Source organism: Erithacus rubecula (genome assembly GCF_903797595.1).
Source record: "Erithacus rubecula genome assembly, contig: SUPER_Z_unloc_4, whole genome shotgun sequence".
Lineage (NCBI taxonomy): Eukaryota > Metazoa > Chordata > Aves > Passeriformes > Muscicapidae > Erithacus > Erithacus rubecula.
In genome coordinates, this window is record NW_027635670.1 from 3,403,081 (window position 1) to 3,637,990 (window position 234,910).

Sequence of the window (234,910 nt, forward strand, 5' to 3'; positions counted from 1 at the left end):
CCGTAAACTAAAAATCTGCTAATTGTAAAATTTCCAGTGAATTTAATCCAAATCACTAGAATATAATCCAAAACTTCACAAAGGAAAAGTTCATATCTCTAAAAAGGGCAGCACAAGACCTTTATAAAAAAAAAATTATTTCAACAGAATATGAAGATACAGACTGAATCAGTTCTGCAAAATGTTATCAAATTCATATCACAGTTTTTTCTGATTTCAAGGTGCTAGGAAGAGCAGATGCAAACTGGGAGAGACTCTCTCATTCTGCAACTCATACAGCTCTCTACATCTAATTCACCTCCAGCAATTCGTCCTTCTGAATTTTAGAACTACTCTTAAAAACAGAAAGATAAATACTCAATTTCCTCTCCTTAAATTTCATTATCACTTTGACTTACTACTACATATACACATACACTTCTCATATACACATTATGAAAACAACAACAATAATTTAGAGCAATTTGTGTCTGAGGTCAACAATGCTGACAGGTTTCTTGCTTGATTATTAAGTACACCCAAATTTCTCTTGATGTCCTTAAAAACGTTAAAGAGGACGTATCCTAAAGAGGCAGCTTCCATGCACAGATTCACTTTTAAATTACTGATATTCAGCATTACAGTTTTCAGCTACTGTAGTCATTCCCCTTTCCCCCATCTTTGAAGTGATACATGCCTCTAGAGATAGAAAGACAGAACTGTTTTTCTATTCTCTGGAACAGAAGGGCTGTGATTTTCCTCACATCTTGAGAAGGGCATATAAGCAAGGACCTCCTGTTAGGAACTCCTAGGTAAAGTGTAAAATCTGGCCCTTAAAAGTTTGCTTTCATATTTTGTCCTTTATTATCAGACAATACTGACATTTAATTTTTTTTTCTTTTTCGTTTCAGACAAATCCCTAGTAAACAGTAACTGCAACAGAAACTAATGCTCACCTTTCTCATATCAAAAGCACATAATGCCCCAACAGTACCAGAAAAGCTCTGCTAAATATCATCTGTGATTCCACTGTGACAACAGGGTCAAAAGGAAATACGACTGCTGTCTGAACAGAGAGGCAGGGAGGATTTAGTTTTGCAGGCTGAGGTGCAGGTTCAGCCTGCTGGGCTAAAGAAATTCTCACTGATCACAGGGATCCAAGTGCTCCCCAGAGGGGAGAACTGTTGTCTGTCTGGTAGGACACAGGTGAACAAAGCCAAGAGTATGATTATCTCACAACAGTTTCAAGGTAAGTGAAGTATATATTTTATCTCCTAGAAATGCCTGCTCAAAGAACTGAAAGAAAATATCTTTGGATAAGGCAAGGGTCACAGATCATAACTGTTCAATGTTTTTGGCAAATACCTGACTCCCAGCACCTTTCATTAACTAATTCATTATTGACACATTGCAGAATGAAACAGAATGACCAGAAAGATTCCAGTTATGTACAGCTGTATTAAATTCCCATGAAAAACACATCAAAAGAGAAAACAAGGCACTATTCTATGTAATTTCATTTGCCAGCAAAAAGAAAATCCACATAATCTTTCTAGAGAAAATTATATGAATGAACTTTCCATCTAATCCTAGTATCCTTACAATACTGGCTCCACACTTGGCATACACCAGCCACCTAGAACTGACTGAAGACATCCTATCTAATCCCTGAAAAAAATAGGGAACTTGATTTTGGATGAACTTAAAATCCGTTAGAGAACTACTTCAAGTATAATGGAGCACCATAAACTGAAACATTAATATAGAATAGTATAATTTTTTCCTCATTACCTTCTGCTGGAAATTATGGGGAAAAAAAATCAAATGTAATGTACGTGACCTCAATTCTGCAAATGCTTAATCATGACAAGTATATGACCCATTTCTCAGTATATCCACCTTAAAATATCTTTTAAAAGAACATATAAAAATCCCACTAGAAACTTATTATTAATCTACACATTTTACATACATATATATATGAGTCAGCAATAAAAGGAAAATAAGTAACTAGAACCAAAACTTTTTGATTTCATAGAATTTAATTTTCCTTTTAAATAGTATTTTTAAATGGTGATAAACTTCTAACAATAGCATGCATTTTAAAATGCATTATCTATATTTCCATTCAAGTATGTAAGTAGCAAATAGTTTATATATTATTAATTTGAAAATATTTTTTGTGTTCTCTTCCACTAACACATAAAGTTGGTATGTTTAGTGATGTAAGTATTTTGTATATACTCTTTGGTATCTCTCTTTATTGAGAGCAAATCTTAGCATTCAAGTCCCAAAGCATCTTTCTTTTGAGCTACTGAGGCTCTCAATTACTGCTTCCATGGTCCCATAGGTACAGCAATTCTTCTGCGTAATAACAGAAGTACGTTCTTAAGTACAAAAGTAATTAGCATTTTTTAGGAAATACAATGGGATTCAAAGAAATATCTACGAAATATGAAACCACAAAACCAATGAAGCTAACCTAGCATATACTTCATAAACAAGGCAATCCTGGTATGTGAAACACTAAAGCACAATGGCAAGTACCAAACTTTACAGCAGACATACCATAGCAACAGAAACAACTTTTACCTAGTCTGTGTCTTTGTTTTGGCTGTGGAAGAGTTAATTTTCTTCACAGTGAAGGATACCAGCCTGTGCTTTGGATTTGTTCTGGATACAGGGTTGATATACAGAGACATTTTTGTAATTTTTTGAGCATGCCTTACACAGAGCCAAGGCCTTTTCTGCTGTTCATGCTGCAACACCGGTGAGGAAGTTGCCTGGGGGCTGGGAGGAGACACAGTTGGGACAGGTGACCCCAACTGACCCAAGGGATATTCCAGACCACATGGCATCCTGCTCAGCAAGTAAAGCTAGTGGAATAAGGAAGAGAGGGATGTTCAGAGTGATGGCATTTATCTTCCCATATCACTGCTACATGTGATGGGCCCCTGTTCTCCTGGAAATGACTGAACACCTGCCAGCCATGGGAAGCAGTAAATTAGTTCTTTATTTTGCCTTGCTATTATGTACAACTTTTGCTTTCCCTATTTAACTGCCTTTACGTCAATCCTTGAGTTTTCCTCCTTTTACCCTCCCAGTTCTCTCCCAGATCCTGCTGGTGGGGCATTGAACAAGTGGCTGCCTGGGGCATGGCTGCTGGTTCAGGTTAAACAAGTCTCTTATCCTACTTAGAACACCTACTTAGACTCCTCTCTCTTAATTTTTTTCTGTTATCTGTCCCTGTGAGGCAAAAGCAGCAGCTCTGAGGGCTGGGACTCTAGAAGGATTGTGAATAGGAATACAAGGAACAGACCTCTTAACCAAGGCAATTTGAAAGTCCCTAAAGTGTAAGTTTTGTAGAAGGGAGATAAGAAATGGCTGCATAAGAACAGCAACAGATCTGTGGTTTTTGTTTTCACTTTATTTTGTTTTTTAACTTGATTATAGCAGTTTGGGGAAGGAGAAACTGTGGGTGAGATACGTTATGGTTATCTCATTGCATCTACTAGGGCATGGAGCTGGAGATGCAGCACTTGTGTGGTGCTTCAGTGTGGGGAGATGGGCATGTTTGTGTGGTACCAAACAGCAGTCAGCCACCACTGCAGAAAGAGAGAAGAGAGCTCTGAAACTGAAATGCTTGAGGAATTGCCACAGTAATTTAGTCTTCATGCAGTTTTCAATGGATAACAAAGGAATCCTTTTTCATCAAATAGCATACACAAAGTCACATCTCTTCATTAACTGACTGAATGGTGTAAAAAGACACAAAAAAGGACTAGGATTTTTAATAACAGCACATGTGAACAAATTCAGTTCTGTAGAGATACGGTGGAATGTAATACAGTAAATTAGAGATTTTATTGCTTTGAGGCAGAAACAAACATAAAATTTATGTGCATTCATGTATATAGACATAAAACACACAAACATCAAGAGAAAAATATGAATCACTATCTCTTTTAAAAAGTCCAGCTTTTAATTAAATTTCAAAACAAGCAGGGAAGTTGAGAAAATAATGCAGTGTAAGCAATTTTTTATCTAATGTAGCAGTTGAGAGGAAAACCCTTGGTCTTAAAATAATTTTTGCCTCTTTTGAAATCAGTTGAAAATTTTCCTTTTTATCTCAAGAAAAGCTAATAAAAGAGTAATTTTTTAGTAGCATGGGGTTATGAGGCAACAAAAGCAGAATCTTGAAGAAAAATACATTTATGTTTATCCTGAGAGTCTTTTAAATAAGGAAGCTTTCAAAAACAAAAAGGGAGGTGTGGTTTGTGTTCTTATTTTAACACATTTCCATCTTTGTCTTTCTGTCACAAACTTAGTCCAACAGACTATGAAAATATGGTTAATTAACAATTCTCCCCTTGGAAAAAATATTTGCATCTGTTCAAAAGCCTGCTACCCATGCTACCAGTTTCCCAACACACGATATTGGGGCACATAGAAGGCAGATTTCATTTTGGTAGCAGTATTTGGAAGTACAAAGTGGACAAGGACAAAGGATCAAACATGAGAAGAAAACACATTCTTTCCTTTTTAATCAATATCTTGTTAGACTGGTGGGTTTCACTCATTAATCTTTCAGTAAAGGAAAAATGAAACAGATTTACTATTACAGCAAAGTAAAATTGCAAATTAAATTCATTCTAATGAAATTGCTTCCAAAGAGTGCCACTTCATCACACACAGCTTCTGTCAAGAGAGTTTGTACTTCAGAGTATTCATTTCTTTGAGGTAATGTATTTATCAGCAAATTCTGAATCCAAAATACCTGAAAGCAAACTTTCTAAATTGCTTCTCTTATATTGTGCATGTTTTCAAAATCATGCTGTTCCACTTAAGAAATATTGTGTTTTGTGTTTGATAGCTTCAAACAAATCTGAAACTGTATTTCATATGGCTGTTGTGCTGCACCTAAATGTTCACTACATCATAGCTGAGCTAGGATATATAACAATCTCAAAAAAAAAAAAAATGCCTCGAGGTTTGCAATGCATTGTTTCTAATTTCTTTAGTAACTGTTGCATATTGATTGATCTAGTATTGCACAACAGAGGAAATTAGCAATTAGAGGCTTCCATGCATCCAGCATGAGATCCTGTAAAATCCTGTTATCCACAGGAGCAAAAGTAAAAGAACAAGAGGAATCAACAAAGCTAAAAACGTGCTTATTGTAAGCTATGTTGAATTTGTCCTTTGCTGAAAAACATGAAAACTCTGCACAGATTGCACGCACAAGAGTATTTAATGTAGGATTATAACTCAATTAAGGCAACTATTTCTCCGATCTTGTAATTCTAAGGCATTTTGCAGATGGCTATGAATCCCAGGCTGTAATACAGATTTCTTTCTGTTGTCTATAATATAAACTCACATATTATGTAAAGACACACTTAATCTTCTGCCTAGGAAAATAAACTTCACAATGTAGGTCAAAAGAAACACTGTTCCTTGAGATGAATTTAAAGTAAGGTAAATTAAATTAACATATACAACATTAAATGTGAATCCATATATGTAAATATGACATTAACAATGAAGCTTAATTGATAACCATGTTTCCTCAAGGAATTATTGAGCATGTCCCAGGGCACAGGGAAGGAAGATTACCAGCTCAGCAGGAGCCCTATCAACCCTGGAACTGGACACAGCATCACACACAAGGCTGTGTACACAATTTACACAAGATTGCAACTTCAGACTCCCAAGTTAGCCTGAAGATTGGCCTGCTACAGGAATAAACATGCCCTTTCTCTGTTACAATGTGAACAAAAGTGCATCTACACTATCATTAATCATATGAGACTGGTTTGCTTCAGATTTGTCAAAATTAATTCAGCTTTGCTGAATTTAGTGACAGATACTGGATTTATCTAGACTGGGAGAAGAAAAAAGATTATATAAGCTTTGCTAGTATAGCCAGACAAATTATATTGTTTATCCATGCCTAAACAAAAGGTCACTATTAGCTCAGGGTTAACTAAAACTTCTTAGCTAATCTCTGACCTAATTTTGACCTCTCTTATTAATTGCAGAAAAGCTTCCAGTAAAACATTGGTTAGTTGTGCTTACACATCCCCCTCACTCCACCCCCACCCTGCTCCTGTAGTTTCTTGTCTTACAGATTATAAATTAATGACAAAATATCTTTTTCTAAGCCTTATTAGTACCCAATTAGCTTCATGCTGTTACCTAGAGTGAAAGTGACAGTAAAGACAAACATTAAACATTTTAATCTCTTAAATGCAGGAGGGATTTATGTAGAAGAAAGGATTATCAGAACCTTTACTTCACTTTACTTTTCCCCCAGACCATAAAATATTATTTCAGAATGCCTGTAAAAATGCCCAATACTTCTCCTTCTAGCAATTCCCATTAGAAAGAAATAGAGTTATATCACTGTTAGAAGTGAAAAACTAAACACATGAAGTCTAGAAGATGTATAATTATGTTAGTTGGTTTTGACCAGACATAATCATTTGTTATTGCATCATACTTCTTACAAAGCAGTTTACACTGAGCTTCTTTAATTCCTTTAGAAGCATAATAATTGTAAGTCAGAGTATGGATATTATGTATTTCTATTCACGAGATCTCCCCATCTGCGGAAGACTAGTTTTTGCTCAGTAAAAGCAAAGCACCTGAGTTATAATTCCAAAAATTACTTTTTCTACTATTCTTTTTGTAAGTCCTCACTGTTCAGTTTCATAAAAACATATCCAGACTTAATTTAAAAATTGAGTCTGAGAGAAACTAAACCCGACTACATTGTAAAATACATGTAAATTTACAAAAAGGCGTTCTAGTAATACAAGAAATAAAAATCTTGAAGTTAGAAGGAACTGTCCAAATAACATGCCTTATGCTCATCTGAACTAAAGAATATAAGGAATTGTGTTTTGAAAGCCTACTGTAATTAGATACTGAAGCTAAAAAGCTCAGTAAAAATTCAATATAATTCTGACTGCTGAAGCTTTACAATTCCATCACATCTGTATTCATATTTCTTGTCTCTTTGTATTGACAAAAACCCCTCCAAAATAAATTCATCCAGTCATATTGAGGATCATATCTGACACCCAAGTGATAATATAAATCTAAATTATGTTCAGCTTTCTTCCTCTTCTCTACAGGAAATGAGAATGCTCCTTCATCATCTGAACAAAGGCACCTGGCTTACTGCATAAATGAAAAAGCTTGTCCATTACTGTTTGTCACATTGGTAGATAAACTCCTGCCTAAGAAGGACCTAAAAGTTTTTTTATTACAGTATAGTCAACTGTTTGGATTAAATCCAGATTAATATTCATTTGCCAGTTGCAAATAAATCCCACTGTACAGTCAGTACAGTTTTCTTATATTTTAACATTATTCACCAGAAGCTCCATTCTTCTGAGTTTGCGTTTATTCTTTGGCATGGGCTTGTCATATAAGCCATTTTTGAGAAGATGCTCCTTGCTGTGATGGATTTGGGCACCATGCTGAAGTTGGAAAGAGCACAAAGCTTGAAGCGGATGGAGTATAGTCTGCAGAAACATGAAGGGGGACAAAAAAACCCCAAGCTTTTAGTAAGGTATTTTAGAGACATCCATTATTACAGGTTATTTTATTCAATGACTACTTAAAAGTGCTAATAAAATAAGATTTGGATTATAAATGTTGTTAAAATATAACCTTTGCAGGCACAAGGGGCACAGCTGAATAGAAGATGTACTGAAAAAAAAACCACAGAGCACCTACATGGTGCCATTCCTCACTCCTTCCTTGGAACCACTCAATCCTGACTTCAGCTCCAACCACATTACTGTAAGTTATAGCTTTGACTTGACCTTAGCAATGGACTACAATCAATTACTGTGGCTCGGTCAACAAGCTGCAATAAAATAAGTCACAATAACTAAGCTGTTTTTGCATGCACAAAAATCCCTTGAGGCAGGGTTTTAGAAACAGAGGAGGGACTCATGATCAAGGCAGCTGGACTGCTATCCTGGAGACTCAACTGTGTCCATGCTTCTGCCCAGAGGTATTGTGTAGGATTAATGAAGCTACACAAACCAAATTTATCTCAAGTGGTTCCTAATTGCAGACTCTTCGTTTTCTGGATGCCTGACTGAGTCATGGGGCCCCATGTGCAGATATGTACAGTAATCACGTATGTAACTGCAGTCAACAGAGGCTGAGATTCTACTGAGAAAAATATGATTCTTAAGAGCACACAGGAAAATCAAGTAACATACTGGGTATCAAAGCAAACATTTTCAATTTCCATGGCTCTCAATTTTGGCTCACCATCTTATAGGCTAGGAATAGCACTGAATCCAGAGATGGTATTAAAAATGCATGGATGTAGCTCTTGGCTACTGCAATGCTTAGAGAAAACAGCAATTTTGTCTTTGAAAAGTAGGCTGGGTCAATTCTCAGTGACAGGGGTGAATCAGAATATAGGACTGATAACTATAGACATTAACTAAAAATTCGCTGTAAGACAGAAGTCCTAGTGAAGGACAAATATGTTGTCCTAGTGTAACAAAGAAAAAGGTAAATATAAAACCCCACCTATATACACAAGTTTCTTGAAAACTGTCTTTACTTCTCCAATTTCTAAGTCATATTTTCTTGTCCACACATTTTGTCCAAGTTTAAATCCAAGTCATTTAATATTAAGGTGAGTCTAGTATCACAGATGCAGACACAGAGGTGGCATACTATATATTATGCCAGCTGCAGGAGCAATTTTTGACCTGGGCACCATTTTTAGTAGGCAGACATTGAGTACAAAAATATTAACTAGTTGATGGAGAATAGTATGAGTACCCCAGAGTGATGAGTAGCATGTAGTGGGTACATGAATGAGCATGGATGAGCTCTAAATCTCTTCTCACAGATCATTCACTACTACATTCTGGGCATGCAATTGAATTGCAGACTTGGCTCTGTGGTGTAAAACTACTTGTAGGTGTTTTTCAGAGGGCTTATTACATTGATATTACTAATGTCAGCAACAGAAGATTAAGAAGGACATTTTCTTAATGACCTCCTCCATCATGAACTAGTGGGATCACAATTTACAGGGAAAGGCTAATGTCCAATTAGTAATCTCTGACCTGGGATAAACTTAAGCTCAAGAACTATTAAGCCCCAAATTCCTCCACTGACATGTAAGAGTTGTGAGCTGGCTGGTAGGCAGACATAACGCAGTGGGTTACATTCCATGGCTAAAGAGTGCAAGAGATCAGGGGACCTGGCTTTAAAAGCATTTAATCTTCAAGACAGCTGTGAGGAGGTATTCAGACCATCTCTACTCTCTAGCTTTTGGAGAAAACAATTTACTTCTTTCCATGCACCTGTCTCCTGGCACAAAATGAATTAGGTTTTTTAAAGACCACTTTGTTGTGTTCACTTTTGGAGCACAAAATGGAAGAGTCACTGTAATCTGAACACTCTGGAGTTAATAAATGAAAAATGGTATCTATTGCTGCCTTCTTGTTATAGTTTGCTATGCAACAAAACTATTACAAATGTCATTAAGATTTTAACTGTCAAGTTTTATATTAATAGCTAAGTACCTTCACTGTCCCTCTATTCATTAAGGAAATTAAGGATTCATTGAGGAAAACTTTACATATTTAAATTTACATACCTCTTGTATACTCTTATTTTTTTCCAAGATGGAAAGAGCAACAGCTGCACATTCAAGAGTAGACAGACAGGTGTTTGTTGGTTGTGTACGAATTACATATTGACTTGAAATACTGGGTTTTAACTGCACCTGAAAAATAGCAAACTCTAGTAAAATAAACAGGTCTGGATAGCAAACAAGATACCTATTCTCTACACCAAGCGAAACACATCCCCTTTCTGACTGTGTTCACTTGTCTTCTTCCCTTTTTCCTATTTTGTCTCCCAGTAGCCAGTGACACACTACTATTCAGTGTAATACACGAGTGACCATCACAAACAAAAACTTTGTATTTGTAACTGTACAAACATGTAAAGGAAATACAATTTTTTGTAAGAGAAAGACTATGTGAAATTTTAGCATATTTCAGTTGTCATACATATGCTATAATAAAAATAGAATTATTCACTTACGCTTTTTAAAATTCAACATTCTAAACACACACACAATCCCATGCAAAGTACAATGGCCATACAGTCATTAACACTTCATACCCTGGCAAAATATTATTTGTTTAAGTTCTAAGTGTAAGACTTCTAGAAACTATATTTATTCATACAATGTATTAGGTCACTGATTAGAACTATCTGCTTAACAAAATCATGTTTGAAAATAATTTACTGACTGCCTCAAGTGACAAACACTTTACACTATCTTGCAAATTAAAGGTTTTTAAGAAAAGTAAATTTAATTCAACCAACAGCTCCAAAACCGTTTACCAGGTTTTTAAACAGTGGTTGAAACAACACAGAATTTACACTACTTGACTCTGTGCAAAAATTCAGATATTATTCCATTATTCTTAAAATTTCCATCTCCACATATATCTAAAATGTAATTTTCAAAACAAATAATGTTTTAGCAACAAAATTTCTCAGTTCTTTTCCCAAAAGCATTGTAGTGCAGTACAAAAAACTACTGCAGTACAAAAACTCAGATAAATTCTTATAAAAGAGCAAGTTAATTTTCTTTTTTTAAACTCATCCCATCAATTGCTTTTTATTTTTCTTCTTGAAAGAATGGGTGAGTGATCACCATGGTCCTAATACTGTTCCCATTTTGCCTGCCAGAAGTCCTTCACCATTCCTCACTTTATTCAATACTTTTCTCCTTCACTTTCCTCATTTTTCCTGTTATTTGAAATATTTCCTTTTCCTTCATCTCTCTTACATGCAATTACCCATTCTTTAAAGTTCAAGGTATCTCCTTTACAAAATTAAAACTCCAGAGTGCTTAAGAAACATAAATGAGTAAATGTAATTCCACTGCCTTATCGATCCCAATTTAATGGAAATTAAAAATAACTTTTTTTTTTTTTTTAAAGGCAACAAGAAAAGAGCAAAAAGCATTCTGGAAAGGACAAGCAAGTTAGCTATAAAAACTCAATTCACTCAAATATGGTAAAATACAGAAAAATAAAGCCTTTCTCAACTACCTTCTTCAATTTGATATAGAAAAAGTAGAAGAGAATAAAATTACTTAGGAGAAAAAAAAATGTAGAATTTAGATATCAGTGTATGTAACAAAAAGAAGATAGTATTTTCATTTGTTACTTCTCAAGGTTTTCTTTGATTTTATGCCTTCTCTCTGTAACCATGTAGAGATTTTCATCACAAGAGAGTAGGAAGCCTAGTTATTTGAAGCATACAGAAATCTATGCTGAAAAAAGCTTATGGACTCTACTTAAAAACTCCTAAACAGGGAGCAGAAAATAGGGTAAACTCAGCCCATTACTTCTCCAACATGTGTTCTGAGCAGCAAAGCAGACATGTATCCACACTTTTTCTCAACAGCTGACAGCTACATTTTTCATGGAGTATCTCTCCATGGCTCCATCTCCAGTTTCCAGGCTGAAGACACACAGTGGAGCACCTGCAGACCTACTGGCTTCCCCTTCCTTGGACAGCACCTTAAGGCTTTTATTTCTAGGAGTTGGGAACAGTTCAGTCTGATGCTTTCTATACTTCTTGGGCTTCACGCTGAAAAGCATTTGAGATAATCAACATTCCAGAGGAAGAAAACTAAAAGACAACTTCTACAAAGAAAAGGCACCTGAACTCTGCCACCCAACCGTGGAGCCAAAACGTGGGTAACTGCAGTTCTCAAACAACTGACAATGCAACTTTCACAAACAACAAAAGGGCAACTTTCTAGTACTAACAGCCGCAGCAGCAGCAACTAAGTTTCTTCTTTCTTGAGAAGAAAGGGAAAGGATGGAAACAAGTGTCCCCATCCATTTTTCTGAAAAATTACATATTCCCTGGGATGAGATTAAAATAGCATAGAGAGTGGTGGAGATCAGACTTAAAAATGAGTAAACAGAATGAATAAACACAGTCTGCTTAAGTACATTTCAAAAAAACAATTATGGTATTTTAGAAGCACTGCTCCCTAAAATGATAGATACCACAACAAAATAATTAGTTTGTTTTTTGCTTCAAAGTAATTTGCAGAACAATGCACTTTGGAATACTATCAGTTTCTACCAAAATACAGAAATGAATAGTTGAAAAACCAGCAGCCAGTTTAATACTGCTCACCAAAATAACATAAGAAAGAAATGGAAACTATCTCAACCAACTCAAACTAGAGAGGAATTCAGATAACTGAATGCAATTACTCACTGGAATTCAGCCAAGACACTGAAATTAGTGCATCTATTCTCTGTAAGTGCTGAGGAGTTTGGGGACTTAGTTTCCAAGCCATCAGAAGTATGAAGCAACACATAAAATAAAGTTTCATTTCTATCTGTAACTCAAGACTCCTGTTTCCAAAAGCCTGAAATTCAACAATTCTCACAAACCGTTACACTAACTTAGCACTGCCTTATCTGCCAAAGCACCATTCCCTTAGCAAATGCTACAGCCTTTGAGCATTTACCAAGGATTGGAAACACAGGAAAAATTGTGACCCTTCAGTGTTTCTTGGGGCAGAGTTTTTCTTCCTGAGCCTTCCTTGGATGTGCTCCAGGCAACTGAAGACCCAGCTAATCTTGTTCAGCTGCTCAAAATCGATGGAAGGAATTGTTGCTCTGATGGGATCAAAGAACTGCTGTTTGAAATTTTAAAAATTTAAGTTAGTAAAGACAAGAAACTGATTTCTGCTTTTATTTTAAATAATAGAACTGGAAGTCTAGCAGAAAGCTCTAAGTGCTCTCCTCAGTCCTCTCCTTTCTACCTCTTCTATGTCAATTTCTTCATCATTACTGTTACCAGCTGTAATCTTACCAGCTTTACTCTCCAAACCAACATTATGCAAAATTATACTCAGAAAAAAATGCATACCAAGAACTCAAAAAAAGTTAGTGTATCATTCTCACAGGACACACTAAACAATTCTTGCCTATTCTGTTTTCTGCAATAATACTACAGGCATCTCAAAACAGGTAGAGGCATAATATCTTTTTCTGCAGCTTCTATAAAAGACTTAATACCTAAGATCACTTCCTCTTCATGTTGATAGTGTCTTTTGAAAATCTGAATGTCAGCTTGGGAATCAATTTGCTTAACTTTTCACCAATGAAGGAACAAAGTACCATCTGTCCTCCTGCTTAACATAGGCACTAGTTACTGGTCATACGTTCCATTTCTTTAATAAATACCTTTCAGAAAAAAATTAGCCATTTCTTTAAACTAACTCAAAAGGCATAAAAAAATCTCAGAAAGAGTACAACCACATCCTGCTATCTTGCTCATCCTTCTAGAAGCTAAGAAAAATTGTTTTTAAGGTGTTTAAGGCAGTAAGAGCCTTCTCCGGAAGCTACTGCAAAAACAACCTCAGACAGAAAATGGGTGACAGGCATGGGAAGATCTTTCACTCAGTACCCAGTTTACACAAGCACCTTTTACCTGTAAGCCAAAAGAGTTTTCTGTACTTACAGAAATCTCATGCAGTTAAGTAAAATTACCTTTGTGCCAGAGAAGACAGGCTGAGTAAATTTCATCTCAGCATGCTACTGAAATTTAAATCAAGAATATAAATAAGTTATCTTGTTCAAAACCTTGGGTTTAATTTAAAGTGACATCTTAAGAGCACTCTGTTTTAAAATACTGGAGGGAATAACTGCCATGCAACTGTCACAAATGGACAGCCTGAAAAAATAAATACCTGTCACAAAACCCTCAGTCCATGAGGGCATGAATTTAAAGACTTTGATGACTGGAAAAAAGGAAACATAAACCCCATTTTTGAAAAAATGGAAAGCAAAAGATCTAGGGATCTACAGAGAAATCTCATCTCTCTGCCAGCCAAATTTATGAAGCAGATTCTCCTGGAAACCGTCTTAGACACACAAAAAACAAAGAGGTGGTTGGAAGGAGCCAGCATGGCTTTGCAGACAGGCAATCTTGCCTTCTGTGATGGAGCTACAGCACTGGTGGATAAGGGCAGAGCAATTGACATTGTCTGTCTGTACTTATGCAAAACTTCGGACACTGTTTCACATTGTATCCTTGTCTCTAAATTGGAGATTCGTGGGTTTAATGGATGGACCACTTGGTGGATAAACAACTGCCTGGATGGCATGGACAGAGTTGTGGTAAAGGGCTCCTTGTCCTCATGGAGACCTGTGGCCAGGGGCGTCCCCAGGGCTGGTGCTGGGACTGATACTGGGACTGACACTGTTTGTTGGTTGGCATCCCTTCCCTCTGGAGTGTCCCTGCACACACAGCCTGGTGCCACCAGGGAGCCTGCTGAGGGTGCTCTCCATGCCACTGTCCCTGTCACAGTTGAACAGCCCAGGCCCCAGTACCAACCCCAAGGGACATGTACAATCCCCTTTGTTTCTTACATGAATATTTACAAGTACAAGAAGTGAAACCCCCTTCCCCCCCCCCCCCAAAAAAAAAAAAAAAACAAAAAAAAAAAAAAACAAAAAAACTAACTCAACCACCAATCAGGAGGTCTTGCTATCCTTAAAGGATGTAAAACAGGCTGGTCTTCAGATAAAACAGGAAACTCAAAGTCCAAGTGCAGACAAGCTAATCTAGTTCTAACCTAAAAGGAACAGTTTTAACTTCTGCAAAAGAATACAGCATGAGACAGATCCACATGTCAAAGAAACTAAGAGCTAAGAGACAATAAAAGTGTAAGGAAAGGAAAATCTTCATAGGTCAGACACTACAGAAGATAGGATTGACTTAGGAATATCTGGACTATGTATTCTGCAAAAAATAATTGAAGTACCATCTGGTTATTGTCTTAGTTTCTGAAATTGCATGATTTAACCTATTACTAGGGAACAAAATAATTTAATACTGCCATTAAGTTATTGAAAAATATTTATATTTAAGTACAAGTCATATAGGCTATTCATAAAATGACTATGAAAATGACTTCATAAAATGACTATGCATTTCCAGTTAATTTCCAGGCATTGTAATTTTTTTGAATTTTGAGAAGAAAAAATCTAGAAATTCTTTCTGGTAATATCTCTCTTGCTCTGCTTACATTTAAAAAAATAATGTCAGCCAACATTTCAATATTTTATGCAGCACTATTCTTTTAATAATTAATAAAACAGGAAAGTGCTGCAAGTAAATTCAGTCAGTGAGTAGTGTATGAATGTAGAGAATGGGGTCAGGAAACGAAGAAAGAAAAATTAATTACAAGTATTGTCACAGCCATTTAACCATAATTACCTGCAAATATAAAAAATTTAAAATTAAAATTTAATACATCAATATCAAAATGTAGCATAAATGCAATGACACTGTTCTTTGGAACCTACTAATTATTTTTGCTTTGTGTAATTTCTTGTTTTCTTACTGTATGTGAACAGCAGTAGGCACTCCCTTGGACAGGTGAAAAGCAGCAAAGAAGTTCCTGAGAATTATTTTGGCAAGGGTAGAAGGGAACATGAAAAGAAAGAGTAAAAGAATTTAAAAGTCTTCCATTAATCTAATTATTTGAAAGAAAATTCAATCAAAAATAAATATATTTTGAGTTTACTTTTTACAAGATGTTCATATCCCATGAGAATATCAGCATGGGTACAACAGTACAAAATTTGTAAATTATCCTGAACTGTTCTGGCACAATAATTATGAAAAAGGAAGAAAAAATAAAAGCAAAGCTTCTGCCTTAGTGTGAGGAGCCAATTCAGTTTTGTTATGCCTCAGCAATGGTTGTCAGAGGCATGTGGGGGAGAGGCTGTCCATGTGCCACGTTCAGGAGGTAGCTGGAAGATGGAGTAAAGCCTTGTCTCTGGGGAGACTTTGCCTGGCACCGTTTCATTGTCGCCAGGGACAGGCAGCCAGCGGGGAACACCGCGGGGACACTCCGCAGAGACACTCCGCAGAGACACTCCGCGGGGACACTCCGCAGAGACACTCCGCAGAGACACTCCGCGGGGACACTCCGCAGGGACACTCCGCAGGGACACTCCGCAGGGACACTCCGCGGGGACACTCCGCAGAGACACTCCGCAAGGACACTCCGCGGGGACACTCCGCGGGACACTCCGCAGGGACACTCCGCAGAGACACTCCGCAGAGACACTCCGCGGGGACACTCCGCGGGACACTCCGCAGAGACACTCCGCGGGGACACTCCGCGGGACACTGCGCAGAGACACTCCGCAGGGACACTCCGCGGGACACTCCGCAGAGACACTCCGCGGGGACACTCCGCGGGGACACTCCGCAAGGACACTACACGGGGACACTCCGCGGGGACACTCCGCGGGGACACTCCGCAGGAACACTCCGCGGGGACACTCCGCGGGACACTCCGCAAGGACACTACACGGGGACACTCCGCGGGGACACTCCGCGGGGACACTCCGCGGGGACACTCCGCAGGGACACTCCGCAAGGACACTCCGCAGGGACACTCCGCAGGGACACTCCGCGGGACACTCCGCAAGGACACTACACGGGGACACTCCGCAGGGACACTCCGCGGGACACTCCCGGGGACACTCCGCAAGGACACTACACGGGGACACTCCGCAGGGACACTCCGCAGGGACACTCCGCGGGGACACTCCGCAGGGACACTCCGCGGGGACACTCCGCAGAGACACTCCGCAGAGACACTCCGCAGAGACACTCCGCAGGGACACTCCGCGGGAACACTCCGCAGTCAGACGGCAAAGGTCTCTGCTCTGCCCCCGACTGCAGAGCAAAGCGGGACTGGGCCAGCGGCTCCCGCCACGCGGACCTGGGGAGCAGCCAGGGGCTAAAAAGTAACTGCACCAAAGCTCTGGGGTGCGGACCTATCCTTCGCCTTTTGAATTTTTAGGGGCTTTTTGAATTTGCTTTTTGAGTGTGGACTTTTGGCTTGGGACTGCGCTTTTGCTTCGGAAGTTTGGTGATTCGAGGGGCTTTTCTGAGACTTGCTTTTTGAGACATGCTTGTCAAAACTTGATTTTGAGTCGGGGCTTTTTGAGTCTTACAATTTTGTCCTGGCCCCAGTCTGCCTTTTGGCTCTCCTGCCCTTGCTGGCTCTTTCAGAAACGAAGTGCTACTTATTCTTTAATCCTCCAGGCCTGAAAATGGCAAATTCCCAAATAGAGTTTTATTATCTGAATATATCAGAGGACTGATCACAAACCTCACTTACTGTTAAAAGGCATCATATTCAATGAAACTCAAACTATTATAGTTTATCCACCAACTCATTCATGAGTTTGCCCACCATTAACAGAAAAATAAAAAAATTAAATTGACATTTGCTCAGCTATGCATGGTGCAGAGCTGAGCAAATTAAATTATTCATTAATTTTGTATTGATAGTTCTGGTATTACTGCATGTTGAATTGCTGACAGAAGACCCTACAGCCAACTACAACTCAGTGTCCTACACCTTTTGACTTCAGTATTTCATCACATCTGCCATACAATTTGCTTTAAACTACATGGCATTTTATGTCTTCCTGACTAGCATTCAACCCTTCAGGGGAAACCCATGGGACTCTCCCACCTAGTAACTCCAGAAGCACCACTTCAATTGAAAAGCAGGTATTCCTCTAGAGGAATGTGGTTTAACTTCTTCTTTTATTTTAAATAAAGCGTGGCAAGAGTTTTTACCTTGCTTTCTACACTCCATGAGCAGCTCCTTTCTTTCTTAGTGCTCAGTGAGGTCCTGAGAACAGCTGGCACATCCCTTCACTGATTCCTAAAGAAGAGGGTTAAGAATGCTCTCCTGAAGCATCCCTATGATGACAGTTTCAACCAAGCTGCTTCATAAGACTTTCAGGCACTCCCATACCATCTGTGAACCCATGCTCACCCAGAAGAGGCAACACAGAAACCACAAACACAATCCAATAAACACTACTCACTTTGCACAGCACGAAGTTTTGACAAGAGCAACAAGGTAAGCTGGCAAAGAATTCTTGAAACAGATGTTGATATGACTGACTTTGGTGAAAGATCAAAACTCCGGAATCTCAAAGACCAGTTGACAGCTACTCAGGCATATTACAAGACGGTCAGTGAACACTTGAAAAGAAACAGAAATGCTAAGTGTTTCATAAATATTTAATCCCACCATCTTCCAAAGTGTAACAGATTTGGGCTGCGTTTCTCAGAAGCTAAGAATAAGAAAATCTCCCTCTGCCTGACAAATTGCTGAAGTTCTTTTCCATTGACCGGAGTTCTAGACAGCATATAACCTTGACATCCCAAATTTATAGGGCCTTTTCAGAAGACAGCATATCAACTATGAAGCGGCAGCCATGCTTTTAATTAACCAGTTTATGAGGTCAAAGACCACAGATTCCTGTCATCAGTAACACCTTTTGTTCACTTTTCCTTTGTATTGAAGACAGTGAAGCATTTTGAGGGGGTTTTTGTAATACTACGGTATTTTAATTTAACATTAAGCATTCTTAACAACTTGATTATATTGTTTGCAAATAGAAGTATGTTTAGCAGACTGTACCCATTTTATGCACAGAAAGATAGTGTCACAAAAAGGTCAGACAGAAGGGAGTAAATAAACTCAGCAGGAATGACCCTTTGACAAATGCAGTGCTGACTAAGAAAATTTGTATGGTACCTTGAAACTTTGCAGTTTATTCCCACAAGCAAGTTTATAAATCACCCTGAAGGTCCTGCCTCAAAACAATTATGTTTACCTTTAATAGGTGGCAAGTGTACAACCCATTTCTAACAGCTTTATGATGATGCATGTTACCACAGGATTCCTAGGATCTCATGTAAATATGAGCAAACAGCTTTAAAAAACTGTTTAAGAAAGAAAGCATATGGTAGCATTTATCTCACCTACTAGCAGATCACATTTTTTTGTTCATTTCAAGCCCATCAAACTGTGTAATGAAGAACATCTAAATTCAATTGGAAAAATGGGGGAAACTGAATTTAAGAAAATGTTTAACTACTCTGGCAAAATTTGGCCATGATATCTGAGCGGAAAGCCCATCATTCACAGGACAACATAAAAACCTCAGGGTTTTCTATTTATTTAATTTTCATAGAATCATAGAATAGTTTAATTTGAAGGGACCTTTTAAGGGTCATTTAGCCCAGTCCCCCCTTTACTTGACCTTGTTCAACCTCATGAGGCTTCCACAGGTTCACTTCTTGAGCTTGCCCAGGTCCCTCTGAATGACATCACATCCTTCAGGAGTGTCACCGCACCACTCAGCTTGGAGTCATCTGCAAATTTGCTGGGGGTGCAGTTGACCCCTTTGTCTATGTCATAACTGAAGATATAAAGTAACACTGCCCCCAGCAGTGTTAGTTAGTTAGTTAGGGCACCACTTGCCAGTGATTCCCATTGAAAGAGAGAGCCACTGACCTTCACTGAGCCACTACCTTCTGGTAGTGACTGTTCACCCACTTCCTCATCCATCAAACAATCTACCTACCCAATCTATCTCTCTCCAATTTAGAGAAAAGGATGTTGTAGGGGACCCTGTCAAAAGCTGTACAGGAGTCCAGATAGATGACACCTGTAGCCCTTTCCTTGTCCAGTGATGTAGTCCCTTGTTGTAATGAGGTAAATGGAATGAGTCAGCATACCTCTGTCCATCTCTTCCGGTTGGTCCCTGGCTCCCTGTCCTTCTTCCTGTCCTGTCACCTTCCCCTGTGACCTTGTAGCCCACCTAGAGTTCCCGTATTCTGAACCTAGACCACCCGTGTCCTTACCCCATTGGCTGCCGGCCAAAGCCACTCCCATTCCCCTCTCCTGAATTCCACTTTCCGGGAGAGAATCTCTCTTTCCTGTCACACCATGGCCATGGAATAAACCTGAGACCTGAAAGAGCCTCTTTTGTATCCTTTCTGATCCATGCTGATACTTTGTCTGATCTTAAGTAATTAGGAAAAGACACAAAGCATCTTAGCAGTCCCTCCACTGTAAGGCTTGGAACTAGATAATTTTTAAGGTTCCTTCCAACCCAAACCATCCTATGGTTCTACAATTTGCAAGAGGAATTTTTGTATACACTACAGAAGACCTTAAACTAATTGCCAAGGTAGTAAAAAGCAGGTAAGCTGAGCTGCAATGAGCTCAGCTACAAATAAATGCTGGAGAAGATATCCAAGAGATTGTGTGGATTGCTGGCTAGAACATTTCAGGCACATGAAAAGAGCAGGTTGGGCCTTGTCTTTGGTGATGTGATGCCCTGTGGTGCACACCCCACCCAGACCTACAGTCCCTGGCACAACACAGGCAATACTCCACACCTGCCCCTGGAGCCCCAGTCTTGCCCCAGAGTGGATAAGGGAAGTCCCACCTGGGGAATGGGTGTAGGAAAGCCAGAGGGTAGTTTAGCCAGGACATGAGGCAAACACAGGTCTTGACTCTGCTTCCTGTTGGACTTCTGATCAGCTGAACACCACTGGAATTAGGAGAGTTTGTTCTTTTCTACAGCTTTTCTTTCTCTCTTTCTTCTAATTTCCTCTTCCTGAAGTTCTGAAAAACTAAAAACTGGATGGGCTTGGGGCCTGCTAGGTTGAATGGGACATCAAGTTAATACTTTGTAAAGTGTTTTATGTTGATTTTACATTGCTTTAAACTCTTTGCCAGAGTTCCTGCTTTTCTGAAGTTGCCACTAAAGTTTTTTTTTTTGTTGCTTGAGGATATCTTGCTAGCATTTCTCTCATGCATCTAACTCTGAGTACGTGAAAAACTGTAAACCCCTTTAAGAGGTTTGTCAAGTCATTTTCTGGGGGCTTTACAGGTATTACTTTGCATATGATGGAAGTAAATCTACAAAGACTGCACATTAAGAGAGTTGTCATCATATCTGATTACTACTACTAAAAGGGAAGATCAACAAATTGGAATCCCAGTTCCAATTAACAATTTAAAAAATTCCTGTAGTGGTCCAACAAATAGTTTTTCAATTTGTATTATTACAAGAAGCATTCAAGATATATTTGGTGCAAAGCTTTCAAAGCAGATAAAATCTCATCATCAATGGTATTGTCTAAGTGCATGACAATTTAACAATTCCATATCTGGTTCAGGACTTGAAATATTGTCTTCTGTGTATGAAAAGTCTAAAATGTACACATATAATGTAGTTAGGTTTTGTGAATTTCTGTGTGCTTTTTTTAATAGGAGGCCTCTGGGCTTGAAAGGGACTGCATGCATTCAAGCAAGCAGATGTGCATCTAGCTCTTGGGCACTGAACTGGGGTTTTCATCAAATTTATTATTATAATCCCAAAATCTCATTGCTGACAAGTAATTTGCCCTGTTAAGAGATTAAAAAAAGAAAAAAAAAAGAGTTTTTTTTAATATGCTTTCATTAACATTTATCTACAGTGAATTTTCTGGCTGTATTAATGTACAGTTACTCAACCTCACACTCATACAACTCTCCACAGAGTTATCACTACCACTTTCAATAACTTAATGTCATGATGACATTTTGTCACTTAACTAGTATACCTTTAGTATTACTTCAGAATATGCTGAACTACACGGATTAATTCCAGGCTCCACTAATAATTTCTCTACAAGCTGTAAAATAAAATTACAATCACTATGAAAACAGACCAGTTACTGATGCCTTATTTAGCATTTTTTATACAAGACAGCATTTCTTCTTATGACACAGTTCTATTGAGGTTATTTGGTGAGGGATCTGCAAAAAGTGACTTCTGCACACTGCATATAGTCAGACTGCTTCTGAAGGAGCCATGAAGCAGGTGGGTAAGCAGCTTCAGTAAACTTCTAAGATATGTCACCTGTTTTCAACAGTCGCACTGAGCTAGACCAGTACTACATATATATATCCCTGGATCTCCTAATCCTATTCTTAATCAGATTTTACACTAAATTATTTGGTACAAGTATTGCTGCAGTGTACCTAGATATGTGAAAGGATAAGCAGAAACACAGCCAACACTCACGCAATAATCAGAGACTGTGATTATCTTATACTGTGATGTTAAAACTTTCTGAATCTTCACTGTTGACTGGCTAAGAAGGCATTGACACATGACTGTACTCAGAAAGCTGACAATCCTAGAGCTGAACATTAAAATTTTATCACCAAAAGATCATGCTCTATACTTTATCCTTATTTCAAGAATTTCCTTTGCATCAATTCTCCTGGAATTTTAGAGCATTGGAGGAATGACTTTTCCTCCTAAGACAAGACATACATGACCTTATACACACATCATGCAGTCTAATGCACAGGAGATTAGCACTCTTCTGATGCAGATAGGTGAAAAGATCAACAGATAGATGAAGAGATCAATAAAACTATAATATTAAATTACCTGGCCCTCACTAAAAATGCTCATATAGAAAGCCTGCTTTGCATCAGTTGAAATAATGTCTGACTATTAAAGATTGTTTTTCTACAAGGGTTACTGCAAACAGATGCTCTGGATAAAAAACTCTAGCCTCCACATCTCTAAATGTTCACTAAGATGATGGCATAAACAGTGTTTGTCAAAACCTCTGAATAACAATCAAAGTCCATACACATACATTCTTACAATTTCGGGATGGTTCTGCCATATATTCTCAGTATGGTATTTGGAATTCTGAATTCTCTTGCAGGAGAAGAAACATACAAATTATTTTCAACTGTTAGAAGAATAGTTACAGTTAGACTTACCAATGATTCCCTGATCTCAAAGATACCTCTTATTTCTTAAAAGTTCAAGCAAGACTGCACACAGATCCGTTAAACTCTAAAAGTGACATCTTGGGCTCCAAGAAAGCTGGTTAGAAAAGAAATTCCACCTCAAGGAGGGAAGAGTGAAAAGGGTGGGAGAGGAAAAGCAAGAGATCCCAAGCATAATTTTAAGTTGGATATCAAAATTTCCACTTGCTTGAGAACCAGTGCTTGATAATACAAGCATACATTCACAAATACTCATGACTAGTCAAGCAGATTTAAGCATACAGTGCAAGCTGAACTGAACAGTAAGTAAAGCTCAAAGGTTAAAAATTCGCTGTTAGAAACCAGATTTCAGCTGATGATATCTGATGATATACAATTTTCATGTAACAAAGAAAGTATAAGGAAAACAAAATAGATGTGTCAGAAATTGTGAAGGCATGATGGGAAAAGAAAATTAGGTATTGAATACATGAATAACAGCAATGCTGTGATGAATGCATAAATAGGATGATTTGTTGGCACAATGCTGCTGACATTATGATGCCCATTAAGTGGCAGAAGAATGCACCAACAAAGAATTAAAAAGTCACACTGAATATAAAGCTTCCCCCAACCTTAAACTAAGCCCACTCATGCACAAGCAGTCAGTCATTCAGACAAACAGTGAGTTAAGGGAGAAACAAGAAATTAAACAATGACAGGCTTCCTCAGGTCCCACTACATTTAGCCCTGGAACCCAGCTCTGCCTCAATTCCACAGCAAGATAATCTCAAGCCACCCCAACAGTGAGGAAGGAGGGAGCTGCGGGCCAAGCAGTGACCCTCCTGTCCTGATACGGCTGCACCTTGGGACCAGGAAGATGGCAAAAATAACAAGAAATAAGTAAACCACTCTATTCAGAAAGTGCCTGTAAACTTTTTTTATTTCTCATCCCTACCAAAAAACAGCCAACAAAGCCAACAACCAACTGCATAGCACTTTCCAATATTTTTAAGGGACGGATGTTTATTTTCTACACTTTTCCAGCATAAGCATGATGACCTAAAGATTTTCACAGGGTTTTTAAAAAAGGAAAACAATTTCAAGTGATAGAAATAATTCATTCAGGTTTGGGATAGCAGATTCCTGGAGTTACAACAGTGATCCAGAAATACTTATCCATAAATAAAAATTATTTCTATGCTACCAATTTCTGATAAAACCGTAAGTACTTGAAACGGATTGTCTACTTTTTATAGATCTGGTTTTCAAGCTGACTTTTTCAATTCTTGCTTGCTGCTGAAGGAGTAGAAGGCCAAAAGTGGGGGTTTAGTCATCTCTTCCCACTACGCTGTTCTTATCACCTCATAAACAGAAGTAGCTTCACCCAATACACCACCACATGGACTGTGCCAAACGGCTAGTTCTTCTATCAGACTAATTGCATCAACTCCTCCAAGGTAACTGAATCCTTCTCTGTATCCCCTCTGCTACAGCAACTGTTGCATGAAAACCTGCAGTGTGTGACTTCTTCCTCAGCTATGGCTATGCAAAACATCCTGGGATAATGTGCTTCTCCAGAGGGTGCCAGTTCATGGAGTACCCTATGTAATCAATGTAATAATCACATTAAAGTCATATGATCAACAGCTGAGAGAGCTGGGGGTGTTTAGCCTGGAGAAGAGGCAGCTCAGAGGAAACCTTATCACTCTCTACAACTTCCTGAAAGATTGTAGCCAGGTGCTTCTCCCACGCAATTAAAAATAGGTGAAGAGAACAGAGTCTTAAACTGCCCTAGGGGAGGTTTAGGCTGTACATTAGGAGGAATTTTTTTATGGGAAGGGTAATTGGGTACAGTAATGGGCAGCTCAGAGACATAGTGGAGTCACTGTCCCTGAAGGTGAAAAGGCTTTTAAGAAAATACTGGATGTGGTGCTTGGTATCTGTGCCACCAAGCTGACAAGGTGATGTTCTGCCCTACATTGAACTGAATGACCTCAAAGGTCTTTTCCAATCTAGTTGATTCTGTGATTCTGTAGAGTTACTCTAAGCCCACTCCTCCATACATTTTTGCAATACAGTTCATCCAAGCCCATGCTTTGTAATTTATGAAAAAAATTCCAGAAAATTATTTTGAATCGCAACATAAATTTATGTCTTTCTCATAAAGTTAAATATGCTAGATTCATATATATATTTTCTCTGGGGCTTTCTGGAAGAGCACAATTTAAATTTCTTTTAACATTTTTTTCAAAGAAAAATGATGTGATGACTGAGCTGTTAATTAAAAGAGCTTTTATTGGAGATCTCAAAATTTTAACACTAATTCAAAACAACAGCAAAGTTTATTAAAATATCCCACAGTATCTTGAAAATCATTCAACATATCAGTTTGTATTACATAATATCAGCAAAGTCATAAAGAAATACAATTAAATATTCTTTTTAATGCTTCCAATCTATTGTGTCCTTGTAGCATATCTTGCAATTAAGAAGTGCTAACCTCTTCATTACTAAAATAGCTCTTCTCTACCTCCAGAATATTGATTAAAAGCTCAAATCATCATTTATTGAATAATTCTAGTTTCTTTTTATATTACAAATAATACCCACAGGTATCACATCCTCTTCACCTTTAACATTCCTTCTATATAGCTGTTGTCATATCCACCACATTCTTTCTCTGGTGTCAAAGCCTGCCTTCTTGAATTTCAAATATAGGGATATTCTACTCACTTTTGTCTCATGGAATTGCAGTTATCAACCCAAAGTTTCATGACACGATCAACAAAAACTATTTTCAAATAGAGAATCATTTACAGAATATTTAAATATGAACTATGATGTAAAAAACAAGAAATAATGTAGAAATAGTAAAAAGACAGAAAAAACCTACAGCAAAAGTTCTGACTTAGCACAGCACAACTCATCACATCATAAAAAAAAGTTAAAATAACAGTCAAATCACTAAATGTAACCTTTAAATTTGATCTAAGAGACTGAAGTCAGCCAGGTCACACTTCAACACGGGAAAACATTTTTTTCCACAGGAAGCTAATTTTGCATTTGAGAACTCCAACAATGTCATCATAACATGTCTGTGTGATATGAATAACAAAAAGTATCAAGTAGCATATAAAATAAAAATCAAACCAAATACTGATTTTTGCTCTGGTATATTTACCAGATGGATAAACTAACTACCATTGTTTAAGAAAAAATTAATATTTTTATTAACTTAATACTTCAAGAATCACTGTATTATCCATTTACTCTAAGAATTGAAACCTTTTAAAACAAGAACATCAACACAATTCCAATAAAAAAGAAGGGTGGGAATAGTAGAATATGCTTTTCCTTGAAAAAAGGACCAAATGAGAAGTAGATTTTTGATTAATAACTGCAACTCTTAAAGACTGTAATCAATGAAATACAGAATTCAAGTATGCACAAAGAAGCAAATCTAAGAATGTTTTTTATATTCCCTCTGTCTGCTGATGTTTTACAGGGTATTATGGATTTTTTGATATATACAATAATTACTTATATATTTATTTATTTTATTACAAAATATTTAATGTATCATAATCAATACTACTACTCAATTTTCCAAGAGTTTTTTACTTACTTTTACTCATTCTGAGTAAAATAGCTGAGTTATTTGCAATATTTTTACTTCTGTATAACTATATATAATTGTTCTATAACACTTCCAATTTGCCTTTGGGAGGATTTAGTAATTTTAAAAGCATTACTTTTATGCAAAATACATTTATTGTCCATTATTTTAATAAAATAAACATTTTAACAGCCTCAAGAATATTATTATGATTCAAAGATGCAGAGAATTATTTTTTCCATTAGTAAAACTCTTTGTATTAATACTTTCTCTAAAATACGCTTTTGAAAATGTCTCTTAATAAAAATGGCACCTTTGTCAAAAAATTAAATGTAGACAATCAATCATAGTCTGATGAAAATACTTAAGAGATAGACAAATAAATATTGTTAATACAATTAAATGGACAGTATTTATCATATGTTACCTAAAACAGTTTTTAATACTGTGGAGACCACACATGAGAAGAATGTGACCCTTTCCTAAGAGGCTACAAAATTTAACTTTCAGCTTTCCTATTTCTAAAATGTAAAATGCAGGGGAAAAGAAATGCTTGTTTTAATCAAGAAGTGCTTATTTCAATCTATGTGTTTTAACATCTGAAACAAGACATTAAAATTTTCTACACAAATTAGTTTTCAGTTTTGAAAAAACAATGATTCACTCTGAAATACATCCACTAACTTAAAATCAAACCAAAAACAAATTTCAATGGAGAAAGTGGAAACCTTTGATATTTACAATCATCTTTCTTACAATTTTAGAAATTGCTTAAGTAATTGCTCAAGCCATCTTTCTCTTCTTAGCTGGTTACATGCTCAGAAAACCACTCCCTTCTGACTGACTAAATTTAGAAAAAATTTAGAATTTTTATTTTACAATTTGTAACTCACCTGCTTGGGAAGGCGGAAGAGAGCATTTTTGTAAAATATATCTTTAGCCTGACTCCATGTTCCATCAATGATGATCATAATAGAGGGACTAGAAGACATCACTGCAACTTCTTCCAAATTGGTTGCTTCAGCTCCAGGATACAAAATTAGAGTATTGGGATTTCTGCACACAGTTGCTAGTTCAGGATACCTTCAATGCACAGAAATGCAAAATAAAATTAATTCTTGGTAGTTTTCATCTCATACACATACTTTCAGATAGTAGCTCCCACCCATCTCCACCAAATTTTACTTAAAATGTCCCTTTCTCATCTACCACTTTCTCCTTCCAACACCTCTCAAACTGTTGGTTTTCCCCCAGCTTCTAAGTAGGGGCAGTCAAAACACAACCACAAAGGTATCAATGAAAGCTGAATAAAGCAATATATATGTTTTCCAATGTTTAATCACTATTCTAATGACTATTGGACCCAAATACAGTTTGATTTGTTCACCAAAATTTAATATGTATATTCTAGAAAAACTTGTTCAAACACTTGGCATAAAATTACTGCAATTATCCCATTTTTAACCTTGTATATATGGAGAATATTAGCAACTCCTGGTCCACACATCTTCATGGCCTTCCTCTGGACTCGTTCCAGCATGTCCATAGTCCCTATGTTTTCTGTGTTAGGGGCTCCAAAGCTGGACACAGTACTCCACATGGAGTCTCACCAGAGTAGTGTACTAGTCTCAAGCAGACTGGTAGGAGAAAACCCAAAAAAAGTCTCGTCTTGTAACAAAGACTGTATTACTTGTCTGGAACTCATTTCTGCAGTATCATTACATAGTCTTCAGAACTGTCTCAATCAGAAAGTATGAAGAAATATAAAGCAAGGGTTGATTGTCCAAAGCATGTGACATCAAATAAAAAATTAATTCTGCATAGTACTTCAGTGGTTATAAAGTGTAACTGATTTGGTAGGTTGAGAGGAGCTATATGTACTTGAAACACCACGTGAAATGGAAAGAGAAGCCAGCACATCTTAGGTGTATCAGAATGAGATTAACAATAGCCAGCACATAAAGTGGGCTCTTCATGATACCTACCCAAATCCATTTTGGGCAAGGTCATGAACACAGCCACAGGCATGCTGTAAATATTTAAGTTCACACTGAGGAATTCCTATCATGACTGTCACCTGGAGCTTTTTAAGTTCCAGGAACTGGGCAGCTGCACCACTTTTCCAAAAATCAAGCAAAAATAATGTGTATTTGTAGGGGGAAGCAGTGGTAGGAATGGAGAGGACTAGAGAAGAAATGGTTCATAATGGATTTTGAGTTGAGATATACAAGGTATACTTAAACCAGCACCCCATTATCACTCTGAGGAAATATGTGAAAACACAGTTTTAAGAATGTTAAGTTCAGGCAGGACTGAAATGCAAGACATTGAAATCTTGAGGTTAAGACTCAAATGGGACCATACAGGACATATGTGAAATGAAAGTGCATCAATAAGCCAGGAGACAGTATTCCTCCATCTAACTACTCTCACTGCCAGCCTCCTCCCTTCAGCAAACAATCCAGATTGATTCAACACTGTGTGTTTCAGTACTGTCAACATCATTAACTACAAAGAACAAACACACTAACAACCAACCAAAACCAAAACATAATGATCCGTCTTTCCAAAGTGAACAGAAAAATAATTGTAGAAATCTCTAAGATAGGCCTGTGGCAAAAATTACACGGGAATTTCTCTGCCCACTATTTCTTTAAGCCTTACTTATACTATAGCAATTTTTATAGTTATTATTTTCATGTTTGCCTTGAGAATCCAAGTCTTCAAAGAGCAAACCATCCTAATTTTGAGAAAGTAGATATTTTAAATCATTAACACTCAGAGGATTTTAAAACATGAATTCTTAAAACTAATCCAAATCCATATTGATTATGAAGCACTTTATATTATGAACATCACAACTGATATTTTAGGCTTCAAAATACAATTCAGTTGAAAACAATGGTTTTCAATGCATACTCATCCAAGGATCATAGAATCATGACAAAAATCATATAATGGCATGAGTTAGGAAGGGACCTTAAACATCACCTTGTTCCTATCTCCTTGCCACAAGCTGGGACACTTCCCATTAGACCACGTTGCTCAGAGCCCCATCTAACCTGGCCTTGAACATATCCAGAGGCAGGGCATCCACAGCTCCTCCGGGCAATCTGTCCCAGTGCCTCACCACCTTCAAAGTAAAGAATCTTAATATTCAGTCTAAACCTACTTTCAGTTTGAATCCATTCCCCTTGCTCTGTCACCAAATGCCCTTGTAAATAGTCTCCCTCCATCCATCTGGTAGGCCCCCTTCCTGCACTAGAAGGCTGCAATTAGCTTATCTCTTTTCCAGGGTGAACAATCACAACTCTCCTAGTCTTTCCTCTTCCTAGTCCTTCCATCACTTTAACTACCACCAAATGTTACTACCATGACTTCCCCAACACTAGACTCTTAAGATTTGGCTGAACAGGTTTAGCTATCTTGTTTAGACTGTGTTTTTGCTAAAAAAGTTTGAACCAGATGATCCTCGAAGTCCTCTTTCATGCTGGTACTCTGTAATGCTACAGTACATATGTAATGATTATCAACAGCCAATTATGGCCTTTAGTTGCTCTTATACTCAAAACAGAATGATTTCAAGTAATTGATGGAATACTCTCTATAAAGACTATGATGAAGGAAAATCCTTTATACAGACACTATAACATTTCCCATAAATTTATTGACACTTTGCAATGCTTGCAGACTTGCAGACTTCAGAAAATGCTGGAACTGGAATTCCCAAGAGAAACCAATTTCTATCATTTACAGTTATAGTCATTTACTTCAATCCAGGTAATACTTTTATTGCAATAATGAAAAGTAAGATCAGTCTGAAGATAGAAACTTTCTCTAAATATACCAAAACATTTTTTTTTATCTGCTCGACATGGCCAGCAGCTAATGTAAAGCTCAAACAGAAGACACAACTTAAAAGTTCAGCTTTAAAATTTAAAAGTAAGATACAACTTGAGCTCCATAAGAGAAATATTTGCTGTATTTGCTTCTCTTATTAATCAACTTTAGTTTTGGTATCCAAACAGGTATTGCAGGCCTTTATAATCCACTTAGCACAACAACAATCTCTGCTAAGCAAACTATTCATATGATTCATTTATGTCTGAATATCCAACCACTTTGCCACAGAAGATTTATACATTCTCATGATTGCACTTAAGTAGCATTTCACTATTTCTGGGATGCATACTCTTGTGTAGTTTAAATATAATCCCATTTTTATAACATAAACATTTTCATTACACATCTACCCCGTTGCTCTCAATTCCCTAAGTGGTTTTAATTCAACATGGATCCAGTGTGAAAGGCAAGCATGCAAGTTTTAAAACTACAACTGCCATTTAGTAGCAAACAATACTACTAATAAAGAACAGATGCTAACATATTATCTGTAGAAAACCATCAGGTTAATGAGAACTTCTCAGTTATTCTTATAATTTTTACTATTTCACCTCAGTTACAGGCAGGTAGGTGCCTTTTTGCCTCTCAGTACTCCTGTATATGGAAGACTGCAGACACACAAAATTCCTACAAGGCACTAATTCCCATTAGGTAATAAAAAGGATAAAAATAATAAAGGTGACTACACTCTGTCGTTTCCACATTCAGAAAGAGGCCCCTAGGATCAGGACTGAAGCATAAGAGATATCCAGCAAGAGTGCCTCTGTAGTATCCACTACTATCTACTTTTTCTACTTTTTTATCATTTATCTACTTTTTTTGTATTTAAAGCATAATCTTTAAGAACATAACATTAGCACAAGGAACATCATAGAATTGCTTACATTGGAAAGGACCTCAAAGACAACCAAGTCTACCACTTAACATTGCCAAGTCCATATCTCCAAATTCCTTACTTCCAGGTCTTTTAAATACTTCCTGGATGGTGACTCAACCACTTTCCTGAGCAGCCTGGTCCACAGCCTGAAAGTCCTTTTGGTGAAGGAATTTTCCAGTCTAAACCTTTGCAGCACATCTTGAGAGACACTTCTTCCTGTTCTGTCTTCTGCTTGTTAGTCCAAAGAAGAAAGCAACACCCACCTCACTGTAAGCTCTTTTCAGGCAGTTGTAGAGAGTGGGAAGATCTTCCCAAATGTGACATATGCTGTGTTGGGTTCATGTCGAGGTTTTGGTAGAGAGTAAGCTGCAAAAGTTTTTGTGTGATCCCAATAAAAAAATCCAGATAAACAACTGAACAGGTCTTTTATTTGAGAAATGTTATCTGATAAGCCAAGTCACCATGCAAACACCTCATATTTCCAGTAGAATTAAAATGCCAGATTGCAGGAAGAATAGAGAAGACCAGGAAAAACAAAATCACATATTAGCTCTTAAAAAAATGGATTAATCCCTTCTCATCTTTTACATTATGGTGTCAATTATATGTTAAAGATACCAGGTTCTGGAAAGACTTTCCAAAGTTGGTTCTTCAGCTTTTCTGCAATATTGGCAAATCAAGAATAAGGTAAATGTAATCTACACAATTTCTGTGTCAGTTTTCAACCACACAAAAAAAGAGTACTCAAGAAGGAACTGAGCATAGGAAATTCTCACCAAAAAACCCCAAAAAACTCAAAAAACCAACAACAAAAAAACCCACAAAAAACAAAAAACTCTTTCATTCAAACAAAAAAAATTTAAAATCCTGATTTTCAGTCTTACTGTCATAACCATTGGACATCTAAATGTTACATTTTCATCCAGGTCATGCCAGTTATTCTGCAGGATGCAATTCTGGAGCACCTTATAAAACCCCTTTGTTATCCTCATATATTTTGAAAGCTGATTACAAAGAATAGGAGAAATAACCAAAGAACACTTGGACACCAAATCTGCCTTCCCCTTCAAGCAATGGGCACTGAGAGCTACGCAGCTGTGATGGTATGCACCCTTCCCCTTAAAAGCAGGTCTTGGCCAGCTGTGGATTCACAGCTGTCAGTTTGCTGGTTGGCAGGCCACTGACAGAGCTGCTGTGATGGATACTTCCAAAGAAAATCACCTGCTGCATATGGCTTAGTTTTCATTCAAATCCATAAGGACAATTGCTTACAACTCAACACAGGTTGTCCTGAACTGTTTTCAGAGCTGTTGGCAAGAGCTGCTAGATCCCCTAATAATACAAATACTTCATTATGTTATGATTATTTACATCCAGGCTACCACTTGGCCAGTTCTGCTGCACTGTAGGGCTCCACATGTATGCAGAGAAAGAATGTGTACACCGCATCATGCCTCCATCTGCAGGCACTGTCCAAACACAAGGTCAGAGACAGCAGAGATTTTGAATTATACTGGTTTACACCCTTCCAAATCATGCACTTCTGGTGGCAGCAGCAAAGGACACTAATAGTATCAGACAACATCAACCAAAAGTATTGGAATGGCCTCAATGTGCTTCAAAAGAATGATACTTCTAAAATATATCAGCAAGTATTTGGTAATAATTTATTTCTTCAACATAACAAAGACAGAAATCTTGCCCCAATAGGAAGCAAGATTGATTAAGTTGCCTGTACAGTAGGAACCAAACTGCTTACAGACAGCATGGCTTTTAAGAAATCCAGAAAACAAACAAGTCCCGCTTAATTTAACGTGTCATAAAATGTAAGATGAAGCCCCTTTGTGGGGCTTTAGAAGTCCCATTAGCAGAGACTGTAACCCTAAGAGAAGATCAGGGACCAGTATAGCCCTTCCCATTTGCAATAAACACTGAGGTGTTCCTGCAAGTCTGCAAAATGCCTGTTTCTTTGTTTTAACAAATAAGGAATATTGCTTAAAACATTGACAGAATGCATTTATAGCTAAGAAGAAAAACATGTAGAAATAACATATTGCAAAGCTGGAAAATAACTCTTCTCCATCACTCTTCTTTCCTCTTCCCAGGAAGGTGGGCATAAACTCAATGACTGAGCACTCCAAATTTCTAGTCTCACATCCACTCTACAAAGCAGGCACACTGTAGATGCTGAAAGGGTTAAGTTTTAGCCTCACACCTGGGCAAGAGAGATCACCAAAATTCATAATAATGTAATGAAAATGTTCATTTTTATCACCACCTCCAGCATGGTCTGTAGCAAAAAAATCTAACAGAATTTGAGGCTGATATGGTCCATAAGAGGTTCTGACCTAAAGAGGATACTTTAGTTTAGAGAAACACCACTGGATTCAAACTTGAAGCAGCTTTAATACTGTAATCACCAATTCTAAAAGAATTTAAAAAATTACTAAGCACAGATTGCATTGAGAGTGTTCCACCTGATGTGTATCAGTTTGAAAAGTTGCTTTATTTTCAGATTTATTACGAAGACAGTAAAATTTCCCTGTACCCCATAACCTTTTAGATAACTATTAGAGTTATTATCATAGAAGACTAGAAGAAAAGAAATATATTTTTAATGTTTTCTAGTTAAAATTCAGGCAGCACACAGATTTGTAAGCCTCATTCTGTATTAACTTCCAGCATTTTTGTACATTGACCTCCACAGAGAGTTTCCTTTAAGGATTTGACTCAATTTGAGAACCAATTTCCCTCATAAGTATTCACAATTTCTATTTGCTTTACTGAAAATACATGTAGTAAAACTTCACTAGCATTTGCACTAAGACTTGGTTTCTAAGATTTAGCTTCATCTAATGAAGATTAAAGATGCCATATGGGAAAGCAATATTTTCCAAGGTCTCAGAACATTAGAAAAAAATAATTGAAAAATTCTAAAAGCTATGCTTTCTTATGATTAATTTTAAGAGGAAGAAGGAAGTTATATATTTTTTTTCAAATGTTAAGAATTTCTCACTACAAGGCTGCTTTCTCAATTTCCTACATTTGAGCAAAAATATCAGTTTTACTTCAGTGACACCAAACAGCTAGTTAGATAAAGCAAATCAAAAAATAACAGAATAGCAAGACAAACCTAGTACTAGGAAAGTTCTAGTACAGTTCTAGTTTTCTAGAACCGGAAACAGCCAAGAGTTTGAAAGCATTCATCCAAACACTCCAAGAGCACAGAACGGACTATAACCTGAAAGAAGAATACCAAGTGTTTCTGATTATCTTTGAAAATCAGAAGCTTATATCAAAAGTGAGCATGCACACTTGCAATAAAAATTAAGACACTAAATTATATATTTCTATAATTTACAGAGAACAAGAAAATGGCAATTCTGCTCACCTGTCTTCATTAAAACGTCGACCAACCAAAATTTTACATTTGTCTGGAGGTAGACAAGCTGCTAGCAAAGGTACAGTTCTTAACACTCGACTTTCCTGTAAAAAAAGAAAAATTACTTTTGAATGAAATCAATAAAGGATTCTTGAACTGCTAATGTTTTATTTTTCTATGGAATTTTGTTGACTACAGATAGAGAAAAAATTTTAGCAGGTAACAAGACAAAACAATCTTCAGGAAAAAACCTCCCAATCTTGGTGCTTCAAATTATATTGTTTTGATTGACTATGTTGAACTTAGTCTCAACTAATCTACGATCATGATCATAAACTTGAACTAGGTTATCAGTATAAAAAACAGTAACAAAACTTCAGAGAAAAATCACTGAATAATAAACAGTGGGCATAAAAAAAGCATTAGCATTAATGTAATAGTATCAGGGTCAGTAGAAGATTAGAGTACAGCTCAATTTACACAGATGTTTTAAAAAAAAGCATGGGTGCACCAGAACAGAGTGTGAAATGCAAACATTCTACTGTCACTTCACTTCAGAGTAACCTGGACAATGACACCTACACTGCCACAAAGACTGTCACGTGCCATGCAGGCTGTGGTGACCAGGCACCTGTATACATCTTTATGCCACAGATAAGAAAGGTGACCACCAGGCCAGGGTGGGGAGCAGGGGATCTTTATTTCTCAAAAGCATTAAAGAGAGGTGTGTTGATGCAGGACTTTAGGAAATGGAGGAAGATGAAAGTAATGCAACTGAAGCAAACCATCTACTCCTCAAACAGAGAAACATATTTCTGTGCTTCATTTAGCAGAGCTGGCAAAGAACTTTTGTCTAGACAATAATTAGTACAATTTGAGCTTCTGTTTGTGGGATTTCAAATTTTGTTTCCTCATCAAGGAAGCAGAAGCATAGTTTTATCTTGCACTTAGTGAAGACAGCAAACCAACACCAAAAACTGAAGTCTCAGCTTCTTTATTTCTCATAAGATTAATAAGGAAAGGTTATTAGCTGAATCTAACAGGAGGCAAGACAGTAGATGTCAGGTAAGGAATGAAATGAGTTCTTACAATATTCTCAACTCGAATGTTTCATGATTCAAACAATGAACATCTAAACTTCAGTCCCCAAAACACAGGATTCATTAATGCAACCAGGGCCAGGGGGGAAGGGTTTAGTCTGCCTTTTGATTAAAGAGCCATATCTCAACAACAGTATTTGTGAACATGTGGGGCCCTGATTAACTCATTCTAGCTATGTGTTACTTTTACAAATATCAATGTGCAGCTGTCTGCACTCCCATATTGTCCTGCTACTGTACTGTCCTGTTAAAAATAATTTTCCGAAGACTTCTTAATGTTGCCTAAAACTTTTATTAATTTCGCTTTTTCTGAACCTTATGTACTGATCTTCAATAAATAAAACATCATGCAGTTGAAGGAATAGTTGTGCTGCTACATCCACCACCATTTTTCATGGTGGCAGCAGCAGCATGATGTCTCCTAGGGACAGATGATAATCAAAGAAACTTGGGAGTGAAGCGTTAGCAATGGGGGGAAGAAATATCGTTCAAGCTGCCATCAATTTCTTCTACTTCAGCAAAGCAGAATAAGCCATCAACAGTGGTATAGTATTATTTGTCTTTATTTTATCACAATTAAATAACATTCCAATTCAGAAGTCAAAGGCCTCCCTTTTTCGTAAGAATTTTAGAAGTGGTAATAAAGAAACTGGAAGAAAGTCAACTATTTATCTCAAATAAGCAAAATCAAAAGAGCTGTCATCAGTCAGGAGAATGTTATTCAACTGCTCCCTCCAATATCATATCCTTACTTGAGAATTACCTTTCATATCAAAGAAATACATTCTCTTACCAACACACAAAATGGAAATTTTCCAATCTTAAAACAATGGAAGCTAAAACATAAAATGCAAAGCTTAAGAGCTAAGTCAAACTAAAATTTTATAAGTTTCATTTGCTTATAATTTTCCTCATTAAAAAATCTGTATTTGTCCAGTCCATATGTAACGTTATCATATCAGCAATTTTCTATTTACTGGTTTGAAAGTCAGCAGTTACTCTCTTTTGTTCTTCTCAATGTTCTAATAGCCATTTGCAACTCTTTGTTTATTCATTACTTGACTACTGAAGTACATAGATAAAAACAGGACTAAAGGACTTACATAGTGGGCTGACCTTGGCTGGCCTCCTGGTGCCCACTAGCCAGTCTCCCTTCTCAGTGGAATGTGGTGGGGAAATAAGATGTAAATGAACTTATGGATTGAAAAGACCATGGGCATAAGCAAAGCAAGATAAATACATTTTATTCTCCATTTCCTACCAGCAGGCAAAGTGCAGCCACTTCCTGGGAAACAGGGTCTCAGCACATGTAGCAGCTCTTACACAAGCCTCAATGAGAAATGCCATTCACCACCCAACTCTCCCCACCCTTACTGTGTTGTCATGTGGTATGGAATTTGGTCATCCAGGCTTACCTGCCCTCCAATCTCTTGCCTGCACCCAGGCTACTGGCATTAGAAGGCAGTCTTGGAGCACAGCCCTGATGCTCCAGGTCCAGTCCAAACACTGGAGGCACAGATCTCTGAGAGCTGCAGAGTGGAAAGCTAACTTCCTGACAGACTCAAGGCAATTTACTTTTGCATTGTATTTTTTTTTTGTTTTGTTTTCTGGGAATTTGTGGTATTTTTGGTTATCAGAGCATTATCCATCTACAATTAAGTGACAGTTCAAATTAATACAAATATTTATTAAAGTGAACGGGAATACATTTCCTTCATGTCTGCTTATGAATTTTTTTACTGTTTACATTTTTTACTGTTCACTCAGAAATACTAAGGAAGAGGTATTATAATGAGCAACTCAAATCTAATTACTGGAATTAGATCCAGATACTAAATCATTAAATACATACAAGTCTAAATTTTCTTCTCAGATAGTTAGCATAGAAAATTCTTACAGAAAGAAAGGCAGAAAGCAAGACAATTAAACAGATACCCTCTGCTATGCTTCAGGGTTCTGTCCTGAGTTACACTCATTACCCAGATTTTGAAAAGTACATAATGGCCTACATTCTACTTGCAATCACTTCAAGAATAATCCAAGCCAAAGGTAAGACCAAAAGGGGTTTGAACACCTAGCTATGCCACTGACCTATGGATCATAACAACAGGTACGAAAAAGGAAAAAAAAAAATAACAATCATTTTATTTACTTATATATATATATATATTTACCTATGTGCAAAGAAGAAAAAAATCAGACCAAGCAAATAACTCCATTACCTTTGCACTAGTCCTGATGCTGTGTTTCTATATTTTTAGTTCTTAAGTTATTCTCATGATGAGCAATGGTACAATAACACCAATCTAAAAACAGGTATTTATACCTTGACATAGAATAGTGTATTATCCTTGGATTCCTTCACAAACAAAAATCTAAATAATTCATGTGGCTATAAAATGGAAGTTAGTTCAATTTCTCACATGTGATTCACTGTTCTACAGTATGTGATTCCTCTCCCCTTCACAACACCTGATTCGTGCACAGGTCTATCTGGCAGCTTGGCCTCTGGACAGTGTGATTGTGAAGATGTTAGTCACATTAATCAGAGCACAGGAAATGTTTTTCCTGACTTTCTACTTTACTATCTTGCCTCAATACCAGTCTCAATAGCATCATTTGACCACAGATGAAGGCTTACTCCAACGCACCGCAGACTTCCAAAGCCAATAATGAAGCACATGGGGGAGAGCATTTAGGACTGATGTGCAATAGGGGAAAGACATTCTCTACGTGGTTAGTTTAATGGAATATTTTTGAAACAGACTGTTAGAGTCTTGAAGGCTCATCTGCCTTTGAGTATGAGCAGCTACAAACAAAGGGAACCTACCTTTTGTCACATACGCCTCTGCAGTGATGCAATCAAAAGCACCACTGTGACCATCAGAGATAACACTTCCAAAGATCATTGTATGATGTCCTTAGCTTCCCATCATTTAATAGGATTTCTCTGATAAGCCAAGGGCCCAATATAGTTGGATAGTTTCCACAGTGGCAATTTATTGTATGAATTATCATTATGTAATATAGAGTAACGGAAAACTTGCATCTCATTATTACAGACACCTGTTGTGATTGCTAAATAATGAAAAATTGTAGATAGACACAGGAATCGTGCCTTAAATCTAGAAAAATCTGCAAAATTTTTCTAATACCCTTCACCATGAACAGGAAATTCAACACAATTAAAATGCCAATTCAGTATCTCTGGCACATTTTAAAACTTCTTTATCCCAGCAAGTGACTTCAGCATATATTTAGGTAGTTTTTGACATAAGTAACATGGAAGACTATTCCAATTATATACAGCATGTTAAAAATCAGTTTTTTCATTTAGGGCCCAAATATGGTTTCTGTTTTCTTTCTCTGCAAGAGAAGACTTTTTTTACATTGGATTTTGTTGTATTCTGTTTAAATTCCTTCAGGAAATGACTCTTTGCATGGTGACTGAGCAAATGTCAAGCAAACAGCTGGGCCATGAGAATACATGAATTTTGTGAATTTCAAAGTCCATTTGCAGACCCACCATCTACCCAGATCTGTCTAACTGTGGTATAAATTCTAAATACCTGATGATCCACCTCTATAGGCCACAGTCAATCAAAGAGAAAAACATCAAAGTATGTTCCTCTATCAGTAAATGAAAATATACTGTTCTGAAGCTGAATTGTAGTTTTTCATTAGGGAAATAGCTAAGGTCATCACTAAAATGAATGGTTTAATTTATATTTTTAACAGAACACTAACATCAATAAAAGATCACTGCTGTAATCAAAATAAATTTTTCCACGGATCAACTCTAAGCATCTCTGTGAGATAGTCCTTCATAGAATCACAGAATATGCTGAGTTGGAAGAGACCTATGAGGATCATCGAGTCCAACTCCTGGCCTTGCACAGGATACTCCACAAATCATACCATGTGCCTTTATGCTATTTAATGTTATTTAATGATAACTTTATTTCATTCTTACAATTTGTACAAAGGCAAATAGATTTCAGTTCTAGTAGGAGAATTGAGATGTCTTGAAATGCATGGAATTACAGAAATAAGGTGTGATTTCAGAAGTTACAGTAATTCAGAAGAACTGAACAACAAATATAGCAACTCAGATGAACTGGCATTCAGTCATGAAGAGTAAAAGGAAAAATCATTATCTGATTGCCCTGGCTTTGGCTGGGATATAATTAATTTTTTCCCAGTAGCTGATACAATGCCATGTGTTGGATCCAGGATGAGAATAATGTTGATAGCAACAATGAAAACATCCGTGTGTTAAGTAGTGTTTACCCAAAGCCAAGGACTTCTCAAGTGTCTCACACTCTGCCAGTGAGGAACTGCATAAGAAATCTTGAGGGAGTGAATCCAGGTCAGACAACTTGAACTGGCTTATCACAGGTATTTCACACCACAGAATATCATGCTCAGTATTTAAACTGGGGATGGCCAGGAGCTGCCAATTGCTGCTGGATGGGCTGGGCACCAGTGCGTGATGAGCACTGTATTGTGCATCACTTGCCACTATTATTATTATTAATAGTAATAGCAGTAGTAGCAATACTATTTCACTTTGTTTAATTTATTAAACTGCTCTTATCTCTCTCCCAGGAAGTTCTACCTCTCCTCTCTGCTTCTCACTCCCATTCTGTCTGGCAGAGGGCAAGTATGGTGGTACTGCGTGGTACTCAGTACCTGGGGGATGGCCGGTGTCAAAGCATGACAATGAGTTCACAGCATAGCTGCTCCCTCCTGCCTACCATCTGCTGCATGAGGATTCGAGCACAAGTCACACAGTTAGCACAGCCTTACTCACCTCTGCTGGATGCTGAATTATATACAAGCAGGTAGAGACCTTTAGCGGATGCACAGGCAGGAAAGGGCACAAACACACCTTTTGAGGACGGCTACATGACAAAAGGGAGAGAAAAATGAAAAACAATCAGTAGTTTGTGAAAGAAATTATAAATAGGTTGCAAAAATACATATCACATTGCTTAAGAACTCCTCCTAACCATATTAAACCTCTTGTAATTTTATGCTTGAAACTCCTTTCACTTGTAAAAACAAAGAAGCAAGGCCTTCATTGAAAGAGCATTTTGAGAACAGTGTTCAGATACTGCCTGTGGTTTGGTTAGGGTTAAACCACTAGCATCCATACCCTTATTAGACAAGTCTGTCACTGCTTCCCTAACAAGTTATTTTCAACAATATGATGAGCTATAATAGAATGTAAAATATTTACCATTTATAAAATACTTCTAATGATTGATTAGAATAAAGCATTTTAGAAATATACACACATTAAACTGTAGACATGCTGCATTTTATTTTTTTCTTAATTCCATCTATGCTGAAATATGCAGCAGACATGTGGAATGAAAATAGAAAAGTCCTTATCAGGAACATCTAATCTAAGTGAGAAAAAAAAAGTAATTTAAAATTCTTTGGTGTACTGTCTCAAGCTGTTGTAATGACTAACTGTAGAACAGTATCAAAAGAAATTAACTTATATTTAGTGTGAAACTCATGTGATGAATGATCAAGAATAAACCAAAGCAAAGAAGTAAGCTTGAAGTTATTCACAGAGGAACTGAACTGTTACTCCAGAAAAACACATTCATGTGCACATGCACAAATGTCCCTCTAGCTCCTTGTATACATTATTCAACTACTCAGAAAAATGAAGAATTTTCCTAACAGTGAAACTCCTACCTAAATTCATCAATTAAAATCACATCATCTCTGCAAATTTAAAAAATAAAAAGTCAGTATTTTCAGTTGTGATAGGGACTCAGAGCAGAATTTGACCTGCACCCTCTTTAAACTTTAAACTTTATTGTTATCAGTTCATACCTTGACCACACAGGAGAGGCAGTAAGCAGTGAATCACTGCAGCAGATGTGATTCAAATAAGTGAATTCTGAAGACAGGTTCAGATTAAATTCATGATGTGTGACAGCCACAGCTGGTCTGCAAGCTGCACAGGTGAAGTTGGCAATAACAGATGCCAACTCGACTATCCCAGCTCCTTCAAGAGTAGAAGTAAACAAGCACCCAGGTAAGAAAATGAGACATTGGATTCTAACCCAAACAGGGGACCCCAACCAATCCCATTCAAGACTGAAGGGAGACATCTAATTTGCCAGTGATCCGGGCACTGTTAAGATCTCAATCAATCAAATATTCAAGCATGAGAATTTTGAAGGCCTGTAAAAAAAGAGGGTGTCCATCAATAAACTTTGGCTGTTGTCACATGAATTCCATGTGTTCTGTTGTGTGACTGTCTCTAGAACTGTGATAATGACAAGCCCAACTAAGAATGATTTTTATTGTTCATGAGACCTAATGTTCACACACCCAGAGAGGTGGACTAAGTAACGTCACAGTGATCCACACAACTACAACTGTTCCCCATTCAAATATTAGTATTTAATAGTAAATCACAACATTATAAAAAGGCAGCAAGAACTGATAAGCTACTCTTTATCAGTTGACAGGCAGTGCTAATTTAAAACCTGTACTTCAAACCCCAGTTACTGAGGCACAGAGGCTATTGCCTTCTCCACAGGATATAAATGTTACCTAACACCAGTCAAAATACAAAGTGAGGATGGGGAAAATGTTTATTCAAGACAAGGAATTCCTACTTTTCAAAATAAGCACCAGAAAAACTAATGTTAAATATTTAGACTAAAGGGCTCACACATAGTAAATCAGCCTAATGACAAACTGGAAATTATTCTGATACATTCTTCTGGTGTATTCTGGAACTGGTCTGTTCCAGATGCCTGCTGTCTATTTTTCCTTCTAGTACTGACATTTTCCTATTGCTAATGCTCCATAAATTTGGCACATTCTGCTGTATTAATGGCTAGGCTTTGGGCCTAAAATTAACACCTGACTATTCAGTGAGCTACCCAAGGGACCTTCATCATTAATGAACTGGAAACAACCTCACTTTTGGGTCTGATGGGTTGTTCTCCAATGCAATCCCTTTGCCTTTTTCTCAAATGTCTCACATGTGAGCAATTTAAACAGAAATCTCTGTTTTGATAACAACCTAGAAGCAGCAAATACCATGGAGGCTGCTTGTTGCCCGTGCTTTGATTGTTAAGTCAAAGTTCATCCTCTTTTTGATCATCAGATTTATAAGAAACTCAGGTGTGTGTACAAAGTGTGATTACTTGGTTTCTCCTCAATGCCTGGTCCACTCCAACAGCTGATTTCACTTACAAGGTAAGTTGTTAAAACTTCTCCCCATTATGGCATTTTATGCAGAAGAGAGAGGAAAGCATGAAAATCTACTAAAGCAAGCTGTTCCAAAACAGTTAGCTGTTGACTTCAGTCCCAAGAGCTACACTGTTTATACCTCTTATAAGCACATAAAAAGAGTTTCCAGTGATTTCTGACCTCAGGGTGTTTAATTATAACAAATTTCACTAGAGATAACTTATGTACTTTCAAGTCTCCCTTTGGTATATGCTTTTTGTATTTTCCACTTTGGTTTGGATTTTTCCCAGGTTTTTTTTAAGCTTTGTTAATCTCACAGAATGAAAATAAACAAATACAAACAAAAAGAAGGAAATTACTGGAAAGTAAGCATTTTCAAATAGCTGCAAAATTAATTCTGCCTATAATTTGATCCATAGGGAGCAGAGCACAGACTATGACAAATAAAGAATTTCCCAATATAATTTCATTACTTACATATGCATATACATCACTTAACTTTAAGTACCCAATTAGGTACTTAATTATGTTGAAATCATACTTTTACAACCCCATCATGAGGGCACAAGACTTATTTCTGTAATTTTACTTTGGAACCTAACAGTTATTTGTGAGACAAAAAAACCCCAACATTATTCCTGCATGAAACTAACATTACCAGTCTACATCTGTGGGACAGGAAGCACTGCAGAACAAACCAAGTTCTGTTCCACCCCCACAAAAGCTGCCTTTGCTCTTAGAAAGGCGACCTGGCCAGAAAAGGCATTTGCTCTTTTTCTTTTGTTTAGAGAGACTGTTTCAGTCTTGCCCTACAAACACAGAGAGAAGGAGTGGCACTAGGAACTTCTTTAACACTGAACAATCAGCTTTCTCATTTCTGGAAATCAAAGTAGCAATCAGCTCTAGGCAGGAACAGCAATGTTCAGAATATTAAGGAAAAGGTTTTTGCGTGGGGATTTTAAGGAGGATAATTTTGTGTGGTATTATTCACCTGTATGCAATTTTGGTACAGATCAAAGCTACCCCGTGGATTCTTACCTGTTTTTCAATAGAGCTTTTCTAGTCTAAAAAATTATGATGAAGTAACCCATTAACAACAACTAAAAGAAAAAAAAAATCATCATTCCATATATTGTTCCATATGAAAAAGCCACGTACATGTATTGACTTCATAGCTTTCTTTTCCATTATTTATATCAAAATTAATGATACTCAGAATAACATTAGGTCTATATTCTCAGCAGAACTGAATGTGGACAGTAGACTGTGCTGTCAGGTTTAGTGTGATATACAAGTTTCTGGGCAGAGATACTCTACAAGTAAATATACTGTAGTCTGAAAAATAGTGAGCTAATTCGGAAACTCTTTCCAAGTCTCTGTATTATTTTACACGTCCTCACTTGCTTCGTAACTGAATTTTACCTTGCTACATGTCCAAAGCCACCTTCTGAGAACAAGCTCCATTCTGTGAATGCAAGTGAGTGTATTCATACATCCCTACTCAGAAAACTACAGGTAGGTTATTCAAGGATTTAAATCCCAAGTAAGCAAAAACTAACAAAGTTACAGTTTTATGCTCAGCATTTGTAGACATTTGTATGGGAACATAAGAGTTTGTGTGTACTAAGCACATGTTCTAGAAACAATGTTTCCAATATTAAAATAAAGAAGAAGCTGATGTTTTTTAACTACTAACACTTGTAGCAACTTATTCATATTCCAAAACATATTGCCAAGGTCAGGCCCCAGACTGTATTTAAAAAAAACATGCCTGCCAAAACAGAAATGGCTGCTCCAAGTAAATTAGATTTATCTACTGTTTTTGTCAAAACAACAAGGGTTTCAAGGTCAAAATCCACCTGAGAAATCTGAAGAAAAGCCACAAAGTTACCGTATGTTTGTTTTACAGTAATGCTTTTATGTATGTTTTATACTGACACAAGTCCATTACACCCATGCATTAAAATAACATCCAGGAGTTTTACAAAGCTGTATATGGGAAGTTCAAAAGGAGAAGCCCATTAATTTTTTAAACAATTGAAAACTAATTTTGTTTTTACTACATTTATGTTAAGAGGACAAACACAAACTAAAAATTGATGTAAGATGACATTTGCATTCTCTGCCTTAACCACTACAGCTATAGAGGGAATATAAAACAAAGAGTGGATTATACATAGATAAGTAGATCGTATACATAGATCTTATACACAGACACGTATCAAGTCATGCATTTAGGAAGAAACAATCCTAACTCAACATTTAGGAAAAAAAGACGGTCTGAAGTTAATATAACATTTACTAGTACAAACTTTAAATAAATAATCCTGTGAAAACTGCCGTTTAATGCCAGGCAGTTCTCAAAAATGCAGAGCAGTTGTAAAGTGTTACTAAGAAAGGATGAAGTAATTAAACACAGAACATTATTATGACACTACACAAACCTCAGGTGTGTACTCTGAGTGCTGAAGAAGCCAGATCAAAAATACCTGGAGTACTTTCTCATGCCATTAGCACTGTCTAGGTTTATTCTAGGCTTATTTTGGACATGCTTTACTCAATCAAATTTCAAGCCTTAGTTTTAATGAGGTTACCTAAGAAAATTGAGGCATAGAATATTACTCTGATTTTAGTGTGTTCCATCTCCTATTTCTTCCTCCTGTCTCTTTCAAAAGACTTAGAAACTCACTGGTCATGAGGAATAAAAATGTGGAATTAAATTCTTACAAATTCCATTAGGAGTCAACAGCTACCTAAAACACTGTATCAGAAACACAGGTGAAGGGAGTATCAAGAACAATAATAGAGCACTTCCTTTTCCACTTGGTAATCTGTATAACACCAGCTTCCTGGCAAAGAAAAAAAAGGAACACAAAAAACAAACAAAAATGCCCAAAAAAAAACAACAACAAAAAAACCAAAAGGCATATTGCTAAAGTTTTGCTTCCCAAAAGAAGCTATAAATAAATAAAACAGATGTTTTATTTATTGGGTTGGCTTTGTTTTGCTATTTTAGTTTTTTAATGGTGCAACCAGTGAATTTAATGGAACATGTCTTTGTTCCCTGAGTAAAAACATACCCTTAAATGTGTATGAACAGGAAAAACATCTAATGCAAATCACAGTGAAAATTTTCTTTTCAAAGATTAGACACAATAATGGAAAAAGGTAGGTGTCTAAAGAAAATTTTGTTACTGTGCACAAAAGCTTTTGTAGCCTTTTAAACACAATAAAGACAGCAAGTTTAAGCAACAGAACACAGAAATAAACTAACTCAGCTGATCTGAAATCTACATTACTGGCTGTAATTAATGTAAGAAGTTCTACCACAGGTCTCATGCTATCATGACAGAGCTGTGCAGTTATTTAGTGTCTCTCCATTTTGCAGATTGTTTTCCAATGCACATCAAATGAGCACGGTGCTAAAGTGCTTGGAGGCCCTGAGTTTGAATCTCAGGACTTCATATAATACCATATCACAACCAGCTTTGTCCTTCTACTACTCCAGGTACCAACCAGGAAAACAAAAGCATTCTCCTGGAAACACTCATATAGATCAACAGTATCAATGGATCAACAGCAGAATGGTCTGAGTTGGAAAAGATTTTCAAGATCATCTCATTCCAATTCCCATGACATGGATAGGGATACTTTCCAGTAGATTCCAGTAGACTCAAAGCCCTGTTCTGGCCTTGAATGCTTCCAGACATGGGTCACCCAAAGTGTCACTCACTGTTCCAGTGTCTCACTACCCTCATCGGAAAGAATTTATTCCCAAGATCTAATTTAAACCTAATTTTATCTCCATTTCATCTCTTTTAACTTACAGATCTTGCTGCTTTTGCACTTTAAATCTGTAATATATTTTGATGTGGCTTCCAAAACTTTTCTATCTAGTTCCAGAAAAAGCCACTGCAGTACTAAATATTAAATTCATTAAAACATGCCAAATTAAATTTAGCATTTTGTACCAGAAGACAAATTTAAGGCAGTATCAACAAATTTCAAAACCAACAAGACCAAGTAAATTGACCAAGTAAATAGAGGCTACCATTGTATTCATCAAGTTCATTTCCAGGGCACTTTCCTCATAGTTGTACTGCTGTAAAAACATAGCATCTGTTCTTCTTGCCATGAGGTACTATCAACACAGCAAACTTGGTCACAGTATGAAGAAGCATAATATACAACAGAGGCATTCAAAATGCAATGCAGTAGTTTTAGACAAAATCTGTCTTTGAACAAACCTAGTATCTCACTGGAACTAACAGGATCAAGGGATGCAGCAGTTGGAGAAGGCAATTGGCATAGGGACAGAGATACTTCAGAGAAGAGGTACAGAAGGAGGCTCAGAAAAAGGTTCAGAATGGGGACAGGGAGACAGAGTCACCTCCCTGCCTCTCAACAAAGCACACACTATTAGTGAGCAGCTAGGAGATCACAGAACAACTTCCTAGCACTCTGATTTCTTGGCATCAATTCTCAGCAGTTCTCCTGCTCTTACATGGTATGGTGAGAAGATACATCCCCTGCCCTTCTTTCTGTTTTCCACTCTAACTACAGACTCCTGTGCAAAACCCTGATTTTGCATCATAGTCAATCAATTTGAAAACTCTCCTTTCTTGGGCCTCTGCCCAGAGCACTGGACTTCAGAAAACCTGAACAAAGAATAAGGTAGTTTATTCACAGAGGCATCAAGGAATACCAGCAGAGACTAAGGGCAAAAAGAAACACCTATTTACATCTGTTTCATGAACAGTTATGTTGCATCACATAATGGGTGGTGGGAGAAATTTATAGACATAAAAAAAGCTGTCCATCATCAAAAGTTTATTAAAGCATGAAGATACACTTTTTAGTCCAGAAAAATCACCAAACCACTACACCTAACAGCCACAAATATCACTCTACAGGTGCCCTGTATTTATGATGATCCCCAGGAACCTGTTACTCATTATTTAGCTCTCCACCACAGAACTTTATGTTTGACCCATTTGCTCTGAGTATTGTCTACAAGCACAAATCTCTATTTAAGAAAAGAAGCAATAGACCATTATCCAGCTCCTACACTCAGCAGGAGAACATAAAGCTCAGCAAGATAAGTGTTGAAAACAAGAGTAGAGACTATATGCGGTTTCATTTTAACATTTACTTTCAATGCAACCCAATATATTCCAGGGATTATGTCCTGAGCTCATACTGGGAAGAAAAAAAAAAAAAAAAAAAAGAAAAAGAAGCAACAAATACATCTCAGAAATAGCTGAGTTTTCAGCTGCTGACAGCCAGCTAATAGAAATGGGATTCACATCACCAATTCAGTTCTTCATCAACAATCAATCAGCTTGTAATGATTTTTGGTCAAAGATCAACTAGTCTGGATTTGAACAACTGTAGCAATGCATTTGAAAAGCTTTACTTATAAGATATTATTTTTCCTAGATTTAAGACTAAAACCAGACTAAAAAGGCAACTTTCCAGAAGTAATGGACAGAAGCAGTCACTTAGTTCATTATAAGCTCTGAGTGCTCATTAAAGAAAACCTTCCTATTTTTTTGAAAATTACATCAGTTAGTGCTGTTCTACAAAAATTAGGCAAATAAACATTCATACATATATAAATACATATACACATATATTTGTATTTGTAAAAATATCTAAAATTAATGAAGTATCTTTCCTTCTAAATATGTGGTAGCTTACATATCATTCCAAACTTCTCTTCTATTTTGCATTATCCTATTTTTCACTATGCTTTTCAACTAAGTAAATAGTACAAGTGATTTTACCCTCATCATCAGTAGTAGTAGCAGCATATATTGAAGACAAAGTATCTAGAGAATTAACAATTATCAGTGAAGTGGCTTTTGTGGAGAAGTTTATAACGCTACAGTGACATGCAATTATATTGGAAGGATTTTAAATTAATTTGGACATTTTCTTTGACTTTGTAGACTTTGACACTACAATGGGAAGCAATAGGTTACCGAACAAAATTGCAAGATTCTTTAGTACAGTGTGTGTATGAATCCTGTAAGAGTATGCTACCCTTAATGAGCAATCTTTTTTATATTTTTATTCTGAATGAAAAGCAATATATATCAAAAATGTGGACAAAGGCAGCACAAACCTTATTAAGGCTTTTAGGTTGTGCTGAGTTCTCATGTGTCAATTTCCCAAGGCAAATAGCCCTTCCGCCTGACCAATTAAGTCAAAATAAAGGACAAACAAGTTAGTTTGGGGATTTTTTCTTTTCAGAATGGTATGTTCATGGCAACTTTACAAGCCTCATCAAAAACATATCCAATACAACAAATATGTTCTAGTGCTTTAAAAGAGAAAAGGTACAAAGAAGAAAATAACAAAATATCTGCACTGTATCATTTTCTGAACTTATTACAGGGAAGCAGACTTTGGCAGTCACCTTTCCTTGTAAATAAATTAACAAATCAATAGGAGAACATTCTTTCAACAGCTTAACTGTTTACATTAAAATTGGCTGTGGTTTCCACTGGAACTAATAGGAGTAAATAAATAAAATAGCATTTAGCTTATGCAGCACTGCAGTCATTACAGAAAGGCCAGGAAAGCCAAAAACTAATGAGCCTGAGATTGCTGACATTTTCATGCGTCTTGGCTCTACAGTCTGGCAAAATACCTGGCACCCTGACAAGCTTGATGCCAGACAGCTAGCAGAGCTCTAAATTTATTGAAGAAGGTGAAGCAGTAATGATATTTAAAGTGTGCCATTGAGACACTAAGAATTTAAACTCAAGTCTTACATTGCCAGCTTATAATTCCCAATCTGTTTCACAAGTTTAGATGCCACCACGAGAAAAGACAAAACAGAAAAATTGTGTAACCAAAACATCTCAGAATTTCCCAGGGCAGAGGGGAACCCATTAATACAAACAAGAAAGAGAAAAAAGAAAAAAAGAAAAAATTTCCAACAATACAGCACCAGCATCTTGGACTGGTAGGCTTGGTAATCCCTTGCACGCCTGCACAAAGAGTCTCTCCACAGATGACTTCCAGAAACAATGGCTGACTCTTCTTCTCAGTCTGGTAGCTTGGTGGGACACAGGTTCTTTAGCACCATATGCATAATAAAGGTGCATAATTAACATGGCAGTGAGAAAGGAAAGCTGTGATTAACACACTGCTAACACAAGTCAGGTGCAGTGAAGGGTTCAAACAGCAACTGAAGCTGTATAAATGTATCTACAAATAGCAAGTTAAATTTACATAAAATCCTCCTGCACTGTTGTTCTGCTATTGCTTATTGATTGATCAAAAAAGGACAATTACAACTTGCCATTAAGCGTAACATTGCAAAAATCTATGCGATCTATGCAAGCAAGAATAAAAATTTCTAACACTAAATTTCTAAGTCCCAGCTCATGAGAATTTTCAGTTTTAAGTTTGAATTACATGAGCAACAGTCTCTTCCAAACATGCTGACCAAGTTTCAATAAAACCACTCTGTCTCCACAAAAGCAATAGGTCATTTTGCATTTGAAATTGAGGTTTCTCATGCAACTTCATTTCATCTAATATAGTGTTTTAAACACAGAACCTATTTAAATGCATACTTTATTTTTTTTAGTAACAAAACCAAGTCTGACTTCTCATTTGAAACACACAGATGAAAAAGGGAGTTAAATTAAAAGCTCACCTTCTGCACTAAACGAAGTCAAGGGAATTCTATCATTGATTTTTAATGAAAGCAGGTTCAGTGCCCACACATCTTTCAGAAGTTAAAAGAGCCAAGTTCTTGTGTCTCTCAATCCATACAACAATGCTTTATCCTGTCACTGACAGCTATGAATTTAACCTTTGTTCCTTTAAAAACCTTTTTAAAAACTATTAGATGAAGTTCTGACAAATAAAATAATGCTATGATTTATTATGGTAAAACAGAATACACAACAGGTTTAGAATCCCTTTCTGAATTGTATTTAGCATTAACATAAAAAGTAGATAACATCTATCAGACGTTACACCTTTAAAGAATACACATTCCTGTTAAAAGAAAGATTTTGTAATTTAAATGAATGCACACAAAAATACAGTTAATGGAGCTTCATATGATGAATAACCTGTATTAGGAAAATGGTCAATTATGAAATAGAATCTTCAGTTAAAGTATTCTAGTGTAATATTAAATTCTGCCATAGATGGTAGAAGAATGGAGCTGTGTTTATACACTCAGAGAACTTCAGTTTAACTCAACATTATAAATCCATTTTAAGAAGAGCGTGTGCAATGCTCTGTTCAGAGTTCCTGATGCCACTTAGCTGTGAGAGCATTTTAAGTGCTACACTGCACTCTAGTGTCCTTTTTCTGAATAGGAGCGCTTCTGTCAAACACACTGATATTGAATCTAGCATCTATCTTATTAAAAAGCAGTTTCCTGATATAATGCAATAAAATTATACATTTTAAAACAGTGTTTCTGTTATTTAACAGTAAAAAGTTATTTCTTTAAAATATATTGATTTTTACTGAATACAGAATATCTCTTTCATTTAGCCATGCACATCAAATTCATTAAGCCATTCTAACGTGTTTTCTGGATACTGGAAGTCGCTGTTTTTAAGGTTAACAATCAATTCAGCACAAATTCTTTTTAATACTTAATACAGCAGTCATCACATCAAACCTCAGAACCACACCAATTTTTACCACTCAAGGTAAACCACAGACACAAGAACCCGTTACTCCAGAGCCAGAATCTGTCATCATGGTTACATAGTTAAATCTATTAACCAGTCTGGCAAAGAAGGTGGGCGTGCTGCTTTTCCATTTGTCCCCTACCCACACTTGTTTTATTGGTACATGACTTCATTTAGTCCTCTCATAGTGCCCTTACTACATCTCTCCCCAATGCCTCTCCCAACAGTTGCAAAATCTGCATTTGCCAACAGTGAATAGAATACAAAATGGAAGCAGTGGCTCAGAACAGAATTATATTAAAGCATAACCAGCTTAATAGAGTTTGACAGATTATATCCACTGTACCATTATAAATGTCAAAAACATTACTGAAGCAGTTTTAAAGACTTAAGCTCCAAGATATCTGGATGCTTAGATATCTTTAAAACTACTTGAGTTTAAAGCACATATTCATCAGCATCCCTGCTCATTTTGTAAAACATGAAGCAGATATAGGTGTAAGTAGGCCTGTTGTATACTAGGGGTTATTTTTAAACCTACTTGGAGATGACATAGATTACATACTCTAAATGGCACTTAAAATCAACTTAATACACGGTATTTGCTGCCTGCTTTTCATGGATTATGGTTTTAAAAAGAAATTTGATGCTCAATGAGAACTTGACTTTGGTCTCCAGAAGAATTAGCAAAATTGGAATTCATTGATCTTTCTTTGGTACTTTAATGAAGAAATTTCCTATTAGAAAGTACAATTAACAAGCCCTTCTAAAAAAGTTGATAAAATAAATTTAAACTCTAAGGATTTTACAGCCTCACAAATTCATTTGTTGAAAATTATAACAAAGGTAATTTCTAGTTTATAATCAACAATTGTAATAAACCGGGGGGGGGGGGGGGGAGGCAAGGGAAAGGGGGGCAAGCGAAAGGGGGCTTATTCCTAAATTGTTTAATTGTTAATACTGAATACAAAAACACCAGGAAAAACAAATTCCATGCATTATAAAACTGAATTGGACCACTGTTGTTGTTTTATATATACAGCAAACCACAAGAACGTTTAAACCACCTTTTTTGGATCATCCTTTTTACAAAATACGACTGTCTCAATTTAACATTTTTCAGCCATTAGGAATATAATCCGTTGTTAACAAAGAAGTAGCCTTATCTCTAATTAATTTTTCTGGAAGTAGATTTCCTCAGACTCTTTGGCATCCTTAATCAACCCATAAACTCTAGGTGCTTTTCAGATAAGGGGCATTTTCTTTCCACTATCTACACAAACATCAAAATACTGAATTCCTGAACATTTCATATTCATTAAAATTTAACCCACTTTTTCTCTCCCTACTGCTCAACTTGCGTATTTTCAATTTCATTAAACTGGACTTTTGGAATAAATAGAAATGCTGAAGGCTAAACAGAAATAGAGGCAAGAATGCCAATTCCATGACACTATAAGAAAATAAAAGTATTATAACTACTGTAAGGTTTTATAAGCTGGTACTGTCAATTCACACAAAAGTGTGCATTAAAAGGCACTCCTTCCAAATGTAGGATGCATGCATAGTCAATTTTATTTAGTATTTCTAACCTTTTGGACAACAGCCGATTGCTTAAAAAAAAGGAAAAAAAGAAAAAAAGGAAAACTGTAATACCAATTATTAATATATTAAAAACTAAGGAAAGCATGTAGAAAGAAATAAAGATAAGCCACAGTATGTATTTTATTCACTAGGTAAAAACATTCATGCTAACTTTATGACAGAGATTAGCTACTATCTACTACTTTGTGCCAGAAGAGCTATAGGATGAGGCCTCCAGGACTCATTTGGTTCATTTTCTTTAAGTGTTTACAGGAAAAAAAAATTAAGTACTGCGAGGACACATTCCCCTTCACATAACTAATACAGCTGGACACTTCCATGAAACTAAATTTGAGATTAAATAAAAATCACATGCCAGAGACAGTTTGTGGTCTTCCATATTAACATGTTAAATAGATTTAGGAACTGAGTACAAGAATTTTAAAATAAATTTGTGCCATAAATCATAGGTATAATTGGTGTAACTAAGAAATTGTATATAGAAAGATGCAGAAGAAAAAAAAAAATCTGTTGACTATGTCTTGCAGGCCAAAAGAGAGGTATGCTGCTAGTAACAACACAGACAACTACAAGGCTGACAGATCTAGGAGTCTGAACTGGGATTATTTATTCCAAGCAAAAAGCATTACAGGCTTTAATGAAAAACATTTCAGCAGAGCTTGTGAAACAGAAGTACAACTCTAAAAAAAGTAAAGCTATAAAAGTGCCAAGTGAAAACTGAATCCAGCATTCAGAACACTATCTCACTTTTAAAAAACGAGAAAGGGATACACAGGTGCATTGCAAGGGATAAATGTGGAAGGGAGACTGGATGGTGGAATGACATACAGTCATTAAAAAGAAGCATCAAGACTACAACACTTACCACAACTGAAAGGGAAAACAAACAAAAAAAAAATCATAAATTGAAGAAAACAAAAACAAACAAAAAAAAAAACAGGTGGAAGAAGTCAGATGACCCTGATAAGTAATTTTTCTGAGACTATTAAAAAAAAATTCTAAGAAATTCTATTCATAATGTTTCGACAAAGGAAGAAGGTTTGAATGATGCACCTAAAATGACAGGAAAGTTTTTTTAAAAGCAAAACTCAAACTGAGGAAAAACATAAGAAAGAAAAAAAGAAAAAAACAAACAACAGGAACTGAAAAGAATCTGACTGAAGTAAGACCAATTAGTCACAGGATGCTCAGACACGCTCTAGAGGACATTACATAACAAAAAACTCAGGGATAGGGTCAGGGCCGGCTCTCCTCAAGAGAGTATCTCTTTCAGCACTGCAGCTGAAATTTAGCTATGCCAATATCAGATTCAAACCCCAGAAATTACATGAAAAATCACTGGATTTGCAGCACTTAAACCAACTTTTATTTAGGTAAATGGATAACAGTCTTCAGTATTTTTGTAACCCTCATTGAATGGAAAGGAAAATTCATCTTTTTTTAGGCTTTTGCTTGGTGCTATGTTTACAAAAAATCAAAAGCAAATCTAGAAAAATAACCATTGGTTTTTTTAATATTCCTTACAATTAAACTGGGAAGGCTTGATCAATGTTGAAACATTTTTGACCTCTTTTACAATACACTACCATCCCCAAGGAAAAGGCATATTGGTGTAATTACAGAACAGAAGCCAATGAAAGGTACTACACTGTTTTAATTAACAAGATTACTCTCTGCTGCAGATTATGTCTTTGGACATGCTCCTATTAGCCTATAGTTATTCACAGCTCATACATGGCCAACCTGATGTATTCTTTTTCTTTTTTTTTAATGCCAACTGATCAAAAAGGCAGCCTAAAAAGGTCTTTACTCATTAATCTGAACACAATATAGTAAGAAATTAATAAATGCCTCTGAAATTTAGTGCAGCAGAAGTAACAAATTCACTACCAGCTCTGGCACCACTCATTATTAATATGGACCAAAGAAACAGCAGCATGAGAAACTACTGCATATACAGTAACTGCTATACACAGAGCAAAAATAAACAATGTTTCACTTGATATTTATAATTTTAGCCAATAGAACATACCGAATTTAGTCAGCAAATTACAATCATTTAAAGCAACATTATCAGAAGCATGTAAAGATTAAAAAAGGCACTGAACTACCAATCTAATGCTTGATAATTATTCCATTTACCTTTAGCTATTCTCCTTAAAATGTGATACAGATTACACATATTGTAATTGATAAATTTCAAACAAGTTACATCTTAATCTGTAGTTGGTGAATTCTGCATCTTTTTTATAACATATAGTATACAATTCAAGACACCCTCTTAACATTCCTCAAAATGTCCTTGTGAATCTTCTATTGAAAATAAATAATAAACTTAAAAGATATTTGTGTCTATCAAAAAAAAAAGGGTAATTCTTGAATGGAAGAAACTTTCAGTTTATATACTTTTGCTATTAATGCCCCCAGCCCTATTAAAATTGCTTAACCTCTTCAGAAGAGCTGACACATTACAGCATAAATATCTCTGCTTCTCCAGTAGCAGGAAAATCAACAAAACCACCTAATGCTGAAATAAATTTTCAGTTTGTAAAATAACTTTCTGCTGTTGCAAAAATAGGCAATTAGTGTTAAAATATTCTGTATTCTGCTGTAAAACCATTCAGAAACATTCTTCTCTCAATGTGTTCAAGCATAAAACTCAAAACCATAATTTGTTCTGTGGTCTTGTGACTGGATTCTCTGCTGGCCAGCGAACCAATTCCAAGACTGGGGGCGGGAACCGATTAGCACTTTCTTGCTTAAGAACTTAACTCACCTTCCAGCTTTCTCAGTGCAGTGCTTCTGATCTCTCAGTGCAAGACACACTTTCCCCAAGCTGGCTAAGAAAGCATAAATCAAGTAACAAAAAATACAGTCATGACAACAGAGTCTTTCTTGCCATTCAATTTTGCTACAGGGCTGACAAGGCCCTCGAGAAGGGTCAGACACCTGGCTGACACCCAGGTCTCTCTTACCTTCTCAGCTGCCTATATACTTACACTTACAGAAACAGACCTGCACATCTACCCTTATATACATATACATATTCATATAAAAATCTCTGAATGTTGGGAATAAACACTTATATTACATTCACAATAAGGAGATAAGAAGTCTTTGACAAATATTTCCAGGCATTTTTTGAAGAAATACAACCTATAGGTGAAAAGGCCTCAAACATTTTATTAGGCTTTTCTGTTTTTTTCTGTTTCCTGTTAAAATTAGCTTACAAAAGCCTCATTCCAGTTAAGGCAATTATGTCCCCAGGTCTGGATAACACTTTGGAAAACCTATGCAAGCAATTACTGGGTCAACACAAGGATACAACAGAATTGCAAAGGCACCACATTTTTTGAAAGGTAATAAACGAAAGTTACAAAAAAGAAAATTCAGTTCCATAGGCCAAAAATCTGTTAAGAGACAAGTAATTTCTGATTCCTTCAGCTATACTGCAACACATAAAGCACTCTGCTCTTCTATTAAAAGCAAAACCTGAAGACAACCCCTTTAAAAAACCTAGTTGCCCTCTCCAGAGCTTCCCTCTTTCAATCCCCTCTTCCTTAGCGTCAGACTGGAGCTGTGCCACTTACAAAGTCCTTCTACAAAAATCTAAAAGCAAACATAAGACTTAACTTCATCAGCATAATCACTTTTCACACATACTCTGTTAGATCAATCTGCGAAATACTGAATACTACCTACCAAAACATCTCTCTCAGGAAATGCTGATGCTGCAGACACTCTAGAGATAGCCAAATAAATGACAGCACATGTAAGGATATTCATAATGTAACCTCTGACTGTGATTAAGAACTGGACAGATCCATGCTTACAAAGGATTACTACCACTAGCAGTTCCTGCCTCATCTCAGAACTAATTTCCAGCTACTTGTGCTCTTCTAACAGGTCTCACTTTTGCTATTGTCTTTTTACTATTTGTGGTGGGCTGAACCTGGATAGGAGCCACATGCCCACCAAGGCCTCTAGCACTTGCCTGCTCAGCTGAACAGGAGGAGAAAATACAATGAAAGGCTCATGGGATGAGACAAGGACAGGGAGAGATTACTCACCAACTACCACAGCAGGCAAAGACCCAACTTAGGGAAATGGGTTTAATTTATTATCATTTAGAGGTGGATAACAAGAACAAAACACAAATCCTAAAAACACCTTCCCCCCACCCCTCCTTTAATCCCAGGCTCAACTTCACTCCCAGTTTCTCTACCCACTCTTCCCCAGCAGTGTTGTCAGTTCATCACACACTGTCTCTGCTGCTCCTTTCTCTGCAAGAGGAGGACGCCTCACAGTCTTCCCCTGATCCAGTGTCCCTTCCCACAGGAGACAGTCCTCCACAAATTTCTCCAACATGACTACTTGCCCTGACTGCAGTTTTCATGAACTGCACCAGCGTGGATCCCTTCCATGGGTTCTCAACTCCTACAACAAACCTGCTCCCACGCAGGTTCCTTGCCCTACTTGTGGTAAAAAGTCTTAGCTGAAAACCATAAAACAACATTGCTAGAAGAGTTAAAAAGATTGTTGCTTACCTTATCATTCTATCCACTCATTCGTTTGTTGGTTCTTTGATCAAGTTGTTATGTTCTTTTCCCCAGTTAAATGTAGTCCCTATGTAATTCAAACCCTGGTTTATTGTATTTCCCCTATCCCAGTTACTTCCTCCTTCCGCCCTTCCCCTTACCTCATTTCCGGCCTTACCATTTCCGCCCTTTCCCTTACCTCATTTCCGGCCTGCTGCTGCCTGCCTATCAAGTTAGCCACACCCTATATGTAAATCTCCAGAAGTTTCCCAGTACCACCATTACTGGAAGTTGTTGTTGAAGAAAAGATTCACAAAAATAGTCAACCAACACCAAACCCAAGTTCACAGATCATCTCAACTAACAAGCCAAGTCACCTGCAATATGTCCTTTGTAACTGTTTAATCACCACAACCTTAAGGGCAGTTAAGAAGAATGACACCCCCAGACCAATGAGCCACTACTGAGATCTCGGACGTGTCCGTGAGGCTGAGACTCCCATCCCTACGTTCGTCGGGATCGGCAGGACCTCCTCCCGGCGTTGCCTGGCGGCAGCAGCAGCAGGCGTAGGGCCTATTCCCTGTGACCCCCCCACTAATAAAGAGCTGTTTAATAAAGGCCTTGGCCCTGCTACATTCATTACACTACTGGTCCACAGATCCTGCCAGGAGTCTACTCCAGCCATGATTCCCACAGGGCCACAGCCTCCTTAGGGCATGCACCTACTCTGGTGTGGAGCTCTCCAAGAGCTGCAGATGGAGCTGTGCTCCACTATGGATCTCCATGGGCTGTGGGTGGACAGCCTGCCTCTCCATGGTCTTCATCATGAGCTACAGGGGAATCACAGCAGTGCTGCCACCATCGCTCAGCCTTGCTGAGTGGCAGATCCTGCTTGGACCATTCGTGCATGTTAAGGGAGCTGGTTGATATTATTGTAAGGACAATTCTGATGACTTCCAGATAGTAACAGAGGTTACTGAAGTCTGAAAGAAAGCAAATGTCACTACTGTCTGCAAGAAGATCCAGGAAAGTACAGGTCAGTCAATTACATCAACCCCTTGGAAGACAGTAGAGAAAATCCTCATGGAAACCATTTCTAAATAAATAAAAGGAAAATGGACATTGATAGTAGTCAGATTGATCTACAAAAGGAAAAACATGTTTGATCAACTTGGTGTCCCTCTACAGTGAGGTGACTACCTTGGTGGATGAGGGGAAAGTGGTAGATGTTGTTCACCTCAGCTTTGGTAATTATTTGGACAGTGTCTCACCCTTCTAGACAAGCTGATAAAGTAGCACGTGGATAAACTAACAGTGAGAAGAGCTGGCTCAACAGCCAGGTGCTGAGGGCATGACCAGTGAGATAAAGTCCAGCTGAAGGAAAACTGGTGGAGTATTCCAGACATCAATACTGGGGGCCATTTAACCTCTTCATCATTGAGCTGCATGCTGGCACAGAGCACACCCTCAGTAAGCTCACAGCTGATAGGAATGGCTAGTACATTGCAGTGTGGCCATTCAAAGGTATGACAGATGATAAATGAACCCTTTCAAGAAAAAGTTCATAAAAATGTGTAGGAAGTCACCATGGCTATTACAAGAGAAGCTGGACTTATTTCAACACCAAGGTGACTGGAGGGTGGCCTTTGCTTTAGATAAACTGCTCTGTGGACCAACTGTTTGCGTAAATGTCCTACACCAAGAAAATCAATAGGAACTACTATCTTCCTGACCCAGCCAGATCAGCATGGAAGAAGTATTTATATGGCTCAGCACAGTACAAAAGCTGAATAAAACCAAAATGAACTTCAAAAACAGCAATGGGTTTGAGCTCAGTTCAACCCACGCATTCCTTTCCATAACTTAGGAAGGGCAGTGCACATCTGTAAGAACCTTATCTGGGAATGTTGGCATCTGGCACGACAGACCTTTAAAGGCTGGACAAATAGGCTGAAAGGAACTTTTAACAAGGTAAATGCAAAGCCCTGCATAAGAGGAAGAACAGCCCCAAGCACCAATGCACCCTTTGGGAACCAAATAGCTAACTGGAAAACAGCACTGTAGAGAAGGAACAGGCAGAAAGGCTAATCATGAGCCAGCAAACTGTTCTTGCCCCTGACACAAAGGCCATCAACAGCAAACTGGAGAGCAAGAGAGGTGATTCTTCCTCTCTACTCAGTATTTCTAAGGACACATCTGGAGTGCCAGGTCCAGATCTGGGTTTCCCAGAACACAATAAACTTACTGGAGTAGGTCCAGCACACATCTAAAGATGACTAAGGGACTGGAGCATTTTTTGTACAAGAAGAGGCTGAGAACTGGGACTCTGTCCTGAAAAAGAGAGGTCTAAGGAGGGTGTTATCCCTGTGTATAAATGACTAATGGGAGGGAATGAAGATGAAGCCAGGCTCTTCCCATCAGCACCCACTATCAGGGCAAGTGGCAAAACACACAAGTAAACTGTGAAACTCTATCTGAACACAGGAAAACATTTTTTTACTGTTCAAACACCAGAAGAAATTCCCACAGTGGTTGTAAGGTCTCTGTCCTTGGAGATACTCAAAGCCCAGCTGGATACAGTCCTGGGCAACCTGCTCTATTTGATTCTATTTCAGCAGTGGTCTGGACTCAAGATGATCTCAAGAGATCCCTGCCAGTCTCACCCAATCTCAAGATTCTGTGATGTAAGCAACAGTGACACGTCCAAGAGATCAGTCTACAGCCCCACCTGAACTGTGAGGGTGGTCACTCACAATTATGTCCTCATAGGAAGTGGGTATTCATCTTCATACAGCAAAAACAAAAACACGGTAACGGGAAAAAAATTATCCCAAAGTAAAAGTAATAAAAGGCTATGAAGCTATTTTCTTGCAACAACCATTGCTAAAAGACTTCATGCATGTTTATTTCATTTTCATTGCTACATAAACTTTAAAAATTCATGTTTGCACCTAAATACCATAGCAGTGTGCTAAAAGGCAACTGCATATATTTATTGTGATGAAGAAAACCCACATTGCTTCCTCAGACTCAGTCTTTATATGACATAACAGAATACAAGACACTTATATAAGAACATTACATTTTTCCTCAACAATGAAGCAGCACCATGTCATCATAATTCATCATTGATTTATCAATGCCATCAAGAGCCCTCACAGCACTCAAATTCAGTAGAGCATCTGTAATATTTTAGATATAGGCAAAGGGAGTATTTATATCAAAGCATTAATGTTACTCCATCTCTTTCTCACCACCCTTGATATACACATACAGCATAGCAGCATATATTAAAGCAGACCTGAGAAAACACCAGCTGTCATTAAACTAACTTTACAACATAAACCTGTCCTGCAAATACAGAGAACTGTTACCAGTGTGGTATTTGGGATGGCCTATAAGAGACATCCAGAGATGATAAATAATATTCACAGTTTAAAGTCATAATTTCTCCTGAAAATATTCCCTGTAAGTTCTCCTCCAACAATGAAATTTTCCATATGCACAGTCAAGCTTTGTGGCAAGAAGTCAACCATGTATTCATGGCTCTTCTACTACCAAAAGGCTTCTTCCTAACAGAACACCATGTATTTAGAAAATAATGAAATCTGACCTACAGGACACAATTTTAAAACATTAAATTGCTATCAGTGTCGCACCACAAAATCAAATTGCTATCCTCCATTACTTCAGCTGTGGGACCTGCTCATTTTGTTTTTCAAGCTAAAAGCAACTTGCAAATGATATTGAGCTTATTCTCCTATTTAAATGTTTGGGCGTGGGGCTTTAACTTCTGAAAACAAAGAGAATACTTATTAAGTAGAATATTAAATCCTTATGAAGTTATCTATTCAAAGTTTATCCCCACTAACCTTTCGGTTTGGCAGACAATGTATTAAATTCCCTCCTCCAGAATAAAACAGTCAACTGCACATACTTCATTTGCATCTGCTGCTAGCCATCTCAAACACCAACCATAAGCAGGGTCATTTTACACTTCTTTTTTTTTAACTGGCATTACACAAAAACCTTCAAAATGTAAAATCGTATTACTTTATTTTGTTCAAGTTCTCCACCATAAGCTATTGCAAATGCTAATACTTTCCCGACCAGAGGCAATAAAAAGTCTCAAATACATAACTTAGAAACATCCTGTTCCTTCAGGACACTCAATGTGACATTCATATCATCCAAAATGAAAACTTATCCACCTTACTCCCACATTTCTATTTCACATCTTGACTGAGCACTTGTTAGCAAGTTGTCAATCAGCACTTGCCATATCTAAAAAAACCCATAACCTGAAGTAGTTCCCTTGAGGAATCCAGATGACGCTACAGAGAGCCCATGCTTTCATACAGAATTTAAACCCAAATCACATTCATTAAGGTACCATACAACAAAAATCTAGAGTTCAGAAAACTGAGGAAGTCAATTAAATATATGTGCCCCCAATCAACAGGATACTGTTAAGGGTAATATCGCATCCCATGAGGCACCCTAAGTTACAGCTTTACCCACTTTGACAAAATCATGCTGCAGAATGTCATGACCAATGAAAAGCATAATTTATCTCTAATCTTGAAGAATATTATGGAGGGGATACATGGCAAAAATACACTGAATGTACAATTTAGTCTTGCAATGTCACCACCACCAAAAAAAAGAAAATTAATTTTAAAAAAAGAAGACATTTTCCTTTTTTTCTTTAAAAGTAGCTCTGTGGTCTTTTCATCCTCCTTGGTTCCTCTGCCTCTACATTTCTTTCTGTATCTATGCCCATTGTTCCCTCACATGCTCCCTCATATGCTCCTCACAAGGAAATGTAATTCATCCACAGCTCTTTAGGAAGCTCATGTTTTACCACTCCACATGGTAATGAGGAGCTGAATAAATACTTTGCACCACATTAACTATGAAAGAAAACAGAGAGATACCTATTATAGAAACCATTATTTTATGTGACTCATATTTCAAAATTGAAAGAACTAAGGTAGATACTGCGAAACACACTAACAAAAGAAACAATAATGAGCAGTACTCTACAGGCATTTTTTAAAAACTCAGCATTAAAAAGTTCAGTAAGGAATAATAGTGGGTTAACTCTCAGCCAATTCCTTGGCATGTTCAGGACTAGAAATGCTGAGCATTACTACTTCAAAAAAAAACTTCAACAAAGAAGACTATTAATGTGAACAGATACTACAAATAAAAATACGGTTAGTAGAACCTTACAAAATACATGGTTTATACGAAAAAAATTGTCATGGCTTTTGCAAAAGGAAACTCTAATTCTCAGAACTATTTAAGATCTCAGAAAGAGTAAATACAGGGGTAAGAATGCCATAGTTGACAAAAATCAACTTTGGCTTCCCAAAAGATTACTAGGAAACTAAGCAGGAGGAAGGATCCTTACAAGAAATGCATCATCCAAGGTATGCATCTCCAGTTGGCTTGCTCATACCTGGAATACTATGTGCAAGAGAGGAAGGTGGAAGCCTCTAAAAGGTAATTCCTCCCCACTATGGTTTGTAGGCTGTGATGTGTGTGTCCTTTCTAGAAAGATGTTGCTGACACATGAAATTTACATAGGTTCAAGGGGGACAGGATAAATTCACATTTCAAAAAAACCCTATATTTACTGAGAGTTATTAGATACAACACCACATCCAACTCAAAAAGTTTTTTGAGCTATAAGTCACTGGAGAAAAAAGAGGGCAGCAAAAGGCAAGTGTCACTCACCTGCTTGGTTTTCATCTTTGAGCATCAAGTATTGCTTATGACTACTTTTTCTAGCAGTGAACACTTACAAATACTGTGACTTGCACAATATATACTTTTTATCACAACTTACATACAGGAAACTCACCAGCAACAAGCTTCTGAACTCTGAGACTCAAAAGAGAGTACAACTACACTGTTAGCAAAATTACATGCCTTTCCACTTATTTCACCAGAGACCAGGAGCAGATTAATCAGCACAGGTGCTAAGAAGCTTTTTTTCCTTGGCAGTTATGCACAAGCATTTCAGTTCAGGAACCTGCACTCACTTTACTAAAAGGATATTCACAAGCATAAAATCAGGTTGTGAGGTATTTCTGCAAGACCATAGGTCACTGCCTGCTTCAAAAAGACACCAGAATTCACAAGTTGTATTAATCAATGCTTGAATGGATTTCAAAATTATCTGTAAAGCTGTTAGGTTTCCCATTTTCTTTTGACAAAGCACCAAAGACTGCCATACTGAAAACATACTGAAGACATACTGAAGCCTCATGTGCCTCACTGCATGAACATATCTTCACCTCCCCTTTGCTTTCCAAAGGTGAGCATACAGAAAAAGGTGGAGCACCCTCTCTGCGTTGAGCCTCTGGGTATTCCCCACACCTACCCACTATTTGGAAACGTTTATGTCACGTTGCTGCTACACAAGAGGTGTGTACATGCCTTCAGGACAAGAGGCAACAGGCAGAAACTGACCCACACGGAGAGTTCTACCTCAACACGAGGAAGAACTTCTCTACTGTCTGGTACCGATTGTCCAGAGAGGTTGTGGAGTCACTGGGATATCCAAGAACCATCTGGATGCAATCCTTAGCCGTGTGCTTTGGGATGGCCCTGCTAGAGCAGGGAGGCTGGGCCAGATGGCCGGTGCGGTCCCTCCCAGCCCGACCCGTTCTGACTGTGCGATGCCGCAGGCGCTGGAGGGCGCACAGGGCGAGCGAGACCCCGCTCGCACAGACCCGCTCCGAGCGGGTGACCCTGAGGGCGGCTCGGTCCCTGCCGAGCCCCCGACCGGCGCCCGCCCGGGGCCTCGGCGCCGCCTCACGGAGAGCGGGGCGGGACCCACCGGCCCCGCGGCACCTCCGCGGCCCCACGCCCGCGTCACCTGCAGCGCCCGCACACGGGCCGCCTCTCGCAGTGCTCCACCGGCAGCTCCCACAGCCCCTCGCAGCCCTCGCCCTCCCCGCCCGGGGCCGTGGCCGGGCCCGGATCCGCCCCGCCGCCGCCGCCGCCGCCGCTCCCCTCCATGCCGGCGTGGCGAGACCGCCAGGCCGCCGACCGCCAGGGGGCGCCATCGGGCGGGCGAGCGCGTGGCCCCCGCTCACGTGAGGAGGCGGCACCGCCCCTTCCCGGGATTCGCCCAATGGGAGCGCGCCAAGCGCGGCGGAGCCCCGCCCACTGGAGCGGTGCCAATGAGAGCCGCTCGCGCTGCGCTGTGGGGTAGGGTGCGTCCGGCAGGGGGCGATGTCGGCACGCGGCGGTCGCGCGGGGCCGCTGGGCCTTGGCGGGCGCTGCCGGGACAGGGACCGGGGAACCGGGAAACCGGGACAGGGACAGGGACAGGGACAGGGACAGGGACAGCGACAGGGACAGGGACAGGGACAGCTCCCCCCGCGGGGACGGGGAGCCAGGAACCAGGAGCCGGGAACCCCTGCCCGCCCCCGCCGCTGCCCTCACCGCACGGGCCCCGGCACCGCCGAGGGACACCGACAATAGCCCAGGCTGGAGCTGACAGTTCCGCGCAGATAGCAGCTCCTGGTGCTACTAGTGACCCTCGGGTGGGAGATTGAATTTTTGATTTTTTTTTTCTTTTTTTTTTTTTTTTTTTTTGTAAATCACAAACTTCCGGTTATGCAGTAATTAACTGGCCTCTTTAATTGATATTTTATTCCAAGTGCTGCAGAGTGGGAGTTCAGGAATTTCCATTCTCTCGATGCCTTATACCCTGTCTTGGCCTCACAACTCCCAGAGTTTTCTGCAGCACGAGACAAAATGTAAGTTATACTGTGGTCATTAAGGTTGATAAGCTGAGTCTATTAGAGTCCACTGTACAGTACAATGAAATTAAACTCCAAAGTTGTTGAAGTATACATTAGAAATCTACTGAAATATAGGAGCCAGCAAATTTCCACACAAGAGATCCTCTTCTGAAATTAGCATCTGCAGATGAGTGGGCCAGTTGTGTTATTTCCTGTTTTCTATCCTGAATATAGAATAAACTGTATTGTGTTTATGTATTTTCAATCACCAGAGCCATTTGATGTAATTCAGGCTTCCTGGTGTTAGATTCATGCATGATATTAACATAGTTTTCCTTTTAACTTGTGTGGTTTTGTACTATTTTTTATTTGTAGCTCAAGCTACATATGTACATATTCCATGTGTAGCCATTAAAATAAAATTTTCTCAAAAGATTGACAAAAATTTGGAGACCATTGATTCTGAAGCTGGCTGTATACTTACACACTGTAAGTGAAACAGCTTATTTAGGGCAATGTTAGAAGGATCACAGTTGTAGTGGACAGGACAAGGAGCATTAATTACCACTTTCCTAGTTCCACCTTAATGAGAAAGGTCCCCATGCAGGGCTACCAGCAGCAGCCTGGATATGTCTTCACAGCTTTCCACAGAGCTTCAAAGACTTGGGGTTTTTATCTGCTCTGCTAAGTATAATTAGCTTCAGTCATCAGCTTAAAAAAAAAAGTAAACCATTGTAAACTGTTCTGGTCTGACCACACAAAAGAAGAAAATAGATCTGCGGAGAGATGCCTAAAATAAATGTAACAATAACTTGGTGTGAAGTAATTTTGTTGCCAAGGAAATGGGTGAATGTGGTAGTGAATATAGAGAGGTTCAGCAACGCAAGGATTCTTTGTGTGAATACATCTGAAGAGCAAAGTGAGTCAGTTGGAACTGGAGGAAAATGGAAACATGAGATCAGATTAGGATAACCAGTCGATGACTAAAATCTAGGCTTGAGGACAGAGGGTTCCTGTCAGCAAAATGTTCCTGTCCTGGAGTACCAACAACAGTAGAAGGCATTCAAACCCAGCTGAACCCTGGCACTTTTATATTTTTAAAAAGAGCTAGAGTATGGTATATCTGTGTTGTTTCAAAGCATCTTCTCTCAGTAAAGGCAAAAAACTACAAATCTGACACTAAATATTCATTTTTGAAATTTGGAAGCATTATTTTTTAGCCAAAACATCTTGTTTGAATGAAGAGGCATTTAAGAGGAAAAATGACTGAACATTGAAGTCTAAGAAAAAAAAGTAATATGTATTTTATGGCACATCTTGAAAATCTTTTGCAGGCTAATAGGTATTTATGGTCACTCTATCTTTTTAATTTATGAATAGCTTAAGTATTTGAGTGCAAATTAACATGTCCACCATCATATTAGAAACCTGAGGAATTCCTAGCATCTCTTTGAAACAATGGTTGCAATCTGTAAATTTACAGACCCAAATGATGAAGTGACTGGGAGTTTCTTGCTTTCATTTGATACATTTGATGTACTTCACTGTTCCATTTTTGGTATAATAAATGGCCATGTGTTTAGTGACTCACTGTAGTGTGGAAAGTCCATTAAGTTTTGTGGAAACTACCTTTCTTCTGCATGTCAAATCTCTTCTGCATCTTTATATAAACCATTTCTCATTTATTCTAGGATTCAGTATTAATTTTTTTTATTATTATTAGCCCTTACTGAGAAAGAGGAAGTTACATTTTCTGCTGCTACAAGTCACCAAAAATCCCTTCCTCACCAAGGAGTTCAAATTTAATATACATTTATTTTAAGAGATGTGAAGAAGCTGTCAGAATGGCAGTTCTGAAAGAAGCATATTCAAATGGCAGGTGTAGTTTCCAGGCAGTTTTAGCCAAGTCCCATGTTTCTGCTGCCTGGTTTGACTCAAAGTTTTAAATACCAGCATAAGTAATTTGAAATCCTGCTGGATACATTATATTTTTTTCTTTTATTTTCTTTGTAAAAGCTGAGTCATCGTACAGAATGTTGCTTCATGGCAGCTCACAAATGATGGCTTCAGGTAGCTGTGGTTCATGTTTCCTGTCCATCCCCATCCTTGTCCCTGAGTTCAAACTGGAGGGGCTGCCTGAGCTGTCTTACTGCACAGTCACTGCTGTCAGCAAGAAGCACAGTCTGCATAAGTGCAGTGGGAACTGGGAGCTCGGAATCCATGCTGAGCTAAGCTGCTGCCTCAAGGCACCATGGATGAGCTTGGAGAACTGCCTGGCACTCAGAAATGCAAGCCAGGGGGAACGAGGTTGGAGACTGGTGAGCTGGGAGGTGCTTGTACAAAAGCTGCCATGAGAAGGAAGTATGATGCATTTGTCATGTGATTCTACCTCATTGCCTCACAACAGAAGACAGACAAACATTTTGGTGTTTATACAGCAGAATGGTATCAACAAGGCACCTTCTAAGCTGTAAAAGTGTGTGAACAGAAGCCCATATGCAATATGGAAGACAGTATATTAGATAAGGGAGTTCCAGAGCAGTGTTGGTAAACACCACTCAGGGCTGAAATGTAGCTCAGTGCAAGAGAAGTGTGGGGGTGTCTGAACTCAAAATCAGGAACTGTTGAGTTTTGGGGAAGAGTTTGCTTTTTGTCTGACCTAGGCATATACTGACCTGATTTGTCAGCCCACTTGTTTCACAAGACAGGCCTTTTTGAAGGAAAAAGTATGTTTTAGTGAGACAAGATAGCTGCTCAGAATAATTCACTCCAACTTCCCACCAAGGACTTGGAGCTACTGTACTGGACTCTATTTTTCCACATGTGCAGAGATACTGTGAGACTTAAGGGCAAAAATTGCCTGTGCCTGTCTCTGTTCTAGAAGATGCTGTACAAATCTGTTGCAAACAGATTTGCAACACAAAGGATGGGAGTAAGGCACCCCTTCTTGTTTGCCTGGGCAGCTAAGGATTACATTTCAGGGAATAAAATCCAGAAACTAAAACAAAACAAGCAAACAAAAACCAAAACAGAATACGCACACACTAAAATCAAACCCCAAACAAAAATACAACAACAAAAACCCCCAGAACAAAAGAAACAAAAAAAACCCACCAAACAGTGACAAAGTGCCATCTAGTTCAAAAAATCTTATTACATGGTAAGAACTGTAAAAATTATGTACAATGCATATTGTTGTCTCCCAATCTGTTGAATTTGTGGGCTTCAGACATTATGTTTAAAGTCTTTGGATTTGTCTATCATTCATAATAAGTCACTGCTTTATAAAAACTGACAGTGACTTGAAAAAAGCAGGGCTCTTGTCAGCTATATTAGTTACTACTGGGGGCTTGGAAATGTCCTTTACATAAACTAGTGAAACAGCAGCAGCAATAAGAACACCTAATTTGTAGCTTATTCTTCCTTTGTGTTTTTTTTTTCTGTTGACGTAAGAACTAAATTCTGTGCAATCATGTCCAAAATGCTTTGCAGCAGTGATTATGCCTGTATTCTGCCTGATGAAAAGTCTTCTGCAGAGCTTGTTCTTCACCACCTCTCTTCTAAATAAGAGCCAAAAAAAGTTAATTTCCATAGCCTCATTTACTTCCCAGAATCACAGGATTTGGGAGATTATATTGTCTGTCCATTGAAACTTTCCCCACAGCTTGCAGCTACCCTGTTAGAATGTGCAGTTAGGAACTATACTTGTCTGAGGAAATAGCTCAAAATAACATTCCATCCCACCTGTTTCATGCTATCTCTTGTACATACACTTTTATTTTTGGCATAACTACACAGATGAATTACAGTGAAGTAACCAGGGCGTGACTTTGCAAGGTAACTACTGCATCTCAAAACCACTGGTTTACATGTTTTCACATACTGTTAATACCAGGAAGTGTTCTTTCTCTTTCTCCCTTGAGGACATTGAACAGCCATTTGGAAAAAAAAAAAAAATAGTGGAGATGATGATATTATGAGTAGAACCTTATTTCTTTACTTAAAGCAGTGAAGCTTTTTGCTCTGCATTGCAATTTTCAGTGGAGTTGTATAAAGGTACTTACACAGTAATATTTTTCTTCCAGTAATGTGGGAAATACTGGGATAAGACAAATATCACTACAGACTGGAACTTTGCTTTTTAAGTCTTTTAAGCCCAGGTTAGCCTAAGTGGCTTATATTACCCTCATTTTGAAAAGAGAAACCTTAAGGAGGCCAAAGGTTAGTCTGCAGCTGCACACTTGTGCATTTTCCATTCATCACTTGCAAGTACATTTTACAGTCTTTGCCTCGCACAGATAAACTAACAGAGCCCTAAGCCTCTGGAATAGATACAATTACAGCAGCGGACTAATGTCTGGAAAGGCAGCTTTTGAAATGTTGGTTGCATTTCTTTGTATAAAATGTTGCTGATATGGAAAGATGGCCACTTCCAAATGAATTAAATAAAAACTGTAGTGCTTGTATGGCAATTTGCAGTCTACTTTTTTGGGAATTCAGCATCCTGAATTTGGTGGGCAGATGCCCATGGTTCTGCAAGTATTTGTGCCTGATAAAATAGTCTCTTTTAGTGGTGGATTAACAATTCATTCTCCTAATGAGAACTGTAAACAAACATATTGGATTCTCATGAACAATGTTCGCTTGTTCCAGCTCAGAAACTGGTGAGTGCTGGCAGGGTAGCAGGTGTTAGACGATGCTGCTGCAGGCTGCCTCCAGCCAATTTCCATCAAGCTCAAATGAGCATGTTGTTCAAGCCTGCATATATTCAGCAAAATTTAAAAATTGCAGCATATTTCTAAATGCAACAAATAATTTGAACGTTCATGTAACTTGTCAGAGCTGGTGAAGGTGATGATCTTGCCCGCCTTCCCACACTCCCCATCTTGCCTGGTGCTAATGTGAGTCCCCATGTGCCCACACAGCCACCCTGCATGTTTCTCTCTCTATTTCCTCTCAGATAGACCAGCTGGGTTTACCCTGTGACCAGCCAGACACCCATGCTGGCATAAGCAGCTAGTGGGAAGAATGAGGAGGAGAAAAATGTCCAGCTTACCATTCAGTTCTCAAGTATCAATGAAAAAGTGAAAGACCAATAAAACTGTAAATGCTGGGGGGGAAAAAACCTGCTTTTCTCGTTATGTAACGGTGCCTGTAGAGGCTGGCCTCGGTCACAAGTTGCTGCCTTGGTGTGGGCCAGCCTGTGGTGAGTCATAATGTACTGGAAGGGCACATGGCAATACATGCAAGTATTGCAGGTAAAAATAACTCTTCATGGCAGCTTCACTTGTGGTTTTTTTCTGTCACCCTTTGCTTTGTGAGCTGCCACTCTTCCTTTCCTGTTGCTCTGCTGCTGCAGTGTTCATCTCACCCATGCCTCATTGTGCTGTGAAACAGCCTGCCAGGCTACTGCTTGGGCTGTGTTCCCTGCCAGCACAACACTCACAAGGCTTCACTGGTCTGGAAAATCTCTGTATAGTCACTTCTTCATTTCTCTGTTATGGACAGGTTGCAAAAGGTTTGAAGAGATTGTACTCTGGAAAAAATACACTGAATTATAGTTTGCCTAATCTACCTCATGAGTCTGATTGCTTTTATGCTTGTAAAAACTAACTGCCTTCTTGGTTCCTTTTGGTTTTGTCTGTTGCCAGTAGATCTCTCAGGTTGCACAAGAAAATCACATGGAACTTCATAAAGTTGTTCTATGAGGTCACATGTAAGTGTCATCTCCTTTTTGAAACAACTTAGACTGAACATCCGAGGTAAGTGAAATACATCATGTGATGGATCACTCATATTCATTTGCTTCTTTCATTGAAGAAAAAAGCAAACATTTGTAAGGTGTAAATGCTTTTTGAAACACAATCATTTTATCATTGATTTGAAAGCTTGGTAAATTCTGATGGCATCATGGCTTCACTAATGACACGGTTGATAAGAAGTAATTCCAATCACTAAGCCTGTAGTTGCAGCTTGTGATGGCAACTCTAAATGACTTGGAGCACATTACAGTAAGAAGTAACTGAGACCTTTATGCTAATATCAAAATGCTTAACTAAAATCAGATTCAAAAATTCAATACACTGTATAGAGACAAATGCATTTGGTTGTATAATCTTGGTATGCTGTGTATGCCATTTTGTAACTGTAAAATGCAATTGAAAATAGAAGAGCAGGTGTAAAAACAGGTCAACTTCAGGGATGGTGATTAAAATAGCTAGATGAGAGATAGCCTTTTAAATAGTAAAATAATATAGGCAAGGGTCAGTATATCCTCCAGAGCTTTATAGCTAACCATAAAGCTTCTGTTTCCAGGACTACCCAGTGGAGAGTCCCATATGTTTTATGTCTCTTGGAAGCTGACAAGCATGTCAACGGAAAATTCACTTTTATCAGCTTGTACTGCTGATGTAGATGTGGCTTGTTACAGGGAGAGAAAAGGGTGCACTATTCAGAATACTGATGGAAATCTTTGGCTTTTTATTAAAGTCCTTTAGAAGATTCCAATCAGCTGTACTTTTACAGGGCATTTTGAGATGTCAGAACCAAACCCTTTTTCCACTGAATTCAAAAGCTTTCATTCAGCAAGTAATTTCAAGGCCATAAGAAAATTATGACCTGAGTGTGAAGTTTCACAGATCTCTGATTGGAAAGCTCATCAAAGGCCAAAATTACGGTATTTAGTGTTTCCTGCTCCATTATCAGTAATGGTATGCCCTAACCTAGGTGGTCAAAGGAGACAGGTTCCACTTTTCTTGAAATGTTACCTGTTCTTTAACTCCCACAGTAAGTGTAGCTGAATTACTTCTGAACTTAATCAACAGTGAAGTAAAGAGCTTTGAGGGTGGATGAAGGAAGTCTAAACTGTAGCTATCTTGCAAAGTAACATTCAGCTTGTGCTCTTTTTCTTCTATCAGAAAGGCCTATGCAAATAACAGGTGTGATTTATTGGTGAAAAGAATGCATTGGTGAAAAGCAGAAGTACCTCTCTCTTTAAGATGTTTGAGTCATTTGGAAAATATGACAATGCAAAGGGGAAACTTTGCATGTCAGGGCAACTTTACTCATGTCCATGTGCAATATATTCTATAGAGCTTGTTTTTTCTGGTTTTGCAAATACAGTCTTTCAGACAAGACTACAGTATATGGAGTAAAAGCCTCAGGTGACGGCAATAGCACAGGAGATTCAGCTGAGTCTTCTTGTAAAGAACAAGGAAGTAAGAAAATTATTCCATAACATGTGCAGATTTCAAGATTCCTCTCTAGACTGTTTAAGAAAATATTTGAAAGTTATGAAAGCAGTGATTCAGAAAGCACTCTTCATCCAAAGCAGCATTCATGCAGTACTATTGCCCTGGCTTTATAGATCAAACAGTAATCTAGTATTAAAAAGTGTACCTGAATGTATGTAGCCATGCTACTCTAGGAATAGGCTGTAGTTTTATACATATAATGTGAAATGCAAGAGGGGCAATTGCGGAGACAAAAGTTCATCCTGTGTAGTAAAAGAGAAGACAATAGTATACAACATGGAAAGAAAGCTGCATTAATAAGACACATATTTCTAGCAGAAGGAACTTGGAACGAAACTATGCCTTAGTGAGCAAAGTATACAGCACAGGAGATAATTTTTGCCTGTGCTAGCAAGGGTGCAATAAGTGGATTGATTCAGAGCTTCCTGGTCCTGGACCTTTCTTGAATGTTTCCAAATCACAGAGCAGATCAGTTCTCTTGCTTTGCATCTAACAGTATAGATGTCCCAAATTCAGTGCTATATAGATACTGTTTCTTATCCTCACTATGATATCCTGCAGCTATCACAGATATACGGATAGTTTATGTTTATTCTAATGGTTAAGCTTGAGTTGTTAAATGGATGCACATAGACAATTAGGATAATTTTTAGACAAAATATTAGCAATGGTGCATAATATATTCATACCTCCTTAGTTTCCTCTGCATCTTGAGTTCTGGGGTTCTGATCTTGCTTTGGTTCTGAGAATTGTGCTTACTCTGGCATATACTTGCTAATCCTTCATCATGCCAGCAACATCCTTAATGTCATCAGATATTTAAGGTTAAAATAGAAGTTCATGGATTTGTATTCCCTACAAAGAGTTGGTTTACATAATAGAAAGTACTGTCAGGCAAAACATACTCTTTCTTCCAATAGCTGTCAAATCAGAGGAAATAAAAATAAATAGCCTTATTAATTTTAGAAATCTTATTATTTTGCTGAGCAGGCTGTTTCCTTCTTAATACCCTGATTTTAATGCTTTGCCAGACCCTGATCAAATATTTTTCCTTATATGGGACTGATTTTTTTTTCTCCAAAATATTTTTACATTCTAGCAAAAGTTTTCAGCTACGCTAAATAACCTGAATGTGTAGTTGCATGAGTGACCTTGCACAGTAAATTGTTGTGATAGTATAGATATATTCGTGTTACTTTACCATCTGCTTTATAGATAATGTAGTAGGCAAGATCAATGCCTAACATTATGTCAGTAGAAACCTTGACGTAACGTAGACATAATGGCCCTGCAATGTACCTCCTAGGGCAAGGACAGAGCATCTATTATCTTTCATCTGCAACCTTAACGTGACTTCAGCCAGTCTACAAAACCCCTCTCACTTTGCAACAAGTCACAACAGAGATTTTCTTAGGAGAATGATGGGTTGATTTCTCCCTGACATTGTCCTGGTAAGGACAGCAAGCTGTGCAGGGGCTAAATGGCATCATGGGTTGTACTTACACACCTTGATAAAGTTGTCCATATGTGTTCCTACACTACTAAATGTAGTAGTGATTTTAGTGTAGATGATTTTAGTCAAGGGGCTTCACAGGAGAGAGAACAGGAGAGTGCATTATACAGTAGTGTAAATTCCAGGCCAGAAAAATCATGAAAAATATAAGAACAAAGGAGGCAGGGAATATGTCCCAATTATAAGGTACTTCACTACTTAAGGAATACCCTGGATGTGTGTTTGTTTGCATTTTATAGCATTGTCTGGTGAGACAGAGCATGGTCAGTTATGGTGGTGGGCAGACACTTCAGGAATGAGCCTATTCTCTGGAGAATCAGAGTCAGCTTTGGAATCAGCAGAAGCAGTGAATCCCAAAGGACCTGCTAGCATTATTTTCTTTCCAAGACCCAGACCTGATAGTTCCATCATGGGTTGGACTGGATCTCAAAGTTCTTTTCAAATCTTTTGGGATGAAAAGTAATGAAATTTGTGGGGCTTGGACTAGATGATCTCCAAAGGTCCATTACAACCCTAACTATTCTGTAATTCTGTGAATTAGAAGGATCAATACTTAAAATGCTGCAAAATTGTGGGGGAAAAGGCCACAAGGTTTTTAACAAGCTGGATCCAAGGAGAAAGGAGACTCATAGAAGCTATCAATTTTCTTGAATATTGGTGGAGTTTTAAACAAACCAGGATGAGAATGCAATTAATGAGGTTTTATAGACAGCAAGCAGGACATAAGGGTAGACCTTCCTAAGAAAACCTTCCTTTGAAAAAAAAATGCAGATTTCACACCAAACTTCAGCAAGGAGGGGAATTCTCTGACAATTCCTTTAAAACCGAATTTAAAATAACTATTCAAAGGCACTTCATTATATCAATCGTATTTATATTATACTTGATATTATACTGTAATTGAATCAAGAATTCAGAATGTGGAAAAGACTGGTAGAAGATACAGACCAACATGTATTAATCTTTCTGGGTGTCTTTGCTGAAATAAAGAAATTGTCTGGAAATAAAATGTTAGAGAGAAGAGATATGACTTTTGAGATTTTCTTCTTGCAGAAGCAAATTACAAATTCACAGTATCCACTGGAAAGGTGGAATAAGTGGGTATGCCTCCCAAATTACAGTGACTGCGTCTTTTCCCCCCAGATGGTACTCTATGATTCAATAATAGGCTACAAATTTGGAAATAAAGATTGATGAGGTGTCTGATAAGATGAATTCTTTGAAAAGTGTTTTACAGTTGTATTTGAAAATTATAGGATTACTTATACCCAAGTAATTTCCTTAGATTATCCAGTCCCAGAGAAAATGAGAAATAAATTTGCAGCTAAAGATAAGATATTGCAGAAACTCTTTAAGTCCATTTCAGTAAGCAATCAGAAAGTGCACACTGAACCCCTTATTATCAGCTCTATTCAGAGATACATACCACTGATGACTCACTACTCACAGTAATAAAATTGTGTCAGTGCGAGTATTACAGCAGGCTTCATAAAAATATGTGGATGTTACATGGTATAACCAATTGTAAAAGAAGTACATAAAAATTTTTGTAAAAAATAGTAAAGTGGACAAATGTAGTTCCAGACAAGTGAAAGCCAAACTCTGAAGTGTGTACATTACAGCAAAAATGATGCTATGATATTGTGTCATTAGGATGAGCTTACATTATCAGAAACTCTAATTATGAATCATGCCACAGCATACCATAGATCTGCATTTGTCATAGATAAAGTATTATAATTGGTATGCCTACTAACAGCTCATCAGAGCTGGTCATGAGTAAAAAAAAAAGAGGTGAGGTTTGAAGAGTTAACTGAGAAACATACATTCCCAGATATTATCCACTACACTGTTTACTGTGAAGTGGAATAATAGAAGAGCTAACAGGTTTTTCCTTTAGTTTAGTCCTTGACAGAGGATCACAGCTTGGCTATGCTGAGCTGTGCCTTAAAATCCAGACCAACCCCCGGAGAGCTGTTAATTAACATTGAATAGTAGACAGAAAGATTTCTTTTAAAAAGACAGCAAAAAAAAATATAATTGAGCCAATTTAATTAAAAATATTGAGATTAAGTGTACAACAGCATGTTATATTGCTACAGAGGACCCTACTCATATCCCTGTGAAACACAAGATTTTTAATTACAATCTTTCAGGAAAAAACTGCCATTTCTTCCCGGTCCTTCATGGGCAACATGAAGGAAGAACATGTAACAGCAAAGTAAATAGTCAGTGGAAAAAGGGTTGAAATCTATTTCCACCAGCTCTCACATGGAAAGAGGAGTTAGCAACTGCAGTGAACAGAAGGGATGAAGAAGGGCCTCTTAGGGATTTGATACATCAAACACACTCTTGGAAGGGTTCTTCAGCCTTCTCAGGTTGGTTAATATTTAAAATGCTTGCCAAATAGAAGATTGTAATATAAAAATACAGGGTTAAATGTTTTTCTTTTAATGTCAAGGATAGGCTCACCATCATTAACAGTGAACAACAAATAGGTTCAAGGGACCACAGTGCCACAGGATAATCCAGCCAGGGAGAGAGCTCAGGAGATGCCCTGGCAGAGTCAGGCATGGGGCCAGACCAGGCTACTCAGGGAGGGATACAGCCTACAAAGCCCATAGGCAGCCTGAGCTGCTGCTCATGTGTCCTCCTGAGGAAAGGTTTCCAAATGGCCAGTCTCAGCCTCTCCTGCCTCTCACCTGCCCACTGTGCTCCACAGAGAAGATCCCTGTTTCTGACAGTCCCTCATGCGCACTGGAAGCTGCTCTTTGGTGCTCCCAAGGGCCCCCCTTCTCCAGGCTGAACCAGCTCTGGAGAACGAGGCACAGCAGGTAGCATGGGCCAGTCTGGGAGCCCATGGCACATCCTCCCTGGGTCACATCCAGAGAGTCTCTCCTGTCTGCTGTAGACTGTACAGTCCCATCTGAACTGTGAGTTCAGCTACGGGTCTGCTTCCTCAAGAAACTTGAAAGATCCCCATATTCCTCTTGTAAAGACTGAAAATTCAGTGGGGAAAAGTAATAAAATCCCATGTATAAAAGTAATATAGAAAGCTGTATTTTTGTAATAGTATTAATTCTGTGCATGTATAGACTTGTGTCATGGTTTAACTGCTGAAACCAGCACAACTTGTATTTGAGGACATGGTAGTACCTTGCTGAACAGACCTAAAATGATCACACCCTATCATTTCCCATGACAAGTATGATCTGAAGCATCGAAGAATTTAAAGTCCCATATTACAACTGCAGCCCACAGACTATATAAGAACTTTGGTGAGATAATATGAAAAGATGACTCAATGGACTTCCTATTGAGAACGGTAAAAAAATCAGCATTCACTTCAGTGAAGAGTGGGAAATAGGCTGGAAGGAATTTATCTCATGCAGGTTTCAGGCTAACTGAGGTGACATCCTCATGAAAAGAAAAAACAAAACCGCAAAAGCAGTAGCACTGTGTCCATTCAGTGCTGGAAAAAAAAAAAACACTTAACAGCCAAACAACACAAATACTGCAATTAATATGTGTTTTGGCTGCACCATATTACACAGAGTTGCACAATTTAGAATTTTCTGTACCTTGAGCTCCATCTGCACTGATTTTTCTGTTATTGTATCAGTGTGATCATGTGCAACAGGAGTCGTTATTATGGTGCTGCCACTCAAAACAGGGGAAAAGGTAGCAGGGGAAAAGTAGCAGTGTGTATTAATTTTGTGTATCCTTCTCAGGTGTAAAATTGCCTCTATGTAAAAAAGTGTGTGTCGATATGAACAAAGGTGATGAATCCATAGATAGCTGTAAAAGTTTGTCCTCAGATTATCTTGATTTGCACACAGCTTGTTTATAATGGCACAATAGAAGTTTTGTTGTGTGATGCGTGCACTGCAAAGTCAGAGAAGTGTATGAATGAGCAGTGACATTAGTGGGGACATGTATTCACACAACCTTCAGGTGCTCAGCATGTAGAGCTGCCTGCTGCTGCAGTGGCACCTATCAAAAAACCTCTGGAAGGTAAGTTCATAAAAACTTAGATCCTGATAAGGGCACCTGTGAATAAATTCAGTGTCCCAAGCATCTTAGGCCAAGGGCTCACATATTTCACTTAACAGAGGTAATGAATGAGAGGGGACACACTTCCATCTCTGCTCAGTTAATTTAGTCCTGTCTGCTCTCTTTTAGGAGACACTCTTAGGGGGCCTTTTGCAAAATATTTACAATAAACAGGCAACCAAATAACATCTTCAGAGGGCACTAGTGAGCTTCTCAAAACATTCCACTGGCAGATATATCGAGGGGCAAAGTGTTCCACCAATATTTATGTATTTCTGTATCCATCAATTTCACACACCAAATCAAATATAACTTTTTCAATTTACATAAAAGATTATCATAATCTTAATTTTGTATATTTAGTATCTGTAAAAGGGTTTGATAAATTTCCAGATTCATCTCTCAGTTCTTGTCATCAGTGAATAAAATGCACACTTGGCCAAAATTAGATCACTTGTCCTAGGAAGTATGAAGCTATTTGTAGATATTTTTCTTATTAAATTTCTCCAAATGTGATAAAACTGAAAGCTGATACATTTATTTAATTATTTGCATTGCACTTTACTTTCCATTCTCTTTCCTGTTGTTGGACCAGTGGGTAATAAAAAATTGTGCAGCAAATTTGCTGATTTTTCCTTCCTTTATGAAACTTTAAATTTCTTCAAATTAAATTTGTTTATTATTTCAAATTAAAAATGTTTATTATAATATTATGCAAAGTGGCCTTATAACAATTACAATTTCCCAAATTTAAAATGCTTTAATGATCCTTCTGAAATGTAACTTCATAAAAAAAATGCTGTGTTAGCATTGAAGTTGGAGGCCCATAAATTAAAATTCAGAACTAAAACAAGTTTAAAATTAACACGGAAGTAACAAATAATGAAATGTGAACAATTCATTTGTTGAGGGGGTTTTTTTCTTCAAGAAATATTTATATCTTTTGTTAAAGAGTTATTGGGGGTTTTAATGCTTTTGGTTTGAGCCCTGCTTTTTCTCACAGTTTTGTAAGTTATTGAAGATGACAGTTTAAAAACTGCAAAAGCAGTGCAGAAACCAAGACATAATACTCACTGGAAGTTTCCTGAGAACAGTTATTTTTATTTACCTGTACATCAATCAATGGAAAATTACCTTTGTTGCAGTAAATTGTATCTATGTTAAACCCCAAATTGTTGATTTTAATGGTTTTCATATTTTGTTCTGTATTTTCTGTTGCTTATTGTATAGCACATTAAAATAATTAAATATTGATTTGTCAAATACTCACTTGGTGTTAATGCAAAAACTCTAGTGCTGCATCTTGGGAAAAAAATCCATTTTATGTTAGACAGTATTTCTTTTGCAATATGAAAGCACTGTGAATTCTTTGAATTATGAAAATCTTGTAACCCAAAAGTTCGCATGTTGCTGTTTGAATCATCTAGGAATGACATAATCAAACATTCCTATTTCTTCACATTTCAAGTAATCATTGTTAATTGCTGTGCACGCTGAAAATATGCCAAAACAACATGCATTGGTGGTGATTCATGGTCTTACACAAAAAAACCACACAGATGGACACTCACATTTGCACACACAGACTTGAAATGAGGTGAATAAGACTGGTCAATGTTTGTGTGGACCTGAAGAGCAGGAAAAAGTTTCCTAGAGTTAACTGCCAGTTTTAGGCTTTCTAGCACTGATTATTTGTTTAGTTTAGTTATTTTCCTATAGTTGTTTTATTTCCTTTAGTTATTTTATTTTATTTAGTTTAATTATTTTCCTATCTGGAGTAGTATTTAAACACAGGACCTAATTATAGATCACATAGGATTACTATCATTTTCTTTTCTCTCTCTTCCTGGGGCAAAACTGGGGTTTTCTATTTTTATTAGAAAGAAGATAGAGTAAGCTGCAAATGCAAACCATGATGCAAATACATACCATGCTTCTATTTTATCATGTGACTGTACTTGCTACCTTTTTTTCTTTGTGAAGTACCCCAGAAAAAACAAAGATAGTATACTTGATATTAAGTGCAAGCAAAAATTCCTTTAGACATTAGATTAATTAGAGCACTACTGATTTTTTAGTAGTGCTACTGAGTCACAGTAGTCTTTGCAATGGAAGTTCTGCAGTTAACATACAGAATAAGACACTGCAATTGCTGCAGATAAATTTATTTCTCTTCTTCCAAAATGTGTTTTATGGACAGTGTCTTTTCAACACAACTGACAATCTACTTCAAGACGATTAATTTTTTTCATGTGAGCTACCTGTTTTTACAAAAGAAAGCTTCACACAGCTGTTTTTCATTTTCCCTGGTTGGTATTTTAATATCTGTATGGTCCAAGGAGATTTTGTATCTTTAATTCACTGCTGAAAACTTGTCAGAATAAACTGCTTACAAAGCCATATATCAATCTGCAGAAGAATGAAACAGACCTGTCTGGAATCTCTATTGATAAAATGATTTAGTGTATCAAAGCAGAAGATACCAGCTTCTTGATGGCTGTTGTTATGGCATTTCTCTCATATTCTCTCTTACCTTTGGTTCCTTCTCAGGTGTATGCTTCTGGTAGAACTGGATCCCTTCTGTTCACGCATGCAGGGAAAAAAACCCTGCTACTTGTTCCATGGGGTTAGAAAAACACTGTGGAAAAAAAAAGCACCTTCTAGGTTTTACATATGCCCTGCCTCACAGTATTTCCCCATTGCTTAATCAAGTCCTCCAGGGCTATTGCAATACAAGTAATAAACAATAATAACCAAGGCATTCTGGGTGTTGAGCATCCTTAACTTTCACTAGAAACCGACGAGTGTGACAGGATTGAGGCCTAAAGCTTTAAAAAGCCTCTGGTACCATTCAGTTGCTCAGACAGGGATTAAAACTACTGCAGGCAGTAGCAAACTGGTAAATATTGACTCAGCAGTAAATAAAATGAGTCCATTGAGGTGGAGTGTACAATATGTGGTGGAAGAAGAGTCACGAGAAAGCAATATTGCTCTTGGGCAGATTAAACAGTGTACACCACAAACCCACATGCTGTTTCAGGAAAGTCATACTGCTCATAAAACATGGTGACACTTTATACTCTTAACAATTTTTAAACAAGGAAATTGTGTGTGATTGTTTTTTAATCTGGCAAAAAATTATTTTCTTTAGTTGCAAAACAGAGGAAGTCTGATACTAACAAACAATCAGTACCCTCTAATATGCTTTAAAATGTGCACATGTGAATTTTATTTCCTGTCCATGACTATGTTAAAAATCTTACAATTTTTTGTTTATAAAATGGAGGATGTTTCACGACCATTGTCTCCTATAAAAATACAAGCACTTTATTATCCTATAAAGAAAAATCGATGAAAAACAAAAACAAACAAACAAACAAACAAAACCCAACAAAACAAAACAAACAAACAAACAAAAGAAAAAAAAGAAAAAGAAAATTTCTCAAGTGATGAGAAAGCAATTTTAATAGCTTTTTTCAAGCCTTGTTAAGTGTGTGGTTTGTTCCACTCAAAATCAGCAATTGGAATATCATTTTCTACCTCAGCATATAAGTAAACAGAGAATTTACCATGAGGCTGAAACATTTCATTTGTCTCAGCACCTTTGTTAAATGTTATGTTCCTACAGCATTATGAAAATGCCATTGAATGGTGAAATGAATGTGCATTAACACAGAAATGAACACTCTTTCATTTGATTGCTCTTCCTTTCTCTTCCCTACTTGTGGAATAAAAACAGTATAAAAATGGTAATATTAATCTTGTTAATGCAAATACACCTGACAGTTCAGAAACCCTGCATTTGTAGATATGAATGTGAACTATGTTAATGAAATGTAGCAAAGAGAAAAAGAAACAACTTGCAAGTTGCATACCATGAAAACTGCTGGCAAAAGAACAAAATACAGGGCTACCTCACAAAATGGCTGTGAGATAAGGAGGAGTGTATGCATTTGAGGATAAAATTGTTAGTTCCACTGCAACTGGAAAGAACAATGGGCTTTTTGTTTTATGTTGTTCTTTCCCTTGAATGGCCATCTGCTTAAGCCTGTGTACAGGTATAAGGAAAAACCAATCTTCTATCAAAGGCTCAATCTTCCTACTAAGAAGTTAAAACCTAGCCATTAACAACCTTAAAGAGGTAACAGATTGAAATGATAGTATAAAATCACTTTTTTTATTTTATTTTTTTTCCTGTCTTGAGCTTCTGCAACAGATTTCTGAATGTATGCTGATACTGAATTTGGAAACATACCTATCCAAGTTCTTGATATAAATGTGAAAGGAAAAGTAGTAATTGCATTATATCTCAGATAAATTTCTTAGGGACATGTATAAAGGGTGTCACCCTTTTAAACCTGATATGGAAATCATATGCCAATGAAATACCCCAGAGAGTTCAAAACTTACAAAAAAATATTCTTTATTGGAATAGACTGTTGGTATGACAATTCATTATGTGAATACAGAGTCTACATATTTATTTACATATAACTTGACATTTCAGAGTAAACAATAAAATAGTATTTGTTATTATGCTCAACATGAAATTTACAGTTTATAAAAAAGAAATAAACTTAGTGAATAATTAAGAATTTACATAAAAAGGACAAACACATTCTGGTAGATAATACTGCATAATGACTATTTCAACAGCTGCTCATATGAATTTCACGTAACAGGCTATCCTAATCAGCATCCTAATCAGAGTTCAGTGCCAGCAGGTGAGTTGTTAGCAGAGCTTCTTTAAGACCAAATGGAGCTTCCCAGGTCTACACAAAGAACTGACCAACCAGACAGCATCTTTGCAGGGGTGAAGAAAGCCAGGCTCAATCATTTTCAGGATACTGAATACTGCACTGTGGCACAGAAAGTGCGCAATGCACTTGAGACTGAAGACATGTGAAAACTGACTGATGCATCTGGAAATCATCACTATTTGGCATTTGCAGTAGGATAGGACTTCTACATGCTGTAAAAGATCACTCCTAATCATGCACTGTGGAATCCACCAGTGGATATTTTGCACTGCAGGTCCATGCAGCAGCCCCCCTGGCTCTCCCAGCTCTGCTGTGGTGCAGATGTGTATCCTGAGAGCAGCCAACTGGAAAGTGATCAGCAGACCTGCAGGGGCCCCCCACCTCTCTCACTCAACAGATAAAGTCCAGCATCCTCAGCTGTCAGGGATGACAGAATATTTTATAAATACATGGGGAAGGAGTGGACAGTTAATGTACTACCCAGCAGCCTTTTCATTACTTTCTTCAAAAGTAGCTTCAATTTCAGTTATGTTTAATGAATATAAAACTTTGTATATGAATGGAAATTTTAAAAGTCTGTCAGTTGTTAACTCTTAATTTGTAAGCCTGAAGGATCTAATAATCATTGACTTTCACCTTAGAATCAACTAATTATGATATTCTCAGGTGAAACCAAATTATCACAAAAAGCCAAATAAAGCCTGAAATATTACCTTGTAAGAAAGGAAACCAAGTTAGTTTATATCTCCCTCACCAAGTAAAAGATTATATCAGATCACTGAAGAGAAAGATAATGCACTGTACAGGAGATGTGACAGCAATATTAGCAGTTTCAAAATGTCTTTCACCAAATGAAATCTGTACCAAGAAACCCCCAAAAAACAAACAAACAAACAAACAAAAAAAAAAACAAAAAAGCTCCCCCCCCAAAAAAAAACAAAAAGAAAGAAAACCAAATATCACTCTAACCTTCCAGCTACAGATAATGAAACTAAGGGTGCTGAAGAAATTAATAAAGCAAGCTTTATGGAAAGAAAGGTTTCACAAAGTGGTTGTCTGTTTAGAATTTCACTACTAAATGCCAACAATATTTATATATTTATGCATTTCACATTTTCCCAAGATTCTATGGTGTGTTTTTACTCTTTACACTGTTAAAAGTCACAAAAGCTCAAGAGCAGAATCAAATAGTTCCTCAAGTGATTCCCAGTGTGATCAGGGAGAACACCAGATCTTGAGGAGATCAGTAAGGGCTTTTCAGTCTTTACCTCACTAAGGTCCAACTTTTTCCTTGTGTATTCACAAACCAAAGAAATCCTGTAGAAAGATCAAGGGCAGCAAAGACAAGGTCAAACAGTATATGAGGTCGGACAGTTATTCCTGGCTTCAGTGCATTGTTTTTTTTAACATGAAAGGTAAAATATAAGTGTAAAAAAGTATCTTGCTTTCCTGCAGCTAATTATTAAGAAATACAGGAAAAATTTTATACCACAGACAAACTCTGTAACTTAACATGCCAGCTTCTTTCAAAGCTGCCTGTATATCATTGACATAAGCGGCCTCACCGCTGTTAATGAGTGACTCATGGATGTTTCTTGCACAGAATGAACACAAAGTATGTCATTGTAATTCTGCAAGTAAAAAAATTTACATATATATATATAAATTTTGTATTGCATTACACTGAAGAGTATTGCTAATGTGGATTTGCTGTGCAATTTTGAATTTAAAAGAGACTCGTGGGAGTATGATTTAAAATTCTCATTTAGACTTTCCTTGGATACTGTCAGGAAAATATATGCAGGATTTACTAATGAAAAGTGTGTATGCATATACTGTCAGATTTTCAGAACAGCCATAGCCACTGTATGTTAAAATATTGGAAAATTATGTTTTTTCCTTTCCGACCTTCCTAATCTTCTGATACAGATACAGTGTCCATTTGAAAAAACAAAGTTAAGGACTGAGTGAGCACACTCATTAGCAATTGTGAATGACAGGAGTCATCAGCTTCTGAGAACTGCAGCTCTTGAAAGACTCAAATAAAGAAGTGTAAGAGTCTCTGTGTCCTGGTGGACGGTTTTTTCCGGGACAAACTCAGGAGCTCCGCAAAGGCTGCTCTGTTACAGTTGCAGTTTATTGTGAGGGTGTGGGCATAGAAAATCCTGCTAAGAGCCGCCAGCAGCAGCTCGGAGCAGGACGGGCAGAGGGTACGGGGGAAATAAAGAGACAGCAGGAGAGCAAGAGGGCAAGAGAGAGTAAGAGCGGGGTGAGGGGTGAGGTAAGAGAAAGAAGGAGAGGGGAAAGAGAGAGAGGGAGAGAGAGGGAGAGGGAGGGAGGGAGGGAGAGAGAGAGAGAGAGAGAGAGGGAGAGAGAGGGAGAGCAAGGGAGCAAGAGAGAGAAGAGAGCGATTTCCCATTTACAATACAATAAATCTTCTTCTATGATGAATATTCAAAATCCTACTAGCCAATCTAATACGAGATACAAATTCTATAACATTTACATACAGCCTATAAAAATCTTTGTATTACCATAGTGTGTTATACTTTAAACTCTAGAAACTACCCTTTGGACCCTAACAAGATCTTCTCTTGGCCTTTGGACCCTTTTCCAGCAGGAATCATTGTTTCATCAAGAGGGGATTACTTTCAGCTAGCCATCCTATTGTCTTCTAGTTATTTAGTAACTGAGGCTTGGTGTCTCCAAAGTGGCTTTCATCTCAACCTTGCTCTCAGAATTTATGTATTCATATTTGTAAGATTTCACCATTTCATCCTCTCCAACACAGAAGATTTACTAAGAAGATTTACTGAGGCTAGGGGGGAAAACAATGAAAAGGAGTTCATGATGGTACTTTATAATACTGTAGGTTAAACTCAATGTCTATTCTGTTTTTTTAATTCTTCTGTGTGAAATGCAAACCAAAGATCTTAAAAGAAGAAAAAATGTGTACTGAGAAGGTGAGGAAATATAAAAAATGAACACAAACAACATTAAAAATCCTGTTGTAGCTATTACCTTTCTGAGCTTTTTTTTTACCCGTGAGAAACTGTTGAGTTTTAAAATTCTGAGCTAAACCAACTAATGTGTTTTTGTCAACAAGACAATGTATATATACACTTGCAATTCTATTAAACTCATGATTCTATTTAAAGCTTTTCTTTTAAAATGACAGTGTACTACAACACATTCACTTTGACGTGATAATAAGATGTACAGTACATAATTTGCCAGCAGCTGAATTCACAAATGTTGCAGAGGTGAGAAGGGGCATCAGTCAAACTGCAGGACACATGGCTGGCGTCTGTCCTTGCCATTCCCTAGGCTGAGAAGTGGAAGAAGCACAGCAGCAGTGTCATGGATCAGTCAGGGATCAGGTATCAGTGAGGTGAGGTGTGAAATCTCTGGCACTACTGAGCTCTGCTGACAGCAAATGTGGGAGGAGGAAGGTAGTGCCCCATTTCTGTGGGGATGGCAGCCCTGATAAGGATTTATACACTTGACAGGTCATTACATAGGCTCTCACTGTAACCATAGTGGGAGAACACAAGTTAATGTCCTTTCTTTTATAAAGTAAGCCAAACATACTGAATAGTGACAAAGGTCAAATTCACTTGGAAAGGAAATGAGAAGTTCCGTATTTTCCTTACATACCAGCACGTTAGGGTGTCGCAGTTATAATTGTCAGACTGTGTTGTAAATAGATATAGATTAAAAAGCAGTTATCAACCAAACCTCTTCCCTTCAGCATATTTTTTGATGTCCTGAGTTTCCCCTCCTTCCTGATTTCTTCACATTCCTCAGACAGGGGTCTGGGATTACCCTACTGTTAGCCTGCTCTTTTTTTAGTTATACTGCAAATCCTATGAGCTTTACACCTGTGGATTGACTAAGGCTTGAAGAAACAATATATATCTGCAGCATCTCTGACCTCCTCTGTCCAGTGTATTCCAGATCAGTCCTTGTGGAAAGAAGTTCCAGCTGGCTGCAAGTAAAGTCAGAGCACCTCACAGTGTGAGCCCAGAAATAGCTGGTTGTGCTGAAAATTGCAAATGATGGTCTCTTACCGTTTTCAGTGATAAGTTACTTTCTTACTTAGGACCCAATGAACAGAATTTTTGTTACCTTAAAATTTCACTGAGGTTGATTTTTGAGATTTTGCACCTAGCAGGAGAATTAAGATCATTTATCAGTGATCAGCAATTTTTGTAAGAGTAAGATCACTATTCATTGACAGGATCTTTTGATAAGCTTTTTGATTTTTTGCCAAACAAAAGTGATTGGCATTATAGAGTTTATAACTTTATTTGGAGGAACATCTATACACAGAGTGACATACATATCTATATATTCAGAATGCCATACCTGTTAAATTTTTCTCATGTCAGGAGACTTTAAAAATAAGACAACAGGATAAAAATCTTCCTTTAATATGCATGAATTATCACCAGCAAATTGTGTTATGGTGACATGCTTGTCTATCTGCTTTTCAAAGGATGAAAGGCTTGTATTTACTAAAACTATGACGTGTAATGCCCAAAAGTACAGGAGACTGACCTTGCTTATGCAAAGGCTGGAAAGGTACACATTACCATCTACAGATACGCAGTATCACCTTGTAAGTATCCCGGGATGTCGTACACAAAGTTATGCCTGATACCGTCAAATTATTTCAATTTTGTATTATTTCTTGGAAGAGTTGATGGGCAGAAAGAGGACCCAGTCTTGACACAGGGATAACGTAAAAATTAAAATTGATGTGGGACCTGTAATTTTCAAGAGAAACACTTGTAATGCTGAAATTCCTGTAAGAAATTGATGGAAGACTAAAAACTAGCTAGAGTGCAAATAAGTATTATAATATTCATATAATTATATAGTAATTATAATATTATCAGTGCAGCAGAGAGAATGGCCACGCTGCCCCACAGCTGAGAGACGCCTCGGCTTCTGGCAGCTTTGGTGGCGAGGAGCTGCTGCAGTGGTGGAGCTGCTGCGGAGGCGCCGGGCCGGCCGGGCCCGCAGCGCCGGGGGCACCGCCCGCCGAGCCGGGGCCCGGCGTCACCTCGGCCGCTCCCGTCGGGCCAGACCGGCCCGCACCGACCCGGGACGGCTCCCGCTTCGCCTCCCTTCGCCAGGACGGAGGAAAGCCCTGCTGCCTACAGGCAGCCTGAGCTCCAAGCGAAAGCTTGTTTTGTTTCCCAGGCCTCAGGGACCCGAGGCTCCAGTTACCACGTGCTTCCTCTTGTTATGCTCGCTGCGGCCGAGCCCCGGCCCCAGTGAAAGGGGCTGGGAGGGGACGCGCCGGGGTCGGCCCCGGCAGGCGGCGGGCGCAGCGGCTCGGCGGCTTTCGAGCCCGCTCCGTCACCACCGCCCGGCTGCGGCGCGGCGGCCGCGTTTCCCAGCGCTGTTTTGACAGGAAAGTCAGGTTATTTTAACAGGAAAGTCGAGTTCCTCACGCCGCGGACGGAGCCCTCAGCCCGCCCCGGGGCCGGCGGCCGGGCCGGGCATGCGCGGCGCGCGCCCCGCCCCCGGGAAGCGCCGCCTCCGCCGCCGCCGGGCGCGGGGGGGGATAAGCGGCCGTGGCCGAGCGGCCGCGCCCTCCACCATGAACCTGCACCAGGTGCTGACGGGCGCCGTGAACCCCGGGGACAGCTGCTTCTCCGTGGGCAGCCTGCACGACCAACCCTTCACGGTGAGCGTCCCCCGCCGCGGCCGCGGCGCCTCCGCAGGGCCCGGCGCCGAAAGCGGCTGCGTCAGGCGCGGCGGCCGCGGGCGCGGGGCTCGCCCCGGCAGCGCCGTCCGGCGGCGGCGGCGCCGCCCGCGGAGCCCGCGGGTACCCGGCGGGGGCGCGCAGAGCTCGTCCGGAGCGGCGGCCCGGGAGCGGCGGCGGGGCGGCGGGCACGTGCCGGCAGCGGGGCCGGGGCCGCGGGATGTGCGGCGGCGATAAAAGGTTACATAAACAGCGGCCGGGACGTGCGGCTCCTCTGGGTGGGAGCTCCGGCGCTGCCTCGCCGTCGGGAAGGTGGCTGAAATCCTCTCCTGGGCAGAGCTAAAAGGAGACCTTGGAATACCCAGCTCCAGTGTTGTTGAGGTTTTCAAAGCCTGTTTGAACTCCCTGTCGACGATTGCTCATAGAGTGGAGAGAGAACACTTAGGAGCCTTGTGAAGGCCAAAGTCTTTATTAGCGTGCGTTTTCCTTCCTTTTGCTCTTGTTTTGTATACAGACTTCTGTTGTGCTCTTCTTCCCACCCTCCCTCCGTGTGGGGCTGAGGAGGAATGGAATCGGACGCAGCAAAGCTCCTCAGGCACCCCGCTGGGTATTTTTAACCTTACCTTTTATGGCTGCCCCAGCTCCAGCCTGGCGTGCGCTGCGGTTTGATAAGGGAATGAATGATAGGTGGAAATGCGGGAGTGAGAAGTCGTTTGCTGTCCCGTCTGGTGTAGGCAGTTAAATCCCTGTGGCTGCTTGCAGCTCTGCCCTGGGCTAGTGGAGCAGCGGCGCTTCCCCAGCTTGGCCCGGCCCTGCCGAGCCTGTCTGCAGCGTTGTCCGGCCGTGTCCTTGTTTCCTATAAATAAGTTTCTCTTGGAAGATGCCTTAAGCTACAGCGATTGAGGCTTCAAGTACCAAATTGTGCCAAACTCTCAAATGTTGCATATCCAGAAATGTCAAAGACCGGCCCGTGGTGTGAAGTCGTTTAGTAAGAGACCAGAAGGTGTGCTTTACAGAGAAATGCTAGTAAACTTTCAAAATACGTTGTCATAAGTTTGCCGTTTTGGTGTCATTCTTTTTTGAGGGAAATAATTCGAGTCATTCATGTCATTAGAGTCACTTTCTACCTGTTACAACGGAACTTATATAAAGTTTTGCAAGTCCCAGTAGATAAGAAGAAGGAAGAGTAGGAATCTTTTCTCGAGGAGAATGGAATGGTTGGAAAGTGTAATTTTTAATATCCATTACTGTGGTCTCTCTTTTGAGGAGCTATTTTCATATAAGTACAGTGTAACAATGTTTCGTTGATATAAATGTATTAACAATATTTCCTATAGCTGCATTCATCTTCCTTTCATTTTCCTTTCTCCTGGAAGGTTATTCATGGATTTCTTTTCCACAGATTTAATATGGCTAACAGAAATATCCTCAACTGTTTAAGAGCTGGTTTTGTTGTTGTTACTGATTCTGTAATGCTGTGTTAAGTTAATGAGATTGCTCAGAAGGCTTAAGAAGTGAAGGGTGTTTTTTGGGAAAACAGTGATGGGCTCTGCTTTTAGAAAATCCTGAAAAAAATTGACCATGGTTTTTCCCTGTCTGAAATTGATATCAGCATTAATAAGTATAAATACTATTAAATTGTATTTTAGAAATGGAAGAAAACCCCTAACATGTCATTCCATGCTACAAGTTTTTGTGAATGAGAACATAGGAATTGATATTTCAGGGTTATGGACTGTTCAGGACGGACAAGTTGTCCTTGTATAACAGGAGAATTTTATAGTTTAAAGCTGTTTTCTTAGATAAAGTATGCTTCATGATATTTTCTCATAGACAGCACTGATTATTTAAAGTGAAATATTATAAAATACTACAGTTTTAAGGTAAAAATATTAGGATTTGTCTCTTAAAAACAAAAAATTTGAAGCAAAATTAGTATGAATCTTCCTGTATCCACTGAATTATGTGCAGTTTTTTTAATATGTGCAGCTGTTTTAAGGACTTATTTCAGGTATTTGTTGTAATGGGAGGCGCGTTTGTTGTTCTGACTCTTTTTTTTAGGATGTGAAGTGTAAAATGGAGCATGATCTTCCTTGGAGAGAACGCTGATAAGTTTTTAGCTCATCTTTTATTTATGTGCAGGAAAAGGCTCATAAGCATCAAGATGCCATAGGAAGCATGCCTGTTGTTTCTGAGGGCAGGTGATAATAATGCATGACACACTAAGTCAGTGAGAATCTGGATCTCAGATGTCACAATTTACCTGTTTATTCTTTATATCCTTCTGATACTGAATTACTTTATTTTCCATGTACTTGTCCACAATGAAAGATATTCTTTGCTTTCTTTTGTTCATGTCAGATCTGAAATATTTGAGTAAATGTTTAAAAAGCTTATGGAGTTTATCACATAGGATTCATCTGAACTAGTTATTACTGGTGTTGTATTTAAGTCAAGTGGGCAACTAGCACTGATACATGTTTTGGCTTATTCAATTCTGATTCTGTAAATTTTTTTAATAATTGTTATTCTCCCCCAGTAAAGTAGCAGAAGACTGGGGGAGGTGGAGTGGAATGTCTGTGAGCAGTAACAACTTTACAAGTGCAAGTCCCAAAACTGGTGGAAGTCACAAAGGAGCGATTGTTTGTAGGGGTAAAAATATGTGAAAGAAAGATTAATTACATGGATTATTTCAATGGAACCAAAATATTTCCTTGACAGATTTCCTCTATGTCTGTGATTAAACTAATTGTGGACTAGAGATGTGCTATGTACAGTTGATAGAACTGGGAGTGAAATTTCTGAAGTTGAAAGGGACTTGGAAAATTGGGGCTGGGGTGGGGTTTCATAGCTTGGTCAAGATCACACTGAGTGTTCTAAAGATACTGCATTGCAATGGAAAAAGGCTTCCTGTTTTGAAAAGTTATTTTGATAAATAGAAGTAATTTATATGACTCAATGATAGTATTACTTATCTATCTAGAATACCTAATATTAGCACTTAGAACTCCCTGGATATCTGTAGTCCAGAGAATTAAGTGAGTTACCGTAAAAATCAGTCAAGAAATTGTACTGTTTACACCTCACCTGCTTCTTGGTTGGTATTTAGTAAAGGAAAGGGATTTAGTATGGAACTTAAGAGTATCTTTTTTTAAAATAATATTTCAGTTAAGCTACTCTGGACTTTAAAAATTAATTTCTTAGCTGGATTAATCTTAAAAAATGATAACATTTCTTTACACATCAATGAAAAGTGCAGTTTCAGTGAAATATGATTCAAAGTGCATGGCAAATCAATTTGGTACTTATACTATAATACAGTTGTAGTATAATAAAATATATTTGATAAATTAGAAAGTTGGAGGTTTTTTTCCAAAAATGATGAAATGTTGGTGCTTAAAATTTAATTTAGCATCCTAACAGAAGAATTTAGTTATTTTAAATGAGATATTTAAGTGGAATACTTAGACCAGTGTAAGTTCTGATGCAAAAGTGGGATGGAGAGAGATCATACTAAAATAGAATAAAATAATTCAACAAGATACTATTTGGCTCATGGTGACTGCTTTGATTTTGAGCATTCTATGCACAGGGCATAAAAATATAACAATTATTGCGATATCGTCTGCTTTATAGATTTGCTTTTAGTTTTTGTTTTGGCTTTTACTGAGTTCTGTGTTGTCTTTCTGGTGTATGCTTATCCCATATATGCTTGAATGTGCTTATATGAAAGTATCTTTATAAATATGCATGTGTGCACACGTTTGGTGCATTTAGCCATGGATAATAGCTGCCCTTCATGTAAGAGATGTAGGTTAAATAGTTTACAAGTTGTCCAAGGTAATGTGTCAACCCTTACATAGCTATAGCAGGAACTATAAGAAAAACTTTGTATGTCAATACATAAAAGAAATACATCAAGAAGGTCAATCATAAGGGCAATGTATGTGTTAGAGGTGCTGTGCTATGTGAGAGGTTGAGGCCCCAGTTGTTTGCTTTCTTTCTGTTGAGAGTGATTTCCCAATGCCACTGTCAGATTGTGAGTTGAGTATGTCAGACTTTCACTTTAGAAAGAAATAAGGATAGTTCATGTACTCGTCTGCACTATTTCCTGTGCTTTTAAAGCACTGTTCTAGTAAAAATGTCTGTTATTTTTCTTCAAATAAATATTAATTTAGAACTAAGAGCCAACATTGGATTGAAAGAATGGGCAGAATTTTTGTGAAAACTCACTTCTGCAATGTAAAGTCACGTTTATTTTTGCAGGTCTGGCACATCTTTCACTCACTAGTTTCAGGCTTGTTTGCTATGCCAGCAGCAAGTGAGTTCCATGGTCCTGCAGCTTGAACTAGTTCTATCTTGTTTATTTCTGTAACAGAAGAACAAAGCATTGTTTAATAAACATTCCAAGTACATGATAATATCACGTTATCTGCCTGTCTTATTGTGCAAAGACAACTTTCTTGTAAATGTTCTAGGGCATTCTTAAGGTGAAAGGCTTTTATGGCCTGCCAACATCAGACGTAGAGGCTCTGCTTGCTTCAAAATCTTGTCTTAGGGTTTCAATATTATTATTCAAAGAAACTAAATATATATTTAGGAATTCTTTCACCATTCAACTGTTTTGACAGCATTTTGTGCCATGCCCCTCCTTCCCTTCCCCTTCTCTCTCCACCAAGGGCTAAGTAATATAGGAAAGTCAACATATAAATGTGTATGAAAATACGTGTGTGTATACATGCAAGAAATTGTTATATTGAAATCATTTGCACTTTGATTAAGAGAAGATTGGAATTACCTTTTTGCTTAGTTACCATTGCTGACAAAAATGTACTTTTATGGCTTCGGTTAAAATGAAAATGAATGGCATGTGAACTATCGTGGACAAGTCTCACAATAGAGGTTAGGTAAAGTGACTGGTGGGCAGAATTCATTCTTTTTCTACCTGAGACACTCTTAGGATATGGAAGATATTTCTTACTCCTTAGTATAGTCTTCTGTTATACAACACTAAAATACCTCTGCAGTGAATAAAACACAAAAAAAATCTAAGTGTAAAATTAGTCCAACAGTTAATTTTATACACTTTGTTTAGAGTACCATCTTGGTAAGAAACTGCTGCTTAGGAGCCTCATTTACAGTTGGAGTCTGGGCTCCAGTGAGTGTAAGAAGATCTGACATCTCTGCACAGATACAGTCTAATGGATGAGTTGCAAGGGGGACAACACAGAGCCAGTGCAAGGACACTGTTAGAGGAGGGGAGTACTCAAGCTCCCCTCCTAAAAGTGGCTGGTCAGTGTGAGGAATAATGAGGAGAGTAGGCAACAATAGAAAAGGGAGCCAATTGCAGTTTGATTGCCAGAAAATTTAGTCACCTCCTTCAGACACTTTTTCCGTTGCAATGTAAAACTTCCCTGCCCTCTGCATCCCTTGCCTTTTGTCTTTGAAACTGTGGTTCTCCTGCAAAATATTAACTAAATATCAAAAATAACCTCCAAGTCATCGTCCTTCTGCTTGGCCGTAGTTATATTTGGAAGCCCTTTAAAAAGGCCTTTCTTTCCCCTTGCTATCCCTTTAGGAACAGATCAGCTCTACAGGCTTAGGAGCTTGCCCCTGGTTCTGCAGCTTGTTGGGCATTGGGAAGCCAGTGTGACCAAGAGTGATTTAATCTGTCTGAACAGATTCCTGTTCTGAAGTGATTCCTTTTTTTCTCTTCTAATGTCAGTCTTTTCAAGTAGTGAGAAATACCAAAATATAAGATTGGAATGATTACATTTTTCTTCTAAAAACAAGGATTTGAAAGGGCACTCATCTTACCCTCACCTTCTTACAGGTGCACTTAAAATTAATTGTTAGAACTGTTTTTTTTCAGGTAGTTTACCCCCATTTTGACAAACTTTTATTTAAACACATGGCATATGAAGTTGTTGTTATTATTATTGTTATTATTAAGCATAAAATAATAGCTATGTTTAAACACAGCTGAAGAGAGGAGGAGGTATAGTTTCTTGGTTCATATTTGTAAAGGAGACACCTTCAGGAAACAGCACGTTTAGGATGCTGTAATATGTCTTTAAGCTACTCCTGTCCATCATAGCCTGGGTTAGCAGGAGCTAGTCTAGGTTCTGAGTTTTGAGCAGCACAATAGGAAAGATGCAAAGCTGTGAGAGAGCATCCAAAGGAGATAGTGCAGGGTCTGGAAGGGAAGCCGTATCAGCCTGGCTAAGAGGAGACTGAGAGGAGACCTCGTGGCATCCTGTGTGACAGGCTTCCTCACGAGGGAAATGAAGGGGCAGGACTGGTCTCTTCTCTCTCGTGACCAGTGCAGGACTCCAGGGAATGCTCTGAAGTCATGTCAGGGCAGGTATAGGCTGGATATTAGATTGCTCTCTCAGAGGCTGGTTGGGCACAGGCTCCCCAGGGAGTGGTCACAGCAGCAGCCTCCGAGAGTTCAGGAAGTGTTTTGACACTGTGCTTGAGCATGTGATGTGATTCTTGGAGCTTCCTGTGAAGGGTCAGGAGTTGGACTCTGATGATCTTTGTGGGTCTCTTCCAGCTCAGGATATTCTATAATAACTGTCTTAAATCTTTTTTCCTGATGCATTGATGAATATGCTGATTCCTCAAGTCTCCAGTGTATAGTTACTAACAGAATTGATAATTACTAACAGAGTTCTTTCATTTACTTAGTTACTTCCAGTGTTTGATAGTTACTAACAGAGTTCTTTCAGTGCAAAATGTCAGGTGTACTGAGGACTTAAAATTGATGAAGTTATTGATTTCATTAAAATAGTTGCTTTATGAATTGCATCATTTCTACTAATGGTATGTGTTACTGTATATGTTGGTCCCTACTCACTATGATGCAAGTATGAAGCTTTATATGAGGTTCAACAAGATCAGGTGCAAGGTGCTGCACCTGTGTTGGGACAGGTGGAGGATGAAGGCATTGAGAGCAGCCCTGCTGAAGGACTGGGGGTGCTGGTGGGTGAGAGGCTGGACATGACCCAGCCATGAGCACTCACAGAACAGAAAGCCAAACGTGTCCTGGGCTGCATCCAGAGCAGCGTGGGCAGGGGAGGGAGGGGATTCTGCCCCTCTGCTCTGCTCTGCTCTGGTGAAACCCACCTGGAACCTGCATCCAGCTCCAGCATAGGAAGGACATGGAGCAAGTCTGGAGGAGGGCCGTGAATATCATAAGAAGGATGGAGCACTGTCAGGAGATTAGTATTATGAGAGATGGGGCAACTGAGAGATGTTTTAAAAGATGGTTTATTGCCTTATGGCATCAGTCTCATAGAAGAGTGAGACATTAAAGATGTTAGATCCTATGCCATGACATCAGAAGCTGATTAGTTCTTAGTTTACAATGCCTTTTGCTAGTTTTTTTGCCAATCAAATACTTCTGCGAAGTTTGCTAGTATCTTTTTACACCAGTCGTTAATTGCATTGCTTTTCATGTCTTTGCCACAATGTGTCATTTTTAAGCAATCATATAGCACTTCACAAACTTTCCTTGATATGTCTTAAACTTCTAATTAACTTTATAGCAGGTTCTCCTGCTAAACTCTAAAACCTTTTACTATCTTACTTAACATACTGCTTTGCTTACTTAATACATATTTTTATTTGCTTAAAATGTAATTCTACTTAAACTACAAACTTATATTCTTGTTTTTTGTCTATTTTATTTTTAATGCTCTAATTCTCCAAGCCTTCTCCAAGGCCTTAGGTCAGACATTGTATCCACCTCTATCTCTGAGCCTGTATGCACAAGGCCCTGAGAGATCTCTGTGCTTGCAATTCCCACAGAGTGCCGTTCCATGAGGAAGGGCTGAGAGAAGTTCAGTCTGGAAAAGAGAGCTTAAGAATTACCTTATCGTGGTCTTCCTGTTCCTGAAGGAAGCCTACAAGAAGGATTGAGAGAGACTGTGTACAAGAACATGCAGTGACAGGACGAGAAGAAATGGCTTCAGACTGTGAAAGTTGGTTTAGATTAGATGTTGGAAAGAAGTTCTTTGCTGTGAGGTTAATGAGGCACTGGAATAGTTGTCCAGAGAAGCTGTGAGTGTATCAGCCCTGGGAGTGTTCAAGGCCAGGTTGGATGGGGCTCTGAGCAACCTGGTCTAGTGAAAGATGTTCCTGCCAGCTGCATAGGAGTTGGAAGCCATTTTTTGTGTTCTATCCTGTGATTGTGGCGGTGGCAGGAGGTGACTTCAGGCTTGTCTGTGAAGCTAGAATTGGAGAGAACCAGATGGGAGAAGTATAGTAAGTCTTTGAAGTCTGATGAGGCCTAAGGGGGGCATACACACACAGCAGGTGGGCTTTGTACAGCCTTTGACGCCTCAGTCTTGAATATGTTTTTAATAAAGCTGTGTCTGTGTTATGCCTTTACATAGAAAAACTTTTTTGTTTGCTTTTGTTTTCCTTTTCCTTAAAACTGCATCTATACAGAACTCTAAATTTTAAAAAATGGTTTTGGGAAAAATTGAACATGTAGTATTTCTGAATAAACTTTTTCTGGTGAACTGTGGACTTAACTAGTGAGTCACCAGGTGAGATAATTTCTAAAGAAAAAAATGTTTTGTGACGAACAGGTCTGAAGTTCAAGCCATCACATCAAAATAATTACTTAACATTTGAACAAAAATTGCTACTCAGTCTGCTCTTATGGAATGAGTTTTCACTTATATTGCTTTGGAACCTCTAGTTCAGTATGCCAGTTAGTAACAAATGCTGCTCTTTTGACAAGCAGTATTGCACTGCTTGAATGCCATGAAGCTGAAGGGGGAACTGGACAGGAAGGGGCTCAAAAACCTACCAGTAATAAGTGATCATAAATATGTGGTTATATTTAGTCTGCAGAATTTTAAGACAGCATTTTCAATTCTGTGGTCCCTGGTGGTTGCAGTGTAATAATGGAATATTGGCTGAGAATGGTGAACAAAGTCTTCTGGCTGAGACCTTTATGAAGTATCACTAATCCTGTGTGGGGGAAAATGTCTTTGGATCAAAATCTTGATGTTTTTTATTTTATTTATGTATTTTAAGGTGTGTAATGGTATGATAGTCTTGGCAAGTCTTGCAAAAAGTACTTTTTCATGTAAAACACCTGAAACATGACCATCAGATTTCAAATTTATATGTCTAGCCTTCAGTTGTTTTGCTTTTGTTGTAAAGTCCACAGTTTTTATTTAATACATTAGAAATTAATAGGGGAGTTGGTTGTAAGGCATGATCACTTTTGTCAGTATATGGAAATTTTCCATCTTCAATTTCTGTGACACTATTCTGCTCTTGAAACCTTTAGTCAATTAAAATTTTGATCCTTTACTAATTCTCTTGCTAACAGAACACTTGTTTGTGCTCGTATTTTTGTTGCTATCTTTCTAACTTTTTAATGAGTGTGTATTCCTTATTTTAAGGCTTTCATCCTTGAATGTTGTTTTCTTATGCTAATTGGTTGATTCTCCTCAGTTGTTTCCACAAGTTTCTCCAGTGTTTAATCTTTTCCTCTATTTTTATCTGTACTCAGTGTCTAATAAAATGTCCAATAAAATAGGAAGAAATTTTGACTTGAGCATTGTAGGACTCAATTAACTGCCTCTTATGTGATATATGTGATATTTGATATAAGATACGATATATCTTATGTGTAAGATATATCAACATAGTCAGTTACAATATAAACTTGAGAGAACAGAATTAATGCAGATAACAGGAGACTAAACAGGTCTGAGAGGACAGTTTTGCTTCTGTATAACTAAGCTTCATGTTGTTACCCTTTTGACTTTTGCCTGTGCAAAGTCCTTACTAAATGTTTTAGTAGAATTTTAGCTCCTTAATTTTTATTCACCCTTTTCAGAAATTTAAAAAATTAAAATAAAAACTTCTAAAGTTCGTCTCCAGTGTAAGAAATATACTACTTTTTCCTACTTTGCAAGAACTTTGGTTTTTATGCTTTTACTTTTCTTATAGATGTTTTTGTATCTCCATAATTTTTTATTTTTCTATCACAAACCACAGTTTGTCAAGCGTTATGGTGCATTTGTAAGCATGGAGGAAGAGCAATGTGCCACTTCTGTTGCTCAGTTTTAAATTATAGACATCTGTATGTTCTCTGCAAATACCTCTTCTGACTGTATAGTGTTTTACATAGATAGGATGCATGGACTATACTGTTTCATACTTCACTGATATGTTGTAAGTAGATAAAGCGTTTTAAGTGGTTGTTTTTTTTTGGTTTTTTTTTGTTTTCTTTGGGGTGTTTTTAATTTATTTTTTTAAATATACTTTAGGCATACGCATCAGGATGTGATATTGTGGTACTTGGGACTGACTTTGAAAGATTGCAGATAATCCCTGGAGCAAAACATGGCAACGTTCAAGTGGGATGTGTGGACTGTTCAATGCAACAGGGGAAGGTATGTGCAGTGTTTTTAATAATGTTCCAGCAATGTCATGTTAAGCACCTTCTTAAGAATGTGGATGCTTGCAAGTTAGGGCAAATGTACTGCAATGAATAGTAAAATGACTGTTTGCTTTCTGTCTTTACTTGTAAGCAGCACAGTAAATATGAAATAGTAACCAAAGTTGTGATAGATGTACTGCATGCAAGGATGTGGATTCAGGGCTACATTCAGGGCAAGAATTTGACTAAAATATTACCTAGTTGGAACAAAAGTAATTTATTCCCTATGGCTATGCACTACTGAGCATGTCATTGACATACTTTGACATGTTAGTGGATGGCAGGAGAAGAGTGCTTCAACAGAAATCACTTTAAGATCATCCAGAAAAATGACATCTGCAAGCAATTAATAAAGCCTCTCTTGGATGGGGTTTGCTTTCTTGAATTCTTAGTTTTTGGTTTTTTGTAGATAGGTCTGCATCAGAAATGTTATATTTTTAGACAACACTGGGTTTTTAACAGAGCTTTTTGAAAATTTTTCTGTCAGAGTGAAAAAGAAATAACCAGGTAACTGTTCTCTGGGGAGTCACAGTTATGTAACACCCCATTGGGATGTCACAGGGTTTAAACTGTTACCAGTTCAGTAGGAACTCTGTCTGGATAACTGTTTGCTCATATAAGAGGGGTTTGTCAGCTTTCTGCTCATCATTGCAAGCTTTATGAACTGATGGGAACTTTGGTTATATTCTGGTGTCCATCTTGAGACCAGACCTCTGATGGAAACCAGTTTGTGTTTGCATGTGAACACTGTGCTGACAAAACCCCAGCCACACCCTCTTCCTGCTTTTTAGCATTTGAGTGATAACCTCTTGCAGTGGTGGTGAAGGAATGCAAATGAAAATGAGGAAATGTTCTGTTTCTGGCACCTTGTAGCCATAGTCCACATGGGTTTCTCCACTGGCTGCTGTCAATTAGGAGGGTTTTTTTGAGTTCACTGAGCATTATTCCTCTAAATTTGCAAGTTCATCTGGATTGCATGGTACCAATTCTGTATGGATTTAAATTGGTCCTTGAATTGTAAATGAATACACATGAGTATTTCACACTGTAAGGCTTACTAAGCTTTAGAATTTTTTTATTTCTTACATAGACCTGTGAGGTCATTTAGAGTCTGCAAGCTGGTCTGCTGTAAGGAAACTGGATGTGTTTCCAAAATGCTGAAGTACTAAGCAGTGGATAGCTAGGAATTTGCTTATTGACTAGACAGATCAATGCATTTTCAGATCATTCTTAAAAGAATAGAATTTCTTCTTAGACATTTTTCAGCAGTGCTGACACAGATTCTGCTTTGGTTTATCAAAATACAGAATTCCAGGCTCTCAAGTGTGTCTTCATAGGAGAAGTACTCCAGCTCTCTGACCATTTTTGTGTCCCTTCTTTGGACCCAACCTGTCCATGTCTGCCTGGTGCTGGGGACACTGGGTGTGGTGCTCCGGGTGTTGTCTCATTAGGGTAGGAAAATCATGCCCCTCACCCTACTGGCCACCCTTCTTTTGGAGCAGTCCAGGACATGGTCGATTTGCTGAACTACAGACACATGTTGACAGCTCAAGCACAGTTTTTTTTATCCTCCGGTACAAATCTAAATCCATGTCCACAGGATTGCTCTCAATCTGTTAATTTTCCTAGTCTGCATTAATAGTATTGATTCTGGACCTTGCCCTTGGGCTTGTTGAAGTAGATGATGTTGACATGGTTGCACCTCTGTGCATGCAAAGGATGGCATTCCTTCCCTCCAGCCTGTCACCTGCCCCACACAGCCTGGTCTTGTCAGGGAACTTGCTGAAGGTGCTCTTGATCCTGCCATTATTGCTTTTGGTAGAGTGCAGCTCAGTGAAGATGCAGGCTGAGTGGCTGTGGAAGCTCATGGAAAGTTCCAGAGGGCAGCAGTTGCTATGAACACTACAAGTTGAGCTTTTTGGTATGCTCATCTTAGTTTTTCTCTAAAACCTGCTGAACAACAAAATAGGGAAAAAATGTCCATATTTTATATAATTTTTTGCTGTTGGGTGTGGAATGGAATTATTAGAGAATGCAACAGTAAGTGAGGTAGTTAAAGAGAATTAGAGAGGGCAAATATTAGTCTGAGATACAAAATGCCTGAAGAAACTTTTTCCTTGCAAATGTGACAAAATTATTCTTGGCATTTTTGGGTCAGGCTGATGTTAGTAGGATAGAAATTTGTTTATCAGTTCTAATGTAGAGGGTTTCTCTTAAAGCTGTGGATCTGTGGATTTTAGGATTTATGTGAATTGCTATGTTTGTGTGGATCTTGGGTATGATGGTTTAGTTTGGTTTCCTTAAAAGCTTTTGTGGTTGATACTGGAATCAAAATATGTTTTGTAAAGTGAATCTAACTTTCTTATTGTTAAAGGAAAATTGTGAATACTTTCCAAGTCAGAATTTTACAGAAATAGAAAACTATTATTACAGCGTATTGTATATGTAGATGTTCTCCTTTTAACAACCATCAGTTCAGAATGCAGTATGTCCATTGTTCATGACCTGTGCGGACTCCTTAAATTTTGTAAATCTGTAATTCAGAATACTTCTCAGCAACACTGCTATATGACAGTTCTCTCAGGCTCTCTGCCTGAGGTCTTTAGCATACATTTGGCTTGTTTTGCCTCTTCCTAGCAAGTCTTCTTGGTTTGATTTCGTGTAGATACCTTGAGATCAAATGCTAAGAATTTTGTCTTAATGCAAGTTGGAGGTGGGTGATAATCTGTGATGAAATAGGACTTTCAAACACTGATTTAAAAATGGCCAAATTTTTGGACAGTTTTATGTTAGCCTTTAGTAGAAGGTTCATTTGCACTTTTCTGCTATGGGTGTTTTCTTTGCATAGTTTGGATCTTTTGAAACAACATTTTAAAAGGTAGCCTGTTCTAGTGAATGCTAGGGAAATAGACAGAAATACTGTGATTGTGTACTGGTTCTGTGTCTGAGAATATGAGTTCTGCAGATTGTTTTGAGTGTTTGCATAATTTAATATGGAAAGAATATTGCTAATAATCTGATTTTTTTTCAAAAGTATTTGTTTAGCTATATTCTCAGTAGTTCATTGTGAATAATGAGTAAATGGAGGATTGTAGTTTTGTTCTTGACAATACTAGCTTAGTGATTTTTAGTAAATGTCATTTTCTGTTTTCAAAAGGAAATATGGATGGGAGCTTCAGATTTACCTACAAGTGGGGTTAGAAGTAAAATCAACCATTTGTATCTTGTTCTTGTTTGTTCAGCTTGTTTCTTTTATGTGTGTTATATACATATAAGTGTATTTTACTTTAGATCGCAGCTTCTTACGGAAAGGTGATTTGTATCTTTGAGCCAGTTAGCATCTTGAAGCAGAACAGCAGTCACCATAATGTAAGTATGTCATCAGTCCTTAATTTGTCTGAGTTGTTACAAAGCCTGTCTGATTTTACTGGTTTGCTTTAGAACTGGAGTTTTTTTTTGGTATCTTCTTTTAATGCTAGAATAAAGTTGAGACATAAAGGTGGCTCTTGGGAAGTGAAAATGGTGGGATAAGGACAGAGGCATGTAATTTGAAATAGTTTCAAGGAAGATAGGTTTTATAATAATGCTTCATATTCCTTGCTTATATAACCCTGCGGTTCATAACTGAAATATTCCAGAACCCAAAAAGACACACACAGCTCCATTCTGCCATGAGTAGCCATTAAAATAGCAAGTCCTTTTTGAACAATCCTGTGTAGTCTTTATGCTATGCATTTTACAGTTCTTGCTTTATCTTTAGCTCGCGAAATTACATGCCCTTGCCAAAATTGTAATAGTTTCAGAATTCTGTGGCTTTATTAGAGTATCTGACTGAATGATTATATTTCAGTGTTATAATGGTGAATAAGAATAATATTTATTGTCTTGGGGCTTACTTTTGGTGACATTGGTTTAGTGATTAACATCCTAAATCTTAATTTCTGAATAATAGTGTTATTTAGTGTGAGTTACTTGACCATGCTGCTTACATGAAGAGGCATATGGATATAATTAGAAGCATTAGAATTAAAGTCAGTTTATTGATGTGAGAACTTTGGCAGCAATTGCTGAAGGAGCTTCTGTCTCCCTCTTCAGGGGCTTGGTCTCCATTTGTATTAACAAATTGTTTGTATGACCATCTAATGGACTCTTCTCTTTGTACTAAATAACTTAGTCATAAGATTCTTGGTGTAATGTAAACTTGTATTATATATTAATTAAATAGCTGGAAATGAACACCTGTGTAATAATTTACATCACTGGAAAGCAGTGGAATAAAATTACAGTAAGATGTGAGTTCTCATGCTCTTATGATCACTTTGGATATACTGCTCTTGTATTTGGTCCATCCACCTCATTTTTTGATCCATCTTGAATGTTTTTTATACTGGTAGTCAGTACACTCAGCTTGAAACTTCAGTAGTAACTGTAAGCACTAGAGGAAGCACTCACAATTGGCTTTCAGGTATTTATAGTTATTTTGTTATATTTATAGTTATTTGTTATTTATAGTTATTTTGTTACTTCATTCTTTCAGTTGACTTTTATGCAATGGTTTCCAGCATATTGTTCAAAATTATTGTAATATTGTCTTCCATTTGCTGGAATGTTCAGTAAATAAAAAATCCGAAAAAAACCCTAGCTTTGCAAATACCCTATTTAGGTTCTTATCTGCAGCTGCTTCTTACTGTTTTTTGCCATACTTCTGAAGGACTGAGTTGTCATATTTTATCTTCATGTCTATTTTGTGTGATATTTTTGGAGTGAGGGATGACTACTTTTAAAAAAGTCTGTGAATTAAGAAACCAACCTGATGGCTCCTAATATTATTTCCAGAAAATTTTTCAGTTTCTGCTGTAAATCAAAACATCAGACCTTTGTGGTCTATTACTGAAACAAGACAAGATAAATATTTTGTGAACTTAATTCTCAGCTTGTTCTAGAGAATGAAGTGGTGATACAAAAGCTCAAGATACTTGACTGTCCTGTTGTATATTAAAAAAAAAAAAGAGTGAATGGGAAGTTTGTGACCTTTCTGAACTCCTAATTCAATAATGGTACAGACATTAAACCAGGTGCATTGAACTTGTGTAATTTATGATATCTTTTCTTTGTTCCAAAAATAAAATCTTTCTTCCTCCTAAAAAATTCTCAAATTCCAGTAGTGATTTCATATACTAATTTTTTAATCTAAATTTTAAAATAAGAAGTTAAAAACCTCTGTAAGTGTAGTCATATTAGTGATAAGCTATTTTGTTTAATGTCAGAATGCATCAGTTTTTATTAGATAAGCAGTGACTAATGTTAAACATCTTCAAAAAATTTGGAGAATGCACTATTTCTATTAGAAAAAGAGGATGGAAGAGTATGAAGTGTTTTCATGCTAATGTTTGTAAATACTTAAAATTTCAGGTGTTACATTACCAGTGGCAGAAGAATGCTCAAATCTCACTGGAAACTATAGCACATAATCTAACATGGGATCCCACAGGTATGAACAGATTAAAAGAAGCACTTTTCTATTTGATACTGCACCTATTTTTTAATTTAAATTTTGTCATTCCTTGTGGACAAGGAAAAGTTTTTGTTCTGTCCTAGTGTGATAGTGAAGACCAAAGTGGAGCAAAATGTACTTTTTGTCACTTACTACAGGAGAACTAACATACTAAGTGCATCTGTATAGTCTGATTATTCTTATCTGAGCTGATAAGAAAGCATGGCTTAGATGGTAAATATTTATTAAGAAAGAGGAATGTCTGTGGTAGATCTAGGGCATTTCTTTTAGAGAATAACTAAAGTTAGAATAATTTTCATGGTTTGAACTATACATGCTCAAATGTACCAAAAAAAATCTAGAAAAGGTATATCTGCTAGAATTTTTTCTTCAGTTTCAACTCTGCAGAATTTTTTTACTCTCTTTACAAAAGTCTGTAGTTTGCTACTTGCTTATAGTTAGATTTTCATAAATATTTGTTCCAGGTACTCGCCTTCTGACTGGTTCCAACTGTCTTCAACTTTGGTCCAACCTTCCTTTGGAAAATGCTGCTGACAATGACAGTACTGAGAGAACAGGTGTTGGACTTGGAGAGTGGAGATGTATCTGGCAATGCAAGTAAGAAATCCGTTTAAAGACAAATAATTCCCTTTTCTTTACTGATTCATACCTTTGAGATTAAGTACTTGGTGTAGTTGAGTGAAATGCTATTGCATACTTCTGCTTGATAAATAGTATTGGTGTGAGATAAACTTTAATCATATTTCTGTTGACTATTTGACATTCTTTCCTCTTACAAGATCAGTTCAGTTGGTGTTGGGCCAGTTCTTCAGTTACACAGAGCACTAAATAAATAAAATACTGAGGGAAGGCTAGTATTGAAGTTCTCCAATAGGCACTCTTACTTTTAGAAGAAATAAGGTGAAAGCTGTATAATTGAAAACTATTGTGCTGGTAGGACTGATTTAAATAAGCTTCCTTCTATGTTCAGTATATTCCATTGTTGTTTCCTTCTCACACATCTCCCCTCTTGCTTTCAGTCTTTCTTTTTCTGAGTTTATTCTGGGTATTTGAAACAGTCAAGATTGGTACATTCTCTTCTCTGTGTCTCTTAATTCTCTTTTTGTATTCATGTTGATTTTGATATTTGCATTTGTATAATGTACATTCAGAAAAGTTTTAGTTTAGTACATAAGTTTGTAAGACAATTTAAATTCTTCTGCCAGAGGCAGATTTCCCTGGATGCATTGTTTATGTGGGAGCAATGTGCCATATGGCCATCTCCTAAAGAAGTTTCCCAAAGTGGATGACTGGGCAGACACACCTGAAGTTACTCTTTGTGAAGTGTTTAGAATTCTGCTATGTACTTCTATGGGTAGTTTTCTGGATATACCAGATAAACATCCATTTTATGATCCTTCAGTTGTTCCTTTTTTTCTCTGTACTTGAATTTTTTATTCATGATGTGTTTAAAAACCCGAGGTCATCCAAATGATAACTGAAAAACATTTCTTTGCATGTGATAAACTTTGTAACTACAAGAAGTTGGAGCCTTACTCTTTATTTTTTTGTGACATCTTTTAGTGCTTATCTCTCCGCCTAATAAGTCATCCTGTAGACAGAATGCCATTGAGTATGGCTTTAGAATACTGGTAATAGTAGTCAAGATCATACAGAGAGTGCTTTTCCTCTGTCCCTTCTATAACAGGTTTTGCATTTGTATCATGTGTAAAGATTTGCAGAAGTCTTCTCAGCTCTCCACCTGTTTTTTGTCAGAGATACAGCTGAGTGTTGCCTTCTTTGAATGGGTAGGTGCTAGAAAGGTCAACAGAACTTTTATTTTTTTGGTATATCTTTTGTGCCTGTATTTTGTACTCCAATTAGATTTAGGATAGGTTTTTCTTGTAGAGAAGTCTGCAAGAAAGTTATTTTGCCCCTGAAAATACCCTTTCTTAATGCCTGAAGGAAACATTCCCAGATGTTTTCATATATGCCCCAGCAAGAGAGTTTAGTTTAAACCTGGGTGGACTTCTTTGATACAAGATTCTTGTGATCACCTTGTTCTTGTTACTGCACATAAATGCATCCTGCTTTTGTTGGCCTTAACTTAATCCCTTTTGAAGTTAGGCCTCAACAACTTGTTTACACAAGTGTTAAATTAAAGATGAAAATGCACACTATATCTGTGCTGTGCAATTAAATTTTTGTATGTTCTTGTTGCTATTAATGAACTTTGCTTAGTCAATAACTGAATGCTTCAAACCCTGTAAAAGAAGCTCGTTTATTAGTACATCCAATTACAGTAAAATGCTCCAAAAGTTAACCACATAATTAGGTTTAGAATATTTTGGTGTAGCATTTTATAGCAGTGTGACCATTAATGTAAAAGCTACTTTCAGATACTTTTAAACTACATTATTCTTTTTACACTGTTTTGTTTTCTTGAGTTGTAATTGTAGGAGTATGAGAAGTGGAGCTGTCTTTCAGAGAAGTTAGAAAATAATACGGTACAACAGAGATAGGTTTGAGATCCATATAATTGTGAAATGGAAGTAGCATTGTTTAATCTGCTAGCAGCTGCTTTTCTGCCATGATATTTTTGAATATTGGATATCCAGTTACAAGATTTTGGTTTTCTGGATCACTACAGCCATGTGTTCTATATCTTTTGGACTTTGTTAAAAGTTAACTGTTTCACACAACACCCTACACACTTGTATTTAAGAATTAAAAAAGTTTTATGCACTCAAAGAAACAAAAAAGCTTAGAATTCTATAAAATTTGTTAAAATTAGTTTTCTCTTTTTAATTGTCTTTATTCCATAGAACTGCTTCTCAAGTTTGTTTAATGAAGTTCTCACCAGATGGGGAGTTCTTTGCTACTGCTGGAAAGGTAAGCATTTTTTTTTCCTTCCGAGTTTGTACTGATTTAGAAAATCTATTGGAGCAAACCAACAAAAACACATTTTGAAAAACAAGGTTTCTTAATGAAAAAATATTTTCATTATTTTCATGTATATTTTCATGCCTGTCTGTTTTACATTTTAGTAAACATGAATTTGGTATAAAGGTAGTTCACAGTAGGGAGGTAACATACCAAATATTCACTGCTTACTATTCTAAAATACTAATTTTTGATTTGTACCAAATTATAAGACTTCAGAAAAAGAAGAGCTTTGAGGAATGGGGAAAACCTGTGGATGAAATTGCTGCTAGATATCCTACTAGTAAGGAACTACAACCAAAATACCAAAAAATATAAAAGAAATCAAAAACAGCTCTTTCATATGTTTTTGTGTAAGCATATCTATATGCCTTTTTGTGTTAGTAGAAGAGCATTCACATTCCCTTCCATAGGTATATTTTAGCACATGGTTCATGACAGTGTTTGTGGTTGTTTGTGGCCAGTCTCATTGCTGAGTTCTGTGTGCTCAGTATTGAGCAGTTTGTCAGCAAAAGCAGAGCCCCTTGGTAAACTAACCAAAAAATTAAAGATAAATGTCAGTCTTGATTTCCTGAAACAAACTAGTCTTTTATTTATACTCCAAAACTTGTTATTCAGGTTTTTTAAGAGAAATAATGTCCTAACAAGTCCATGCAGAAAAAAAAAATCAAGATCATGTAGAGGATCCAGTGAACAAATGTGACAAACCCATATGAGAATTTGTTACTTGTTAAGGAATATGAGTGAGAGAAGTAGTTTTTTTCTGCACCTGGTTTCTGCTACTAACTGAAGAACCTAGGAGAGGCTGCAGAGTTCCTAGATGCAAAATGCTAGTATGTAAGGTTAATTAGGAGAATGCAATTGCTGGTATTAGTGAAAACCTAGCTTAAGTGTCACTGAATCCTGAGGAGTAGTAACCTGACAATGTATTTCAGACTGAAGAATGAAAGACAGTTTTGCAGTTTACTCTAGTCTGTCTTGGAAACATGAGTGAAAAATTAGTGTGTACACATAAAAAGTGGTTAGAACAGAGTTTGATTTAGTAATAATGTGGAACTTGGCTGTTTAGGTTGTATTATCCCTTAATACATGCTTGAAAAGCAGAGTTGAAGGTGATTCAGTCTGCAAGTAGATCTTGCTTTTTAGCAAGGTAGTTGTCACACATTTTTGTGATTCAGTTATGTGCATCAGAAACAGATGAGTAATGCACATCTTTTCTTTTTAGTTTGCCTGTGCTTGTTTTTTCCTTTAAAGTTTGCCATTTCACGTCATCATGCTTGATTGGAAGACTAGCTTTTAAGACATTTACTATCTTTAAAGAAGATATAAAGATGTAACAAATCTGCAAAGTTACCTAGATTTCCTTTTCTATGGAAACTATACTCCAACTAGCAAGCTTCCAACATATAAAGTGAAATTCTAAGCTTTCTTCATGATAGATTATTATCTGTATAAAAACAAACCAAAAAGTTCTCATGCTTCATTCTTTTTGTGCTCATTTGAATGTTGTATTGCTTGCTGTGATGCCTTTAACTGTCACAGAAATGAGAGCCATTCCAGCCATGTTATAGATAAAACATATACTCAAAGAATTTTATTTATGTAAAAAGCAAGTATTTTGTTATTTTCAGCAAGATATATATTCCACCTTTTTTTGATGGGTAGAAGTTAATTTTTACTTTACAAGTCAAATGTAAAGGATTTAATGGTTTCTGATGTTAGCATTTGATGGAATGATGAAAAAATTAATTGAGCTGTAAATAGCTTATGTAAGATTAATATTATTGCAGAGTTTTTGACTCTTACATCTTATGTCCTGTTATATTGTAAATTCCTTCAAAGCAAATTATTGAAGTAAGAAAAGTAGGAAAATTAATAACTTTTTTTTTTACCATAAATGCCTAAGTTAGTTGCCTGCCTGGAGAATCTTTAAAGCACACCTTTGTTTCTGTCTTACTCCTTTACTTGACTTTTTGTGAGGGACAGTGCTGGTCAGCAAAACCAACCTGTCCTTCCCTCAGTAGGGTCACGTTATGCATACCCAGGTTATTTCAATGTTTCAGAGCCATTCACATTTAATAGGTGATCCACAACTTGAGGATCTGGGTCCAGATTAGTTCATCTAGTCCTTGGAGGCATAATCAATTTGTGTGTATCTGAAAAAAGCAGGCTGAGCAGTACTGAGCTTTGTTTTTGAGATGTCATCTATGACATTTGTTTTCCTAACAGTTAAATCTCTGCAGCAGGTTTGGGTGGCTTTCTGGCAAGGTAGAATTACTTGTACTAACATTTGAATATCATCTCAGGCTAGTGCAAGTTGTGGTTTTGTGATTAAAAATTAGCAGCTAATCAGGAGGACCAATATGAAATATGAGTTAGTAATGGCAAGAGCTAAATGGAAGCTCTGCTGCTGTGTGTTCTTTAAGAGAAGTTTTGAAGTTTTTGAAGTGTTTACGGAGCTGTTCCTCTCTGATCAGAAAAGCATTTTATTTTAAAGAAAAATGGTACATCTCTAGAGATGTACCCAAAAGTACTTGAAGTGCATCATATTCTTACGCCAAGTAGCCTTATTTGCTTTCTTCCTTTGTCTTTCCACAGGATGACTGTCTTGTGAAAGTGTGGTATAACACAGAGAGCTGGCGGTCAGCTGTAACACCACCTGGTGCCAGTCCAGAAGACCAAGCAAAAGAACTTGATTTTTCATTTGTTTATTTGGCTCATCCTCGATCAGTAAATGCATTTTCATGGAGAAAGACCAGTAAATTCATGCCACGGTTAGTAGTTCTAATAACAAGTTCATAAATTGCCCAAACCCCCCCCAAACTATTCAGTTTGCCTGTCTGTACAATCAACTGTCTCACTTGTATGGTTTACTTCAGTTATTGAGTGTGCACACCTTTTTTACTGTTTCTGCTCTTGAAAGGATGGTAAGTATCCTCTTACCTGGGAAAGAACTGAAAAGATAGAAGTCTCACAGACTGACTGACTTAGGCATTGAACTAAATATAAAATCAGTTCTTAAGAAGTCATGTCTCTTTGCATTTTTTTTTTTTTTTTGATTGCACTAAGGGATCATTCATGCATTTAATCCTGACTTGTTGTATCCTGATGGAATCAGAGCGAAAGTCCCGTGACTTGAAGTCCTTTTTCACAAACATTCAAATGTTTTCATGCTTTTTTATTTGTTTCTCTGCCTAGTGCAAAGCTAGATGTCTGTCAGAAGTAGTATCTGGAAGCTGAATTCAAGTAATCATTTGAAGCTGGTATCTTGATTTTGAGGTCTTAGGTGTTCAGATGATTCCAAAATGACCTGTCCCTAGTTTTCACCACAACTTTCAATCTTAAACTGGAGTAGCATTAATAGTTTTGTGACCTGCAACCGTCTTTTTGCCATGTTATTCCAAACAGTAAACAAATTTGTATACCTTTGTATTAAGCAAGTTTTTATTGCTCTTTTTACCAGTCCATAAGACTCTTCACAAATCTGTTGCTGTAGTTTTTACTATGTATGTCACTTTTGGAAATCCACCTGCTCCATGATTTCTGAGGGAGTTTGCTGCTGGACAGTCTGGTCATAGTTTCGAGCCTTGGTTAGAGCTAAATTGTGAACTTACATGACCTGATGATGTGTATAGTTTTTTTCCAGTATCTAGTTTAGGGTAATTGGATTTTTGATCTATGTATTTAATACAAATTCCCTTGGAAAAGTAGTAATTAAGAAAAAACTCCTAGGTTTAAATTGTCTGGTGTAACCCTGGTGTTACCTGAGTATCTCTGTTTTGGATATATGATTTTGTAAGTGGTAGGTACCAGTAAGACCTGGAATTAAGATCAGGTATTCAGAATATTATTAGCTTTTTATGTGAATGACTTTAAAAGCTAAAAATATGCATTTTGCTGTTCTAGCTATGAATTTTTCTTTAAATGGAAATCCACAATTTGCTGTTGCACTGTTTTGTGGTGATGTTTGGGGTAATTTGTAGTCAGATACTTAAACAGAAGGGTGTGCTTTTCCTGCAACATTTATTTTCCTAACAATGTATTGATGAGGTTTTATTGTGCTGGTATCTGTAAGTTGGTGTCATTCCAAACACTGGTGGTGGAAAACTGTTTGGAAATGTCAGTTTATTTTGATTCTGTCCAATAGTTAGCAGCTTCTTCACTCCTTAAATTTTCTTTCATTAGTGGTGCTGTCTGCAATGTACTCCTGACTTGCTGTAAGGATAATGTTTGTCGTCTCTGGGCAGAGACTTTGTTACCCAATGACAGTCTGTTGTACGGGGGAGGATACAGCAACTGGAGTGAAGCAGTGAACTTCACAAATAACTTCAAGAGAAATATTTCCAGTAAAGAAAAAGTGCAGAGTGCATTAGAGGTAAGAACTGAATTTGAATTTCATAGAGAAGAAACACACATACAAACTTGTGATTTTAGACAAGTTTGTAATTTGTAACTCAGACATGTATCACAAGCTGTAATCCTTTATACCAGAGATGTGCATAAAATGTTATGAAAGGGTGAATTTCTTTGAAATCTTCCTTGGGCAGGCTAAGTTGACAGCTCTTCTGCTGAGCTTCTCACATTGGAGACGCACTGTTCTAAAGTCACAACTGCCTATTTTTGTCTGATGACTGAAGAAGAATGCTTTGCAGTATTTAGTTCAAAGGGCTAGGAGCAGTATGGAGCACACATTATATATAGGTTTTGTGAAACCCAGGGGTGATGCTGCCTTAAAACATATGGTAGGGGCTTACTTGTTACCTCTGAAGTGCTGGGATGTTCTCTCTGACATTGCAACTGGAAAAACAGTAATATGGAGGGAAGAAAAAATACCATTTCTGCTGTAGTCCTCAGAGCAGACTGCTCATAAGCAGTGAGGCAAGTGATTCTGACCAGATAACCAGATAAGTGATTCTGAGTACTTTTCTAACCAGTGGGAATCAGGAAGAAAGTGTAGCATTAGTGGAGTGGTCTGCTTCAAAGGTACGTAGAGCATATGTGGGCATTGCACTATTATCGTAGTGGAATGATGTATTTAGCTTGCTAATTGTGCATGCTATACCTGAAAAATATGACAGGCTGGAAGGCACAACAGAGCAAAGCAAATAGACAAAGAGGAAAAAAAAGGAAGCTGGAGACATTTCTATGTTCCTATGGAAAATAAGAGGCAACATTATAAATCAGAAACAGGGATTATGTGAGAATTGAGAGAAGACTGTTTGACATGAGCATTCTGTGTAAAGATGAAGAGCACTGGAAGTTAAAAGGAATGCCATGAGTGTAACACCATCTTTAATACAAATTGTGTGACTTTGGGTGCTTACATAGATGTCTACTGCACAAAAGACTTGAGCTGTGTAAGTCAGTCTTAAAAACTGGGTATTATTTTTTCCATTGGAAAGAAATACTTGTGTAAAAGAGGAAGACCTTAAAACTCACTGGGGCCTTTGAGTGGCATTGAAGTGCTGATCTAATTAGATCCAAAGTACATATCCAGTTTTTCAGTCTGAAACAAGATTACTCAGTGTTGCTGTGTTGTTCAGAATCCTGAATAAGAGTGGTGTGTGTTTATGAAACACAAGAGTGTTTTCTGTGTAAGTATAAAAACAGTATGAACATTGTCTGTGCACTGAAGCATGAAGTAATTACTACATGAAGGTATTTTATGGGTATTCATAAAGAAATCCAAAAGCACTGGTTTCTCTTTACTGCAGACTCAACAGAAACAATTTTTCAAGAAACTTTGCTGATACTTTAAATTAGCTTTTAAGCTGAAAAATGCCATTCATTAATGCTTAGAAAACCACTTACAGCTTAAATCTGCTTTTTCTTTTTTGAAAGGATTTTAAATGATACCTTATTCTTCATGCAGTTAAACCTGAAGCACTTCCGACGAGGAAGGAGGAGGTCAGGTGCTGTTGTAGCACATACTGGATATGCTCTGCATCAGCAAGATCCTCATGAAGTTCACAGAAATGTTCCTCCTCATGCAAATGCTCTTTGCCACTTCCATATTGCTGCCAGTATCAATCCAGCCACAGGTAAGAAATGTAGTCCTTGCTATGAAGTGAACTCCAGCTGCTGTTAGCTATGTTCTCTCTCTGGAAACTTAGCAGATGTATTTGTACAGTATTTATATGATCATGCAGAATTGCTAGTATGTTGGTTTCATTTTTGCATGAAAGGACTTTCCACAGTAATGAAATTATTTGAATGAATTTCCACTTCAGTAATCTCGTCTTTTATTTTGTTAATCTTTTAAGTGAGTTTGGTAGCATCTGAAATGAAGAAAGCTAAGTATTTGTAACTGGAGTTAAAATTTATTATGAATTGTATATGATACTGGGAGCACGCTGATAAAATGAAAAATATCTAAGCTTCTTAAAGTGAGCACCTGACACTTAAGTGTTGAAATAGCCACAAGTTCCCATACTTCTGTCTCTGAACCAAACAAAACGTACCTTCACCCTCTATTCCATAAACTTTGATACTGCCTTGCGCTGGAACGATGTGTTGATAGGGATTGAGGAAACTCCCCTATAGCTGCTGATACTTCTGTCTTTATTATCTTTGTGTATGTTGAAAATGAAGTGCATTGGAAAACTGAATAGAAATACATTATGGTATGCATTTCATGAATATTCTGATGTGGTTTTCTGTATCTAGACTTAATGAACAAACATACTATGTAGTTCTTATCTTCAGCTAGTTAAGCTCTGTTTCATAGTATTGTTTTTCTGTTCCTACTGAACCTTGTTTGAAAGGCCAATTTTCAGCTAAGGGCATTTATGATTAGTTGTTTCTAGCTGTACAGTCTGGTATGATTGGAAAGAACAAGTGTTTTTAATTAACACTGCTGTGTTAAGCAAAGCTCTAATCACTTCCTTCTTGATTATTCTTCTGCGTTTTGAGTAGTGGTTCATTGGTTCATGTTTTAACTGACAGGACTAGAATCATATCCAGCCTATAGAAGGAAACGTCTTGCAGTTTTGTGCTGTACCATCAGTGCTATCATATTTCTGCAGGAAAAGTTTCCAATTATTTCCTGTTACTACCCAATGTCACACAGGAAGGTTTCTTGAAAGAATCTTGGGAGATTTGTGTGTCTTCTCTGTATTTTTTCCTCTTCAGATTGTGCAATGAGCTAACTAATCTTTTCATGTAGGTAGCATATATTTTTTTTATCATTTTTTAACTTACTTTTAAATAATTTCTTATTTTTTATACAGAGTAGCTAATGTCATGCTTCAGCCAAGCCCCAAGCAGTTTCTCACTCACTCCCTGCAGGACTGGGGAGACAATTGGAAGGGTAAAAGCTAGGAAGCTCCTGGGTTGTGATAAAACAAATTTAATAGCGAAAACAAAAGCTGCACACACGACCAAAGAGACACAAGGAGTTACTTCAGTGCTTCCTATGAGCAGGACAATTTTCAGCCATCTCCAGAGAGCAGGGCCCCATTGCACCTAATAGTCACTTGAGATAACAAACACCATAATTCTAAACTTTCTCCCTTCTTTCTTCCTCCTCCCACTTTAAGCACTGACTGTGGTGTCAGATGGTCTGGAACATCCCTTGGGCTCAGTCTCCTGTCCCGGCTGTATCTTCTCCCCACATCCAGTGCAGCCCCAAGTTCTGCACTAGAATGACAGTTCAAAAACCAGTAAAGGCCTTGGCTCTGTGTAAGCCCTGCTCAGCAATAGCAAAAACATCACTATATTTTCAACCCTGTGTTCAGCACAAGTCTAAAACACAGCCCTGTACCATCCACTGTGAAGAAAGTTAACTCTACCCCAGCCAAAACCAGCACAACTATGCAAACTTCAGTTATGCTTTTGATAGATTTTACAGTACAAATACACTAAGCAGCAAAATCACAGAATGAGGATAAAAACACATTTGAAAAATACTAGAAAGATTAGGTTCTTAAAACTTGTCTTTGGCTTTTCTAATCTTGTATTCTTTTTATGTTACCTATATTAATCAGGATCTCTTTTAATAATGCCTTTTTTAATCACTTGGTCTTTTAACTTAGATTGGAGGATAACAGGTTGTTCTTTATCATAAGATCTCTGAAGTAACTTTCACATTTTAAATCTTATTTTGAAGAAATATATGTTCTTCCTTACAGTCAAGTCTTTAAGCACCTCAGTCTAACCAAATTCGTTAAGTAGGCCTTTTCATTTGCCTTTCTGGAATTAAATTTAATCCAAAAACCTAATTGTATTTCCTTTCATTTGATTTGCAGCAAATTGTTTGTCATCTCTTAGTTAAAAATTTGCCATTACTACAGCATTTAAAAGTATTTGATAAAAACTAAAGCCAAAACAGCTATATCTGTCATTCACTTCACATTTTGAAGAATAATGCTGTCATATATATTTATATAAGAAAAAATACAGTATGAAGCAAAAATCCTTGAGACCTCCTTTTATACTGTAATGTTACTTTTTTTGATGTTCAACCTGGGTGGAATTCAGTGAAAGGAATAAGCAGTGGTTGCTAGGACAAAATTGTCTCCAGGCAATTTCAGAAACAGTTACTGAATTAAGAGACTTCAGAAGTTTTCTGGAATGAGTGATTGTGATTTATGAAGCAAATAAAAATGCGCTAAGAATAATGTTCAGAGCTGAACAATATTTAGAAGCTGAGAGTTTTAGATGGAAATTAGAAAAAAAGTGATTTCTTTAGTGCCTTTGATAAATACTCAGAAAACATGTGAATTTATAATCTAATCTGAAAAGTTACCTTTCTAGTTCACCTTATTAAAAAGCTTCATCTTTCAAAGGGTGTCAATAGAATTTTTCCTTTCAGGTTCTGTTACTTTTCCAAATGTATAATGATACTTTTGAGACTGGCACTGGCCTGTGTAGGAAGATGGACTGTATTTCTTAAATGAACTGTGCTACTTTAGCCCGCTTCCCCTGCTGTATCCCTTCCCCACAACAAAATTGCTAGTTTTCATGGTGCTCCTTTCTTTTATCTGTGCTCTCTGTTACCATTTTCTTTGGCTAGATTGGATGATTAGTAATTCAAACCTATTGATGATTTTGATAAAAACAACAGATTTTGAGTGAAAAGTGTTTTGTGTCCCAGGGTGTGGAATTTAAAGAATATTGCATAAAAAGGTTGTAGAAGGAGATGACACTACACATGGAGACTTCTAGGTGGGAATTAAATACAGTTTGCGATTTTAAGAGTTGCTGTATTACACATTTGAGAAAATTTCAGTAAATCACCTATCTGCTTTTTTACCTTGATTAATAAAGATTGTTGCTCTGCAGCAGTCGGATCCTGCTTCTGTCGCACACTATATGATTACAGCTTTATTTTTCACAATAACCTGAAACCAAATACCTACAAACAGCAATGTGAATTAACAGAATGTATCAGAATCAGAGTTCCTGGGGTTTTGTGATGGTGTTAGGACATTTTCTTTTCTCTGCACTAATCTTTGCTAGTGTAAGCCCATGGTCTTTGGTTACAGTGTATATCTACTCCAGCATATATACTGTATATATACTGTAGAATTGTGGACTAGGTATTGGGAAATTAAGCTTAAATAATTTGGTTCATACTGAGCATCAGTAGTAAAAAAAAAAGTAAATTAACCGATATGCACAGTGTTACATCAAGGAGATACAATGTTACTGTTATCCTAATGTAAGCACACCAAAGAATCTCTGTGTGGAACAAGTCTCAAAGCTGATAATGTTGGCGCAAGAAATTATAAGTGGCAATACGCTTTATTTTTTTCATTGTAGGATTTCTGCTTAAAAACCATTTGTTTAAATTTTTTTTTTTTACCTAACTTATTTAGTTCTCAAAGTCAATCATATCTTTTTCTGGTAGATATTCCTCTACTGCCTTCTATCACATCTCTAAGTCTTGGTGAAAATGAAGAAAAAAGTGGACCTTTTGTTGTACACTGGCTAAACAACAAAGAACTTCATTTTACCTTATCTATGGAAGTGTTTTTGCAACAACTTAAAAGGAGTTTTGAACATCATTCTTCTGAGACTAATACTGAGGACTCTAATCAAGTGGATGGCAGATCAGAAGAAGGTAAAAGTCATATAGACATATGTCATATATTGAAATAGCTTTCAGTTTCTAAAGTAATGCTCCCCCAGGGGAAGAAGTAAGACATTGGCAACTTGAAGTGTAAGGCTGCAGATTACAATGGCATTTCAATGCATTTTCTTCCCTTATACTGAAAGTTTCTAAGTGACTTTAAAAAATATATCTAGAAGTTTTGATTTCTCTTTTGTAGTTGTTCCAAAAATTTTGAGTTATATATACTGAAAACTGTATTATTCAATTAAACTTGGCTGGATGCCTTTGCATGAAAATGTTACTTTAAGGAAGAAGGAGCAACTTTAAAATTAACTTTATTTTTTTAGATATTAATATACAGCTCATTTAACTAGCTTTATACTATAACATAATGCAGTCAATTAATTTGCATATATACATCCTGGCGATTATTGCCTTTGTTCTGTCTAGGCATGCAAAAATTTGTATGGAATACAAATAATAGGGGAAAAATAGGAATACAAAATAGGGAAAAGAAAAGTATTTCAAATTAAAGTGCAGTATAAACCCTTTTGGTTTGTTAGATACTGAGTTACATTAGAGGATTTATGGTTATAATCTTCATCCTTTTAAATTAGTTTTCATATGAGTAGCTTATAAAAGCCCTGAAATTAGCTCTTATGCCTGAAAAACACTGTTATACTTCCGGTTTTGAATATATATGTCTCTGTATTCAACTGTATGTATACATCTATATATTTACCTGTGTATTGTAGAAGTTGATGAAAATGGAGATGAACAAAAAGGAAACCAAGAGAAGAAGGATCTGGGTGATGAGAAAGCTGCTCCATATTCAAGCCTTGTTCCTTTATCTTCTGCTATTTTTGATCATGAAATTGAAGTTTTGCTTTCTGAATGGAGTAAAAATGCTGACATGCTCTTCAGTATACATCCTGTGGATGGCTCCCTGCTGGTGTGGCACGTGGACTGGCTAGATGAATACCAGCCTGGCATGTTTCGCCAGGTGCAGGTACTTTACTCCTCCTGCGTTTTACATTGGCGTTCAGTGAGAAGTGTGATGGGTACTCTAATACTTATTCTTTCTTTCTTGAAATTGCAGGTGTCTTTTGTCTCAAGAATTCCTGTTGCGTTTCCAACGGGTGATGCAAACTCTCTTTGCAGAAGTATAGTGATGTATGCTTGTACCAAGAATGTTGACTTAGCTATCCAACAAGGCAAACAAAAGCCTCCTGGCCTTACACGATCTTCATCTATGCTTATCTCTTCTGGACACAGTAAATCAACCAACAGCTTAAAACTGAGTATCTTCACACCTAATGTTATGATGATTTCCAAACATGCAGATGGGTCACTGAACCAGTGGCTAGTGAGTTTTGCTGAAGAATCTGCCTTTTCAACTGTACTCAGTATTTCACACAAATCCCGATACTGTGGTCACCGTTTTCATCTTAATGACTTGGCTTGCCACTCAGTGTTACCACTGCTGCTTACAACCTCACATCACAATGCTCTAATTTCACCAGAGAAATCAATACAGGCAAATGATTCTTTTAAGTCTGAGGAGTCACCAGTAAGACCTCAGAGTAGAGGCAATGCAAATGTAGCATCCCAGGATCCCAACGCTGTTTACAGTGAACTTATTCTTTGGAGAGTAGATCCTGTTGGGCCTCTGTCCTTTTCTGGTGGAGTTTCTGAGCTTGCTCGGATCAATTCTCTTCATGTTTCAGCTTTTTCTAATGTTGCATGGCTGCCCACACTTATACCCAGCTATTGCCTTGGTGAGTTTTATTTTCTAATTAATGAAATGTTCTAGAATAAAATTAATATAGCCTAATAATATTCTTAAATAGATAATACAGATACACTTTAATGTACTGGAAGAAATGTTGAGCATGGGTCCTTTATTTCACAAATTTTTAAGCTGTTCATACGTGGGAATTCTTTATTCCTGTGTAAAAAGTTTCTCTGTTCTTCTGTTTTATTTAATGGTTTTGATATTTTAGGAGCTTAAGCAGTAAAGTTCTTACACGTTACTCATGCATACTTCATAGCATGCTGAAGACATAAAAACTGAGGGAGATTTAGCTCTAGTTTGCAAATGGAATTCTGATTTCCATTTGTATAATTTGATTTGATTGCTAAGCACAGCTTTGAACTTTGTAGCTCTTGCTGATAATAGAAGTTAACAGAAGGGGGTTTTTTTATGCTATATTGTTTTTCATCATAAGTTCAAAAACACCTGTTGTCAAAAAACAAAAAAGGAAGCAATATGGTATTTGAGTATTTAAGCACTTTCTACCTTTCCGCTTTTCAGGTGCGTACTGTAATTCTCCAAGTGCCTGCTTTGTGGCTAGTGATGGACAGCATTTAAGATTATATCAAGCTGTAATAGATGCTAAGAAACTTCTGTGTGAGCTCTCCAATCCAGAAATTTCTGTAAGTGAAAATCAATCTTAAGTTTTTGCATGTTGCAACTTCATTCAGTTGCACTAGGCTCAGACATGGTGACTGACTAAGCTGGTTGCTAAGGCTTCCACAGATTATTCTGCTTGTAAAAACAGATTAGGTAAAGCTTTATTTAGCCATGCTGTATTTATGCCAACTCTGCATATTGAGGCAGATTGGGAAATACCTGTGAAGAGCTTGCATCACAAGGAATAATACGTGTGGGTGCATTGCCATTCTAAGGAAAAGCTGAGACAACAATGCGGCTTTTGGAGAAAGGATGATAAATTGATTTATGCTTTCCAGCTGCTCTTGGCACTTTTCAGCATCAAAACCAAATATATTCCTCATAAAACAGGGGATGTTACTTGTGTGCTTACTGAATCACAACTAGTCTGTATTTAATGCTTTAGTTAACATTTGCATAGTGATGTTGCACCTATCTAGGAGGTTGTGCCACAAAAATGCATAGGAGCTAACAATACCACTTCCCTGCTTCTTTTTAAACAGAAATATGTTGGTGAAGTTTTTAACATCATAAGTCAGCAATCTACAGCTCGCCCAGGATGTATCATTGAACTGGATGCCATCACAGAACTTGTAAGATCTTTTGCTATACTCATTTTATGCCATAATTAGCTCTTTTAAAAGTGTTAATAATAAAGGCAATACCTGTAGCTCTCCATTAGGTAAATTTGTGGTATTCAAACTGTTTTTGACATATTCTTGTACTTGCTTTCAACAGTACCTGTAAGTTAAAAGAATGTGAATAATGAAGATAAATTTTCATGAGGAGTCTTCTGTTGATGTGTTTAATGTACCAAATTGAAAGCTCCCATGTTAAAAGAGCAATCTTGAAAAGTATATGTGAGAATGTCCACTTCTTGTGTGTTTTTACTTCCTTAGCATGGCCGGAAAACACAGTTATTCCATGTTTTTCAAGAAGACTTTATTTTAAATAACCAGGAGAAGGAAATGCCTTCAAAGAAGAACAGTTTATCAGACTCTGGTAAAGAATTTCTTTTTATAGAACATTGAAGACAGTGATTTATTTTTCATTCCACAGGAGGAAATGAACTTATTAATTGGATTTTATAATTTTAATGTCAGATACCGTAATTTGAGATCTTCAGAAGGACCTCTAGTCTAATGAAACTCATGGATGTTTCACTTCCTTTGAATTGTGTGCAACCAAATTTTAGATCAAGTGGTTTAAATGACAAGATACCCATTGTTTTCTGTGTTTTGCATGACACGTTTCCCCTTGCATGAAGGGGTTTTAAATGTGGAGTCTGCACTTGTGGGGTATGACAGACAAAATTTCTGTATCCTTTAATGATGCTTTTCTTTTATATCAACTAAATATTGCTCCTCAGGCCTTGCAACAAATGGCAAGACAAACAATTCCTCCTCACTTTAATACTGTGAGTAGTGTGTGGATTTATAGGTCCTTGTACAGATCTGAATTGCTCTGGAAGAAATGATTGGTTTTCCTTGGTGGAGTGCCCGAGTTATTTGGGTATATAGTCATCACATTGTGTCACTCCAATGAAATAATGTGCCAGGAAAAGGGGGTCAGAGTCAAGTTTGTGATACCAGGTCATCTGCAGTACTAGATGGAGTCCTGAATGAAAGGAAGCAGAGCTGTGGAAAAGTGTCAAAGGAACCTAGGGAAATACTAAATCAACTGGATATGTGTAATGATTGTTTGGGAACTGGCTATTTTCTACCTGAGGAAGACATTTGGTATAGTGGAGATAATCCCAGCCTTCAGTGGAGACCAAAAAATGCAATTGAGATGTTGAAAGTAAGAGACAAAATAGAGAACATAAAAAGTGTTACTGTACAGCACAATTGTGTGTTTACATTTTGAGTATGATTCACAGAAATAATTTTAGAAGAAGCATGGAAATAATAGATCTTGGACAACTGTATACATCTGTATGTGTTCTGAAAGTCTGTAATAGATTGCTGCATGCCATCCATCCATGTAAGGAATTGGGCTAAAAAAGCCCTTAAAAACTGTTAAATTAGAACTGGATTATTTGCATGCATTCTAATTTGAAATTATTTTCTAGTACTTTCTTCTTTCATCTTCAATAATGCATGAAAGTAGTTATCTCATGTTGTTTCTAAAAAGAACAAATTCACTTGCATTTTTCTATGATACCATAAGCACTACAGTGTGAAAAGCAGGGGCAAATGCAACTTATTCTTGTTAATGTTTTATGTATATACATACCTCTAAAGGGTAAAAGGAATTGTGAAGGGAAGAGAGTCCCTAAATTAACTATTCCTTCTTGGTCCTAATGGGTTGACTTTTATATGAGGGGAAGAGAATACCTGGGTGAACCCTCCAGAAACAGGCACCTGTTGATAGTATACTTCACATTTTCTTTTTTTTTTCTTTTTTCTTTTTTTTTGTGTAAACTAGAGCAAGTAAATTCTTAGGAAGAAGCATTGTATCTCTTGTGTTCTAGACTATACTGTACTGATAATACACTCTGGGATTTAACTTTAAACCTAGCAAAATCAGGCCAATACATTGTCGTCTCTGAAAGAAAAAACTGACAGCTCTTATATGAGTGTACCTGTAATTGTAGTGTTTTTTGGTTGTGGTAAAAAACTGAGAAATCTAATGTAACAGATAAAGTCAGATTGTTGCATTTCAGTGTTAGTTCATGTTAGCTTAATGGAATTATTTGCTAGCCAGCAAAATATAGTTCTGCTTTGAGGTGAATAACCCCTAAGATTTTCCTGTTATCAATTTCACTAGGAAACCAGCAGAATGGATTCTCTGAAAAATTCTACTTAATAGTGATAGAGTATACACAAAGCCATTCATTACTACATATGTGGCATTTACATTTGAAGGCAATTCCTGTCTCAATAGGTAAGCCCTCTTTCTTGTAATTTTCTTTTTAAAGAAGCCGTTGTCTAGTGGGTGTCTGCTGTTCAGTGTAATCTAAAATGCTTCATCATTTTGAAAAGGTTCTGCATTTGTTTACAAGATTTTATCACAACCATTCTTTCTTGATTGTCTTATCTTCTGATTGTTGAAACTCTTCAGTTCAGTTTGGAGTTTGGTACTTTCTGTGCATTCTAAGGCCAGATATGCTTAAATACTTTTAGTACAGTCTAGCAGTTAAGATGTTTAGCTTTTTGGAAATTCTTGTTCTGTAGTTTTTGCATTTATGCAAAATTATACATTTTGAATAGGATCTTAGTCTGAAGCACCTAAGCATCAGTGATGCCATTACAATTCTAAACAATCTGACATTCTGAAATCTGCTGATTGTCTTTTAAACTTCCTCTAAAACTAATATTTAAAGAAAGGTAAGAGACACTTCAGTAGTTTTCTGTTGACATGTAAATATTTTAAGAAACATAAATCTGATGACACTTATCAAAGGAATCTGTTATGTTTGGCATTCAGAAACATAACAGATTTCTGTCATTCATCTTCATGTTTCTGTCATTTAAACTGAATTAGCATTTCTTACTGTTGCTTTCAAATGAGAGAAGAAGCATTATTGCAATTAGTTTGTAAGTTAGTGAGAATAATCTGAGTTTTCTGATGCATCTATGTGATGAGGAAATTGCTGAGCTTTTCAGCACATCTGTTGGAAGTTTTTGTGTTCCATTTCCATCAATTTCATACTTCAGCTACTGAGCTTTATTAAAAAAGGGAAGCATTCATATTGCATTCTCTGAGAGCCTATGTTTCAAGGAATAAAATAAAGCTGTTATTAAAACTTTTCTGAAAAATAACTTCCAAATTTTTAAGCTAAGACAAGAAAGTCTTCGTTTTTCCTTAGCTGCAGGTAATTTTTTCTAACTGAAACCTTATTTTCAGTGGTTAGCCACGTACCTCTCTTTGACTGTGGTTTTGGTCTTTTTGGTCATGCTTTGATTCTGTTATGATCTCTAAACAGTTCTAGACTCTCAAAAGTATTCAATGTGAGATGTCCTCACATTTATCTTTAAATCTGAGTAAAGAACGCATTTCATTAAAATTAATGTAAAATTTTAAGTCAGGTTTTTCTGTCTCTGGCACTATTAAAGTAAGATTACTTCTTACATTAAAATAAATAATTGACCTTTTAAAATTAACAATGCAAACTTTTTTTTAGATGAAAAGATAGGTTTAAATCCACCTGAAGAAGCAACACAAACAGAAGAATCGTATTCTTCACCAGATCCAGAGAAGATCCAATCACCTTTCACTCAAAAGTATCGGGCCTGTAGAGCAAACCTTCAGAGCACCAGCTGGCTTACTCTGTCTTCCAAAATGGTGTATAGTCAAGAGTTGAGTATGCCAGAAGGAGTAGAAATAATAAGTGTTAAGCCATCAGCAGGTTTGTCATCGTTTCTTAAATGACTAAAATATAGAATCTCCGTCTTTGACTTTGATCTTAAAATAGAAACATAGTAATAGTAAATTTTGCATTCATTGTTAGAGTTGAGTATGTGTAGGTGAATCCAAAAGGTTTGCTAAAATGCACTTCCCCTGATTTAATATCTCAGTCCTCAAACTAAGACTAAAATGAAGTACTTAAGGTATATTTACTGTATTCTATATTCTTGCAAAAAATAGAATAAGTGGAAACTGAGTAAGTTTTGTTTTGCAGTCATTCATGAAATTTTTTGTAGGATCTCAGCATACTTAAATGTTAAGGTTTTCATCAGTAGTCTTTCTAAAATAGTTTTAGATTTCTAAAATACAGTTTAGATTTAGATTGACAATAGCGAATATATATTAATATTCATGCTTAAATAATAGAATTTGACTCTCCCCTCGAGCACAAAATACAATCAAAGGGTAAAATGTTTTCGTGGTATTTTTGACATATTGTCTCCTTCGTGAGGCCCTGCAAATGACCTCTTTGTGAGGAAGCAGTATTACTTTTTAAAATTTGGAGCAATAAAATGGTGGTGGCTGAGTAAAAATGGTGCTAATTTTGGTTTTTAGTATTTCCTCCAGTAAAAGCACATTTTATTTCATTTTAGGACACCTCAGTTCTTCCTCCATATATCCTGTTTGTCGTGCACCTTATCTGCTGGCTACTTCCTGCTCTGATGGAAAAGTTCGATTCTGGAGATGCAGGGTTGCCACTGAAGCATCAGCTTCTTCCATGCCACAGTATGGCACAGACAGTGATGTTAAATACGTGTGGGAAGAATGGCCATTACTGATTGAGGATGGACTTCCTAACAGTAGTGCTATCAATGTTCCAGGAAGGCCAACTGATGTCAGCTGTGCACACACAAACAGATTAGCAGTAGCGTACAAGCAGGCAGCATCTAGAGATAGCCATCTTTCTCAAGATTTTGTGATGCACGTTAGTATTTTTGAATGTGAATCTACAGGGGGTTCCTCTTGGATTTTAGAACAGACACTTAATTTAGATGAGGTAGGCACCATGCTGGACTCGGGTGTTAGTGTTGATAGTGTTGATTTAGTGCCAGATAACCAACAAGATACTTCTCTGTCTCATGGTGGGAGTATTATACCCAACACTAAACACTTGGTACACTTAGATTGGATGTCTAGGGAAGATGGTTCACATATTCTGACAGTGGGGATTGGATCAAAACTTTATATGTTTGGTCAGCTGTCTGGGAAGAGGCAAGAACAAAATGGTAATGAGATTGTAGCAATTTCCCACAGTGGCAATCCTAAGGCTGAAATTCTTTCTGGGTTTGTTTTACTGCGTTGTGTTGACTTGGTTTCATCTGTAGAGGGGTCACCTCCTTTTCCTGTATCCTTGTCTTGGGTGCGTGATGGCATTCTGGTAGTTGGAATGGATTGTGAAATGCACGTTTATTCCCAGTGGCAATCTTCTTCTAAGCAGGAACTAGTTAGTACAGATTCCTACAGTGGAAGTATGCCATGCATAGCTAGCTTAATGAAACAAAGCCAGTCAGCTGCCTCAGGTCTGCATCCACCAAAGAGAACTTTGACCAGATCTATGACCAGCCTTGCACAGAAACTTAGTGGGAAAAGGTCTGCCTCTGATCTGTCTATGGAAATGGAAGATTCTGGTCTTTTTGAAGCAGCTCATATGTTATCTCCAACTTTACCTCAGTACCACCCATATCAGCTATTGGAACTCATGGATCTTGGTAAAGTACGCAGAGCAAAAGCCATTCTGTCCCATTTGGTGAAGTGCATTGCTGGAGAAATTGTTGCTATTAATGAGTCTGAGCCTAATCATGACAAGAGGCTCAGATCTCTGACAATCAGCGCTAGTGGAAGTACTGCAAGAGATCCCAAAATGTTCAGCAAAACAGAGACAACAGACTATATAGAAATAGACTCTGTTCCACCATTGCCTCTGTATGCTCTGCTTGCTGCAGATGATGATTCCTGTTCAGAGAAGTCCAATAATCAGAATAGTCAAAATAAAAAGGATGTGCCTAATGACAGTTACGAAAACCTCTTCCAGACTACTGTTATAAGTACAGATGACCTTGTCCCATTTGAGGCAGATGAAGACAGCTCAAAACCGACAGTCATTGATCTTTCTCAATACAGCCCAACTTACTTTGGACCAGAACATGCTCAAGTTCTTTCTCGTCACTTGCTTCATTCAAGCTTGCCAGGTCTGACTCGGATGGAGCAAATGTCATTGATGGCTTTGGCAGACACAATTGCTACTACCAGTACTGACATTGGAGAAAGCAGAGACAGAAGTCAGGGTAAGTTGTCTCTACCAAGTTAAATGTGTTACTGTGCTTCACAACCTTTTCTGGAATTTTTTTCCTGTATTGAAATATTTTTGTGGCATGTAAGATGAGGATGCACCATCATTTCATAGTATAATTATTTCAAGGCCTAATGCTTTGATAAAAATAAAATTTTCTTTCGCTACCTGATAATGCCACTGTGAGTCCATCAGTCCACATACTATAATTATTTTTAATTCACTTTTGAAGAGATGGTAATGACAAATGTTTGTTGTACTGTGTAGAGAAATTAAGAAATCAATTGTTTTTTTTAGTATATAACATTTTTATGTTTCTTTCATTAAGCAGAATAAATAACTTCAAAAGTTTTTATATTTGAAATTTTCTTTTCTTGAAGGGGAGGATTATAAACTAAGCCATAGTTTACAAATTGGAAGTGTTAGTAGTCACAAAATTATATTTCTTCTGTTAGTACTTACTTGGAATAATTGCTGTAAAATGTGTGTAAAAATGTTTATTTCCAGGTGGAGAGACTCTTGATGAGTGTGGTTTAAAATTTTTATTGGCTGTCCGTCTTCATACCTTTCTGTCAACTGCTCTTCCTCCTGTGCATCGAGCCCAGCTGCTTCACCAAGGTAACTGATGTTTTCTTAGATGAGTTGAGTTTTAGTGATGTTGCTGCACCTGTGACTGGTGTGCTATTGATGTGCCTCTGCAGAATCAGAGATTTAATTCATTGCAGTTTTTTAAGAAAAAAATATGAATGAATGCTAGAGCAGGAAATGCCTTATTTTGTTTTTGAGAAAGGTCTCGAAACTGATGTTTTTATAACAAGTTTTTAGTTGGGGTGGGGGGTGTTTCTGTTTCCCCAAATTCAATGGATTTCTAGTACCATGTTGTTGGAATAACCTTCTGCTGGAATAATGTAGTAGAAATCTGTATGTATCTATGTAGGGGCTTGGTACATATTTGGAAAAAAAATTACTACTCATACTTTAAATATTTCTGTATTCTTACTGTAATTATACAATCAACTATTTCATATAAGGAGCTTTTTCTGTATAATTTAGCTCGTTCTGTCCTGATATTGCAGATGACAGAACAAAATGGATTTGATTAGTCATAATCAGATCTAAAGTCTGGCTGTGATTACTCCTTTAGCCATCATGACAATTGATAGCATTTTCAGTCACATGGCTTTTCTTACCCCTCAGCTGAATCAGAGATTGGAATTTGCCAGGAGAGTATTGCAGAGTTAGCTTTCTGATGGAGTAATTTTAGTTGAGATACTTCTGCTTCTGGTGAGCTCAGAAATTGGTGAGGGTGAGAAGTGCCTCAGTTGTATGATTTTTCTGTAATATTTGATATGCAGTCCTAACAAATACTCTTACATTTCTGTTACCTCCTCAGAAATACACTTAAAAATCCAAAACAACCAGTTTGACCTTCTTCCCTTCTCCCTTTCCCATCCCCTTATCTTCAGATTCTGGATTTTTTTATTAATGAATGTCTTCTGATTATTTTTTTTTCTCATTTGTTTTAATGTTTATTGTATAGGCTTATCTACCAGTCACTTTGCCTGGGCATTCCATTCTGTAGCAGAGGAAGAACTCCTGAGTATGCTCCCTGCAGTGCAGAAGGGAGATCCAACATGGTCAGAGCTCAGAGCTATGGGTGTGGGATGGTGGGTTCGAAACATCCACAGCCTGCGGAAATGTATAGAAAAGGTAACTGTAGCATTTTAAAAAACACACCAACAAATCGACAAAATCTTTCTGAACAGCTCTTTACCTTCTATTTATGCAGTTTTCAGATAATGGAGTTTTTTTGGATGTTTCATGCTGCATTTTTTTGTATCTATACTTTTCTGTATGGACATGAACTTCTGTATTTAACTAATTTTTTTTTAGTACTTTTGACTTCAAATTCCAGTGTGGAGTACATTTTTTGCACTTAGTTACCCCATCTTAAATTTAACACTGTACAGTGTTCATTGTGGATGCTCGAGATACAGATGGAGTATATAATTGTTTTTTGTAGCAAAATTGAGAAACAAGTTGTGGGAAAAGGTTCTTCTTAGATACCTATCAGCTGTGGGAACAACTTAGATATTATAGGTACATCAGTCTTGCAAATTGATTATTTTTCATTATAAACTAACCTATTGTTTTGTTTTGGCTTGGTGGCTTTTTTGTTTGTGGCAAAAATGTGGCAACAAGCCTAACCTCATTAGCACTTGTTTTAAGCTCTTGGAAAACTTGTTTTAAGCTCCTGGAAAAACTTGTTTTCTAGCTCTTGTTGAGCTAGAAAATGTCATGCACAATATACTTTGACAACAAAGCGAGAAGTGGTAAAATGCCTATCTCTACTTTTACTTTTAAATCTTCAGTAATTAATCATCACTTTATGAAACTTAACTGCCTTGCATAAAAAAAAAAAATCTATATTCTGGACTTGAGTTGAAGGCTATCTTACATGGGACTTGGACTATCCTTGCTGCCACTTGCCCTTTTTCCTTTCCAGCCTCCAAAAGTAATCACTGGTCCCAGCCTGTTTTTCAAGACTCAGTCTGTCCTTTGTAACTAGTAACTAGTAAATTAGTATTGCTATGATTTTAGAAGCTGACTTCAGATACAGGGATTCCCATTTGATCTGCAAAAAAGCTTCTAGAACTGAAGAGCATGAGCTAAGTGATATACTGTTGTATGTTCACATGTTCTTACATCAGATGCATATGACGGGAGGGATCCTGTATTAAAGAGAACTTCAGAGCGCTATGGGGTATGGGATGCCAGAAGCAGCAGGAATCTCATTTAAGATGAATTCAAATTGTGGTTGTGTTTTTGCTTTTGAACTGTCTTCTCAGGTGGCTAAAGCAGCTTTCCAGCGAAACAACGATCCACTTGATGCTGCCATTTTTTACCTTGCCATGAAGAAGAAGGCTGTTATCTGGGGATTATACAGGTATTCAGGCTCTTACATGGAATTTCACATTGTCTGGTATAACTTTGGGGGAAAAAGTTGAATGTAATGGTAATCCAAAGGAAGCACAAATCTTACCATTGGAAGCTGAAGTATGATTTCTAAACTAGTCATTGCATTAAATCAGTAGTTTCTAACCTTTTATTTACTGAAGGAATTTAGTTGCTGTTTCTGAAGGTAGATGCTGCAGGTTTAGTCTTAAGTCTCCTGTAATTTCAATTACTTCATAATTCTGGTGTACTTTTGAGGACTAGCAGTGTAGTGTATGAAATGTCATGCCTATCTTTTACATACATGTTTGTAGTTAAAATTTTACCTTTACTTTAGGAGACTGGCATCTTTCTAACTGATGTTTCAATATACAGTGTTCAGTGTTGCAAACCTTCTGAAAACTAATTTGCATTGTCACTTAAAATGAAGTTTTCTGTATTTGTATCAGGTTATTGAAAATACCATTAGGTTTTGTATTTACTGAAGTTTCTGCTATTTTTAAATACGTAGTCTTCTCAACTCCCAGCATGGTGAGAGACTGCATTTCCTAATGTAAAGATCTGTGTAAGATTATATTGAAATATGCAGAAATTAAGAACCATAGTGCAACTAATAAAAAGTAAAATGTTTTTATCAATTATGTTCAATATGTAGGTCCCAGAAAGATACTAAAATGACACAGTTTTTTGGAAACAACTTTACTGAGGACAGATGGCGTAAAGCAGCATTAAAGAATGCTTTTTCTTTGCTTGGCAAACAGCGTTTTGAACATTCTGCAGCATTTTTCTTGTTGGCAGGACACTTAAGAGATGCAGTGGAGGTAATAAAACTTTTCATGTTTAAGACTCTTACATTATCCAAAATGTACAAATATACTGAATGCAGTTTGCATTTTCTTTAGTATGACGCCTGAAGCTTCTTATGCTTTCAATTTGTGCTCTTCTTTCACGCTCCAAATGAATGACAAATACAAAACCTTCATCTTTGCATTTTGGTCACTTTTTGACTGTCACATGACTGATACTGAAAAGTGACATGGGTAATTTCTCTGCTCTAATATTTAAAGGGCCTACCTATGATTAGCTTCCTTTCAGATTGTCTACCCAGTCCTATAGGAAAACAGTGTAGTTTTTCATTAGGAAGTTTCAGACATGGTGTTTTGGCAGTGATGTGAATTAGTTTCTAGAATCTCTTTACAAAAAACAAAGCAAGCAAAAATAATTTCCTGGATCTGTTTGAATTGCAAAACTGTGAGGAAATTAGTCTCTGTGATAATGAAGGATTTGTTCTGTAAAGCTTTGTAGCTGAAACAACCGGAATCCAGAGGTAAGAGGTGGCATGTGCACATTGGCAATGATCTATTGAAGCTAGTTGATTTCAAAGGTCTATTGTCATGCCATGCTTAAACTGAAGAAATGCAAATCTGATCTTGCATTTAATATTTATCTACACCTGTTCTGCTTAATTCCTGCTCACTTTCTATGGAGTTGATAGACCTACTTATTTTAATCTGAGCAGCTTTATGTCACTTTCTGCCTGTAATAATTTTAAACTGAGGAGAAATTACAACATTTATCATTTGAATATACTTATTTTTAATTAGGTCTGCCTTGAAAAGCTGCATGACATTCAGTTGGCTCTTGTAATATCAAGACTTTATGAATCGGAGTTTGAAGTGTCTAGCACTTACAAATCTGTACTACAGAAGAGAGTTTTGGGCAGTGTGTCTACTGGAAAAGAGAGCTCAGGAAACATACACTGTGACCCTTTCTTGCGAAGTATGGCATACTGGATTTTGGAAGATTATAGCAAGGCTCTTGACACTTTGATTAAACATTCTGTTGAAGATGAAGGTAAGAATATAAGTATTTGGCCTGTTGAGTTGGTTTTAACTGTTTATTGATTTAAGCCACAGTATCTTAAAGTGTCATCTGAGCAAAACCACACAGTTCCTTACCACTGTTAGTAACTAGCTTCCTGTAGCAATGTATGTGGACTTTAACAGCCAACATGGTGATTGTATTGTTATTATCTGTATCCCATGAATGCATACTTTGTCCTTTAAGCATGTTAATGCTTAAAGGATGATGGAATTACCTGGCAGTAATGCAGCTGTTTTTCCAGAAGCAGTCTGAATATGAAAAGATATAATAAGTTCTTGAATTAATTTGACTCCATCACAGCCTAGGACAAAATTTCTGATTACCCACTTATATAGGAGAGTCTGGAAAACAGAGTGTTTTGTAGCTTTTAGTCCTTGGTAAGAGCTGTCTCCAATAATAGACTACCAACAGAAACCTTTTGATAATTAAAATGGTATGAGGATGTCCTGCCTGAAACAGTATGTAAGTCTCCTAGAGCAATTAGTTTCTATATTCAATTGCTGGCTTTATAGGCCTTCTAAGAATTAATTGTATTATTTCCTAAAGGTAGTGTTTTCATTGAAGTTAAATGCTTCAGGTCCTTGGTAGTTAGCTGGTTTCAGTCCTGGGTACTGAGGACAATTGGAAGGAAATAAATAAAGGCTCAGATACTTAGAATTGGGTAACTGATTTGTGAATCTAATTTCAGTAGAAGTTGCATGCCTCAGGATGATTTTGACCAAATGGGGAATATAGTGTTTGCTTGTTTCTATCTTGGTCCCATCTTTCTATGTGAAATAATTTTGAAGTATTGCTAATTCTTCTGTGATCAGTTCATGGCTTGTCATGTCTTGCCTTATTTTTCTTACCTAGAATGTGCTTTTTCTTGTACCTGTCTCCATTAACTGTTACTAGTTGTGCTATAACTCCTGACAGAGAAGGGAGTAAGGGTTTATTTCAGCCTGAGCCCTTTGAAAGCTGTGTGAATCATCCTGTGCTGATGCTCATATCTGTTCGGGGTTTTTCTTCTTGTGGACATGAAAATGAAATGAATAGGTGTTGCACTGTTGTGTAATTCATTTATTTATATTTAATACTGGTACCATTATATATAAGTGTTATGGATTTCCTAGGTTTGTTGTAAGTTGCATTTCTTTTAAGATGCCGACAAAATTAAAAACACTAATCCAATTTTTTAAAAGAGCCTTTAAGTAAAAATCTCTAAGATATAGCATCTTATTGTCATTTAGAGAATGGACACTTCAGATATGTAAAATTAACAGAAAAGTGGTCTTGTTTAACTTCAGTAAAACTGGCCTCACTACAAGGAAAGGGAATTGTAGCTTATTTAATTTAAAAAGTCATGCCTGCTTCCTCACTCTGCTTGGTTTTAGTAGGTTTGGCAGTGTCCTTCCCACTGAGATATTCAAATGATAAAGGTGCAGAGGAGGGTGCAGTGAAGTAAACAATAGAATGAATGTATGAAGTAGACAATAGGGTCAATTAGCAAGACCTAAAAGCCTTCTGATGAACTTTGCAGCAGATCAGCTGTATCCTACAGAGTGGTACATTTTCCTCATGCTGACGTGTCTTTTCAGATGGAGATGGTTCATCAAGTTGCAACCCTGCAGTGTTTAACTTCTATAACTACTTAAGAACACATCCCCTCTTGCTGAGACGTCATTTTGGCTCTTCTGATACATCTTCCACACACATTTGCCTAACAGTAGAAAATGGGTTAGCTGACAAAATCAACCTAGGTGAAAGACGGCTATTTTTCACCACTGCATATGCTCATCTAAAAGCTGGTTGTCCTATGTTGGCCTTAGAAGTGTTATCAAAGATGCCCAAAGTTGTCAAGAGGTCAAAGTCATTCTGTAAATCCCCTAGTTTAGTGGATACTGGTAAAGATTTCTCACCATATTCTCCAGTTAACGAGTTTGAAACAAAAGATCAAGCATCCAGTATTGATTGGTCACAGCCAGTATTCAATGGCCTGGGTTCATCATCAGATTGTTCATCAGAAAAGCATTCAAGTTCCACTCTTTCCTTTGATTGGAGCCAGCCAAGTGCTCTATTCCAAGATGAACAATTGCAACTACAATCAGACAGTGATGAAAATGATGTGAGTGAAGATTCTTCCCTGGTAATGAAAGAGCTAAAACCTCTGAAGAAAACCGAAAAATTACATGAAACAAGTTCTAGCTACACGGAATCTTTTAGTGTAGTTGATGACAAAGATATTCTTAGTCCATCAGAAGATATCATTTCAGCACAGCTGAAGTTTAGAGCATGCCTGAAAATCCTTACTGTGGAGCTGCGTACGCTGTCCACTGGCTATGAAGTAGATGGTGGAAAGCTGCGGTATCAGCTTTACCAGTGGCTTGAGAGGGAAGTGGTAGCTCTTCAAAAGACCTGTGATTATGGTGTTGAAGTAGAAGAGATACAGTCAGGAGTTAGGGGGATGTCAGAGGAACCTACATTACATGAAAACAATGAAGACTTAGCTGATCAGGAAAAAACTATGCTACAGAAAGAAGATTTTCAGAAAAGACGTCAGTGGCTTCTGAAATATCAGTCTCTCCTCAGAATGTTCCTTAGTTACTGTATACTTCATGGCTCACATGGTGGAGGCTTGGCATCTGTCAGAATGGAATTAATTCTGCTGTTGCAGGAGTCTCAACAGGTATGTGGGGGAGCTTCAGTTTTATTTTCTGTGCTTCAGGTTTGTAGATTTATTTTAAATGTTTTGGAATATTTTTGAAATTTTCCTATGTAGCACATACCTGTTTTTTAATAAATCTAAATCTGTTTTTCATGTGATTTTTTTGTGCATTGTTATTTTTGTTGTTGTTTTTATAATCCTTTTCCCTCTTTCAAAAGCAAGAGCTGTTATGTTCCCTTAGAGAATATGGGCTATTGCTCTGTGTATTTCTTGCTTGTTTTTAGGAGCAGTCAGTACAGATACCTTCCAGCCCTCCACCAGAGCAAAGCTCCATACCTCTCCTGTTTGCTTGCACAGCTAGTGCCAAAACAGTGGTGGCTAATCCATTGCTACATCTTGGCAACTTAACTCATGACATATTACATGCTATAATAAACCTTGATTCTCCACCTCATCCAGATACTCAGAACAGCAAGGTAAGTGAAATTTTGCAGTTTTTTTGTTGTTACTATCATGTAGTTTGCTGAAATCACAAATTTTTTTTGGAAAGCATGAAAGCTTTGTGCTGTTTTATTGTCTGTGAGAAATAATAAAACCATGAAACAAACATTTTCTGTAGTACTTACCTTGAACTGAGAGACATGTCTACTGATCATTACTCATTGTTGAGGTATTGAAGATGCTCAACAGACTGTTGCATATTGACCTCTCTCAGAACTGAATATTTGTCCAAAAGGACATTATTATGGAAAAATTATCAGCATCATATTTGTCTTTATGACAGTGGATTCATTACTTCTATTATGTTAATGGAAGATGTTGCATTTCATTCTTAGACCTGAATGAAATGAAATATTGAAGTATAAAAACTGATTTTCATAAGAGTGCAATAAACCCAGACTTTTTTTGTGGAAATGGTATGTGATTGTACAGTAGTTTTAAAAAGATTGTTTCTGTAAGATTTCACCTGTTTTTAACCTTTGACTGGAAATAAAACTTAGTCTTTCCTGAAATTTTGTAGGTGTTAGGACCCAAATCATGGCTGCTTTTACTAAGGATTTCTAGTGAACAGTAAAAAGATGGTTTAGTTCCCAATTAGCTTTGCTTTAGAGGGAACAAACAGATAAATACAATAAACTGTTTTTGTTTTAATACAGCTTTTTTGATTAACAGATTCCCTAGCTATTTACCTTAGTGTGTTTTGCGATACATTAAGAAAATGTAAGCTGTGTTAAAAGTACTGCTCAGTATGATACTGAGTAAATTGAGTGTGTGTCCAAGAGATGCTCAAGAGTTGACCAGGAACTAAGCTGCATTATAGTTTTCATTCTGAAATAAAGTCTTTGTATTCTGAGCCAGCAAATTGCCACTTTTTTAGGTTGTAATTGCATAGGCTTAATATGTTGCTATTTGATACCTGAAAACATTTCAGCTAGAGCTGATCTGTGATTATGTTGGTGGGGTGAGTGAATTTTCCCCCATCCTTTTCATGGCAAAGTGAACTGATTTGTCTGATACAAATTCTGAAGTGAAAGGTGCCTTTGTGAGTATGTAACATAAGTGTGTACATCTGTCATGTCCAGTGCTTGTTACACATTGGTATGCAGAGTGAAAGGCTGTGATGTTAACCACAGCTTACTTTGGGTGTAATAAGTTCTGTAAAACTTTGTCTTACAGATATATGTAATGCATACCTTAGCGGCGTCGCTCTCTGCTTGCATCTACCAATGTCTCTGTGATGGCCACAGCTACAGGTAAAGTCTATGAAAAGTGATTTTTTTAGACAACTGTCTCATTGCAGTTGTGATAATGGATAGGGCACAAGAAGACAATGATCACACTTGCCTACATCTAGAAAGTGCTATCACTTGAGTAGTTGTAAATGTAACTTTTTAAACTAAATATAATTTCTCACTTCTCTGTTTCACAGCTCATTGCAAGCAAATCAGTTCACTGGGACAGTGTACCAGACAGTCCTGTTAACTCAGCGTCATTCTTTAAGAGCAGCAAGCTTGGAGGAAACCGTGACTCCCAACACGTCACCTGCTCAGTGGCCAGGTATCTGGATTTGATTTCTTTTTATCCTCCTAAGGAAAACTGGGTTATCTGGATCCACTGTAAGTGCACGTGGCTATGACTTTTTAATAGCGTTTGTAACAGCTGTTTTGAGTTCTTTGATTAAAATGTTGTATTTTTTTTTCCAAACATCTAATTTAGTGCTTCTGATTATTCACTAAGTCAAGGTGATTTATATTGCTTCCTTTAATAAAAAATGTTAGTGCTGGATCTAGTAAAGAGAGAGCAACTAAACAGGAAGTAGGATAAAGTCATGTCCTGTGCTCTACTTGCTCCCCCTGGAGTACCAGTATTATGCTTCCTGACTCCTAAGAAGGACTGGGAATGCTGTCTTAAGTTGTGCTCCGACTAAGAATAAGACCTTATGGGCAACTTCTGAAATATCTTAATACTATTAAAAATGAGACATTTATAATAAATCATGGTTTTCTGTAGCTGTGAAATTGATGTCAGATTTCAGATAATACTTAAGAGTGTGCTGTGATTTATGCTGGTGAAACTACATTAGGGAGCTACATTAGAGGGAGTGTTATCAATGTTATGCATCTCTGAGTATGAGCTTCAGTTTACAGCACTAACTTTAATGTAAGCACAGCCAAGAAATGTGCTTAATTATTGTAAGAATTGTTTCTTAAATCAGAAAGCTTCACTTTAAAAATCTTCATGGAGAGCCTGAAGCACTCTTTGTATTTTGTGCTATGCCATTTTTTCTTTTCTGCTACACATTATCACTGAACCTAGGGATTGTATCAAGAAACTAGCTTGTCACCTGTTTTCTTATTTAATTAATTGAAGGGTTAAATTTCTGATGAGTCTCACAAGGAATTGTTAGCAGTTGTTCTTATAAGTAGCATCACCTTGAACTGACTTTTTCTATTTTTTGATATATTCACATGCTATATGTGCAAATTGAAGAGCATGACAAAAGCAGAATTCTTTGGCCAGGACTATGCTCATTTTCACTTGTGTGCACAAAGGATCATAGTTGAAGACACATCTGAAATGACACCCTTTTGTGGAAGCATAAAAAAAGTGCAAGATGTTTAGTACTTGGGTGAAAGAACACCTGCCAGACAATGTGTAATGCAAGTTGATGCCCTTGATTTTTGTTTGGTTTTACCATCGTAAAGTGAGAAGATTCAACTTCAACTTTCAAGATTATAATGTAGTTATAATAATTGAAAAGGTGTTATAGATTTCTCTAACCATTAGTCCAAAACAGTAAGCTAAAAAACTAATTGTTAAAAATGAAGAGCTTGCCGCTTTCCCCTGAAGTTTTCAACTTAGCTTTCAATGCTTAGAATTTGGAATTTTTCTGCCCTAAAAATTACTAAGTAACATTGGTTGCCAAACAAAATAAATCTGGGGTATGTTCACACACGTATGTGCTTTCTCAAAGAATGTTTATTTTACATAAACAGGAATGACGGCTCTAATACGTCTCTTGAATTCTGCTGGTGAGGAAGCCCAGCCAGGTCTCACAGTTCTACTTTGTGAAATTCTAACTGCAGTCTATCTCAGCCTGTTCATCCATGGCCTTGCAACACATTCTAGCAATGAGCTGTATAGAATTATGGCTCACCCACTTAACAATAAAATGTGGTCTGCTATCTTTGGAGGAGGAGCTCATACGCCCAGCAGAGGACAGCAGCAATTAAAGACAAAAACTGGTCAGTTCTCTTGTTTTATGTGTATTTGTCTTTGGGATTTTTAAAGAAAATTATGTGACTGCTAAAAAACTTAATTACTTAAGTAGTTTGTGTTCAATAAGAATTCGGTATGGATTTGGTTTTGCATAGAAAAAGAAGTATCTGAAATTATTGGTGCAAATAATGTGTAGAAGAGAACAGTTAAGCAGAAGTGAATGCTACTGAAATAAGGTTTCCAAGTAACACAGCTGCTCTACTATGAGGGAGTTAAGTTGATCTAGAGTTTCCAATACTATTACTGACTAGTTTTTTGTGTTTATTTTAAAGCTTTCCAGTTCTCTCCTGACTGGAATATATTCACATTTTACAAATACAGTATGTTTTCTCTCTTTGACAGGTAGGCACTTCCCAATGCCTAGCCCACATCAGGTAGTAGTGTTCTCCATGGAATGCGTGGGGTTTTCCAAATCCCTTACTTCCTTCAGTACTCATAATCCTACCAAACCTTCAGGCAAGATACTAGTTTTAGTACTAGACTTCTACATGCAGTTTGCTATGTGTGGGTTTGGTTTTTTTTTTGCATATGCAGAAAGACAGAAAAACTTCTGTTTGCAAGCCATGATACCAAAATCTAAAGTAAAATCTTGTAATTAAAGAAATTGGAACTTTTTAAAAAAGAAAATCGTCACCACTATAGTAATTGTTATGGCTCTTCATTTGAAATAAATATTAAATATAAAATTGCTTTAACCATGGTTTGAAAAGATCAGAAGTGTTTCATATCTTTTTTGGAGAGCTGCTTGTTTTGCATTTTGAATATAAGCATTATTGTGCATGTGGATTTCTAAGTGTTCATTTCAGACATTAGAAGTGAAAGGTGTCTTGCTGATATTCTAAGAACCCTTTAGAAAAGCAAATTATCTTCAAGTTTTATATTCAGGTAATGATAAGTTGTCCCCAGGTCTAGAACAAATTCCTGTAATGCTTTTATTTTTCATATAGTTTGTATGCTTTTTAATTTAGTTTGACTTCTCTAAAACCAACAGCAAAAACACTACAATTAACTGAGTTTTTAAAAGAAGATTTTGTAAATACAATTAACTTAAACTCTGATGACTTTCTAAATCACATCTGAATAATAGATGTAGAGAGATAAAATGTGACTTTGTATTAAAAAAAAAGTTTGCTATTTAGTGTATGTTACATATCAAAACGTCTTATGATTATGGAAAACTGTAAATGTGGTCTGTTTAAATATCTTCATCAGACTTTTATAAAAAGGTTTTCAGAGTAGAAATCTTTATCTAAAAGTGAGCTCTTATTCTAGATCTAATTAGCTTTCTCTGTGGTAGTGAGTAAACATTTCTCACTACCACTTTGTAAAGTGAATATGTTTGCTGTTACAGAATTGTTGGAAGCCATAGCTGGCTTTTTTTGGCAATTCTGCTACCTAGGTGTTGTTAATTGTATAAAAGTCTGTGTTAATATTACTGCTACCACTGGTTTAAAATGCTAAGTGTTTTTACAAAGCAATGTATTCTGAAATGCATACTAAATACAGCCTATCTGCTGCATGTTTTTCTGAAGAAGGAATGCTGGCTGGCTGGCTGATCGCAGGTTTAATAAAACTGTTACTGGGAGAATCCAAGCTCAAACTAAAAATTAAAGGGAAGGAGGAGCATTTTTTTGCCAGTAGCTTTTAGGGATAATCACTGAGAAAGGGGCCTAGAGGCCTGGAGTCTTTATCTTTGGAATTACTCAAAATCTTGAACAAACGACACCATCAATTAAGTCAGCCCTGTTCTGAGCAAGGGGTTGAACTAGGTGTCTATCAACCTATATAATTCTAGGAATTTAGTAGGTTATTACTTGTTTTTGTGTGTTTATATAAAACAAATTTGTAGGAAAGGTATTTCTCCAAAGTAATTTTTCTGTCACATGGAAAAAAATGCTGGGGAGAGAAAGGAAAATAATAGACCTCCAATGAAGCAGAGGGACTAGGATTAAAATCATCTATATTTTTTGTGCCTTTACTGTTTCTGACATCCAGAAGCAAATACTGAGAGGTGACTGGAATGCTTGATCCAGTCAATTATGCCATATTCTTCTGCAATATTATTTAGATTTTTTCTATATCTTACCATTTTGTTACACATAACTAGACTCCTTTCCCTTATGTTTACTTTTATACTTTTGTGAAGTGCTTCCACTCTCAGATGGAGATCAAAAGCTAAAAATGCTGAACACTAATAATTCTAATACAATTTTAAGATTATGCATGTCTTCTCCTTGCCTCCCTCCTAGTCCTTTAGTACATATCTGAATGTGGGTGTGGATCTCCAAGTTTGAAACTTATTTTAAGAGATCATAAGTCTAGGTACAGCATTAGTCAATAAAGTTATTTCCCTTTCTGCTCTTTGCTTTAGTTGACTTGAGCATGTAGTAACTTCAAATACAAAATTCCACTTAAGTAAATATGATCTTTCACTTTGACTCAAATGGTAAAAACAGGAACCAAAACACAGTACCTGGTAGTCTTATAAATTCCTAGCTGCTATTAGGAACTAGTCTTTTATGAAAAACTTTTTAGTGCCTCTGTAACAAAGATCACTCAAAACAAAGCAGTTTGAATGCTTTTCAAATCACTGTACTTTTCAGCCATGCTTCTTGTTTTTGCAGTTGCAGCAAATGATTTTGGCAGACAGAACTTGCACATGTTGTTTTATTTTCCAAGAGGTAGTTATAATCTGGAAAAGAACATGTTGATTATAGTAGATTTTTTCAGAATCACGTTTACCACATTTCTCTTGAAAACTACCTTAGAAAATGGTTTTGTGATTTAACTCTATGTACAGTTGGCAAGTTCTCTATAATCCAGAAGGTTCTTAAGGGAGAATTTGACCTTTGATTTAACAGTTAGAAATCCATAGTTTCATTTCATATATCCAGTTATTCCATGCTTCAAGAGCAAGTGAAGTTGAAAGTAATCTGCCTTTTAGCTCTTCATGGGAAGGTGGAAGAGAGGTAACAGATTTTTTGATTATCACTGTATGTCTTAGAACCTGGAAGAAATTAAAGGATTTTCCTTGTCTGAAATAGAAATTTCTTGTCTGAAAAATTTCCCAGTATTCTTGGGAAATAACAAAAATGTTGCTTTTTTTCTTATAAGCAAAATGGGAACAAAGATAAATGCTTCAAATAAAGGAAAAAAAAAATAAACAAACAAATAAAAGATTTTTAATTAAAAATACATGCAAAATTTGGAAGTGTGTGTAATTCAGAATTTGAAATACCAAATGACAGTCAGAATTTTAATGATGCTTTTAATGTAGTTAAATTCTTTTAGAATGTATAAAAATAAATCTGTTAGTAGTGTCTTCCAAACCACTTAGCTTGTTGTTCTTTTATTTTTCTTATAAACTTAATTTTTTTTAATGGCTAGCCTGTAGCATTCTTAAAAATACAAAGAGTGATCCAACAGAAAGGAATAAAGTACTTTTTAAAAGTAAAACAGTTGAATTCTGCTTAGAAAAACAATCTACAGGCCCATAATTGCTCATTTCTGTATCGTGCAACACTTGCTCCTTATTTCATGCCTAGTGATTTTTTTTTTTTTAAGTAGTTGCTAAAAATTAGCCAAAAATTCATAGTGATGCATGTGCATGCTCCTTAACTGATAAGCTTTGAATAATGAAAAGAAAATGCATTGTACTGCAGTTCTTGTGGTTTTGACTTTTAGTACAGGTAAGTGGATTTCAAATACTATGCCTAACAGGAAAAAAAAAATATAATACAGCATAGAAGTGCGCACTAAGTGTTATGATATTCCTGTTTCAGGATGAAAGATGGGGAAGTCTTCATCTTTTATTAGATTCCATATATAAGTTGTTTTGTGGCTGTTGTGGTTTAACCCCAGCTACCAGCCAAGCCCCAGGCAGCCACTTACTCACTCCCTCACTGCCAGGACCAGGCAGGAGATGGGAAGGGTGAAACATAGAGAGAACTTTTGTGTTCAGATCAAGATGATTTAATATCAAAACCTGTGCATGCAACCAAAGAGAAACAAGGGATGAATTCAGTGCTTCCCATGGGCAGGCAGGTGTTCAGCAGCTTCAGAAGAGCAGGGCTCCATCACAGTAACAGTGATTTGGGAAGACAAACACCATCCTCTTCTTCCCTCCACTTCATATACTGATGTATGACCTTCATGTCACATTGCCTGGAATATCCTTTTGGTATGGAATATCCCTTGTGTCTCCTCCCAGGCAGCCCCCAACTTCCTCACCAGCATGGAAATACAAAAGCAGCAAAGGCCTTTCATCTGTGCAAGCCCTGCTCAGTAGTAACAAAAACATCTCTGTATCATCAACGCTGCGTTCATCACAAATCCAAAACGCAGCCTCACAATAGCCACTTGTGAAGAACTCTGTCCCAGTCTCAACCAGTACAATAGTTCATCTGGTTGTGATGATAATGTTTGTCTTCTTAGGGGGTCAAATTCTTTCTGAATCCTGGAATAACATGTTTATTTCTGGTCCAGAAATGACCAGAAATAATACATAATTCCATTGATTAGTGTGAGTACAGAGAATTTGTCCATTAGAAGAAAACAAAAGATTATGAGGTATAAAAAACCTGGAAGTTTTTTTAAAAGACATGTATTTAAATCTTACGTGGCTCAGAGTTAAAAATTGTACAGTTTTCTCAGTTTGGATTATGAGCAAATAAGTCTCATGTATAAATAAGTGTTTGTAAATTACCACAGTTTTTGTTTTGTTCAGAATGTTAAACCTTCTGTTTTCAACTGGTTGGAATACCCATAAGTTTTGAAAGACACAGTCTTTCAGGCACCTATCAGGACTCAGAAAATCTTTTGTGGATAAAACACTAAAAAAATAAGGGTATAGCAAATCTTTGTAGTAGTTTACTCCAGGAACAGATAGATGTACTGGCTCTTCTTTTGCCTTCCCCAGCATTATCAACAGGCAAGGTAATTTTGGAAACTTCAGTGGTTTTTAGTTTTGTGGGCCCTTGATAGCAGAAGGGAATAGGAAAGTTAAAACAGTAAAGAACACATTTGCATTTGTGATGTTCATGTTAGTTCATCCTTGCAACTGGTCTGGCCTGACATCTTGTTGCTTGAACTCAGTGATAGAGACATCTGTCCCTCGGGTGAGCTCTTTAAGCCTACAGAATTTATTTTTTCCTGCTTACTACTGCTGTTGGATCACAAGGCAACCCATATTCCCCCCGCTTAAAAAAACTGACTCAGCTGAATCAGTGTATGAAGTTTTGTGGACTCCAAAATGAAGTTCAAAAAATTAACTTCCTTTTTATCTTCATTGTTAAACTTTCTTTGTTTTACCTAAGTCTTGAACCCACTCGTCCATTTCAATGTAGAAACTGATCTCTGTACATTACATGTTATTTGAAAACAGAATTTTAAAAAATTTAAAAGCCACAATTGAACAACAACAAAAAGATGAATACAGCCTACACCTTTTGTAATCAAGTAGGAAATTGATTCAAGTCGATTTTCTTTGTTATGGAAGATGGCTGGCAAATCTCCAAGTATTTATTTTCTCCCTTGTCACCTTCACTTCAGATGTGTTGTGGAGATTCAGAACACTGACAATTGGGGACAAGCAGTTAGTGTCATTCCTCCTCTACTAATATAAAGGTTGTATTGAAATATGATTCCTAACAAGATCCAGAATTATTTCAGGGTATCAGGTGATACAAATGTGTTAAGATATTCCAGAATGTTTGAATGAGCTGTTTACTTCAGTAATGTAGCAATCAAGAATGGAAGTAAAATCTTCCATTGGCACTTCTTAGTTTGGAAAAAATCAATGTTGGAGCAATCAAGGAAACTTCTTTACTCTTCGGATTTAGGGTGTTACTTCAGATAATGAATCTATCCCTGTTTAGTAAGTTGTATATTAGATTGTGTTAGTTAAAATGTTATCTTTTATATTTGCTAGAGAAACGTGTTGTTGGGTCATAGGAATTTAGCAGAATTGTACTATTTAGGAAAAAAATACAAATCTGCACTAGAGGGAGACATGGAGTTAAAAGTTGAAGTATAAATAACAAGCTCATGTGTCTGCAGTATATATTTTGAAAAACAAGTGTCCTGGCTTGTCTTAAAAGCAAGCATAATCAGTATTCAGTATTCTAATTAAAGTGATTTAGTTTTGCCAGATAGTTGCTTAAGTAGTATTTGTCACCTTTGTAAGAAGAGATCTGCTCATGCAGTTATGGGTGTGATATTCATGCAGGGAGTTTTTACATTCTGGAGTTCTAGTTATATATTAATTTTATGTGTTTGAGGATTAACATTCTTTGTGTTTAATTGTTACAGAAATGCTAAGATAAAATTCTGAAAAATTATAATGATGGAAAATTCTACTTTTCATTGAGAGTCCCTTTATTAAAAGCAATAGGGTTATAGAGAAGAAGGTTTAAAGCAACATCTCTGTTTTCTTCTCCCATAGATGATGGAGAGAAACAGCATAAACATTACAGGCTTTCATCAAAAACCTCTCCAAAAGAAAGTTCTCAGTTACCTGCACTGCCATTAGTAGACCAACAATCATCATCTGGCAAAGAAAGATTTATCCCTCCTGAGCTTAGCATCTGGGATTATTTCATTGCAAAGGTAATTTTTTTCTGTTTTGACAATTAAGTATCTTCTGTCACTTCTGGATAGGTAGTTAGTCATTATTTTAGGTACTGATGTGATAGAAATCTGCTTGTTTTTATTGCTCATGTTTAGGTTTTTCTAAAATGCAACCTATACGTATTTTTGAAACAGCTTTCTTGAAAACTGTTGTTATTCAATTTATTTTCAGATAATGGTATGAACAAATTATGTTGATGTTTATAATTACAGAGTACAAATGTCAGCTAATTAGGGGAGCAAGGAAATGTAAGAAGTGTTCATAAGCTATTTCAACGGGGTAAAATGCATATGCATACCCACTGAAAATCAGATTATGTTGCCTTGTTAAGTCCATTGTGGCAGATCTTTCTTTGAAGAAAGTTACATACTTCTGTGGAGTTACATGCATATTTCTATCAAGCGTTATCTCCATAAGCAAAATAAATTAGGTAAGTGTATTTTAGGAGCAAGGACAGAAAAGAAAATGTGAATAGTGAATAGCACAGTGAGGCAATGAAAATAAATATTGAATACTGCAGGGAGAAGACAGAATTTCTCTTGAGGTCTTGGAAGAGCTGAAAAGAATACACTCTGGTGGTTTTGGCTTCTCTCTGACAATCTTGTGTCCCACATCTGGTGTGGTATATCTGGCATGAAAATAAAATAAGAGTTGGAAAGCAGTGTTTTCATTTTCAGCATTAGAATTTTCAGTAATGTAAAAAACAGCTAAGGTGTTAAAGTATGTAGTGCTTATGGACAATTACTCTTTTCATGAGGTAAGAATTCTAAATCTAGCTAAACTGAATAAGTTCATATGTCTCCTTTTTTTAAAAAGCATTAGGCATTAAAACTATTCACATTTTAAAAGTTAATTTAGAATGAGATGTTGAGTAGAAGATATTTACAGAATTTTGTTGAAATTTTTAGCCATTTCTTCCATCGCAAAGTAGAGTGGAATATGATTCAGAAGAGAGTCAGGAAAGTGATGAAGATGATGAAGACAATGATGGAGATATGTTTGCATCAAATTCACATAACCAAGAGCATTCTAATTCAAATTCTTACAGGTAAATAACTCTTTAGACTGCAAGATATTTTTCCATGTCTAGACCTGCATTTCTGTTTTTTCATTTTTGAGATACAATACCAATTACTTGATATTTCAGTGTATTATCAAGAGTCAGTAGTAAATTTTTCACTATAATTATTTTATTCATTTTGTTAGTATGTGGTATAGTGACTTTTAAATTCAAAGTACCTATAATATTCTAAAGTATGGTTTGTAGTTTTCAGTAGTTTATAATGAGGATTTGAAGCTCTAAATTTAAAACCTAATATTGACTAAGTGAGAAAATCATTTTCCTATTAGTAAATGACTTACTAGTGCTTTCTTGTTAGTTGGTCACTGATGAGATTGGCAATGGTTCAGCTGGTACTTCACAATTTGAAGATTTTCTACCCTTTGGCTGGACATGATCTTTCAGGTAATAAGCAGCAGAGTTGTCTCTTCATACCTAATTAGCACATTTAAAATCAGTAATGTGTTGAATAATATACATATGTTGTAGCTTTTCATTCTAAAGTTCTTAGTTTTTCAGTGATATGGAAATAAATGCTCTAATACTGTGTATCATACAGGTATATTTATGAAATGACATGGCGGGTGGCTAAGGTGAATGAGTGAGAAAGAATGCTCAGGTCTCTTGTTTTCTTTGTCTCTTAGTTGTGTAAAAATATTTGCAATATTTATTTCCTGGTGGAAACACTATGAATTTTTTGTAATTGAAGTAACATCATCCCTACCCCTTGTTTCATGAAAAAATAGAACAGTTTGGTTTTGGAAGGGATCTTTAAAGATTATCTAGGTCCAACCCTGCCCATCACTTTGTGGGCAGGGACATCTTTCACTAGATGGTGTTGCTTAACTTGATGGTATGCCTCATCTGGCTTAACCTCCCACATCTGGGGTATCCACAATCTCTCTGGCAACCAGTTCCAGTGTCTTACCACTCTCATCATAAAAATGTCTATTTTTATCTGATCAAAATGTACGTGCTTGGTGTGAAACCATTACTCCTTGACCTATCACTGCAGGCCTGGGTAAAAAAGTCTTTGTGTCTTTCCTGATATTGAAAGACTGCTATATTATGTCGCTGGAGCCTTCTCCAGTCCAGGATGAACAACCCCAACACTCTGTCTTCACAGGAGAGGTGTTTCAGCCCTCTGACCCCTTTCTGTGGATCCCCTCCAGAGGTCCCTGTCATTCCTGTAGTGGGGTTGCTGTGCATGGATGTGAGAAAATTTTCAAGAGAAATTCTCTCCTTCACCCTACTGGCTGCTCTTCTTTTGATGCAGTCCAGTGTGCAGTGGGCTTTCATGCCGGGTCATGCCCAATTTTTCATCCACTGGTATCCCTAAATCCTTCTCAACAGGGTTGCTCTCAGTCTGGTCATCGCTCAGTTTTGGATGCAGGTGCACTTGTCCTTGCTGAGGCTTGTGAGCCCACATGGGCCCATTCCTCATGCCTGCCAAGGTCCCTGTGGGTGGCATCCCTTCCCTCCAGGAGATCAGCAGCACCTCTCCCCCTGGTGCTGTCTGCCCCTACCTGTGTCATTTTTGGAGAGATGGAACAGTACCAATCCCAACATGCATCCCTGAGGGATGACTGATCTCCATCTCTCTTTGGGTGGTGTCATTCAGCCAGTTCCTTACCTGTCAAATAGTCCATCCTTTTTGCTCCAGTTGAGAGGCAAAGATGTTGTGTGGAACCACAACAGAGGCCTCACAGGAGATAGAAATAGAACATCAGTTGCTCTTTCCTTGCCCCTCAGTGCAGTCAGATCATGATAGAATGCCATTAACGGATTAGTTGGGCACAATTTGCCCTGTATGAATGTATCAGCTTTCTTTTACCACCTGCCTGTCATCCATATACCTTGACACCTTCCAGGAGGTTCTGTTTCATAATGATCTGCTTCATTATATAATTTCTCTAATATTGGAGAAGTCTGTCCCTTTTTAACTGCTTAAGGCTATTATTGCTAAAAATTTTTTTTATACTTGCAAATATAGACTTGAAGTTTGAACAAAGCTAACTTGTGGAGATACTTGAAATAAACTTCAGCCTTCAGCTGCTGGAATTGTCTTTGACAAGGTTGTAATGGAAAGGGGAGGGATTTTATTGTTATTTACTTGTCTTTCTAGAGCTTCCAGTTAGCTCCCCAATATGCCATGCAGTTTTGAAAACACTGCAGCGCTGGGAACAAGTTCTTCTCCGACGCCTTGAGCTGTATGGGGGTCCACCTCAGCATTATATTTCAGTTCATGCTTCTGAAGATGCTCTCGCTGCTGGTCCTGCATTGCTTCGCCACAAAACTTTACTTGAGCCTACAAACACTCCTTTCAGGTGAGTCTAATTTCTGTAAACACTTTTTCTGTAAAATCTTTGATATTAATCAAGCATTAGGTTGTCAGTGCACATGACAGATTACAACTTCAATAACTATGTGGAGGGTACATGTCAGATTTCCGTCATGTCTGATCCTAAGCAAGAGCAGGAAAAATGTTCCATAGTTTCTCTTTTTTTTTTTTTTTTTTTTAATTCTTCTACCTTTTGAGGTAATTACCTCACAGCCTTATCAGTATTGTTACCTAAAATAAGAGAAGAAATACTGATTATTTATAGTATTTTCATGGTTTTGACTTAATTGCATGTTTAGCCAGAAAATTATTCTCAGTCTTCTTTAGTGTATTTTTTTAAATAGATTTCTGCCTTTTTAATCTTACTGTCACTTGTGGATTTCAGAATACAAAAAGTCTGGCTTTTCATTGTGAAATATTTCTTCATGGTTGCATTTTCAGCAACTTGAGTTGTTTGAAAGGGACCATTTTAACATGGATTTGCTGTCTCACACTGTTTTAAAATTATTATTTAAAGCAATTCAGAGTTTGATAGATTTTGGCTTGTCATAAGCAGCTATATATAGCAATTGTATTGCTATTTATAATTTTTGCTGGAGGTTCCATTTCTAGGGGTAAGCATAAGCATTTGAATTCAGATCTGATTCTACAATGCATCCAATTCTGTTACTGAAAAATCATGGATGTTTCAGAGATGTTACATAACTGATGATGTCTTCCTAGCAGGAAGTGTTAGTCATTCATTGTCCATGTGAAGGATCAATCTTTAGGACTAAACAGAAATTATTCAAATTGTAAAGAATGAGCTGGACTAATAAATAATCTGTATGCTGCTCTTACCATTGGGTAATCTCTTAAAGAGATTTCTCTCACTTGTTCCAAGATAAAAGGAGGATTTGCTACATATTCTGTTTCTTCATTTTGCACCTAATCTCATGTAGGTTTTTCAGGAAGAGGTTATGAAAGTGCTTTCAGATAGGTCTTGTTTACTGTCTATAGCTCTGTAGTTTTGCTTTAGCAGTTCTTCTGGCTGTAATTCAGTTAGAATGTAAAACACTGCTCTCTTGTGTAAATATGGGCATGATTTATTCAACTTTGTTCTGTAGATCTAGCAGTCATGTTGCACTGTCTGTGAAGAGGCTCTGGCAATACTTGGTCAAACAGGAAGAAGTCCAGGAAACTTTTATCAGAAATATTTTTACAAAGAAGCGATGCATAAATGAGGTTGGTATATAAAATGCAGAAAATATTGCAGGTCAATCTGTTAATTTTGATTTAAGTTATTTGGCCAGCTTGTTTACTTCTGGTGCATGAAGGGTTAATATACTTGTCAATTACTCCAAATCTATACTATTTCATACAAAAAATACTTGTCCATTGTTTCATAGAATACAAAAATAATCAAACTTTGACTGTAAAATGTTGCTACAATCAGTTCTTTAAGATCAGTACAACAGTTGTTGAAAAACAAAATGTACCATTTCAAATATTAAAACCAGTAATCTAATGAGCCACAGTATTGGAACTCTTAGTTTGTCCCTACCATAGTCATCCTGGCTTTTATCCACTGCTTCCATAACAGTCATATTCAATTTTAATAGGAAAAATGCTCATACAGCAATTAGTATTTCCTCCCTGATTATTTGTCCCAGTTTCTAGCTGAATTTCACTTCCAGATGCAGTTAAAGGTTTTTTAATGTTGGTTCTGTAATGAGCTTTCAGATTTTTTCTCTCATTTTGCTTTTTTTTCTTTCTTATCCCCACTCCTAATTTTGAAAGAATTGCTGGTATTACAGAAAAACTGTAGTGCAGCAGAAATAGAGGAGAAAGAAGCAGATGTGAACAAACTAAATATGCAGGAGAAAGAATATTCATGACTGATAAAGCCGTGGCAGTGGAGTTCTGCATGACCTAACCTTTGTCCTGTCACAACTAGAATATTAGCTTGTTTGGGTACTGTTGGCTAATTGTGTTCACTACAGAGTACAGTTAAAAGGAAAATTGCTTCTTTTTGCCATTAAAAGTGCATCACTTCTGATCATATTTTATGTTAACACAGCCATGCTGTTATGCTGTATGGACAGGTATTTTGTAAAATTTTAGGTGTGCCTTACGTATTTCAAGGTAGGCTCACAGCCTTACATAGTTGGCTTTATTTTCTATCTTGTTGCTGATAAAATGTCAGTGTAGGTTGCTTATTTTTCGAGAAATTTGACTTTCAGGATGGACAAGGTGCTGTTACAGTACAAAGGAAATCATGTATTCTGTACTGAAAACAGTTTAGAGTTGACTAGTTACTCATATTATATAAAATATGTGCATATGTTTGCAAACATGCTGCTGTGTTTCGGTTGTCCTGTGTTGAGGTAAGCAACAAGGAATTGAGGCTTTCCTTGATACCATGCATGTTATGTCTTACCTTTATGCTTTGTCCTATGGTGTTTCTTTCCTTGGTGAAGTCATTAGAGGAGCACAGTGAAACCATGAAAAATTCTGTGGTGGAGGAGCCTGTCATCAGTAAGGTACATAGTAATAATCTTCAAATTGATTAGAACTAAATTGTGAACTTTTTTTCCTAAATGGTACTGATCTCTTTGCTCACATAGCAAACAAATTTAAAAATTAAAAAATGCAAGGGATTGAGTTCAACTGTTACAGAGTTTATCTGAAACTTAATTATCTTAGCTGCATTAAGCAACTAGGTACAAACAACATCTATTATCATATTCTGTAGCTTGGCCAAGTGAAGAGCTGAAGTTGAGATTTGTTCAAGTGACAAAAATTTAGTGGTAGTATGATACACAGTACGTACAGAACCTTTGATCAGTATGAGCTGGCTGCAGTATCTGCTTTTAAGTGAAGGTGGTGAACTGCACTTTGAGCAGTTTTGTTAGCATCCTAGAAGTTTGCTACTGAAAGCTTTCACTGAGCCTTATTTCAAAGATGGTGACAAGTCAACCCATAACAGTGTTATAGCAGCTGTCTTGAAAAATTGGTGTGACATACTAAAAAGGAAGAGTACTATGCCTAGAAACTTGAATACCATATTCTTTTCTGTTACAAAACCAGCATGAAGACAGAAGTATCAACTTTATGGCTTGGGCTACCTTACTAATAATAATTATTTGATAATGCAGTATTAGCAAGTAGGTAATTGGAACTGCCTGGAGAAAAAGTAATTTTAATTTCCTCTAGGTGTTTTCATCACAGGACACAAATCATGATTTTGTTCTGTTTGCCAGTGCAGTTTTGTCCAGGGTTATATACATGAAATCAATGAAGTATCAATTTTGTTTTGACTTTAAGAAAGATATTCTACTTCTAGGTCTGTAACAGCTGTTTTTTTAGACTTTGTGAAAGACTATTTGCAGTTCTTTGACAGAAAAATCATACTGTTTTTCAAGTAAAATATTATCATTTAAATGTTTCAAAGCACAGAAAATCAAGAATTTGAAAATGAGAGGCTTGAAAAAGTTCTGAAATAATTTTTTGTGATTTTTTTAAATTAAATATTGCATTTGTAATTCAGGTTTGAATTCTTAGGTCACCATTAGTTTGGCAGTGTTATTGCTTTTACTGTAAAATTATTTTGTAGCTTCAACAGTCAGGATCTGTAACCTATCAATTTAATTCTTTCAGTCCTGAGTTCTTTAATTTTGAAAAGGACTGCTACAGTGCTGGTAAAGTTTAGATTTCTGCTGTATCCTGGCATGTACCTGAATGCATTTCTGTCACAGTGTGACTTGGGTTTTGCCAATTTTAATATATTTAATTTCTTTTAGAGATAGGATTTAGAAGTAAAGATGAAGCAGGCTGAAAACTTAAAAGGATATAAGAAGAAATTTATTAATAACACAAAAAGTATTCAGAGTAAGATGTCTAGATTATTCCCTCCTCCATTCCACATTTCTTAACGGCAACACTGAACACACTTCAGTCAGTTATCTACTTAATAATCATTTCAATTCACTGTAGAGAGAAAATTTCCTTTTTTGGCTAGGTTTAGGGGGTGTCTTCACCTTCACAATCTATATCTGCCCGGGAAAATATTGCAGATTATGACTTTCCTCTCATTCCCACAGTCCTTGCAGAGCCGTGTTATGGGTTACGATGCACGCATGGGCTGCTGCTTTTAAAGACAGGCTGCTGAAAAACAAAATCCTCTTCATCATCTTCTCTATCAAATGTCTCTGTTCATATTCCAGTCCCAAAACAGAGAGCTCCATTTCCCGAGGCAAGGAAAGTCATCTTCTCAAACACCCATCCTCCCCAAGTATATTTCACAGCTTAAAGGAATTTTGGTGTAGTCACTGTCCCCTTAGCCCACAAAAAAGGTTTTCAGCTACTTATCAGTTGCATCTTTTCAATCTCTTCTAATCAGGAACTTTATCTTCATTCCGCCGACTTCTGTAGTCTCCATGCTTTAATTCTTCTCATTCAGGGGAGCTCAGGAGATCGAGAATTTTATCCAGGCATTAAAAAGAGTTAAAATTGCATCTAGATTGTGAAGAAGCCACGCAGGCAGCTCGCAGAAGAGGTGGGGGGGGAGTTAAGGGAGAGCCCTTGGTGGTTCCCTCGTCCCCCCGCTCAGCCGTGCCATGTGGAGAGGAGAGCCGAGCCAAGAGCCGGGGCTGCAGCGGGGCCAGGGCCACCCAGGGATTGCTATAGGCCTTGAGGCCAGAAGGCCAAAGAGAGCAAATTAGCCTTAGCAATGTGATTTATGAAAGCGAAATAACTTTTCATTGCCACCTGGGATGCCAACCACCAGATCAGCCCGATTGTCCCCCCTGTATCCCGCAGGGGAAGCTCCCAGAGAGGGGACAGCCCCTCCGAGAATCATTTTCCTGTTCAGCAGCTTGCCTGCACCCTTTTTTGGACGATTTTATCCATTTTAGTGGCAAAAGATCTTTGCTAAGAGCAGTCATAGACTTAGCAAATTTTTTTTTGAGAGCAAAACATCAAGATTCAAAATTTCAATGAACAGTGTGTTGCATGTAGCCTTGCTGGTTTTCAGCACCCCTGAAAAACTTGAGAATGAACATATACTTTGGCTTGTGTGATAAATTACACTTTGTTGCTGTAGTAATCTTAACACAGCAATGGGAAGTTATGTTATTACCCAGAACAGGTTTAGCATAATGGTTAAAAGCTATATTTGTTGGGTTTTCTTTGAATTAAAATTAAGGGAAAAAAATTTCACATTGTCTCTGTACTTTCACTAAAAAGTGGTATCGCAGAGAAGTTTGCATTTAACTGTGCTTTGTATTTTAAATACAGGTAGAAACAGATTTGGGATACCCTGGTGGCAAGGCAAGAATAATCCATAAAGAGTCAGACATCATTACTGCTTTTGCAGTCAATAAGGTGAGTATAATGAGGTAGAAGAATCCAATTGCTGTGTTTTCCACCGGATGCACAAGCACATTGTGGCTGGGTGAGATAGGCTTTGCCAGCTGTCCTGCTGTTTTCAGCAGCTGCAAATTTTGGTGATCCCTTCTCTAAAGCACTTCAAAATTACCTTTTCATAAACAGTTCTACTACAAATTGTCTTATTTTTTCTGTTGTGCAGTGGATTGATCAAAGGGAGAGGTGCTTCTACTTTTTTAGGTTTTGTGCATAGATGTATCTATCCTTTTCTGTCAAACAGGAAGTAATCTTTTCTTCTCTGTTCAGCCATCCAACCCTTCAGACCTGGAAGAGGGGAGCCTAGTTGCAAGCCTTGTAGTAACTGCCTGTTGCTTATCCTCTGAGAAAAACAAGGAGATACTTGAGCTGCTTGATGCAAATACTGTGATACTATCCCAGATGCAAATATGTTTTTAAAGGGAAATGTCAAGTATAAATGTACATAGATTTGTAAATGTAAATGTTTGGGGTTTGTAAATTAAGTGGTTATTTTTATGACCAGCAGTGTCATAATCAGGAAAAAAAAAAAGAGGTTTCCTTTTGCATCTGTCTTTCTGTATGTTTTTTTTTTCCAGGCAAATCGGAACTGCATTGCAATAGCATCAAGTCATGATATTCAAGAATTGGATGTTTCTGCAATTTTAGCTACGCAAATCTATACCTGGGTTGATGATGACATGGAAATAGAAAATAAAGGGTATATGTTCTTGGTTTTCAATATCACACTTGACTGTGCTTAAATCAGAGTAGCAAAACATGGTAGTTAATGTTACTGTTCAGAATCTTAATTTAAAATGCCTTTTTTCATTTATAGGGCTGATGATTTCCTAGTTATACATGCTCGTGATGATCTGGTAAATGTTCAGGGAAGCACTCCTTATACTCATAGTAATCCTGGCACACCTATCAATATGCCTTGGCTTGGTAGTACACAGACTGGCAGGGGTGCATCTGTGGTAAGTCGATTTTCAAAGATTAGCTTTATGTATTCTATCTACTTCTCTCCTTTTGTCTGTTCAGTCTTGCTATACTTTGCAATTTACATGTAACTAAATGTAACCTTTCTGTGTAATCAAGGCAAGCTGGATATTTTTGGTAACAATTCATTTAATAGGTTAAAATGTTGCAGATAAGGGATGCCAACTAAACAAGAAAAGCTTTCAGTCAAGTCATACATGCCTTCTTTAAAAGCATCATATAAAAGCAAAGAATCAGTTTGTTAATTCTTCTTTAATGACTTGAAGCCAAATGGTCTGTTTAAAACACATGTATTCAGCAGGTTTCAGAATATAAGAATTGGTTGAAATAATTATATGAAATGTTGTGGTAACTTTTATTTTAAGCATAATTTTCATCTTCATTCTGAGCTTCAGAAAGAGATCTTGTGTCTGGAATGAAGCTTGACTCTGTGCAAAAGGCTTAGATTACATTTAATTCAGATCAAGTGATAATTGTAACTGGCCATTGACATTCTTATCTTAGTTCCTGTGGAGCAAAGATGCAGATCTGTTGATTAGCTGGCTGGAAGATGCTTATTTGGAGACACTTAAGTGAGCTGAAAGGGTCATACAAGACACCAATATCTCTCAGTACTTCTACATGCGGAGTGCAGAAAGTAGAGTTTTCCCCAATAACCAAATGCATTAAGTTTTGAGACTTGGCTGTACTTGGTGTCATTTAACAATTCAAAGCAAGTCTATAACTGGTGGCAGAATGAAGAAACTGTATGTTAATTAAGATTGTTGTTAACTTTTGAAAATAGCTGATAAATGGGAGGAGTAAATAAGGAATAAGTGTTGTAAGATTGATAATGTTTTCCACATATAGAAGTGGGTATTGTGCCAGTACCTGCCTCTCTGCCTTCACTTTAGGAGCTACTGATCCTAGGTGCCAGTGTTGCAGCTCTGCTATTGCAATTAGGTCTCTTCTGCAAGTATTCTTTGAATGACTTTATCACTTTCTCTTCACACTTCCATATTTTAAATATAGATATATATATATATACCTATGGATTTTTTGTGTTTGTGTATTTCTCAATGTTAAGTAATTGCATAATCTGTTAATATAAGTAGTATTTACATGGCCTTCTCTTTTGCATGTAGTAAAACTTTCTTCCTAAATACATATTTAGTTCTGCTTGTGTTGAATGCTTTTGCTAAACTTTGTTAAACTGTGGACCTAAATTTTGTCTGCCATTCTGTTTGACTGTGACAGACAGCCAACCACAGCATAGAACAACACCTGCCCACTAGGGAGGGAAGACAGAGGTACCTAATGAAGGACAAAGTAAATGAAGGAAAAAATAGGGATTCATGGGAGGAAATAGTCTTGCTATGAAGAGCCTGAACCTGGAAGAAAAGCAGCTTCACAAAGACTTTTCTTTTACTACTATTTGCTGCTTTGTTCCTTCAGATACTGCTAATTCTTGTTATCATCTTTGCTTTTCCATAATGTGCAGTCAGTCTATTTAGTAGTTGTAGCCCACTGTTCTGTACCATTAATGACTTTTCAATCTTTTCACTTTCATCAGCAAGGGGCACTCAGGCAGTTAACATTTTGTAAGGTGTGAGGTTTTTCTATCACTCTTTACTATTTCCTGCTACAGAGCTCATATAGGGCAAGTAAGGAGGGTCACTGCCAGGCACTTTGGCACAATTTGTTTGCACTGTTCTTGCAGGAGGTGTTCATGAGAGAGTTCTGAAGGAAATCCTATGTGCCTACAGCTCTGAAACTCAGGCAATGTTATCAACAGCTTGTCGTGCAACTCAGTCTGGTGACTGACACCAGTATTTAACAGTTTAACAACTGTGAGATGCAGGTTAAGTGCATTTTTATTTCTCAGTCCTAATTAGGCCCAAAGCACCCAACTGTCCAGCAAAGTATTCTAGCCATTAGCTGTTCAAAAGTGGCCTAGCAGTGTCAAGTGTCAGTTACATTATCATAATTGTACTTGTCTTCTAAATTGGAGAAACTGAACCAGTGAGTTCTGTTAATGTAGCCCTTCAAAGGCACATTTCTGTAAATTTGCATTTTTCCAAAGTATAATCCAGCAGGGGTTAGGAGATCATGATGTGTGCTTATCTGTTGAATGGAGGACAATGACTTCCATTAACTTCTGGGTAAAAGTTAGTTGCTGTAAAACTCAGTACAGCTGTTCATTTTACTGAAGAAATAAAGTGAAAATGAGTTCTTGTTTTTCCATTTACATATAGAAGGTAAGTTATGAGTCTAGAGAGCTATGTATTGCAAATGTAAGTGTACATACCAATCTGTAAGTGTTTGAAGAATTCTCATTATTCTCTGTTGTCCTGAATTTTAAAACTTATATAATGGTTTTACCAAACCATTTGGCTTTTTTGTTGACATTTCTGATATTAGAGAAAAAGACAGAGAAATGTGTATTTCAAGATCATATTTCTTATCTTTAGAAAGTGTTTTGGAATGAACTTGAATAACTGAAGGACATAAGACTTCAACAAAACTTTGAGAATTGAAAGATCAAAATCTGCTTCCAAAGTGTTATTAAGAGGATTGTAGTTACTTCATTAATCCAAACCCAGGGAATTTATGATAAGAAAATAAATTATTTCCCTTCCAAGTACTTTTTCCTCATTTTTGTTGGCAAACTGATAATTTAGAGGATATTTCTTTAAAACTCTATTGATTGTATTTAAGAATATGAAGAACATGAAAATTTGTAATTCTTGCCTCTTTCCAGTTGACACCCTGATATAATTGGAGGCTGGGGGAGCATAGCATACTTGATACCTCATCACTGTCTACTGCCCCAAAATTAGTTAACGCAAAATTAATGTTAAAATACTGTACAAAATTACAGCAATTGAAAGTCACCTTTTGATTCAATGGTCTTGAAGATATTTTCTGACCTAAATGTTCCTCTGAAAGTTGTTCAGTGCCAGCTTGCTGTTTGTATGTGGTAAATGATAAAAGATGCTGTGTTGAAGATGAATGCCTTGGCAACAAAATTTCATGTGTTCTCATTTGAAGTTAACACCTGCCACAAATACATGTTTTTCCCTTCTAAAATGCTGATGTAAATAATATATGGATGAACAAACCAAATCCAACAGTTCTCTGAGGAAGGACAGTCCTCAATGAAGTCAGATACATTTGAGACCTATTGGGAAATAAAAGGATGAAAACTTAACTTTAATATACATTAATAGAAATAAGTGAAGGGGAGAGACAATACAGGCACAGATGTATTTCCTTAATTATAAAAATCCTTGCTCTTTTTTTCCTTTTGTTGTGTGGAACATGTCATGTAAATATATGGGCTTTAAATATAATTGTCCAATGTCTCCAATCCTCTTTGCACATTGAATTCTTCCCTGCAGGAATTAATTAAGATAAGAGAAAACAAAAACCTGTGTGATGCATCTAGATCAAAGCTAATTTTGAAGTTTAGGAAAAAACAGGCTACTGAAAATTCATTGGATCTGTATTTGCAAAATTTCAATAATTATTTATTTATTTAATACCAGTTACACAGTAAATTGCTTATTCTGGATGGTCAGAAATAACCACTTTTCAATCAATGGCAATAAGTTAACTAGAGTTGAAAATAGATATATTCCTTCCTACTTTTCACTTCTGTTAAAGTTTGTTTACCTCTTTCTTTACATGCTTCTGCCTTTCTCTTGCTTATCTTACAATATTCAGGAATTTTCCAATAAATTTAATGGGATCAGAAAGGAATTGGCAAGAAAAGAGGTAAGACTGCAGTCTAAGGGGTGTTTATATTTGGATCCATACATTTCTGAAGAAAAAGTTTAATATATATCTAGATGTATAAAGCTGCAAAAGTGTTAACATCTACACTAGTCTTGGAAGACACCTACTTCTATCTGAATCTCTAAACCCAGTACTTGTTTTCATAGGAATTTTGATAGGAAACAACTCTCTGCAATCACTAATTGTTCTCTAGTTTGATAACTTTTTGTTCAGTAATAGTGTTTAATTTTTTTTAATTTTTTTTGTATTGAACAGATGCTCAAGAAAGCTATTAATAATGTAAGAAGAATGGCTTCTCATCCAACACTGCCATATTGTAAGTTCAGGTTCTTTTGAAAAAGAAAACATTATCTAAAGATCATGTTTCTTACTCACCTGTTTCTTAGTGTGTTGCTGTTTTGTATAGCACAACAATTTATTAAATGTTTTTAAAGTTTTTTAATAGCCATACTTACAGAAACTATTTTTCATTTTAAAAAACACTTTTGGGGAATGTAAAATAGCCTTTAGAAACAGTAAAAAGTACTGTATTTCTCTCTTATTTGTGACTAGAGTGAAAGATACTAAGAAAAATGCATTACTATTTCCACATAAATATCTCCATATTTCATGAGAATCTAAATACAGTTCTTAATCAAATAATGAGTAACATTAGTTGAGTTGCAGAGGTACATCCTGCTCCTACAACCCAGACAGATACCACAGCATAATATTGGCACTAGCTATTTTGAGATGGTGTGAGTTTTCTTGAAATTATAAAAGCTACAGCTCTTGTGAAAGGTCATGTAAATATTTTCTGTTGCAGACCTGACAGGTGCTCAGGATGGAAGTGTAAGAATGTTTGAGTGGGGCCATGCACAGCAAATCACGTGTTTTCGGTCTGGTGGCAACTCACGGGTGACTCGAATGCGGTTCAATTACCAAGGAAATAAGGTAATTGGCAAAATGCTTTTGCTTCTTTTCTAGTCTCTTCTCCCCTCCCCCAATATAATTGTAAATTAGCAAAAACATCACGTGTTTCTAATCTAAAGTATTTTCTCTGCAATACGTACATATGTATTTACTATTACTGTATATTTTCTTTCAGTTTGGAATTGTTGATGCTGATGGATATATCAGTTTATATCAGACAAACTGGAAATGTTGTCCACTTACTGGAACTTCGCCTAAGCCATATTTGGTAAGCTGAAAACTTAGTTTCTATAAACTTGCATTGTGTTCCCCTGCTACTTCCTCCCTTTAGAATATCTAGGAGACGGCAAGGATTGTGCTGATAACCAGTATTAATCAAGATTAAGTTATGTATTGCTGCCATCCTGTGGACTGTATGACAGGTTCTTACACTCTAATCATACGTAGTGGAAAGTGGAAAATAACTTTAATTTTCATTGAGACATGTCAGTAAGAGTCACTTATCAATTAATGGACAATTACGCAGGGCTGCAGAGTATATTTCCACACAAAATTAAGAGTCTTACAAAGCATACCAATACCTTTATATTTATGTTCTTTAAATTTCTTATTAAACACCTTTCCTTCTGAAGGAAGTTCAATAATGTGTGCTTGCACAAAATAGATTCCTTTTAAATTAATAATTTCTAACTGCAATTTTTCAGACCTGGCAGTGTCATAGCAAAACAGCCAATGACTTTGTTTTCATCAGTTCATCATCTTTGATAGCTACAGCAGGATTTTCTTCTGACAACAGGTAAGATCTGTTGTGATAATGTTGTGATAAGTGGTGCCTTATTTTCTATCCTTTACCCCACTTTGCTTTTCTTGTGATTCTTCTTAAGCAGTTTAAGAGTACTTCTGCTTGATTTTTGTCTTTGTGAAAGAGGAAGAGAAAGCAATGTTTGCAATTAAATTCATGTGCCTCTCAAGGGAGGTTTCATAGGGAAGCACAAATATCCTGCTTGTGTTTCACATGAAGAGAAGTAGAAAGGGAGATCCTGAGTGCTGTCAGGAATCCAGTGAGGGATGTGTGGGAATGGTTTACAGCTGTGCCAGGGGAGTCTGGCATGGGACCCACATCAAGAAACATTTTGTTACTGGAACAGGCTTCATTGAGGTCAGTCCCCAAAGCCTGTCAGAGTTTGAGGCATTTGGACAATGCCATTAATGACACACTTTAGCTTCTGGTCAGCCTTGAACGTGTCAGGTGGGTGGATTACATGATCCTTCTAGGCCCCTTCCAGCTGAACTATTCTGTTCTGTCCTATGCACATGAACCTGTCATGGAAGTTATTTTTCCAGCTCTAGGGAATTTGCATAGGTCTTCATTTCTTTTGTTTTCGTAAGAAAGTATGATCAAAAGTTGATCATAAAATAACAAAATAACAAAATCTGACAGCATCCCTGTGAATTAAGCTACAAAAAATTGTTAACATAAATGCTTTATGGAAATAGCAGTTATGGAATGATTGTATAGAAGACATGTTCCTGTTTGATTAACTATTGAAGTAATTTAGAGTCTGCTCAGAAGTCATCATTGAAAGTCTGTTTACAGTGCTTTATGCCTGTAACAGCCTGTTTAAGTTAAAGATGACTTTTCAAGTCTTCAAAATACCTTAGAACATCCGTTGCTGAATTAAGCCATATTTTTTTCTGCAGAAATATTTGTCTTTGGGATACTCTGGTTTCTCCTACAAACAGCCTGGTGCATGGTAGGTAAAATGCAACAAACAAAATGTTTGACCACAGAATAAAAAAGTGTGTTTGTCTGTCTACCTTTGTGGAAGAGTTATTGTGAGAAGTCATTTTAACATTGGCAGTGAAATGTCTTTCACAATTCTCTGTGAGTTTACCAGTGGGACTATCAAACCAGATTCCTGAGATATTACTTGGTATTCTATATACATCATTGGTTTCATGGGCATGAGCACCTTCCTTGGCATGCCTTTCAAACATTTCTGTTCTTTTAAAAAGGGTTCTGGGCGCTCCTGCTTTAGGATAGTTATTCCTCTGAGTAGGAGATGCAATAAGTTTTAGCTGGGTTTCATTAGCTTTATTACTAATACTTTGTTGCAAGTAATACAACCAATGCATTTCAATATCTGAAATACAGAATTGAGATCAGAGCGTTGTGAACTCCATCTACTTAAGTGTGTGGGAGAGACATACGAAATTCCTAAATGTAAATTCATAGGCCCTTTGAACTACAAGTGGAGTGTACCAAGCTGTATTCTGATAATTGTAATTTTCATTCACTTTTTCCTCTCATTTAGGGGAGTAGACATATCCAAATAAATGTCAGAAGCAGTAAAATGACCAGCAGAAACTTGCAAGATAATTGTGCAAGTAGTTTAGGAAGAATTTCTGATGGGCATTACAGAACTTAAAATAACAAATTATATTACTTAAAATAACAAATCTGTTATTTAATTATTTTTAAATAATCTGTTTCTGGTCAAGGATTTAGAGTTACACAGGGATAGAAAAAAGGGTAGAATTTTTTGTTAATACAGCTCTTGATTGCTTAATTTGAGAATACTGCAGCTTCAGAATGTCTGATGGGAACCTGGATTTATATTTATGTACTACAATAAGTGGGTGGGTTGTGGTCAACTGGATTACAGCATCAAAGCCACTGTTGTTATTCTCTTGAACTATTAGAGGTTGATGGAAAATGCAGTGTTTTATTTAAATTACTTTCCTTTGGCTTTCAGCTTTTATCTGTCATGATAGTGGAGCAACTGTGTTAGCATATGCTCCAAAACACCAGCTGTTGATATCTGGAGGCAGAAAAGGCTTTACCTGTGTAATTGATCTTCGCCTAAAGCAGCAGCAACAGTTACTCCAGAGTCATGATTCTCCAGTCAAAGCAATTGCTGTTGATCCTACAGAAGAGTATTTTGTCACAGGATCTGCTGAAGGCAACATAAAGGTATTAATGAGGGGGAGGGAGCAGAGGTGCTGTGTATGTTCAGAATCTTCTACAGGTGTGGTATAATCAGACATCATATGTATTGCATTTCTTCTCAACACTGACTTTCACATTTACTAATTTAAATATGAAATGTCAGTCTTAACCTCTTTTTCAGGCAGTCCTCCTTAATTTAATTAGTGATACATTTGTGTCTGTCTGTATTGCCAATTACAGAAAATGAGCACTAGTATTCTATAAATGTGTCATTACAGATTGCTACATATTCTTCTTTTAAAGTTAGTGTCAGAAAAGTAAATGCAAAATGTAGTGCAATTCTTCCATGATTCACTGTTGATGTTTTTTTAAGATCATGCTAATTATCCTTATAAGAGATTGATGTTTTGATGCTTTTCCAGGTATGGAGTCTGTCTACATTTAATCTTCTTCACACTTTCATCAATGAGCATGCTCGACAGTCTCTCTTCAGAAACATTGGGACAGGAGTCATGCAAATTGAAACAGGACCAGCAAATCACATATTCTCCTGTGGTGCTGATGGAACAGTTAAAATGAGAATCTTGCCTGATAGATTCAGCCCTTTAAAGGATGTGTTAAAAAATGATGTGAAGTTTATGATCTAATGTTTTTCTCAGAATAGTGAGTAACATTTCCCTTCTGTCATCCTTGAAAATATTTTTCCTGGAACTAGCCAACAGATGCACAATGACAGCTTGTGACACAAAGACGTTTTGGGGATTTTTTCTTTCTCTCCTTTTGCCCGCAACCCCCTATTTATTAATTACCTGGAGCTTTTAGTCCCTGATGCACTAATGCCTTAAAGATTAAAAGGTCCTTCAGATTTTGATCATTGCTTAAAATAAAAGCAAAATATTACTCCAAATTACATAGTTATAATTTGTAAAGATGTTGCTGAAGTGGTTTACACTTCCTTTTGAGGTAGTTACACTCTCACCTGGAGTGTACCATCTGGGCATGACCTGTGTTTATATTCAACACCTTGCCACCTTGTAAAAGCTTGTCTGTCCTGATGGAAACCTTAGGTAATGTTCTTTTCACTGTGGCAACCATAACTGCTTCTCTTCTCAATTTGTTTAATCAGCTGACAATAAAAATTTATGCCTATGTGCAGAAGAGAAACAGAGTTTCCAGGAGTGAATACTCCTTATCATGCAGGCATTCATATAATGAGCCACATTCTCTCTCCATTCCTGAAATCCAGGCTGTTTACCTCTCTAACTTGCCTGATCTCCTTCCTCTCATCTAGAGTATAAGAAACTGAAGGATGTTCTGTAACTTGTCTTCTGTTCTATAGCTTGAATCACTGCCATCAGGATGGCAGGCTGTCCTTTTAAAAACAAATATATTTTTAACCCTGAACACTCCCTTTACAGAAAATAAAATGTAAGTATGAATGGATATCTTCCTAGTAAAATAGTTAAGATTGTATGAAGCCTTAGACTTGATCGAAAAGATACAGGGAGATACTGCTTTAGGATATGGGACTAGAATTTCTGCAAAGACTATTTATTTAGATGTCATTAGAGGAAATAAAAGAAAAACCCCACCTAATTTATTTTTACATCTTTTCAGTAAGACTTTTATTTAGCCCAAAGATAGTCCATTCTTAGCACTTACATTCTTCTTTGTCTGTTTTTTCTAAGTACTTAAGGAAAAAGGAAAAAGTAGTGCAACAGCAAAGTACTTCTACACTATCAGTCTTTCTTTCTTGATCTACTTGTTTTTGTTTACATCTGATGTCAGATGAAAGAAAACAAACTGAGAAGGATAGATGTAGAGGGTGGTTTTTTTGCCAAAATATTAAACTGCATAACTTAAATGTTTGACCAAATTATTAATGCACAAGGCCTTTACTTTTTTTTTTGTCATTTAAACTGTTTCTGTATGTATTTTGATTTACTTTTCCTTCCTTGAGAGCTTGACAAAGATTTAATTTGTAAATTAGATGTGAGGCTGGATTACTTGAATGCCAATGGTGTACTTTTTGCTAAAAGATATTTTGTGAAATATAGCACCAAGATATTAACTGTAAAATAACTTGTCAAATTAGGAACTATGGGGATAAATAAAGCATAGCAGAAATGAAGGGCTTGTATAATGAACTATGTAACATTCTCAGGATGCTTTTATCTTAAGAATATAAAGTTGTTTAAAAAGATTTTGTAAAATGTATTAAGGTCATTTTAAATGTATGTTTCGCAAGTTGCAGTGCAAACACTATGAAGGTTTTTATGCACATAACCTGAATTTTCAATTTGTGCAATAAAAAGAATGTGAATGTTTTGCCATGAAGAAACATGTGACAGCATTTCAAACTGGTACAGCTGTTCAGTGATTCAATTGTAATTGTTCTTCCTTTACACTTAGAGACTGAAATTGAACTGATTTCAAACAGTTTAAGTAGAATGATGGACCAGAAAAGTGACTAGAAGTGACACCATCGTACAAAACAGACTTGCCTAATGAGTATGAGTTACCTGCTCAGTGGCTGAGTTTCTAATATTTATTCTAATGGAAGAAGGAAAACAGTGGAGTTAACAGTAGCACACTCCTTTAGAATCAGCTGAAACCGTAACTTTGTAGCTGCTTTATTTACATGCATCAGTTTTATACATCCACTGAACTAACAAAGTTACAAGTGTGTAAAAATCATGGCAGTATTATATGATTGTGTCCTTGATGTTTTGTCCTTAAATATTTATATCTCATTAGCTTTAATTCTTCAAATTCAAATCTGTTGTACTGGCAATCACAAAAAGCTGTCTTACCATCTGCAAACTGAGCAGATTTTAATGCAATTTGCCAAGACATACAATGTTGTCATTTTTCTGAGTAAAGCTGCACTTTGAAAAATCCTGGCAAACTTATGCTTATACCAGAAAAGTACTGACCTTGCCCAGGCATTTTCAATTATGTTTATAGTTACCATAAGCTATTCTCAAAACTAAATTATGTAAAATCACAATGTATTTGCCACACCTTTATAATCTTTCCAATAAATCCTGCAGAGACTTAACATTCTAGAGTTCCATTTTGCTGCTATTTTATTTACAAATCAGTTGTTTGCTAGCATATTTTTCATTGATGTTTAACTATTGTAAGACAAATTATCAGTAGCTTTCTTGTAATGATGGAGTGAAAATGAGTTAAATTCTGTTTTATGCAAAATTTTTAAAGGGACACTCTCAACTTTGAATATAGTCATTGGAGAAGAACTGAACTCAGAACCCTCTGGCTGTTGCCCTTAATTTCTACTGACTTGTGTCCTCCAGCAATTAATGCTTTTTCCCTGTTGCAATGCAAGTTGCTCAAACTTAAGGGTACTAGTGCCTAGAGAGGTCCCCATGCTTAAAGTAACCATGTGCACAAATTGAACATTAAATTTGATTTTGCCAGTGCTTAATCAATAACACTTTATAGTCCAGACAAAATAATTTAGCTTGTAGTTGACAATGTCCCTTTTAAATATCATGGACTGGGAGCTGTGACTTGTGTTTGTCTGTGTAGCAGTACATAATGCTGTCAGAGTGTGTCATTCTTGTGCTGCTGACTGTTTCCGTTACCTCAGATACATGGTCCAAGTTCATCATGATTACTTCAGCAACTTGTGAAAGTTAAAACTCTGGCCATCTGGGTACTTAAACTGGCTTGCTGTGTGACTTCACACCAGAAAATTCTCAGCTGACAGCTGCTCTTGCAGGATGTTGATGGAGAAAGATGGAATAGATGCAGATTTTGTACCAGGGTGGTGCAGAGTGAGGTCGCACATGTTCTACTGCATTTGAGGAACCTCAGAACCAGTTGCAGGAAATAAACTATGGAGATATCCCACATTAGCTACCCCCTTCCTATATAGAGCACCCAGTGTTAGATTAGATGCAATAGTTATGAAAAAGCAACAGTGATTAAGGGGAAATAAGCTTGGAGATTATATATTCTCCAAGGTAATTATTTTCAAATGTTTATTTTTACTAAAAATAGCAAAACCATCGCTAATGGCAGGTTCAGCACACTGATCAAACTACTTTCTATAAAATAAAGATATTGATTTACCAAGTTTCTTAGTGTTTCTTATTTCTCCCATTTCTGTCTCTAAAATATGCATGGCTTCTTTTTTTTTTTTTTTTTTTTATGCCTTATCTTGTGCTTTTTCTTAACCTTGTTCTAACTTTCTCGTGTTTGGGAGGGGGATCGGATGCTTGGTTTTTTGGTTAGTTTTTTTTTAATGCCTGAGTAACAGAACTGACTAAAAGTAAATTATTTTGCAGTGCAATGACAATGAGGCTGTTGTAGTGTGGCACTCTCCATTGTCTGCCACAACTTAACTTCTGATGCCCCTTTTCTATTTCATTTAAGCTTGAAAACCTGTGAAGGTCTTAGTGAGGTTTGTCCACATCTAGCAGAGGTAAAAGTATGAATGCATCTGTTATGATCTGATTAGTGAGAGATGCCCAAATTAGGACCAAATGTGATGAAATGCTAGTTCAACAATGCTGACTTTATTTTGTAGCTTTTTGTGTGTAAGGGAGAGTGCCAGCAGAAGACAGTCACCACCCATGGATCCAGCAGTGTCCTGTTGGTCCTTTTTCATCCTGAGCTCCTCAGTGGTGGGGTGGGGGGACCTGGCTCATTCTTCTTTTGATAATTTCTGTCCAGAAAGGGATTCAGCCACTGATTACAAAAATTTTTCACTATGCATTTTAGCAAGCAAGGGAATCCATGCTTATGGGCTAAAAGTTGCATAGTGCTCTATAGTTAGTATTGTAGTTAGTATTCTGTCTTCCATTGGTTAATGATTCCATTGCTTCCAATGCTAATTAGTCAGTTCTTCTTTTGAGTCAGTGGGCTCCTTGAATCGGAGGGCTATGAGCTGCTGGTTGCAATCTCCCCCTTACGCAGTCAGATGATGATATCGTGGTTGCTGAATTGGATTTATTGCTGTCTTCCGCATCTTGGGAGTTCTGCCTGATGTCCTTGTGGCCTGTGACTTTGGGGTTTTTTGTATCCACGATCATCCCTCTTTCCCAGCTTTGTTAACCTTCCCCTAGATCACTGAGCAGTGTTGCCTTTACACACAGCCCGAGTCCCTGGTATCCACAGGGGAATTATGGAAGCTGTTGGTAGTTGCAAAGGCCACCTGTCCCATGCCTTGGGATGTTCTTCCTTCGTTGATAGGTGTGCGAGCTGCTCCTTTCCATACAGTCGATCCCAGCAGGCATGTACGGACCGCGTTCTGCTAACCAGATCTTGCCTCTGCCAGGCCTGGAATAAGCACCTTCCTGGCACAAATTCCTCTCCTCTCTGGCCTTAATAGTGTTTGAGACTTGTTCCTTAACTCCGCGAGTCTGCATGAGCAGAGCACGCATCTCGCCAGGCTGGCAGCAAGCTGCTGCCAAAATCTAAGCTACCTCTGCGTACAGCTCAGTAGACGCAAGCGATTGTATTGAAAGGGCTCGCCGCTGGTGCGGGGGTCGGGCGGGCCCCGCCCCGGCCCGGGGCGAGCGCAGGGCAGGGCAGAGCCGGCTGCGCGCCCGCCCCGCCCCGCTCCCGGTCCCTGTCCCGGCGCGGAGCCGCGAGTCGCCGCCGCTGCCCGCTCCGCCCGGCCCGCCGGTGCCGCCGCCCGAGCACACAGTGAGTGCGCACACAGAGAGTGGGAGAGAGGGAATGCTGCCGCTGCTCCGCGGGGCCCCGGCCCCATCCCTGCCCCCGCCCTGCCCTCCGGCCCGAGAGCGGCGGGGAGCGGGCAGGGGCCCGGCGGCGGCCCCGGCAGCTCCGCGGGGCTCAGCCCGGGGCCGCAATGCGGCCGTGGGGGCGCCTGTGGGGCCGGCTCCTGCCCCGGCGGGTCCCGGCGCCGAGCTCCGGCTGGGAGCTCCCGAACCGCCGGGGAGTTTGCTCCGCGCCGATGTGTTTGGGTGAAGGCTGCTCTGCTCTGCTCTGCTCGGGACACCGAGCCTCTTCCGCTCCTCCCGGGCTGGCTTTTCCCTGTTTTTCCAGAAATGTTTCTGCTTTCTCCCGGAGTGAGCCATGCCCCGCGTCCGGGTGCGCTGGGTCTCGCAGGACTGACCTGCAGCTCTTGAGGCAGGGACTAGCGTGGGGATGCAGCTGAAGTCTGCGCGCTGCTGGTAAAAGACAAACTTTTCTGAGGCGTGCCAGTTTGGCTTTGAAATACTACTAGCAAAAATCCTGAGGTTCCGCCGGTAGAATTAGTTGTATCTTATTTACATACCTCTAATTAAAAAAAGAGAGATCACAATCCAATGTGGGGTTTTCCTTTTTAAAAACCTGAATGGTCAGACCTTCCACACCTCTGTGTTTCTCTAGAGACACTCTAGACATGTTCGCAGTCTTACCTGAGCATGGGTGAAGCAAAACACGGTCCAGGTGATGCTTGCCCTCTCTGCACGTGTCCTTTGCAAGTTGTTGGCGTAACTTTAGTCAGTGAAACGACTCCCGTTGCAAACTGCCTGGTCAAAACTTCTCCCAGCAGTCGTTTTCACATTCACTGGCTGGGTTGACTGCTTTCAACTCTGTTTATCTCTTGTAAGCTCTAAATAGGAAATTTGCTTTGAAAGAGAGTAGACAGTGGAGCCAAGAAAAAAAAAAAAAAAAAAAAACCTGAAGGGATGTTGCAGTGGCAAGAGGGTTTGAGACCTATATTTGAAAGACAAAACTTTGTGAACTTGGAACATGCTTAGGAGCAGGAAGAAGGAACTGAAATGTTCCAATACATTTACATTCGGTACTGCTATTAAAACATTCTCGTACATTTAGTGCCTCTGCTTCACCTGAAAGCAAATTTCATCTGGAACACTACTGAAATGGAAGTTACAGTGCAGATGTTTGCAGGAGCACAAAACACCACAGGTTGAAATGGAAGTTGCTCGCTGTTTGCCCTGACAACAGGAAGCTGCTCATTTCCGTTAAATAGTAACTAGCCTAATCTGACCAAACCTAGATTTCAGTGTGCTCCATGGCTTCATTTATCTGTTTTGAGTTTTCTTGAAATAGTTGCTGCTAGGTAAAGAATGATACATGCTACTTGAAAAAGCTGAGTGGATAATCAGTTCTCAACTTTGGTCAATTTCATGTTTTGGTACCACAAGGCAAGGCCTCCAAGTGATGGACAATAAAATGCCTAATTAGCATTAAAGCAGATGATCCTTGCAGATTAGTTTTATACCAACTAATACTGAAATACTGAAATAGCAATTTATGGTATGTAAACAGTGGCTAGTTTGAGATAAGTTACATCTTAGGATGAGTTGTCTTCCAAGTTGCAATGTTTGTTCTTGAGTTTGCCTCATAATAGAGGTTTTGGGATAGAATTCACCTTTATGTTTTTTGTTAATCCTTGTACATGAACAGTACAAAGATGAAAAAGAAAATAAGTCAAATGGTATTTGTCATTGTATATATCCTTTAAAACTGCCTACTTAATCTAAAAGGTTGCTGGTACCTTTTCAACTTTTTTCCTGTATTTATTACATTCCAGCAGCTTAACCACTTTCTCAGTAAATTCTTACATCCCTAAGATAAGTCTTAAGGCAAAGAGATGGTACTTTGCTTCTTTTCCTTTTATGTTTTTAGGTAGGTTTCTTGTCCTTTTTTTCCCCCTATATTAGACAGATCATTTAAACTACTTTTTCTACTGACAAATTTCTTGCATGTGTTGTCACATTTTGTGAATCAGACTGATCTGATGAACAAACCAAAATTTTACAGAAAATTAATCTTATAGGAAGAATTTTCTTATAGGTAAAGTTTTCTTTGTACCCAATATACTTGAAAAAGGGCCAAGATAAATTTCAGTAATGTGTACCTCAACTTGACAGATTCTAGTGCTCTATTTTTTTCTTTAGAATATCAGTACACAAATGGTGGTGCTCCAGGAGTTATGATTTAATGTCTGAGTGACTTGGGGACTTTTTTGGGCTGTCTGGGGAATTTTTTGTGTCTATCTACTCACAGCTGTGAGCAGCCATGTTATCAATTCTATTTGTGATAAAAATATTTACAACATTCTTCAGTTGTAATGTAGTGCAAATTCTAGGCCTATTTATTTTGTACTAGCTTTGCCATCACTGAAAGTGAGTGTGGTTTGAAATTATGTGGGGTTTTTTTCCCTCTTATGCCTCCAATGTGATGAAATCATAAGACCCAGGGTAAATGTTACCTGTGTTCAAGTGAAGTTTAAGAGGGCATTTTTCAGTGAAGCATGTGAACAAGAGGTTTCACACACAGCTGTTTTACATTCTGTTTCTCAAGTAATGTTTTGCTCTAACCAGAATTTCCTTTTCTAACCTAGAGTTTGACCTCACCCCCACTGAGAAACGAGCTCTGTGCTCTGAGACTGAGGTGTGTAATTTGCAGAGCAGTAGTGGCACTTGGCTCTTTCCTAGGCATCTCTAACAAGTCTCAAAGAAAGGGAAGAGTATGGAATACTCTTGGAAGTATCACTTCTTTCTTCATTTCAGTGTGGTGGTTCCTGGAATCTCTGTAGTCAGGCAGGTGTATGAGATGGGTATTAAAAAAAATGCATAGCTTTTAAATGACAAGATTTAAAGTTATTCCTTAATTTCAATACATTCTTGTTTGGAAATACAGATAATGAATAGTAAATGTCTCAGCCCTTGAGCAAACCTTACAGGGACTTAATAGGTGTTACATGACTTTTTGATGATAATGCCCTTAGCTGGCATTGGTGAGCTTTATGCTGAGGATTAAGTCCAGAAGACATTAGCACTAAAATCCACATTCCTTTTAATCTTTTCTCATTAAATAAAATTGTGTCTTCTAATAGGTAAACTTTAGTTTTAATTATGCCTGACTTAATCCAAATTCTCATTTTTCTTACAGGAGTAGGGTTGTACATTTTTAAGTAACTGTTTTTGAAACCCAGTATATATAGTGGGGTCAACAAAACTGGACACATTAAAAGCTGGCATTTTCTCCCAGTTTGTATAATAATGCAGTGAAGAATGCAGGAGTGCAGTAGTGTTGGCCTATGGAAATCAGGCTGGATGCAGCTGTGGCTGATGGTGGTTATTTGGATAGGTCTGACCCTGAATGTGGTTGTTAAATCACCTGAAGGAGGTGTGTGTGCCTGAGCAGTGGGCTGGGCTCTCTGTGTTCACAGTTGAGTATTTGGTCTGTTCTGTACCTGTGTCTGGAGACCCCACAATGAGCTGGTGGAACTTCCATTTACCATAACAATTTGATATTTATTACCAGATCAATTGCAAAATCTTTGTTGTGTGGTGTGTTTAAACCTTTCTCAATTAATGGATTAATTTCTGGTGTAGTACTAGAGCCTTTCTGGAGCATGTCTAAATTGTGTGCCCGTGCTAAAGGAGGTCTGGAGAGGAATTCAGGGAATGGCAGAGCAAAGAAAACTGTTTTAAACAGAACTGGCTTCTAAAGTTGAAGATTTTATATGCTTGCTTCTCTTAGTGTCTCAGTCTGGTACTTGTAAACTAAGTTTCCATCTAACCAAGTATTTTTACAGACAATGTATTTTTTTTCTTGTTTGGTGTTTTGTCTGCAGAAGTTACAGGGGCTCAGGTATATTCAGGGTGAGCTGTACATGGCTGAACTGAAGAAGAACATATAACTACAGTCCACATTATTCCTCTAAGTACTAAACACTTGTAAAAGGAAAGAATATATTAAACTTTAAGGTAATAAGAAACAGAAAAATGAGCTGCAAACAGGAAAGCATATGCCTACAAGTCATTATCTGCTAAGGTACTTATCTCCTGGGCTTTAAAGCTGAGCACCTCTCTTGTGATGGAAATAAAAGCCACTAGTTACCTGTGGCTGATTGTCTTCTCCAGCATAGATATGACACACAGATAGTGTTGTAATTTTGTTTTTGGGAGATATTTTAAGTAATAATAAGTGATCCAGTGAGGCAAAAATAGAAAAGAAAATAAAAAGTGCCTTTTAGGTAAAAAAAAAAGAGTTTTGGGAAGGGGATAATAATTTTATCCAAATGCATGCTAAATTGAAATTTATCAAACAAAATGTTATCAGACTTAAATTATTGATGGTGCAATATGAGATGTGTAACCACTGTGATTCATGAAGAGGAATTTCTCTTTAGCTTCTAGCTGAAGCAAGTTGTTTTGCACCCAATTCCCATACTCCAGTGTTGCCCCCTTCCAGTTTGATATATCATACTGGCCTATCTAAAGTATGTTGACATTGCTGCAGAATAATACTTGGCTGAAGAACTTACTTTACCTGCAAATACAGCTGAAGTTCTGGAAGTTAATTGTGAAATCCTGGAGAAAAGGGTATTAAAAATTTGGCTTCAGGTGATGAGGACCATTCTCTGCCAGAAGTCTGTGGGGTGTATGTGCTAACTAACACAACCAGCCTGAATATGTTGCTGCTCTCACCCAATTCTGAAAGAAACAAAAGTGTAATTTCCTGCTTTTGCCAGTTTTGCAGAAATCTGAGTCATAACCAGGTCATTGCTATCGTTGGAATATTGTTGATGGGATGGGGATAAAATAATTTCTACTGATTTCTTATGGACGAGGGCACTGAAAATGTTGAGCTTAATTTTGGAAAGTACAAAAGTAAAGCATGTGTCTGGGCCCATGAATCTTCTGCTGTGTTCCAATTCCAAAAACTGATGTTTGCAACAAATTCTTTTTATCCATAAATAGCACACTGTATGGCAGAAGGCTTATCCCCAGCAGCTGTAAATAGTGTAAATAGTATAAAATATGATTCCTTTTTTTGTTGCAATATCCAAAATAAATGATTGCCTCTTGACTTACTGAAAGCATTCCAGAGTGTAGTGGGTTGACCTTGGCTGGATGCCAGGCACCCATCAGAGCTGCTCTATCACTCACCCTGGTAACTGGACCAGGGAGAGAAAATAGAACAAAACATTCGAGAGTTAGATAAAGACCAGGAGAGATCATCCACCAAACAGTATTGCAGGATAATGAGAAGTAAAAGAAATGTTGAAAACACTTCCTCCCCACATGTTTCTCCTTCCCAGCTCTATCTTCTCCCCCCAGCAGTGCAGAGAGATGGGGGATGGAGTTTATGGCCAGTTTATGGCCAGTTCATTTCTCGTTCCTGCCACTGCTCAGGGAGGGGAGTCCTTCCTCTGCTCCAGTGTGGGGTCCCTCCCACAGGAGACAGTCAGGAATTTCTCCAGCTTGAGTCCACTGCACAGACAAGAGTTCTACACAAAATGCTGCTGTGTGTAGGGTCACTCTTCCATGGGGTCAGTCCTGTTCCAGCGTGGGTCCCCCAAGGGGCCATAAGTCCCAACAGCAAACCTGCTCCAGCTTGGGCTTCTCTCTCCCTGGGTCTGCAGGTCCCTGCCAGGAGACTGCTCCAGCACAGCCTCCCGTGGGTTCACTGCCTTTTGGACACACACACCTGCTCCAGAGGGGATTCTCCGTGGCTGTGGGAGACCTGTTACTGCATCCCTGTCACTCCATGGCTGTGGGTGACCCTCTGCATCCCTGCCATGGCTCTGGGAGACCCTCTGCATCCCTGTCACTCCATGGCTGTGGGTGACCCTCTGCATCCCTGTCACTCCATGGCTGTGGGTGACCCTCTGCATCCCTGTCACTCCATGGCTGTGGGTGATCCTCTGCATCCCTGTCACTCCATGGCTGTGGGTGACCCTCTGCATCCCTGCCATGGCTGTGGGTGATCCTCTGTATCCCTGTCACTCCATGGCTGTGGGTGATCCTCTGTATCCCTGTCACTCCATGGCTGTGGGTGATCCTCTGCATCCCTGTCACTCCATGGCTGTGGGTGATCCTCTGCATCCCTGTCACTCCATGGCTGTGGGTGATCCCCTGCATCCCTGCCATGGCTGTGGGTGACCCCCTGCATCCCTGTCACTCCATGGCTGCAGGGACACAGCTGCCTCTCCAGGGGCTGCACCACGGGCTGCAGGGGAATCTCTGCCCCAGCACCTGGAGCATCTCCTGCCCCTCCTGCTCCACTGACTCTGGTGTTTGCAGGGCTGTTCCTCTCCCGAATTCTCAGTCCTCTTTTCTCCGAGCACATTTTCATCAGCCCAATAATCATTTTCTCCTTCTTAAATCTCTTATCTGAGAGGTGTTACCATCATTCCTGGGTGCCCCAGCCTTGGCCAGTGACTTGTTCATCCTGGACCTGGTGGGCATTAGCTCTGCCATACACGAGGAAACCTCTGGCAGCTTCTCACAGGAGCCACCCCTGTAGACCCCAATACCAAAACCTGGCCATGCAAAACCAACATGTAGTTAGAAGGGGATTTTAGTGCTATTTTGTCTTGTGGAACAGAGGGGAAGTTGCTGCTTTGTTAATTGCTATTGATAAAGCATCCCCATTTTATATGAAATATGTTTTACAGCTACTTCTTGTATATAATTAACTAATATGAAATAAAAAAATAGCAAAACTACACCTCCAGTCTTTTGCAAAATGTTTGGTAGATGGATTTTTTGAGTCTTTACATACTGTGGTTTCAGAATGTAGAGAAATACTAGTTTGGTATTACAAAGTACCTGTGCCTTTCTGACTCATCTGCTGCAGATGGTTCTCCCTGAGTGGTAAGTGTGTGCATGCATAAAAAAGCTAGATAAGGTAAGCCTAGTTTAATGGCCTGTAATTAACCTCTGATTATTGAGTTGGTTTGGAGTATTCATAATTAGATATGTGTTTATTTATGATATCCTTCCACTTCTCAGCAGAAGATTATTTGTTTTGTATATATGCTTAGCCCATTTTCCTTAGTGTATTAAAGTAATTTTCAGGTTTTGTGGAAGAACCTTTGCCCACCTTCAGTTCATTCCACATCCTTCTTCCTCCATTCAGAACACAAAATCTGCATTTTATCAGCTCGTCTTGATGTTTTATTGTCAGTAACTGTTGATATTAAGATTTTGTTTAATTCTGATGTATATAGTACTCTTTTTAAGACTAACTGCGGAACTGTTTTATTTGTAAAAAATTCCTCTTCTGAGGCAACATTGTTTACCTTTATGTCTTTGATAGGATAAAAACATTTTGCTGCTGTTGGGTGTCCAGCTTGTAGTGTTTGGGATTCCAGACATAAAATTTGCGTCTCAAGTAGTCTAGAGTTGGTCTTATTTATAGTGTTGCTAGAACTTTCAGCTGTGTTATCTTTTTGGCATGACTGGAATGATTTTGTAGGTAGCTAAGTGAGCTTTATTGGCATGTGAAAATTAGTTTTGTTTTTTATGAGATTAAAAAGTTTTCTGTGGAAGACTAGGAAGGAGGACAGGAGGATGGAACAAGAGAGACAATTCTGAGCATGTTGTGGGAGCCTTGAAGTTTGCTAAGTTGTGTCTTGGTTTAAAAGATAGGTATCTGCTAAGGAAGGTAGAAGCTGTCTTGGAATGGAAAATGTAGACTTTTTCCCTGTGCATTATTATAATTTTGAAAATTAAGGGACTTTCAGGCAAGGATATGAGGATAGTTCTTTACTAGTATGTATAAATTTTAAAAAATCTACAACTTAATAGGAAAATTAAAATAAAAATGTAATACAATGTAGTACAAAAACCCCAAACCCTGACAGAGTCAGAATACAACCTGATACCCCATCAGTCAGTCAGGGTGTTGGTATCAGTCTGATCAAATGGTGGCTGCAGTCCTCCTGCAGTGACAGATGTGGTTCAGCTGAAGCAGTGCTCCTGTAGAAGGTGCAGTTTTCCTCTGAAGGTCTAGTGGTGGTGTAGATAGGTTTGGGTTTTCCCTGGAAATCCAGTGGGAAAAGGTTAACTGTGGTATTCTAAATTTTAGATTAAATCTAGGTAGGAATGCTTGGCTCTTCTTCCTGGGTGGAGCATCTCACAATGGGATGATGTAATTTTATCAGTCATGCTGTGAGACTCCATTAACTGGAGATTGGTCATGAAAGAGGTAAAAGAGCAGTGCCTCCCTGGTTTTAACAGCTGGTAAAAATAAAAATCATAGATATAAAAATATATATAAAACATACTTTTGGTTACATCTTGTATTGCAACCTAAGACAAGTTGTCCAAAACTTTTGCATGTCAAGTTAGAAGAAGGTAGTTGATAACCTTTATGTTTAGATGTTTAATTATGGCAAAGATTACAGTGAAACAGGGAATAAGAAAGCTCAGTAATTTTTTTTGTCTGTGCTGTATTTTAAATGTGTGTATAACAAAATCAAGAAGCTATGCTATTTTATTTTGTTTACATTGTGGTACAAATAGACTGTCCTACATTTGAGCTAAAGGACAGATCTGCCTTGGTGGGATAATCTGTGTCATATTTCATGTTTCTCCCCCTTCCCCTTGTAACTGCTTTTAAGTTAATAAAAGCAACTGTGTAAAATATGTGAAGGGGTATCTTCTCCTGAAGTCTCAAGCGGATTCAGGATGAGTGTAGCAAAGTTTTTCTGAACCTCTTCATTGGGAGCAGCCCTGTGGGGCAAGACTTGAGGATGGCTGATGGAAAACTCCACATGAGCCATCAGTGTGTGCTCACAGCCCACAAAGCCAGGCTTGTCCTGGGCTGCCCCAAAAGCAGCGTGGCCAGCAGGGTGAGGGAGGGGATTCTGTCCCTCTGCTCTGCTCTGCTCTGGTGAGACCCCACTGCAGAGCTGTGTCCAGCTCTGGACAGCATGAGAAGGACATGGAGCTGTTGGAACAAGTTCAGAGGAGGGTCATGAAGCCAACAAAGGGACTGGAGCATGTCCCCTACAAAGCCAGGCTGAGACAGCTGGGGCTGTTCAGCCTGGAGAAGGGAAGGTTGTGTGGAGAGCTCTTGGCAACCCTGCAGGGTCTGAAGGGGCTGTGGGGAAGCTGGAGAGGGATTCTGATCAGGAGCTGCTGTGACAGGACAAGGGGCAATGGGTACAGACTGAAAGAGGGGAAATCAAGGTGAGCAAGAAATTCTTTACTGTGAGGGTGGTGAGACACTGGAACAAGCTGCCTGGGGCAGTTTGGGTTACCTCATCCCTGGAAGTTTCAAGGCAGCTTGGATAAAGGCCTTGAGCATCCTGGTCTCATGGGAGGCATCCATGCCCATGCAGTTTTTTTTTTTCTTGTATACTGAGTACTATTTGAAGTTACTGTGTATGAATTACAGGATGCTTTAGCCTCCTCTCTGATGAATAATGAAACAATACAGATCTCTAACTATAAGCAATGCAGTAGGAATATTGATACTTCTGTGTAGCTGCCAGGCCTTTTTGTTGCTCCTGTGCTTGACAACATATTGAGAGGTGGAATTTTTTCTAATTTGAAGATCTCATTGTAGAAGTGGTTTGTTTGATACCCTTGTATTGCCACACATTTCATATCAAGGCCTTATCTACTTTTGTGAGTTCAATTGATTATATCCAGGCATATTTACTTAATTTGTTCTCCATTAATTTGTAGTACTTCAGTGTATTAGATCACTCTCATGTTAAAGAAAAAGATGTATTCAAATCTTGTTTTGTTTGGAGCGTTTGTAAACTTATTAGAATTTACAGGGAGAACTGAATAATGGTAGAAATGCTATTAACATCTGAATTGTAGAAAAATCTGTGTAATCCAAGCAATGAATTTGTGTTGTATTGGTCTGCAAAAGACCACAGTGGTCAGTGATGCAGAAAGTATGCTGATTGTGACCAAATGCTTTTGTGCAGGTTTGTTAGTGGTATTTGCTGCACAAGTGGTTTTGAATATGCAGGTGGATGGTTTAAAGTCACTTGAAATGTCAATTTTGTTGTCAATACCAGGAGGATAACTGGGGAATAAATAAGGGGGAATATGTGAGGTCAGTGATGGGCAATAAAATACTGTATGCATTTTTATTTATTCCCGTGAGGTGTTCAAATGCAATCTCAGGTGATTAACAGTTTATCCATTTCTTCTGGATAATATTGGATAGTATAAAGAGCCTGAATTACTACAAAAAAATCCATCTGCTGAAAGCATGTTCCAGGCAACATCAAAAGATGACAAGCACAGGACATGGTCCTTGCTGTTGCCCACAGCTCATGCAGTGCTGTCCCTCTCATCCCTGGTCTCTGGACACTGGTTATTTGCCAGTGTTTTCTCATAGGCTTTGTCCAAGTTTTTTACTGTTGCCTGTCATTTTTTAGAAGTTTCTTAGCATTTCAGCATACTGACTTTTCTAATTACTTGATTTAAAATTTAAGGCCTTAAAAAAAACCCCAAACTGTATTTGTGCAAAGATCCAGTCCTATGTGGCAAACCAGGTATTTAATTTCAGTGATCACAGAACAGCATGTATTGAAAGAAAATTCTGAGTGTTTTGGTCCACTTGTTGGGGATTCAGTATTTGAGACCTATAAAACCTCTTAAGTGCCTAAAACCAGACAATGTGCTGCTATTCTGTACACAGGAAACCATCTCACAAAACCAGCCCTGCTCTCTGCTCAAGCACAAGAGGTATCTGTATGTGACTGAGGTTATGTAAGGAGAGTGTGGTGTTACAATGGACTTTAAAATTTAGTTTAAAACTATAGGAAAGGAAACTTCTCTACTAGCCAGGCTTAAATGCAGCGTGCAGCATTCAATAACCTGTAAATTTCACAATTGTATGTGAGAAAATTAGTGCAGAACTCTACAGTTAAAAATGCACTTGTGACCTATTTCAACTGCAATTTGTCTTAAAACAATGCTGTTTGGAAAATGAACAACTACAGCACAAATCTGAAAGTTGGTGTTCTGAGTCTTGATCGCAATAAATACAATTGATGGAGAAGAATGGCAACTAATAGACAGGCAAATTAATAAATTATTAGATTAGGAGGATTAAATTCAGAACTTGACCAAATCAGATATGGAGTAAGGATTAGAAGAGCCTTGAGAAGGATAAATGAACTTCTTGAGATGAAAAACAAAGGACTGAAGAGAAAATAAAAAGTGTTTAAAACTTCCTTTTGTCTTAATATGAACAACTGAGTAATACCATAATAAAATAAGCTAAATCTAACAAAACATTTACAATGCCAGGCAGAAGAGAGGTCTTTGTGAAAGGCTCTTCATAGAAGAGAAGTGGTTTAGATACCCAGCATGACAGTCTGAAACTATGTGATCATGCAGCTTTTGTTTCCATGCTCAGTCAACCAAGGGCTTGTTCTGTGACAGTGATGGAATCAGTGAACCAGTGCTTTTCTGGATTTTTTTTTTTGTCGGGGGGGTTGGTATGAGTTGAAAACAGTGCAGTAAAAATGCACTGAGGGCTTGCTGAAGAGCTGTGGCCATCACCTGATTTCTTCTGCTCAGCTGAATTCAACTGAAGCTCCCTCAAGGGCAGCTGACTAATTTGCAGGCAATTTGTTCAGGTGCTCAGTGTAGCTGCAGTGTAACCCTGAAAACAACATGCCTTGAGCTTGTTTGTACCTTAAGACCATATTGTAATTATGATGTTCAGTGCTGCTTGTGGAAAGCTGTGCATCCTGCTAGCAGTAGTCCTTGAATAGTCAGAGCTGGGAAATCCTGGACAGCCCTCATCCCACTCTCAACCTCCTTTATTGAAAGAAAATACTATAAAGGCAGGAACTCCCTCCCAAATAAAACATGCAAAAAACTGTGAGTCCTGCTAGACCTCTCTGTCACCAAACACATTGTAACATTATGTATATATGTATGTATGTATGTAACTCCTATTTTGGATCTCAATCTTGAAAATTTCAATGCAAGATTGCTTCAAGAGAATAAAATTCTGTTAAGTGCTTTTAAAGCATAACATCTTTTTTCTCTCCTTTAAAATTATTTAAAGGTGTGTTATTTATGCATACTTTAGTTTTTATCTATAAACAGACATTGTCAGAGTGGGTCTGGTGTTTAAAATTGGAATCCTGAGGAGATTCACAAATCCATGTTAGTTTAGAAAAAATATTAGAGCATCGATATTTTTGCATTTTAGTCTAACTGCTGAGAGATGGTGGGAAGATAAACTAATGAACTTACTCTAACATAAGCTACTGAAATCAGAAGATGAAATTCAAAAACTGTGGCAAGACTTCAGGCAATAACTTGCTTGCTCCCTTAGTACACTCTTATTTTGAGTGCTCTAAAGGAAGTAAACTGTTTAGTTTTACACCCATTCTTCTTGTAGTACCTCTGGTACTATACATGTACATACATACTTATGAGTTTAGTCTGACTAGCGAATTTTGCAGTTCCTCTTTTGTTACGTGCTCCTTCTATGCAGAGCTTGTACTTAATTCTTCTTTCCCATGCTCTTCTCCTGAAAACCCCCTGGAGATGCTGGAGACATGTCAGGTAGAGGCAGTCCAAGATCCCAGTAAAAAATAATCATCACTAAAGGAAAATCAGTTCCTCTTTAAGTACACAAGATCTTTTATTGACAGTGGAGGTGTGTAAGTGAATTAGTGCTGAAGTATTGCTGGGGACTATAAAGCTGGTTGTGTGATCTGGGTAAATATGCTCCAGATATTGTTGTCTGTTTTGAACAAGTCTAAACCAAGCTGAAAAAATCAGTTGGAAGAAACTTTTCTCTGTGACATTTTAAATTCCTTTTGCTTTACATGATTGGAAGAGTTCATATTTCTTTTTGGGATGAAGCTTCCTTCAAAACTATCAAAGAGAAGACTGTAATTTCTTTTGTGTTTTGCAGTGATTCAGGTGAGGAACTTTCAGTAACTGGTAATATTAGTATTATATGATATAGTTTTCTTATATAACATTAGGTTTTTTTCACAGTTCAGGAGGTAATTAATACCAAGTTAAACCTTTATATACACAGGAGTCTCAAACATCTACTTGTAATGCTTATTTATTGATTTGGTTCATTAAATGCCATGTGCTTTGAAACATGCTTTCCTGACTATGATTCATATATTCATATCTTTTCTTTTTTTTTTTTTTTTTTTTTTTTTTTTTGAGAGTGACAAATCCAGACATATTTCTCTGTAACACCTGCATGTAGTTACATGTACATCAAGTAAGTGTAGTACTCTGAGCAGTTTTCTCCTTGTATGAATAACATACTGAAACTACTATGATTAAAGCTTTTTTTGTGCTTGGGATCAAAAATTTCTTCTCAAAACCTAATTTTTCCCTTGTTCTTTCAATGTATTACTCTTGTACTGAAGAAAATAGCTCAAAACACTCAGACCTGCATATTCATTCAGAGGTCTTTAAATATTTTTTAAGGAAACTTCATGCCTGTGTTTACTTGAAAAATGCCTAGTGTAATTTCAGCACGCTGGTATTCTCCTTTTTTTCCTTGACTGTGTGCTCCCATTCTTTCAGAATCACAGACTTGGTTAGAAGGGACTTTCAAATATAGATTAGGCCTAGCCCTGGCCTCCCTTGGTCATCATGTTTCACTAGACAGTGTTGCTCAAAGCCCCTGCAGGCTGGCTTTAAACACCTGCAGAAATGAGGCATCCACAGCTCTCTGGGCACAGCCTCACCCTCATCATAAAATATTTATTACCTATGCCTGGTATAAAACTACCCCCTTTCAGCAGAAAACCCCTTGTCTGATCACTGTGGACTCTAGCAAAAAGTCTTTCATCCTCTTTCTTTTAATACCTTTTTAAGCAGTGAAAACTCAGCAGAGTTTGCCCCAGAGCCTTTTATTCTCTGGGCAGAACACTCCCACCCCTCAGCCTGTCTTCACAGGAGAGGTGCTCCAGTCCTTGGATCATCTTTGTGGCCTCATGGACTCTCCTCAGCAGGTTCTCATCCTTCTTTTGTTGGGGGTCCCTGAGCTGGATTCCTCACTCAGGGTGGGAGTAGGAGGGCAGGGTCACCTCTCTGACCTTCTAGTCACACTGCTTGTGATGCTTTTTGGTGCCTTTCTGGGCTGCAAGGGCACACACCCAATTTTGTATCCAATTTTCCTTATTTTTGGTTTAGGTTCTCTTGCATGCATTTTGCAGTACTTACAGCTCACAGCTCTGTCAGTAATCTGAGCAGCTAGAACATAATAGATAGGCAATAGCTGGGGAAGGAAGGAAGGGAGGAAGGAAGAAAGTGAAAGAAAGGAAAGAAAGAAAGAGAAAAAAAGAAAGAGAGAGAAAGAAAGAGAGAAAGAGAGAAAGAGAGAAAGAGAGAAAGGAAGAAAGGAAGAAAGAAAAAGAAAGAAAGAAAGAAAGAAAGAAAGAAAGAAAGAAAGAAAGAAAGAAAGAAAGAAAGAAAGAAAGAAAGAAAGAAGAAAGAAAGAAAGAAAGAAAGAAGAAAGAAAGAAAGAAAGAAAGAAAGAAATAAGAAAGAAAGAAAGAAAGAAAGAAAGAAAGAAAGAAAGAAAGAAAGAAAGAAAGAAAGAAAGAAAGAAAGAAAGAAAGAAAGAAAGAAAGAAAGAAAGAAAGAAAGAAAGAAAGAAAGAAAGAAAGAAAGAAAGGAAGAAAGAAAGAAAGAAAGAAAGAAAGAAAGAAAGAAAGAAAGAAAGAAAGAAAGAAAGAAAGAAAGAAAGGGAAAGAAAGGCCCTATAATGAAAGTCACTAGCTATTCTGCTTTAAGTTTTTCCAGTCTGTATTCTTTTCAGGTAAAGTTTGCCTAATGTTATGAAAAACAGTGCATGGCCTTAATCCTCTAGGAAAGTCTAGTAGGGTGAGAGCAGTGAGTGCAGTCGTGTATCTCTGCCAGGTAACAGCCTCAGTGGCTTTGAGTACATCCCACTGCATCCCAGTAAGAAGTTTCAAGGCATATTTTATTGTATTTGGATTTTTTCCTTGTTTAGAATGACATGCAACTTATTTCCAAAAGGAAATGTTCTTAGCTAATGCAACAGAAGATAGTGTTTGCATGAAGGTTAATTTATTTAATATTTAGTTATGACACTTCCAGATAAATCTGGTATCATGAAAGTATTTAGGAATCTGAGAAAAAAGGAAATCTGCATCAGATTTCTAGATGATTTACATAGAAATGTGTTGTCTATTGAAATAATTTAAAGAAAAAATAGTGTCGTGCAGGGTAATGCATCTTTAGAGGAACTGGGCTTTTTTCTGCTTACATTCAGTAAATATATTTTTTTATTGTATCTGTATTTTTATAAGTGTTACTTATTTTGGTGTTTTGTGGGGTTTTTTTCCCCTTAAAATTTCTGTTTATGTGTAAAGGAAACAAACCCTTTCTGTCCTGTGAGAACCCCTGTTTTGTTTGTCAGCCATGGGAAGTGAGCACTTTCAGCCCTTACTTTCTTGCTTGGGTAGCATATGTAGATTAGAAACCTGTTTTTCAGAGGTAAAATTATGGAAATTTGTTACTCTGTCAAGTTATTTGTATAGCTTAGAATGAAAATCTAACATTAGCTCAAAATAGCATTAAAGCACCTCCTTGTGTTAACTACAACATGTAGTACCAGATGGCTGTAAGGGAGTGTACCTTCATTAGCCATATGATAAGGAAATTTTACAAAGTGTCTTTTGGCTTTTGGGTAACATCTTTTTGTTTGTTTGTTTGTTTGTTTTGTTTCAGAAGCATTGTACTTCGCTAATGTTACTTGCTGGTAAAGATGATGAGTTACACCACATTCCAGGATGTGTTAGCCCACTTGCAAAATAATGAGTATATTTGTTGTAGACTGTGCAGGGAGACCTCAGTGACTTCTTTCCTTATTGGAGAGCTTAAAGCCAGGAATGTGGAGCTGTTGAAAGGCTGCTGCAGATGGTGCATGTTAAAACCAGCATAAGATTTTCACAGACTGAAACCAACTCTCATGCTGCAGTCATCAGCTGCTTTCACTCAGATTCTTCTCTTCTATTGTTTTCCAAATAGGTACTGTTAAAAAACCCCTCACTTCTCAAGCTTTTTTCCTGAAAGAAACTAGTAAAACATAGTATTTTAAGGCTGTTAAAATGATTCTTGACATGGCTGAAGTTGAGAACTATCTATGACTTTACTAAATGATTCTTTATTTTGAGTAGGAAGATAGAAATTTTAAAGAAATTTAACTTTAAAAGTGATATTCATAGTATCAAAATAATCTGAATAAAACTCATTATGGGCAATTTCCTGGTTTTGCTGACTGTATAATGTTTCTGGACCCAAATTTCACTGCTATTCTTCAATTAATATTGAATGCTATTCACTTTGACTCACAGAAAATCTTTTGTGGTGTTTTATCACTTATAACCTTGGGACAATCAGTAAATATTTTTTGCTAATGTTAATGCTGCTAGCTTGAAGTCACTTGATGGAATTTTTACTTTTAATAATGAAGATATCCCCTAATTTTTTTTTATTAGGTTTATAAGGAAGAGCTTTATAGCTTTTGTCCTGGTCCTGCGTGCACTCGTACCAGTCTCGTTTGGCCAGTGGTGGTGGCTGTGCTTTAGGAAGGATAGCTGGAAGAAGCCTTCTGAATCACAGGTGCCCCTGTGGCCAGCATTTGCATCTCTTGTTGTGCTCAAACCTGGTATTTACTCTGCACAGGCACTTTCACTCCTTAGAGAGGTAGCTGGGGAATTTGCTCCAGTGTTGGAGGCTTCCAATACAGTCTTCCTTGTCTTGTGGCTGGTCTGTTCTCATGTGTTTTCATAATCTTGTAAGCTAAAATAATTCTTTCCATTACCTGTTATTCAGACCCTGGATATTTTCATAGGCTGAGGTCTTCTCTGATGAGCATGTTGATTGAAAGAGTAAACATATCAAACTCTTCTGCCTGCTGTGCACTCCCATCCCTTGACTGCTACACTCTCTTTTGCAATTCTCCTGGTTTGAGTCCTGCTCTCCTGAACAGTGCAGGCAAATACATACTTTTATTTGCATACATACATACACATCTGTCATAAATAACATCTCCAGGTGGAGTTCTGTCTCTGCTGGAACCACTGCTCATGATAGTTCTCTAGAGACAGATGGACTCCTCTGCTAAGTGTTTTCATGCTGCCACAGGCATAGATACACTTTGTACTGTGGCAGCATTTTATTGTACAGCTGGGAAGAAGGTTGGACTCACTGGTCTTTTAAAATCTGAATGATTCTAAGGTTCTAAAACTAGTCATCAACATGCAGGCTCATGTGGCTGCATTACTAAGAGATTCTTAAGCACATTGTTAGCAGACATGTGGCAGGACATGCTTTTCTTCATGCTTAGCTGAGACTGTTGCTCTGAGCAGTGTTTGTGGGGGTGTAGCAATTGCTTTTGGAGCTCAAGGGCATTTGGGGCTGTAAGGTCCTGGGAGGACCTGTGAGGCCCTGGTGCACAATTCAAACTGTGAAATGGTACCTGAAACTGAAAGAAGTGCAGCCTGTTTGGTTCCTTCACTTTCAGCATGTGAGAAAGTGTGCAGTTCCTTTGCAAACACTGTCAGTGTTCAGCCATTTGAGCTTTCAAAAGCCGTGGTGGAAAATCTCTGGTCACTTGAAACTATTTGTTTCACCTGAAGGTTAAACACTGTTCTCAGCACACCATGGTAGCTGCTCATCTAGAGTTTGCCTGAGGATGAAGAAGGCCCAGTTTGATAAGATAAATACCCAGAAGGAGAGAAGCATAGTGATGCTTGTTTTTATTAGGCATGCAGTGTTTCAAGCACCAGTAGGTATTGAGGTGTTTAGATTGTGGGTATGTGAGCCTCAGAGGAAGCTGTGGGGTGAATATTGTGCTGGGAGCATTTTGGGAGTGGTTTTGGAGTTATCTTCTCCACCATGAGAATTGTGTGCCATGCAATGAAGGTGGTTGATGAAATAAATGGGATCAGCCACCAATGCTGGCAGTCAAGTCTGATGTAATGACATCCATGCTGGGGACACTATCATGGTAGGCCTGAATTTGGGTCTTGAGATGGTCAAAATCTGCCAGGTTGGGTGAAGGGTGGGCAGAGAGAAATGTGGTGCACCTAGGAAAAGGGATTGAAGGCTGGTAATGTCCCCAGTTACCAACTGTGTGTAATGCCTGACTGAAGGCAATGGGAATTTGGGCTAAGAAATAGGGTACACAACAGAAGCATTTTTTAAAAAATGTCTTGTGTGAGTGTTCTTTCAAATGCAGGAGCCCCTGTATAATCAAGCAGCACAGGATTATGCATGTCAGATATACCAGTGGAAAGGTAGCTGCAGGAAATGGCTGCATAACTAAAGGAAATACAGTGAGCTATTTAATTTTCAGTCTCAGAAAAGGAAAAAGATGACCAGAACAAATTTTTTACCTATGTAGTCTCTGAATGGTTAAAGGACTATGATACATGATTTTGGGTACAGGATAAAAAGCAAGGCATCCTTAAGCCCACACTTTTTATGACTTTAGTGAGTTTCTGTAGAAGCATTGAAGCTGTGCTTTATTGTTTAACCACATACCAAGTGTCTGTATCATCCTTTGTATGCAGATGAGTGTCTTGTGTGCTTCACCATTGCTGTCTTATCTTTTTTGAAGCAGTGAGAGATCGGTTGATTTGGTAATGATCTTGTGGCACAGGACCTTTCCCTTTTGTTTCCAGTGGATGATATCCACTCTGCTGAAGGATTCAAGTCAGTTGGCACTGATTTCACAACCCTTCTGCTGCCAAAAATGTCATGCTGTCCTGTTCCCATGCTTTTATTGTTTCCTTCCTTGTGTCAGCAGAAATGTTCATGTTCGTCAGAATGAGGAACTCAATCATGAGATCAGTTAGCCTTTTTTCCCCCAGCAATCTTTTTTTGTGAATTAATTCTTCAGTCTGATGTGTTGTGCAGCTAAACAGATGCTTTTGCTACCACAGGGAGCTCTCAGGCTGGGTGAAAGAAGGGAACAGTGTGGGTATAACATGTCTGAGGTTGGGAGTCGTGCAACCACTTCATTTGGAGGCAGTGCTTAAAAGTTTGTGTTCATAAAAGTCTCTCAGTCTGACTTTGTGCTTAGGTGCACTGGTCTGTATCCCTTTTCACTGAAACCCTGCCATGATTTGTTCCTTTTTGTCCTGTGTGTTTTGTCTTTCTCTGTTCAGGACACCTCTCAGCTTTGTGGTAGACATCTCACAAGTGCTCACATTCTTTTGAGCCAAGTTTTATTTCTGAAATTTTGGTTAGATATGTTGAAAGATTCAGACTTACCCAAACTGTAGAAGAAGGCTTCTTTTAGTGTGATATCTCACCTTCCAGTACTCCATGCTATGATTTTTCCTTTAGAACCTCCACTATCCAATTATGTATTAATAGTCACCTGCTGTTCACTATATATATATATAAATTATTTTTTATATAATGTCTGAATTGGAAAAGACAATAGCTTGTTTTCACGTGATCTCCTCTAGAGATAGCCATTTCTGAATAGTGTTTCAGTTTCTTTAGCCTTTAAAAAGCATTCCATAACCTGGAGTGCTGCTGTAAACCAAGGCAGTAGTAGTTGGTCAGATCACTTTTTCACTTCTCTCATTCCCCTTTATTGTTTGCTATTTTCAAGTTTTCCTAAATTACAGATGTAAATTATTCAGCCTTGTATCAATATAGTTGTCATCTGCATATGAGAATTGGTAAGGAAATTTCGTAGCTTGTTTGGATTCTGAGATATTTTTGGGAAGGGTGCTTGATCCTCTTTATGTCAGTTTTTGAAGTATGGGGTTTTTCAGAGCATTCAGTACTTGATACAGCTTAGCTTTGTTTCTCAACCATTAACTCTTAGACCTGAATGAGCTGCCTTTCACTACAGCTGATGATCCGTAACGTGCATGTAGGGCCACTGTAGTGTGTGGCATTTATTGTGCCACTTGTCACAGGGAAGAGGGAGATCTGCCCTGCAGTGCAGGGGAATTTGACCCAGCAGTGCCTGAGTACAATGGATGTATGGAAAACAAAAGATGCCAAACACTGAGGGGTTTTTCCATTAATCTTAGCCGGTTATATAGCTGTCTAATGATTAATTTTGTGGTTAGATGGTTTGAATATCTGTCTCTCAGGGTCAGCAGTGGCAGGTTTGCATTGCAGGATGGATCTGAGAAGGGCCAATGTGGCATCTGCAAGCCATGTGTGTGTGCACTGGTATTGTGTGTTAGAAAAACCTCTTGCTCCATAAACATCTCACTAAGTACGTTTGTAGCTGACATGCACGTGCATGTCAAAGTATTTTTTGTGTTTCTACTACCAAACATACAGAGTTTTAAAAAATATTTGTCCTTAGCAGTTGTTTATTTTTTTCTGTATAGGTTTTTAATGCAGGTGGAAAAATAGTGCTTGTGAAGGAAGGACAGAGATTCTTCAACATACTTGAAATATTAACTTAGGGAGGAAAGCTAATCATCTTAAATCCTGATCTTCAGTAACTTTTTCAAAGTACATGAGAAAGCTAAAATGATATATTTTTTAAACTGAATATTAGACTGAATACTGAGTTTTTACTGTAGTCCTTTGCTTCTCTAAAATACACAATACAGAAGGTGATTTAAAATAGCATTAGTTGTGACAGAGATACTTCAACAAAACAGAACAATTCACAAAAGCCAAGATGCTGTGATTTTCTTCACTATTCCAGTTGTATTTCATTATCTGCAGAACCACAGTGCTGAAGACATAGATGTATGATTTTACTGGTCAGGATTTTTCCCAACTTCTTCAAGGGATGCTTGAAGAGCAGATTGGTTAGGGATTTATTTTTTCCATTTACATAAATGAACAAAAATAGATATTTTGTTTGCTTTTACAATGTAAGCAGAAAACTCCTATTTTTATGCCCCTTAACTACTGTAAATTAAAACAAATTATTAAGTGCTAGTCCTTAAGTGTTTCAGATAACTTTCATCTAGTATTGAGATATTTAAGCAGACCCCAGTACTCTTCCAGAAGATCAACTTGCCTTGAATTTTCCCTGCAAGAGGTGCTGGACTCACAGCAAGGATAGAGGTGTGGCACTGAGGAGTTCCTCTTCATTTTCTGTGCTGTCTCTGAAAGAAGCTAAGCCAGTTGCACTCATCCATATATTCAGGAAAGGAAGCAGTGCTGTTGCCTATAGAGACTGTCTTCCTGTCTTTGCCTCCAACTGCATCTCACCACCACATCTTTGGACTCCTGCCAGAAAGGATGTGGTGTTTTTCTTCTTCTGTTCTGCATTTGGACACAGATGGTACAATTTCTATTTTGTTGCAGCTGTATCATGATGAAAATCCCTTCTCATGTTTTTGATATAGTGGAGTGTGTGATGTCATCAGCTGACATAGTGTCTCATGCCATATTCTATAAAAATGGTGCATGGCATCAGCAGTCCCTTACAAAAGCTGGGATTGCTGTTTTGAGAATTCTAAATTCTTTCCGGATGTTGCAAGGCAATACAAGATTTTTTATAGGATTGACCTATCCAGATTTGGATTACATGGAAGGTGCCCTTGGGATGGTTAGGGCACAGCATTTCTGTGTACCTGTGCACAGCAGTTTCATGCAGCATGGGGGGATGTCTAGCATTTTCCCTCTGAAAGAACAAGTGTCATGCTTCAGTGTTGACAGTTAGGAATCATAATGTATCACATAAATAGAAGTGTGACATCCTTGTCTTTCACAGGGAAGTCAATGACTTTTGGGAGGTTGTCTTACAAGGTAACTCAGTTTGGTTAAACATCTGGGCCACTAGTGAGAGATCCAGCACAAAGTTGAAAAAAAACAGAACTTGAAATAAGTATTTCTATGCCTTACCTTTCTTTTTGACTATAATAAGTAATGGCTTTTCAGTTTGTGAGCCTGTGGTTTCCTAGCACCACAACTGGGTGCCTTCCCCCCTTCTCAGTCTGAGCTGTGAGTTCCTGCTGAGTACTTCTGCTTCAAAAATACTCGGAAGTCCTGGGAATGCTGGGACTGTTTCCCTTCCCCAGTGCTTCCCCTTGTCAGCTAGATAGTTTCAGCCCCATTAAGCTGGGGGTTTCTCAGCCCCATGAGATGTCAGTTTTAAACACAGGGGTAGTCAACACCTGCCACCCCATACAGCTGAGTTTCTTAGTATTTCCCAAGCCCATGGAGCACCTTAGACAGGCGTTGTCTTTCAAGGCTGCAACCCTGAGCAGCCTGTTTCCTCTGGAGCAGAAGAAGGGTGTGAGCAGGAATGAGCACTCACCTGAAGGAGATACGGAGGAGGGCTGTTTATTGATAGCTACAGATAATTCCAGATGTGTTCCTTATCTGTGTTCACTGTCCTCTGTTGTTCTGCCTCAAGTGCTGCCAGCTGATTCTGATACTTAAAGACTGTAAAGAAACCAAGAGTACAGCAGCATGATCCAACTACTTGTGTCCTCCTAGAGGGAGGAGATGTGAGCACACCTGCCCCAGCAGTTCCAGTCGTGCTTAGTCACAATGTGAGTATCTCTTAAAGATGTTGGTTACTGATAACATAAACGTTTAGGAATGCACCAGAATGGCATTTGAAAGCATTTTGTTTTGTGGATGGAGTATGCATGTCTTAGGACTATTTCTGAATAGTCAACCACATAGGCAGTTGTTTAATACTGCTGTCTTTATTTTATAGTAAATCAAGGTTTATACAGACAAGAATGATAGCACAGGCTTGTGATGAGGTGCTGAATAGACTCAAGCTTTTGGCCTTAAACTAAATTACTTCATTTTTATAATGAAACTGGTTCCCAAAAACTTTGTAATCACTAAAATGTAAATTAAAATAGAAATACATATTTCAAGAGAGCGTCAGGTATCACAAATACAGTTAGTTAAATAGTAGTTTTATGGGTACCTTGGCAGATGTTAACTGTCCGTGTTTTTTGTCACTACCTGGACTTTATCTTTCATTATGTTGCTAACCCTTATTCCTTTCCGGGAGATGTATCAAACACTTTGATCAATAGCTTCTCTCTGGCTCAGTGCAGAAACAGATACTATTCGTTGGGGTTGGTAATTCTGCTGAGATGCAGAAGATACAGTTTCATTTTTCTTGTTTAGTCAAAATACCATTTATATCTAGTTTGAGTTTTAGTATAAACCACCTGTGAATAATTAACTCGCCTGTGCAGCCAATTTTGACCAGACATTTGCAGTTACAGTGTTTTTACTCTATGAAACCAGTAGTAGGTCACATGAAAAATCTCTGACTTTATACATGAGAGTTTTGCCATAAAAAATTTAGGATGGAAAGATGGTATCTTGGTCACCAAGGGATTCCTGCACACATCCCTGGATCAGGTGTCAGTACCCTCAAAAAGAGCTGGCCAGTTTGCATGGGATTCACAACCACCAGTAGGTTGGGTAAGGACTTCCTGGCCATCAGTAGAAGCTGACATGCATGAACTCCTTGTTCCTGTCTGCAGAGAGATGCCCTTCACATGGAAATGTAGCACCTGTGTCCCCTGAAAAATTTGTATCCTAGAGCTCTGAAACAAGACCTTTCTGTGAATGGAGATTCATGTTAATACATTAATTTGGAGTAAATATAATCTGTGACATTTGTTTATTTCTTCATATAATGATGTTTGAAATAGCTTCAAGGTGATTAAAAAAAATTTCTTACTTCAAGTCTCAATGCCAAGCATTTCTAACCCTGTTCAGGTTTGATTTCATTTAGAAACCAATTGTTAACAAGGTATAAGTATATTTAAGTTGGAGATCAGATAAGATGAGCACAAATCTCTGTGGTCATGAAATATGTTACTTTCTTTGCACAAACGTGATTAAGTCAGTGGTTTATGGTTGTTGTTGTTGTGCACATTGGCCCTGTGAACATCTAGTTCTCTGAATAATTTTATGGCTGCATTTAAGAGAAAGATTTGGCATTCACGTGCAACACTCTTCAAAGGATTAATGTTCATAGATACCACATTCAAAGGACCTGGAAGAAACAGACAGACAGAATGCACCTGAGGTGGTCCATGTATGCATGGTCAGTGAAGGCTCTGCAGAACCTGCATTGCCCAGTTATGCAGGGGATGCTGACATTTGTTACACCTTATACCTTTAAAATGCAACATTGCATGATGACTGCACTTGCACACTTCTTAAAAACTACAGAAATAAAAAAGTGAATCAAGATCACACATCTAAGACAAAGCAACAGTGTTTCTCATCAGTCATCACAAAATACCAGTTTTGAATAGTAATTTTTAAAATTACATTCTTTTTCTTGACTTTTTATGTTTAGATAGACTTCCTTATTTGTCTTAAATACTTGCATATTTTAGTGGAGCAGTTAATTTTTTTCCAGTATTTGCCCATTCATTTGCTATTAAATGTTTGTATTTCACCTATTTGTGATGAATATTGGAATTAGATCAGAAGCCCACTGTGACAAACTGGAATTTTTGTTTCTTCTTTGTAGTCATTAGGATCAAAACAGCTTTTTTTTTTTTTTTTTTTTGTCATGCCTGTGATTTTTGCAGAGAAGTTTTCACTTCTTAACCCCTTTATCCTGTTCTTCTATCCCTTATCCTGTTTGATAGACTGATACACTTACTTCTAGATTTCCAGGTTTCTACATACGGAGTCTGCTGTGTTTAAATTCCATAGAAATTTTGAAAAGAAATTAGATTATTTGTGCAGTGACTAACTAAGAACTGTCAAGAAATGGTCACAAGCTTGAAGGTCAGTCTACATTTACAGTATAAACTGTGGAGTAAAAACCACAGAGGATTATGAAAGCAAACTCTCAGGAAATGGGGAAACATGATGGCCTTAGTATTATGTTGCCCAAACATGCTCACTGTTTACTGTCAGGTAAGTTCCTGCTGGCTTTTTCCTGACTTTAAAAATAAGCTATGTTATGTAGATGTTGAAATTATCTGTTTTGGGGAGGCATTGCACTAGCTCTGAGTCAAATATATTTGTAGCCTGGCCTCATAATGCCACATTTCAGCTTTACTTTTCATCCACTGCTTGCTGCTGTTTTCTATATACAGCCAACTGCACTGAGATCAAGTAAGAGTGTTTGGTTATAAAAATCTGGTTTGAATGAAACAGCTGTATAGCCAAGTGGACTTGAGCTTTGTGCTAAATAGATGCTATTTTAGTGCTTTCAATTACTGTGTTCCTTAGTACTGTTCTCTTATTTCAGTTAAGACAAGCATGTCAGGTCTGGTATTTGGTAATGCTGATTCGTTAGTGCAGATTTGCTTTTTCAGTTTCATTTACAGAGATTAATAACTTGATAACTCTACATTGGCTTAAAATACAGATAAAGATTTTGGGGAGAATCTTACTTGCTTACAGTTGTTTTAAGTTGTTTTGAGTAGAGTTGTTTTGAGTAAAGGGAATGTTTTAAGTGATGGCAGTTCCTGCTTTATCTTTTTTTATAGGGAATGTATATGCATTTGTCATACATTTAGTATTAAATGCTCTAAGACAGACTGGAACTAGATAACATAGATTTAGTAATTTTTATTTTCATATACATCTAAAAACATGGTAGGCAATTGTCTCTACCCAATGCTGATCAAATTAGAATATTCTGTTTTTTCTGATTGCATTTCTATTACTATAAATTAGCTGCATATGAAAAAATATTGAGGGATGATACACCAGATAACTGCAGTTTTGCAGTGGACACAGCAACAACAACTATTAGATATACCATCCTTTTGCCACCATTTGAGTTGCTCTTAATTTTCAAAAGAAAAACATCTTTTGAATATTTGAATTCTCACAAAATTAATGAGTCTTTTCGTGGAGGCGAGACAAAGAAAAGCCTAATGCTTGGGGAGGTTTTTCAGACTTAGTTGAGGTTGCATGTTCAGTCTTTATATGTGACGTTCCTGGTATATGATGCACATTTTAATCCACCACTGTTCCCATCAATAATCCAGCACCTCTGCAAGCAGAACAATCCTGCATGCCTGATAGAAGGAAATGCTGGCACTGACTTTGCCAGTTGAGTTACAGGTCAGGTAACACATCCCCTCCAAGGGAAAAAAAAAAGAAGGCTACATTATCCCATTTCTGGAAGGCCAATGGCAGGACAGGGAAGGGAAGGGAATAACACAGAGGGCACAGCAGTCTAAACTAAGTGATTGCAGGCAGAAGCTGGGAGCAAGGGTGAGCTTCATGAGTAGCACAATCCTATCCATACTTTGAAGTGATATTTAAAATTTTAGGGCAGTTTCAAATTCCTGGAGCCAAGCTGTTACCAGTACATCATCTGCTATCTTGCCACTGTAATGCAGCTATCCTCTAGATATACTCAAGTTTCTTTCAAACCTCCCTGGGATTTGGATTAGGAAAAAACAGTAGGTATTTTGTACTGCTACCTGATGCTTTGCTGACTGATTGCAGGTGATGTACACTGCTTAAGAAGAATTTAGTCCTCCAGATTTGCCATACCAGCATGTACAAAACACACGTGCAGCCTTTCTGTGTATTGCAGTACAAAATGCTATTTCAGGGCTGTATGGCAAGGTTCTTGCTTGACATTTTAAGCAGTGCTTTCCTGCTCTGTTCCCTGGATGAGCAAAACTCGTTCTGCTCTTTTTAAATCTGGGTTCTCATTCAAGCAGACCTGCTCTTTCTAAATCAGGGTGCTGTTGCCACCTCGTGGCATTGGCCAAAACCAGTAGCAAACGCTCCATGGCCAACATCAGCTGCTGGCATGTCTGAGTGAGATGGATGTGGGATGCACAGAGGGGAGCAGGTGGATCTCTTCTGAGAGACTTGACCTTCGTGCAATCCTCTGAAGTTTGTTAGGTGGGATTTCTGATCCAAGTGCTGCACCCTTTGTGTGCCGAGTCAGTGGCGGTCTTTATTCTTTCTCTTGTCCCATTTATTTTCTACTGGACAAAGACAGTAGCTATTGTCCATACTGAGTCTCAGACTTTGGAAACACACTTTAAAGTCCTAAGCTTTTTGGTGGAATTGCAGAGACACAGCCCTGACAGACCATCTGCCTGAACAAGTAAATCATCTCAAGTATGTGCCATAATTCAGTGTTCTGTAAACAAGATATTGAGCAACAAGACTAAGAAGTCTTGTTCAGATCTTGTTATCCACAACTTTTTTTTTTTCTTCTTTCTTTTTTTTTTTTTTTTTTTTTTTTTTATTGAATACTTGAAATAGTTCCTGAAAGTCTTGCAATAACCCTGTGAAGTGGTATTCAGTTTGGCTGAGCCCCAGAGTGCAGATTGTGTTGTTATTGTTGCTAAAGCATTCTAAGGGCTGGAGCATGATTATCCTGTAAAGTGGATAAAATCGTTGAGAAGTTAGACATACTTCTGTGAAATAAACTCATTTGAAGTTCAGCAGAATTCTGATGTGTTTTGTTGGTTTGGTGGTATTTTTTTATTGGATCTGAGAGCAATCAATATTGAACTTTTAATGCTATGTGGAAATGTTAACCAGAGTTTACACGTGAAATATACATGAATATTGCTCACTAGTGTAAGCTTGCTTAATAGAGGGGGAAAATGTATGGATTTTCAGTGGCTATAACTAGATTAGAAATCATCCAAGACCTTCTTTTTGAGACAAATACTTATTTTTAGATACAATTAATTTATTATCTATTTAGAAAGAAGTCAGAGAGCTAGTAGTTTGAATTCTCTCAGACAAAAAAAAAAACAAAACCCAAAGGTTAGCTGTATATGTTCTGTAAATGGACACCACATGCCTATGCTGGCATGGTGAATGGAGAGGAAGAAGAGGAAGATGGTGCTGCTCTGGCAGACAGACACTCTCACTTGGACAGCCTGAAGTGCTGTTTTCTCAAGTATGATTTAGTTATGAAAATGTTACCATAAACCAGAGAAAGCAAGTGCCCTCTAAGACTTCCATAAATTATGAGTTCCTGAGTTTCTTTGGGTATTGAATTTCCTGCTCTTGTTCAACATAGTCTTAGTTAATCTATTTTGCAAAAAAAAATCGAAAAAACCCGCAAAAAAACTGGTTCTTGAAAGTGTTCCTCCAGCTTCTTTGTGGCTTCAGTTTAAGCTTTATGCAAATAATAAACTGATTTAAAGCCAATTTGGAGCAAGCAGAAATCAATATGGTTATTTGAAGGAATACCATATAATTAAATACATCTGGCTTGTGAATGTAAACTATAGCTAAACTCAGTTTTAAAGGGCAAACCCTGCTTAGGTTTAATATCCATTTAAATCTCTCTTTTTAGTCTCTTAGATGAATTTGTACTAATAGGAGAATATTCATATAGGGGTTTTTTTCATTTTTTTAAATTTGAATTTTTTTCAAAATAGAGATCTTCTAGATAAGATCTCTATTTGATATGCAAGTAGTGTTTTGACTGTTTGCATGATTAATGTCTTGGAGAAAAAGGGCATAGTTTGATTGTTACACATTAGAAAAACTCTTGGATTGTGTGCTTGGGACTGGAACACAGCCCTCACAAACTGAGACACATGTGTTTTCCCACATGTACACCACTTTCATATGAACAGAAACTTTCCTTTTTTTAAGATGATAGTCAGTTTCCTGTTCTGTCAGCATCACTGCCATACCCTAAAAAAAACCCAAAAAAACCCAGCCATTATTTGCCATAACTCCAATAGCACTGTTTAAAATGTACTGTATTTAACACTAGTTCAGGCACCTTGTTTTGGAGCTCTTTTTGAGTTTTGGCTATGTGATACTAGATTTTCTGTTTTTAATTAAAATGTCTCTTTTCAATTAAGATTGTTCTAGTGCTGTGTTTTGGTGCACAAGCCTCTGGCCATAACTCTCATGTCTCACTGAGAGCAGATCTGGTGTAGCATCTCTTCTCATGGCCTGTGGTGGTGCTGGCAGGTTCTGTGTAGCACCCACTGACCCCCTCTACTTGTCTGAGGAAACTGTGACATTATGGTGTGATTTCTGTTTTCAGTGCAGGGATTTTTTGTTTTTGGTGCTCTGCCTCTGAGATTTTTTAGGCCTTGCTTTTTTTTTTTTTTTTTTTTTTGCAAAGGATGCAAACATATAGTAACACAAGTATCTCAGTAAGAATTACATAATAAACTACTGTTGGGAAGCTTATTTTCCTGTGTGACCTCTTATCTGCTGTACTCTTCCCCAGACCAGAGAATTGCATTTTCCTACCTCTGTTCATGCAGGTTGCAGTCTCTGCTTGGCATAGCACTGTTGGCAGGAGCAATTTGTGGTCCTGCTACGGGAAAAAAAAAATGGAATTAGTGTTTGCTATTTGAAGAAACAGTGAGTGTCAGTGCATGCTGCATGATTTGGTGCAAGGCGCTCAAAAACATAGTCTCTAACTTCTGCCACAGTTCTCAGACCATCAGCAACTGTGCCTGATTGCCTTCTCTTTTTGGATAGATGTGCTGGCTTTGGCTGTGTAATTTTCTTCCCAGTACCTAGTATGGGGCAGTGTTTTGGATTTCTGCTGGAAGCAGTGTTAATACAGGGGTGTTTTCCTTGCTATTTGTACAGAGCCAAGGTCCTTCAGCTCCTCACCCACTCCACCAGCAGTGGCCTGGGGCTGCACCAGAGGCTGGGAGGGGACACAGCCAGGACAGCTGACCCAAACTGAGCACAGGGATATATTCCAGACCAGCTGGTGTCATGCTCAGCATATAAATTTGTGGGAGGAAAGAGGAAGAGAGGACATTCAGAGGGATAACATGTCTTCCCAAGTCACTGTTAACCTGTGAGGGAGCCCAGATGTCTTGGACGTGGCTGAAGACCTCCCTGCCCATGAGAAGTGGTCAGTGAATCCCTTGTTCTGCTTTGTTTGTGTGTACAGCTTTTTCTTTGCCTATTAAACTATCTGTATCTCAACCCACGAGTTTTCTCAGGTTTGGCTTTCCAATTCTTTTCCCTGGGTAGGAGTGAGTGAGCAGCTCTGTGGGGATCAGTTGCCAGCTGGGGTTTAGTCGTGACAATAACAAACAAGCCATTGAATATTGTTTGCATTGTTTACTCTTCAGAAATTGTTTTATGCTTGTTTATCCACTGAAAACTTGTCTTCACTAACTGTAACTTCTGGATAAGTTAGCTGCTCTCAGTGTACGATATCTATGTGACTGCAATAAGACCTTTTATATTATTAGTGTGTTTTGGCAACATGATATGTACAGACAAGAAGTCAGAAGTACATCAGAATTCACATCTCACAAGTCACAGTATTGCTTTGTGTGTGAATTTTCAGAGTGATTTTGAAAGAAAAAAGATAAGTCAGTGAAATCCTTTCTGAGCTGAGAGCAGTCTTATACCCTAGCAATGTGCTGGTCAAATGTGCTGTAACAAATAGTGATCATTGTGAGGTTGAAAGGTAAGGCTCAGTCTGAGCCACCATCCCAGGTCTGTGCTGAGACTGTGCTGTGACTGATAATCCAGTAATTAATGGGAGATGCAGCTGAAATGTATGAAGAAAGCCTCATTTTGAGGCTAAGTGGAGTGTCCTCACCTCTTAACCACAGGAGCTTTTGAGTAGAGTTCACAATAGCTTAAAAACAACTCTTGTCACTGTTGGAAACTTAAAATATCAACATATTTGGGACAAGGACAGCAGTTTGGAAGATGCACACTGCATGGTGTCTTGACAGTTTGCAAGGTCATTACTATCATGTTGTCTTCTTGTGCTGTTAGCTCTGAATATTTATAAATGTGGTCATGGGTATTGCAGAGATGAGATTTTCAAATGTTCTAGCAAAGTTATGTTCAATATGAAGTAGGTTCAACTTTACGGAGCCTTTTGTGCAAGTATCTTCCTGCCCTCTCTCCATCCATTTTCTGTCAGGGAGAACAGCTTGGGTGAGGATTGTCAGGGAGGTTTAACTGCATCCATATGGAATCCAGGATCTGCCCCCCCACATGCTGCTTTTTCCTATCCCTCACTTGGTATGCTTGTTGTGAGCTCCTTTGTCACCCCAATCTGCTGCTCATTGGGCTGGTTGATTGTCTGAAGGAGATCTTCAGACACACCTTTGCAGTTTACCCTTGTGGTCATGCCCCAGATTTTGTTTGCACTGAAAGGCCACAGCAGCGGTTGGTGTGGGTCCATTCAGTGCCAGATTTGTCATGTTTTGCTTTCACCATTTGGAAATGAAAGTATGGACAGACCTCAGTACACCAGCAGAAGGTTGAGAATGGATGTTTTAACAGGAAGGTCTAGAAAAAAGAAGGGAAGGCAGCATGGGAAGGGGAAAGGAATAGAAGTGCTGGATGCCAAGCATGGTGCAAATGCTGTTGAGTGATCCCCTAGTACAATAATCAGGTAATTTGTAATTTGCAGTATGTTTTTGTAATTTGTTAACATTTAAATGTTAACTTCTATAATTTGTTAACCACATGGTAGAAACACATGCTAGGGTATCATTCGTGGGTTTCCCCAACAGGTGGGGGTGTTGAGAGTGTTTCAGCAAGCACTGTAATCATCTGCATTGGTCTGAAGTCTGTTGGGCAAAAGGAAAATAATGAGTTAAGGAATTACAAGCAGCAACGATCAGACCAAACCCAGGAGTACACATATCTTTGAGATCTGGATTATAACTCAACCTGCTAATCTCTTATTTATTTTGCTTCTCTGTCTTTTGGTGGGCTGGATTTTCCTAAGATAAAAACTACTTGATAGTTTATGTGCATTTAGAAATATTGGTTTAAAATTCTGCACCATATATAATTGAGATGTTAGAGCTGTGCTGTTATGTAGAAACACTGAATACTGCTGAAAACAGTATTTCTGACATTGATCATAAGCTAAGTACTGTCTAGGTTATCTTGATATATGTCTTGTTTATGGTAGAAGATAAAACAGTAGTAAAGTCTGGCTACAGCAACAGATAGGCTATTGTGTTCCCTATAGAACTGTATAAACAGTGCTATTAAAATCACACAGCTAATCAAGATCTTTTTTTCTTTACTCAGCTCCAAAACAATTAAATTGTGTAAGAGTTGGAATTTGGCTTTGCTGTGCTCACACCTCACGGACAGTGCATATTGCACTTTCTTTTGCAATAGTAGGAGTAATACAGCTACAGATGGTGTTGCTTTACCTCCGTGTTAGGAAATAGCTTCAAAATAACTTCTCGGTTTGCCTGGCCCGTTTGCAACTGTTTTAAGTGCATAACTGAAAGCAGAACAGCTTAGATAAAGTGGGCATAATACAATTCTTTGTTTCAGCGAGAAAGCTGGTACTTCACTTTTTTGCTGTGGCTGTGGCATGTCCCCAGCCTGTCCCCGTGCCCATCTGCTCCGGGCGGCACAGCGCTGCACCCGGGCACCTGGCAGCTGGCATCTCTGCATCCCAGCAGGGACAGTGCTGGAAGAGGCACCACATCCTGCCTTTGTGCGGCAAGATCTCTGCTCTGAGACCTCACCCGCCAGGCTGAGCTGAGAGAGAAGCGCTAGAAAACAAAAGTGTTTCCTGTTTTATGGATCTGCGCATCTTGCAACTCAGTGCAATTATGATCTGCCTGCCTGAGGAAAGAGTTGTAGTGGTATTGGAAGGAATGCAGGAAAGGAGCAAAGGAGCATGTCAAGGGCACAATTCTGTGTTGTCTTTGCCTGCTTTCTCAATCAGCAACTTCTGTAAAAAGGTCTTTCAGGTAAAATCTGCAAGTTATTAAGGCATGACTTGCAGAAGCAGTAGCTATAGTTAATTTCCTAATGATATCTCAGCATGGCTTCCAGACTTGAATTTAACAATTTTGCTCTTATTTCTATGAGAAAAAACTCCCATTGTCTGAATGTTTTTTTTTCTCCTTGAGATACTGTGTAAGCATCTTGTTGTCCTTATGAGAGAGCAGCATGTTTGGAGATTCCATAGCTGTATGCAGACCAGACCTGATACCTTGTTTTTTTTGTTTGGAAGGTCATAGACTTGCATACAACGATCCTACATCTTGTTCCTTCTCAGAACATTAGTTTGAGAAAAAGTCAGAACTCTTGAGAATTGGTAAAATACATTATAGTGTGGCATGTCATTTCCCAGTACATTTTGAAAATTGTATACATAAAAAAATATGTGAGTGATTCAGGATGGTATGCAATGTTCTTATCCTGTGTGAAACTTTGCATCATGTATCTATAATCCACATGCATTGAAGAGCCTCACAAGCTGAAAATCTGTTAACCCAAACTTCTGGTTTCATAAATAGCTACAACAGCTTATTTCAGCTAAAAGGAGAAATGGCAAAAGGTTTCCTTGTGTTTTTCCTCTAGGAATTCTGGACTGCCCTTACGACATTATCTGTCCAAATGTGTGGTGGGTTTTAAGCCCTTCATTGTAGGAAGTTACTTTTGTTTTCTGTAAGAGAAGCTGCCCTACAAAATTTTGTTGTGTATAGTGATTCCATTTTTAGAGTTTTCTTTGTTTTGCCCTTCCTATTCCATATCACATGCTGAGTTTGCTTGTGCACCTTTTCCTTTTTCTCACAGTCAAGAGTGTGGTGAAACATCCAGATCTTGGGGTCCATCTAGGTCTGTCATGTGACTTCAAATAATTCAGTAAATTATAGTCAGCAAAAGAGGTAAAAGGACTGGTGACTATCATCTGTATCAAGGAGTTGTAGTTGGGTATAGATATTATTTTTTTATTGTTTAAAAGTTTGCTTTAAACCTTTTTTTGAGTGCTTTTTGCATTCCTTTGCATTGAATGTGACATTCTGAAAGAGCAGAATCTATTTACTAGACAACTTTAACTATGTTAACAAAATATGGGAAGTTTGGGTGATTTTTTAAAAATCCCATGAATGTGCAATGTCTGAAGTGTTACCACGTCCTTCTCTAGGACTTTTCTAGGTCTGCACAGGGTTTTTCTTGCAGTAGAAGATGTAGTCTTGCTTCCATGGCAGCTGCCTTCTTTTGAAAGCTTCTTGCTGATACTTTCCTGGTAGTCGTGCTGCTTCCTCTTTTTTTAATGAAACAAAACATTATCGTCTTTTTTGACAGCAATTTTAGCACCCTTTTTTTTTTTTTAAAGTATCTAAGCATTTAAAATGTTTATTATTTCTGTTATATACTTACAAAATACATAATAGGCTTTCCAACTTCTGTAGCTAATGAACAAATCCTTGTGTGAAGAGAGCTGTCTCAGTGGGGATTGTGACACAAAACATAAGCAGGGTTTTGTGCTGCATGGGGATGTGCTGACCCATCCCTTCACAATTCCCCATGCACCACTCTAGTGAGCCAGGGCCTGGCTCTAGCCTGCTCTTGCTGTGGTAACCCTCCCTTAGGGCTTAGCAGAAGTCAGGACAATTTACAGATCATGAGTTAAAAGCCAAGCCAAACCAAAACTAGCTAATTTTTTTTTTTTTTTTTTTGCAAAATAAAACCAGAATTTTTGTTGTTGTTGTTTCAGCAGAGAAGGGTGGAAAGGACCGTACTCTCCTTGTCTTACCCAGCTTTGAAGATTTTAGACTTTTAGCCACTGAAGTATGTCAGCCCATTGTTTTATGTGTGTTGCATACGGACTGTTTCATTTTCCTCTGGGAATTCTGGTCTTCCCTCCACTACAGTGTCTGTCCAAATATGTGGTGAGTTTTAGGCCTTCACTGTAGGGAGATATTTTTCTGTAAGAGAATCTGTCCTATGAAGTTTAGCTGCACCTAGTAATTATGTTTCTGGAATCTCTGTCATTCTTTTTTTTTTCTTTTTTTTTTTTTGTCATTCTTATTCCAAACCACGTGCATAGTTTACAATTAAAGAGGGATTTTTTGGGGGTTTCCAGGCTTTTTACTCACCATGGGATCCAGATCAATCTGGATGCTTTGATAAATGTCACTTCCCTGTAGATGTATTGTCATCTGTTACCTGGTTCCCAGTGTTTTCCACAGACTCTGATGAATTTTAACCTGCCTCATTCCATTACTTTTGTTGTCTTTCTATGTAAAATAATTAAAGGTGATTTGGTGAAGACTGGGAAAGGGGTGCTAATGTCCCATTACTGTATGCCAATACTAGTCCCTGTTTAACCTGAGAGCAGAAAATTACATACCTAACCAGTCTTTAGCCAGGTTGGAGTCTATTCAGCCAGTGTATGTATTTTTATGAAACCTAACAATCAAACTGAAAGAAAAAACAATTTCTTGAATCTGAATTGAGACCTGTATGCAGGAGTAACAGGACTGTGTGAGGAGATGTGATTTTGATTCTGTAGGGAAGAAACAAAATAAAATCACTGTATTTTTGTTATCTATCCAGTGAGGTATAAAGTTTCTGAGAGATTTGAGAAATCCTAATTTGCAGAACTTGCTGACATTTAATCATAAGTCTTATTATCCCTCTATGTCTGTCATCTAAAATAACAAAAGGCATCATCTAATATGTAAATCTGATCATGTCGGGATCTTGATGCTGGCTTATATTCCCATCTCTCTACAACACTTCCTTTGAGTAAAGGACCCCAGAGGCTATTGCAGTGCTTCTGGACTAACCTTGTTTCTTCCTGTTCCTTGTCTATTCTGTGTGAAGTTTTTTGAGTGTTTTTAATCTCCTAATTACCCTAAACGAGTACTTTAATTATTTTTTTTTTATTTTTTTTTTTAGCCTTAAAAATGGGGCTTCTTTAGCTACTCCAGTGTTGTATTTAGGGTAATATTCAGTTTCATTCTTTGTGCTTTCAAGGATGCAGCGTTGTACACCACAGGAGATGATAAGGCCTGTAGAAGACAGCTAGCTTCTTAAGGAATACCCTTAAGGAGCCCATGGAATTTTGTGTCTTGGAAACCTGGAAACTGGCAGTGGCTCCAAAAGCCTTTAAATTAAATGAAATATGTCTTTGCTAGGTGTGGGAGGAGTACATGGCAAAGGGCAGTCCTTACCATAAAATAACTGCAAATAGGAAAGAAGTTCTTACATTCTGAAGTATTATTTACCCCAGTCCACAGAGCAACCCTGTTATAGGTACAGAATTCATACAGTAAATGCTATTTAGAAGACCATCCTACCTACATCTGGTCTTTCCAGCTTTGTGAGTGTTTAAGCCTTAAGGAGTACAAGGGAATGTTACAATCTGAACACTTTAATTTTTTTTGTTCCTCTGTGCTGTACTGCAGCACAGCTAACAGCTTTGGCTTTTTCTGACTACACCATGATATGCACTTATTTCTACTTGACTCCAGTCAGGCATTTGCTGTTATTGGTTTTACCTCCGGGAGACCCTGACAGCCCTTCAGGCACACACATTTAACCCTGTGAGATGGAGAGGTGGGTGGGAATTGGAAATTTGACTGCATGTTGGAGCTGGCAGTGCCATCAGGCCTTCTTCACTTGAGGGACCACACTCTCCTTTTGTCAGAGCAGTCGTGTTTCCAGCGAGGTTTTGTCCTGTTCACCGTGCTAAAAATCCACTAAATGAGTAAGCAGGGAAAGATAGTTCCCGAGGACAGTGATTTTACTGGAGGCTGTACTAATTGAGAATAGGTTTCCAAGTAGTTCCTCCTGATTTTGCCCTCAAAGTATGTGACAGATTGGAGACCCTGAGGTGGCTGCAAAAGGTCCTCGTTCTCTTACTATAAAATTTTATCATGTAGTGGTTAAAAATATCCATCTTTTCTGGGATGTGTGTGGGGCAACCATAGCACAAAGTTTTTTTCTAGAATTTCTAGTTCTCTAGAATTCTGTTTTTTCCTGGAATGTAAAGTGTGTAGTGTTGCTAGTCTCAGGGCAGATGGCACCATGCTGTGAACATGAGTGGAAGAAAATTATTTAGATTAAACTACCTGAAAGAAGGCTGCCACTTCTCATCTTTGAGCACCTATTAAGTCTCCCAGTGTTAGTCAGAGTAATTCCAGATAGCAAACGGTGTTGAAATGCACCATTTAGGCTTAAAAATAAAAGGCTTTGAAAGAGATTTCCCTGCGAGTTAAGGGAGCGATTGTCAGTCACCGCAATCAGACGCTGCTCTGCACTCCTGGCTTTTTTGGCCTCTCCTGCTTGCTTTCTCATACCACGTTGGCAAGCTGCAACAAGTGAAAACTCCACCCTTCCTACAGACTGGGAGAGAGAGTGAGATTCACAAACGCCAGCAGCTGGCGAGCAAACCCGGGCTTTTCTGGAGGTGCTGCTTTTTCACACAGCCGCTGTGCGCCGCGGAGAGAGGGGCGGGATCCCTCTCGAGTAGGTTAGTTGTGATTTGCTGAATTCGTAGACTTTTCCCCTCAAAACCCCAACCCTCTCTCTCGCTCCCTTTTTTTTTTTTTTTTTTTTTTTCTTCCTTTCCTCTCTCTGGGAGAGAGAGAGAGAGAAAGGGAGAGGGAGAGAAGTTGGCTTGCGGCTGCATCTGGATCTGGTCCCCGGAGCCTTGCCCGGCACCATGAGCTCGGAAGCCGATGAGCCCAAGGAAGGTACGGACTTAAAGTGTTTGTTTCCGCAGGAGAGGAGCATGGAGGCGAGTTTCTGCTCTCTTTCGGGTGCTCAGAGGGGAGGAGAAAGGCCTTTGCAAAAACTAGGTTTTCAAACCAGTTTTCCAGGGTATGAAGTGTTGGCACCCGAGGATGTCCGTCTGTCTGTCCGTCTGTCTCGGCAGTGGTAATTTACTCACACGTGGAGTACTGATCAGTGGGAGAAACAGTATTTCAAAATACTGGTAGTCAAATGTCGAAAGAGGAAGATTTCTTTCATTTGGAAGCAGTGTATTTTTTTTCAGCAAAAGAGGAAGTTGCTTGGGGGAGAAGTGAAAGGTCATTATTTTGGGAATGAGGTTGATGGCACTGGCTTCCCTGCGGATGAGTGTTCGTATGTGTGTTAAAACAGGAATGTGCCAAAGCTCCAGCGTGCTGCTGCCTCCGGAGTGGAACGTGTGGAGGGGCTGGAAGTGCTCCAACAAAAATGCAATTATTCCCTAGCGTTGATCGGGAGGGGGGAGTGAGAGGGATTGGGACAGTGGGGAGCAAGCGGGGGAGGAGGAGGGCAATTTCCTGAAAGTGCCTTGTACAAAAGAGCGTTTATATAGATGAGGGAACAGGGCAGTGGTGGGGTTGTATGCTGGATTTCTCAGAATAGAGTTGATGTTTCATGGCTGTACATAGTTTTTAGGGAGGCTCAAATATTCAGAGATCCAGTAAGGCTGAGAAAAACAACTTTTAAACCCCCCCCCCTAAAAAAACCGAAAAAAAAAAAATAACAAAAAACGAGCGGTAAGGAGACCTAAGCATTTTTTATTTGGTGAAAACAAGAACTTGTTCAGGTGGCTTTCCCCTCACAAGTTTGTACAACTTCCTTCACTTGAATATAACATTACCAGAGACATCTGTCTGTTTACTTGCTTAAAAGAGGATTTTGTTGATTTGCAAAATAGTCTGCTTGCACTGAATCAAAATTAATGCTAATAAATCTGGTAGAACCTGGTAAGTAATGGAACCCAACACCCTCTGCTTTGATAAGAATAGTCCTCATATTTTTCTTCTTGTCAAATGAACAGCTGAACCAAAAGGCAGATCGTTGTTGTGGGATTTTTTTTTGTTGTTGTTGTTGTTGATTTGGGTTTTATTTCCCAAGTAGATTCTATAGTACAGATTTAATGGAAAGCAGAACTGTAAAAATTATTTCTGTATAGAAACTTTGAAAAAGAGAATATGTGAACGTTCTCCCTCAGTTTTACAGCAGGAGAGATCTGCTTGCATGCTGTAGGAGGAAAGATCCTCTGGTTTCATACAGGAAGGTCCAGACAGTTTTACTATGCTGGCTATATTTGAAATGCAGAATTTATCGTTTGAAGAAATGTCTTGCCTTCTTAGATGATTCTGATTCTTAAAATCAAATAGGTTTGCATTTCTTCATATACAATTTGAGGTGTCAGGATTTTCATGCTGAAAAAAAAAAGCATTTGAAGCAGGTGTCTGAGACAGAAAAAAAAAAGGGTAGCTTTTTGCTTAGTTATTTTGAACTTGGGGAATATTTGGGTTTTGGTTTTCTTTGTTCTTGGTGTGTTAGAATGGAAAATGAAACACTAACCATTGTGGGAAGATGAAGTACAGATGTCACTAAGAAGATTTTTCAGTCAATCATTATCCCTAGTAATATATTCACGTCTTTAAAATAACAATCTAGCAAAGGCATGAGAAAAGTGTGTATGAGAATAAAAACTGGGATCAACAGGTAAAAATGTAGAATTGTAGCTATTACAGCACTTTGCCTAGTCTGATTGAACATATATGGAACCATAAAATACTGAAAAATTAAGTCAAATACTTGTGTATTTCTAGTGATCCAGTGTATGTTGCATAAAGTAGTTAGAGTCTTTCAACTAACAAACTCTGTTTCATGAGGAAACTATATGCTTTTTGCATGAAGAAAATGGATGTTTCAGAAATTCAAACTGAATGTATGGCTTAGTCTTTTGGTGTTAATTTTTAAAGTGGTTTACCCAAGGGGAGGTTGTTGATTTTTCCTTTAGTTGCAAAATTAAATGTCACTGTAAAAGACAAATTCTGATTTACCCACAAACTGTGTGGTCCACCCAGGGAATTAGCAGGTAAAGATCTGTGACTGATTATGGAAGGAGTAGAGGCTGCACTTGAATAGTCATGGAATACTTGAATACTTATATAATGTACTTATAATATACTTGAATAGTTATAGAATTTTGTACATTTTACAGATTTTGTACATTTCAAGGCCAGAGCTTTTGATGAAGGGTATAGTGGCTAATCTGCTACAAGCTGAGTAGTGAAAGGAGAAGGCTGCATGAAAAAATGTTGGCTTAATGATGTTAGTAAGCATCAGCATATTTTTGTTTTCCTTACTCAGAGATGCTCAAATGGCCGGGAGCTAGTAGAGGGGTCTGTGAGGAACTCTGTTCACCTGCAGCTTCCAGCTGTGACTCCCAGACCACAAGTTTGAAGATCAGCCTCAGTGAAAAGGAGAATTGAGCATGCAATAATAACATTGAATATTGTGCATCTGATGCTGAAGTGAGCAATAGTTCACTTTCAGATACTTTATACAAGGGAATTGCAGTAACTGAAAAATGTTGGGATGTCTGTGAAAGTAGATCTAGTGTGGATTATTTTTAAAAACCTACATAACAAGATGTAAGATCATAGGCTTTACTACTGTAAAAATGAGCTATACCAGTGTTAGTTACAATAAACCCAAAATCAAGGTCAATTTTGGATGGTAATCTCCTAAAGATTTTATTTTTGTATTTAAGCAAATAGGGGTAGAGCACTTTACCTCAAGTAAAATATATATTTTTTAACAGGAACAGAGAATAAAAAGGAATTGCTAGAAGACAGGCATTACCCCACTATATATTATACTAATTACTAATTACTGGATATAGGGTATGCAGCAGTGTATGTGGGGTTTTCAGCTTCTGCCTTTGATGTCTTCGTGGTCCATATTAGAATGGTAACATGAAAGGTTTTTTTTTTTCCTCCCACCACACTGCTCAGTAACTTCAGAACAATCTTTGTATTAGTCTGTAACCCCACAATGCTGTGGTAAATATATGCATGTGTCTGTATGGCATCAATCTGTACTGCATTTACAGATCCCAACAACTGTCATGGTATAAATAACCCTGTCACATTTTCCTGATTTCATTGCTTTTGCCCCAGATGAAACAAATTGTGTGTTAAAGTCCATAAGGAGACGATAGCATTTAACTGCATGGCATAATTTCATTCTGGTGTTGATTTGTGGCATGTCACCTACCATGGAAGGTACTAAATGGAAGGTTTCAAGCTTTGATTTGACTGAATTCCTTTTTTGAAATCGGAAGGGAATGTTACTAGAACTGTTGTGTTAAAACTATGCATCATGAGTGCACCTTTTAAAACACGTGGCAATACCAATCAAAATTATTGTGATGTGAATGCATTTCGATAGAGGGAAACGAATTTATGTAAAGTTTTGGAGAATTTAATCTTTATTCTACAGGTTTTATGCAGTATATTTAAAAACTATCAGGGGAGAAGTCTAATATTTCAGTGGAAAAGGGAAATAACAATAGATACAGAGTGAATGTAAAACATAGCCTGTAAAACCATGGATATTGTGTTACAAACTCAGACACAAGTGAGAGCCTGCCTTGCACCTTTTTCATTCTTCGTTTTGAATACCTCATTTCAGGAGAGAGAGAGAGAGAGAGAGAGAGAGAGATCACTGCATTCCTACAAGTGCTTGGAGATTTTTTTAGACATGATTAGCATTTTCTTAATCCAAATGAGATTACTGAAGAATGAGCTCACCTGTTTTGTTCCTTTTAGAGCTCAGAACAACACAGGGGTTATAAAATCACAGAGCTGTCACTGTTTCAAGAAGTCAGTACTCCCTCCTGTAAGTAGTCCTGGATTTGCTTTGACATTTTGCAGTCACCTCTCATGTGTGAATGTTTTCCAAGCTAGAATTGTTTTTAATTGCACAACAAATCAGCTGCCCTTGTGCTCCTACAGTCCACTTACTCCATCTACAGCATCAATGGCACTCTGTAAGGTATCGTCCTCCATCCCACTAGCTCCAAAACCAGCATTTGTTAGAACCCTTTTTTTATCTTATGATATGTGAATGGGTAAATCCAAACTGTAGAATTTTAGTTTATACAGAAATATTAGCACAGAATTAGTACTTAACCCCACAGATTTGATTCGCCTTCTGCTCTCACCCCAAAGACTAAAAAATGTGGGCTTCCATGGCTTCACCTGCTCCTTGTTTACCCTCCTTTGTCAAAACAATTATCTTCATAAAACATTAAGGTCTTTTGTTGTAATGGTCTGGACAGGTCAGTTCAGAAGCAGGAAGAATCATCTGGCCCCAGTGGATGTGTTAGAGATTTTGATTACTCAATTTGAGAACTTCTTTTTCTTTTTTTATTTTTCTTTTTTTTTTGTCTCACAGATAACTTTCTTTCTGCTGATAAAGAGAATGAGAAGATTCCTGGCTACACATATCATGTACACAGCTTTTTAAATCATAGCAATGCTCAACAATTTGGCATTTTGTGCAATGCCTTTTATAGTTAATTGGAATTATTGATAGGACAGACTGATAGGAACAAAAAAGTATCTCTCTTGTACAGGAGAACAAGAAAAAAGAAAATAAGCTTGTGAGAGTTTAGAAAGAATTATTACTGACCAGGTGACATCACATAAGCACGAGAAAAGGATTGCCAGAAGTACAAATAGCAGGGCAAAAGGAAAACCAAGAAGATAACACCTTAATGAAGAAGAAGCAATGGGAAATTTTGGGGTTGTAAGAGTACAGTACAACAGGCAAGTTGGAACTGCTGGATTGTTTGTTTGGGTTTTTTTAGTGTGGTTTGGGTGACAGTACATTTAATGAAGCAAGATGCAGGAGATAAAGGGGCTGTGAGGACAAAAACTGCCGTGGTTTGTAGCACAGCTGCTGAGGCTTCATTGAGATGAGGGCCCTTGAATCCATCAGTAAGAGCCCTGACTTCAGTCTGTTAAGCCATAAGGCTCTGTTAGAAGCTCTGCACCTCTCCCCTTTAAAACTGAAAGAATGGTTGTTTTTATTTCCCTGGCCACATCAGGGTCATCTTTGAGATAATCTGTTTGTGACTGGATCAGATGGCCACTCTGATTGCTTTACCTACAGGCTCAGGATTTAATTAGTTGAACTGCTGGGTTTTTTTGTTGTATAACACATTTGGAAGTTCATATGCAGTAGTTGTTTTCTGCAGGACACTTTGTACCTCATGTATTTATTAATCTGTGCAGCTGGATCAGATGAGGAAGCTAGGTGGTAATTTGAGCACAGGCCACGGGATAAACATGGGCTGTAGCTGATAGTTTATTCAGAGAATCACTGAAACTTAACAGGTTAATCATTTAGCTGTGATTGTAGGGTTGAATGCTAGATTGCTTTGAGAAAATTCCATTAATATAATTATACTTATGCAATCAAATCTTTTAATCCAAAATGAATTGCAAGGTTCACATGCTTAGTTTCAAATAAGATACAGTCCCTTGAGCTATCTGGTTGATAGAGAGAATCATAGATTAACTGAGGCTCTAGGGAATTTCTAGAGGTCACTGGGCACAACTTTCCACTGGAGGCAGAGCCAGCTTTAATGTTGGATCCAAATTCGAAGTTAGATGAGGCTGCTCAGGCTTTTCCTGGTCACATTGGTAGTGTCTTTGAGAGTGGTGGTACCACCACTTCTCTAGCAACCACTTCTCTATTACTTCAGTATTTGGCCACACTTGCTGTGTCAATCCAAGTGAGACTTCCCCTTGATGCTGTTTGTGTCTCTTGTCGTCTTCTCTTTTTCTGTGCATCCTCAAGAAGAGCCTGGCTGTGTCTCCTCCATAACTATCCAGTAATAAATTGCACATGTTGGTGAGGGCCACTGTTACTTTGATCAAACTAGCACTCTCAATACTTTGGTGTCAGGTGCTTCACCTCCCTAACCATGCTGGTTACAGCCTCTCAGACCTGCCTTGGTTTGTCAGCTCCTTTTTGGGGAGATATTGGGCAGCCCAATACTGTTCACCATATTCACATAAGGGAAGAAAGTACTTCGGTTTCAAATTCTGTGAGTACTTTTTAATCTTCTGTATTTGTTTGTTGTACTGAAGACTTAGTTTCCCAATCTTCCTTTCCTTTACCTGTTGATGATAGCATTTGATGTATTGTAGTCCTTACACCTACAATGGACTGCCACAAGTGAGACAGAGGTTTGAGATCAGGAGCAAAAGTCAGTGAGTCTCTGCAGAATCAAAAGATATACCTGGGTGTATATATATATATATATCCACGGGAAGGTCCTTGCATGTACATTTGGTAAAGCTGCATTCTTTGCCAGTAATACTTCCAAGTGTAGTAAGAGGCTAAAGGAATTGCTTCTAAGAATAAGGAGTGTTTTGTTATATATCAGCCAGGAGTAGCTCAAGGAAAATGTAATGCTGAAACATTAATTGTAATTTGCAATTTTTATCCAAAAAGGCACAACATTTCTTTTATCAGTATTGATTTATTGTTTTGTCAAATCTTCCATTAAATATTACAGTTTCAGAAGGGTTCTTAAATGTTACTTTTTTGAGAAGCTAAATGCATCCCCTCTCCACTCAGTCATTTTGCGTTCCTCCAATAATAAATAAAGCAAATGAAAACTATATTCCAGGTGTTATTTCAAACTTCTGGAGTGATTTTTTGCTACAATTAGACTACGAAATGTTGCAAGAGGAGAGCATTTCATAAAGAGAAATATTTTTATGCTATTTCATGAAACAACTTATGGTTTTCATTTTTCCATACTCAATAGAAGTAGTAGGCTAAAGTAATTTATTTCATACTGGCTTTAAAGGAAAAATTCATATTTAAAGATTATTTTTTCACGTTTGCATATTGACTAGATACTTCACAGATCCAATAGTATCCAGCAGTAATACTGTTATTGGTAGCGATTGCAGTTCATATGTTTGTAAGAAATTTGAGTACTTCAAGTGCATTAATAAGTAGCACTAATCTGAACAATAGCCTTACACATATTGACACTAAGATGGTGGGTTTTTTAGGATGGAAAATTTGAAAGTTACAGATGTTCATTTTTTCTTGGTTTGCATAATTATGTTTGATTAATTGATTGTGCTTTTTAATGGTAGGTGTACACTTCCTGTTTTGTGGAGGCATCTGTGTCATAACCACAGAACAGGATACACAGTGGGATTAGCACTATAATGCAACTGCCGAAAACTTGGTTGTTTTAATCATCATGTGAGCAAAAGCATAAGCCTTAAACCTGTTGTCATTTCAAAACAGTCTTGTGTTGAGGGAGAAGGAGAGACCAATTCTTTGAGATATTCATTCTACATTCATAACTTCGGGATGTTTTCTCACAAATTTTGTTCCTATCCCTAAGATTGCCTGCCTGGGTTGGGTTGTGTTTTGACTCAGTTTCATCAGTGAATTCCCTGTCCCAGTTCGGATGTGTGGTTCATTTCTAGTGCTTGAGTGGCAGGCAATGGGAAGTAGAGGGATCACATCTCTGGAGAGCTGTTGGATTCAGTCTAGGGAGCTTGGGGTTCAAAATCTTCCCCACAGAACTGTTTCAGCAGAAGCAATATAGAGGATTGGACACACACTGTACAAACTAATTTAATTTTCTCTGCCTTTTGCAGACTTTGTAACTTTTCAGATTAGCAGTGAAAGATCAGATAGTCTGTTTTGCTTAGCAGTAGGGAAAACCTACATTTCAGTTTGACAGATAATATTCAAATGTCAGAGATTCTGCAGAGTCCTGTTCCTGCTGGCAGCTTGCAGTTACAAGAGTAAATTGCAGTAAAGTGAGAATAACCACCTCATTTATTTGAGAGCATTTAACCTTGGAAGGTTTGAAACCTGAAATTCCAGGGACATAATCTGAGATGATTTAATATATCTATAAAGGCCAGTAGTTGCAAGTTTCTCTAAGGCATTGTTAGCTGCTTGTGATTTCAGTGAATCTCTAAGAATGTGATACCCTCAAGTCCCTATCCCAAAAAACATACATATTCCTGTATTGTTTCATACAGGAATTAATAAAGAACTGACTTACTGCATGCACAGACAAGCATCCACTTAATTAACTTCAAAGAGGTGTGGAGAAACTTTGAAAAATGCAGAAACTCCATTGTTTTAAAACCTAAGGCTTTCATGAGGAGCTGTTTTGCTTTTGCTATGTCCAGTTCGCAAAACTATTCTACAAAAATAATTTTATGTATAGAAAGAATGACATTTTGGTTTAATATTGACAGAAGTGAGCAGATGACACTGCTGAATATTTCAGCTGTTGATTCCATTTTTTATTGTTTTTACTGCATGCCAATAAGAAAATGAATGGATGTTTCTGTTCCCTCAAAAAGATTTGTTTTAAAAACATTCACTGGAAAATAGTGATGTAGACTTATTTAGGAACTTGAAACAATGAATCATAAATTTGAGCATCTGCAAACAGAAATGATGGATACTTCAGGAAGAGGTAAGAATAAAGTTTGATTCTGGTGTCTTGTGGTAGGATGTCCTCATCAAGCTCACAGCTTTGTCCTCAAAGCTGGAAATTAGAGATTTAAATTCTGTGATGCAAGACGTTGTATCCTGGATGTATGTTTAAACTCACCTTTCTTTGCAAAAAGCAGTTGGTATCAAAATCAGTAACTTGCAGTTAAATGTTGATCCCTTTGTTGTGGTTTTACCTGGTGCCATGCAGCTGGGGAAGAGAGGACAATATTATATTAAGAGAAAGTATTGACATTTTTATTTCAGTGCAAATACTTGAAATTTAGATTGATGGTATTTCTATTTACCACTTGAGGGCTTTCCCTGTCCTGGTTCAAATTTGCATTCCCTCCTTCTTACCATGGGTAACAATCTTGGAAATCTCAAGGTGTCACAACCTTTCTTGCTATTATATACTCTTTCATAGCTGATCAGTGCTGTCCATTACTTAGTTGAAAATGTCATTGATGCCAGCGCGAAGTAAAGAAGCTAAATTGTCTAATTTTGCCTCAGTCAGCAGTTGTAAAAAACCATGCAGTCAAGTCTCATATGCTTTGCCCCAAGAAGAGAATTGCAAAGTATATGCAGGTTTAACAAATCACAGAAGAGTTGAGGCTGAAGAGGGACCTCTGCAGACTGTCAAGTTTTTAGTCAGTAAATATACTTGTGACCTTTAAAAATAAATAGGATTACTACTGCTTTCCTAGATAAAAAAATTCTCTATTAGATAGTACTGCTTCCTGATGTAAAAGAGAATGATGGTGTCAGACATAACGTTTAACAAAGATTCAATTTTTAGATTATGTTTCTATCAATATTGAAGAGCTATTTTTGTCTTATGTTTCGTATTCCACTAGAACTTAATTACATTAATGAAAGCAAAACCAAACTCTTAAGATATGTGGGGAGGTGGACTGGTGTTTTGACAGTCTTAATTTATGTTTGAGAGTTTTGGTATTGTTATTTCAAATATTTTAAAAGTGAGTTTGGGTGGCACTAGTGGGAACAAAGAGAAGTCAAAGCAAAGCCTATGAAAGATGTGCTTGGGCTTTGGAGAGCCTATTCTGACCTGACAGGGAGAGAGTAGAGAAGGGAAGAAAAGACTTAATCTCCTGGTTCACTACTGGATGTTTGGATAAAGGTCATGGTAGTTGTAGTATGGATACAAAGGAAACAGACTGTAGCTACTAAATAATGGGAAAAAAACTTTAAACTCAGGGGTTGGTTTATTTTACTCCATGCAGAATAGGAAAGTAAACATATTAGGTGTGCAGAAAAAATTACTATTTCAGCCACCAAGTGTAGTCTTCCATAATGACATGTCCATGAGTGATTGGAATGGAAGGTAGACAAAGAACATATTCTCTGCACAGCCATGTGTTGAATACCATAAAATTTATCCCTTGTGCTACAAAACAGGAAAAAGAGTAGTGAAAAATTAAAAACTGAAAAAGAGATGAAAGGTGTCACTAGTGTTGTAGGCCTAAAGAGAAGCCAGTATCTGATAAGTAAAATTCTTAAATGGGATTTTTTCTTGTGTTTTATAATCTACATTTCAATGTTGATATTAGAAATGAGTGTACCAACCAGACACCTGAGAACTGAAAGCCCTTAGAATCACTACTATATTTTATGTAGCTGGCCTGTAGCTGTGGCAATGTTCAGTGCCTTGAAAGTTAGTTTTATATATATTTTTTATATATATATATATAATATTTACACACAGACATAAAGTGAATAGTAGCAATCCAGCCAACTTTAAACATTCCAATGAAAGACAGATACTGAGGGACTCCCATCATCTCTGTAAGAAACAGGCAGTGTAGCTGCAGATTGACAGGGAGAAGAACAGAGAACCAGAACTAGAATTACAGGAAAAACATTATTAACTAGTTTCAAAGACATTGTAAGATCCCTCACAAACTTGTGTGTCATTTGAACTCCCTGAAGCCTCTGCTTTGACTTTCTTTACATATGATTCAAATACATGCCTTTTGCATTTTGACAGCCAGATTGTGATGTTTGCCTTGTGATTGAGTTCCCTCTCCCTCTCATGCCAGATTGGCATCTCGTCTGGACCTTCCAGTCCATTGTCTTTTTGCAACATGTATCTTAGTCTTAAATTCTACTCCTGCCCCCATGTCAGATTTAATTCTCTCCAGTGGATTCCAGGTTGTCCAGGGCTAGTGGGCTCTGAGGTTTTTCTTCTGCATTCAAGCCAGGAACTCTTTTTTTTATATGTATGCAGTTCCTGTGCCTACAGCTAAGTGTTTTGTGGTTTATTTTTTGTGAGAAAACATCCTTTTTGCTAGGATGGTTGTAAGAGCAATTAGGTACCACTTATTTAAATTTCAAATTTAGGGTGCCACTTGACTTAGGCAGCTTAGCACTGTTGCCTTGCTGAAGTTTGGTATGTGTTTAAGGCTGGACAAAATGAAGAGTACCTGCATGGCATTTGATTGGTTGGAAAGAATGACATAAGATGCACTTAATTTCCTATGAAAAGATTCGTCAGTATCGCTGTTCACTGTGCATGAGCACCTGGTAGATACAGAGGAACCTGATACAGCCCTGAAAAGGCCAACTGCTGAAATATACAGGCTGCATATTTAACATCACTGCACCAGTTGTTACATTCCAGCAAGGATAACAAATGCTGGCAGAGGACTGAAATACCAAATTAAGTTCATGACACTGCTCTGTGTGACTGTCATTTTCTCAGCTTAATATCCAGCATATTCTGAAATATTCTGAGAGCAGAATATCAGAGGTTAATCTGGTTTTTCCCCCCCTCATTTTAGAAGCTGCACTGTTAATTAAAATACCATGCAGAGGTTTTGAAGAAAATGGCTTTTAGGAGGCTTTTTAAAATTTCTAAATCAGCTACGGTATATATATCATGTGATGCACAGGCTGGCTGTGGGAAGCACAAGCATGTAAAACCAGAATAACTTGTTGGCACTGACTGCTCCCATGGGACTGCAAAATTCTGCAACATTCTTATTGGAAATAGCATCGTTCCTTGCTGCTCTACCCAGCCTTAACCTTCAGGTACATTTTTTGGCATTTCTTCTCACCTCTTGACCGAAAAACATTTTGTTTTCTGGGATTTTTAATGGTTTGGTTTTATTTTTTCAGCTAGAATGATGATCATCTTTTGTGTTTCATAAAATTTTGGACATTATCATACACTGATGTTAGAATTAAATAGCAAAATCCAGAAGCATATAACAATGTCACATATGTTTTGCATACGTATTGGCAATGACTTACTGAACATTTTATTGAGTGAAAAAAAGTTGTTCTGTGTTTGCTGGCTTTTATTTTTCCCATGCTTCTACAGATGAATATATGCTCACTTTCAGTATGAGTATGCAGGTTAAACATACTCGGTATTTTCAAAAATGCTTCATTAGCCATATTTTTTTCTGAAAATGTTTGATTAACTGTTGCTCCACAGGGAGACTTGCAGCCTCATAGCTGACTTCCAAATCCAGTAAGACTGCTCATGCAATATTTGCCATGCATGAGGCTTGGCTTCAGATGGGGTGTTTTTCCTTTTGAAGGTCTTCCAGTGTGAATGCTAGAGCTAGTGCACATTGCTTGAATAATTTACATTCTCATCGTATGCTCAGTTGGTAACAATTATGGCAAGACAGAATTTAGTACAATTTACTTTACCTGTTACTCAAATGCTACTCATGAAAGAATGCTTTGTATGCATTGAGAATTTTAACTTAAACTGTTTTCTATTTAAAACTGGTATTCATATATAAATCCCTCTTTTTAAACACAGGGTGCCAAGTAAAATATTTGATCTTCCAATACGGGCCTTGTGTACATGAATTAAAAAAGTGTAGAGGTGCATGTGAAAGAAGCAAGTACTGTACAGGGCCCTTGTTTGAGGGGTTGTTTTTTTCATTCCTCCTTCTGCACTTAGCCATTTGCTGTCTGGGTTTTCCACTGCTTGATGGTGCTTGTCCTACCTATATGCCCTGCTGACGTTCTTCTGTCAATAAACTCTGTGGCTGTCCTGGTCTCTTCCCACTCCTGCCCTCAGCCAGCTGTGAAGTTGCAGTCCCAGTGTCTGAGGTTGAAGAGTGAAAGCTCCTGAGAGTGCTTCTAGTCTTGCATGTCTGCTACAAGCCTCAGTTTTCATCAGCTTTTGAAAAGCCAATAAGTGAACAAATGCTTGTGAGTGTGGAGTGTGGCCAATATGCTGAAGTGGCTGTTTGGGAACTGCTGTATTTTTGGAAGGAGTTCTAGAAGAATTTTGGGAATGATTGTAAGGGTTTTAGCATACCTTTCACCCAGGAAACTTTGAAGCACTTAGATAAGAATCAAAACACCGACGCTCCTCTTAAAATAGAAAAAAGAAAAACAGCATTAAAAAACTTTTTTTGAAACTGTGACTCACTCAAACAGTTATTAAGAAGAAGCTATATATACATATATATATAATTTGGCAACTAAAAAATCAACTTACCTTGTTCATATCTGAAGAATTCCTAGTCTGTATCCAACCACTTACATTTTTCAATCATATTGTCGTGTAATAAGTATATTGTGAAAATTGTTACAGCCCTGGTTGCAGGTTTTTGCCTATTTTGTACTTCAGGGCTTGGTTGTTCACTGGTACTAACTCTTGTAGTTTATCACTATTGGAGCTTTACCTTACTGAAGTCATGTATTTATACATGAATTCATATATATGTACAAATACTTCTGTATTTGTTTCTTTTTTTAATATTTCTGGCCTGTATCATTCCTGAAAGCAAGGGCAGACCTGTGAAGACCCAGAAAGCAGAAGGCAAAAAAAGATTAAAAATTCAGTAATTCTTTTATCCTTTCGTATCTAGGCAGTCTCATGATTTTGGAGGTGCATGACTCATGATCACATACACTCAGCATAACGCTAATTCCACTTGATTTCAAGTTGCCTCCCTCTGGGGAAATGGTGTTCTTTCACTACAGGAGTCTGACTGAACATGCAGTGTGTATGGCATGTGCAAGTTTTTAGCTGTAGTTCTCACACACCGTCTGTAGAGAAGCAAACACACACACATGCACACAGGATTCCTGTTGGGAAGTCCATTCCCACATTTCTCAGGGCTATGTGATAGCCTTCTAAATGCTGCCTGAAGCCCTCAGTGCTGTCTCTCTCCTCTCAAGCCCATGTCAGTGTTTTTGTTCCCAAAAACCCTCATCATTTTTGGGCCTTACTCGCACAGCACGTGATGTGCTGGTCACTAAAATGAGAACTGGGTCTCGGGGAGCAAGGTTTCGCAGTCATATTTTCTCTTCCTTTGGGACTGTTCTGTCAACACAGAAAGCTCAGCTCTTGACTTGACCATGGAATTTCTGATGGTTTACTGTAATTTTTTGCTGGATCCTTTATTTTCCCCAGCTCCTTCATTATGAGAAGTTTAAAAATACTCTGTGACTCAAGTATTCATTGTCTGTCAAGGTACATGAGATTGCATACACTCAGCTGCAAGTGATGTTGAATCCACCATAGACTGTTGTCTTGTGGAAAATAATGAGTTAGGTTTTTCCCAAATACTACTTTTTGTTTTCTTTTTTTTAAATATAATTTAAATAGAGTTGAGACATAGAGTATGTGGTAATAGTGTAATAGTAATTTGCCACAATGGAGGGAGGTAGCTAGCTTCCAAGTGAGGGAAAAGTCAGCATTCCAGCCATAAGTATGAGCCTTCTTGTACTTTTATAGCAGTCTCCTGAGACTCTATTAACCACAATTTTAAATTTTCACTGAAAGTTTACACTTCCCCCACAGTTTATGGGAAACCTCTGTGTGGTAAAATATTTTGGGAAAAACACATCCAGAATTCTACATGTCTAGTGTTTATTCATTTTAATACACAAAATACCATGGTAAACACATATACTGTGAAAATCCAGAAGTTTCATAATTGCTAAGCTCACACCTTTTACAGGAGGCTATCTTTAGCACTTTGTTTGCTCATTTAAATAATAAATTAGGAGATTTTGTAGATGTCTGCATTATTCCCAAGATTGATCCTGTGAATTTCAAGGTAATGGAAGTGAGTTTTCCTCTGAGAGCCTTTCCTCTTGGACTACACTCCTCTGTGCAGGCTTGGCTTTACTGTACAAGAACTTTGTAGTTCGTGCAGAAAATGATGTGCTGTTGATTTCAAAGGGGTATTTTTTTATGATAACCTTTTAAAAAGTAAAGTATAAAAGTGCAGAGGAAAGAAATTAGACCTATAAAGAGCAGTCATGAGGTAAACCAAACTTTAGTGAGATGCTGAAAATGAGTGGGATTACCCGCGGGTCACCAGAGAAATGTCACTATTTCAGTTTGAAGTGCAAGGATGTAACCTCTCCACACGAAAGGTGTGGTCAGACATCCAGGCCAGCCACTGTAATTGCTTTCAAAAGGTGGCTACATACAGGCATATATAAATGCACCTGTAAAAATTTTCAGGTGCTTGTATCTGAAATTGCAGTCAAAAGTTTGAAAGGGGGTGCCCAGCAGCCCTCACACTGGGAATGCTGCCCTTCCCAGCACAGCCTGAGTCAGGCACCTCTGGTACACTGAGCATCTCCACCTCCAGAGACCAGCTTAGTGTTGTCACCTCTTCGTGACAAGTCACCTGTCCTCTCGTGCCACAGGACCTTTCTTCTCCCCTGCTGCCTGAGTTGTTCCAGTTGTCAGTCGCAGGAACAGCCCTCAGTGTTGCGCTGCTTGCTCAGCGCTGCAATTTCCTTTCGGCTCTCTCTTCGAGGAAGTGAAACCACTGAGATGTGTTTTTGCATTTTGAGGTGCCCAAGCAAAATGAAGCACTGCAGGCAGGAGAGAAAGGTAGCTGAGAAGAGCTGCTCTTACAGCGAGGAGGAAAACCCCATATTCACTCTGTGATAGCTTCTGACAGTATTTCAAAGCACATGATAAAGTGTGCGCTGGATTTACCAGAATAGATACGCCACAGGCCAGTCTTCACTTGGGTATTTTGCTTCTCTTTCTGCTGTCAGCAATAAAAACTGCAATTACATTAGATGAACAAGTAAGTCATAGTTTTACTGTTCATTCTCAAGAAGCTCTATAATCTTACTGCTTAAACTGAGTATTTTAAGTCTTTTTGTCATTGGTAAGGAGGAAAAATTCTGATTATAAGCTGCAAAGAGTTAGCAAGTTCCTTTTTCAGATTGGTTGAAATACTGAAGTATGAAATGCACATATTTAGCAATTATACTAGAACTCATGTAACAGCACAGGGAAAATGGAGCTAACTTCTGGTGTACTTACAGCAAATTAGATTGAAAGTAAGCCATTCTTGATAGCCCCAAACTTAGACAGATATTAGGAAAATACCATTATGAGTTCAGCAGCTTTTGGAATGGAACAATTCTTGTTTTGGTTAGCGAAGGTGACTACATATAGAGCTGCACTTTTTAAGATGTAAAATTATGTAATATATAGGGGGTTTTGTTGGAATAATAGGGTTTTTTGTTGAAAAACTAAAAAATATTTAGCATACTGCCATGCTTTCAGTTTCTTGTAATTGATACTTTGCAGTTTATTGTATTAGAACTGTAACTGAGTGTTAACCTGCCTCCAAAAAGTCATGTAATGTGGATTTAGAAATATAGAATTGTTCAGACTGGAATTACAGTGGAGCAGTCAGTGTGATAGTATTTTGTAAGATGCCTGCAGCATCCTGTGAAAAAAAATGCTTAAAAATACAGATATATTGTATCGTGTAAGTTTTTCTCTGCAAATTTTTTGGAAGATAACATTGAAACAGTAACTGCTATAAGTAGGAACATCTGTATCTGTGCCCAGTGTCAGAAGACATCATGAGCATTAATAAGAAAACTTCAAGTAATAAAAGTTATGAAATAACAATTAATATTCCTGGTTTGGCAGGAAAAAAAAGTTATCATTCATCAGTAGATCTTTGTAAAGCGTTGGCTGCTGAGTTCTAGTATTTGGAAATATTTGGAAAAGTAAAATACCCTTTTGAAAACTTGGATTAGTTTTATGTTAATAGTAACCACTGCAGTTTTAGCTTTAAAAACACAGAAAGCAAATCACATATTTTCAATTCAAAATGACTGCTCAGCATCTTTAATGTCTTCCTGTATCTTTGTGGTTGAGAAGTGTGTCTGTCTTGTGATCTTGAGTGCTTTGCCCAAGATAGTTAACAAGGGGTTCTTTGGTTTTTTGAGTGTCTTCTTGTAGTGAAGATTTTTTAAAATGTGCTCAGACACTTCAAAACAAAATACTGATATGCACTGAAAGTTTAGCAAACAAACCTGCTTGAAGGTTTATGGAATGATAAAAAAAAAGACCTTGTTATTAAGTTTCTCAAAGATACTCTTGAATTAAAAATACAGATTTGTGTTTCATGTCCTGAAGGACAAGTTTCTTCTATTTGCTGGAACCCCTGAGGCACCCTGCGTCTGAACACACCCAGCTGCCCACATACCAGCAGTTAGGAGGAAACCTTTTCCAAATTCAGGGACTTACTGTCTGACATCTGCAGAGTTGATGTTTTCATTAAAAGAAAAAAAAAAATACTTCCATCCTCTGTGTTTGCTAAGCAAACCTTTCATATGTATAGTAAATGTAAACAGATATAGTCTTCTTTGCCTGTCTGAGACTCCAGGAGAGCTGCAGCACAAAGGCAGCCATTTCCCAAACAATTCCACCTGAAAATACCAACTCACATGTGTCCTCATTGAGGGACTGCTGCCATGGACTATGCTTTAAAAAATTGTTGCTGACAACAGAAAACATGATAATATTTCACAAGTAAAGTTTGTGAAGGAGTGTCTGGGGTCTTTCAAGTGTCTGTACAAAAGTGCAGGCCAGACATTGGGTGTATTAGTGCAATCAGACATTGTTTTAGAGGTGGAAATGTGGTCTAGGATCTACTTCATTGGTCACAGAAAGATATTTTTAAAAGGTTGTGCTCACAATTGTGTTATGACAATCCCTAGAAAGTAAATGCCTTGCTTTTACTGCATAAAGTATAGGACATGGAAATGTTAATATGCACTTGCTAGTGTCTTCAGATTCCATCCAGAAAATCTCAGTGCTGTTTGCTGACCAGGGATTTTTGTCTTTTTTTTTTTTTTTAATTTCTATATGGATATCTATAGATATCTATAGATATGTATAAAATAGATACCTAAAAAAATAAACTAATGTCTGGTGTCTGCATTCACTGGTTATGTAAAACGCTAAGAGGAAAAGGCTTTATAATGGTCACTGAATTGTTATCTTTGAGTAGCAGTGGTTATTTGTCACAATATTGGAATTATCCTAGTTTCAGATTTCATTATGAATGCAAGACTCAGAGTAGATTTGTCACTCATCTGATTAAATAGGGCAGTTTCATTGTTTCAATTTGATATTCCATCAATCCATATAGAGAGAGAGATCTTCTAAACCATTTCTGAGCAAGTTCAGTTGGTATTTTCTCAAAAGTATAACAGTCTGAAAAAATGTAAACCTAAAAAAAAGAGAGTTTTGGGGACATAAATGTGGGATTTTTTTTCTGCAACCATGTTGCATTATTTTTGTGACACTTTGTGAGACTGTCATGAATGTGTAAATATAGAAATACTCCTCAGCCTTGCTGTTCAGAGACTGTCTGTTTGGAAGTACTGACTGCACACTTTTTTCTCCCCTAGTGGCCACAGATGTCTTCAACTCCAAAAGTCTGGCCATTCAGGCCCAGAAGAAGATCCTTGGAAAAATGGTGTCCAAATCAATAGCAACTACTTTGATCGATGATACAAGCAGTGATGTTTTGGATGAGCTTTACAGAGTAACAAAGGAATACACACAAAATAAGAAAGAAGCAGAGAAAATCATCAAAAACCTCATTAAAATAGTCCTCAAATTGGCAATTCTCTACAGGAACAACCAGTTTAATCAGGATGAAATAGCACTGATGGAGAAATTCAAGAAGAAGGTTCATCAGCTGGCTAAGACCGTGGTCAGTTTCCATCAGGTGGATTATACCTTTGACAGGAACTTTTTGTCCAAACTGTTGAATGAGTGTAGGGAGCTGCTTCATGAAATCATTCAGCGTCACCTAACTGCAAAGTCACACGGACGTGTCAACAATGTGTTTGATCACTTCTCTGATTGTGAATTTTTGGCTGCCTTGTACAATCCCTTTGGACCTTATAAAATCCATTTGCAGAAACTTTGTGATGGGGTCAACAAAATGCTAGATGAGGGGAACATATAAGTACTTGTATTAGAGGTGACTGCCTATGAGTTATTTGTAGATGGAAAACTGTTGATTTATGAAGGAATAAGGGAGCATGCAAAGAGGTTTTTTTACATTATGACAAATCTTTCCTAAAATCTTTATTAATAAATTTCTTACTATGCGCTATCTGTTGCTATCCACAGTCCATCTGGAAGAAAATCTGCACATGACTTTTTATTACTGTGCTTTGCCTATGGAAACAGCTTGATAAAGACAATCAAACAGAATGGCTCAAGTAGAGTTAGAGTCTTGTAAGATAGATACACAAACCAAAACAACATGCTGTCAGACACTCTGCATCTTTCATAGATTTGCGGCATTAATTCTAAATTATCAGAATCCAGTAATGTCGGTAACAGACTATCATCATGATGGTACAGTCTGTAATTTCTTTATTTTACTTGTAAAATAGGCATATATGATTCAGTTATAGTCTTTTATGCTCTCTGCACAGATAACAGCTTCCTAGTGTTGACATTATGAAGCATTGAGTTTTAAATAAAATCATCATGCTGTCACATAGAGTCTTAACAGCAGGCTTGTGCATCTCCAGCTCAGAGGTGAAAACTTCCTGTCTGCAAGGCAGGATCTCCCAAGTAGAGATCCTTGTAGGCTTGCACAGGTGCTTGCTTCCTTTGACTACATGGGGATTATTTGAGGAATAAGCTACAGGAAAATAGCTGAACTGGGGAAGAGCATTCCCAAGAAACTGCTTGTGGTACAGAATTTTAACTCTGCCTATGATAAGATAAAACACAGTGACTTTTCTGTGCAATTCCTTAAGATATTTAGAATTCTGCTAGTAGAATCATAGAATCAATCATTTGGGTTGGAAGGGTCACAATTATTTTCTAAAAGATGTGGTCAGTATATTTGATATACTAGTCTGATGTGTATGATGATGTGATAAATAAATTGCAAGCCAATTTGCTTTGTGTACAATGGAAGTAGAAATAGGTATTAGTATTATCATTGTGTTATATTTAACTAATGGAAAAATGGAATTTTAAATAAATTTTTTTCTTCTCTTCTTACTTCCTACCTTTTATCTTTCTTTTCTTCTTCTGCTCTTTGCCTTGACATTGGGGATAAAAAATGTGACTTTCTAAACACTGTAATGTACCTAAAAGCATGAAGTTAATACATTTCAAACAGCCAAAGACTTTTTGTTAGGAAGCATATAAAGAATTTGCTGTTTATTTAATTGCCAGTGTTTTTGCTGTTTGCTGTGTCCTTTTGTTTTAATGAGTAAACCAAAGAATATTTGCACTCCAAACTTCTCTTGTCTTTTTTTTCCCCCTTACCATATTTTAAATTTTAAATTCTGCCAGCAACAAAAGCATTGCAACATCTGACATATGGTTTCAGCATTGCTTGTGATTTTTAAGAGTGAAATTTAAATTTTATTCATGTTAACTTGGTCATTAGGCGCTCAATATTCCTCGAAATGTTCCAGGGAATTGTGCCAGAGAAATGTTTTCAAAATGTGAACTCATTTTATGGAAGTCACTGGTGTTCAACAGAGAGAGAAGATTGATGTACTACTTGTCTGGAAACAACTGGGAACTGATGTAAGGACAGTACACCAGAATTTGCCAAGAAGTAACTTATTAGGTTGACATGTAAAGGAGTATCATGGAAGATCCCTTCCCTAAACAATAGGTATTTACAGTTTAGGTAAAGCACTGAAACACTGTTTCTGTCCATCAGAGGTCATGTATAGGAGTGCAACATCATGGAGAAAATTGCACAAATTGTGAAGAGTTTAGTTTCTGGTGTATTTATTTTATCTTCCTACCTAGAAAGAGAAAGCTGTTTCTTTTCTTTACCAATTCTTCCTCCTAGAGTGAGAATAAAAAGGAACTTGAATTCTAGCAGTTAAAACAGTTTTATCTACAACTCCTATTTTTAAGTTAAGAGATTCTCCCAAAATAGTATAGTTTTTAATGAATGGTAACATTTGCTGTAAGGAGGAGACAGTACCTTTTTTAGAACCAGGTGTATTACATGTGTGTACCATGTAAAGCATGGAAGATTATCTTTGGCCATGAACCACAATATTTTGATTGCTCAAATTTGAATTTTATCTGGGATACAAATTTCTGAAATAATCTTTGTATATTGATAATTAACACCTACTTGCACATATATGAGTCATGTCTATTTTCAGTACCCAGGATCTTCTTACTGAGCTGCACTGTCTGCCCATTTACTTGTTAGAAAAAGTGAAAATTGCCCATGGAGGTCTGATTATAAGCATGAAAACTTGACAGCTAAGACAACTTATGTTTAGCTCACAAATGAGTTACATTCTTCTGAGATGCTGGAATAATGGTTCATGTCTGGCATTCATTTTGGATTACAAAAAAGTGAGTTCCATAATGATGAAAGAAGCCAGTCATGTTGGGTTTCCAAACACCTACCATGTACTTCTGACATGACAGCACACAAGCTGTACACTTTTGCAGTTATTTTTTTTCCTGCAGCATACACAAATAGTAGTTTTGATTATCAAAATTCAGAAATAAACTGACAGCATTTTTGCCTGTTGTACACGTGTATGAAGACATTGACCCTCTAGCAGAAGCTTGACATAGTCAAGATTTTAAAATGTTACAGTGGTACTGTTTAATTAGGGGTAGCATATTCCCATAATTTAGTGTTGCAAAATTGATAATACTGTGTTTTAATAGCATAATAATTACTGATACATTAAAATCCAGTCATCATAGATTTATTTTAAAATGGGCATCTAAATCTCAGTACCTCAGGTGATGCATATTATTAATGTCTTTTCAACACTTAGTTAATATGTAAAGCCTAATGCCATCAAAATACATGTTGTTGAAGTTTTGGAACTTAAATGTAATTTTATAGTCTTCTAGGGACATTGCAAATGTGCTAAGTGAGATCTTGGATATATTTTACGAGATGCAAACAAACATGATCTCATCCATACAATGAAAACAAAATATAGAGAGTTTATCAGGGCTATTTTGTGTGGGCTTTTGGCCACCCCTTCATTATGTTTGTATGCACAGAAAACCAAAAAGACACAATTGGGGAAATTACAAGCCTTATTCTTGGCCTTGAGTTCTCCTGAGATTTATCTCCATTTAGGAGGTGGAGAGATCATCAGGAATCTGGAAGCTTTCAGCAACTGATGTGGAGTGATTTGTGGTGTTGGTTTGGTTTTCTTTGTTTTTCCCCTGAAAGGAAAATATCAAATCATTTCTCCTCTAAAAAAAGATTCAACCCCACCCATAAATTCTTGTAAAACAATAGAGCGAGAGGATAGCCAATTGATTTCTCATCTCTTTCCCTAGTGAGATTACACTTTCCCAAGAAAACAGGGAACTGATTTTGATGGCAGTTGGCTTCAGTCACTTTCCAGCCCCTTCTTTGACTTCAGAGGTAAACTGGAATTCTGCACATAGCTCGTCAAGGGACTAGAGTGTACTAATTTTTGGGGTCCAGCATAGGGGGATTCACCCCAATTCACTGTCAGAGAGGACAGTGCTCAGAGTAGGGTGGTAAATTGTACACTGCATGGGCTGGGATGGTCTCTCTATGATGAGTATTGGCTGGTGATCACCTACCACAGCTTTCCTTTGCCTTTTGCTGCCTTTCTGAGCAGCTGACACAACTGGTCAACTCCTTTCCTACTGCTCTTACCCCAGGCTTACATTACATGGTAATCTAAGGAGAGCACTAGATAGACTATGTTATCTGCTTCACTTAATGAAAAAAAATAAACACTGCTTTTCAGTTTCACTGTTTTTTTTGTTTGTTTGTTTGTTTGTTTTTGGGGGTTTTTTGTTTTTTTTGGGGGGGGTGGGCGTGGCAGGGAGAGTTGGGTTTTTTATGTAATTTGATCTCTGAAAGAATAATCTATGTCTTGATTTATCTGTAAATACTGTTTTGGCTATAATCTATACCATCATCAGTGTAGTAAGCATGTAGCTGTGATTTTATTACATATGTTTCTAAGCCTTTTTTGTTTTTTTCCCAGAAGTGCTTTTGAATATATTACAGAGGGTATACTTCACATACATGAGATGAAGATTCCTGTTTGCATAACCATTTGCAGAAAAGCTTTGCTACAACTGCTTTTTATTGAGATTAGGGCAGGTCAACCAACATTCATGGTTAAGTGGCAAACATCTGTGTTCTGGATAAAACCACCATCAAAAGAGATTATAATTGTCCCAAAAAGTTCTGTAATATCTTACTTCTATGCATTTCACATAAATGAAACTTCTTTTGGGAGGGGGAAGTTTCCTATTTATCTTAAAACCAAATTGCTGTGAAAAACCACACTGTGACTATTACTCAAAAAGTTGACACTTAATAATGTAATTATTTTCAGTTTGCAAAAAAAAGACACCAAAACCCAACAGAACAAGAAAACTTGCATTTGAAAGAGGTTTTGAAATAATCATCCATTCTAATATTCTAATATTTTCATTTCTGAATTTTGCAAACTGCAGTTGAAATTATATTGCAGCTTTGTAATTCATAGATAGTATTACATATTAGAGGTTAACATGATTTTTTTAATGTCTATTAAAACAAAGGAATAGTATCTCCATACACAGTATGTCAATGAGCTTTCTTTTGCAATTACAGGAGTGCTCAGTCTGTGTAACAAATCAAATTTTCTTAATGTTTAAACTACAAATTGCTGAAGTGACCTCTCTTTTCTTAGTTTTATTATTTAGACTTCTGTTTTCTGATTTTAAAGTTGAGATTTACGGGCAAGACATTCTTGTATCAATACCCACCTTTTTTTGTGAAAAGAAATACAGGTGCTGATGTGTATCTTCTAACCATCTGTAAATTTCTACTTGCTAGCACACCACCAGTTTCTGGAGAGACATCACTTACAGCATTTCTTTCTAATAGGGAGCAAATTGAAAAAAGGCGTCTAATAACTTTGGGATGTACCATAATTACACAGTATCAAACAAAGAAGCAGACTTTAATGATTAAGAATAATGTAATTAAGAAGATTCTTTGCTTGCCCAGCTTTCCCAAGCAATCAAAACTTATTTGGCATTTGTTGTTCTCCCCTGTGGGAAAGTCTTGGTATGGTAGGTGGAGGACAAAGGCAGAGCTTCCTACAGTTACTGTGATTTAGATGTAAATTACTTTTACATGTAAGGCCTTACACTGTCTACTCTAAAAATCTTAACACTAGGTTTTAAAATTGTGTTTTTCATTGGCTTAATGATAAATTATTTCCTAATTCAGTTTGTATTAGATATTTGAGTTGAAAATGTGCTTTTATTGTGCACATAAATATGAGCAGAAGCAAAACAGCAGCTGGCCTTGTGCATTATATCGTGCTTTCTAGATACCTTGGGTTTTTTCATTAGGTGCATTGTGTCCTAAAAGAAAACTTCTTAGTGGATATTCTGAAGGTTTTAATAAACTCAGGTAAATCTAAGAGAAAAATTATTTGCTTTTCACACAGTTGTGCTCCAGTTTCCACTGGCACCTCATGGCAACCTAGAGCTCTTCATTTGCAAGACATTTGTGGGACATTTTGAAGTACATTTGTTCAGAGTTCATTTATTGTTGATTTTTCTGGCCAAGCTGCAGTAATGCTGCTAATGTGGATAAAAAATATTGTTACTTAGGTAACAATATCACTTAGGTGAGTTTTCTAATACAGGGAGTATGGTGGTGTAGGTGGAATAAATTAGCTCAAGTAGGGCCCACATACCACCAACCCTTCTCTTGTGTGGGAATACCAATGCACTAGTTATGCTCCATTACTGAATAGTGTTGAAAAACTGCTTGGCTTTCTTGAGCATGATTTACTCTTTTATTTGGGGAATCTATTTCAGTAGCTGGGCTTGGCTAGGGTTGTGAGAAGAAAGTCCCCTGGCTGTTGATAGCTTATAGTTAATTAAGGGTTTCTGTGACATGAAAGGACAGCCTTTCCCCATTCCAGAAGCACTGAGCTGATGTTTTCAGCTAACTTCACTGACTGAAATGGAGATACTGAGGTTTGTTGCTTTGTTAGGGGGTTGGTTTTATTTTTGTGGAGAGTCACAACCGTGTATGATCTGCTAGGCCTACTAAGAGATTGCAGAAATAAGAGAGACCGAGGCTGACTGGTTTATTACCCCATGAGACTTTGAGCCAGAGGGGGAATAAGTGCGTGAGTCCAGAGACATGACATGAGATCAGCTGTTACTTTCAAGAGAGCTGGTTCTGTATCTCAAGGATCTTGATAATTCAGCAACAGAAAAATTATCTCATCCTTGGAACTAAAGTGAGTCTCTTTGCCCAACCAAAAAGCTGTCTCAGTTACAGGCTGCCTTGATTTCAGTGGTATGGACACTCCCAAAGGTACATTTGCTGTGCCATCATATGAGAAACTATTAGGGAAATATGGAAAGAAAAGCTCAGCACTTTTCAGGGAGGAAGGGCTGTGATGAGACAAAGATCTCATTAAGTTTGCTTTGCCGTCCACACTGTGATAAGGACTGCTGCCTGCTGTAAGCACAGGCATTTCACTTTGTGAAGACAATACATTTAATCCTACAGTTCCAGAATCCTATGAGGCTGTAACCTGTGGTTTACCCCAAAGCTAGAACTAAGAGGCTCATGCTACAAAATAGAGGGAATGAGGCCCTTTATAAAACCGTATCAAAGAAAACTAGTCTTTGCTACTGTTTGGAGCTGAGAGAGCCTTGGCTGAGGCAATTCAACTTCCCACCTCATTTCTGATTAGGAGAGCAAATACTTAAGAGGAGTACAAGCAAACTAAGGAAAAGGTGTTTATGTTGCAAGTTGACTGTTCTCCATCTTGATTCTAGACAGAAATCTATTCCATACTTAATGTATTTTTGACTAAAATTATTCTTTACTTAAGTTGGGGAGGAATTCTCACCATGAATGCAGACAGTATAAACCTGCAGTGTTTTGCTTTCATTTGCATTCTTGGGATGGTTGAGATGGAAGCTGGCAAAGTGGGAATTCTACTTTTAATCCGGGGAAAATGAATGTATGTTGTGCACAAAGAAAAGTTCTGTAAAATCTGGATTAACAACTGTAGAATGTCCATGGTGGCAGCTTGAGAGGCCATTTTAGAAGGCACAATTTGAAAGTAATTTACCTTTTGTGCAACACTTTGTGCTCTTTAAATCTCAGTATGGCTGTTAATTCAGGAAGCAACTACACCAAATCAGTTTTCTCAGGAAGCATTTCAAGTCTTCCATCTTTTCATTTAAGATTCAGCTCATCTGCAGAATCTGTTTACTTGTAACTTGATAATAGTGTAAATATGAACCTCATTTCCACAGAGATGTCACAGAATGTGACATATGGTTGTTTGTCAGTCTTTCTACTTCTTATTTTAGTTCTTGTTTTAAGTCCTTCTGAGGTCTTACTGTCTTTTTTTTTTTTTTTTTCTTTTTCTATTTTTCCTTCAAGGGAACCAATTTAATGGATTTTTCATGAAGAATCATTTAGGATGAAATAGTGTGGTTGTGTTATGGGAATAACACCATAACTTTTTGCTGGCACCTCCCTAACTTCTCACCACAGGATGCATTTTCAAAGCTGTAGATGTGCCCAAGCAACTAGTTTCTGCTTCAAAAGTTTGTTCTACTACTGTGTCACTTCATACCTGCTCAGCAGTCCACCGAGCCCTGACTGACCCAGGGCTTTGGTGTCCCTTAAATCCTGAGTCTCTGATGAAATCAGATGGAGAGCTTCCATAGCGCTCTGCTTGTGCCCCCTGCTTGAATTTTCCACTTAATTGAGTGGTATGTGCAACAAATGCCAAAAGTAATGTTTCTTGCCAAAACAGGGATATGAGACCTCCTGTGATGTGGGATGTTGACAACAGCTATAAAAATATTTGCATTTACATTTGCAGTTGGTGCATAAGAATGTGTGCACTGTTAACTACGCAGTAGGTTGCTCCCCAACATCTCATCAGGAAAGTTGCTTTTCAGGTTCTGAAGGTGACTAACAACAGATTCAATGGCAAAAAGAAAAAAACCCCACTCACTAATTTTCTGTGTAGGCTCACAGAAAAAATAAAAGAAGACAAGAAAATGAAGTTGGAATGGAAATACCACTATATGCTGATATTCCTGCAGATGAAAAGAATCAATAGAAATATTACATTCAAGCTATGAAGAATTCTCAGTGGGAGTTTCAAAGTAGTTTAATGTAAACACTTTTACTGAGAGATTAATTGCTATGGTGAGCTGGGCCATACTGTTGGGTTCTGTGAGATAAACATGTGGCCAGCTCAGGGCCTGAGACCCATCAATGACCTCTCTGCACCTGCAGCCAGAGAAGGGTTGCAGAGAGGGAGAGGGGAAATGTGAAGGATAACCTGGCTGCAAGCAAGGTGTCTTTGGTCACAGCAAAAAACATCTGTGATCAAAACCCCAGGGATGTTAAAAGCAGTAAGGTTATTGGGAGGCACCATCTGTTGGAGACTGGGCTTTTGCAGTATTCAGTGAAAGGTGTTATAGTTTTTAACATGGATTCAGTATCTAGCTCCTGGTCATGGAAAGAACTATCTTCCCTTTCAGTCATGTTTGTAGAGAAGTCTTTGTTCCCAGTGAATAGGCTTCTGCAAATTTCCATGAGTAAAACCATTTAGCAAGCAAATGAAGAACTTGATCTTTATAATCCAAAAAGATCATTTGAGAATGTTAAAAATATACAGAATAAAAGCAAATCAGTCAATTATTTTATTCCTCCTGAATAAAAGTTTCCAAGGTGCTCATCATCTCCAGCAGCAGACAGCAGAAATAATTTCCAATGGGATTAAGACTCCCACAGTACTCAACACACACAAGCCCCTATATAAGACTTTATAAGACTTGTAAAAGAAAAAAAAGCCCTACCCCATTATCTAACCTGTTAGCCAAAAGATGTTAGAGCATACACCAAATTTGTTTCAGTGCACAGCACAAAAATTCTCTGTTAATGAAAAGAATTTACATGTCGTAGTCATTTAAGTGTAACAGAAAAGAAACATCATCACATTCAGTATTACAAGTTATTTGTAATAAAATTTGTATTTAGCAAAGTCTTCCTGGTAAAAAATGTCTGAAATGTCAGTATAAATGTTAATGACAAATATATGCTAGTCCACACTGCTCACTAAAAGCAAACTTGGTTGTCCTTTTTGAACTGACTTATTTTGCTAAACCCTGTCTGGCTATGTTTGGAATGTCAATATCTTGCTATTATTCTTGCACTATGGCTCAATCACTGAAAACTCACTGTGGCACCTGATCTTGGTTTGTGGCTTGGCACCTATTCTGATCATGTTTCCACCTACCATCACCTCACTTTGGTAAGTAGCAGCACCACCCTCATACCTTTTTTCAGACTGGTACAGATATTTTCTGATAGCTGTATGACTTTTGGAACAAAGTTCTTCTGACTGCTAAGGGAACCCATCAAACACCTTTCCATACAGAGTGGTTATTTTGTATTTTGCATCTTTTTAATACAGACAAGTTTCACTTTAAAAACAAAAAATATAAAAGTGATGTACTCTCTCCAGTGCACTTTATTTTATGTTTTACGGGGAAAAACACCAATCTGTTGAGGGAACTCTTAATTGTTTCAAAGTGTGAGCTCTCCCTTGATTCTAATCCCAGTCTATGCAGAAAAATAACCTAGCCGTAAAAGTTCCTGACTTGTCAACAAGGCCTGTTTATTTGGTATTTAAACAACAAATTCTGCTGTAGAAGTACCTCAGGGATTGATTTTATCTGGGCCATGTAACCACTGACTTCTAGGCAAATTCAAGAGTAAGTCCCGTTCTTGAGTAGCCCATCTTCTATAAAAAAACAGGAGATGGAAGACTATGGAATGTGAAAGACTAGAGCTGAAATGGCTTGTTCAAGATCATGAAAAATCTGGTGCTGGACAAAACCAGCACTGAAAATGAACCCGATTCTCTTAGGACTTTTTTATAGAAGTGCCCACAGACCTGAGATGCTCTAGATTAATACAGTTACATAGGGGATTATGCAAATAAAATTGGTACTGGAAGGATGACCACTCAGTCCATGTGGGCATTTCCAGTCTTTACTAGATGCTGCTCTCACAGCATCCTGGAGACTTCCCTTTCTTTTCCCACGTGGGAGCCCAATCTCACACTGTAGCAACAATAAACAAAATACTGAGTGTTGAGGCTGACCCAAAGCTCACAGATGTTAAGGGCTCAATCTGTTACTTCCTCAGGAAGAGCAATTGCAGTCTGACTCACCGCTCTGCCCTCCTCCCCTCCAGGAAAGAGCCTCCTCCTGCTGCCGAGCACGGCACAGCCAAACCACAATCAGCGATGTTCTCTCTGCAGAACACACCCAGCTGCACCGGCCCTCTCACTGCTGGGCAGTTCGCTCTTCTACTGAGCTGCATTCAAATGGCATGGACAAACTTCGGAAGTTTAATTAGCTGTGAGGGTATTTAGCGCTGTGACAGAATAACACACCTCCAGTGCAATGGGTTGTTTCTGCTTACAGTCAGAAATGTTTCCCACACTTAAAACTTGTCATTGATTGTAGACTATTTATCTGACGCACGTTCCCTTGGCTGCCTTCAGAAATGTTTGTTTTCCTACGGTTTCCAGTAGTTTCCCTGTGGGTGGTACTGTGAGTGCGGCACTTTGGGCAGTCTTACCGTAGCACGGGCTCGCTCTAGTGCCCGCGGTGTTAAATTGCAATTGAAGCTTTCAAGCCTCTGCAAGCCCAACTGTTCCATAAAATCATAGACCATTCGTCTCTGCTCCCACTGTTTCTAAGGAAGTGAATGCCACAGATGAC

The 234,910-nt window shown here is 37.7% G+C and overlaps 3 protein-coding genes across 11 annotated transcripts; 2 read left to right on the forward strand and 1 right to left on the reverse strand.

Annotated features, from left to right (window-relative positions):
* Nucleotides 1-3,824: 3,824 nt before the first annotated feature.
* On the reverse strand, nt 3,825-64,699 carry DTWD2 (DTW domain containing 2). The gene is made up of 6 exons (XM_079331526.1): nt 64,518-64,699; nt 40,397-40,487; nt 34,493-34,587; nt 27,215-27,404; nt 9,626-9,754; nt 3,825-7,511 (listed from the first exon to the last, which is right to left on the reverse strand). The coding sequence occupies exons 1-6, from the start codon at nt 64,658-64,660 to the stop codon at nt 7,341-7,343; spliced, it is 819 nt and encodes a 272-aa protein (XP_079187652.1). The 5' UTR covers nt 64,661-64,699; the 3' UTR covers nt 3,825-7,340.
* Nucleotides 64,700-88,486: 23,787 nt separating this feature from the next.
* DMXL1 (Dmx like 1) lies at nt 88,487-166,217 on the forward strand. 5 transcript variants are annotated; one of them, XM_079331499.1, is made up of 45 exons: nt 88,491-88,668; nt 98,985-99,110; nt 102,449-102,526; nt 104,570-104,648; nt 105,137-105,269; nt 107,477-107,543; nt 110,193-110,368; nt 111,780-111,969; nt 113,467-113,635; nt 117,445-117,657; nt 118,404-118,657; nt 118,748-119,426; nt 119,963-120,084; nt 120,604-120,693; nt 121,000-121,102; nt 122,870-122,986; nt 124,227-124,451; nt 125,104-126,795; nt 127,308-127,418; nt 128,341-128,510; nt 129,650-129,747; nt 130,411-130,576; nt 131,360-131,609; nt 133,217-134,304; nt 134,568-134,759; nt 135,961-136,037; nt 136,214-136,341; nt 137,781-138,029; nt 138,406-138,519; nt 144,506-144,669; nt 145,600-145,739; nt 146,071-146,156; nt 147,877-148,078; nt 149,199-149,316; nt 150,552-150,614; nt 153,370-153,456; nt 154,074-154,195; nt 154,313-154,454; nt 158,509-158,569; nt 159,059-159,186; nt 159,341-159,433; nt 159,870-159,961; nt 160,867-160,919; nt 161,922-162,139; nt 162,538-166,217. In XM_079331499.1, exons 1-45 carry the CDS (start codon nt 88,582-88,584, stop codon nt 162,760-162,762), a joined length of 9,237 nt encoding a protein of 3,078 aa, XP_079187625.1. In that variant the 5' UTR covers nt 88,491-88,581; the 3' UTR covers nt 162,763-166,217. The 5 variants fall into 5 exon arrangements, with proteins under 5 accessions (XP_079187629.1, XP_079187628.1, XP_079187625.1 ...); XM_079331500.1 differs by lacking the exon at nt 138,406-138,519 and having other exon boundaries at nt 88,492-88,668; XM_079331501.1 differs by lacking the exons at nt 88,491-88,668; nt 98,985-99,110; nt 102,449-102,526; ... (1 more) ...; nt 105,137-105,269; nt 107,477-107,543 and having other exon boundaries at nt 110,197-110,368; nt 111,842-111,969.
* A 1,389-nt stretch (nt 166,218-167,606) lies between these two features.
* On the forward strand, nt 167,607-225,369 carry TNFAIP8 (TNF alpha induced protein 8). Of its 5 annotated transcripts, none has more exons than XM_079331529.1 (2): nt 167,607-167,791; nt 223,504-225,369. In XM_079331529.1, coding segments are annotated over exons 1-2 (567 nt in total). In that variant the 5' UTR covers nt 167,607-167,790; the 3' UTR covers nt 224,070-225,369. The 5 variants fall into 5 exon arrangements, with proteins under 5 accessions (XP_079187655.1, XP_079187657.1, XP_079187653.1 ...); XM_079331531.1 differs by lacking the exon at nt 167,607-167,791 and adding an exon at nt 181,081-181,099; XM_079331527.1 differs by lacking the exon at nt 167,607-167,791 and adding an exon at nt 192,898-192,918.
* The last annotated feature ends 9,541 nt before the right edge of the window (nt 225,370-234,910 follow it).

Excerpts from the sequence above, each read along its gene's own strand:
- DTWD2 (XM_079331526.1), bottom strand. The coding sequence starts at position 64,660 with ATGGAGGGGAGCGGCGGCGGCGGCGGCGGCGGGGCGGATCCGGGCCCG. Across the intron at positions 34,588-40,396 it reads TAATTCAGCATCCAGCAGAG|GAAAGTCGAGTGTTAAGAAC; the intron begins GTGAGTAAGGCT and ends CTTTTTTTACAG. Across the intron at positions 27,405-34,492 it reads CGACGTTTTAATGAAGACAG|GTATCCTGAACTAGCAACTG; the intron begins GTGAGCAGAATT and ends TGTGCATTGAAG.
- DMXL1 (XM_079331499.1), top strand. The coding sequence starts at position 88,582 with ATGAACCTGCACCAGGTGCTGACGGGCGCCGTGAACCCCGGGGACAGC. Across the intron at positions 111,970-113,466 it reads AAGTGCAGAGTGCATTAGAG|TTAAACCTGAAGCACTTCCG; the intron begins GTAAGAACTGAA and ends TTCTTCATGCAG. Across the intron at positions 124,452-125,103 it reads AAGTGTTAAGCCATCAGCAG|GACACCTCAGTTCTTCCTCC; the intron begins GTTTGTCATCGT and ends ATTTCATTTTAG.
- TNFAIP8 (XM_079331528.1), top strand. The coding sequence starts at position 205,193 with ATGAGCTCGGAAGCCGATGAGCCCAAGGAAG. Across the intron at positions 205,224-223,503 it reads AGCCGATGAGCCCAAGGAAG|TGGCCACAGATGTCTTCAAC; the intron begins GTACGGACTTAA and ends TTTCTCCCCTAG.